We start from the raw sequence: 259,486 nt of genomic DNA, 5'->3' as shown, positions 1-259,486 counted from the left end.
CGGACAACTGGGATTAAAGGTGTGCGCCCCGCGTTATGCTGTACTTTGTGATCCAAGTTTTTTCTTTTTTTCCCCCAGATATTTTTTATTAATTCATTCATTTTATATCTCAATAGTTATCCCATCCCATGTATCCTCCCATTCCTCCCTCCCTCCTGCTTTCCCCCTACTCCCCTCCCCTATGACTGTGACTGAGGGGGACCTCCTCCCCCTGTATATGCTCATAGGGTATCAAGTCTCTTCTTGGTAGCCTGCTGTCCTTCCTCTGAGTGCCACCAGGCCTCCCCATCCAGGGGGTGTGGTAAAAAAATGGGCACCGGGGTTTGTGTGAAAGTCAGCACCCACTCTCCGCTCAACTGTGGAGAATGTCCTGTCCATTGGCTAGATCTGGGTCGGGGTTCGATGTTTACTGCACTATATTCCTTGGCTGGTGTCATAGTTTGAGCAGGACCCCTGGGCCCAGATCTGCCCGTCATAATGATCTACTTGTAGGTTTCTAGGACCCACTGGATCCTTCTATTTCCCCATTCTCACTTGCTTCTCTCACCTAGAATCCCAATATGATGTCCTCCCCTCTGTTCCACTTTCGTGGTAAATGAAGACTTTCATGGGACGTGCCCCTTGGGCTAGTGTCCAGATATAAGTGAGTATATACCATTTGAGTCTCTCTGCTTCTGGGTTAACTCACTCATTATGATCATTTCTAGTTCAATCCATTTGTCTACAAATTTTGGGAATTCCTTGTTTTTAATAGCTGAGTAGTATTCCATAGTGTAAATATACCACAATTTCTTTATCCAAGTTTTCACATCACATTAAAAGTTTTGGGGCCGGGCAGTGGAGGCCCATGCCTTTAATCCCAACACTTGGGAGGCAGAGGCAGGGGGCTCTCTGAGTTCAAGGCCAGCGTAGTCTACAAAGCCAGTCCAGGACAGTCAAGATGACACAGAGAAACTCTGCCTTTTAGTTCGTCAGTTACTTTTTTGTTTTGTTTTGGGTTTGTTTGTTTGTTTGAGACAGGATTTCTCTTGTACCCTTGGCTGTCCTGGACTCACTTTGTGGAACAGACTGGCCTCGAACTCACAGTGATCCTTCTGCTTCTGCCTCCCGAGTGCTGGGATTAAAGCCTTGTGCCATCACACCAGCTTCAACAGTTACTTTTATCTAAAGAGATTAGCACAGAAGGTGATTTTTCCCCCAGTATTTTTCTTGAGGCCCTCATAAATCTGATTTCCTTCGTGAAGTTTCCCAGTAGCAATCGAAGTGAGTAAGTTTGAGGTGACTAGATTTTAAGAGTTTTGCTTGCTTTGGTGGTGGTACTGTTGGAGACAGAGTCTCAATAATTTCTCAGTATCCTCTACACATTTCTAATTTACTGTTGTGTGGCATCAGTTCTCCTTACAATACAAAAGGAAATGCACATACTTACAGAGCCCTCACTAGGTACCAGGTACAGTCCATGAGTTTTTGTTTTGTTTTCTTGTTTTCTGTTTGTTTTTGTTTTTTTCGAGACAGAATTTCTCTGTGTATCCTTGGCTGTATCCTGGAGTCGCTTTGTAGACCAGGCTGGCCTCGAACTCACAGCGATCCGCCTGCCTCTGCCTCCCGAGTGCTGGGGTTAAAGGCGTGCGCCACCGCGCCTGACGCAGCCCATGAGTTTTACACAGACTTGTCCAGTCCTCCCCACAGCCCCACAAAGCAGATGGGGTTTCATTCCTCATGGGGTACAGTCAGGAGAGCTAGTACGCAGTGAAGTGACCCAGCTGCTACGCCACTCTTCTGGAGTTTGTGCGCCACACAGCCTGGACTATTCCGAGCTGAACTCCTTCTACCTCTTGCATTCATGCTGAAGGGTGTGGGAGAGAAAAGATGAAGCTCACATTATCGCGTGTTCCACCGCAGGTAGTTATGGAGGGGCAGCAGGGATCACCAAGCTCGTGGGTTATATCCGTGTCTGAGGTGCTGCTGTTCCTCCACCAGCCCCAGATGCCTCACAGGCAGCAAGCAGCGCTCCCCCTCATGTTCTCTGCTCCCGCTGAAGGGACAACCATTTCAAGTGAGGGAGGGTGTCCCTCTGTCTGCTGTTTTTCTTCCAGATACAACATACTAGCAAGAGAGTGGACACAGAAATACGCTGTGTAAGTGTCTGGAAGGCTCCATGGGAGCCACTGTTGAAGAGAAGCATGCCAGGCAGTGTGGCCTTCGTGTGAAGCTCTCAGCGATGAGCTAAGGCACTCACAGAGCACCCCCTGTTCACACACGTGTTGGCCACTCACTTCTCTGGCTGCAGCATGTTGGTGCCACTTTGAGGCCGTTGTGGCCTGGAGTGCCACACCATCACCACCGTGACCATCTTCAGTCTTCCTGGCTACACTGTAGTCACTCTATGCCCGTCTGTCCACTTGCCTCTGGGGGAATCAGCCATGCATGCCTCCTGTGCTTGTCCTCACCGTGGCGCTATGCAGGGTCTCAGTCTGATCCCTAACTACATGCCCTTTACCTTCAGAGCACAGTGCTTTCCTGAGGGCTCAAGGCAGATTGGATCGGCATCACCTGAAAGTGCTCCTGCTGTCTCCCACCACTGCAGTTCTCTTCCCATGGCAAACAGCAAGCGAGGAGCATCGGGGTACACACAGCATGTAACACCCTAGGGGAGAAGGTGAAGTCCTCAGACAGGGGAAAGCTGGGGCTATGCTTTCCCCACCCTCCTCCCGCAGGGAACCTTACATGAAACTCAAGCATAAGCCGTCGTCCACAGACTAGAACACAAGGAAGGAGAGGGACTTTTTAAAAAAAAAAATTTTTGTTTTTGGGTTTTTCGAGACAGGGTTTCTCTGTGTAACCTTGGCTGTTCTGGATTTATTTTGTAGACCAGGCTGGCCTCGAACTCACAGAGATCCGCCTTCCTCTGCCTCCCAAGTGCTGGGATTAAAGGCATGCGCCACCACGCCCGGCCAGGAGAAGGACTTTAAATGCCAATAAAAAGGAAATTCCCCCCCAAAAGAGAGAGGTCACATTTAAGTCTCCTTTTTTTTCCCCCTCTCCTTTTAAACAACAAACTTAATGGGTTCTTCAGAGACTTGATAGAGCTTTGAGATTAGCCACCTAGGAAAATGCAAGAGTGATTGCATCTGTGTGTGTAGAAGAATGTGGTTCTTGGGCTGGAGAGATGGCTCAGAGGTTAAGGGAACTGACTGCTCCTCCTGCCGTCCTGAGTTCAATTCCCAGCAACCACATGGTGGCTCACAGCCATGTGCTCTGATGCCCTCTTCTGGCTTGCAAGTGTATGTGCAGCCAGAGCATTGCATACATAATAATGTGGTTCTTGAAGACAATCTTTTATGTAGCCTGAGCTGGTTTGGAATCCTGTCTCAATCTTCAGAAATCTGGGCTTACTAGCAGGTGCCACCACATCTGACTAGGAAAGACTTTCTAGAAAGGACTAGAGGGAGGAGAGCCAAGGAGTTTACAGGGAGGCTTCTTTGTGTTGTTTTATTATTTATTTATTTTGGTTTTTCAAGACAGTATTTCTCTGTGTAGCTTTGGCTGTTCTGGACTTGCTTTGTAGACCAGGCTGGCCTTGAACTCACAGCGATCCTCCCGCCTCTACCTCCCAAGTGCTGGGATTAAAGGTGTGCTCCACCACATCCAGATGTGTGTGTGAGATGAGCTCTCACAGTACAACCCAGGCTGGCCTAAGAGTCCATTGGCCTTGGTCCCCTAAGCACTGAGAGAATAGGTGTACCCGTGACACCCTTAGCTTAGTCTCATGACTTGGTTATTATAAAGGTGGTCTATTCCCAGGGTGAATCAGAAAGGAGAAGAAAGAGAAAAGCTGCCCCTGACAGACTGGGTGAGGCCTTTGAGGGCAAGGAGGAAGAAGTCTGCAGACCTAACCCTTGAGAATCAGCTAAAGGAGATTGGTTTGCTCTAAAAACAAGTAGCCAGTCCTGGATGTGCACACCTGTAGTCCCAGCATGCATGGGGGAAGTGGAGGAAGAAGTTCAAGGCCAACCCCAGCTACTCTTTAACCAATGCCAGTGAGAGTACCATTTTGTGCTCATTCATGCCACTTCCATGTTTAAGATTTCTTTACCAGTTTTTGGGGGCTCTTAGTCTTTATTCCTTGCTTCTCAGCCTGTTGAGACTTGCTCTTTAAATTTCTGTGTTTTTTGTTGTTGTTCTTTGTGGGGGTTTTTTTGTTGTTTTTTGTTTGTTGTTGTTGTTTTGAGACAGGGTTTCTCTGTGTAGCTCTGACTGTTCTTTGTACACCAGGCTGGCCTCAAACTCAGATCCACCTGCTTCGACCTCCCAAGTGCTGGGATTACAGGTGTGCGCCAACCCTGCCCATTCTTGTTTCTTAAGAATGTTTCTACTGGGCTGGAGCAATGGCTCAAGAGGTTAAGAGCACTGTCTGTTCTTCCAGAGGTCCTGAGTTCGATTCCCAGAAACCACTTGGTGGCTCACAACCATTTATAGTGAGATCTGGTGCCCTTTTCTGGCCTGCAGGCATACATGCCTGTATAAATAATGAATAAATAAGTAGCTGTTTTAACTGAAGTATTCTGCAAAGCTGTTACCACATGCTCTCTTCCAGGCTGCCACACAATGTGCTGTGTGAAGTCAAGCACTCTGCACGCTGTAGATGATAACCCAGCCAAGAAAGAGGCAGGCAGAGGGAAAAGTCCTGGCCCAACATGGTGTTAGGGTTATAAGGATCCATACTTTAGTCTTTCAAGCATATTAGTTTTTTTGGGTTTTTTTTGGGGGGGGGGTTGTGGGGTTTTTTGTTTTGTTTTTTCGAGACAGGGCTTCTCTGTGTAGCCTTAACTGTCCTGGACTCTCTTTGTAGACCAGGCTGGCGTCGAACTCAAAACAATCCACCTGCCTCTGCCTACCAACTGCTGGGATTAAAGCATGCGCCACCACTGCCCGGCCCAAGCTTAGTAGTTTATAACTCCACACATAAGGTTTTTCAGACCGAAAATGTCCCTACGCCAGTCTCCTCTGTCCTGGGGCATAAGTAGTGGAAAGAGAAAATTTCGCCCTTTGATGTTCCCAGTGTAAATTCTCACTAACTGATTGCAAACCTAAAATGAGCTTTTATACCAGCCAGAGTATTTGGACAGTCTTATCCTTAGGCAACTCCCTTGGCTTCTCTGCCCCTGAGAAGGACACCTGTTTGTTCTCTCCCAGGGCTTTGGTCAGTTTAAGGAATAAGTTCTTGAGTCAAAAGCCTTATTTTGAAAATAAACCATTGTGTGGGTGCTCCTGTGCCACCCACATCTGTAGATTTTTTTTTCCAAGACAGGGTCTCTCTGTGTTCCTTAGCTGTCCTGAACTCACTGTGTAGACCAGGCTGGCCTCTCACTCATAGCGATCCACCTGCCTCTGCCTCCCGAGTGCTGGGATTAAAGGCGTGCGCCACCACGCCCGGCAACATCTGTAGATCTTATACTCCCAAGTCCAGTCCTAGATCAGTAACTTGACAGCAGATCTGAGAAGGCAACTGTGGGATAATGTGATCCACGCCACCTCCCAGTGGACCATAGAAATTAGAGCTGTATGGGCTTAAGACATTATTCTCAGGCTGTGGGGCGGATATCCTACATATCAGATACATTGCCATTCATCACAGCAAAACTGCAGTTATGAAGTAGCAATGAAATACTTTGATGGTTGGTGGTGGGGGGTGTCACCACAACATGAGGAACTGTAGTAAGGGTCTCAGCATTAGGAAGGTGGAAAGCCACTGGTTTAGGTGATCTGTGAAGAATAAAAGACGCTTGGGGCTGAGGGAATGCTTTAATGGGAAAGTGCACTTTAAAAAACATTTTTTAAAAATTTGTTCACTTTACATCCCACTTGTAGCCCCCTCCCTTGGAGAAAGTGCACTTTTTGCACAAGCTTGAAGACCTGAGTTCAAACACCCAGCACCTGCTTAAAAAGCTGGATTTGGCTCCGTATATAATTTCAGTACTGTGGGGTGGCAGAGACAGGAGCATCTCCATGGTTTCCTGGCTGGCAGCCTAGCTTCAGGTTCAGGAAGAGACCTGCCTCTAAGGAAAGAGGTGGAAATTAAAGACCAGGACACTTGACATTGTTTTCTGGCCCCAGTAGCACACAAGTATGCATATACCCCGTGCCATGTCCATATACTGCAAGCACACATGCACACACACGCACACACACACACACACACACACACACACACACAATCAATGTTACTTCTCTTGTTAGATTTGGGTTTGTTAAATGGAGCTGAAGTTTCTTTTTTGAGATGGACTCACTTTGAGATACCAGAAGAACTAAAATTGGATTTCAGGGTAACTGGGGCAAAGGTTAAGAAATAGGCCTACAGGAGATAATCTGGCCAGCTGCAGAGAGCAGCCCCACCGGAGATAGTGTTGCCTACTGACTGACCCAAAGGGTCCCACTGCAGATAGAGTTCATAAGAGACCCAGTTTTATGGCCACATTCCTTCCTGCCCTAGTTACCGACTCATCCTGTCGGGGAGAACAAAAGAAATTAAGCCATGGGTGGTCTTGGCGCCCTTTTCTGCTTAAAGGACATTGAGAGGATGAAAGGACCTCAGATCACAGCCTCATGCGCTCCTGAGACCCAGCATTTGGGGGATTGGGTGCCACCCAGCTCAGAGCTGAATTAAAGATTCCTCTTATATTTTACAGAGGTTTCATGTGTTTTCTGGATCTTTTGGGGGGGGGATCCCTCTGGGCATAGCAACTTGTAGTCAGGAACTCACTTTGTAGCCCAGGCTGGCCTCAAACTCACAGAGATCCACCTGCCTCTGCCTCCCAAGTGCTGGGATTAAAAGTGTGCGCCACCACCGCCTGGCCACATCACTCCCATCTTTTTTTTTTTTTTTAATACTTAAAATTTTTAAAAATTTTATTTATACAGTATTCTGCCTGCATGTGTGCCTGTGCACCAGAAGAGGGCACCAGATCTCATTATAGATGGTTGTGAGCCATCTCTCCAGCACACATACCCAGCACCCTCCTCCCCGGTTTGTTTGTTTGTTTGTTTGTTTTTTGAGTGATTGTTTAAGTGTACCATGACCATGTCTGGTGCCAGGAGAGACCAGAAGAGGGCATCAGCTACCTAGGTCTGGAGTTACAGAGGGTTGTGAGCTGCCATATGGATGTTGGGAATTGAATCTGCATTCCCAGGAAGAGCAGCCAGTGCTCTTAATCACCAAACCATCTTTCCAGCACTCAATCCCCGCCACCTCCTTTTTTTTTTTTTTTTTTTGTCTTTGAGAAAGGGTCACTCTTTCTTGGAACTATGTAGCCCACGCTTGCCTCTGCCTCCCCAGTGCTAGAATTAAAGACATGCGCCACTACACGGGGCCTTCCAGCTCCATTCTGGCAACATTTTAAACTTCTTCAGTGTTCTAGTTTCATTTCTCTTGCTGTGATAAAAATACCCTGACTGAAAACAATTTAGAGAAGGGTTTATTTTAGTTTACAATTACAGATTATGGTCTTTCATACGGAAGTTGAGGCAACTAATTTTTGAACTATCCGTCAACTTCTTTATTTTATTCAGATGATCTAGATAATGCCCAGGCCGGCCTAGAGTCCAAGCTTCTGCCTCTGCCTCCTGAGTGCTAGGGTCACAGGCCTGTACCTCCACGCTAGACACCGAAGATTATTATTAGTTTTTTTTCTTATTTGGTTTTTCCAGACAGGGTTTCTATGTAGTCCTGGCTGTCCTGGAACCTGCTGTGTAGACAGGCTAGGCTGAATTTAGAGATCCACTTGCCTCAGCTTCCCGAGTGCTGGGTTAAAGGACAGCACCATCACGCCTGACTATTAGATTACATTTCTGAGGTGCACGTGCAAACATACACAGGTTCAGGAGTACACGTTTAGAGACTTGGGAATCTACGCCTGCGCTCAAGCAAAATACATTAACTAAAAAGAAGGAAAAATAAAAAAAACCAAGAACGAGCGCGGTGCTCGAGGTCACGCCCTGGGGACTGCGGAAGACCACATAAGGCCGGCCCGCCCCCTATCTTAATTCACCAGCATCCACTCCATCGCAGGGCCACCCGCAAACGAGCACCCAAATTCTCTATTTCCGCTTCCGGATTCCTGGGCGCGGCTTCTTTGCGTCAGAGGCGAGGCTTCCGGCCTCCGGGGCGGGGCTTCCGGCCGTCAGTGGAGGCCGGCAGAAAGCTGAAGCCGCTGCCTCTCTGGGACCGTGGGGCGTGCCATGGCGGTGAACCTGAGCCGGAACGGGCCAGCGCTGCAGGAGGCCTACGTGCGTGTGGTCAACGAGAAATCCCCGACCGACTGGTAGGCAGTGAGGCGGGTCCGGAGAGACGCCGGGGCGGGAAGGTGGGGTCGCGGCGTGGCCGTGGAATTACAGGATCACCTACCTGTCCACTTCTCCGCAGCCTAACGAGATGCTACCCCACCCTCGCCACCGCTGTCCCCCAGCGAGTACCCCCCAGGTCTCTTCCCTGCCACCTAGTGGTCGGCCCTGCCCTGGCCGTCCCTTGAAGGTCTCTATCTGGGTGTGCTTGCTGTCCTCCAGGCTCCCTCCATTTCTGGGACTTTGCTGGACAAAGGGGTCCCGCGCAGCTCTCCAACTCCCTAGAAAGCTCTAAACTCCCACGCCCGGGCCTTCTGAACCCTGAGTTCAGGAAGAAGCCTTGAAAATGGTAGAACAGTGGGGTCGAGGTCATGAGCTCAAGGATGTTCAGCCGTCCGGGTCCCTGGTTCTCTGATCACGTTTCTGCATTATAGGAAGAGGACTGAAAACGGGGTACTGTCACCTGTTTGAGAAAAGGCTTTATCTTCTCCCCACCCTAGGGACACTCTATGCTAGGCTCATTGTGTAGGTTTCATCCTGCATTTTTTTTTTTTTAAACCCGAGCTTTACAGTACTGGATCTGAAGTTTCTGGAGTGACGTGCCGAGCCCTTCCCCTCTTCAGCTTTCTGCTGCATGCATACTTGTTTATAGTAATTCTCTTTCACTTTCCTATGTGCTCAAATTGTTTCCATTAGCCAGTTAGCACTTCTGTTGCAGAGAAATCTATTAAGTGTGGCAGGTGAACAAATTCTGGGCAGTACAAGCCGGACCTTGGAGATGGCGCTCTGGTGGGACCACGGCTACCCTGTGGTCAGCACTGAGGGACACCATTACTGAGTCTGCCTGGGTCGAGCCTTCCCTGGGGACTTGCCCCATTGCATGACTCTGACCAACTGTCTCTTCTCTACAGCATCGGTTCCCCTCCTCAATCTCCTGGCCCCTCAGTCTCCTCAGGAACCCACTGTTTGGGGAGTGGTACCCCACAGCCTAGCTAGCAATGCACTTCTTCCATCCTTCAAGTTCGTCATTGAGCTAGCCAGCTTGCTTGCTTTTGAGACAAAGCCTCAATATGTAGCTCTGGCTGGCCTGGAGCTCACTGGCCTTGATCTCATTTGTCTCCAGCTCCCAGGTGCTCACTGAGCCTCTTACTAGAATCATCTGTTCCACTTTGGTCTGGCACTGTCCTGCCTCATGAGCTCATTGTCCCTTCTGAGGGTGCAGAGCCTGCTCTTTGCTCACACAGTAGTCATCTGCCCAGGCAGCCATGCTGCTGCCCAGCTTCCCAGAGCACTGCCGACCGTGCCACTCCAGTTAAACGAGCCTCTGGCCTCCACCCTCACTGTCACAGCCATTTCAGTGGTTACTCAGCAAGACTGTGTGGCAGGCAGGTCCCCACTCGCTAGCTGAGAAAATATCTGGGCCATCTTACTTCCCTGCCCAGAACTGCAGTGGCTTCCTGTTGCACTTTGAATGAAGACCAGACTCTTGCCTTGCCTGACCTGGGTCCTGTTGGCCCTCCTCCTTACCAGTCTGGCCCCACCTGTTGACAGCTCTTGTACGGAAGTCTTTCTCTTCCTCAAAACTGCAAGCTAGTTCCTCATCAGAGCCCGCGGCCTTGCCTCTTCCTTGCATAGAACAGACTTCTACATCGTCTTGGTGGCTTCTTGTCCTTCATGGCTCTGTGCTGGGGTTGTCCTCTCAGAGAGGCCTCCGGAATTCCTGTACGGGGACCACATTGCAAGCCTGGTGCCTTCAGAGGCTGGAAGAGGGTGTGGGGGGGTCCCCTGAAACTAAAGTTACAGTCTCCTTGTCATCTCTCCCACTTTCACTTCCTCGCTGGGAACCCTTATGGATTGTGTGCCTGTGCTGTGTCCTTATCTCTTCCGTACCACGGTGGGGCAGGCCTGTTTCTGTCCCTAGCGCCTAGCTGTTGTGTTTTGGGTGGATGGATTAAGCCGTGTAGAAAAAGGAAGAGATTGTCAAAAAGAAGTGGTCTTCAGTGTGAGCAAACGGTTCGCACGGCGCTGGTCCCGAGGCACTGTAGGCCAGAGCCATAGCTTAGTTTCTCGTGTATAATCTAGCTTCAGCCTCCTCCAGAGAGCGTGGCAGGACCTGTGCGCATCCGGTTCCTGGCAGTACTTTAGCAGCATGGGTTTGTCTCTGCCGTTGGAAGGTGAGCTCCGTGGGTAGGAGCTTTCAGGGACCGTTGATGGCTGTAGTCTGTCAGCAGACACATATCTGCAGAGTGCCTGGGTGCTGCTTTCTTGCTGTACAAAGCCCGGTGCACCATGCTTTTTTCACATTGATTTGAAAGAAGGGTAGAACTCTGTTGAAGGTAAGAAAAAGCCTCTGAATTGGACATTTTATTTTGGGGTGGGGTGTGTGTGTGTGTGTGCGCGCGCGCGCGCGCACGTGTGTACATGTGTAGATGCATTCACAGGTACATACAGGTGTAAGTGTGTGTGGAGGCAAGAGGTAAATGTCAGTCTTTCTCAGTCATTCTCTGCCTTACCTTATTTTTTTTTTAAAGATTTATTTTCTGTGTATGAGTGTTTGCTTACATTTATGTATATGTACCATGTGCATGCCTGGTGCCTATGAAAGCCAAAAGAGGGTGTGGGGTCCCCTGGAACTGACTATGCAGACAGTTGTGAATCACCATGTAATGGGAAACAAACATGGGTCCTTTGCAAGAGCAGAACGGGCTGTTAGCCACTGAGTCATCTCTCCAGTCCTACTTTTGTTTTTAGGAGATAGGGTCTCATTCAACCTGGATCTCACTAATTTGCTAGGCTGGGTGGCCAGGAAGCTCCAAGACCCATCTGTCTGCCTTGCCAGCACTGGGGTTATGAGCGCTGTGCCTGGGTTGTATGTGGGCATAGTTCCTCATGCTTTGCATAGCAAGCACTTGAGCCACCTCCCCAGTCTTGATATTTTATTGTTTTGTTTGAGCCAGAATCTCACCATGTAGTCCAGGCTGGTCTTAAACTTGTCATGGCCGTGCCGTGCCTCCTAGTGCTGGGATTACCAAGCGTGTGGCACTATGCCTAGCTTAAACTGAAAAACATTCTTTTCTTTTCTTTTTTTGAGTCAGGGTTTCTCTGTGTAGCCCTGGCTGTCCTAGAACTCACTGTGTAGACCAGGCTGGCCTCAAACTCACAGAGATCCACCTGCCTCTGCCTCCCAAGTGCTGGGATTAAAGGCATTCGCCACCACGCCTGGCTCCTGAAAAACATCCCTGAATGTGGTTTCAAATAGAACACAGGAGAAAGTGAAGTGAGGTTGGAGGTCCAGTCTTGACACCAAGCAGGAGGGCTTTTCTTTGCTGCCTGCTCCCTCCAGTCCTCTGCTGTTTGTCCCAGCCCCTGCCCTGACAGCCAGGGCTCACCACGGTCAAGAGGAAGGGACTTGTCTCTCCCTGAGAGGCTGAAGGCAAATGTGCCTCCCAAGGCACTGTCCTCGTTGGCTCTGGGCCTTACTCTGGGAGCCTCTGTCCTGGGAAGCAGCATCTCCTGTGTGTTTCGCTGACTCTGGGACATGCCTGCTCACGGTGCTGACGACCTCTTAGAATCTAGCCTGGAGCTTCTGTGAGACAGTGGACAGCGTTGCTGTCACTTGGGTCAGTCCCTGTACCTCGTGCCTGTTGGCCCTGCTGAGGTTGTCAGTGTTGGTGCAAAGTTCCTGCTAATGTCAGGGCTCCATGTTGTGCCCTTCAGGTATGCTTGCCTGTGCAAGACCCCCCTTCCGGGTTGTTCTCCTTCGGTGGCCTTTCTTCTGGTCAGTTGTCTCCCATAGCCCAGACTAAACAGACTCACTGTGCTTCCTCACTGCTGCTAGAGAGCAAAAGTACTGACATTAGCATGTCCGTTGGCTCTCTCTCTTACAGGGAGTCCCCGTAGCTAGCCTCAGAGTAGCCTGTTGAGCAGAGCAGGACACAGTGGAGCCTGTGCCTGCCGTGTAGGTGCAGAGTAGGCACAGAGCCCTGGGTGCTGGTCGCTGAGTCCACTTACGTTTCCTTTCAGGGCTCTGTTTACCTATGAAGGCAACAGCAATGACATCCGTGTGGCTGGCACAGGGGGTGAGTATGAATCTAAACAGGCTCTCAGAACCCAAACCGTATATAGAGTGTTAGACCCAGAGGGGAGAGGTATGACTAGAGCAGGCCGTCGCAGCTGACGGACTGAGGCACACAGGTGTCTCCTTCCTCAGTTCAGCTACAGTGACCCTTCGCCCAATTGAGTTTTCCTGCAGACCTTTTATCAAATCAGCTCCCTTAAGCGTTCCTCCTGATCTAAACGTGGACCAGTATCAACCAGGATGAGGACCAGTGCCATGTCAGCCATGGCACACTGATGCATTCCACAAGTTTGTTGGTGAAAACATTCTCTGGCCGGGCCAGGGCAGTGGTGCTGTCTAAGAATGGGCTGCCTCTGTCCAGGGCACTGCATGTTGAGAATGCCAGCCTTAAAGCTGGTCCAGGTGAAGACCCACATGTGTGTTCTCTGATTCTGGGCAGCCACATGCAAGGGCCTGACCCTCAATAGGGAGAGGCAGTGTGGCTGCAGGTGGCCATGAGGACCTGGCTTTGGTGGTCAGCGTGTCTGCGCAGACATACCAGCTTTTGGCCACCACTGGGGGAAACTGGCAAGTCAGCTGAGCCAAGATGCTTGTGGTATGGGGCACACGTTTCAGCCGAAACCCTGACTTCTTCCGTGCTCAAGGCTGGCATGACTGTCCGTGGGGGCCTTCCTGACACCCTCTACTCACAGCTCCAAGTGAGAGCCTGGAGCGTGCTCCCTGCTCAGGCAAATGAGAGTGTGGCTTTAGTTACTATTGTTGTTAGAACAATCCCTTTTCACTACGAGCTATTCTTGCTGATGCATCCTCTTTCCAGAATTGTCACCAAATGGTCATTTCATATGACACAGTAGGAGCCTGCAAGTTGCAGATATCAGCATTCTGAGCTTTCTGCTGGCACAGAGCAGGACCCTGTTGCCACCAGAATGCCGACTGCCCTGGGTTCTGGGGAGCCCTGGAGCTAGAATGCCTGGCCCAGCTTCTCCTATGACCTGGGAAGTTTAGAGATCACAGTGACAGGAAGAATGGCCTAGGGCAGCTCGTCCTGACCCCAGCTTTGACAGTTGACCTAATTCTTCAGTTTTGCAGTGTTCCCAAAGGTCTGACTCTGGTGGCCCTGGAGTCTGAGTGGACATGTCATTGGTGACAAGGAAACACTAGTAGCCTATTGTCCCAGGCCTTCCTTGGTACAATTGCCATAGAGATCTTCCATTTAGAAATCTGGTAATATGCAGGCATAGTTGGTGCACACCTTTAATCCCAGCACTCAGGAGACAGGGGGAGGCAAATCTCTGAGTTTGAGGCCAGCCTGGTCTACAGAGTGAGCTTCAGGACAGCCAGGGCTATATAGAAAGACCTGTCTCAAAAACAAAAAAGAAGAAGAAAAGGTAAATATAGTAAAAAATAGCAATAAAAATTTTTTTTTCCAAGCCAGGTGAGGTGGTACACACCTTTAATCCCAGGCAGAGGCAGGTGGATCGCTGTGAGTTCAAAGCCAGCCTGGTCTACAAAGTGAGTCCAAGACAGCCAAGGCTACACAGTGAAACCTTGTCTCGAAAAACCAGAAAAAAAAAGAGAAGAAAAAATTTCTAATTCCTTTCTCAGTTTAGAGAAGTGTTGTTTTGTCTTGTTTTGTTTTTAGTCACCTAACATGCTTGTCAGCAGTGCACTTTCTTGGGTCCCACGAGCTCTACTAACTCACCTGAGTGGGGTTGGGACCCAAGAACCTGGTCATTTGTATTCTGTTTATTTATTTGCTTATTTTTGCCGTGCTGAAAATTGAACCAGGACCTGATGCATGCTAGTCAGGTGCTCTACCATTGAGCTGCGTACTCATGCTCAGGAGTTTGATTTTAAACTTGGGTCCCAGAATTGTTCTGAGGTAGGTGAGGTGAGCACTGATGGAGAGGTAGACCAGACACTGGTGGGCAGGGGTGCAGGCTGCCTCTGACCCTCCCTGTGACTCTGCAGAGGGAGGCCTGGAGGAGCTGGTGGAGGAGCTCAACAGTGGGAAGGTGATGTATGCCTTCTGCAGGGTGAAGGATCCCAACTCCGGCCTGCCCAAGTTTGTCCTCATCAACTGGGTATGTGGATCCATCGCCTCTAATCCCATTGGGGAAATCCCTTGTCTGCTTTCCTGCACGCTGTTCACTACGTCAGCAGAACTGGGAGTTGCAAGCAGTGGAATGAGCAGAGTAGACTGACCATTCATTCGCTGTGGACCGAGGAGTAAACAGCTTTGCTGGGAATTCACCCCCCAAGCCCAGAGTGATCCCTGCAGAATGGTGTAGGAGTGATTACAGGGAAATCCTCACTCTGTCCCCTTCTTAGTGATGGTGCTGATGAAGCAGGGGCCTGGGGAGTGTAGGGATAGGAGCGCCAACAGATTAGATCTCCTAGCTGGGAACCAGAAATGCTTGAGCAATGCTCCCACATGGGAAGCCAGCAGCCTTCTTCTCAAAGAACGTCCTGAGCGCCTTGGAAAGTATGAGGACTGATCTCATCTATGTGAGTCACTGGGAGAACGGCTCTGGCTCTGGCTTGGAGTCAGGAAGAGAGAGCATCTCTTAGGAGAGCTAGGGAACTGTGAGCTCCTGGGACATGTGAGCCAGGCAGGGGCTTTGGAGGAGGCCTGGGTCATCCCGTGTGTGCTTGTATTGCAGACAGGCGAGGGTGTGAATGATGTGAGGAAGGGAGCATGCGCCAACCACGTCAGTACCATGGCCAACTTCCTGAAGGTAAGAGCCGAGCCAGGCCCTGCGAGGGTCTCGCAAGATCCAGTACTATAGATTTCGGAGTCCAGGTGGCCTGGAAAGGCACTGGGATCAGGAGCAGCCCCGTGATTAATGTTCTGTCTGGCCAGCGGTATGAGCAGAGCCACCTCAGGCTGCCTGCATGGGGCAAGACCAGCACCACTCCAGCAGTGATGCAGGGGAGGCCCGAGGCCCGGCTTCTGTTTTGTTACGATTGCTCTGTCTGAATGCTGTAGCAGCATCTGGCACTGTGACTCCAGCCTGTAGTCCCAGCACTCAGGAGACTGAGGCAGGCAGATTCTTTGAGTTTGAGGCCAGCTAGGGCTACACAGTGAGACCTTGTCTCATAAAACTAAAAACGAAACAAGCAAACAAAAACCAGAAGAGTTAGGGAGCCACAGCAGGAGTTGGAGGAAGGAACAGGCTGCTGCCGCCCTGCCCCGTGCTGCTGCATCCCTTTCCTGCCCACTAATGCAAATGTCCTTGTCACTCATCCTGCAGCCGTAGTTTTTTCCAATTTCAGAGACATTTCCACCAAAGTTAATTTATAACTCAGTTGTCAGCTGGCTTTTCGCATTCCCGTGGTTCCTGGCAAGGAGACTTGAGACTGGTTTCCAGTTCTGCCAACATGACTTGAGGCATACCTCAGTTCTTCATCTGCTGGGTGCAAGGAGCTTCTAAGCTTTTAAGATTTTTGCAGTGCTGAGATCAAAGATAGCTTCTCACCTGCTAGGCAAGTACTGAGTTTATGTCCTCAGCGAGCTTCCAAGCACAGTAGGTGTATAACAGCAGTTAGCGAGGTCACAGGTCAGCTACTGAGGAAGGGATCAGTGAGTTTTCACTGACTAGATGGAAGGTGCCCGAGTATCTGAGTGTTGAACTGTAGCAGCAACTGTACAACACCCATGGGAGGGGAGACAGGGGCCCTGGTATGTCCTGACACGAGTCTTGTGTGCAGCAGTGGCCTTCACTGTGTGCGCAGGTTCGGCCTGTCCTCTCCTAAGCATGCTGCTTCTGCTTTAGGGCGCCCACGTGACCATCAATGCACGGGCTGAGGAGGATGTGGAGCCTGAGTGCATCATGGAGAAGGTTGCCAAGGCCTCCGGGGCCAATTACAGCTTCCATAGGGAAAGCAGCTGCTTCCAGGATGCGGGGCCTCAGGCCCCAGTGGTGAGTGCTGCCCACCCATTACCTTTCTCATGCCTAAGAGCAGGGACCAGAAATATAGTTCCCAGTGTCTGGGTGACTAATTCTTCCTGCTTGGCATCTTTAGATGCACAACCCCACTGGCTTGGCTGTTGTAGAGCCAGCTGTGGCAAAGGCCCTTCAGCAACTGTCTCCAGCGGTGATGGTCTAGAAGCCCCAAGGGCCACAGGGTCAGCACAACTTAGATGGTCCCTGGGAGTTGCCGTTGTGGAGAACTTCCAGCGGCTTCATTGCAGAGCCTGAAACCACATTGGTTGTGGCTCTGCTATCCTGCGGATCTTGTGGCTGCAAACCACTTAATTGGTTTAGAACTGCCAGGAGTCTAGATAAAAATCCTCTCCTGTGCCCATCAACAAGGACCAGCTGCACCATACACACAAATGTATATATGAACATACCCGGTGTTCTCAGGGTGCCATGTCTTTGCGGGTGGGTTCCCTGGGCTTTTTTGTTTTTCTTTTGGTTTTGTTTTTGTTTTTTTTAAAAAAAGATTTATTTCTTTATTATTATGTATGTAATGTTCTGCCTGCATGTACACCTACACACCTGGAGAGGACCCCACATCTCATTATAAATGGCTGTGAGCCACCATGTGGTTGCTGGGCATTGAACTCAGGACCTTTGGAAAAGCAGAAAAGCAGTCAGTCCTCTTAATCTCTGAGCCATCTCTCCAGCCCTGCCCACCCCCTTTCTTAAGACAGGGTCTCTCTGTGTAGCCTTGGCTGTCCTGGACTTGCTTTGTAGACCAGGCTGTCCTTGAATTCACAGCGATCCATGTGCCTCTGCCTCCCAAGTGCTGGGATTAAAGGCATACACCACACCGGCTGGCTTTTCTTTTGTTTTAAAGATGTATTTTATTTCTGTTTTCTGTGTATGGGTGTTTTGCCTGTATGTCTGTGCACTACATGTGTGCGGTGCCCGTGGAGAACAGAAAAGGGCACCAGATCCTCCGGAACTGGAGTTACCGAGGCTGTTCCATGTGGGTCTGGGAAATGAGCCTTGTCCTGTGCAAGAGCAGCAAGTGCTCTTAGCAGCTGAGCCGTCTTCCAGCCCTTGTTTTGTTTTTTAAGACAGGGTCTTACTCTGTAGTCCAAGTTGTCCTTGAACTCAAGAACCTTCTGCGTCTGCCTCCTGGGTACCCTTAGACTTTTTTCTGAACATCTTGCTGTGTCTCCTTGTGGGTGGTAGGTCAGGTCCCTTGAGCCTACTCTAGAGCTGGCAAATCCCCTTCACCCTGCCCCATTGCATGCCTGACCTTCCACATGGGCTCAGACCTCTAGCATGTACTGTGTCGTCTCTAGGGCTCTGTGTACCAGAAGACCAACGCCATATCTGAGATCAAGAGAGTTGGCAAAGATAGCTTCTGGGCCAAAGCTGAGGTGAGTGCTGCAGTAGTGGGGGAGCACACTGACAGGCCTCCTTTCAGGGCATTCTCTCTTACAGCTAGTTAAACTGAAGGCCCACATGAGTTAAGTCACAGAGCGTGAAGGGCTGTAGTGGGTTGTAGTGTCCCTCCCTGGCTGGGGTTGAGGCCGAGGGGGCCGGCAGCACGTGGCTGAGTGAGCAGCTCCTGCAGAAGGAAGAGGAGAACCGCCGCCTGGAGGAGAAGCGGCGAGCTGAAGAGGAGCGGCAGCGCCTGGAGGAGGAGCGCCGTGAGCGAGAGCTGCAGGAGGCTGCCCGCCGTGAGCAGCGCTACCAGGAGCAGCACACATCAGCTGGACCCGCAAGGTTAGTCCACCTTGTCCTGGGGCAGGTGGTTGTGGCTGTCCCCAAGTGCTCGCCTGTTCTGAGAGGCAGGAACCCTGAGGGGACAGCATGCCAGCCTCAGCTCTAATAATCTCGGCCCTTCCAGCAGGACGTGTGAGCTGGAGCAAGAAGTGGTCTCAAGGAACAGACAGGAATGGGTAAGTTTGAGGCTTCTCTTTGCAGACCTGGGAACTTGCGGGGTTGGATTTGTCTTAGCACTTGGTGAAATCCTTGATCTTGGATTGAAGGCTTAGGCCAGACCTCTGCAGTCAGCCTGAGGTGCGTCTCTGCACGTCAGAGAACAAGTCGGGGAAGAGCCAGGGCGAAGCTTTTGGGCGAGGGCCAGCTGTCAGCTCCTCTGCTTCCTACTCCCTGTTCTCCCCCACCCTCTACCCGCACTTAACACAGCTTTGAGGGCCTGCTTTCTGAGGTAGGAACAGTCAGCAGAGGAGCCTCTGGGTCAAAGCATGCTTCTGTACTTCTCCCAGGAGTCTGCGGGGCAGCAGGCCCGACACCCACGAGACATTTTCAAGCAGAAGGAAAGGGCTATGTCCACCACCTCTGTCTCCAGCTCTCAGCCAGGTGAGACCTCTGGGCCTGGCCACAAAGCAGGGGGAGTTGAGGGGAAGCCTCGAGGCCAGGTGTTCCCCTCTTGTCCTGCATTAGTGACCATCCTACACCTCTGACCCCTCAGGGACATAGAACTCTACTGCCCCCAGATTTACCAGGCAGCCTCAAACCCTGGGAGCCATCTGTACTTTCCTAGCCAGGGCCCTACTTCAGGTACACCTGGGCGTGTCTGCGCTGCCTGAGGCGGGACGTGTGGTATTTGCTGGGTTTTTCAGGCAAGCTGAAGAGCCCCTTCCTGCAGAAGCAGCTCACTCAACCAGAAGCCTCCTACGGCAGGGAGCCCACTCCTCCTGCCCCACAGCCTGGAGCAGGCAAGATCCTGATGACCCAGCCCTGGAAGGGAGTGGTGCCTGAGAGGGACTGTTGTGGGAGGAAGGTCACAGCCTGCTTGTCCCTTTGCTGCAGGTGTCTGTGAGGAGCCCGCTCCGAGCACTCTGCCTTCAGCCCAGACAGAAGAAGAACCCACATATGAAGAACCCCCAGAGCAGGGTGCCCTCTATGAGGAGCCACCAGTGGTGAGTCCCTGATGGAAGTGGGATGGCGGTGGACGTAGGCCTGGGGTTCCTGTGGCATGTTTTAGGGTCCTGGGGCTGGGGTTTTTTACTACTTGTTTTCATTTCATGTGCATGAGCATTTGGCCTGCATATCATGTGTGTGTGGTGCCTGTGGAGGCCACAAGAGAGTATCAGATGCCCTGGACTTGGAGTTGGAGATGTGAGCTGTCATGTGGGTCCTGAGAACCAAACTCATGTCCTCTGCGAGAGCAGCAAGTGTTCTTAACTACTCAACTGTCACTCTGGTCCCTTTCTTGCTTCCAAAAGCTAGGCTCTCACTGTGTGGCCTTCAGCTGGCGAGCCCCTTGACACAGCCGCCTTTGGTGCAGGGTTGCTGCCACGCACAGCCTGGTTTGTCTGTCTTGTGGCATGGATGGTAGAACCCCAGGCCTCGAGCGTGGCAGGCAAGCAGCCTGCCAGTGAGTACCCTCTTACTTGACCTGGAGCTGTGCTGTGTGTGGGCCGGCGCTCCTGTGTGATCGCTGGTAGATGCCCAGAGCTCCTTGCAGTCCTTGGCTGGAGGGATTTGTGTGCTTCTTTGAGCTTCTCTACCTTGGAGATGGGAGCTGCGCTGCAAGTATATCGGGCAGCAATGGCCCCTGGCCCCAAAGGCCCTCCTGCGTTCTGTGGCCTTGCCTCAGCCTCCAGCTTAAGCTGACCTCAGAGGAAGGCTGAGTCACGGGTAAAGCCCTCTTTCTCACTTCTAACAGGTACAGCACCAAGAGGCCGGCTCTGTACACATCGACAGCTACATGCAGGGCCAGGGCCTCAGTGGACAAGGGCTGTGTGCCCGGGCTTTGTATGACTACCAGGCAGGTAAGATCCTCAACCTGACCGTCACAGGTCATGGATCCTAAGACTAGGGAACGAGAGTGTGTACAGCGCCTTCATGGCGGTCAGCTCAGGGGACACCTGAAAGGAGAGATGCGAGGTGGAAAGCCCCTGCAGTGGCAGTGCCCATGGCCTTAAGCTCCAGCCTTGAGCACGAGCCTCTAGTTAGCTGCCCACTGCGCCCTGGTGGGAATCCCAGTAGCCATCCTTATTGCAAACCTGCGGGTCTGATCAGGCAAGGCCTCAGGGAACAGGCTGGGCTTGTGGAGCTACCTTTCACAGGAATGCTCTGGAAGATGCTGTGCCTTGAGAGGTGGCCACTGCAGTTTACAGTCACAAGGGTGCCTTTAGGCTGCGTTACAGTGGGCTGGCTTTGAGGAGGAAGTAAGGAGTTTCTGACCTTTAGAGCAGAAAAGGCAGGGCTCCCTAGGGACAGGGGAGGGGTGCGGCAAGGCCCTGAGATGCCATGCCTCGGCTTCCCTTCCCACAGCTGACGACACAGAGATCTCCTTTGACCCCGAGAACCTAATCACGGGCATCGAGGTGATTGACGAAGGCTGGTGGCGTGGCTACGGGCCTGATGGTCACTTTGGCATGTTTCCTGCCAACTACGTGGAGCTCATAGAGTGAGGCTGAGACCTGTCTTCCTTCTCCACCCAAGTGGCTTCCTTGCTGCTACAGGAGGGGGCCTAAGAGTTAGTGTTTGGCACCCTTCAGGAAGGGAGCGTCAGTGAGGATAAGGCTCGCTTTGCCTTGAGTGCTCCATGACCCCACATGTAGCAGTGTCCCACTGCTCCCCCAAATGCTTACCACAACCTCCAGGCCCTTCTATCCCACATTTGACCCCAGTGGGAATGGCATACTGAGCCAAGCTTAACCTGGGGCCAGCTCTGGGTAATCTCTGTCCAAGGACAGTAGCACTGAGAAGGTGGTCTCAGAGCAGGGACATCTGGGGCCACATTCTGCACTTGCCTTTATTTCTCCGTGTGGCTTCTGAGGGGTGGTAGCTGCAGCTGTCTTGAAAAGCCCTTGGGAATCATGAACTTAAGAGAATTGCTTTTAACGAAATCTTGACCAAAGTCAGAGTAGACCATAACGGTTTGACAGCAGGGAGGCTTTCTTACTAGAGGCTTCCCTACCTCACTTCATTTCTATCCGCCTGTCTGTGCTGTGGGAAGGAGGGATGGGATGACCAAGGTCCCATCTCTGGGAATATGAAAAATCAAAGACATGACATGCATCATGTGGTTCACTCAGTATCTGCTGGCTCAGCCCATCTGTCTGATAAACCTAAGGACTGTGCTGGGGCACAGTTCATCTGCCCCACTTCTGACCAAATACTCCCATGTGGTGGGAGACATTCCAACCTGGGGTCTGGATCTGCACTGTACCAGAGAGAGAGAGAACACAAACACACACATATGTGCTCTCAGACAGACTCTAGCTGTTTAGCCTCTTACAAGAACCACAAGCATGGTGGTGCCTGCCTTGAATCCCAACACTCAGGAGGCCGAGGCAGGTGGATCTCTCCTGAGTTCAAGGCCACAAGGCAACCCTGGTCTTCATAGTTTCTGGACAGCCAGGGTTACATGGAGACTTGGTCTCAAAAGGAGGGATTGATGTTGTATACATGATAACACACAACTGATGTTGGAGCCTTCGTGCATTTTAGTTCTAGAAGAGGCCACTGCTGTGGTTTTTTTAGGAGCCTCTGCAAAGTGGTCCCCTGTCTGCCACAGATGCTGGGTGAACATGCTTGACTCCCAGATTTACCCAATGGTGGCCTGGAGTAGAAGTGCACAAGGAAGCCACTGACCTCAGGCAATGGGCAAACCTACGTCCTCCTCAGCTTCTGGTGACAGCAGCAGGCCATGGAGGACCTATGAGCTTAAGCCGTTGCAAGCCTAGTCCAATAGGCTTGTCCTGGCCTGGAAGTACACTTTTACAATTTAAGAGATCACAGGGAGCTGGGCGGTGGTAGGGGCATGCCTTTAATCTGAGCACTCTAGAGACAGAGGCAGGTGGATCTCTGTGAGTTCATGGCCAGCCTGGGCTATTACACAAAGAAAAAGATCACAGATAGCAGAAAGCCACCCTGAAGGAAGCTGGTCAGGAGTCCCACTTCCTGTTACTCGTGGAAAAGGCCAGGCCACATTGCTTTTTCCCTAATATAGCCAAGTGGCTCTAAAGCTCCAGAGTCACTACAGAGGGGTGTGTGTGGCCTTGCTCTAGTCTCCAGAAGCCAGGGCATGAGTGCTGGGCTCCTGCCTTCATAGATGCTGACCTGGGGATAGATGCAGCCTAGACCCAGGAGTTCCCATGACTAGTGAGTCAAGCCTGGCAGACCACGCCAGCCGTGCTAAACTTGGCACTGTGCAGAAGTAACTTTATTGCCCATGTCCTCCCTCACTTTGCCTTTCCCTGGGCGGCAACAGCTTCCATGGCCTTCCGAACTGTCTCTTCATCTCCCAGGAACCTCATGGGCTTGGTAGGCTTCAGCGCCTGGTCCAGCTCGTACACGATTGGGATTCCAGTGGGCAGATTCAGGTCCATGATGGCCTGGTCTGACATCCCTGGAGCAAACAACAGTGTTCTTAGCCCTTTCCACTCAATTCCTAAGCATGGCCTCTGTGGGCCATGGTACTGGGGTACTGCCACTTAGCCCATCCCTGAAAGCAAGGCCGTAAAAATGTGCTTAAAGGTCAAGGCAGACCTGCCTACAGAAATAGCCCAGCAGCAGGACAAGAACATGCCCCACGAATAGCTGTGACCCGAGTGCTGCCATGCATGCTCTCAGCCTGGCGTGTGAATTGGCCTGGCTGAAGAGAGTTCAGACAAATGTCATTTGGTTTCTGGAGGTTCTAAATTCTGAACGGGAGGAACAGGAAACCTGACCCACTGCCTGCTCCTGCAGCCCCTGCCTGGAATAGCAGCTCAACCTTTGCTGTTGCCAACACCCCACCCTTACCAAACAGGAAGAGCTGGACGTCAGGAGCGCACAGCCCAGGAAGGAGGGGCCAGGGTATCCCCTCATGTGGCACACCTGCCCATTAGTCTTCTGGAGCTGGAGAAACAGCTGCACCCACTCCTTGGGATCCCAGCAAGCTTAAAGGTCATCCAGAATCTAATACAGACTTCTGCTGTCTGTATTAGACCCATTTGGGACGTAGTTGTGACCTCTCTACTGCCAGGGCTTGTCTGTCAGCCCTTGCTCGGGAGTGGGAGCAGCAAAGGAAGCCTAAGGTCCTAAGGAGCTCCTTTAGCTCTGCACTCAGGCTGCCTTTTCTACCCAGAGAAGCTGTGGGGAGGGAGATACTGGCTCAGCCTTGTGCAGTTGAGCAGGCTACTCACTGTAGCACACACCTGAGGGAAAAGAACCTCAAATCCAAGGCCTTGTTACACATAGTGAGACTGTCCTGAGAGAAGAAATGTAGGCAGCACCAAGAGAGACACCAGGAGTTCCATAACAGCTCAAGTGGCTTGTACTTGGGGCTGAAGACACGGAGCTCTAGCCCGTTTTCCCGGTGGATGCCTGAAGCCTACACCACCTATAACCATGGGGGCGGGGTGGCTCAGCTATGCTGTGCACACTGACTGAACTTGCCACCATTGTCGGAGTAGCCCACTGCTTACTGGGAATGGAATAGCATATGAAGGATTTCTCAGCTCTCTTAGCTCAATCTACTTTTGAAACCCTCACAGCTGTAAAATAGCTGTGAGACAAGCCAGGGCTGTCGCCCTCTCTGGTTTCTGTCTCACATCTTCCTCAGGGTGGGCCTCACCTTCTAGATGTTTCACAATGCCTCGAAGGCTGTTTCCATGAGCTGCAATAAGCACTCTCTTGCCAGCCTTAATCTTCGGTGCGATCTCCTCATTCCAGAAGGGCAGGGCCCGGGCAATGGTGTCCTTGAGGCTCTCACAGGTAGGCAGCTCCCCAGGCTTCAAGTTTGCATAACGCCGTTCCTGGGGAGAGGGGCACAAGGACACTTGTGTTTGTCCCCTGGGGTAGCCCTCCCACCCAGGCTCGCACCAGTACATCTTCCCAGCACCTGGCCCACCTTGCTGATGGCAGTGTAGTAGGGGTGCTTCTCATCCATGGGGGGTGGTGGGATGTCGAAGGACCTCCTCCAGATCTTCACCTGTTCCTCCCCGTGCTTTGCTGCGGTCTCAGCCTTATTAAGGCCCGTGAGGCCACCATAGTGCCGTTCATTGAGGCGCCAGGTACGCACCACAGGCAGCCACATTTGGTCCGTAACATCCAGGATGGTCCAAAGGGTGCGGATGGCCCGCTTCAGCACCGACGTGTAGCAGATGTCAAACTCTATCTTGGCCTCTTTGATGGCAAGGGCCCCCCGCTTGGCCTCCTCAGCCCCCTTCTCGCTCAGTTCTGCATCAAACCAGCCACAGAAGCGGTTCTCTTGGTTCCATGCGCTTTCACCGTGGCGAACCATTACCAGGCAGTGGGTGGCCATGGTGGCAGGGGACACAGCCCTAGATGACAGCTGCTTGCTTAGCTCTTTCAGCTTTATAACAGTTTTCCCAGCCCCCACCCCAGCCCTAACTGCCAGTAAGCATTCCAGAAGGGGCTGGTGGAGGCAGGCAACCAGTAGCATGGCTGGGGGTTGGGTATACAGCCCAAGGAGCTAGACTTAAAAATAGCTCTACAAAACCATGGGCTCTGCCTGGGCTCAGATGACAAGTCCATACTCCGCTGGCACCTAGGCCAAACTGGGTGGGGCTGCTGAACTGAACCGGGCTGAAGAGCAGAAGTCAAACCTGAGGGTGTTCTCCAAGTGGGAATGTTCTTCCCTTTTCTGGCCTGGCTGAAACAACTATTCCAGGCCCACTTCTGATATATGTAGATACAGATATGGCTTAACTACGTGATTCAGGCTGCAATCTCCCTGCTTCAGCCTCTTAACACAGTAAGACAAGCTCAAGCCAATCTCGGCAAGGAATCTAAGCCTCGTGTCAAGGTAAAGTGGGTGTAAAGGATAGCCATGCATAAATACATAAAAAAGAGCTGGGCGGTGGTGGCGCACGCCTTTAATCCCAGCACTTGGGAGGCAGAGGCAAGTGGATCTTTGTAAGTTCGAGGCCAGCCTGGTCTACAAAGTTAGTCCAGGACAGCCAAGGCTACACAGAGAAACCATGTCTCGAAAAACCAAACAAACAAACATAAAAAGTGTGTCTGCAGGGGCTGACTATTTTCCACCCAGCAGCCTGTCTCACCGTACATGTCCTGACTGTTGTCCTTCCTGCTCGGATGGAAAGGCATCCTGGGACTTAGAAGCCCAGGGCTCACACAACTCTGAGGGGAGAAGGCATCCCAATGGAAGCACATCCTGAAACATGGGGGCCCAGAAACCACACAGCTCACATAGGAGGCTTCCTCGGGAGCCTCAGCCCTGCTCCATTTCTTCGCTTCTTCTCTTCATTGCTTCTTGGCTTCTTCCAATGAGAGTCACACCACACAGCAAATGTCATTAAAAGAGATTTACTGGGAGGGTCCAGGCTGTGGAGGGACAAGTCGGGGTTGGCTGCCCCTGCTCCCAGGAGCGGACAGCAGGGAATTAAACAAAGGGCAGGGCTTTTCAGGGCAGAGGTGAAAAGAGTGAAGATTGGTGGGTTTTCAAGGAAGATGAGGGTTTGCTAGGTTTTCCTGCTCAGGGATTGGTGGAGTTTTGTCATCCTCCTTTCCCTGCATCAGGCCCATAGGTTAGGTTGGGAAGACCTTCCCAGCCACAGGTGGCTTTGGCTAAGGCACCATCGCTTCTGGAGGAGGCTGGAAAGGTGCTGCCACCTCGGACAGCCTCTGTGGCGGTACCTTTACAACAGCAGCAGGCAGGTGCTGCTGGTTTTGACAGGTGCGGCCATTTTGACAGATCCTGTGGCTGTAAGATCGGGAGCTACAAGCCGGGCGTGGTGGCCCACACCTTTAATCCTAGCACTCGGGAGGCAGAGGCAGGTGGATCGCTATGAGTTCGAGGCCAGCCTGGTCTACAAAGTGAGTCTAGGACAGCTAAGGCTACACAGAAAAATCCTGTCTTGAAAAACCAAAGAAAGAAAGAAAAAGAGCAGGAACTGCGTTGTCTGCCTTAGTGTGCTATGGCACCACTCCCCCTCCCCCGCTCTGCCACCACCCAAGTGGCTTTGCTGTGCTCCAATTAATAGGAAGTTGTTTAGACTGGATGCCCTCCTCCGGCTCCTGAGCACCCATCTCCCTGGCTGGGCCCTCTCCTGCCTTCCACAGGCAGCCAAGCAAGGAGGGCCCTTGGGTAGACAGAGAAGGAGGAAAAGTCATGGCAGAAAGAGCAGGTACAAGGCCGTGGCTTTGGGGAGACTGAAGCCTTGTGGAGCAGGATGGCACCGCACAGCTGAAGCGAGAGCTGAGACACCCACTTGGATTGGGTTCCAGAAAAGAAAAGGACTCTCCTCTCCTCTGGGCTCCCTTGTTGAATCTGAGCTGCCATCCAAGCCACGCTCATTCATCCCTCCGAGCTGAGACCACGTTGGAAAAGAAAATAGGGGTTTCATGGTTTCGTGATACCTGCAAGCCTCCATCTCCGCGGGACAGGACAGCACTGAATTGCAGCTGTTAGTTATCGGGGATGCACATCCCTTCTCAGGGGCACCCAGGGATAGGCCGAGACAGACAATTAGCAGCGTGGCACCTAGAACATCTGCGTTTGAGCTTAGGGGGCACAATCCTACCTCTCCCACCTACAATGAGGATGGGTTAGTGGTTGGGAACCTTCCATATTGCTACCAACCCACACAGAAGGCCCGATGGACCAAGGCTGACCCAAGAACCCTAACAGGCAGAGTTAGAACTTGTGCCGATTTCAGGGCTTGCAGGTGACCCCATCCCTCTGTGATGCTACACTCAGGTCTCATTTCATATCTCTCCTAAGCCAAGTCTGGTCTCTCTGCACTTGGCCACCCTGGATTACCTGGCTGAGACCCTGAAGGTCAAGATGATACCACAGCTGGACAAGCCTGCTGTGACTAGCACCAGGTGCTAGGAAGAAAGGGGTGTGATAGGATAGGGAGGAGAGGAGCGCTGCTTTGAGGGGTGCAGGGAAGAGACGGTTCCCCAGATGATGCTCAGATGGAAGAGCAAAACACAGAGGACTTCACTGTGAGCCCTACAGGGAGGACATACCAGACTGAGGTGCCAGGAAAAACCAGAGATCCCTAGAGGGGCTGGAGAGGTGGCTCCACAGTTGACACTTCCAGAGGACCCAGATCCAATCTCCGGCACCCACGTCAGGCAGCTCCAGGGGCATCTGACAGGGCTCAGTGGCTATCTGCGCTAATGCACATGTCTCCCACACACAATTAAAAATAGTAAACACTTAAGAACCAGGTGCGGTTGTGCACACTTTTAATCCTGGAGCAGGTGAGACAGGGCTGGATGGAGGAGTGACAGAGCCACCAGACTGGGGAGCCACTCACTTTGCTGTGACCCCCTTAGGGTGTTGAGATGTCAGAGGAGCCCCAAGCCCAGATCGTCTTTGATCAAACAGGATTCTGGTACTCAAGTGTGTGGTTCTCCTGATCCCTAGCAGGGCTGTTGGGCACCAGTCCACCAAGGTGGGAGGAGCAGAAGAGGAAGTGGAAGCCCCAACGGAGATCAAACACTCTAGGAACCGCACTAGGAGCTAGTTCAACTTTACTCAGGGAGAACAAAGGCTGTACAGCCCTTGGGGAGTGGGTGTGTGGCTTCCAGGATAGATGCTCATAAGTGGTTGGAGCCAGGCACTTTTAGGATGCTTGTTTTGCATTTAGCAGCACACTCCTATCATGGGAACGGGAACACAGCACCTAATTATCCTGTAGGGGCAGGGAGGGGAGAGTTGGCAGGGGGCTGTGTCAAGGGTCATAGATCAAGTGTGGTTAGGGGCATCTGTGTGTAAAGACACTCTCCAGATGGAGTCAGGCAGAGAGCAGGAGGCCCTGCTGGGGAGAGGGAGTCCTGCACCTCAAAATGGCTATCTGGGAGCCGGGTGTAGTGGCGCACACCTTTAATCCCAGCACTCGGGAGGCAGAGGCAGGTGGATCGCTGTGAGTTCAAGGCCAGCCTGGTCTACAAAGCGAGTCCAGGACAGCCGAGGCTACACAGAGAAACCTGGTCTCGAAAAAAACCAACCAAACAACCAAACAAAAAAAAAAAAAACAGAATGGCTCTCTGGACTGGGAGGACTGCAACCTCAAAAGCAGGGTCCTTCCAACAAAGTGTACGTAGTACAGTGGTAAGAGCATCAGGGGACAGGAGAACAGGGCTGTGAAGCTACGGAGTCCCCAGCAGTCCTGGAAGGGCAGGCTGACCCTGGACAGACCCAGCAGCAGCACTTGAGGTAGGATTAGGTAGAAAAGACCAATTATTAGATACTGGTTCATTGATGTATTTAGTGAATTACTTAAAGCACTTCCTACTTGCCAAGCATGATTTTACTTACTGCCTGGAAACGAATGACCAGTGGTCAACACCAGGTCAACAGCCTGCCCACTGCCATGTAAGCTTCAGTAAAATCCTGCTTGCCCGCCCCACCTTGTGGATTTATTCTGTAAGATGAGAATACACACTGGCCCTGGCCTGGAACCCTCTCAGGAGCTGTCCTGGCCGCAGTCCCCTGGTGACATCACTCTTCCACACTCACTGGTGTCAGAGCGCTTATTAAAGAGCTTATTCCCGCACACTTCCAGGGCTCTGAAAATGAGGCAGCAAAAGGCAAACAAAAGGAAACGAGGTTCAAAGTCCCATAGAACTGTAAGGATCTCTTCCCTTCTCTCCCCTCCCCTTTCCTTCCCTTTTCCCCTTCTCTTCTTCCCTTCCCTTCCCCATCCCTCCTCTCCCCTTCCTTTCCCTAGACAAGATCTCACTCTGTAGCTCTGGCTGTCCTGAAACTCACTCTGGAGACGAGGCTTGGTCTACAACATGAGTCCAGGACTACACAGAGTCAAGGCTACACAGAGAAAGTTGGTCTCAAAAACCTGAAAAATAAAATAAACCTTCCTGCCTCTCCAGTGCTGGGATAAAAAGTGTTAAAAATATACCAATGTATTTTTTAATTAATTAACTTATTATTTTCTGAGACAGGGTCTGTCTGTCTGTGTAGCCTTGGCTGTCCTGGACCCACTTTGTAGACCAGGCTGGCCTCGAACTCACAGCAATCCACCTGCCTCTGCCTCCTGAGTGCTGGGATTAAAGGTGTGTGCCACCATGCCCGGCTGCTTTGGCATTTTTGGAATTTGTTGGGATAAAAGCATGCAGCACCAATGCCCAGAGATGTATTGTTTTAAAGACAGGGTCTGAAGTAACCCAAGTTGGTCTCAGGCTTACCTTTTGCCAAGAATAACTTTTTTTTTGTTTTGTTTTTCGAGACAGGGTTTCTCTGTGTAGCCTTGGCTGTCCTGGACTCTGTAGACCAGGCTGGCCTCGAACTCACAGAGCTCCACCTGCCTCTGCCTCCCGAGTGCTGGGATTATAGGCGTGTGCCACCACGCCCGGCAAGAATAACTTTTAATTGCATTTTGTTTGTTTTGTTTTGTTTCGTTTTGAGACAGGGTCTCACCATGTAGCTTCAGCTAGCCTGGAACTTGCTATGTAGACCAGGCTGACCTGGTACCCACAGAGATCTATAAAGGGGTGCATTGCCACGCCTGGCCCTGGCCAGTGTATTTTGTAGGCTGGTTAAAAGCACAGGGGCTAGAGCAAGCCATGTGGTTAAGAGCCTGTACTGCTATTGCAAAGAACTTGAGTCCAATTCCTAGCACTCAGGTCAGACAGTTCACAACTATCTGTGACTCAAGTTCCAGGAGATGTGATGTCCTCTTCTGGTCTCAACAGACACTGCATTCATGTGCACAAACCCACACTCATATACATATAGCTAAAAAATTAAAATATATATTCACACTACAGCATCTATCAAAATGTTTTGATACTTAGTAAAAAAAATAGTACTACCTAATATATGTAGAAAATACATTTTACAAATCTAACACTTTTTCATAGTGAAAACACTTACGGGCTAGGAATAAAAGGAAACATTGACCTCTGTTCTCTGGACACCATGGAGGAAGGTTATAACAGGCTAGGAAGCAGGAGGCTCCTCGCCTTACATCCTTTATGAAACATGGTCAAGTTGTCTGTCATTTCTGGTAAAGGCTATCCTCGACAAACAAACGGTGACGGCTAACATCAGACTTAACAATGAAGACCAAGATGAGAAACCGAGGTCCTCACACTCCCTACCTGTAGACAACACAGCACTGAGGTGCAAGCCAGGATGATAAGAAGGCATTTGGTTGGAAGGAGGAAGTACAATTGTTTCTGTGTGCAGATAGCATGGCTGCGTTTACAGAAAATCCCAGGACTCGAGCAGAAGAACAAGAAGTATATTTGCCAAGGTGGCGGGGACGCAAAAGTCAATTGTATTTCCACATACTGACAATGAGTAATCCGAAAATGAGATTAACAAAAATAAATCCCAGCCAATGCTGCATTTAATGAATAAGAAACATAGGCGGGTGTGGTGGCGCACGCCTTTAATCCCAGCACTCAGGAGGCAGAAGCAGGTGGATCACTGTGAGTTTGAGGCCAGCCTGTTCTACAGAGTGAGTCAAGGACAGCCAAGGCTACACAGAGAAACCCTGTCTTGAAAAACAAAACAAAACAAAAAAGAAGATACATGGGCTTTTCTCATCTTTGAGAGGGCTGCTGGGCTGGTTTTAAACATCAGGTCTTTTTTTTTTTTTTTAATTATGTATACAGTACTCTGCCTGCATGCTAAAAGAGGGCACCAGATCTCATCATAGATGGTTGTGAGCCACCATATAGTTGCTGGGAATTGAACTCAGGACCTTTGGAAGAGCAGTCAGTGCTCATAAAACTCTACTCCACAAGAATCCATTTTGCCGGGTATGCTGGCACACGCCTTTAATCCCAGCACTGGGGAGGCAGAGGCAGGCGGATCGCTGTGAGTTCGAGGCCAGCCTGGTCTACAGAGTGAGTCCAGGACAGCCAAGGACTACACAGAGACCCTGTCTTGAAAAACAAACAAAGAAAAAGAATCCATTTTATTGAATGTTAATCTTTAAAATACTTGTTAACACAGTGATTGATCTAGGAGGCCTTCGTCCACCAGGTCCTGAAGAAGTAGGTACAGTGGGCACTAAGTGGACAGTGAGGCAAGGAAGGGCCTTTTGAGCCCTTGGTGCATGGGGATACGGGGACACTGTGTGACGAGCCCACTTTAGTGCTTCTGGCTCCAGAGAAGGTGAAGGAGTTGGTCATACAGAGTCTGCAAAAAGGGACTGGAAGTGACCTCGTTAAGTGTATGTGGGGGTGGGGGTGTGGGTTGTAACTGGGGGAATCCAGCTGAGACTGCAGAAACACCCAGGGCCCGCATGAGGACCACAGGTTGAGAACTGATGCACAGCTGTCAAGAGTGGCAGAGTGACACATCTTTTCAGAGACAGGCACGGGGCACTTGCCCCTCACAGGCTCAGGATGGATAGGAAGAGCACTCAGCTGCTGACCACTGATCTTGCTTGGTATTGCTGCCAGGCTGGGCTGTACAGTCTCTGTCCTGGGAACCAGCCCTTCCTAGAATGCACTGCTGGGGCTGTGAGTACGCAGAGGATTGTGGGTGGGCAAGCCAGGCTCAGCCCAGGCTGGATTGTGGGAGAGGGACGTGAGGCCCTGATGCTAGAGCTGCGCTGCTTATGAAGTACAGTACAGGCTGGTACCCAGCTCTGCAGGTGGGGGTGTCCACCAACAGCCGCGGGACTGGACATTCCTGTCCTGGGCCACCTCCTTCTCCAGATACCTCAGCACAGCACTCAGTCAGGTTTCCTGCTTCTGTGTGGCACCTCCCAGCAGAATGATACTTCCCCTATCAGCTCAAGCCCAGGGCAGGGACATGTGCGTCTTTTGTGGCACGCTGAAGGGGGCACTCTGCAGCAGACACAGGAACCACAGCTGGACTGATGGAACGCTCACACCAGGATCAGAACCAGTTCCATGACGGATGGACTGCTCAGAGGCCCTGACCCCGAGGAGTGTGGAGGGTGAAAGCTGACCTGACTCGGGGTCACGCATTGCCAATGTCCCAGCATGTGAAAGCTCCATTTACACAGGTGAGGCCAGCGGGTGGAAACGCACCTTCTGCCCAGAAACACTCCCGAGTCAAGCATGAGGCAGCCCCTCACGTTTTTTGTGGATGGGCGGGTGTGGCGACCAGCAGGCGGGGTCAGGCATTTCTCTGCTCTGGAGGAAGGTACTTGAGTCCCAGAAGTCTGAAAATGTCTTCCTCAGAAGTGGCATGGAAAAATGTCTTCTGCAAAGAACAAGAACAATAGCAACAGGGTTGGAGAGATGGCTCAGAGGTTAAGAGCACCATGTGTTCTTCCTAAAGGTCCTGAGTTCAAATCCCAGCAACCACATGGTGGCTCATAACCACCTATAGTGAGATTTGGTACTCTCTTCTGGCCTACAGCATACATATGGGCAGAATGCTGTATAAATAATAAATAAATCTTAAAAAAAAAAAAAAAAAGAACAACAGCAACTTGGGCCCAGATCATGCCTTCATGCAGTGTAGCTGGTACCCAGGCCACATTACTGTACATAGAGTGGTTGGGATCATGACATGTTGCTTAGAGCGTGCATCACTTTAGAGACTGTGGACCAGATTCGGGTTATGGGAACTGTTTCTTACCCTAGTTCCTTGCAACTTACCCGCTCAGGATCAAACAGCCCATGGCTATTCAGCCACAGCCCCTTCTCTTGCCGGCTGAAACGCCGTAGCTCCCGCTCAAAAAGCTGGGGAGACAGGGAAAGGACAACTGCCCTTAGCTGGGCCGGCCCACCCCAGGCCCAGGCCCACCAAGGAACTTACAGACTTACCTGGGAGCCAGTCCAGCCGAGAAGAGCAAAGGGGTACTGGCTGTTGGGGGTGACCACAAGATCTACCCTCACAGCTCTCTTGGGGCTTGGGCAGGGATGCCGGGCCCCCTCTAAAGCTGCCTGTAGGGGTTGAGGCAAGGACAAGATGCAGAAGCTCCTCTCAAAAGCATCCATGGTGGAGTTCTGCCGGAGAAGGTGAGCGGAGTCTGCCAAGTGGCTGCGATGGTACTGGTGATACAGGACAAGACCCTGGGGGAGGGGAGGCAGGTGTGGCCCGGCGTGCTATGGCTCTAGGAGGGCAGAAGGCTGGTCAGGGGTCACTCTTGGGCAGAGCACTGGAGGCCCTCACCTGGCTCTGTAGGTAGCCCATCAGCCTGGGCAGCAGCCCCACTTCTTGGCCCTCCTCAGGGTGTGTGATAAGGAAGTCCACGTCATGACCTTGTAACTTCCCCCTGAAAGAGACAGTTTGGTTCTCTGGCCTCCACACAAAGCCATGTTCCCTTCAAGGGGTGTCTATCACTCAAGTCTCTACCTTAGGGAGGAGCCTAGAGTGTAGTCAGAAGGTATGGTGGGCCCTCTTACCTCCGGAAACCGCCGGTCAGTGTGACAGTGGCTCCGGGCACGGTCTGTCTCACGGCTGCCTCTACCAACTGCTGCAGAGCCTCAGCATCGGCTCGCCCAACTGGAGTGCTCAGGTCCTGGTAGTACTGGAGCCCTGTGGGGAGCACGGCCTGTCTTTCCCGAGGAGCCCCACTCCCAACCCCCCACCCCCAGTACACAGTAGCCATCACCACAGCTGAGGAGCTGTAGGAAAGGCAGAAGGATGGAGCCAGAGAGAGATCCTACAAATGCTTCACCTCTTTTAAACTTAAATACTTATTCTGAGATAATGGTAGATTCACATGCAGATGAAAAAAACAAGATCCCTGGTACACTTTACCTCACTCCCCCGCAAACATACTATCTTATAAAACTTCAGCAAGTGAGCTTGAGACCAGCATGGCCTATATATAGAGTTTCAGGCCAGCCAGGGCGACACACAGACCAGCTGGGGCAGAGAGTTTGTTTACCACAGGCCTTATAAAGCCCTAGGTCCAATCCCCAACACTACAGCAAAACAGCATGAGAGAACGAAGTTAACACAGGGCACGGGTGAGACACAGCTAGCCCTTTTAAGGTTTCAGAGTCTCCCTTAAATCAAAGGCAACCAAAAGGTGGTAAAAAGATGTGCTGAAGATAGGTCCTTTAGCCAAAGGGGCTCCACTGTGCCCTCCATGCTCAGTTAAGGAGGTTTAAGCCCAAGGAATGGTAACACCTTGCACACAGCAAGCTGCTGGCCATCAGTCTGCCCAGCCCCGGGGAGAGGCAACTGAGGCAGGCAGCACCCTGGGGAAGCCACTGGCAGGCCAAGGCACCCTTCAGCAGGGACTCCAGCCAGGACCACTAGCACCGCCAGGAGGCTGCTACACAGACGGAACATCTGCTCATCGCCCGCCGGCTTCCATGGGCACTCAGGAGTTTCGCGCTATCATTCCTCTGTGTTTCCCACAGAAAGTAGCCTCGACTCAAGAAGCCATGGTCACATACCGAGCAAATAGAGGAGTGGGCTCAAACCAGGCCCAACAAACCCAAGGTCTGTTATTTTCACTCATGGAGCCACAGGTACCACAAGACCACACACACCAGGCACTACATAGCCCAGACCAAGGCTGTCCCTAACCCGAACTGAAATCAAACAGGAAGAAACATGAGGCCCAGGCGCCGTGGCAATGCTATGACAACAATCAGTGAGAAAGGGCCATGGTGGACCGTGGCTACAGGGAGGAAGCCATAGGGAGCGCGCCTCATCGCGGCCAGGATCCCTCTGCAGCGGCTGGTCCTCGGAGTCAACGCATTCCATGTGAGGACTAAGGGCATCACTGTGTAGCTTCCAGGTCCAGGAGACGCTGGGAAGGTCACCTGCTTTCTGCTGCTGGGTCAGTCTCTGGGGCTGCTCTCTGAGCTCATCCAGGGTTCATAGTCCTTCCTGGTACCACCGGTTGGCAGTCTTCACCCCAACCCCGAAGACTTGGGTGAAGAGCTACGTGGAAAGAGGAAGAATGGCGAGTCAGGAGCAGCCCGCGGAAGATGCCCCTGAGAGGGTTGCCTTCACGCCCAGTGCCACAGGACAAGGACTCAGTCCTGGAGTCTAGCCTGCCCAACCACTCTCACAGGGGACTGAACCCACAAACCCAGAGAGTAGCCCTACTAATGACAGCATATTTCTGCTGCCCAACTGCCAAAAAACTTCAGTAAGCTCTCTTTGCCCCTTTATGAAGGTCTGTCTCCTTAACGCATAGGCTGAGCCTGCGCTTACGACAGAGCGAAGAGTTACCCTAATATGCAGGCTCACCAGGTTTTTCGTTCCCTGGGAAAACCTACCACACCTGCAGCTTATTTGTGCTTTCTTTTCTTTTCTTTCTTTCTTTCTTTTTTTTTTTTTTTTTTTGAGACAGGGTTTCTCTGTGTAGCCTTGGCTGTCCTGGACTCACTTTGTAGACCAGGCTGGCCTCGAACTCAGCAATCCACCAGCTTCTGCCTCCCAAGTGCTGGGATTAAAGGCGTGCGCCACCACGCCCAGCCCTTGTGCTTTCTTTTCGACAGCAAAAATAAGGAGGAGTGACCAAGGGTGGGGTCCACAGAAACACTGGAGGCCTGACCAGTGTCTCCACAGTGGGTGTGGAGAACTTGTTCTCAGGGGTTCAAATGCCAAATCCGTGGATCTCTGCAGTAAGCATGCTGCCTGCTTTGGGCCAACCACTCAAGAGACTCTCCTCAGGAATTTTACAATGAGACCAAGGACAGTCCCCACACAGCCCAAACGCTGCAGTGGCTATGTCTCCTAGCAGTGGAGGACACAGACGCGTGTCCAGAAGACGGAGGCCAGGTGCGGCCTGCACGCCTACAATCCCAGCACTCAGGAGACAGACGAAGAAAGACCTTGAATTCTAAGGCAGCCTTGAATTATAAGCAAGACCCTGACCACAAACCAACCAACCAGAACTGCCTTGTAGGAGAGCCGAGGCAAAAAGAGCTTTCTCAGCTCTCCCGTTCCAGGGCTTTCCTCAGCCCGGTTTCCCCTGACACTCTGAACTCCGTGTAAGATAGAGCACTGTCACTGCAATCAACAGAACCTGGCTTTCAAAATCTGGTACTAGCTGGGCGTGGTGGCGCACACCTTTAATACCAGCACTAGGGAGGCAGAGGCAGGCAGATCTCTGAGTTCCAGGCCAGCCAGGGCTGCACAGAGAAACCTGTCTCGAAAACAAAACAAAACAAAACATCTGATACCAGAGCTGTTGAGATGACTCAGCGGTTAAGCTCAGGTGGTAACTCATGCAGAGGGCCTGTGTTTAAAAACGAGCATCCCTGTCAGGTAGCTCACACCTGCCTATATCTCCCGGGGATCTGTCACCTGTGGCCACCTCACTCAGCACACGCTCATGCATGTATGTAATTTAAATAAATGTATAAAGAAACTGACATGATTTGAATGCAGCATAGCACTCTGGGAAGTGAAGGCAGGAGAAAGCCTCAGCTACAGTGTGTTCCAGCCTGGGCTGTGTGAGGGACGCGGTCCTTCGAACCAAACCCAGCCCTTGCAAGCTATTCTCTAACCTCCACGTGTGCGCCATAGTGTGCTTTCCCTCACGTAAACTATTTTTTAAATTAAATTTAAAAAATGAGTAAAATACTGAGATAACAACAATATTATTTCTTTTTAAAAGTGGGAGGGAGAGCCGGGCGTGGTGGCTCATGCCTTTAATCCCAGCACTCGGGAGGCAGAGGCAGGCGGATCGCTGTGAGTTCAAGGCCAGCCTGATCTACAAAGTGAGTCCAGGACAGCCAAGGCTACACAGAGAAAGCCTGTCTCGAAAAACCAAAAAAAAAAAAAAAAAAAAGTGGGAGGGAGGGCCTCATGCCTATAATCTCAGCACTTGGAAAGCAGAGACAGAGGGCTTGCTTTTAGTTTGAGGCCAGCCTCAGCTTCAGTCTGAGAAAGTCTCAATCCCCTACCCTGAAAAAAACAAACAAACTACACACACACACACACACACACACACACACACAGATTTCTAATTACTAAGATAATTTCCTGCTGGCATGGATGTTTCCTAGACTTTGGGGTGCCCAGGAGGCGGAGTGGAGAAGAGACACTGAGACACCTCCGACATTCTCCAGTGACTCCTCCTCTTCTGGCCAGGAACCCCTCATTGGGGCAGGGGCTGAGGGAGAAACCATTCCTTTACTTATGTCAACATCAAGGTCACCCCAGCTCAGGTACCATGTCTGATCTACCCAGCACGGCCACAGCCAGGTCTCTTGGCTGGAGGACTCTCTTCCAAGCCCTCCCTGCCCCTCTCACAGTATTCTGTTCTGTACAGTGTCCCACAGCACCCTCCCAGGAAGCCACAAATCCCAGGCCACAGACCTGGCAATCTCTAGCTACAAAAGGAGAGGCAGCCGGTGTCAGAGCAGATAGAAGCAAAGCACCTAGGTGGCCTCCGTATCATGTTAGCAGTGAGGAGGCGTAGGTATAAGTGCCTCATGGAGATAGGCAGGCCCACAGCACTGAGAAGGATGCCTCAGACCACAGAGGTGGAGCAATGCAAGGTGGTTGACTGTAGCATGTAGCATGGACAGGTGCAAACATGAGCTCACAGGCATACACACACACACACACACACACTCTCTCTCTCTCTGTCTCTCTATTGCACACATTTTGTTCAGTGTGCTCTTTATTTTTATTGTTGTTTCGGTTTTTGTTTTGATTTTTTTAAATGTATTTATTATATAGTAAGTGCTCTGCCTGCATGTACACCTACAGGCCAAAAGAGGTACCAGATCTCATTACAAATGGTTGTGAGCCACCATGTGGTTCCTGAGAATTGAACTCTGGATCTTTGGAAGAACAGCCAGGACTCTTAGCCTCTGAGCCATCTCTCCAGTCCTGGTTTTTGTTTTTTGAGACACAGTTTCTTTTTGTAGACTTGGCTATCCTGGGACTCACGGAGATCCACCTGCCTCAGCCTCCCGAGTGCTGGGAATAAAGGCATGCGCCACCACACCTGGCTCAGTGTGCTCTTTAATATGTATTCATGAAACCAGATGGTGCTCAGTGATGTAGAAATTTCCCTACACTCAAAACAGGCTCTGTCGGCATGTCTCCACTTGGCAGGCTGGTGCCTATCAGGTGTCAGTAACCCTGAGCTGGCCTTCCTTAGTAACCTTCCATGACCCCAGGGCTGAGTGAAAAGGCCTTTGCTGGCTGCTTGCTCATGATGCGGGCTGGGTTGTGCACCCCAGCCAGGGTCCCATCTGTCCCGTCCCCTGACACGCACCTTCATGGTCTGGTGCCTTTCTGAGCATCGGACTTGCTCCACCTCCTCACATGTTCCATGTTCCAGCAACTCCTGGGACGAGAGACAAAACACCACTCTGAGACCAAGGCAGTTCTGTCTGTACCCTTCAGAAAGGGGCTCTGTGGTGTGGGGAGAAAGAGACACTGTGCTGAGGGAGGTAACCAAAGCTGCACGGCACACAGCTGGGGTGCCAGGGGCTCCAGCCATAAAGCTCTCCAGGGCTGGAATTACAACGGCCCACGGGACCTGTGACATGGTCCACTCCTTTAGAAACATGAGTGACTTGATCTAAAAGCGGCTTTTGCCACTATGGGTTCTTGAAGAAAAAGTATCCAAAAGGCTGGTTCAAGGTCGGGTCCCCCCAAAGAGCATTTTAGGGTGCTTTCTTATATTACCCCAGACATCCAGGAACTACTAACGATGACACCAACGCCAGGACCAACCTCCACTAAACTTACTCATCCACCCTAGGGCAGGGGAAGAACTCAGGTACCAGGAATCTGTACCAAAGATGGCTTATGTGGCCGCACAGCAGCAGCCTGCACGAGCGCCTACTTCCAGGACTGGCAATGAACTAAATCCCCTGCTGTGCCATCAGGTCCAGGACTCCTTGCTCCACTGAGTCAGTGTGACCAGCACCTACCTGGACTACTCTAGAGGAATGTTCTCCAAAGTGAGGCAGCCCCTGCAGCTGGCTCAGCGATGTGACAGGGCAGGAAAGAGACTTGAGCACCGAGGCTGCTCCGGAGAAGGTGAGAAGACGGCCCTCGCTGCCTTCAAAACCTGCTGCCTCTGCCAGCGTCTCCAGGGCCTCCTGTGGGGAGGGCCCTCGGTTAAGGTACAAGATACCCTGCCTCCACCTTTTAGCTACTAATCAGCTGTATCCATGTCCCATTCTCCGGGGGTGGGGGTGGGGGTGGGGGAGGGCATCTGCTCAGATGCAGCTTACTGAGAGGAGAGTGTTGTGGTGTTTGAGAGGTGTGGGGCGCTGACAGGCATAAGCTGGCATCGTCACTGAGCTCGGGGACTCCTTCCTGGGTTCAGCTACCTGCAAAAGGGGAAGGCACAGGTCATCATGAGGCTGCAGGACTGGCATGTACGCTACCCCTGGGGACTGAGGTCTCAAAAGTCAGGCAACTTGCCTCCTGTCTCCTAGCAGCCTGGCCTCAGAGCATCTCAAGATCAGAACCCTACCAACTCAGTTCATCCTCAAGAACCCGCTAAGGAAGAAACTCCTAAAAATACTAAAAGTAAGTAGATCCCAAATGGTTAGACCAGAAGGTATGATGGTACAACACCCTGTACCCCCAAATCCCTGCTGTGGACTTTACTGGTTTCCCAGGGCCCTCTGCAGTCTAGGGAAAGCCCTCACTCCCCACCTCCTCCTGAGGACACAGAGGACCTGCCATCTGAGCTAGTCCTTTACTAGCTCACCTCCAGGCGGTGCCGGACCTCCTCAGGGACAGGCTGCCCAGCTGCCATGCTCTCGGTAAACCAGCTGATGTCCAGTAGAGCTGGCTGGGGGCAGCTTGGGAGACGAGCATCCATGCTCTCCCTCCAGCAGATGGCCTCCTTGGCTGTGGTCTGCTCCATCACCACATGTGTCACTTCTGAGCTGGGGGATAGGGAGAAGGAAACCCAGGGCCTCTTGTTCAGCTCCTAATCCCACAGCGCCCTCTGCACTTTGTCAGTCACCCTCTGCCTAAGAGAAAGGGGTGCCTTAGGGGCCAGGGCCAGGTGGCTCTGACCGCCACATTAATAGTTGTTTGGAGACTTGCTTTGTCGGCCAGGCTGACCTGGAACTCTAGCACCCTTGCACCAGAATTACAGGCAGCCATCACACTCCGCTAAGATTTTAAGACATGAGAGTCTTGCCCTGTTTATTCCAAATGCAGCAGGCAAACGCTTTCTAGGTGTCCTTGGGAAAGCTTGGTATCTATGTTTCTTTTACATTGGAGAAATCCAACCCAAACTATCTTGTCAGGCTGTTGTAAAAAAACGTAAAGCCATGTGCAATCCAAATTGTTATCTCCACTCTTTCAAGTGAGTCCGATGCATTATTTGGAGGGTGGGGAGAGAGGTGTTGGCAAAGAAGCTAGCCAATTACAAGGACACAGGCTCCAAGTTCCTTTATTATCCTCGATCTCAAAGTTACACCACTGCCCTGGTCATGTTCTCTACAGGAGCTGGTAGGTGACTTAAGCTCAAGACATCCTTGACCGCTGCCTCAATGGGAGGGAGGGAGGGCAGCTAGCAAACACTGCTCATCAAATACTCTTCCTTGTATGGCTCTTTAAGAAGAAGCCTCTCACCTGATAGCATCCTTTCAAAAAGAGTTAACTCCGGGTTGGGGAACTGTACCGCAACTGCCAAGTACCAACTGGCTTGGAACTGGCTGTCACAGGCATCTGCACGCCCTCTCCCGATCTGGGCCACAGTTAGGTCCATACACTGGGGTGACGGGCATAATTATACCAGCCCACCTCGAGGCGGGCACCCTACCACCATCGGGAGCCGCACACCTGTAGGCATCTAGGATGCGGAAACCTTTGGACCGCGCCAGGCGCGTGAGGAAGGCCCGGCGGCTGCGGCCCATGCGCGGCTCGGCCAGGTAGATGGCCACACTCGGGAAGAGCGCCGTCGGCGGCGCGGAGGAGGCAATGGTGCTGTGTGGGGACCCGGCTCGCGCTCGCCGTCGCTTCGGAAGCATCTGGGCACAGACACAGGAGGCACGGAAAGCCGCGGAACTAGAAAGCCGAGGTCTGGGAAGAAGGCGGAGGGAGAGCGAGGAAACCTGCGGGGAGAGGAAGTGGTGTCTGGTTCGCAGAGGAGGGTAGGAGGGCTCTATGCAAATAATGCCCTCTGGGATGGTTTAGGCTCCTCCCTGGGGCCCCAGATTTATGCAAATAACTACTCCCCCGGAAATCCCCGTTGGCTTTGCAGACCCTGGAGGAAGAAGCCTGGGACCGTGGGCGTGGCTTCACCTGGGCGGGCATTTTCCTTCCTTCGGGGACGGGGTCTCGGCCTTCTCTCCCCAGTCCCGCCCCCCGAGGGCGGCGTCTCGGTTATCCCTAGACCACAGGCGAACTGCTGGCCCACCCCTCAGCTGCCTGTGCTGGTGACGCGGTGCCTGCGCGGCATCCCCTGGGTATGCAAAGAGCACAGATTTCATGCTGGTGGTGCATGAAAATGTTTTCCAGTCCAACGGCATTAGGACAGCTGGCCGTCCATTTGGAAAAACAGAAATTGGGCACGTCACTGCTTAACATCAAGTAGAACAAACATTCAAATCTGAAAAAGAAACCAAAACTGTACTGGCAGAAATTTTATTTTTAAAAATGTTTACTAGATTTATTTAATTTTATGTGTATATGTGTTTTGCTTGCATGTGTAGCTGCATACTACATGCATGCCTAGTGCCCACCGAGGGAGAAGGTCTCATATCCCTGGAATTAAAGTATGAGCCCCTGCCCCTGTAAATGCTGGGAACTTAATTCAGGTCCTCTGTAAGAGCAACAAGTGCTAAGCTATCTCTCTAGTCCCTTAAAAATAAAAACAAGGCTGGTCGTGGTGGTGCATGCCTTTAATCCCAACACTCAGGAGCAGGGCAGGTGGATCACTGTGAGTTCGAGGTCAGCCTGGTCTACAAAGGGAATCTAGGACAGCCAAGGCTACACCAGAGAAACCCTGCCTCAAAAAACCTAAATAAATAAATAAATAAATAAATAAATAACTACAACTACAACACCAACAACAACAAAAACATGTGCTTGATTGTTTTGCCTGAATGTGTATGTGTGTGTGTGTGTGTGTGTGTGCGCGCGTGCCACGTGTATGCCTGGTGCCGGTAGAAATCAGAAGAGAGTGTTGGATCTCCTTGAACTGGAGTTAGGCATGGTTGGGAACCGAAGGCCCTCTGCAAAGTCAGCAAATGCTTTCAGCTGATGAGCCATCTCTCTCTCTAGCCCCACTGGAATATTTTTGTGATCTACAAATAAAAATAACTTGGTAACACTGGAGGAAAAGAATAGCAAGTGCCAGAGAAACCCTGTCTTGAATAACCAACAACAACCAAAAAAAAAAAAAAAAGAGAGAGAAAAAAGAAAGAAAGAAGGAAAGAATAGCAAGTGAAACCTCATGTAAATTTAAAATTTGTCCTGGCAAGGTGGTATCCTGTGGGGCCAGGGAGCCAGAGGGTGGGAAAGCAGGCCTGAGGTTGAGGTGTGTCCAAACCCAAAAAATCTTGAGACAGGCAGAAGTAGGACTGGTCCCTCCTTGCCTTGGGCCTCCATGTCCCAGTGCACATAGCCTTGAGCCCCTGCACCTCCACCACCCCTGAGGTGGTCACGTAGCCTGCCCAACAAGTTCCACGTTAAACTTCTCTCCTTATACGGTCATGTCCAGCAAGCACCTGGAATCCCTCTTCATGCAAATAAGGTGTTCCCAGTACCTTGGCCCTGGCCAATGATGTACCCTCACCCCCGGAAAGGCTTAAATGGATTTTGTTCCACTCAAAGGATTTGTTTTGCTGAAGCTGTCTCCTGAGAAGGCTGTTTCTCACATACTCACAGACGGAGATTCTGCCTTGCACCCCTCCCTCCAGTCCAGCCCAACAGGCAATGAGCCTGTGTACCCTGAGCGGAAGCAGGACATGGGGTGGCAGTGTACTTCTGTGCTGTCGGCACTCCCCCCCCCCCCCCCCCCCCCCGTTTTGAGAGTAGTTTGGGTTAGCTGTGCTAAATATATTTGTGTGCCTATAGGAGTCCCAGCACAGACCAAAGAGCTGGCGGGTAGTCCTCCTGTGACAGGCAGAGAAGGGAAGCATCTCCTGGAGTGCTGAGACTTCCTGGACTGGAGGTGCCTTTTGCTGGAGGGCTAGCAGTAGGATACAGAGTTACCTCACACGGTCCAGGCCCCAGTGTGACTAAGATGTGCTTGAAAGGAGTTGCCCTTCCTGGAGGGTAGGTAGTCTGTAGCAAAGACCCTGCAGAATGGATACATTCTGGAACATTGTCTTTAGACTTCATCACCCTGCACAGTTGCACTGTGGTAGTCATTGGAGGAAGGTGGTGAGGAGTGAGGCTGAGAAGGAAAGATCTGCCTCAGGGGCAGCAGTGAGGCATGCCATCTCCTCTGTGTGTATGCAATTACTCTGTGTCCTTAAGATGAAAAGGGACGTGTGGGATAAGCCTGGATGAGTCTAGAGACCCTGGATGCTAAGTAGAAAGGACCACGCCACATGGGCTCCCTCGGCCTAGATATATACCCAGGAACACAGGCCCAGAGAAATTCCTTAACTGAGAGCAGGTGGCCTCAGGAGACTCTGGCCTTCTCTTTCAGAACCCTCAGGCTGCTCTGGTGCCTCTTGGGAAATAGTGACGTCAGACTGACTTTGGTGGTCCCGTCTAGTACAGTTAGCTCAGTGGTTCCCGGCTAAGTCTCAAGCTCTTCCCTCTCTGAGACCCTCCCCGCCCCCACACACACACATGAGAAAGCCTGCACAGACTTCCTCATGTCCAGGCTCCTTCAGCTGCCCGAGGCTCGAGGCTTGCTGGCTTCTCCCCACTCTCCAGCCTTGCTACTCCTGTCCACCTCAAACTCCTGTTTGGATTGCTTTTGCCCAGATGTATGAACTTGTATTTTTCCAAGATGTATATCCTGTTTTAGCCTCTAGCTAAAAAACAAAACAAAACAAAACAAAACAAAACAAAACAAAAAAACCCAAACCAAAAACCCTGCTCTGTGTGTGTGTGTGTGTGTGTGTGTGTGTGTGTGTGTGTGTGTGAGATTAGGGGGCACAGGGATGGGGAGCTGCTCAGTTCTGGAAACCTTCCCAAAGCTACACCCACACCCCAGCACCTGTCTTTAGGCTGGCTTTGGTGTCATTTGCTCTCGTGTGAAGGGCTAGGCGTCAGCTCAGCTCCAGCCCTTGGCCCTCCCGTCTTGATCCCTTTTCCCCTACAGGCCTCTTGCCAGGAGCACTGGCCTGAACTTTCAAGCTCTTTGACACACTGTAGTCATTAATGTCTGGTGTGCCTGTCCCATGACTGCTATAACACATTGTCACAAACTGGGCAGCTTTAACCAAAAGAAATATATTCTCTCCTAACTTTCAAGGGAAGAAGTTTAAAAAAAAAAATTCAGTGTCAAGCATGGTGGCGGCCCCCCTTTTAATCCCAGCACTCGGGAGGCAGAGGCAGGCGGATCCTGTGAGTTCAAGGCCAGCCTGGTCTACAAAATGAGTCCAGGACAGCCAAGGCCACACAGAGAAACCGTTCCTTAAATCTGTAGTTGAGGCCCCTGCCTGCCTCCTCCAGTCTCTGCTGTCACCTTCAGTGACTGCCTTGCCTCTGTGCTCTTCTGTGTGTCCTCCTCTTCCCTTAGAATGACACTGGTCAAGAAACATTGTTCTAACTCAGGAGGGGCATCATCTCAAGGTTCTCACCCTAATTATATCAGCAAGGGCTCTTATTCTTCCCCCCAAAAATGTCTGGAAGGACGTGGAAGTGGGGTGCTGCTTTTTAATCTGCTACCCTGAGTCTAGCTTTACACTGCCTCTAACCTGTCAGAACCTCAAGGTTTATGTCATTTCATTTTTTGAGACAGTCTCACTATGTAGCTCAGACTGGCCTCAAACTCCCAATATCCCCCCGACCCCAGCCCCACCCCTCAGCGTCCTCACTGGGATTATGGAGGCCACCGTGCCTGGCTTACATTTGGATCTTTGGCAGTTGACGTACTAGTGTGCTGGGGCTGGGCCTTGCCAGGGCCTGGGTGGTTATGTAACAAGTGTAGAGGCTTTATTTGTGAGAAACATTTGCTGCTTTTAAGGAAGATTTGCGTCTCTCCTTCTGGACCGGCACCGTGCAGGAACCCTGTGAGCAGTTGGTGGCCCAGGACGGGACCCCACTGGGATATGGGGGCGTGGGTGGGGGGAATCAAGAAGCACTGGGACCCCCCTTTCTGTCAAATGGGATTGGGCCAGAGAATTCTTAGAAAAGGAAGTACCCTTAAAGCGAAGGCTCCGTAGGTTTATTCGATTAACCAACCCAGGCATAGCTGGCAAAGAGGGGGTATCTCGAGGGCCCAGAAGGACAGATAGACAAGGGTGCTTGCAGACCCGAGCTCCTCTGCAAGTTAAAAATCCAAAGATGGCTGGGTGTGGCAGACCAAGCCTTTAATCCTGACACTCAAGAGGCAGAGGCAGGAATATCTCTGTGAGTTCAAGGACAACTGGTCTCTATAGAGAGTTCCAGTCCAGCTAAGGCTACACAGTGAGGCTCTGTCTCAACCAAACAGAAGTCCAAAGATGATTTCATTCCCACTACTGCTGAAGCTCACCCTATTTCATTCTTGGGTAATCAGACCCAAAGCTGTTTGGCTATTTTCTCATTTACTGTGATTACTATTGAAATAAGACACAGATACAGATACTGGGAAGGGGGGGAGTGAGGGGCTGGGGAGGAGGGGGGGTCCCTGACACAGAGTTAGAAATCTTGCTTCTTTCCTGGTTTCTGGCCATGGTGTGGAGAGGCTGGAGAGGGAGGCAGCAAGCTACCGCTGAGGAGCACCAAGCCAAGGTCGAGGGAAAACGAGACAACAGCTGGAAAGGTTTGTAGGAAGACCCTGGACTCCTAGACAGGGGTAGGGCTTGCACCAGAAGACCAGTGGAACCCAAACAGACCCGGGTGAGAAGTGACACTGGTGCATAAGTGGAGGATCGGGGCTGGAGAGATGGTTCAGTGGTTAAGAGCACTGTCGGCTCTTTTCAGAGGTCCTGAGTTCAATTCCCAGAAACCATAAATGGAAGCTTAGAGGCAGCTACGTGCCATGCTAATGGCTTATTGAGTTTTACTTCCTTTCTGAATGTGTTGCCTCGGTTGCAGAGGTTTCTTGACCTCTATGGGGCTATGTACCATAAGCCTCTGGCAACTTGGAAGTCTTAGGGGTGGAGGACGATTAGGCACGCTGGTCCTACAGAGCACGGAAGCGGAGCAGCACAGCACACTGCAGGCCTGTGGCTCTTTCACCCCTGATCAGTGGCCATCGCTGCTTTCATAAATACTGAACATCACTTGTCTGGGAAAAGATACAAATTCAAGGTGTAATTTCTACTGGACAGAGTTGTTTTCCCACCACTGTAAACTTGAAACTGTGTAAGCCAAACCGTCAGAAGCTGAGACCCGTCCGCGCTCTGTCGGCGGTGGTTTTAGTTTATCTCTCTCTAGACCAGGCTGGCCTTGAACTCGGAGATCTGCCTGCCTCTGCCTCCGGAGCGCTGGATCGAAGGCATCGCCCTACCATGTCCAGCTTGGTTTTACTTTTATAGTTTTTCTTAGTGTGCATAAGTGTATGTGTGCTCATAATGTGCAGGTGCTGCCTTCCCAGGGTAATAGAGGGGGTTGGATCGGCCGGAACTGTAGGTACAGCCACATATGCCATGTGGGTGCTGGGAACTAACTGAGCCTGCGTTTCCTGCCAGAGCAATACGTGCTCTTAACCACCGAGCCATCGCTCTAGCCCCTGCTGCTGCTGTTTTGACAAAGCCCTGATTGGGCGGCCCAGGGCCGGAGCTCTTGACATTCTTGCCTTTGCTTCCAGGATGCTGTAAGGGGAGGTGCCAGCCACCACCCCTGCTTTCACTACCATCTCTCAACTGTAGCGAGTGTCGCAGGTTTAGAGCTAAAATAACGTTTCCCAGGTTGCTGTAGCCATAGAGGCAGAAGCACACACACAGACACACACACACACATATGCACACACACACATATGCACACACACACACACACACACACACACACACACATGTATAGAAACGATAACTTAAATTTGGGGCAGAGGCTGTGGCTCAGTTAGAGCACTTGTCTGTCATGTCTGAGACTCAGTCACATCAAAAGCCTAATCCTCAGCAAATTAAACACTCACTCACTCACTCACTCACTAGCTCACTCACTCACTAGCTAACTAGCTATTTAACTTTAAAGCTACCCTTGCAACCATTCACTCAACAAACACACAGCCTGCTGTGTAAGCACGTGGAATACACTGTATGTGGCATAGAGAAGCCACTGCCCACCTGGTGTGAGACAGTCAGGGAGAATGTACTCGGTATCTAATTCAGGGTGCCCAGCTTGGGGGAGAGTGCCTTTGCCAACAGCCGTCTCACTGGCCCCAGTTGATTATAAGTAAGCTGGCCCCTACACTTGCTTTGGCCAACAGAATGCAGAAGAAATGACCACGTGACCCTGTGGACTTACACTGACGAGGGCTTACAACTGCCACATCAATAGGCTGGTCCATTAATGGGTGACAGGATGCCACAAAGACAAAACCAAACAACACAAACAAGCTAGCTAGACAAGAACCACAGCTCCCAGCTGAGCAGGATCTCACAGAACTGAGCGTATCAGTAGAGTTTAAAACCAAAGCCAGGGTGCATGTCCAGGGCCAGAAGATGAAGGCTGAGCAATGCTCAAGCAGCCAAGCAGCCCTGGCCCTGGCAGGGAACTAGCAAGATGAAACTGTGCACTCTGCATGTTCAAGACAGCACTCGGGAGGCAGAGGCAGGCGGATCTCTGTGAGTTCGAGGCCAGCCTGGTCTACAGAGTGAGTCCAGGACAGCCAGGGATACACAGAGAAACCCTGTCTCAAAAACACAAACACACACACACACACACACACACACACACACACACAAAAGAAAAAGAAAAAGAAGAAGAAGGAAGGAAGGAAGGAAGGAAGGAAGGAAGGAAGGAAGGAAGGAAGTACCCATGCAGTTGGAACAAAGAAACAAGGAAGAAGGGCAAAAAGTGGTCAGATCACTAGAGGGGACTTTGGCTTTCACTCTGCAGGAGAGGGGAGGTTTCCAACAGAGGCTCACAGCAGGACTTGACCCTTTTCAGGTTTAACATGAAGGAGCTAAGAGTGGGCAGACCACTCCAACAGGCGGCTCTCCTGCCCCAGTGAGAAATGCAGAGTATGCTATGCTCTGTTGGTATGAACCGGCTCTGAGAGGGAAAGCAGCAAGGATTTGCTCCAGCAGCCGAGAGGCTGGAGCTGCCAGCACCTGAGAGCAGAAAGCTCCTCATGGAGATGAGCGATGCTCCTGAGACCCACAGGGAAATCGGGGGAAGAGGGTGAGGGTCACCTTGCTAGGTGAGTCACAACCTTGGAGCAGTAAGGTCTCTAGCCGTAAATAAGGGGACAAGAAGTCAGGCAAAGGAGGGGACATAGGTGCAGGAGATGTGTAAGGACTGAGTGCAGGTTCCCACGGAGACGGGACAGGCTGAGGAGATATCCAGAAGCAAACATCTGGCTAGAGTTGGCGGGCCACGTGCCCCGGAGGCTTCGCCAAGTTCTGCCGGAGGCTGAGGAGACAGGGAGCCTCCTGACCGGAAGCTGTCTCTGCAAGAGTGGCCTTTGTTTTCCATCTGCTTGAAGGTGCCACTTTGTCTGTCACTTAAGTTAGGTGCCAGCATCCCAGCACTCAGGAGGCAGAGGTAGGCGGATCACTGTGAGTTCAAGGCCAGCCTGGTCTACAAAGTGAGTCCAGGACAGCCAAGGCTACACAGAGAAACCCTGTCTCAAAACAAACAAACAAAAAACCTTAGGTGCCTTGGTTACAGTGAGGTGAGATATGGACAGCTGAGCATGCACCTCTGGACTCAAGAACTCAAGGACTCAAGAGGCTCAAGGACCACATTATTTAACACAGCCTTCCCTTCTGATACCTTGGAGGGAAAGGGAAAGGGAAAGGGAAAGGGAAAGGGAAGAAGGCACCCTTACAAGACTGCAACAGAGTGGGGGGCTTAAAATCAGTATGAAACCACTCAGGGAAACGTCAGACTGAGTTTTCAACATTCTAAGCTTTGAAGTTGAATCCATGCACACAGCAAATGTCACTACGTTTGCTTTAGTCGTTTGGTGTAGAAAGAAGTTAGCAAAGTCCAGGCCTCTGGAAAGTTCTAGAGAAGAAATCTAGGTGCAGTAAAACACTCAAGAAAGAAAGGCGAGAGGAGCTGGAGGCGGTAATCCCAGCCCGTGGGTCTTATGCAAACCCTGGTTCAGATAAGCTATAAACACGGGGAGCACTTAGGGAAGTCTGTGTTTGCCTGGATGTGGATTTTAATGAATTGAGATTGTGTTCTCAAGCATGCTAATACGTGCCGGGCACGGTGGCACACCCTTTAATCCCAGCACTCGGGAGGCAGAGGCAGGTGGATTGCTGTGAGTTCTAGGCCAGCCTGGTCTACAAAGTAAGTTCAGGACAGCCAGGGCTACACCGAGAAACCCTGTCTCAGGAAAAAAAACAAAACAAAAGCCCCCCCCAAAAGAATGCTAATGCGCACGCGCGTGTGTGTAACAGAGAGAGAGAGAGAGAGAGAGAGTGAGAGAAAGCACAAGTGTGTGTGAGAGAGAACTTCTTGGTGGAGTCACAGGATGCCCTCAGGAGGAGGAGAGCGCACACAGAAGCAGATGGTTCCCGCCTCTCATTGCAGGAGCAGGCGCCAAGGCTGGCAGTCAGCTCGTGCCGATGACCGACGTTTCCACAATAAAATGTTTCTAAGGGTGTGTACAGCTACATAACGAGATTGGCCTGGCTAGTGCGCACTGCCAGGCTGCTCCACACCGCACATGTCAACCCTTTAACGCACTGTCAGTGAGTGGGAGCGACATCAATGCCTGCATCTTGCCAGGGAGGGGTTGGAGGCACGTAGCTGGGAGACAGCAGTGATGGAATGTGAACCCCACTGCTTGGCCCCCTCCAGGTACCAAGACCTAAACACGTTCACAAACCTCTGGAGGACTGTAGTTGTTCTCCGAGGTGGGGGAGGGGCAGCCTGTGCTTTAATAACATGTATCAATAGTTTTGTTATTTGGCTTGACATGATTTCTAATTTTTCTACAGTGAGCGCATAGTACTTGTGCAACATAAGTCTTTTTTTTTTTTTTTTTTTTTTTTTGGTTTGGTTTTTTTTAGAGACAGGATTTCCCTGTGTGGCCTTGGCTGACCTGAACTTACTTTGTAGACCAGGCTCACAGCGATCCGCCTGCCTCTGCCTCGCGAGTGAGTGCTGGGATTAAAGGCGTGCGCCGCCGCCGCCGCCACCTCTGCCACCACCGCCCAGCTTAACAGAAGTCTTCCGCAAAGCCATAGCCAGCACTGACCAGGGTGTAGAGGGCCTTCTGCAGGGTAGAGATGCTGAACCTGGGGCTCCCACCTGATGAAAAGGGGCAAACCTGAGCTGGGCGCTGGCCAAGGCAGAGACCCACTTCATGGCATCTACATTTTGGTGGTGGGGAGAGGGAATCAGGCAGTAGGGGCTCCCTGCCCTGTCCCTGCTCCCCGCCGGGGAAGCACTGAGCCCCTGACCACAGCCTTTCTCTGATTGAACATAACTGGCAGGGATGGAGGCCCTAAAGGGAGGTGAGGAAGCTCACCCCTCACTGGCACCAGCTCTCCACAACCATGTGGGGTGTGGTCACCGGTGGCATTTCTACACCCCTAGGCATGAGCTCATTTGGGGAAGGGGCATCGGGAGGGGCCAGGCAATGTGGGTACCTGCCACACTAGAATTCTTCCTTTCTAACTGGCTAGGGTGGGCTCATCGCTTCTGCCCACGGACAGAGGACGGCTCCTGTCTCTAGCCAAGATTTTGCAGTCTGTCGGCTGTCTTGGAGCCATGCTGGAGTTAGGCATATTCTCCTCCCCCACCTCCTCTTCTCTCTCTGGGAGCCCACCTTCTGCATTCACACTTTGTTGGCTCTTTCAACTCTTTGCCCATTTCTTGGGGCTGTATGTTTGCATCGTCCCCATCCCTCTGCTCTCTGCAGACCATTCCAGTGATTTATTTATTTATGTATGTATACAGTGTTTTGCCTGCATGTACGCCTGCATTCCAGAAGAGGGCATCAGATCTCATTATAGATGGTTATGAACCACCACACCATTTTTGTTTGGGGGGGAATTGAACTCAGGACCTCTGGAAGAGCAGCTAGTGCTTTTTTTTTTTTTTAGATTTATTTATTATGTATACTATGTTCTGCCTGCATGTACACCTGCAGGCCAGAAGAGGGCATCAGATCTCATTACAGATAGTTGGGAGCCACCTGGTTTCTGGGAATTGAACTCAGGACCGCTGAAAGAACAGCAATCAGTGCTCTTAACCTCTGAGCTATCTCTCCAGCCCCCATTCCAGTGATGTCTACCCCAGCCTAGTAAAGATCCAAGCTCAGGCTGACTTTTCACCAAATCTGATTCCTTCACCCCTTCTTTGGCCCCCTCCCCAGTGGGGTGAACAGATCTGAGGTCTCTGTCCATGGCACCCCTTCTCAGTGGGCCCCACCCAGCCTTTCTTCCTAGGAGTCTGTATTGGTCTCGAGTGTCAGGCTGCAGCCACTGTTTCCTCTGCTGGAGAGAAACTCCAGAGACAGTTCTCCCACCTCATGGGTGATCAAATCTTCCTTCCTCATCCTGTAGAAAGGAAGATCATCGGGTTGGAGAGGTAGCTCAGAGGTTAAGAGCACTGACTGTTCTTCCAGAGGACCTCAGTTCAATTCCCAGCAACCACATGGTGGCTCACACCCATCTGTAATGTGATGTGAATGGAGAGAAAAAGATCACCAAGAACACTATGTATAGGTGACTCATCAATGCAGGCAGGGGTACAGACAAGCATCAGGTCTGGGCAAGGTACTGTCCTTGAGGTTCCAGGCCTAAAGGGATGGGGCAAGATATAGGACAGGGTTGTCTTAGGGGCCACTAGGGTGGGACTTCCTCCCCTGTGTGGAGGCCCTCAAGTCTTTGCAATGGTCTGAAGATGGTACATGGGGATGAGAGGAGAGAGGTGGGACAATCAAGTGCTTCAGCACAGACAACAAACTCCCAGACTAGTAGGAGGCAACGGGCCCAGGGAAACAGCCGACCTTAGAGACCCAGGCTCTTCAGCCATCTGTAATGTGATCTGGCGCCCTCTTCTGGCATGTAAGTGTACATGCAGATAGAATACTCATATACATAAAAATAAAAATTAAAAAAAAGGGGGGGGGTGGGGGAGCAGTTGGACCAAGTGAGAAGTCAGAAGGAAGGCCAGGGCTAGACATGCAGACCAAAAGTTGTCTGGGGTGAGGGTGCGTGGTCATGTCTGCGGGAGTGCTCCCAAGGTAGGAGACAGGAAGAAAACAAAAGGTACCTATGAAGGGCTGGGTGTGTGTTTGTCTAGTGTGTGCCAGGCCCTGGCACAACCCTCAACACTGAAGAAAAAGAAGAAAGAAAAAAGTGAAGGATGGACCAAACGATACGTTGGGGAGCCCTTATCTCAGAGTGAAAAAGAAAAGGGAGCCACTTGGGAACTTGGGGCAACCCTAACTTTTCCCAGGAGAGAGGCAGTGGCTAGGAAGAACTGCCTGGGGCTAGTGTGAACAGCTCCTTGGCCAGCAGGGGAGGGGAGAAATGGCAACCAGGCAGCTATAGGTCCTGCCATTAGATGCAGGCACCCCAGGGTCCTGACAAGTATTTTCTGTGTCTCTGTCTCTGTCTTTCTCTGTGTCTCTGTCTCTGTCTCTGTCTCTGTCTCTGTCTCTGTCTCTGTCTCTGTCTCTGTCTCTCTCTCTCTCTCTCTCTCTCTCTCTCTGCTGACAGGAGCTGGAGAGCCAGGCTGGGTACCTGCAGGGTGTCTCTCTGGCTGGAGCTGGCTGCCCACTTTATGTTTTCCTTGGCTGGGCTTCTGGCTGAGTAGGCAACCCAGCAGGAATATGAATCCCTCCACCCCACCCCACCCCACCCCCCCTACACACATGCATCAGCTGCTGATGCTACCTCCAACTGTCTCCTCTTGCTCCCTGGGGTTGCAGCTCACACCCTCCTCATCCACGCCTCTTTAGACTTCACGGATCCTACTAGTCACAAAAGCAAGAAGCACATCATGTGGAGCAGAGTCCTTTATGAATTCCTCAAGATCTGTCCCTTCTTTAGACACGGCCCAGGACGTCAGAAGACTCCTTTGTAATTGCCCATGGCCTGTGACACAGTTGGGATTAAAGGCCAGGGGGGTTAATGGAATGAATGTGGAGCCTTCTAGGAGCTTCCAGAAAGTGGTAGAGGATTTTGTTGTTTGTTTCCTGGTTGGTTGATTGGTTTGTGGGGGGGGAGGGGTGGGGGGTGGGGGGGGAGCACTAGACAGTTTTGCTGTATAGTACAGACTAGCCTCAAACTCTTGCTTCTTTTGCCTCTGCCCTCTGAGTGCGGGGATCGTAGATGGCAGCCACCACACCCGGCTACAAAGTGTTCTTAAGTAAAGTTTCTGCAGGCTTGGATGTTGTGAAAATGACTGGATGGTAAGCAGCTGATTCGCCTTGTGAGAGAGAATTGTATGTTGAAGATAAAGAAACAACCAGGTGGCAAGAAGGTGGTGGCACAGGCTTTTAATCCCAGCACTCGGGAGGCCGAGGGAGGAGGATCTGTGTGAGTTCGAGGCCAGCCTGGCCTGTAGAATGAGTTCCAGGACAGCCAGGGCTACAGAGATCCAAAGAAAAGAAAAGAACGAAAACAGGTGGGAGGAGCCAGGAGCCCTGACCGCTGTTAACAATTATCAGACTGCTGTAGTTGGAACTCCTTGCCTAGATCTAATTTACAAGAGTAAGAATCACATCCCATCATATTTTAGTTGCTATTGCACTGAGTGTGTTACTGCAGCAGGATGCACAGCGTGTGCGCGCTGTGTCATACCTGTGGAGATCAGAAGACAGCTTTCAGGAGTCAGGTTTCCTTCCACCAGATGGGTTTCAGGGATCAGACTCAGGTCAGCAGCCTGGGCAGCCGGCACCTGAGCCACCTCACTGCCTCTGTATGGAGACGTTCTTAGTTCTGAAGGATTTTATATATATAAAGAAATGGGGGGAAAAAAACCAAAAAAGGAAAAAGACAGCCAAGGCTACACAGAGAAACCCTGTCTTGAAAAACCAAAAAAAAAAAAAAAACACCAAAAAAAGAAAGAAAGAAAGAAATGGAGCTGGACATGGTGGTGCACGCCTTTAAATTCTAGCACTCGGGAGGCAGAGGCAGGTGGATTGCTGTGAGTTCGAGGTCAGCCTGGTCTACAAAGTGAGTCCAGGACAGCCAAGAAAAAAAAAATGGAGAATGGCCGTGAGCTTAGTTGGTAGAGTGCTTGTCCAATGTGTGTGTGTGTGTGTGGGCGCGCACACACACACACACTCATGAAGTCCTGGATCTAGCAAAAGTAGGCATGGTCCCTCCGCTTGAGAAGTAGAGGATGCAGGGTCACAAGTGTAAAGTGACCTTCAGCTACTTAGCAAATTCAAGGCCAGTTGTGGACTACAGGGGACTCTGTCCCAGAAAAGAAGAAAGGGGCAGGAAGGAGGAAGGGAGGGAGGCAGCAAAAGAAAGGGGGAAGGGGAAAAGAGAGAACTGGGTGACTTTTGTTTGTCTGTTGTTGTTGTTGTTGTTTTTTTTTTGGTTTTTCAAGACAGGGTCTCTCTGTAGCCTTGGCTGTCCTGGACTCACTTTGTCGACCAGGCTGGCCTCGAACTCACAGTGATCCGCCCGCCTCTGCCTCCCGAGTGCTGGGATTAAAGGCATGCGCCACCACGCCCGGCTTGTTGTTGTTTTTTTTTAATCTCTGTGTAGCCCTGATTGTCCTGGACCAGAGATCCGTCTCCTTCTGCCTTGAAAGTGCGAGGATTAAAGGTGTACGCCATCATGCCTGGCTTTGGTTTGATTTCTTTGGGCGGAAGGTTCAAGACAGGGTTTCTCCCTGTAGCCTTGGTTGTCCTGGACTCGCTTTATAGACCAGGCTGGCCTTGAACTCACAGAGATCTGCCTGCCTCTGCCTCCCAGGTGCTGGGATTACACCACCACGCCCAGCTGGTTTGAATTTTTAAAGGACTTTTAAAAATTGAGTCCTTTATAGTTTATTTTTATTTTATGTGCATTGATGTTTTGCCTGCCTGCATGTCTGTGTGGGGGTGTCAGAGCCCCTAGAACTGGAGTTACAGACGTGTAAGTTGCCATGTGGGTGCTGGGAATTGAACCCCGGATCCTCTGAAAGAGCAGCCAGTGCTCTTAACCACTGAGCCGTCCCTACAGCCCCCAAGACTTTTTTACTTTCATGTGCGTTGTATGGTTATTCATCTTTCATGTATGTCTGTGCACCGTGTGTGCACCTCTCCTTCTTGGAGGCCAGAAGATGGCATTGGATCCCTGAGACTCGAGTTATGGATGACTGTGAGCTGCCATGTGGGTGCTGGGAATAGAAGCCAGGTCGTCTGGAAGAGCTGTCAATGCTCTTAACCACAGAGCCAGCGCCACAGCCCTCTTGGTTTGAATTTTTATAACCTCTGGTGAGGTCAAACATTTGCGTATGTTTAGTGGCCACCTGTGGTACTTTTGTGAACTGTCTGTTTATATTTCCTAGCTCACTCTAATTTCTTTTTAGTATGGATGTTTTGGCTGCATGTATGTCCGTGTACTGCACGCATGCCTGACGTACATGGAGGCCAAAAGAGGCCTCTGTATTCCCTGGGATTGGAAGCTGGTTGTGAGCCACCATGTGGGTGCTGGGAATTGAACCCAGGTCCTCTGGAAGAGCAGCCAGGGCGCTTAACCTCTGAGCCATCTCTCCAGCCCTTTGAGCTCATTTTTATGCTCTAGGTTTTTGTTTTGTTTGTTTGTTTGGTTTGGTTTAGATTTTTGTTTGTTTGCTTGAGACAGGGTTTCTCTATGTAGCCTTTGGCTGTCTCGGAACTCTCTTTGTAGACCAGGCTGGCCTCCAAGATACAGAGATCTGCCTGCCGTCTAAGTGCTGCAATTAAAGGCAAGTGCCACCACGCCTGCCTGGAGCTCACTTTTATTCTTTGAGTTTTGTTTTGTTTTTCTAGAACCCAGGGCTATATGTATGTTGGGTAAATGCTTTCTCAATAAGCTAGACATTTAAAAGGGAAGTAAAATCAAATTAACTAAAAAAAATGCAGCTTCCTTTATCGAAGCAGTACTGGGCAGGCCCGGGCATACAGACAGACAAAATACCCACATGCATAAGATAAAATGAAGCTTTCATTCTTTCATTCAGTCATTCTTTCTTTTCTGAGACAAAGTTTCTCTGTGTAGACCTGGCTGTCCTTGAACTTGTTCTATAGACAAGACTGGCCTTGAACTCAGAGATCCTCCTTCCTCCCCAGGGCTACTGGTCAACACCACCATGTGCATTTAGAGAGAAGCACTTTTGAATTCAGGTCCAAGAAACCTGGTTTTTGCCATCAGGCCTCTGGGACCTCACACAGTGTCCCTTCTGGACACTGGGTCTTCTTTGAGACCAAAAGATATGTGACACCACACCTAACAAATCTTTTTTTAAAAATACTGTTTTTCAGGCACAAGTGTTCAGATGTATCTCCATGGAACCTTGAATCATAATCTAGAGATTTGTGTCATTTTGCCCATTTCACAGAAGAGAGAAACTGAGTTTCCAAGATGAAGTCATTGCCTCATTTATAATCTCTGCATTCAGGAGGCTGAGGCAGGAGGATCATCAGTTCTTAGTTAGCCTGCACTACAGAGCAGCACCCTGTCCCAGACAGAGTGCAATGTCGCAGGATGTGACTTCACAGCAGGCTGGTCTGAGGCCACAGCTGGTTCCTAAAACTACAGGAGGCTACAAATGTTCACTCTCTGACCTGACCTAAGAAATGCACATTCTTTTCCACTTTGTTGTACACAAGGCCAAAGCTTGTAATACAACATTTTCTGTCCAGGGCAAGAGATACTGACATCCTCACCCTGTCTGAAGTTAATTTTTGATGAAGGTGTGTAGGGGTGGCAAACACCCATTTTGTCTGTGAGCCCCATTTTGAAGGGTCTCCTCCTCCCTGGCTTAACACTGGGCGGATTGTTGCACTCAATTGTCACATGTCTCCTTCCCGGAGCGGCGGCAGGCTACAGGCTTACTCACCAGTGCTGGATGGCTGCCCTGCCTCGATGTGGTGACCCCCCCATTCCAGAGTCTCCCCACAGCTGGGCCCACTGTCTGCCCTGCGGTGAGTGGAAAGAATTCCGCACGCACTCTGCTCGCTCAGCAGCCAGGCCCAGGGAGCCTGGACTACGGAAAATCACATGTGGTTTTCAAGTTGTTGGAAACAGAGAGAATTGTTCTGCCAGTCATGGGGACGGCTAACCTCTGCCTGGAAGACCCAGGTTCACACAGCTCAGGGAACCACCTCACTCTGTGGGCTTGAACCCACTGGTGAGGTCCAGGCTGCAGAGTAGAAGGAATCTAGGGACTTTCACCAGGGGAAGGAAAAGTCTGTCCCTTCCCCTCTGGTCCCTGGGGAGACCCAGTGTCTGGGAGGGAGAGTGTCTGAGGTCCCAGAGGCCCGATGGCAAAAGCCAGATTTCTTGGATGTCCAATTCAAAAACGCTTGTCTCCAAGTGTGGTGTTGACCAGTAGATTTGGGAGCAATTGAAGAAAAAAGTGCTCTCGGGGCCATCAGTACACACAGTGTTACACTTGAGGCCTCATCCGGTCCAGACTTGATCTTCCATGAGAGGTCCACAGGCACAGTCTGGCCAACTGGTATACCGCTATTCCTTTCCCTTCCCCCAAAGCAGCTTGAGGGATCCTTGTGTGAGCCCTTTTGTCTGGCGCCCCAGTTGCTGAGTTCCTGGATCCATCTTTTCTAGCATCAACTTTCCAAAGGAAACTTACACATCTTTGGCGGCTGGAGTTACGGGCCATTCCAAGTCAACACCCCGTTGGGAGCCCCATACATACTACTATGTTTTTATTTCCTGAGATTTACTTATTGCAAGGGTGGTGGTGGTGGTGGTGGTGGTGGGTGTGGTGGTGGTGGAGGTGGTGGTGGTGGGTGTGGGTGTGGGGGTTGTGGGGGTGGTTGTGGTGGTGGTGCTGCTGCCGCTGAATATGCATGAAAAGTAAATGCCAACATGCAGGAGTTGGTTCTTTTTTCCCACTACATGTGTCCTAGAGGTAGACCTCTGCCCCAGGCTCAGTGGCAAGTGCTTTTACTCACTGAGCCATCTTGCTGGCCACTCTAGACACTGTTGAACGAATCATCATACATGGGCAAGGACACACAGAGAGGTGTGTACGAATTGCCTTGGAATCTCAGAGCAACTGGGCTGATAGAGAGGGTTTGGGTGGTCAACTGACTGGTATTGCCCTGTCTTGCCCACCTGCTCCCAGGGCTATAGAGAGAAGGTTTTGTCAGTTCCCTGAGAAACCGTCCCACTGAGCGGGGCAGGGCTATCTTTTTACATACGTGTGAGAGGAGATGTACCTCTGGGCCCAGATTGTGTTAGGTAGATTTCAGCTAAGACCTTTAGACTTGCCCTGTTCCCTCACAGGGCGCCAGAGCATAAGGCTCCCAACTGTAAGGCACGAGAGGAGCACTTTCACAGAGATGCTGTGACTTATTCAGGAAATTCTTGGAAAGCCAGCCACCGTCTTTCCTCAGACATGGAATGTTCTAGTTAGGGTTTTATTGCTGTGAAGAGACACCATGACCACTGCAACTCTTATAAGGAAAACCTTTGATTGGCTTACAGGTTCAGAGGTTTAACCCATTGTTGGCAGGAAACATGGTGACAGGCCGACACGGGGCTGGAGAAGGAGCCGAGAGTTCTTCATCTGGATCAGTAGGCAGCAAGGAGAGAGAGAGAGAGAGACAGACAGACAGACAGACAGACAGACAGAGGCAGAGACAGAGACACTGGGCCTGGCCTGAGCATTCAAAATGTCAAAGTCTACTTCCAGTGACACACTTCCTCAAACAAGGCCACATCCTAACAGTGCCACTCCCTGGTGACCCAAGCATTCAAATACAGGAGTCAGGGGTGTGGGGGTGTGGAGGGGGGGCCAGTTGTTCCTATTCAAACTACCACATGAAGACTGAATGAGGAAGCTTGTGGTCACCACTGCATAAGACAAGACTCAGATATGAATAGAGGGATGGTGGCAGAGTCACCAGCGAGCAGAGGTGGCTCTGACCCTTGTCATCCCCAAGTCTATCCAGTATTTTCTGGAGGCTTGAATGACACCTGCAACAATGAAATATGCTAACTAGAACCTTCTTTGTATGTTAGAGGTTGGTCCAATGGAGCAGACCTCTTCCTTTCTTAGTCAAAGCCATTCCTTAGGGAAACTATGATCTTCTTTGAGGCGTGAGGAAATAGGAAATGCCATCCTCTCTGGCTCCTGCTTCTGACCCACAGTTAGTTAGTCAACCAGTCAGCATTAACTGATGAAACTCAGATTTATTTATTTATTTTGGTTTTCGAGACAGGGTTTCTCCGTGTAGCCCTGGCTGTCCTGGAACTTACTCTGTAGACCAGGCTGGCTTCAAACTCAAAGACCCACCTGTCTCTGCATCCCCAGTGCTAGGGTTAAAGGCATGAAGCCATCACTGCCCAGCTCATTTCTTTATTTTTAATGGTTTGTGTTCGCCTACAAGTCCATCTGCGCACCTTGTGCATGCAGTTCCCAAAGAGGACAGAAGAGGGCATCAGATCCCCTGGACCTGGAATTACAGATGGTTATGAACCACCATTGTGGGTGCTGAGAACTGAACTTGGGTCCTCTGCAAGGGTAGCAAGCGCTTTGAACCACCTAGCCATCTCTCCAGCTCCTCCTTGTTTCCTGAGGCAGGGTCTCACTCTGTCTTCCTGCCTTGATATTTTGAAAGCTGGGGTGACAGGTGTGGCTCACCCAGACCTAGCCTATCTGACTCAACTTAAGTAAGAACTTTGATTTCTCACCCTGTTTGCAGTATGTCTTCTCTCCTCCCCAGGAGGCCGGACCCCAAGCTTAGTTATAAGAAGGGGGCGGGCACCCTTCCTTCTATGGGGAGATCTGACACTGCAAAGGGAAAAGGGACCTTTGAGTCCTGTCTCAGGTGACAACTTGGCTTATGTGACACCACAGAACATCAGTCCTCTTCGCCCCTGACCCAACCTTAGCCTTTTTCTCCTGGTTCCTCTCCTGGGACTTCCCTCTGGCAGACCGCTTATCCCAAGCCCTCAGAGGTGCAAACCACACAGATGCACCGAAGGACCAGAGGCTCGGGCCTATCCCCTCAAACAGTCTCTGTTCTCCCAGGAACTTGCCTTCCAGCCCTGCAGTGTTGAAACATTTGAATGACACCTTCCTTCTCTCGGGCCAGCCCACTTCTGTTTGATCCTTTCGGAAGACCCTAATACACTCATATGGAAAACTGAAGTCGGGAGGGGAGATAAGTTACAAAACTGTCTAGTAGCCGCCCCCCCCCCCCCCAGGGAGAACACTTGGGCACGGAAGCCACCAGTCTCCCATTTCTTCAGCTGCCCTCTGCAAGGTTGGCTTAGGTGTTACACTCCTCAGCAGAGTGGAGGGCTTCCCTCACAGGCTCTGTGACTTCTCATTGTCCCCACTGCCCCAGAGCTGTGGGCCCAGATCAAAAGAACTTCCTGAGGATGGGTTTTCTAGGAGAGGACCACCAGCCACGCATAATGCTCCTTCCTCACAGGGACGTCTGCTCACATTCCCGTTAGGGACTCCCTGAGGCTGAGGAAAGGCTTTCTTCTAGGTCTTGGGGGCTTTTGTTTTCCATCTTTGAAATGGCTTCTATTTTCCCTGGCAGAGAATATCCGGCTCAAATTCAGTCCAAGGGAATGACCCATTCCTAGGGAAGTGACATCCATGGCCCATCATGCACCCTGTGGCCTCCCCCCAGCATGACACATTGGACCAGACTGGTGGAGGCGGGGGGGGGGGGGGGGAGCAGGGGGCGGCACAAAAGCAAATTCCCAGAACTTATCTTGAGCATGATGATTCAGAGGGCAGTGGGCGGAGACTTGCTTCACCCTTGGTGCTACCACCAGGCTGTGATAGGGTTGTCCTGGGATTGGGGGGAGGAGGGCGGGGGAGGGGAGGAGCAAAGCTGATAAGGACCCCCACGGGGCGGGGGGGGGGGGGGAGGGGAGGATGCAAGGGTGGACGACACACCACGACATGATCCGTGTAATATACATACAGTGAGTTGTGGACACTGAGGTCATCTGCTGAAATCAAGTGGCCAGGAGGGCAGAGATGGGACAGACCCCAGGGACCACTTCTCGGCATAGTGTCCCTGCGTCCTTAAGGAGAGCCAGAAAGGGACTGCCTGGAGGGGGCTTGCCTGCTCTCAGAGGGCAGTGGTACTCAGAGCCCAGGCCCTGAAAATTTCCCTGATCATGGGGTGCTGGGGTGCTGCTGGGGGGGTTGGGGGGCTGTGGGTCTGTGGGGGTGGGGTCATGCTAGTGTTTCCTTTCCTGCTTTTTCCTTTTACTCTTCCAACCGAGATGTAACCGTTACCATGGCAATCACCCTAGGGCCTCTATTCTGCTCTTTCAGGGTGCCTCCCCACCTTGGTTGAGAACTGCCTGCCACTGACCTGGGCCTAAGGCTACAATCCTACTTTGACATCCTGAGTCCTTTCAGTGGTAAATGCTCCAGCAGTACTGGGTTTAGCTGTGATGGGTTTTGGAATCAGCCAACATTTATCTTCTAGAAGCCACCGGCAGCCGGGCTGACACTGTGACTGATGCCTCCTGGCATGCTCTCCGTACCCTCTGGGCCTGAATGGTAGCCAAAGCTATTGTAAACGACTTGTTATTTTAACGGATTCTGGTTAGAGAAATGGAAGTAATGGTCATTTTTCCATAACGGGCCGGGAGGGCTCGCCTCTGAAGTGGAGTTCCTATCTCAGGATAGCAGCTGGGTTGCTGAGCTCAGTTTCTCACAGTCTCCCTCGAAAAAGTGAATCCTCACAAGTCTGTCTTTTCTACTGTGGACACCGGTTGGCTCCAAAGACCTGGGACGTTGGTGGTAACTGCATGGAGGTGACACTTGTACCTGCACACAGCGAGTGACACTTCGAAGAACCAACATCCAGAGAGTGGGAGGGAGTGGGTTGCCAGTACCCTCAGGGCATTAAGTTTCTTTTATCTTCCCTCCATCTTCTAGCAAGTTCCGAGCAAGCTCAGAGCAGAGGGCACAACGGGTAGAGCATAGGTCTGCTTAGATCCCCACCCCACCCACCCACCCACCCACACCCATCCACCCACCCACACCCACACACACCACCTTCCCCATAACTTCGCACACTCTCCTCCCAGGCCTTCCTTCCTACTAGGCGTCCTGCACCCAGACCCTCTTTGCTGGGCGCGGACGGACGCTGCTATTAGTTGGGGCTCAGTGCTGCTCCGCCTCCCTCCCCCGCAGCCCCGGGTCCAAGGCCGACTCCTCCTCCTCTCCCTCCGGAAACACGAAGCCCCCGCCCCGGCCAGGCCGTCGCAAGCACTCCGGAGGGCGGTCCGCGCGCGAGAGCTAGCCACGCGGGGTAGGAGCGCCCAGTTGCCGCCGTCAGCGCCCTGGAGTTGGGCCCTCCAGAGGCACTCTTGGAATTCCTTATCCTTCCCGAATCTTCCTCTCTCACCCCTTTCTGGATACCCTCGACACCCACGTTGCTCTTCAGGGTCCCCCGCGCCCTTTCCCGCCCCCCCCCCCAACGCGGGGAGCCGCCCCTGCCACCCAAGTCCCTGCTCAAGCCCACCCAGGCTCCTGCGCGTGGCCAGAGCCATGGCTGCGGTGCGCACCGCACCCCTGTTCTGCGGCCTCCTGGCACTGCTAGCGCTGTGCCCCGGAGGGAGCCCACAGACGGTGCTGACTGACGATGAGATCGAGGAGTTCCTCGAAGGCTTCCTTTCGGAGCTGGAGACCCAGTCCCCGTCCTGGGAAGACGACGTGGAAGCCCAGCCACTTCCCGAGCCCACCCAGGGTGCCCACAAATCCAAGGCAGGGGGCAAGCAGCGGGCAGATGCAGAAGGTGAGAACCTGGTGGTTTGGGCGGCCATGGGCTCAAGTGAACATACAGGGTTCTGAAGGGTCTAGCCATTTCCCATGCTGCCCAGTGCAATACAAGGCAGCACAGTGCTGGGCCGCAGTTCTAGCCAGGAGTTTGGAGACCTGGAGGAATGTCCATCCAGCACAGCGTAGCACAGGGCTTTTGCCGTTCTGAGGATGCAGTCGTCCGAGTTGTTCATCCCCAGGTCTCAAGAGGTTGTAGGTTTGGGTGGGAGGGAGACTGTGTTTCACCTCCTTCTCCTTCTAACTGGCCCTAGCCTGTTAATGGCAAGCTTCAAGCCTGAGCAGTCCGCCTCCTCCCTTCCCATAGAAACACACAAGCAGGGGAGGGGGGGATGGGGAAGACCTCTATTCGCCAGCCTTCCAGGTAGAAGTGGGCAGTGTGAGATGGTCAGAGCTAAACAAGGTGATAGCATCACCGAGGCATGTAGCACAGAGCCGCTTATGTAATCAGCTGTCAGTAAATCTTAGTTGTTTTTCACGGCCCTCTGGAGAATGGCAAAGGATCTTGTGATCTCCCTCCCAGGAGACTGTAAGGCACTGTTAATCATTCCTGAGGTCTGCAACCTCCCCCCCCCCCCACCCGCCCTCCACTGCTGAAGATCTGTCCTGCTTTCTCCTAGCCCTTAACCTCCCTACATGCTTTACCTCCAGCAACCAAGGCTTGCTGGTTTGTTCTGTAATGTTCCCTGCATTTCAGCCAACTGCCGTTGCGGTGCCCATCCACCATTAAGTTCTCCACGGCGTGTGCAGCTCCTGGGTGCTGGGAGGGTGGCCCTTGCTACCAGACTTCTCTGAGATGAACCAACAGCCAGGAGCTCCCTCCCTGCCTGTCCCTCTGCCCTTGATGTGGTCCCCAGGGCCTCCTGTTGGGTCTGGCTTTCAACCTACCCCAGATGTCCTTTTGGGGCTTCCAAGACCTACTGAGCGCTTGCCTGCCTGCCTGCCTCCCTTGGTGCAGTGCCAGGGATCCGAACCCAGGGCGTTGCACATACCAGGTCACCAACTGCTCTAGCACTGAATTACAGCCCACAGCCTGACTTGAGTGTCTCTTTGAGCCTTTTCTTGTCCCTGCAAGGAGGCTCTAGGAAGTCTGAACTATGTCCTTTAACTTGCCTGGCCATGTGCTTTGGTAGCCTTGTTCCTTTGCGTGCCTCCCTGTGCCTTCCACGCTTGGCACAGAAAGAACTGTGCTCCTGAACTGGGCAGACATGTGAAAAGATGGGGGGTGAGGGACCCCCATGGAGGTTTTGGCAGATGGAGATGTCTCCCTAGAAATCAGGCCCGGTACTTAGTCTTCAGAGCAGCTGAGAGTTGAGGCTGACCCCTTTGGATGCGCAGACAGGAAGCCTGGACACGAGTCTCTTTCTACCACTTGAGCAACTGGCAAACCTCAGTTTCCTGATCTATACCAGAGCAGGGACTGACAGATGTCCCCACACCCAGGCTGTGGGCATCCTGAGGGACCACATGGGCACCTGGATTGGGCTCTGCTTGTTTGATCCTGCATCTTCATCCTTAATAGCCCCTGCAGAAAAGAACAAAGATAAAGGGAAGAAAGGAAAGAAAGACAAAGGCCTTAAAGACAAAGGCCCCAAGGCTACAAAACAGCACCTGGAGGGGTCCACCAGGCCCACCAAGAAGCCCAAGGAGAAGCCACCCAAGGCCACCAAGAAGCCAAAAGAGAAGCCACCCAAGGCCACCAAGAAGCCCAAAGAGAAGCCACCCAAGGCCACCAAGAAGCCCAAAGAGAAGCCACCCAAGGCCACCAAGAGGCCCACGGCAGGAAAGAGGCTCTCAACTGTGGCCTCCTTAGAAACACTGCAGGGGACATTCCCCCCACCCTCCAATGCCAGCCCCAAGGAGCTACCAGAGGAGAGAGGTTTGTAGCAGGATGGGTCCCTGGGGGCTCTGACCTCTTTGAGGACATGGATAAATGAGATTCTTAGGACTCTTTTTTTAAATATTTTTATTTAATTTTTAAATTTTTGTGTATTGGTGTGAGGGTGTCAGATCTTGGAGTTACAGACAGTTGTGAGCTGCCATATGGGTGCTGGGAATTGAACCTGGGACCTTTGGAAGACCAGCCGGTGCTCTTAACCACTGAGCCAACTCTCCAGCCTCGATTCTTAGGACTCTTAAGACAAGGAAGCTTTGAGTCCTGGTCACATACACTTGGCTGTTTTATCAGTGAGCTCTCTTAATGCTGCCACTCTGGCAAGGAGCTTATAGGTGAGAACTGTCCCCTGATTCCCCCCTGCTCTTCTCTGATGGTGTCAGCTTTGTGGCAAGCCCTCTCCCAGAAGGCAGCCTCAGAGTATTCCAGCACTATACTGAATCCCGTGGACTTTGGGACACTAGATACTAACTGTTGTCAAAGTTGGGGATCAAGTAGCCATCTTCTTAGTCAGGGGGCAGCAGGGGCTTCGGAGGTGGACGTGTGTGGGTGAGGTGGAAGCTAGCTAGCTTCCTGTGCATCCCGGAAGCGAGCTGTGCGGCCTTAGGAAGGTATCTACAGTGCCCACAAAGGCCCCGATGCATTGTGGTCTTAAGCTTTCAAAGTGATCTGGGTAGGTACCCCCATTCATCTGCTCCTGGGACTTCTCTGTCATAGGAAGAACCTTCCCAGACACGTGGCAAGGCCAAGGAGAAGAGACCCAGGTGGAGGCCAGGGAGCCCCAGCCAGGTGAGCAGCTGTCATCTTCTTGGTCTCAGGGTGACCAGTCACTCAGCGCTATTATACGGGGGTGGGGGGACCCCTCTGGACTGGACCTTGGTAGGTTGTTGGTAGGCTGTTGTTATCGTCCCCTCAGAGCCAGAGGAGGAGACCGAGGCGCCCACACTGGACTACAACGACCAGATAGAGCGGGAGGATTACGAAGACTGTAAGCAGACCCCCCCCCCCCCACTCAGGTGTGGACTAGACTCTGGCCTAGGGTCCATCCAGCTTGTCTGCTCAGAATCTGCCTCCCCCCCTTAGTTGAATACATCCGGCGCCAGAAACAGCCCAGACCGACAACCAGCAGGAAGAGGCTCTGGCCAGAGCGCCCCAAGGAGAAGGCCGAAGAACCAGAAGAAAGGAAGGAAATTGGTAGGCAAGGAGGCAGTAGAAGGGGCCTCAGGGCCAAGGGAGAGGCCCTGGCTCACTTCCGCCTTACCCCCACAGATCCACCTCTGACGCCCCTGGTGCCCCCTGACTATGAGGACGGCTATGTGATCCCCAACTATGACGATTGTGAGTGTATTGTACCCCAAAGTCCAAGGGAGGCAGGCAAATGGACGTCTGGGGCCACGCATGTAGTCAGGGTGCTGGGCCTTCCCCAACCATGTTGCTGGCTCCTGACTTTGTTCTTGTTCCCGGCTAGGGGTGTGTGTGGGTCTCTTTTTCTCAAGCCTGTTACCCTGTGTGGGCTCAGCCCTCCCTACCCTGGGCTCTAGCAGGCTCCCTGCCTGCTCACTGCACCCGCCTTCTCCAAGGAGTTTGGCTGTTGACCTTGGCACACTCCTTTCCCAGATCCCAGTGGATCTCTTAAATCTCCTCCTTTCTGGGCTCTAGGGGTGTGCATTTCCTTACTGTTAATGCTTTAGACCCTTGGCCTCAGCCCAGATCTCAAGGTCGGCCCCGTCATGGCTGCAGATGCTAGCTGCCACCCTGCCATATGTCTGGTCCCGGCACCATTCTCTGCCCATCTTTAATTCTGCCTTTCCATAGGTAGACCTTGTACCAGGCTTGTGACTTCAGTCTTAGCCTGTCCCCAACCTTCTCGCCTCTCTCCCCTATTGCCAATGCCTGCCTTACGGCCTTCTGTGAGGTCAGGAGCCCAGGCCAGTACAGGATTAGGGCCAACTAAGTCAGGCTTTCTCTTCTACAGTGGACTATTACTTTCCCCACCCTCCACCACAGAAGCCCGATGTTGGACAAGAGGTGGACGAAGAAAAAGAGGAGCTGAGTGAGTGAGGCCAGGCATGACATAGCAGGCTACCTCTGGAGGCCACATGTGTCTGCCAGATGTGCCCCTAGCTCAGCCTGAATCCCTTGTCCCTCAGCTCAGCCTGATCCTTATCTGCATGCTCCAGGCTTGGCCGGGGACCCTCCCCACATGTTCTCAAGTCAGCCTGACCCTCGTGTCTCTCCAGCACAGCCCTAGCCCCATCACATACCCGCAGCTCAGCCTGACCCCTCCTGCTTGCTTTCAGGCCAGCCTGACCCTTATGTACGCCTAGCTCAACCAGACACCCCTCCCCATGTATCCCCAGCTCAGCAAGGCCTCTCCTACTCCAGGCCCAGGGCCAAGCTGACTAGCCTCTCTTATTTTACACGGCCCAGAGAAACCCAAAAAGGAGGGCAGTAGCCCCAAGGAAGACACTGAGGACAAGTGGGCTGCGGAGAGAAACAAGGATCACAAAGGTGCATCTGTGCAGTCCCCATGGGGCGGCATTTGGCCTTTTGATGCTGAAGGCCCTTGGCTTCAGCCCCTCCCTTTGCTGTTAGCAGGGCCCTCGAAGGAACTGGAGGAAGAGTGGGCTCCGGTGGAGAAAATCAGTGAGTGGGGCTAGAGATGGAGGGTCAGGACCCACTCAGGACCACGCACACACAGGACCAGATTTCCTGGTGCAGCTTTGACCGCCCATCCTACCATAGATTGTTGCAGCACACAGGGGATGGGGGGGAGGGGGTGGGGAGCCCCATGAGCTGAAGAGAGGTTGCACCTGTGCTCTGATCTGGGGCTGGCCTGCTTGGGGAGGTGGGGGTGGAGCTTCTGGGTATCCAACAGTGGGGAGGGGGGGTGGGATGGGGTGACAATGGAGGGAGGTCTCTAGCTGTCTTTATAGGTTTCATTTTGAAGCCAGTGTGCAAGCGGCCTAATCTGGGTGAAGTCCCTGGGGACCTGGATTTTTATCATAAGTGTTGGGCTGGTGCTAATGAGCTAATGGTTTAGCTCATTCCTCAGATGGCAGCTAATGCCGGGGGCTGGGGGGTGGGGGGGCGGGCGGGAGGGAAGCAGGCTTGGATTAAATTGGCTCCTGGCCTGATCTGACTTGAGACGGGTGCAATCTGCAATCTTTAGAGGCCTCTGACTGGCACTCACATGTCAGGGGCATGGGCTCTAGTTGGCTCTTGGATCCATGGAGGGAGGTTGAGCTTGTGAGCCGCTAGCCCAGGGTGTGCATCTGGCAGAGTGCCCACCTATTGGGATGGAATCACACCGCATTGAGGACAACCAGATCCGCGCCTCCTCCATGCTGCGCCATGGCCTGGGAGCTCAGCGGGGCCGGCTCAACATGCAGGTGGGTGAGTGGACTGTCCATCCAGCAGTGGGCCAGGGCTCCCCTGCCCATGCTCAGCCTCCCCTCTCACAGGCCGGTACCAACGAAGATGACTACTACGATGGGGCGTGGTGTGCTGAGGACGAGTCACAGACCCAGTGGATCGAGGTGGACACCAGAAGGACGACACGGTTCACAGGCGTCATTACCCAGGGCCGAGACTCCAGCATCCAGTACGTGGATGGGCTCCTAGGCAGTGGGCAGGGCCTCCAGCACAGCTCTGAGTCCTGTTTGAGACATCCCAGACAGCCCCTGACCAGAACTGGGAAGGTCAGAAAAATCAATGAGTGTGGGGGCGAGTCCCCAGCATGGCTAGTCAGTCCGTATATTCAGGTGGACAGACAAGCTTTGCAACAGCCATTGGCCATGGCCAAACAGGCACAGAAGCTGTCTCCAGAGGCCCAGCCCATGCTCCACAGCCCTGCTGTGGCCCAGAAGTTGGTCTCAGGGCCTTAGAGCCCTGGGTGAGAGCCAGCTTGGCCTTGACTATGTCTGCTTCACAGTGACGACTTTGTGACCACCTTCTTCGTGGGCTTCAGCAACGACAGCCAGACCTGGGTGATGTACACCAATGGCTATGAGGAGATGGTAGGTGCTGGAAAGCTTCTCTGCTTAGTGCCTGGATGGGGGGGGGGGGGGTTGGGAGGGAGAGGGGTTGGGGGGAGGGGGAGGGGGGATTGGGGGGGGGCGCTCCTGGGTGAGGCAGGGAACTGCACAGAGGCCTGCTTCTCTCTAGACCTTCTATGGGAACGTGGACAAGGACACACCTGTGTTGAGTGAACTCCCTGAACCGGTTGTGGCCCGTTTCATCCGCATCTATCCGCTCACCTGGAACGGTAGCCTCTGCATGCGCCTGGAGGTGCTAGGCTGCCCCATGACCCGTGAGTGAAGAGGGGCTGGCCGTGGCTTCCGGGAGCTACGTGGGATTTGGATGTGGGCAGCTGATTCGGGCTCTGTATACCTGCTCTTCTTGCAGCTGTCCACAGCTACTATGCACAGAACGAGGTGGTGACCACCGATAGCCTGGACTTCCGGCACCACAGCTACAAGGACATGCGCCAGGTTAGGAACCTGAGTCACAGGCTGGGGTACAGGAGAGCCTATACTCCGCCTAGTCCCTGCTATTGCAGAGGCTAGTCTCCCTTCGAGGAATGTTGCGAACTAGTGCCTGTGGCAGGGGGTGGGGGGACGGGGACGGGGGTGTGGGGGCATCTGAGAGGGGCTGGAGTTACCTGCCTCTTCCCATAGACTGCGTCAGGGGAGCAGGAGGATGCTGGTGAGTGACACCCTGTCTCCTCCCTGCCAGCTGATGAAGGTCGTGAATGAGGAGTGCCCTACAATTACCCGCACCTACAGCCTGGGCAAGAGTTCCCGGGGCCTCAAGATCTATGCCATGGAGATCTCAGACAACCCTGGGGAGCACGAGCTGGGTGAGGCCTGAAGACACTGTTTTGCCAATTGCTTTGCTCGGGCTGGGCCCTTACGGTGGATACGCAGCGCCCTGCCGTCCTCTGCCTGACCTGGAGACCCCAGGGGATCCAGGCTTGCCTTGCTGAGCAGTCGTAAGCCTCAGTTGCCCCCGGACCTTGCCATGCTAAGCGCCTGCTGTGGTTCCTGTCATTGTAGGGGAGCCCGAGTTCCGTTACACGGCCGGGATCCACGGCAATGAGGTGCTAGGCCGAGAGCTCCTGTTACTGCTCATGCAGTACCTGTGCCACGAGTACCGTGACGGGAACCCTAGAGTGCGCAACCTGGTGCAGGACACGCGCATCCACCTGGTGCCTTCGCTGAATCCCGACGGCTATGAGGTGGCAGCGCAGATGGTGGGTTGTGGGAGCTGGCGAGGGGTGGGCGGGGGCTAGCGAGGGTGGGCGGAGTCTGGCGAGGAGTGGGCGAGGGCTGGCGAGGGGTGGGCGGAGACTGGAAGCACGGGCTCCCGGACTTCCCACCCAATCAGTCACCTACGGTCTTCTTTGCAGGGCTCAGAGTTTGGGAACTGGGCCCTGGGGCTGTGGTCTGAGGAGGGCTTTGACATCTTTGAGGACTTCCCGGATCTCAACTCTGTGCTCTGGGCAGCCGAGGAGAAGAAATGGGTCCCCTACAGGGTCCCGAACAATAACCTGCCAATCCCTGAACGCTACCTGTCCCCAGAAGCCACGGTAAGGAGCAGGTCCTGGCGTGCTGAGAGTTGGTGGGGATGGGTGGGGTGGAGTGGGGGAGGGGGGTTGCTGACAAGGAGTTGAGGCGTTGGTACAGAAACCCTGGAGGGTAGCAGGGCGTGGTGGCGCACGCCTTTAATCCCAGCACTCGGGAGGCAGAGGCAGGGGGATCGTTGTGAGTTCGAGGCCAGCCTGGTCTACAAAGTGAGTCCAGGACAGTCAAGGCTACACAGAAAAGCCCTATCTTGAAAAACTTAAAAAAAAAAAAAAAAAAGAAAGAAAGAAAGAAAGAAAGAAAGAAAAGAAACCCTGGAGGGCAAGAGAAAGAATCAGAGGGACATGGGGATGTGGGGCTCACAGCATTAGGGTGGGGCGCTGCACAGACGGAAGGGGAAATGGCTTCTCGCACCACCCACCCCTAGGTATCCACAGAAGTCCGGGCCATCATTGCCTGGATGGAGAAGACCCCCTTTGTGCTGGGTGCAAATCTGAATGGCGGCGAGCGGCTTGTGTCTTACCCCTATGACATGGCGCGGACACCCAGCCAGGAGCAGCTGCTGGCCGAAGCAATGGCAGCTGCCCGTGGAGAAGATGACGACGACGAGGCGTCCGAGGCCCAGGAGACTCCTGATCATGCCATTTTCCGCTGGCTGGCCATCTCGTTTGCCTCTGCGCATCTCACCATGACCGAGCCCTACCGAGGAGGGTGCCAGGCCCAGGACTACACCAGTGGCATAGGCATTGTCAACGGAGCCAAGTGGAATCCTCGGTCTGGGAGTGAGTCTGCCTGGGAAGAGTTTGGGAAAGGCACGTGGAAGGGATGGGGAGAAGCCCGGCCTGGTGGCGCACGCCTTTAATCCCAGCACTTGGGAGGCAGAGGCAGGCAGGTGGATCCCTGTGAGTTCGAGGCCAGCCTGGTCTACAAAGTGAGTCCAGGACAGAGAAACCCTGTCTTGAAAAACAAAAACAAAACAAAACAAAAACCCAAGCAAAAACAAAAGGCATGGGGAGGTGACAACAGGTCTGTTCTTGTCTGCCCAGCTATCAATGACTTTAGCTACCTGCACACTAACTGCCTGGAGCTCTCTATCTACCTGGGCTGTGACAAGTTCCCCCACGAGAGTGAGCTGCCCCGGGAGTGGGAGAACAACAAGGAGGCGTTGCTTACCTTCATGGAGCAGGTGGGACAACCTGGGCCACACGGAGGCGGGGGCAGCTGGGAGGGGCGTGTGCATGGGATCTCCATGTGGGCCCCCGCTGCATCTCCTTCGTAGGTGCACCGTGGCATTAAGGGCGTGGTGACAGACGAAGAGGGCATTCCCATCGCCAATGCCACCATCTCCGTGAGTGGCATCAACCACGGTGTGAAGACAGGTACAGCACGCACTTTGTTCTTTCTTTTTTTTTTTTTTTGGTTTGGTTTTTCTTCCTTTTTTTTTTTTTTTTTTTTGTTTTTTTCAAGACAGAGTTTCTCTGTGTAGCCTTGGCTATCCTGGACTTGCCCTGTAGACCAGGCTGGCCTCGAAATCACAGCGATCCAACGGCCTCTGCCTCCCGAGTGCTGGGATTACAGGCGTGCGCCACCGTGCCCAGCTTGTACTTTTTGTTTTTTTTTTTTTAAGGGTTTCACCATGTACCTGTGGCTGGCTCAGAACTTTGCTGTGTAGCCCAGGCTAGCCTTGAGTTCACAGCCCTGCCTTGAGTCCTGAGATTACAGAGCTCGTGTCATGACACCTGGCTCTTGTGTGTGTTTAGCTTTACTTGCCTTCCCAGGTGGGGCTCACCTTGTTGGCACAAAGTAGTAGGAAGACTCAAGCCGCAAGGCCAGCCTGGTTTGTGTAGCAAGTCTCTGGCCTCCTGGGACCTGCCTGACACGTTGGGCCTGCCCAGGACTTGGGAGGACTGGGCCTGGGGGAGCCCGAGCGGGCAGGGCTGGGGGAGCTCTGGGAGAGTCAGGCCTGTCTTCCCTGTACAGCAAGCGGAGGTGACTACTGGCGCATCCTGAACCCGGGGGAGTACCGTGTGACGGCGCACGCAGAGGGCTACACCTCAAGCGCCAAGACCTGCAACGTGGACTACGATATTGGGGCCACCCAGTGCAACTTCATCCTGGCTCGCTCCAACTGGAAGCGCATTCGGGAGATCCTGGCTATGAACGGGAACCGGCCCATCTTCCGCATTGACCCCTCACGGCCCATGACCCCACAGCAGCGGCGCTTGCAGCAGCGCCGCCTTCAGTACCGGCTCCGGATGAGGGAACAGATGCGGCGGCGGCGCCTCAATTCTACCACAGACCCTGCCGCGAGCCCCACGGGGCCTGCCTCTACTCCTCCTACTTCTCCTACACCGGGCATCACCAGGAGGCCCGGGGAAATTTTACCCACAACCACCGCAGGCTGGGAGGAATCAGAGACTGAGACCTATACGGAAATAGTGACAGAGTTTGCAACAGAGTATGGAACTGAACTGGAGGAGGAGGAGATGGAAGAAATAGAAGTGGAGGAGGAAGAGGAGGAGATGGCCACGGGCCCCACGTTTCCATTCACAACTGTGGAGACTTACACAGTGAACTTTGGGGATTTCTGAGACTGACGTCCTAACACCCTGGCCCAGTTGGAACTAAGGCAACATTTCCCGAGCCTGTGCCGGCAGACACACAGCCATCGGATAGATGCCCCTGGTTGGGCCCCCCTCCCCAGTGTGAGACATCAAGGCCACGGGGGCTCTGAAGCCAGCCTTTGGGGAGGGGCAGATAAGGAAACCAAGGTCATACCAATAAAACAAGCTCATGGCACCACCCGCCCCCCTGTTCTGACCAGCTGGAGCAGAGGCTGCCTTGCTGAGGGCTCTCCCTGTTGGTCCCGACCCACGCATGCGCAGGGGCTCAAGGTTCAGACCTGTGAAAATTCATGCTTTATTTACAGGGCTCACGTCGCGAGGGTGAATGGGCTGCCCCAGCTGCCTCTCATCAGGGGCCCAGCCCCAGGTCTCCCAGGTCATCATGCTCTGCCCCAAAACCTGCAAAGCTGATAGGCTGGCAGGCCAGGCTGCGCAGGTTCACCAGACAGGCAGTCTGTGTGGAACTAAAGTCAGGAACGGCCACCAACAGCACCACCTGGTCCTCAGGACCTGCAAACCGATCACACGGGGCCCACCTTAGGTTCTGGGTAGGACCTGCCTTTATAGGGAAGTCCCCAGAAAAAGCACCCACAGTTGGACCAGGTGCTCAGCTATCTGAGACCCTCTCTAGTCAGCTACACCACACGCTGTAACACGATGGGCACTGCACAGACCTTCTCTCCTGTAGGGACCCTTGCACCCAGGTGAGGCAATACTGCTCCCGACAACTCAGGCCTGGGGGCCCCCAAAAGATTAAACTTACCTCGGATGATTTTGGAGCCAAAGTTGGGGGTGTTGCCACAGAAGTAGACGTGAGGGCACTCCGGGAAGATGAACGGGTCGGTCTTGTAGAAGGGGTAACACCCTGGAAAAAGGCCCGTTATTGAACTGTCCCACTAAGGGGGTCCCTCCCTTCTCACTGAATGCCAACAGTATCCCAACTGTGGAAACAGTGGCCCTGTGGCCCAGTAGTACTAAGGCTGTATGCTCCTAGCCTGTACCGTGCATGCTTTGGGCACGGACAGAATTACAATTCCAGAGTGGGTTCCAGAACCGCTTTTCTGAATACAAGGCTGTGCTGGGAACCCGTCCAGGCCCCTTGGTCCCACGAGTGTAACTGAGCAGATACCCAGGGTGTCTGGAGCTGTGGGGCTGATGTGACGGACCCGCAGGGTCCACTCCAGGATCTCTAAGTGGTCCTCCATGCTGCTATACCGAAAGATGTCGCTCACATTCTGTCCCGATGTCCCTAGAAACCTGCAAGGGAGAGGCTCTGCTGACTGTGGACTGATGGGGGGGGGGGAGGGTTACTATCACTGCCACCCCACCCACAAAGACTATCTCAGACCCTACTCGATGGCCCTGGGGGGGGGGCGGTGCCCAAGCCAACCTTGCAGGGTAGACCAGGAGGGCCTTCTGCAGCCCCGCCCCCCTCCCAGACTTATTTATCCCCGGGTCTCGTGCCATGGTGGCTACCTTACTCCATCGATGGTGGCTTGGTATGGGTTGGTGACCAGCTGGAGTGTGGAATAGGCAGTGGCCAGCGGGAACATGCAGGGGTGCAGGGGCTGCTGCGGGAGTGTGTAGTTGGTTGGATCAAATTCGCCTGGCATCACGTCCACGGGTACGGAGGCCTGGAGGGCACAAAGCAGGGAGAGCTCGTAGGCCTCAAGAAGCCCCACTTCCTACTCTGGCCTCCCCTTCCCCGCCAGACAGCAGCTTCAGCGGCGGATCCCCACGGCCCTGCCAGCCCCCCAGCTGCTTACACTCAGCTGCAGAAGGATCTCGTCCAGCATTTTGACTGCCTCCACGCTGGCTGCCTGGGTTTTCTTGGTGAGGTACTTGGCCTGGGAGAAGAGCCCCCCAACCCCTAAGTGAGGCTCTGATTAGGGGGACACCCAGAGCCCAACAGAGTCCCTTGGCTTTGAGAAAGGTAAAGCCCAGCAGCAGCAGGGGGGACAGGGCAGACAGGGAGAGAGGCCTCAGGAGGACAGTCCCGGAGCAGCAGGCCTGGCCAGCCATGGGAGCAGACTCCATACCTTGTTGATGGAGTCTCTGCTCTGCGTACTGTGACTGAGGAGGTTGCCGGCGAGGATGACCCGGGACACGTGGGCAGCACTGCACTGTTCCCCCTCGTCCCCGAGCTGTCCCGTCACCACATCTACCAGCAGCTGCGTGCCTAGGAGGCTCTCGCCACCACCTCCGCCCAGGCCCAGGCCGGATACCAGCAGCACGAATCTAGAGAAGGTGGTGAGGTCTTGCAGGCCGCTAGAGGGAGGAGGCTGCCTCCCAGCATGGGCACCGGGGTGCTCCATTGGGGCTCCTCACCTGTCGGTGTCGTGTGGGGGTATGGGCTTCTGCGGAGCCAGGTCAGCGAGGCAGTGGTCCTCGACCCGAAACTTGCCGTCGTCTTCCACCGAGCCAAACACCGCCAAGACCGTTCCTGGGATGGGAACCTTTGAGGCTCTCCTTCCTCCTAGCCATGTTCCCGCCCCCTCCCACCCCCCACCCCCACCCCCCAGCCACTCCAGTGAGTCTTCTCCTCCTTTGGCTTATTGCTTCTGGGCGGAGTCAGGGAAGCTGATCTCCCAGACGATCATCCACAGACAAGCGGCCTCTGCCCTCCCTACTTCCCAAGACCTAGTATGCCAGCCTTTAACGCACAGCCCTCCCCACCCCCACCCCCCTCTATGGGCTTCCCTATAGATACTCTTGCTAGGCCACCCCCATTTCAGGACCCCCACCGTATCCCCTGGGCTCCCCCACCTGTGACCAACTTTGACACATCGATGGCGCCTTTCAGCTTGATCCGCTGCAGTTCATCTTCTAAGACCAGTTCGTCATCTGGGTGGATGTATTTGCTCCGAGGAGGCTGGGGGATCAGGTTGTGCTGGCGGACAGGTGGGAGGCGGTCTCAGAGCCCAGGTCGCTCTGGCCTGGCTGGATTGGCTTTCTTCCCCCCTCTCCCCTCCAGTCAGAGGCTCAGCCTGGGACAAGGTTGTCACACTGGGGGGTGGGGGCAGCAGGGCTCACCTCCTCGCTGATCTCCCGCAGGATGGAGGGTTGGAGCGGCATGGCTTTGAACAGAGTGCCCACCACACAGCACGGTTCCCCAGGCTGCAGCTCACACAGCTTCTTTACTTCGACTCCACTGCCTGGGCGTGAGGGCACAGAGTCGGACAATGACACCCACAGATGGCCCTGCCCAGCCTCTGCCATAGGACACTTACTGGGCTCGCAGGGGTCCACCAGAGGGGACAGAGGGGCTCTGGGTGGAGTGGGACCTTGATGCCACCAAACATCCAAAAGAGGCAAGGAAGGACAGAGGCAAGACAGGGAGGAGACGCAAGCCCAGGGACTCTTGGGGCCACCAGAAACTGGACACACCCTACCCTAAAGCCTCCAGAAGAGGGGTTCTCAGCCCATGAGTCTTGAACCTCTGGGGCTCAGGTGACCCTTTGTTCCCTGTGGAATCAGCAGCCTTGTTCATTCAGGTCCCCAGGAGGGAAACCAGAACCTATGTGACCGCTCCACAGACCCAGAAGGAAAGATGTGGAAAGCCAAGCTGGGCAGGAACAAGGCAAACAAGCTCTAGAAAGTTCCAAGGATTCATTAGCATGGGCCCACTCCTAAGACAGACTGCTGAGGCGGCAGCGGGGGAGGCTGGGTCAGAACCACACTCATGCCCTGGAACCGCCAAGAACATTCCTCAAGAGCTCTGCCCAGGGGAGCAGCCGCTTCCGCAGAAGGAAAGGGGGGACGCTCCTCTCCCCCGCACCACACAGAAGCACCAGATGCCAAGAGAAACACAAAACTCCAAATCCCCACCTGTGACTCTGCTATGGTTTGGGTGTGGCCCATCCCTCAAAGACCAAGGTTTTTGGTGCCCAGCCTGCCATAATGAAGGAGGCTCTTTAGCTAGGGTGGGCACATGAGTGACCAACTTGTGTTGACGATAGTAAAACCATTTCCACCGTGGATGAAGTACCCGTCACTGCCAGAAATCACCCCTCACATTGGACCAGTCTCTGAGCCAAGCCCAACTTAACCCCTCCCCACAAGTTAATGTCCTGGACTCACTTTGTAGACCAGGCTGGCCTCAAACTCACAGCGATCCACCAGCCTCTGCTTCCCGAGTGCTGGGATTAAAGGCGTGTGCCACCAGGCCCAGCTCCCCACAAGTTACTGTATCCCTCACTTTTAAGGAGAAACAGAGAGCTAAAGAGGCTGTTTCCATGGTAACTGGGAAGTGTTACTAGTTACTGAGAAGTCCTGGTTCTAGGTGCTGGGCTCTTGGGAGCAGCATACCCCAAGCTTACCCCAGTGCTGCTGTGCCCGGCTCACCAGGAAGGGTCTCATCTGGATGAGGCGGGTAGCATAAATGTGAGCGTACTGTCGGTTAAAGCTGCGCTCTCCGAGTCGGAAGGGCTGTGAGGAGTTGGTGTAAGTCGCCACAGGCACCCGGGCAAAGGTGGCATTGCTGGCCGATGGCGGGGAAAGCAGAGTGTGGGCCCTTTGCGCTGCCTGCTCTGAAAACATGGTGGCACTCCTGCCTTCTTCTGTCCGAGCAGCTGTGTCCAGGCCAAGGGGCATCACTGCAGAGAAACGCAGAGGCATTCCTTGCAGTTCCTGCCTGAACCCAAAGCAGCAGCAGCAGCAGCAGCAGCAGCAGCAGCAGCAGCAGCAGCAGCAGCAGCACCCCTGATGTCCCAACCAGGCTGCCCACAGGGCACCCAATGGACACCAAGATAGAAGGGGAGACATACATGGGTCTGGAGATGCCACCCTATAACCCTAACCAGATAATCCTGGAGCTCGTATCACTTTCCCCGTATTTCTACCCAATTGAAACACAAAGCTCTCCCTGCTCTCATCAAGACTGTCCAAAGGCTACTTTTCGGTAAGCAATGCCCCCAAGTTCTTACTAGACCTGTAGTTAAGATGGCCTCTAGGGGCGCACCGCTCCTCCCCTCCCAGCTGTTTCTCCTTCCACAGCAGGGACTCTTGCTGGCCCTCTGCCCGCCCCGCCCCCACCCCCCTACGGCTTACTGGCTCTTCCCCACCGCCTCCCCCCCTTCAAGTCTTTCCTTAAAAGTCACCTTCCCATAGCTAATTAACTACTTTCGCTACTTCAATTGTTCCCATCACCGATCTGATTTTCTCTAGCATCTACTTTGCCTCATCCAACGGCATCATGTAAGCTCCAGGAGGGCAGAGGATTTTGTTTTCTTCAAGGAGGTATTGCACCTCTGTCCCACAAGAAGTCCAGCTACGATGTGCTTTGGGGGGGGGGGTGCACAGCGGATTTCAGTGAATAGAGGTTTCAACATATTCTTTATGTGTAGTTAAAATGACCACAGGCTGCGTGTAAGTAATGTAAGTTTTGAACACAGCTTTCCTTTCATTTTACTTTTTTTTTTTGGCACAGCTACTACAAAGTTCAAATCCCCCTAGCTGGCTCGGCTTGCTTTATTGAGCAGCTCTGACTCAGGAAGCGGACTCGACGAATTTGCCAAATGGGCGCAAATCAACTCAATGTAAGCCAAACACGGTGGGTGGTGGCAGCGGCCCACACGGTGCCCCGAGCCAGACGCCAAGAGCGACCCGCCCCACAGCCGACGCCCCCCAGCTCCGGCACACGCAGCATTGTCCGAAGCACCCCGAAGACCCCGTCCCGTTGCCCCGGGAGTCCCCAGCCTGGCCCAGCACCCACGTTGACCCCGCTGAACAGCACACTCACCGCGCGGCGCCGCATCCCGCCAATCTCCGCGCGCCTGTCCCGCCCATCCGCAGGTCCGGCCAATCGCCTCCCGCCCCGCCCCGCCCATCTCCGCACGCCTTGTCCCGCCAATCCCCGTGCGCCCCGCCTCTGGAAGCCGGGGGAACGCGGAGCCACGCCTCCGGTTCCCCAGACAACCTGACCACCCCCGCCCCCTTGCTAGGTTTCCCGTGCGCATGCGTTCGTTTGTCGCCCGACCTCACGTTGGGTAGGATGAGAAACTGAGGCAAAGAACAATTACCCAGCTAGTGGGCAAAAGCTAGGATTCACACTAAGACATCCGGACTGACAGCAGTATCTGCAGTCTTCACTGGTAACATTGTACCTTTTTAAATTTTTATTTTATTTTTCTGCCTAATTACTCAGTCTAAAATTTATTATTTCAGGTAATTTTCTTGTAGCTTAGTGAGTGTTTTGTTTTGGATTTATTTTATTTTATTTTTGTGTATGGGTGTCTTGCCTGCATACATGTCTGTGCCCTATGTGAGTGCAGCGTCCTCGGAGACCAGAAGAGAGGGCACGTATCCCCGGGAACCAGAGTCCCACAGGTGGTTGTGAGCTGTCCTGTGAGTGCTAGGAAGTCCTCTTGACGAGCAACCAGTGCCTTTAACCACTGAGCCATCGCTCCAGCCCCTGGTTTTGTTTTTATCTTTGCTTTTTGATTTTTGTTTTGTTTTGTTTTTTGCTTTTTGAGACAGGGTTTCTCTATGTGTAGCCTTGCCTGTCCTGGACTCTCTTTGTAGACCAGGCTGGCCTCGAACTCACAGCAATCCACCTGCCTCTGCCTCCCCGAGTGCTGGGATTAAAGATGTGTGTGCCACCATCGCCCGGCACCTAAGCTGTTGTTTATTGTCCTTGCTCAAATTACTTTAAATCTAAGTCTACTAAAGGTTTCATTTTACTTGTATTTTTCAGCTTAAGAATATTTTTGCTCTCTAAAAGGTGTTTTTAAAAAATTTTTTTTATTTTTGGCTCTGTGCTCCCATTTGATTGTACATCATTTATTGACTGTACCTATGTTCCTTTACCTCACCTAATCATATTTAACTCATCACTAATATAGTTGCTTCAAAGAATTTCTCTGACAAGTCAGTTGTCTGGCCTTTCTCTGGTGTGGCTTTCCACCCCCTCTGCCTCATGATCCTTGAACTTTTTTAATATGGAATTTATCGATCCCTGCTTCCTTTGTATGGGTCATACTGTCCTGTTTGTTTGTATAATTTGTAATTTGAAAAAACAACTTTTCATTGGCTCTCTGGGGAATTTCATCTCCACCTCCCCTCTTACCTGCCCTCCGCCCTTCCGACTAACCCCCAACAGAGAAAAAAAATCTTGTGGAAGCTGTAGCGGGTCACAGTGTGTCCCACAGCGTACCCTTTTGTCCACGTCCACACTTTTCCCCTTGCAAATGTTCATTGCAGTTACTGGTTGGTCTGGTCTGAGGCCTCTGGCTCCTGCTGCTCCGTCACTACGGGAACCTCACTGGGACTCCTCCTCGTGGAGATCCTGTTGTTGCCCTGTGTCATGGAGATCCTGTCGCTTTAGATCTGTTGTCTCTCCAGTCCATCAATGGGGTAGATGCTGAGGTAGACCAATTCAAAGCCCTTGGATCTAGGCCTGAGAGGTATTTGAGCTGGTCAACCCAGCAGCTCTCCTGCGGCCCGCCCCCCCCCCCCCCCCCCCGCCCCTGGGGCCAGCGCACCTGCAACTCCCATAACCAGGACCAGCTCTACCCTGCTCTCCTAAGTGTTGCAACTGATGAGAAACAAACCCAATTCTCCTCTTCCTATGACCTTGGGGCCAGCTCTCCTGCCTCCCATGTGTGTGTGTGTGTGTGTGTGTGTGTGTGTGTGTGTGTGTGTGTGTATATATATATATATATATATATATATATATATATATATATATATATATGACAAGGGATGAGGGAGGGAAAGAGGGCTGGCGTATTCTCCCTCATCCACACCACCACCCATCGGACAAGAGGCAGGGTCTCCCACACTCATGCCCCCAGGGCCAGCTCACCCACGACACCCACATCCAGGGTCAACTCTACTGTGCTGCCTTGTTAAGGTACAGGGCTCGCTCTCCCAAGTGTTGCAGCAGGTGAGGGGCAGGGACAGCTCTCCTGCTCTGATGACCTTGGGGCCAGTTCTCTAGTGTGCTGTAGGTGGCAAGGGGTCAGGGTGGGGCATCTCTCCCTTGCCCATTTCATCTCATGGCAGACCGGTGACAGGACCAGCTCTATTGTGCTGCCCGAGTGAGGTGCAAGGCCTGCTCTCCTGACCCCAGGGCCAGGTCTCCCAACTGCCTCGTTGGGGAGGGGAGGAGAAGAGTCTCTCTCCCTCATCCATGCCACAGCATGGGAGATGAGTGGTGTCCCAGCTGTCCCACACTTGTGTTCTCAGGACTGGTTCACCTGCAACTCCTACAATGTGCAGGACCCACTCTCTTGAGTACTGCAGCTGTCTAGGGGAGGGGTCAGCTCTCCTGCTCTCGTGCCCCCAGGTCCAGCTCTCCCAAGATGCCCAGGTGAGGGGTGGGGCCAGTTCTGCATAGCCCTCACACATCAACATGTCCCCCGGTGGTAGCCCAGACCAGGGACAGCCACCTTGCCTGCGGTGTTAACAGACCCCTGCTGCTGCAGGGCCGGGGATGCAGATGTGGTGCCCAGTGGTGGCCCAGGCCAGGTCCACACCACGGCCCCAGGTGGCATCGCCAGCTGCTCACATCAGGCTGCTCCTCACTACGCTTGAGTCTCCAGTTCTGCCTTCCTTATCCTTCTGTTTCCCTTTTTCTTCCATTTCTCCACCACTTGCTTGCTACCCTTAGTGGTGCCTGGGGTCTCTCACGAGTCATCTCACGAGTGCTATGCCTCACCTATGCATTATGGGACCTGGCAGGGGTCCTCTCCGGCATGGTCTGCCCCTTCCAGGCCTGTGTGGCTCCTGACTGGTGGCCGCGTCAGGCTCACTTTTTTGAGGGAATGCTCAGCTACTAATCCCTCAGATGTTCACAGGTCAGAACGCTGAGTGTAGATGTAGCCTCTCTCCTCTTTGCCACCTACTGAGAGGCTTGTGTGACCCGGAAGCCACACCTGCAACAGCCCTAGGGGCAGGTGCTTTGTGATTTTTAATTTGCAGAAGGGAGGGCCTGAAAGCCTCTCTTGATATTTCTGTGCAATAATTTTAAATTAGCCTACAGAATAATGTATTTTATCCTGGCATTTTCAGACATAAAAGTCATTATACTTTGTCGTCCCCCAGACAGATTCTGCTGAATCAGTCAAGAGCTCTATTAAGCTGCATTCTAAGCTTCCTACTTATAAAGAAAAGGCTAGACTGAAGATTTTGTGTGTGCAGGTACAAATGTGTGTGTGTGTGTGTGTGTGTGTGTGTGTGTGCGCGCGCCTGTGCATGCACATGCACTTGCATGGGTGTGTACATGCATAAAGAGGCCAGAGGACAGCCTTCTGTGTTGCTCCTTAGATACTATTTACCTTTTTAGAGTCTCTCACTGGCTTGGAACTTGGCCAGTGGTCTGTGATGACCAAAGCAAGCTCTGAGGGTCTGCTTCTCTTTGCCCCTAGCACTGGGATTACAAGTGTGTTCTGCTACCCCCAAATTTAATCAATGTGGGTTCTGGACATCAAAATCAGGTCATTTTTACTGATTAAGCCATCTCCTGAGGACATTTAAAAAAATGTTTTAGAAAGAAATTATTCTAGATTTATTTATTTTATTTTATATGTCTGAGTGTTTGCCTATATACAGGTATGTGTACCACATGCATGCCTGGTGCCAATGGATGCCCACAGGAAGGTGTTGGATCACCTGAAACTGGAGTTGTGGTAGTTATGAGCCACTATGTGGGTCCTGGGACTCGAACCCAGACCCTGGGTCCTCGGTAAATAGAGCAACAAGTGTTCTTAACCACTAAGCCATCTCCCCAGCCCTAAAATAATAGCTTTAGCACCCAGTTTCTGGTCAGGCATATAAAGAGTTGGGAAGTGACCCCTCCATCTACACAACAAAGAAACATGCCTAGCGAACCGAAAATGAACAGCTTTTGTTAGAACCGAGGTCTTAGGGTAAACCACTGTCCTGACTCCTCGGGACAGACAGGCACGCTCAGAGAACCACAGTTTACCCACAGCTCGAGCCAGAGTCAGGCCATAGAGCCGAGACTGTAATCAGTAAATTGCTACTCTCCACATGGACGGCCTTGGTTGTTGCTTTAAGACAGGGTCTCGGTGCTTGGAGCCCCAGCCCCTTGAGTGCTGGTGTTACAGCGTAAGCCGCTGTACCAGGCCCTAATATGGACAATACTGAGGGGGAAAAGATACCATGCAGGGAGCCAGGAGTGGTTGTGAACGCCTGCAATCTCAGCAGAAGGTGGGCTAGCCTGGGCTTCACCTGGTGCGGTCTTCATTGAAACCTGTAGGGAACCTGTTTTTCTTTTACTCAGCTGTTCACATTGTAATCATATATAATGTACTTTGATGATATTTGCTCATTATTCTCACCCCTCCCCCAACCCAGCCCCTTCCTCCCAACGGTCCTGTCCCCCACTGCCCTGCCCCCTCCCTGACTAGAGGATGTGTTTTGTTTTGCGTTTTTTGTTTTTTGGTTTTTTTGGTTTTTTTTTTTTTTTTTTTTTTTTGCTGCCCACTGCATTTAATTAGGGTCGCTCGCATGAGACTAGATGAGGGATTATTTACTTGAGCAAGGGCAACTTCCTAGCGGCTGCATCAGAACCCTGGTGCTGTGGCGCAGGTCTTCAATCCCAGCACTCAGGAAGCAGAGGCAGCTGTATCTTGGTGAGTTCAAGGCCGGACCGGTCTGCTTAGGGAGTTGTAAGTTCCAAGACAGCCAGAGCTATGTAGAAAGACTCTGTTCAAGAAATCCAAGATGAGCCAGGCGTGGTGGTGCACGCCTTTAATCCCAGCACTCGGGAGGCAGAGGTAGGCGGATCACTGTGTGTTCGAGGCCAGCCTGGTCTACAAAGTGAGTCCAGGATGGCCAAGGCTACACAGAGAGACCTTGTCTCGAAAAACCAAAAAAAAAAAAAAGAAAAAAAAAGAAACCCAAGATGATGGGCTGGAGAGATGGCTCAGAGGTTAAGAGCACTAGCTGCTCTTCCAAAGGTCCTGAGTTCAACTCCCAGCAACCACATGATGGCTTACAACCATCTAAAACGAGATCTGGTGCCCTCTTCTGGCCTGTGGGTGTATATGCAGGCAGAACACTGTGAACATAATAAATACATTAAAAAAGAAAACAAAAACCAAAAACAATATTAAAAAAAAAAAAAAAGAAACCAAGATGATGGTGGTGGTGGTGCTGATGCTGGTGTAAATAAAAGGAGAAGAAATGACTCCTCCACAGCAACCATTAACTGCCCAGAGCTCCTCAGGGAGGGGTGGCCTATAAGGGGGTGGCCTATAAGTTGGTTCTCCTTCCATGGCAGAATGGAATGTATAAATAAGTGTAACAGCTCTGAGGGGGGAGGTTTCTGTAATACAAGTGCTACAGCTCTGTGGGGAAAGGTATTCTGGCAGTCGGGAGCCAAGGAATACCACAAAGTCACACTGCACAACAAACCTCACACAAGAGACTTCCTGGGAAAAGGCGTAAGAGGGTGGCTGCCTCTGCTCAGGTGAGAAGCAGCCGAGAAGAGAGCGAGATCGCAGGGTTTATATAGAGTTTCTTGGGGGTTGGAGCGGTCATGGGTGGGGCTTTCCGGGGTGGGGATTGGTAGGATTTCAAGTCCTGGGTTTAGGGTGAGCTTAGGGATTGGTGGAATTTCAAGCCCAGGATTGCACTCAGGCTTTTTACTCCAGAGGGCTAAGCTTGGCTGCCTGCACCTGGAGGGGATGGGTCCAGCCCTTCCGATAATTTAGAGTACTCTGCGTGGGGCCTAGTGGATAGAGGTCCTCAGGAGTGGGGCCTGGCCGCTCGTGTCTTGAGGGGCTTACAGAATATTGATAGGCCCAGTCTTGTTCAGGCGGAAACTTGGTTTTAAGAAGACCCTACACAGCTGGGTGTGGTGGCGCACGCCTTTAGTCCCAGCACTCGGGAGGCAGAGGCAGGTGGATCCCTGTGAGTTTGAGGTCAGCCTGGTCTACAAAGTGAGTCCAGGACAGCCAAGGCTACACAGAGAAACCCTGTCTCAAAAAAACCAAGCAAAATAGAAGACCCTACACTATTCTTTGCCATCAGAAGCCCCACTGTTACCAAACACCTGGCTAGGATCTTTTACCTACACAGAAATTGTGCACGGACAAGCTTTTCCAGCACTGGCGTTTGGTAGCTTTTGTTTTCTTCAGTGAATGGCAGCAGTGAGCAATAGTAGCAGCGGGCAAGTGGGAGCGCTAACAGCTAGCGCCCTCTAGTGGCTAGTGCAGGCCTCCACTAAGAGGGATGCTAGACTCTGTAAGCATCTTTCACGTTTGTGCATTATCTTTATTTTATGTGTGTGGATGGTCTGGGTACCAGGTATATGCCTGTTGCCCTCAAAGGCCAGAAGAAGGAGTTGGATCCCCTGGAACTGGAGTTACAGATGGTTGCCAGCTGTCACGTGGGTGCTGGAATCAAACACCCCCCGCCCCCCAAGAGCAGCTAGTGCTCTTAACTGCTGAGCCACCTACAGCCCTACAGGAGAGCTCGGTGTGGGCCTAGGAAGCTGGGCTTACCCAGCCATTGGCTGTAGCTGGCGTTGCAACTTGCAGGTAAGGCCAAGCGTGAGGGACCCTTTACAGGAGCTGTGTTCCAGCTCCCGGGCCTGAGACTCTTGACCCTAAGGCTTGGCAGTTCTTGGAAACTCTGCCAGTGACCAGAGCCGGCAGATCCTCTCCCCGGGCTTCTGCCAGTCTTCTCTCCTTCTTTAACCTCAGCTCTCTGCCATCTGACTGCCACCATTTCCCTTGTTCCTGCCCTGGCCACGCCCCTGAGCTCTTCAGCTCTTCGCCAGCTGCTAAGGAGCGGATGCTCTCTCCCTCTTTGCACCTGCTGACCACTCGCCTGCAGCTGCCTGTCTCTGCTGTTTCTTCTTTTTAAAAATTATTTTATTAAGCCGGGCATGGTGGCACACACTTTAATCCCAGCACTCTGGGAGGCAGAGGCAGGCGATCGCTGTGAGTTTGAGGCCAGCCTGGTCTATATAGCAAGTCCAGGACAGCCAAGGCTACACAGAGAAACCCTGTCCTGAAAAACCAAAAATAAATAAATAAAATTAAAAAGTATTTTATTGAGCTGAAGAAAAGGTTCAGCGGTTAAGAACTGCTCTTCCAGAGGACCCGAGTTCAAATCCCAGCACTCACATGGCAGTTGCTGTCTGTAACTCCAGTTCCCGAGGATCCAACACCTTCACATGCAAGAGAAACACCAAGGAACATAAGACAAAAATAAATAAATGACTCGGGAGGCAGAGGCAGGCGGATCGCTGTGAGTTCAAGGCCAGCCTGATCTACAAAGCAAGTCCAGGACAGCCAAGGCTACATAGAGAAACCCTGTCTCGAAAAACCAAAATAAATAAATAAATAAACAAACAAATAAATAAATAATTTGACTTTTTTACTTTTAACTGTGTGTGTGTGGGGGGGGGGGGCTTCTGTTCAATTCCCAGCAACCACATGGTAGCTCACAACCATCTGTAACATGATCTGATGCCCTCTTCTGGACTGCAGGTGTATGTGCAGGCAGAGCACTTTATAAATAATAATAAATAAATCTTAACTGCGCGTGTGCGGGCAAGTGCATACAGTACAGGTGCCTTAGTGTGTATCCCAGGAGAGTGTCTCTAAGCCACTTCACTGAACCTAAGCTGCCCATGAATACAGTCAGAGGAGGGGAACTTGGGCCAATCAGCACCCCAGCACCCCTCACATGGAGAGGAAGGTTTGCATTTGAATGGAACACTTCTCCAAAGCAAATCACAGCCTTGCCTCTTTGGCATCAGTCACTGCAGTCCCAGCTCGGCCACCAAGAGAAGTCTCTCCTTCTGACCATAGGTAGACATTGTTGCAGGGTTGTCTAGAGTTCACTAAGGCGCGTTAGAGTGTGGTGTCTGGTATAAACTGTTTGAAACATTCCTGCAGGGCCACCACCTCCAGGAGCTACAGCGGCCAGCTGCAGCTGTTGGGCAGTTCTTTCCGGGTATCCATGGAACAGTCAGAATGCAGTATTGTTGTTATTGCTATTATTGTTGTTATTATTATTGTTGTTGTTATTAAACAATTATGTGCATGGGTGTTTTGCCTGTGTGCATGCCTGTGTACAGTGTTCATGTGATCCTCTTGGATGCCAGGAGAGGGTAGATCTCCTAGGACTAGAGTTGTAGACTGTTGTGAGCCACCATGTGGCTTAACTGCTGAGCCATCTCTCCAGCCCCCGCGGCAGGCCTTTTGCTCAAGGCAGCCAGGGCAGCACCAGAGATCCCAGGCTGCCCACTAAGGAATCATGTGTCTGCCTTCTCCCTTCATCTTTTCTATTTGCAGGAACATAAACATCAGGGAAGTCTTCAATAATGGTATCATTAGCACAAATGATGATTTTAACAGTGCTTAACGCCCGCCCAGAGTTCCAGGAGATGGAGGTCTCCTTCCTCTGTCTCACTGCTCGGCTGCTACCCTGAAGCAAAAGCTGAGAAAAGTCCCCGAGTGTCTTCAACATGGGAGCCCTTCCAAAATATCTCAGTTTTAAAGTAGGCAAGATCATCTTTTAAAATGTATTATTATGCATACAGTGTTCTGCTTGCATGTACACACTTGTACACTAGAAGAGGGCACCAGATCTCTTTATAGATGGTTGTGAGCCACCATGTGGTTCCTGGGAATCGAACTCAGGAACCTCTAGAAGAGTAGCCAGTGCCTTTAACCTCTGAGCCATCTCTCCAGCCCCGGCAAGATCATTTTGATCTTCTGAGACTTCCACAAGGGAAACCATTTTGCCAAGGAGATAGAGCAGACTCCAGCTTCGTTCCAATCTCACCTTAGGTTAAGGAGTAGAGAGCCTGAGAAGCCACGAGCACACTCACCCACACACTGAATCACAAGCCGCGCCTACGCCTGTATCCGCAGTGCTCTGGGACTATTGGGTCATGCTCAGTGAGGCAGCCATTTGCACTGTTTTGTTTTGTTTTGTTTTTATGTATGGTTAGGTTTTCAGTTTCTCATTCTGTCTCTTCAGCTTTTTCCTAGGTAGCTACGACCTTTTTCTGACACTCAGCCATAAGGATATAGCGGCGGCAGCAGCAGCAGCAGGCAGGAGCATGACTGTTTCTAGTCAAGGAGCGCACTGGACTGTCAGGGTGTTCCTCCAGGCTATCTGGAGGTCATTCCATTTCTCCAGAGGGTTGAGGATACAGAGGAAGTCAAAAGTTCAGGGGGTCCTGGGGGCCTCGGGGGTGGAGGTGCTGCTGCTGGCAAGTGGCCAGGAGGGGAGATAAAGTTCTATTTTGGAGCTGTTGGGGCTTTGCACATCAGCGGTACATTCCAGGAGATGATCTCCAGGCAGTCAGGGGAGGCAGGGCTAAGGTCAGGAGGACGGAAGGACGGAAGCTGCTTCAGGCCCCTCAGGTTGCAGAGGTAATGTCTTGGAGAAAATGGGCCATATGTGCATAGGGAGTGCAAGAGAGACCAGCAAGAGGGGTCTCCCTGGTGCATGTGCACACGCACACAAGCACGCACACAAGCACACACACATATAAAACCTTGCCTCACCCCTGTGCACACACATGAGTCCACACAGTGAAGATGCAGACAGCAGAGAGGCCCCTCCCCCCCCACCTCTGCAAAGCCTCCATTGTGCACCACCTCGGCTTGCAGGGGCAGGCCCTGTGCCAACAGCTTTTGAAGGGAGACACACTCTGGTACCCATAGTCTGGGCATACACAGCTCCCAGTGGCAAACTCCGTGGACCTGGTCCATAAAGCCTCCGCATCTAGGTGGAGATGTTTATTTTCTCTTTATTCACTGCTAACCTTTGTAGAGCACCTGTTCTATGTCGGGGCTACCCTCACATCGCTCCCACAAAGTCATGGTGAGCCAGGTGAGCCCTGGGAAGAACCTCATCTAGACTTGAGGCAAGACATGGCCTTCTGGAAATGCTCGCCCCCAGACAGTGTCCTGATGAGCACACGTAGAGAAGAGGCTTGGTTCTGACAAAGATTCTCACTTTGCCCAAACCACAGTCAGGCCCCCGAGCCTTCTAGGCCCTGGTGGTCACTTTCCATGTGCCCTGTTTTAGCAAAGAACCTGCTCAGTCAGTTTGGTCACAGCCTCCACTCCCCATACCTGACCAGGTTCCTGACCCCTCCCGCTTTATCCCTCTCCAGGTGATGGCTGGCCACTCTGTCTTGCCTTCAACAAAAATTCTAGACAGTTAATTGAGCCAGAATTCCCTGCTCTGGTGTCCTCTCGTTTTCCATCCACAGACGCTGCCTTTGGCTCCTTGATCACACTATATCTGGAGTCGAGCCCAGTCTTTGTCCCCGATACACAACCCACTGCTGTGGTTCCTAAATCTTTTTTTTTTTCTTCTTTTTCTTTTTCAAGACAGGGTTTGTCTGTGTAGCCCTGGCTGTCCTGGACCAGCTTTGTGGACCAGGTTGTCCTCGAACTCACAGCGATCCGCCTGCCTCTGCCTCCCAAGTGCTGGGATTAAAGGCGTGCGCCACCACACCCGGCTCCCTACACCTATTATAATGAGCCGGAATAAAGTCTGTCTTACTGTACTTCAAAAGCTATCACTGAAGGGTTTTTGTTTGTTTGTGATAAGATAAAGCTCTATCTATAGCCTGGGCTGATTTCAACCTACTGCCTATCCTGCTGTTTAGTTTCTCTGCTCAGCGTGACTACACCTTTCTGGAGAAAGAGGAGGAGGAGGAGGAGGTAGGAGTGCCCTGTCATGTGGCCACGGCAGCAGACACAGGAGATCACTATGGGTTACTGAAGCTTTCCGAACCCAGACAAACCGGCCAGAGCTGCTCCGTTATCTCAGGCGTGGCCCCAGCTCTATGATCTTGGTGCTTCCTGCCTTCCACTCAAGGATGGCTTCAGGTGGCTGCCCGGACAGCCCTGAGTTCCTGTGGCATTAGTGACCACCCAGCAAATGGGACAGGAGGCCAGTGACATTCTGTTCCTTACAACATAGGATCAGACCTCAAGTTTGTGTTGGTCTTTCTCAAACGTTGGCTAATGCTACTGTTGGTGTCCGCTGGGGTATTGGCTAAACCCATCTGCAGGACAGGCCCGACCGGATTTTATTGGCTCAAAACAAGATGCTGCAGACTGACCGTGCAGCTCCTGGTCTCTTACTGCTTGAGCTTGTACACGGCCATTTGATTGGAGATAGGGGTCCACCAGAACCTTCTTCCGAGGTGTAAAGCCCCCTGGTGAATGGCTAAGGGTCAGACCCCTGTCTGTATATAATCTCTTACTCTGTTTTTCTGTCGACAGGGTGTCTCTCATGACGCAGTCTTAGATGACTTGGAACTTACAGTGTAGACCAGATGCCTCAGACTCACAGAGATCCACCTGCCTCTGCGTCCTGAGTGCTAGAATTGGAGGTATGAACCCCTAGGCCCAGCCCTGTCCCCCCCCCCCCTTTTTTTTTCTTTCTCTCTCTCAGCACTGTGTCCTTTGGATTCCCAAGCAAGCCAGCAAGGGTAGAACTTCCAGCTTTGGGGTCAGCATGCCACGGGCTGCCTTGCTTTCCAGGTGGAGCAGCAGCAGCTTTGACTCTTGGTCGAGCAGTGCGTCATCACTCACACTCTCTTACCCAGAGAGGAGATTTGGGAACTCGCTCAAGCCCAGGTCCGTCTGTGCTTACTTGATTGACTGTTGCATAACTCGAGACAGTGGATGTGCCCAGAAGCTTTGAACCAATGCCTTCATTTGAAGCCTCTGGGGATGTGAGAGTCGCCTCCCCGTGGGGTCTGTTCTGCCGGTTAACTCTGCAGAGACATAGCTCTACACCTGGCAGCTCCCTGCTCTGCTCCGGGATTCCTCTGCAGGAGTATCAGTACAGTGTGGACTGAAAGTCCCAGGGCGAGAGCCACACCCGTGTCACAGAGTCTATAATCAGGCTGGACTGATTTGAACTGTGATTATTGACAGCCAGAGCCTAGTTGTCTCGAGCTATCTTTAGCCTCTCAATACCCACTCGTGGCCCGTCTCCATGTTTGACCTGACATCCTTGTGACTATTTAGGTAAATCTTTTTTGGAATGTGTTAACAGGACCACTAGCTTCCACCAACCCAAAGCTAAGAATGTATCTGAGGCGAAAGGAGGCTCCCGTGTCTGTCTTTTTAGACAGGAAACAGCTACTGCCTGGTTGTATCTGCCTGAAATTTTGCTGAAAGTGGAGTCTTTATTCTGGAGTTAGGAGCCCAGCCTGACTTAATTACTGTGGAAGTGTCATACAAAAGTGACTGCACAGGTGCTGAGGAGTTTCCACAGAGACGAGAGCTCGTGGCCAGCCATTGGGTGCTGCTAAGGTGTGGTCCAGCTGGATGAGAGATGAGGAAATAACCCCCCAGACAGAGAGGGAGGCATGCCTGCTTCTTCATCCTGGCTATGGTTCCCTCTCTATTGCCACATCTTCATCTGTCAGTCTGGAAGGTTCCAGAAGTTTCACTGCACTTGCGGGCCTACTTCTTCTGACTCTACAGTGTGTCTGGACCCTCTGGTCTCCTGGGCAGTGAAATTGGAGCACGGCGTTTGTGCCAGGTGGGGTCCCCGGCCTGGGGAGGTCTGGATTAGACGGTGTGTGGATAGCCTGCGGGACAGCAGGCACCCGTCAGGCCTTGACAGCATAAGGCTTTGAGAGGCCCATGCCTTCTGGAGAAGTATGTGGGGGTCACATAGTCCTCATATTAGGGCAGCAGCTTAGAGTCTGGTTCTCACAGAATCAGCGCTGTTAATTTAGCTCAAGAAAGAATGTGTGTGGGGAGGAGCTGGGCGGGAGCTGAGATGCAGGGCTCAAGGGGTCTCAGCGTTAAGAGCAAAGGACTCACTCAGGGTCCCAGCCTCCACTGCCTGGGCCTTTAGGGAGCAGCTTGTGCTGTGTATCCTGCCAGCCTGGTCAGCACTGTCCTTAGAGAGTCCCTTTGTTGCCATGCCTTCTGGAAGGATGGCTCGCTGGGCCATGCTAATAAGATAATGAAAAAACCAAAATCTCCTGTTGATGGAGATCTTCTCACAGACATCTCGTCCCTGTGTGCAGCCAGGGCAAACCTATTCCATCCACCCTATGGAGAGGTAAAGGACCCATATGTCACACACACAGTGACTCCTGAGTCCCCCATGCGACTGGGCCATCTGGGTGTGCTAATTGCCTTTATTCAAAGGAAAAACTAACGTTCTATCTTTAGGACTGGGAGTGCATTTACAAGAGCAGCCAGGCGCCTTCGCCCCCCTGGGGAAACTGGGAGATAAGGATGCTGTCTTCCGTGGTGATGACATTTCAAGTGGGGCTCCCGGGTCATTAGGAAACAGCCCTGGGCTGGGACTCTGGAGAGAGGCTCATTTAACTTTCAGATGGATTAATATAAGTAGAGGACGAGAAAGATCCTATAATTACAAGATTCCTAAGCAAATGCTCCTGTGGAAGACAAGGGGAGTGGCTGCACTTCCTCTGTGCCCTGGGGGATTAACTTGTTCTTCTTTTGTTTATTTTAAAAACTTTAGGCCAGGCGGTGGCAGCACTTGGGAGGCAGAGGCAGGTGGATCACTGTGAGTTCGAGGCCAGCCTGGTCTACAAAGCAAGTCTAGGACAGCCAAGGCTACACAGAGAAACCCTGTCTCAAAAAAACAAAACAAAACTTTACTATTTATTCATTTGTGTGTGTGTGTGTGTGTGTGTGTGTGTGTGTGTGTTAGTTAGTTATTTGGATGTGTGACTGTGCACCACATATGTGTCTTGTGCCTGCAAAGCCCAGAAGAGAGCTCCAGATCCCAGAAACTGGGATTACAGGCAGGTGTGAGTCTCCACGTGGGTGCTGGGGAACAAACCAGAATCTTCTACAAGAACAGGCAGTGCTCTTTACCACTGAGCCATCTCCGAGTCCCTATTTGTTTGTCTGTTTATTTCTAGGTGAGATTTTTGTTTGTTTGGTTGTTTGGTTGGTTGGTTTTTTGTTTAATTCCCCTGAGACAGAGTCTTACCATGTAACACTGGAATTTGCTATAGATCAGGCACTGGCCTTGAACTCAGAGAGATTGACCTCACAAGTAATGGTTTTAATGATTAAAAAAATAAGATGTCAGGCAACAGATATTATATAGAGAGGTTTATTATATGACCCTGGGGAGAGAAGGAAAGGAGGGAGAAGTAATAGAAACAAAGACAGAGGAAAAGAGACAAGAAAGGGGGGGGGTAAGAGAGAGGGATGAGGTGGCTCTGTCCTTTTATATACTGGGCAGGGCCACGCCCAGTGGCAGGTAGGCAATGACATCACAGGTAGGCAGACTGGGGCAGAATCCTAACAAATAGGACTTCAGGCATGCACCACCACACCTGGCTGCCTGTTTGTTTATTCATTTTGTTTTGTTTTGGGTTTTTTGAGACAGGGTTTCTCTGTGTGTCCTTGGCTGTCCTGGAACTCAGAGGTCTGCCTGCCTCTGCCTCCCAGTGCTGGGATTAAAGGTGTGTGCCACCCCCCACAGCCTGCTTGTTCATTTTTAGCTAACACACAACAGTTGCATGCAAGTTAAGCACCTTGTCATGTTTCTTTCTATCTACATATATGTAACTAAAACTGAGTAAATAGATCTGCCTCCTCAAACATCCTTCACTTTTCTTTTGTAAAGGCCTCCGATGTCAACCCTTCCAGCCCCTTTGAGAAACAGGGCCCATTGTCCTTATTTGTAGCCACCTTCCTGTGCTGTGGCACATCACAGCTTATTTCTAATTGAACACGGTACCTTCTCTGCACCCTCTTCCCCGTTACCGTTTCCTGTTCAACTTCTATGAGACCAACATTTAGCCTCTTATTTTAATAAGAATCACCCTCTACATGTCTCTGCTTCTACCCCTTAAAGATGACATTAGGGCATTGTGCTACCCAGCTGAGTCCTGCCCTGAGAGCCCAGATAAGACCAACACCTGCCATTAGGGAACCACATTGTAGGGAAAAGATTCTCCCACAAGCCTTTGCATCAGGGTCTGCTGGGCATTGGGTGGGCATGGGTGGGGTCTTCTAAAAGAGGAGGAGCTGAAGATGACTGGAACCCTCCATGGAAATGGGAAAACTCTGATGCTGCTGTAGCAGCAAGGGCAAGAAAGTTGGGATTGTCCCTATGTGGGGCTCTGGGGTAAGATGGGTTAGAAGGTTCCAGAGGACCAAGAAGAGCTGTGGGACATCTGGAATGGTCACCTTGGGTTAGAGTATGGTGTCTTCAAAGCAAAGAGGATCAGAAGTGGAGGGTTTGTATACCTGATAACTTCAGGAATAACGTTCTCTCTCTCCAGTTCTTTCTCACTTCCTCCCAGCTCCCAGCTCCCAGCAGGCTTGGAGAGAGGCAGGGCAGCAGAGAGCTGCTTCTCAGCTCTGGTTTGGCAGAACAGTCAGTAGTTTTCTGTGTCTCCCTTAGGAGCTTGTCAGGGGGAGTCACCTGCTTCTGCAACCTGCAGGGAAGGGGGAGGTGGGGACACTACCAATCTTTAGGGCAGTCCCTTTCCTGCCTTCTAGCAAGTTACATGACCCAGTGACAAAACCCTTGACAGGAGGGGCTCCTGAAGCAGGAAGCCCATTTCTAGCATTGGCATGTGATCTGGCTCCACATCCAGTGTCATGTCCCATCATGCCGTGGTCTTCTTATACTTCCAATGTGATTGTGATCTCCTCCCCCTCTGGTGTCATGTCTGGTCTTCCTATCCTTGGCCATCCCGGATTCACTTTGTAGACCAGGCTGGCCTCGAACTCACAAAGATCGACGCACCTCTGCCTCCCAGAGTGCTGGGGTTAAAGGCGTGCGCCACCACGCCCGGCTCCTGGCTGTGTTATTTTAAAATAGGTTCCTCTGTGCTGTTCCCACAGGGTCTGAATAGCCAGCATATTAAGAGGCAGATAGGCAGTAGACCTGGGTGCACAGGGAGGCTATGTGTTTGGGGAGTCCCTGGGACTGAACCACCAGCTGGGGGGCTGGGCAGAAAGTTTGCTGAGTATCCAGTAGGAGGGTTCTTCCTGCCCTAGACCTCAGGAGCTGGGCTCCTTCCTGGGCTCCGTGGAGGTTGCGTGCATATCCCATTTTCTGTCTTGGAGCCCAGCGGTGGGCAAAATAATGGTTCCTGTTTTACTTGGCAGTGTGGGGGTGAATCACAGGGCCCCGTGTGCCCTACCTGGTCCATCCCCACCCCGTCTGTCACAGTCAAGCCAACACCTCGGTTCTGGTTCGGGCACAGTTTATTGAGGTGACCCCAGCCGGCCTCTACTCCTCCTTCTCATCCCCGTGGGTGATGATGTAGCAGAGAGATTTGTAGTCGATGTTGCCTGCCAGGTCCATGGGGGTCAGGGCAAACAGCTGCTCCACCTGCAGGAGGTGTGGCCACAGAGATAAGACCTAATGGCGCTCTGTCCCAGCAGCCATGCTTTGGGACTCCGCCTTTTCAACCCCAAACTGCAGCCTGACTTTTTTTTTTTTCCCCTGTTGGTGAACAGATTAGGAAGTGGGCCCAAATGGGGGAGGGGGCCAAAGGGCTCAGCTGTGCACAAAGATAAAGCCACCCTCTTCTGAGTGTCAGGTCTCCCTTCTGGATCTCAACAGAGACCCCCATCTCTTCCGGGGACATCCTGTTACCCATTTAGCTTGTCCCACACAGGATCTGGGTTCCGAGCCCTGGTGCGGGTGCAGGGGTCGGGGTGGGGGTCACGAGGCCTTCCCAATCCTAGAGTGACAGTGCTAGGGACAGGTGTTGATGGGGTCAGGAGGGGGGTCTCACCTCGGCAGGAGAGAACTTGTCCGCCTGGGTCATTAGAAGCTGCTTGAATCTGAGGAAAGAGAAGGCCTGAGCTGGGAGGGAGAGTGGGTGGGGCCCGGGGAAGGACCAGTCACCTGCCTGAGAGACACAACACACCTCACCACCTTCTTGTTTCCCTGCGGTGCCCACCCTGTGGGGGGGGAAGGGGGAAAGGAGCTCCCCCACTTACTCATCTTTGTTCACCACGCCCTGGCCGCTGGGGTCAAACATGCGGAAAGCACTCAAGATGGCTTCCTCCGGGTCAGTCCCTGGGGGTGGAGGCAGCCAGGTGAATGTCATATCCTTATCCTTTGGGTACCACCCAGGACCCTTGTGCAGTACAAGGGAGCTAGATCTTCCCTGGGGGTGGTGCTGGTGGAGGGGTACAGTGAGGGGGGGGCGCTGAAGGGCTAAGGCTACCTCAACTGCATAAAGGTAAGGTAAGGCAGGGAGGATGAGAGGGTGCAGAAGAGGTGTTTGTGTGTGTGTGTGTGTGTGTGTGTGTGTGTGTGTGTGTGTGTGTGAAGTTCACCCTACAGAGTGTTTCTTGAGGATCAAATGTGTTGACAGGCCTGGCTGGGAAATTAGTATTGGGATTTGGAAGTGGCTGGTTTTTGAACCCAAGTCAGCCCAAGGTGCCCCACATCCTCTGCATTAGCCATAGCTGGGCAGGGCCCACAAGTTTCAGGTGAGGTCAGGCGAGCCTTACATGGGGGGCAGGGGGCAGGTGAGGCCAGGTGAGCCTTACATGGGGGGCAGGGGGCAGGTGAGGTCAGGTGAGCCTTACATGGGGGGCAGGGGGCAGGTGAGGTCAGGCGAGCCTTACATGGGGGGCAGGGGGCAGGTGAGGTCAGGCGAGCCTTACATGGAGGGGCAGGGGGCAGGTGAGGTCAGGCAAGCCCTACATGGGGGGGCAGGGGGGCCCAGTGAGGTCAGGTGAACCTTACATGGAGGGGCAGGGGGCAGGTGAGGTCAAGCAAGCCCTACATGAGGGGAAGGGGGCAGGTGAGGTCAGGAGAGCCTTATCATCTGCCTAAGGAGACCCAGACCGGATGCAGACTCACCATTGAGTTTCTCCCCGAAGAGCGTGAGGAAGACAGTGAAGTTGATGGGGCCCTTCCCTTCTTGCAGCATGGCGTCCAGCTCCTCCTCTGGGACACTTACCCTTCCTGTGGGTAGGACTTGGGATGACCCAGGCTGCCCTCCCCTGCTTCCTAGGTAGTGAGGGGAGAGGCTGGGGCAGCTCTGGCTGTGGGGCTGGTGGGGGTTGGGGGAGTGTGACTAGGCAGGCACTGCCTCTCGGAGCAGGTTCCAGAGGAGAAGAAGATGGGTATGGGGAGAAGGCGGTGGGGGGGTGGGGCGGGACAGGGTGTTGGTCCATGGATCTGCTCACCGAGCTGGGAGTAGGTCTCCCTCAAGTCTGACTTGCAGATGACGCCATCTCGGTTCTGGTCGATGCAGCTGAAGGCCTGGGAGGAGAGGGCCGTCAGGCGGGAGCTACCACCCCTCCCTCTCAGAGAAGGCAGGAGGTAAGGGGGAGTCTCGGGTGGTGTGAGGAGCAAGGTTGGAAGGAGGACCACTGACCTCCAGAGAAGAGAGGTGTGCATGGGGTGTGGAGTGGGCCCCCCTGAGGTGAGAGGCTGGCGGGGCTAGGATACTCACTTCTTTGAATTCCTGAATCTGGGCTTGTTCGAACATTGAGAAGACGTTGGAAGAGCCACGTTGGGCCTGCTTGGTGGCTGCAGCTTTGCCACGGGTCCCAGCCTTCCTACTGGCCTGTAATAATGACCAATCCATAGGGCCCTCTCTCCAGTTCTCCAAAGACCCCCCCCCACCACCACCACCACATAGAGCCTCAGGGCTCTCCCAGGAGTGCCAGGAGGGGGCCTTTCCCCATCCCTGGAGATCATTTCCCCAGAGCCCAGCACAGGCACAGAAGTCCCTGGCTCTGCCCCTCTGCAGCACCTAGCGCCTGGGTGTGACTGGCCTCTGTGACTCACCATGATCTGCGGTGGTCTGGCTGTGTGATCTTGCCACCAGGCTCTTTATGTCTCAGCCTTATCACCCAGAGGCCCAAATAAGGAGAGGAATGGATGCCTGGACTAAACTTGGAAGCCCCCCTCCCCTGCCCCCCCTCCCCGCTGGTGGAGGAAGACAGAGGGTGGAGGGGCAGGTAGATCCCACTCACACTCCTGGTGACCTTCAAGACCCCAAGTGTAACATCCTAAGATCCACCCATCTTGTGACCAGGTTCCATGTCTTCCCCGGAGCAGAGATGCTCAAAGCTTTCTGTCATGTTGAAGGACCTTGTGACTGCTTATCTGACCATTCCGTCCTATAAGCCCAGCCTGGACCCTGGCTAGTGCCGTCCTTATCCTTTGGACTTGGGAAACAGGGTAGGTTGCAGGATGACCTCTGCCTGAGTCCTGCTGGTTGGGTGAGACCCCTGAGCTCTGGCCTGCTGCCAGGCGGACAACAGAAAGATAGCAGTTCTGGGCAGGCTGGGAGCCCCACAGAACCATTTAGGGTAACTCAGGCGTGAGGTGACAGATCCCCAGCGGCTCTCCTCACATTCTGACCTGTGCTGTTGCCTGTACCTGCCCTGCCGAGGCACTCGTACCCACCCTGTTTGAAATCTCGCTGTTCATTAAGCTCCATTTCAACTCCGCCCCCTCCCACCCCCAAGAAAGTTCTCTCTGACGTTCCCAACCGAGAGCCGTAGCCTACTCCTGGGCACCCAGCCCGCTCAACATCTGTGGTCCAGACGCCCTGCCACGTGGCAGGCCTGTGTGATGCTGTGTCACAGGGAAGTTTGGGTTCCTGTGGAAGTGGTTCACAGAGCCTATCAAACGGTTCTGGGTCGTGGACCAAAGGGCTCCCATTGCAAGCAGTAGCAGTTAACAACTTCTTCTTCTTCTTCTTCTTCTTCTTCTTCTTCTTCTTCTTCTTCTTCTTCTTCCTCCTCTTCCTCCTCCTCCTCCTCCTCCTCCTCTTCCTCCTCCTCTTCTTCCTCTTCCTCCTTTTTCTTGGTTTTTTGACATAGGGTTTCTCTGTCCTGGACTTGCTTTGTAGCCCAGGCTGGCCTTGAACCCACAGAGATCCCCTGCCTCTGCCTCCCCAGTGCTGAGATTACAGGTGTGCACCCCAGCACCCAGGGGCAACAGTCAACTTCTTGAGGACTCTAGTGTGACAGAGGCACCAGGGCTTGAGTAGGCCTCTGGCTGGCTTAGCTGTTTCCTCACCCCACTATGCAAGGCGTGTTGGAAGAATATGGGTACTTTCCCCTGTTAGGCCCAAGTTCCACCCCACCCTCCTTTATTTTGAGATAGGGTCTGCTAGGTAGCCAGGGCTAGCCCGGAACTCACTATGTTACCCAGGCTGGTGCAGGAATTCCAAGCATGTACCACACACGGCTCCATGGCCTCCTTTTGTGTGACTGTTTTATAGCACTCCCCTTACTATCTGAAAGTGAAATTTATTCATTTAATTTAGATGTTTAAAGAGAGACTTGCTGGGCGTGGTGGAACATGCCTTTAATCCCAGCACTTGGGAGGCAGAGGCAGGTGGATCGCTGTGAGTTACTTTGAGGCCAGCCTGGTCTACAACGCGAGTCCAGGACAGCCAAGGCTACACAGAGAAACCCTGTCTTGAAAAACAAACAAATAAACAAAAACACCAAAAAAAATCTGTTCCAATATATAAGCATTCAAATATGAGCATTTTACTCCGATAATGACATAAGCAAATGCTTGTGTTGGTTCTAGAAAGTGAAGATAATCAGAAGCAATTCTATGTGAGAACTACCAGAAAATGGTAAGATTTCAAGGAAGATGTGGCCTTCCCCAAAATCAAATTTTTTTTTTTTTTAACGAAACAGAGAACAGTTGCCTTTGACTTACGGGGCATTTCCATTGAGAAATAAAGGTGGAAGCTGGGCAGTAGCTTGGGAGGCAGAGGCAGGCAGATCACTGAGTTCGAGGCCAGCCTGGTCTAACAAAACAAGTCTAGGGACAGCCAAGGATACACAGAGAAATCCTGTTTCAAAAAACAAAAAAAAAAAAAAAGAGAGAGAGAGAGAGAGAGAGAGAGAGAAATAAAGGTGCATTAAAATCGTAGAAGTCTGTTTCCCGGAGGTATGTATGTCTTTGCTGCAGAGAAAAGGCATTAGACCCTTCTCTTGGCTGATGACTTCACCTCTGAGGCCTCTGGAGGGACCTTAGAAACCGTGTGACACGTCATAGCCCTGGCCCTTCCTGTTGCTTCCTCCCTGGTTCTGAGAAGACAGACTGCAGCGGAGACCATCCTAGAGCTGAGCCAGCCCCTCCCACACCCCAACCAGAGTCTCGCCTGGCCTGGGGTTTCTGCCCTCCAAGCAGGGACAGCCAGGGGCCTGGGCCCGGGCAGAGGGCTATGCAGGGCCTGCAGTGTCCCCATGGCACTTCGTTCCCGTTCCCACGGCCTACCCCTCACACTACCCTGGACATAGCGTCTGGAGGGCACAGCAAATTCTGAGGCGCAGCCAAGTTTAGGGCCTACCTATGTACACCGGTGACGTTTCTTTGTATGATGTCACCACAGTCCTTGTGCATAACGGTCAGACAACAACGGACAGGCCATGTTTAAGTATTTTTAAATATTTAATTAAAAACTCCCTCCATAGTCCCAGGTTTGTGTAGAGAGAGCGGCATGGCGTTTGGGAAGCCGGAGGGGGAGGGGGAGGAGGAGGAGGGGCCTGGGTGGTCTCATGGAGGGGTACTGAGGGCGGCTTGCTTTTTTCTTCTGGGTTAGCGATATAAGAATTGAAAGTGCCATCCTGCTTGAAGGAAGGGGAGCTCCTGATAGTCCCACCCCCACCCCCTCCCCCCTTTCTGGTCCTCTTAGGCCAGAGACTATGGGGCTCTATCCTCCGGCATCTGCTGGAGGAGTCTCTCCCAGAACCGTAGCCACTCAGAGCTGGAGGTATATAAAGGAAACAGTCTCTTTGAGATGTTTCTTGCCTGGAAGGTCCCCTCCGTGCAGCTGGACAGTCAGTCTCCCATTGCTCCCCAGCCTCTTCAGTCACAGGCAAGAAAACAGGTAGGCCTGGGTGACCAGCAGCCCTTGCTTTCCTGGGGGCCCAGGTCTGATTTGGCCAAGCTGCCAGAAGATGTGTTGCCATGGGAGCCAAGCCACCGCAAGGTCCAAGAGGCACTCCCTTGGGAGGCCAGGCCCACAGCTGTGGGAGGCAAGACGTGTGAAAACTCAAGTCCTGAGTGTGCAACACCTTTCTCCGTAGTTGATTCCAGCAAGAAAGGCTTTGATGCCTCTGGTCCTCTTCCTCCTCCCGGCCCCCCTGGCCCAGGTTGAGAACCCTAGGGCTGTCCCACTGGCTGACTCTGCAGAAAGGCCCGCTTGGCTTTGCAGGGGCCTCGGTCCCTATTATGCAGGGGTAGCCGCAGAATAGGTCTCCTGCCCTGTGGGCTGGGGGCATCTGTGAGATGGTAGAGTCCTGTGGAACCCAGGTCCCTGTCCTTGTGGCTTGGATTTCACTGGCCCAGCATGCAGGCCTTCTTGCAGGCCACCGCAGAGACCAGGGCTGCTCCCCTGCCGCTGCCCTCCTCTGATTCGATGAAAGTGATTTCGCAGTTGGGTGTCAGCCTGCGCACACTGGCGTGGAACCGCTCCTTGAAGCTGAACAGGAGGAAAATAAGGCAGGCATTTCTTCTCCCATCCTTTAGACCTCACTCTTGCCACCCTGCCTCGGCAGCCCTACCCCTATCCCGACCCGGTCTGCAGAAAGGCCAAGGGAGAACCAGGCTCACAAATGCCTGGAGTTGAGAGCCACGCCCTTTGGACCTCCCGTTGGAGACGTTTGAGCAGAGCGAAGGTGGAAGCTGACCTAGGGTGCAACTTGTACACGGAGCCATCCACGCCCACCGTGATGCGCATCACATCCTCACTGCGGCTTTCGCGCATGCGATTTATGACCCCCGCTAGTCCTGCTGAGCACATGTGCGCGGCGCGAGTGGACACGCTCTCACAGGCACGGCGCACGATATCGCAGTCGGTGACGGAGGGCCGAAGCCCCAGAGTGCTCAGGATGTTGTGGGTCTGTTTGCGGTCGCCAGAGTCGCTGCGGGCAGGATTGGGAAGGGAAATCACTGAGGGTCCTGGAGGAATGGAATGACCCGCTCGGCCCAGCAGTCCTTTAGTCAGCACTGGATTCTCTCTACCATGAGGGTGACAATGCCACATTTATTCAGGCTGTGGCATGGATGAAGTTGAAACTGTGGCTCTGGGTAGTGGGGAGTGACTGGGGACCGTGGACACTGAGTCAGTGGACAGTCAGAGGCCACAGCAGCAGCGGGGCGGGGGTGGCGCGTTGGGATTGGCTTCCTGCCCCACCCCCACCCCCACCCCGCCGCCCCTGACCTAATACTTTGCTTCCCCTAGAACCCTGCTGCATTCCTGTGTCCCTCTGCCCCCATCCCTTCTCCTCCCGCAGCCCCCCCTCCCCCCGCTCCTGCTCCCTCCTGGTACCTCTCCACCTGCGACACAAAACGGGTCTCGAAGGCGCCACGTGTGCGCAGCTGCTCTGAGGCCTCTCCGTGGAACAGAAGGTTCTCGTCCACCAGCTTGAGCAACACAAGTCGTACCAGCTCGCCCATGTATTTTCCACCAATGAGCTTTTCATACCTGGGCACAGAACAGTCGGTCATGCCAGCCGGCCCTCGGGAAATCCCCACAGGTCCCATTCCGGTTGGGAGGTGACCTCTCTCATTCCCACCCCAAGCCATTATCCAAGGTCCTTGCCCTCATGTCCTGCCAGAGGCTTCAGAAACCTCGGGTCCTCGGAACCTGCCCATTTTTTTTTTTTTTTAAGATTTATTTATTTATTATTATGTATACAGTGCTCTGCTTGCATGTACTCCTGCAAGCCAGAAGAGGGCGCCATATCACATTACAGATGGTTGTGAGCCACCATGTGGGTGCTGGGAATTGAACTAGGAACCTTTGGAAGAGCAGGCGGCGCTCTTAACCACTGAGCCATCTCTCCAGCCCATCTGAGGGAGTGCGGCCCTTGCTTTGCTGCTGGCCCTGGTATATGAAAGGGATAGAGAGTTAAGGAGCCTCTGTGGTCCTTTGAAACCATAATGGTGGCAGGCCTTGTGTGAGGAGCACAGCCGGGGACTTCAGTCCTTCCACAACCGTGTGAAGGAATACTGGGTTGGTGCCCAGCATGGCACATGGCAGCCTGGTGTGTGTATGTATGTATGTGTCACACACATATACATACATACACACACACATATATATGTATATATATTCATGCACATACAAACACACACACATATAAACATACATACACATGTATATGTATGTATGTGTGTGTATGTGTGTGTGTATATACACATTTTTTTTTGCCTAATTCCCCCTTCTTATTTTCATCTTGAAATCCAGAAAATATAAATGACCTAACGGAGGTCTGTGAGGGCTGAGGTGAAACTCATTAAGTGCTTAGCATGCGAATGGTGATAGGCACACTTTGTTTAATTTATTTAGTTACTTTCTTGGGAGACAGGGTCTTCACTATGTAGCCTTGGCTATCCTGGAACTTGCTATGTAGCCCTGGCTGGCCTGGAACGCAAAGAAATCTGTCTGCCTCTGCCTCCCACATGTTGAGATTAAAGGAGTGGCCTTCAACACCCGCCAGTAGTCATGGTTCAAGACAAGCTCTGTGCGGCTCTTTCCCAAAATGTGTTCTGACAACCTACCGCATCCCCCGAATACTAATAGTCATTTTGTGGAACTGGCACACATATGTGCTTTGGGGGCGGGTTCTGCCTTAAACAAGATAAACTTTGCTAAGGGTCTTTCAGAGCTGTCTGGTGGCAGGCCACCTATAAAAGTAGAGAGATAAGACTTTATACTAGCCACCATGACGCCTCCACACCTCACAGGCCAGGTTGTAACTGAGCTGAAGAGAAGAGGCAGCTCACAGAGGGATCACCGGTCTGCTTCTCCCCAGAGCTGTTTATAAGCAAGCTATTATGTGCTGTGACCGGGCAAGAGCAGCTTCTGGGGTGGGCTAGGAGGGTGGGCGGTGGGGGAGGGGCATCCTTACAGCTGCTGACCGGGGTTCACTGAGCTTTCATCCACCAACCGATCGTACTCCAGCAGGAACTCGTCCAGCTCGCCTGAGTCCCCGAAGGCGCCCCACTCCGTGTTGACACACATGCGTCCCTCGTCCCCTTCCACCAGCTCCACATTCTGCATCTCCTCCATGTAGCAGGCATTGCAGCCAGTGCCTACAGGGGTGGGGCACACTGGGCTGTAAGAACCAGGGGTGGATGCTGGAAGGCTAGAGCAGCTGTGTAACGAGGAGTAGCTGGGGGGGCTGGAGAGATGGCTCAGTGGTTAAGAGCACTGGCTGCTTTTCCAGAGGTCTTGAGTTCAATTCCCAGCAACCACATGGTGGCTCACAACCATCTGTAATGGACTCTGAATCCCTCTTCTGGTGTGCATGAAGACTGCACTCATATACATAAAATAAATAAATCTTCCCCCCCACCCCACCCCACCCCCCCCACCCCCCGAGATAGGATTTCTCTGGGTAGCTTTGGCTGTCCTGGACTCGCTTTGTAGACCAGGCCAGCAGTGAACTCAACAGCCATCTGCCTGCTGAGTGCTGGGATTAAAGGCGTGCACCACCACGCCCAGCTCAATAAAATCTTAAAAAAATTAAAGAGTAGCTGGGTCAGTCTCTGACTACCCTCTAACAAGGATGGCATCCCAGCTCTTGACCTGGGAAGTCAGGGTTTCTCTGTGTAGCCCTGGCTGTCTTAGAACTCACTCTGTAGACCAGGCTGGCCTCAAACTCACATCGCTCCACCTGCCTCTGCCTCCTGAGTGCTGGGATTAAAGGTGTGCGCCACCACGCCTGGCTTATCTTTTAAGTTTTTAAACATTTTCTGTATATAAGTGCTTTGTTGTATGTATGTCTGTACACCACATGTGCGCCTGCTTGGTGCCCAGAGAAGCCAAGATCCCCTGGAACTAGAGCTGCATACAGACAGTTGTGAGTCACCATGTGGGTACAGAGAATCGAACCTAGGTCCTCTGGAAGAGCAGCAAGTGTTCTTAACTGCTCAGCCATCCTCCCCAGCGCCCCCTCTCGCGCCCTCACCCCCGTTTTCTAGCGTGCTGTAGGCACACCTTTAAGTCTTTCTCCTGAGCCCTTTTAGGGGATACCCAAGGTGAATATGACACCGTGTGGGCCCATGGAACAGTCCAGAGGCTACGGCAACAGGGCCTGTGGCAGTTTGCCTCCAAAAGATACATGTTATTTTGGATCACGCCACAGGGGTCTTGGGAGCCCCAGAAGGATCCCAAGGTGACAGCTGGGGAACGCAGAGGGAGGCCCAGCCAGGGACATCTGGAGAGAGAAATCTTCATCAGAAAGGCAAGATTGAAAGTGAAAGTAGTAAACAGAAAAGAGATGCAGAGGGGTCAGGCTAGAGCATAAAATACATGCACAGAACCAGGTGTGGTAGCACACACCTTTAATCCCAGCACTCAGGAAGCAGAGACAGAAGCTCTCCGTGAGTTCTAGGACGGCCAGAGCTACATAGTGAGACTCTGTCTCAACACAACAGCAACAAACGTGTTTGTGTGTGTGTGTGTGTGTGTGTGTGTGTGTGTGTACGTACATATACACCTATAATGTTTTACCGATGCATGCATATAAAATGAATGGTGTTTCTAAAGCATGTGTTGTTTAGAGGACGAGTGTAAGTATAGACGAAAACCTATAAATGCAAACACATGGCACTGGAGATCTGGCTCTGAAGAGCTTAGAACACAGGATTTTCTGGGTAATCAGGGCCCAGGGAATCCAAACATACATCCCCACAGACGTGTGCGGATAACTGATTTGATTGAAATACTGCCTTAGAAGACCTCAGGGACGTCTATGGGGTGAGGGGAACTGGTGTGGAGCTCCTCCCCTTGGTTAGGAGAGGCGGGGGTGGGGTGGGGGGGTAACTTTTTTTTTTCTGGAATCTCCTTTCTTCTGGACTGTTTAGGACCTGGCAGTTCAGAGAGTCGGAGCTGGGTCCCTGCCAGGGGCAGGGATGACGCCACCTCTGCTGACTCTCTTCCACTGGGACACATTTGTACATTGTGGCCTATTTACTAGATAAAGTGGTTTAATGACATCCAGATAGGCAGGGCAGGTGTGCAGGCGTCAGGGGCCACCTGATGGCCTGATGCTGCAAACGTTGAAATGCTTCCTATCAACATATGGTTCCCGCATCATCACCCTGCTCCCAAGGCCACCTGGCTCAGGGACCAGGCCCGCCCTGACTGACACCGGTCATTAGTGCTTCGGCATTGATGACCGCTAAACCACTGTGGAGCCTGGAAAGGTGAGGGGGTGAGGGGGTGAGGGGGTGAGGGGTGGGAGTGGGGTGGGGGGAGAAGCCCTTACCCACAATCATGCCGACCTCACACTGGCGGTCTTCATAGTAGCAAGAGATCATCGTGGCCACTGTGTCATTCACCATCGCCACCACGTCCATCTCAAAGTCCTGCCGAGAGTACAGGGACTATGGAAACGGAGCTGAGGAGAGGGGCCCCGTGATGAAGGAGGTGGTGCTCCCGACAGCCCCCTCAGGGCAGGCGAAGGCTTCCTTACCCCTCTCCTCTTGATGGCGTCTCGGAGGAGTCCCACTATGTTGTTCCCTTCCGCTCCCGAGGCCTTGAAGCCCTTGGTCCAGTTGAGGAGGATGCCCTACGCGGGTAGGAAGGCGTCATGGCTGCTGCACTGGCAGGGAGCTGTGGCCTTAAAGGCAACCAGGCCACAGGGCCATGGCACTCCCAAGCCCTTACTTTACATTTGAGGAGGTAGACTCACACAGCTTTGAAACAGTTTTCTATAAACATGCGAGCGCGTGCGCACGCACACACACACACACGCAGAGGAACCTGGGACCTTGAGATTTTGGGATAAATGCTCTATGGTCTCAGTCTAAGAATGTTGAGCAGCAAAGCTCAGGAATGTGATTGCAGAGAAGTGCTAGGACAGGCGGGTCCCTGGGAGAGCAGTGCTGAGTAGCATCAGGGTTCCTCTCTTACGGTGAACCCTGCTGCACGTGGACGTACCACGTGTGGCTTTCTCTGTGGATCTTGGGGCTTAGAGAACAGCAGGAAGTTATGGGTTTGTCTGCTGCTTTTGCCCCTTGAGATATGACCTGGTTTTTTTGTTTTGTTTTGTTTTGTTTGTTGTTTTGTTGTGTTGGTTTTTTGAGTCAGGGTCTCTCTGTGTAGCCTTAGCTGTCCTGGACTCGATTTGTAGACCAGGCTGGCCTTGAACTCACAGTGATCCACCTGCCTCTGCCTCCTAAGTGCTGGGATTAAAGGCGTGCGCCACCACACCCAGCAGATATGACCTGGGTTTTTAAAAAAAATCTCTGACAAAGGTTATAATGATTGGTTTTGATTGTTAACTTGACTTAATGTAGAATCACGTGGGGAGTCTCAGTAAGGGTTGTTCAGATTAAATTAGCCCATGGACAGCTGTCTTGATTGCGTTGAGGTGGGAAGACTTGCCCCCAGTGGGTAGCACCATTCCCTAGGCAGGGGTGTATGGGGAGCAAGCTGAACACAAGCAAACATGCATTCTTTGCTCTTTGTTCTGGCTGTAGATGTGCTAGCCTAACCTTCAAGGCCCTGCCTCTGTGATTTCCCTGGTTTGATGCACAATAACCTGGTACTGAGCTAAGTTAAGCCCTTTCTCCTCTAAGTTGCTTTTCTCACAGTACTTAATCATAGTAAAGGAAACTTAAAGCAGAGACCTCATGATGCAGTGCGTGTGTGCAAGTGCACGTGAGTGTGTGCGTTCGTGTGACATAATTCATGAGCTTGCCGGTGGGTAGAGTCTCAGACCTTTCCCACTTCTGACTCAGCCAAAAGCAGTGAAGTGTTTTTGTGCTCTGTAGTGAGCTAGGGCCCCACTCTTTTTTTCTTTTTTCTTTTAGTTTTTTTCTTTTATTTATTTATTAATTTTTTATTATGTATGTAGTGTTCTGCCTGCATGTAAGCCTGCATGCCAGAAAAGAGCACCAGATCTCATTATAGATGGCTACGAGCCATCATATGGTTGCTGGGAATTGAACTCAGAACCTTTGGAAGTGCAGCCAGTGCTCTTAACCTCTGAGCCATCTCTCCAGCCCTAGGGCCTCACTCTTACAGCCAGTTGCCACTTCCTACTTCGAGCAATTTGCTTAACCTGTTTTTTAGTTTAATTTTTTTTTAAAAATCTATGGTGGGGTGACCATAGCATGTCTCCTGAGAGGCCTTATCACACAGTAGGAATCAGCTGATGCTATGTCTATTTGCCAAATGCTTTGCAGATAGGAAGTGACAGGGGCTGCAAACTGAAATCCCTTCTGGGCTGGGGCTCTTTCACAACAGGAGCTGGGGAGCTGCCACTGAAGGCAGAGTGTGTTTCTGTCCATTCATGTCCCCCTGCGCTCTCCCGCACCTGGCTCACCTTGTCAATGTCTTCGTGCCTGACAGGGAAAGAGAAGGTGAAGCCCAGGGGTAGTTTCTTGTGCTTCATCTGATGCTTGTCCAGGAAGTCAGAGATGCACTCGGAGATATAGTCAAAGAGCTAGGAGTTGCACCAGCATGGCATTGGGTCAGGGCGGGGACAGGAGCAGGATCTCCTTCCCCCTCCCTTCCACAACCCCCCCTCCCCCCACCCCCACCCCCCTGTGACCACGCCAGAGTGTTTCTTGGAGGAGTTACTGCATTTGACCCCAGAGCCTGCAACTGTATGCTGGACCTGTCTGCACTTTGCTTCTCATCAGTACCCAGGCCCTGCACATCCCCCATGGAGACCCCTGCAGACTGCGCTCCCCAGGGCAAGGTGACACAGCACAGGCCGATCTCCAGTTTAGCTGCATCTCCAAGGCCCTTCCTTCTGTTTGCCCAGTAAGGACTGGCTGTCCTCAGGCCTGAATGGCTGTCCTGTGAAACTCTGGGTGGAAGCCCGTTCTTGGCTACGACTATGATTTCTGTCTCCTTTGCTGTCTCCCGGGTGTCCTGGCCACCTGACCTCTGCTGAAGGCTGGCCCCAATCCAATTGTTCACGTGAGTGGGCATTGCTAAAGGTGTGTGGCTACGGACAGCCTCTTGCCTGGCTGCCCCTCTGGTAATGGGTTCCGCCTTGTCCCCGGGTATGGCTGGGGGATTCTGTCTTAGCTCTGGGCTCCTTCTATTTCTAGGTCCCCCGTGTGAGTCTTCCTCATGCTTAGGGGCCCTTGATGCTTGGACAGACAGTGTGGTCCCTGCCGTGCTACTTGGCCTATACCTGTTGGTGGGAAGTGGGGGCCTATTAAGGAAGGTTGGGCTTTGTAAGCTGCAGAAGGCTGGGCACTGGGCTTTGTAAGCTGCAGAAGGCTGGGCACTGGGCTTTGTAAGCTGCAGAAGGCTGGGCACTGGGCTTTGTAAGCTGCAGAAGGCTGGGCACTGGGCTTTGTAAGCTGCAGAAGGCTGGGCAAGCATGCCTTCTAGCTGCTCAGTCCTAAGCTTTGTTTTTCTCTAGGAAATTGGACAGAAGCCGGGCTTTCTCCTGCTACTAACCTTTCCTCAGCCCTGTCTTGTTCTAGACAGAATGGGATTAGGACTTTAAGTCTCCGAGCCACCTTCTTGGGTCTCTGAAGCCACTACTCACTACTCCTGTTCTTAGACCTCCCCCCCCCACTCCCCTACTCCCCCCCCCCTATCCTCCTGCGATCCCGAGTGACCGTGATTCCTAGCCTTCCTTTGTCAGCCCCTCAAGCTGCTCACCATCTCTGCGGTGCCCGTCATGGCGTCTTCGGGGATAGAGTACATCTGGTGTTTCGTCTTCACACTCCACTGTCCTGCCTCCCCTTCTCCTACTTTCACCAGCATCACCCTGAAGTTGGTTCCTCCCAGGTCTAAAGAGAGAAAGTCTCCAACTTCTGCAGGCAACGGGAGACAGGTTCAGTCTTGTGGCCTACCTGACGGGCGGAATAGGTATGGGGAGCCCGCACATTGTGGGCTGAGGGGACCCTAACCTACACACTGAGGAGGGTGGGGCCGTGCTAGAGTAATCTGTGAAAGGGTCAAAGGTGAACGTGGGAGCATTAGTGGGAAACCCCTGCCTTAGGTAGAGGCAGCCAGAACCCAGAGAGCTACACGAGGCCTAGAGTAATAGACCAGACTCTGAATAATGAGGAGTTTCCCCAAATGACCTTAGAGGGGGAAAAAAAAACATTCTCCTGAGGATTGATAGCGAGGCTGGGCCTGAGCACCCCAGGGCTGCAGGCAGCAGACAAACACAGGCCCAGTGATTTGGGGTGTCATCATTTTCCTAGAGGGTCCTGTCTAGGGACAGATGAGCCCTGCGGTACCTGAGCCTTCTGGGGTGGAACGCACGTAGGTGGGCAACATCTTTACACTGGCCTCCTCATGGGTCTCCAGCCTCAGGCCACGGTCCATCTCCTTCTGCATCCGCCTCATCACCTTCTTCAGGTCCTCTTCCTGCAGCTGGAACTCCGCCAGGATCTGCTCTACCTATGTAAGGAGGGGGAAGGGAGGAGCTGTGGCCGTCACCGGAAGCCTCCGCAAACCAAGGGTCTTCTTACGTCCTCTGACCCCAGATGCAGGATGCAGGATGCAGGATGCAGGATGGTCCGCGTCTCAGCCATTTTACCATAGCTTATTTCAAATGTTCCAGGGTCAACCATACAGGAGTTGTTAGCCTGGGTACTCCGGAGTAGTGAACAGTGGGGGCTGGGTTGGGAATTTGATGAGGCAGGACTGGAACTGGCATTACTGTGTAAAAAGCCATTTTTTTTTCTATTGTAGGACTTTATGGACTGGCCAGGCCAGGCCGGTCAGTATGCACAGGGTAGCCAAGACTAGAGTGGCTGGAGTGACCCCTAGTGGGTGGCCAAGGTGTGGGACTCCCTCTCCATTTTTTTTTTCCGAGACAGGATTTCTCTGTGTAGCCTTGACTGTCCTGGACTCACTTTGTAGACCAGGCTGGCCTCAAACTCACAGTGATCCACCTGTCTCTGCCTCCCAAGTGCTGGGATTAAAGGCGTGCGCCACCATGACTAGCTGAGGACTCCTCTTATAAAAGCTGCAGATTCTTTTTTTTTCTCTTTTAAATGAGGATCTATACTCTTTGTGTCTTACACATAAGCTCAGTGGGTTAGAGGAATCTAGACTATAGCAGGGCCATCTTCTTCCTCAGTTACCCAGGTTTTGCTCAGGAGGGCTGGGTGAAAACAGTAAAGCCCGATTAGACTAAGCCACACACACAGTAGTTCTATCTTTTTTGCTTGGAGCTTGGGCATATGACTCCATTCTGATCAGCGTCAGGTGAAGGGAAGCCTGATTTTAGTGGGAGAGGGGAACTCAGCACCTCTTAACACAGCTATATAAGGGTGTGACAATTGGTGATGCAGCAGCCACCTTGTAGCCGTGTGGAGACAAGGCCGGAAGGAAAAGACTGTTAGCCCGTTGTGTACGGCATAGGGGGAGGCTGATGTCAGGTCATCCAACTCCACATATGCAGTCCCATAAGCCGTGGGTAGTCAAGACTCTTGGTTTCCTTTAACCAAAAGTGTTCCCTAGGGACACAGAGCGCTGGCTAACTGTCTGCTTTTTAAAAAATGAAGCCCCCATGCCTAAAATTTAAACCCAGGGAAGTCACAAGGGTTCTGACAAAGGCACCAAGCCAGACACCAGCATCGGCCGAGAATGAGTGAACGCATGGCCAGTCACTTCTCCTATCAATCCTGCGGAACAGACCTCTAGAGGCCTACTCAGCACCCTGTGGAACAGCCCAGGGTGTCCTCAGAGCAACGCCCTGGTGGCCTGCTTTGTCTCTTTCCTCGGCTTGAAGAGTTTACTGAGAACTAGCCGCCACATGCTGCTTGTCTTCTCCCTCGAGGTACAGCTATTTGAAGGGGCCCAGTGATGGCCCGAGTGGGGTGGCATATACCTCTGATCCCAGTACTTGGGAGGCAGAGGCAGGAAACCCTGTCTCAAAAGCCAAACCAAACAACAAAACTATCAAAGGGACCCAGTGATAAGATTTCCTTGGTTTTGTGGCACAAACAGGGCCAACCCTCCTCCCCACCCCCCCAGACAGGGTTTCTCTGTGTAGCCTTGGCTGTCCTGGAGTCACTTTGTAGTCCAGACTAGCCTCGAACTCACAGTGATCCACCTGCCTCTGCCTCCTGAGTGCTGGGATTAAAGGCGTATGCCACCACCCCCGGCTAACAGGGCCGATCTTAACAAAGGTTCAACCCTCAGGCCATGTTGGGCCCCACCCCTGCCTCTCTGTCCTGGTTAGCTCCTCCTGGTGACTAGAGAGAGGCCCTGACTCTGGCTTAGTGTTAGGGTTAGGGTTAGGATTAGGGTTGCCTTCAGCTCAAGATTCTTTATAAAAGGAGCCAACTCTTCAGGCTGGGGTCTCTGAAGAGGACGAGGGTGAGCGAGGTGGCCCAGGGTGACTGGGTAGTGTGTGGCTGAACTGTCTGGCCAAGTGACGTGCGCCTTCCTTATGGAGCTGAGGAGAACTTGCCCAAATCGTAGAGGGTCCCAGTGAGCAAGTGATAAGTGGTAGCAGCTGTTTCTTATTTCCACAGTGGTGGGGGATGGGCAGGGCCAATATGTTTGTGTCATCACCTTTATATAGATGTTGGGAAATGCAAGTGTCCTGGCTGGCACCCAGGCTCTGCAGCTTCTATGCCAGAGAGTGTACCCTGAGGGTCTGGACGCCACTGAAGCTGAACTGATCCAATAGACCATGTGTTGACACTTATCAAAATTTAAATTTGATTGAGCAACTTCAGGACATAGAGTATATAGACCCTTCACAGGAAGCACACAAGAACCTCCTCTACCGTGACAGAAGACCCTCAAGCACACCCCGACACCCTGCATTTCACCAGCAAGGCCATGGTGAATAAACAAACTCCGGACACCTACCACTACTGCGCCACCTTCTGCAGCCTTTGCAGAGAAGGAGGTAGAACTTTCTGGCGCTGAGGACATGAGATGCGAGAGTTTGCAGCCCCCCGTCCCATTCTCATAAACAGGATGGTATCTGGCCTGTGGATCTGCCAACATTTTAAAATCTCTTTAACACTGAGCTTCTTCTACAGGAAGTCTAGATTTCCAACTAACTAGGTCTGCACCATCAGGGAGGCTCTAGGGAAATGGGGAGCCTGCCCCCTAGTGGTAGAGCTGGTCTAAGTCATCTGGCCACATTCTGCGGTTTGGCCAAACTAGGTGTGCTCCGGTACTTTTTCTACTCACTCAGATCACCCTCGCTAGGAGGACCCCTCACATTTCCCCCCCTTTTCGCTGCCTTCCCCAGTCCTGGTGATGCAGGGTGAAGGGTGGGTGCTGGAAGATGCTTGGGCCGCAGTAGCTAAGGGGCTCGGTTCTTGCTATGCAGACTGCCTTCGGAAGGTGAGTCTCATCCTTGGAGACAGAAGCCCTTCCTCAGAGTGCATTGGGTCTGAAGATACTAATACTCCTAGCACCAGGTCAGTGCACCAACAGGGTGGGTGTGGGGAGGGTCTGACTAGGAGTGGCTTTACAACCCTTCAGGCTGTGGGTATGGGAGCGGGGAAATGGGCATCATGATGAAGTCTGCTTAACAGTCCCCATGGGCTGTGCACAGGAGCAAGGTCTGTGGGCCAGGCCCACCACAGGTATCCCTGGGTCTCCCCCACATCCCACATCAAACACAAGACACCACCAGGATGCTGAATACACACCGTACAGATCCTCCCCTCAAACCCACAGAGCCAGGAGCGTGGAGCCGTGCTTGTAAGCAGATGCCTGGACTCCAAGTCCACTTCCACCTATTATTGGGCGGCTTCCTGCGTGATTTGAGGACCTGACTTTGGCGAGTGTCCAGTTAGCCGTTCTACTGTGTCTCTAGAAGCGTCTTATTTTGCAGGGGAGAATGTGTTAGCTCGCCAGCTTCTCTTATAGACCTTGTCTGAAAAGTCACAGGACACATAACCCAGGTTCACAGTCTCAAGCAAACATAGCGCTTTCCCTGTGGGAGGACCCCTCCCGCTCCCGCGCCTCCCCCCCCCCCCCAGCACCTAAAATTCCCTGAAGATGACTGGCAGGTTTCCTCAGCTGATGCCAGCCATGGGCGGTGTGCTGTGTGTTGCGTGGGGTGTTAGAAAAGAGCTGAGAGCACCTTTACTGTCTGCCTGTCCGGGTGCATCGGTCCCAAGCACGGCAGCCGTAGAGGCCAGTGCTCACGGAAAGTCACAGAAAAGAATTACCCAACACTGGAGTTGGGTTGGGTGGTGAAGAGAGGAAGAAGGTATCAGGGTGGGTTGAGAGAGTGCAGCTGTTGCCTAGAAAGTGGGGAAATTGCCGCGCACGCCTGTAATCCCAGCACTCTTGGGAGGCAGAGGCAGGCGGATCTCTGTGAGTTCGAGGCCAGCCTGGTCTACAAAGTGAGTCTAGGACAGCCAAGGCTATACAGAGAAATCCTGTATAAAACAAACAAACAAACAAACAAAACACAACAATGACAACAAAAAAAGGAAGTGGGAAAGTTGTACAGAGGGGAGAAGCCTAGAGGCTCCTGCTACAGGGTGGGGGCTTCCTGGGACAGGGTGAAAGTGGGGAGTTAGGCTGTCTTTACAGTTGGGGTACAGAGACAGTGAGCACAGGACAGAGATGTGGTAAGCTCTAGAAAACATATACATTTGCTGACAACTTAAGGTATAGGGGTTTTAGGAAGAGACACGTTAGGACAATCCCGTGGGCTAGGCTGAGCAGCTGGAGTGTGGATCCATTGGCACTGGGCATCCTGGGAAACTGATTTAAGCATGCCACCCATCTGCCTGCGCATATTTGTCTCAAGTATGTATGGCTGGCTGTGTGAGGGCAGAGTTCAGGGCAACAGTGGAGATACACACTTGAAAGCCCTCAGAGTGGAGGTGTTCTTAAGGCTCCGTTTCTGGATGAGGCCAAGTGGGAGGGCTGGAGCCAGCAAAGCCAGATGCCCCATCGGGCTTTGACATCCCCCCTTAGAATTGCAGTAAAAATTAAGACACCGTCAAGCCGTTGCATTTACCAGATGAGGAGTTCTCCTTCTTAGCACTGGGAGAGGTGGCCCCAGGGGACTGGGGACCTCAGAGAATCTTGAAAAGGGCCAGAGAAGCCCGAGGACATGACTTACACAGCCCCCCAAGAGCCAGAGGTAGTCTCAGCGCCCCTACACCCAGCATCAGACTGGCCCCTCTTTTCCCAGGCCCTGTGGTAGCTATGCACACAGGACTGAGTGGGCCGAGGTCAGCCATGCATGTCTTTGCCAGGAAGAGAGCCCCACACGCTTCCAAGTACAGCCGTGAGGGACCCTTTAGAGACAAGGAGCCCTAGGAAAATCCCCTAGGCTAGACACCACCATCCCAGGAACAAGCCCCCTCGGACTCAAGAGATGGCTAAGAGTGGCGCTGGTGAGGAAAAGATAGAGGAAAGAAGAGCCATATCCAAGTCTCCTACAGGACTGCATCTGTCCTTCAAGGGCCCATCAGTCCCTCTAGCCCCCAACTGAGGGTGCTGGTCTCAGGCTTTCGCTCTCAACTCAAGGCTTTTGGCCTGTGAGTGGCCCTTACCAGAGTCGATGACTGGGCTCCACTCCTTGTAGTATCCACAGCCATCTCTCTGAGGGGACAAGCAGGAGGTAGCTGGGAGAAAGCAGGGATGTTCTTGTCTCCCGAGGCCACCTGTAGCAGGTGAGGGCTGACTGGCCGAGTGTTGCAAAAGACAAGCAGCCAAGGACCTCTGCACTAATGGGCCTGATGGGTGGCTGCTGAAATACTCTGCCGACCGCCACAGGGTCAGGGCCAGGGCTAGGACAAAGGACCACGTGGGGTCAGGTTTGACAAAGGCCACCGGGACAGGGCTATGAGGCAGGGTGCATGCTCTCTGAATACTGGCTAGGGTGGCTATTGAGAGGTTGACACGGTGTCTGGCTGGAGCCAGCCCACCCACAGCCCACCTCTCAGATTGTTGAAGAAGACAGTAATCGGGCGCCTTGACGGGCAGGAGGGAAACAGGTAGGGACGGTGAGTGGGAGGAGCCGTGGTTGGCGGCGAGGCTTCAGAGTTGCTCCAGGAGCACTGGGGATCCTCAGGAGTTTTCAATTATGGAGGGGTTGGCTGTGCATGGCACAGTCTGGGGCTTCAGCATGGAACTTGGCTGGGAAGGGGGAGGGGAAGGAAGGAAGCCAAGCGTCTGTGGAAAGGATAGAGCACGGCCATGGGGTGGGGTGGGGTGAGAAAGGCACCGGAGCACAGGTCCCCTGGCTGCCCTAACATGCCCACCAAGTAAAACAATATGTTTTGCTCAGACTTTTTTTTTTTCTGCCGTGGATCCTCTTTAAATTGCCTTGAAAGCAACAATAAGAAATAGAATGAAGGAAACTTGGATTTTGTCATAGCTATGCTCGGGACATTTTGGGCTCCTCTGCTATATGTTCAGACACCCCATAATCTTTTCCTTGGCCAGAAGTGACCCCAACATACTCTGCACTTGCTGGCATCTCCAAGCCATGCTAAAATTAGCTGCCTTTGGCAAGTAGGTCAGGGTACATAGGGTATCTTGTCAGAATGCCAGGTTCTCCCGCAATTGGCCAGTATGGTCACCCCTCGACACGATCGATCTCTTTCCCAAAATAGAGCAAAGCTGGCCTCACCAGACCTCATGTGACAAGTCACTGACCACCCAACCCCTGGCTCTGAGCTCCTTTTGCTACAGGGTTTGAACTCATGCCTAAATTTGGGGTGGCTGGTCTTGGACCAAGAACCAGCTACCTGGGGGTGGGGTGGGGTGGGGCATCTTGCTCCCATCTCCTGGGGCAAGCCACCACAGCACAGATGAGAAGGAGGCAAATTCTCAACCTCTGGTCTGTGGGAGGGGGGAGGGGGAGGGGGCAGGCAGGGGGGAGGGGGGAGGTGGACCAAGGCAAAGCCAGAGACAAACCAATCTACTTTCCGTCTTGGCTAGACTGCTTGCACTTGCTCCTCAGAACCCATTTCAGGGGGGTGATCTCTAACACCTTTGAGGGAAGAACGGGACCCAGCTGGCTAAGCACCCAGGACCAAGCTCTAGCGACTCCATGCCCCCTCCTGTGACCCCACCTTGTCCTTGAGCACCACACCGAAGCAAGGGCAGAGTAACACCATGGACTTCCTACACTCAAGAGTCAGGGCCGGGATAGCCTGTCCAGAGAAGAGGGACCAGGACAGAAGGGTGCCTGAGGGATGCGATCTCATGATGGGCGCAAGCAGCTGTATGAGCAGCACCTGCTTAGGATTTGGAGAAACCAATAGAGCTTCTCAGCCCTGAGTTAGGACATGTCTCCATCTTCATCTTTTTCTGATAGAGGGAAATGTGCAGACTGGAGGGACCATTTTCTATGTCCTACTTTGTAACCCTATACCTCCTTTTTTTCCTTCTCTTGTATGTATGTGTGCACATGTGTGTGCACGTGTGTGTGTGTGTGTGTGTGTGTGTGGTGTTTGTGTGCAGGTGCATGTGTGTGTGTGGTGTTTGTGCATGTGTGCATGTGTGTGTGTGTGGTGTTTGTGTGCAGGTGCATGTGTGTGTGTGGTGTTTGTGCATGTGTGCATGTGTGTGTGTGTGGTGTTCATGTGCAGGTGCATACACCTATGCACTGCTGCAGAAGAGGCTGGAGGACGTTGCTCGGTAACTTTTCTATCACTCACCGTCTTATTTTTTTGAGACAGGGTCTCACACTGAACATGGACCTCTTGTGTTAGCTAAGGCTGGCTGCCAGTGAGCTCCCGGGATCTGCCTGTCTCTGTCCTTCAAATCCTGGTGTTCCAGTAACATGCAGACACGTGTGGCTTTTGTGTGAGTACTGGGGCTCCAATCTCAGGTTCTCTCACTTGCGTAGCAAATGCTCTTACTTGGGGAGCCATCCTCTTTCCCAGTCTGTGCCTTGTTCAAGAAGCCAATTCCTATACTCAGCTGGGTTTTCTTTTCATTTACCTCAAGGTAAGAATATGACAAGTATAGTAACTGTTATTTCGGATTATTCATTCTAGTAGGGGAAAAAAAATGGGTCACAACATTGTGCAGTACTTACATGCAGTTATGGCAAAGGTAATGCTGAAAGCTGACAAGATGGCTTGGCGAGTAAAGCACCTGCATGGAAGCCTGACGACTTCAGTTTGCTCTCTAGAACATGTAAAGATGAAGGAGTGGGAACCGGGGAGATGGCTTAGCATTTAAGAACACTGGGTGCTCTTCCAAAAGACCCAGGTTCAATTCCTGGCATCCACATGGTAAGTCACAACCCGCTGTAACTCCAAGTTCCCTCTTCTGGCCTCTCTGGGCACCAGGCACAATCATGGTGTGCAGACATACACGCCAGCAAAACATCCACAAACATAAAACAAATTAAAGAAAGATAGAGAGAATCAACTCCTTAGAGCTGTTGTCTGACCTCTACACACAGTGATAATAAGATAAAACGTTTGAAACAACAGGTGGAGTGCTGTGTGAGTTCGAGGCCAGCCTGGTCTACAAAGCAAGTCCAGGTCAGCCAACGCTACACAGAGAAACCCTGTCTTGAAAAAAACAAAACAAAACAAAACAAAGCAAAAATGTTTGAAACAAAACTATTTTTGTAAAAGGTAAGGTTGCTCTCTTTTTAAAATCAATGCACATGGGAGTTCTGCCTTCATGCATGTTGGCGTGCCAATGGAGCCTCACTAGAGGAAGTGAGTCACTGGGAGGCAGGTCTTATGGTTTTAGAGCCAGACCCCACTGCCTGTCTTCTTTCTGCTTCCTGATTGTGGGCTCAGTGTGAAACCAGCTGTGTCATGGTCTACAGCTATTCCTTACCCACCATGATGGACTGTGTCTCTTAAAACTGTAAGCCAAAACAAGGCTCCCCTTAAGTTGCTTCTTAGCAGACATTGTCACAGCAAAGGATGGCAATGACATTCTGTTCAAAGGGATTCCAGCCCCCCTCCTGCAGTTCTTTATTAGACGCTGTCCCCGGTGTCTAACTGGGGACACTTCTATCCCCTGTGCTGTATAAGTCTGTCCTGGGTAATGGATGGGATCATGTAGAAATGATAGCAGCTAGGCCATAAGACACTGTGGCTCCTGCCTTTTTCTCTCTCAGTCTGTTCCCTCTGAGGGAGGCCAAGTGCCATCAGGTGAGAGCGTGCTATGGGAAGCTGAGTGTTCCCATGACATTGGGAGGAGTAAGTGATGACACTGCTGCTCTGCCATATTGTCAACAGGTCTACCACCAGCCACAGTCAAGCTTGCTGCTGCTGCTGACCAGCCACTCCCTTGACGACCAAAACCTTAGGACAGACCATAAGGCAGACTGTCTGTTGGACCCACAGCAAACATGTAGGAGAGTAAAGTCAACTTGTCTTAAGTCTCCAAGTCTTGGAAGTAATTTTTTAAACATGGCAGCACATTGCTAACATGAACCAAATGGTTGTTTCTTTTTGATATTGTTTGTTAATAATGTGTTTTTGCCATGGACATGTGTAGGAGAAATTAATGATTTTCAGGTTGAAGGAAATAACAACAAATGAGCCACCATTTAATGGTGTAAATATGAATAGGTTTTTGTTTTGTTTTGTTTTTTTGTGGTGTTTTGAGACAGGGTTTCTCTGTGTAGCCTTGGCTGTCCTGGAATGCTTTGTAGACCTGGCTGGCTTCAGACTCACAGAGATCCACCTGCCTCTGCCTCCCTCATGCTGGGATTAAAGATGGGAACGACCACACCCAGCCAGCCTGGTTTATAAAGTGAGGCCAGACCAGCTAGGTATACACAGAGAAACCTTGTCTCAAAAACAACAACAACAACAAACAAAAACAAAAAAAGATGGGAGCCACATGGCTGGAGTATATTATTTTTAAATTAAGTTAAAAATAAAACAACAACAAAGAACAGGGGCTGGGAGTGGTGGTGCACACCTTTAATCCCAGCACTTGGGAGGCAGAGGCAGGCATATCATTGTGAGTTCGAGGCCGGCCTGGTCTACAAAGCAAGTCCAGGACAGCTAAGGCTACACAGAGAAACCTTGTCTTGGGGGAGAAAAAAAAAGAGCCTTACTTTTTTTTTTTCTTTTTACAAAAAGTTAAGGCTCAGAGTCACAGTTAAATTGGCCAAAAATTTCAGGTCCCTTATGTCAGAGGGAAAGAAAATGGATAAGTGCATCCCAGGGAGCCCGCAATGTCGGCCCATCCCCAGTTGGCCTGCTTTCTGGTTGTCCTCAGTATTAGCTGGGCTCCAGGTACAGGTGCACTGATGCAATGGGGTATGGAGGCCAGTAAGTGTCGCAAGTGTTTGCTTACCACAGAGTGAACTAGGAGTTGGCTGGGCCTTTGTGTTAAAGGGGGGCCGTCCATGGGCCTGGTGAGTGGGAGGTGGCAGACAGTGGGGAGTGGTTTGTGACCAGGATGCTGAGGATGGAGAACAAGAGGGAGACAGACGAAGAGGCAGCGAGCACACCCTGACAAATGCCACAGCTGAGCTGAGATCACTGACTACCTCTTGTAGGATGCTGTGTCAGAGTTTTGGTCAAGTTACAGCTTGTGTGCGTTGTGGAGAGTTAAGAGATTTACAAGGATGCCCCAGCTGCCAACCACCCCGTGGGATTCATAGCCAGGCCATTCTGGTTCTAAGGTTGCTAAGATTTAACAGTGGCTTACTCCTCTCCTCCTCTTCTTCCTCCTCCTCCTCCTCCTCTTTTGGGACAGGATCTTGCTATCTACCCATGATGGCCTCAAACTCATGATCCTCCTGCCTCCACCTCCCAAGTGCTGGGATCATTTGTTCAAGACTTCATTCTTCCTGACTAGATGTGGAGGGAGCGTTCTAGGACCAGGCACACGTGGGTCAGGAAACAACCTCGGAGCTGCTTGCGTGGGAAACAGATATGGAGGAGGAGGGGGGCTATCGCTTCGGCGGGCAGGTGAGGGAATGTGATGGCCGCTCTGCTTGTCCCTGATTGCAGGAGGAAGCCATGCGGAGTGACATTGAGAAGCCAGCACTCTGCGTGGGGTGGGGGCGGGGCAGAGTGTGGGGCGTGGAGTGGGGATGGATCAGAAGGACTGAGCAGCTGTCTAGCCCGACACCCACGTTCATCTGCCCTGCTGCTGTCCACCGCTGCTGCCTGCCTTCGCGGACACCAGAGCCCAGCCCCTCCAGGACTCATCCTGGCCCCAGGCCAGGACAGTGGAGGCCTCAAGACTTGAGTAGCTGGCCTAGAGAGATGGCTCAGAGGTTAAGAGCACTCTCTGTTCTTCCAAAGGCCATGAGTTCAATTCCCAGCAACCACATGGTGGCTCACAACCATCTATGATGCAATCTGGTGCCCTCTTCTGGCCTGCAGGCAGAACACCGTAAACATAATAAATAAATCTTAAAAAAAAAAAAAGAGCCCTTCTAATAATCCCCCTTTAGTATATAAATTCTATCAGCCCTATTAGTTTAGGGACTCCTAAGAGTGTGTGAGGAAATGGGGATCACAGTGAAAAAAGAACTCAAAAGAAACCATTAGTCAGGCACTCAGACATGCTTAGTGCATGGAGAATTAGGGGAGTCAGGGGAGACATATAGAAATGATCATAAAGGCACAGGAGGTAGCCAGAAGTGGTGGCACACGCCTTTAATCCCAGCATTCAGGAGGCAGGGGCAGGCGGATCTTGGTGAGTTCAAGGCCAGCCTGGTCTACAAATCAGGTCAGTCCAGGACAGGCAAGGCTACACAGAGAGACCCTGTCTTGAAACACACACACACACACACACACACACACACACACACACACAAAGCACAGGAGGTTTTAAAAGGAATCAATAGAGATTTTGGAGCTTAAAAGCCTAATAATGAACATGCAAACATCACTGAAGGGCTCAGTGGCAGATGTTTTAAGTTATTTATTTATTATTTTTGGTTTTTTTGAAACAGGGTTTCTCTGTTTAAGTTATTTATTTTTATCTTATGTGTAGGGATGTTTTAACAGTATGTGTGTCTGTGCACCACATGTTTGCTTGGTGCCCTCAGAGGCCAGAGAGAGGAAGCTGGACCCCATGGCACTGTATTTACAGATAACCTATAAGTCACCGTGTGGGTGCTGGGAATCAAACCTGGGTCCTCTGGAAGAGCAGCCAGTGCTCGTAAGCATTGAGCCATCTCTCCAGCCCCCAACCAAAGACCTTAAAGGCCATAAGATAATCAGCGAAGTTGAAAATAAGGTAGTTGGAAGTATTCAGTCTGCAGAAGAGAAAAAGAAAAGGGAGAGAGAGGGGAAAAAAAAAAAAGAACAAAACTTGAGTGACCCAGAAAACCTGTCAAACATACCATCATAAAGGCAATCGCTTCTAGAAGGGGGAAGAGAGGTGACAAAGGGCAGGAAAATAGTTGGAGAAATAATGGCGAAGCAGTTTTCCAAGTGTAATGAGAAATACAAATGCACATACAAACTCCAAGTGATCCAGGCTGAGAAATATTATAGCCATAGTGTCAAAAGACAAGGAGACTTATTAAACCTGCAAGGGAAGAGTGAAACTCGGCACACAACGCAGGGGGACTGAGAGGCGAGTTCTCATTAGAAGCTGCGCAGGCCAGACAGTGACATCTTAAAGCACTGGGGGGAAAGGCTATGACAAGCCTTCTGTGGCCTTCAAAAGTAGTCTCCGGCAGAAAGGGGACAGTGAGAGATTTCAGATGAACAAAACCAGCCAGAATTCATCCCCCCTGCCCCCCAGTAAGCTTCCCGCATAGCAAATGCTACAGGGGGTGTGCGCGGGAGACAGCTGGGAACTGCTTGTGGTCGAGAGGAGACCAGGATAGGATAGGACAGTGTAAGAAGATACAGTTGTGGCTCCTATGAAGTCCCAGTCCATGGGACCTGTGAACATGTCACAGATGAGGACACACAGCTGACATCATACTCAGCTCTCCTCCACTAAGGCAGGAACAAGGCAAGGAATCCCACGATCTCTGCTTCTGAGCAACGCAGTGCTGAAGTGTCTAGCCCGGACAATTGGGGAAGGAAAACCAAATAAAAGATACCCAAACTGAAAAGGGCTACAGAGTGCATGCGTTTTACTCTCAAAGCCCATATATAAAATCCTAATTACCAGTGGGATGGTCTTAGGGTGAAGACTCTAGAAGGCAGTTAGGTCACAAGAGCAGAACTGTCAGGAACATGGTCACAGAAGAGCCCCCAGAGAGCTTCTTGCCCCTTATACTGCGTGTTGACATAGAAAATGAGACCTGAATGCTGGGCGTGGTGGCGCATGCCTGTAACCCCAGCACTCAGGAGGCAGAGGCAGGAGGATTGCTGTGAGTTCGAGGCCAGCCTCGCCTACAGAGTGAGTCCAGGACAGTCAAGGCTGTTAGACAGAGAAACTCTGGAGAGAGAGAGAGAGAGACAGACAGACAGACAGACACGAGGAATGGGCCCTGACCACACAACAGCTTGATCTTGGACTTCCCAGACTCCAGAACTGTGAGGAAAAAAAGAAATCAGCTTACTTAAGTGGCTTAATTTATAAAATTTTCTTCGGTGTCTAAATTGACTTCAAATTATCTCCAATTCAGATGGCGTCATCGTATCTGTAGAAGGTCACGGTAATCCATAAAAATATTCGAGTTAATGCACCAAATTCACTGAAGTTGCAGGATATAAAAATCGTCACAGAAAAGCCAGGTTTTTTTTTTTGTTTGTTTGTTTTGTTTTGTTATTTCAAGGCAGGGTTCTCTGTGTAGCCTCGCTTTGTAGACCAGGCTGGCCTCAAACTCACAGCAATCCACCTGCCTCTGCCTCCTGAGTGCTGGGATTAAAGGCCTGTGCCACCTTGCCCAGTTAGTCATTTTTATACACCAGCAACAAGTAATTTTAAAAAGTTCCGGGTGTGGTGGCGCACGCCTTTAATCCGAGCAGTCAGGAGGCAGAGGCAGGCGGATCACTGTAAGTTCGAGGGCAGCTTGGTCTACAAAGCAAGTCTAGGACAGTCAAGGCTACCCAGAGAAACCCTGTCTCGGGGGAAAAAAAAAGTGTAAAAGTGACTCCATTTACAACAGCACCAAAGAAGGAGCTACCTGAGAATAAAATCAAGGAGGCAGAAGTCTCGTTGACAACTGCAAAGTGTTACGGAAAGAAACAAGAGGACACCTCCACAAATGGACCGCACTTATGCATGGGAAGGCAGAGGTGCTGGGAAAGTAACAGCAAATAGTCTCAGTTTCAAAGTTACTGCAAAGTAGCCTAGGAACTGAAGGAATATTATGATAGACATTGGCTTAAGGACAGACATAGAGCTCAGTGAAACAAAATGTCATATCTCATGGTCACTTGATTTTTGACAAAGGCGCTAAGACAGTTCAATGGAACATAAGCAATCCCTTCAACAAATGATGCTGGGCAAATCTGATAACCCTGTACATAAGACTGAAGGTGAATTCTTTCCCAATACCATAAGAAAAGTGAACCTGAAGTGATCAATGGGGGAGTGGAATCAGGCGGTGGTGTTAGATGTGTGTGAGGATGTCACAATGAAAACCACTTCTTTATATGCTCATCAAAAATTAACTTACAGGGCTGGCGAGATGGCTCAGAGGTAAAGGGCAGTGACTGCTCTTCCAGAGGTCCTGGGTTCAATTCCCAGCAACCACAAGGTGGCTCACAGCCATCTGTAATGTGATCTGGTGCCCTCTTCTGGCCTGCAGGTGTACGTGCAGACAGAGCACTGTATACACAATTATAAATAAATCTTTAAATAAGATTTTAAAATTAATTTACAAAGAAGTGGATTGAAGTGGTGAAATCAGAGCATTCTTAGAAGATACGGGACAAATCTTTTTGGAGTTAACAAAAAAAAACCCCTCTTTTTAACTTTTTTGTAGTGTTGAGGATCAAGTCTAGGCCTTTATGGCAGTGCTCGGCTGCTGAGCTACACACTGAGCCCTGGAATAACTTGTAAATGTGACACCAAGGGCACTGGGACAATCAGACTTCGTCAACATCTTAGAGTCATATATGGCGGCCTGTTCCAGTAGTTCTAGAGGCTCAGAAGGATGAGGCAGGAAGATTATTTGAATCTAGAAATTCAAGGCCAATCTGGGCAACATAGCAAAACCCCATCTTGGGGCTGGAGAGATGGCTCAGAGGTTAAGAGCACTGTCTGCTCTTCCAGAGGTCTTGAGTTCAATTCCCAGTAACCACATGGTGGCTCACAACCATCTATTTAATATATATAATATAATGTAATATGTTATACTATGTATTATATATATAATATAATGTAATCTGATGTCCTCTTGTGGCATGTAGGTATACCTGCAAACAGAGTGATCATATACATAAAATAAATAAATCTTTTTATTTATGTATTTATTTTTTTAAAGGAAAATGATAACAACAAGAGCAGACCTAGCTGGGCATAGTGGCGCACACCTTTAATCCCAGCACTCGGGAGGCAGAGGCAGGTGGATCGTTGTGAGTTCAAGGACAGCCTGGTCTACAAAGTGACTCCAGGACAGCCAAGGCTACACAGAGAAACCCCGTCTCGAAAAACAAAAACAAAACAAAACAAAATAAAAAAGCAGACCTAGTAGGCTGAAGGACACTATCAAGAGAGCAGTGATGGAAGAACAGACTTACAAATCTAGAAAGGCCTTGAGTCACATCTGTCAATAAGAAAAATTCTTACAACTCAACAAGAAGAAGAGAAAGATTAGAACAGACCTTTTTCTCCAAAAGATTTAAGAGCTGATAAAAATGACGAGAGCAGGTGTTGCTAGTCCCAGGGGAAATGCCACTGTGAGACACCCACCCCCTAAAAGAGTTATCTTAGAAAGAGGCTGAGTAAGGGGGACAGAAGATAGCAAGTGTTGCTGGCCACGATGGTGTGCTGGCTGAGGAGGACGTTTGGATCCCTTGTGTACTGCTGCTGGGGATGTAAACAACTCAGCTGCTGTGCAAAATGGCTTGGTGACTCATTGCAAAGTTAAACATAGAGGTTCCCTATGACCCAGCAATTGCATGACTAAGTAAATCTCTTAAAGAACTGAAACAGGACTAGGGGAGGCAGAGGCAGGCGGATCGCTGTGGGCTTGAGGCCAGCCTGGTCTACATAGTGAGTCCAGGACAGCCAAGGCTACACAGAGAAACCCTGTTTCAAAAAACAAAACAAAACAAAAAGAAAGAAAGAAAGAAAGAAAGAAGTGAAACAGGGACCCAAACAAATACTTGTCAATCATAGGAGTCATAGGAGTGCTACTCACAACAGCCAAAAGGTAAACACACCGCCCAAACTACCTATCAGTTGATGAATGAAAGAAGGAAAAGACACTTGTGCAAACCAGGAAATGCTACTTAGCCATGGAAAAGAATGAAGTTTTGATACACACTATAACACAGATCAACCTCCACAACATTATGCTACATAAAATAAGCCTGATATAAAGGGGGGGGGGTGATGATTCCTCTTTTGTAAATAAAACAGGTAAGTCATTGAAACAGAAAGAGTGGGCATATGAAGTTAGTGAGTTTCTGAATGGAATCATAAAATGGTTTTGGAAATTGTGGGGAGTTATACAATGTTAGTACTTAGGACCACTAAATTATTTTCTTGTTTTGTTGGGTTTGTTGTTTGTTTGTTCTGTTTGGTTTCTCTGTGTAATAGCCCCGGCTGTCCTAGACTCGCTTTGTAGACCAGGCTAGCCTCAAACTCACAGATCTGCTTGCCTCTGCCTCCTGAGTGCTGGGATTAAAGGCATGCACCATCACCACCTGGCCCAAATTTGTATTGATTGATTGATTGATTATGTATACAGTGCTCTGTCTGTGTGCCCCTGCAGGCCAGAAGAGGGCATCAGATCACACTATAGATGGTTGTGAGCCACCATGTGGTTGCTGGGAACTGAACTCAGGACCTCTGGAAGAGCAGTCAGTGCTCTTAACCTCTGAGCCATCTCTCCAGCCCCCAAATTGTATTATTAAAAACTATTAAAAAAAAAAAAAAAAAAGAACCGATCAACATGGGTCCTGGAGAGATAGCCCAGTGGTTGAGACTGCTTGCTGCTCTTCCAGAGACCTGAATTTGGTTCTCAGAACTCACTCTAGGTGACTCACAGTGACCTGTAACTCCAGCTCCAAGGGTTCTGATGCCTTCTTACGTGCTTGCGCACGCGCACACGCACATGCACACGCACGCGCGCACGCACACACACACACACACGCACACAAACACACTCAAAATCTTAAAATCTTTCAAATGGTTACAAACGGCGTACTTTATGGTATGCATATTTCATCACAATAAAAAGAGCGAGAACGACTGGTAAACACTCTGCTCTCGCAGGAAAAGTGGGCTTTTTACTCCCTTAATCGCGGCCACACCCTTTGTGTCCTTACTGATACTACTCCGGCACCATGTGGCACCTCAGCAGGGCCAGAGCCAGGAAGTACTTCTTGACTGTTCCAAACCTGGAGCGAACCCCCAGGAAGCCATGGCAAAGGCTGGTTTTGACGCATCGCATCAGTTAAACAAAGGGACTCACACTGGCTGGATTAATTTGATGTGACCTCTTACCCCAATGTGCTATCCCAGAGGCCTCCAACTCCCACTGTTAGGAGAAGATAGGGAGATATTTAAGCTACAGCAGGAGGATCCACTGGCAGTTCCACATCAGAAAAGAAATGAGATATCTATGAAGATTTGAGGGTGTGGGGGACCTATAGGCTGGATTTGAAAAGAAGTTTTTGACTTATTCAAACCAAAACCAAGATAATTCTTGGGACCCATATACTATCAGCAGGGAGTGGGCTTTGAGAGGAAGTGCGGACACTCAGCGTGCCCACAAATCTCCAACCGTGGGGCTGAGGCTGGGGAGCGCATGAGCGCCCCCCAGAGGTGGAGCAAGTGTTCTCAGGAATACACTCACCGCGTCCACCCAGGTCCTGCGCCCGACACGCTCGTTGCTATGGATTTTTGCTTCTCATTCTTTCCCTTTCCAAATCACTTAAGTTTAGTCCTTAAATGCCCTTGCAAGGTCCAATATGGATAAGGAACACTTTACGTCACAGGGTGGGGGTGGGGCTGAGGATGTGCCCCATGAGGGCGTGGTGTGAGACCCCCCTTTTCTTTCTTTCACTTTCTAGGCACAAGATGAGTGGCTTTACTCCATTACACTCTCCCATGAGAATTGTGTCACAGGTCCCAAGGCGCAGGACTAGCCAACCAGTCAAGGGCAGAGACAGTTAACAAACCGTGAGCCAAAGTCAACCTTTTCTTTTTCTATGCTGTTGATTACATCAGACGTTTATTGCAGTGATGGAAACCTAACACAGATCCCCCTAAGCATGCTCTCTTGCCCCACCGTAGATCGTTAACCAGCTTTTCATTCACGATGACGACCAACCAGCAGCATTGTCAGTATGCATGGGGAGCTCTGTCTCCTGCCTCTCTGAGATCCCATACTTTGCCTTGGGTGCAGGAGCTGCACGGGCTGATGTGTGTTCTGTGTGCGTGAGAAGGAAGTGTGCATGGGCACGTGAATGGAGGCACACAGAGGAGTGGGCTATGGAAGAGGTCATCATCTGTGGGCCCAGATACATGACCTCTTCGTCCACTATGATGATGATGAGCTCCTGGCTACTGTGTCTCTCTCAGCTTTTCCTTACACCAAGCTGCCTCCAAGGGACTGGACGATTTCCAGGCCCACATGCCTAAGAAGAGTGTAGATCTGCCCGCCTTTCCTCAGCTTAGACACAGACGACAGTTTGGCTTTAGGGAGTGGCCACAGCCATGGAATTGGAGAAGCCTGGATTCCCAACTATGTGGAGAAGCTCCCAGCTGTCAGGCCTCCCACACTGAACTACGTGGTGAGAAATACAGTCTTAGGTAGGACTGGTTACGGCAGTAAAGTGTGGCCTAGCGAACGCCCAATGTTAGGACTGATGACCAGGGCATGAGAATCACTCGTTCCTTCAATACTGCTGAGAATCAAGTCTGTGCTCAATTTGAGGTTACAAAAGTGACTTGTTTCTTTTACCTGTCTGTCTGTCTGTCTGTCTGTCTGTCTGTCTACCTATATATTGCCGTACTCAGGACAACCACGTTTAGGGAATATGGAACACTTTGCGTGGCATCCTTTGCTTGACCGTGCTATTCTCCTCCACCTTGTTCTGGCTTTAGTCACATGTGTGGCCCAAGGAAGAACTTCTAGAACCTGGTGTCTAACTTCCAGGGAGTTTAGCGTCTAGCCAGTGAGAGAGATAGTTTAGTGGAAATTCAGACTGGCATGATCCTGCCCGACCCGCAGGGGTTTGACTAAAGCTCAGGAGGAGATTCACCTGTATAAAAATATAAGACACAAAGAGGAGAGCAAAGCTCAGGAGGAGATTCATCTGTATGAAAATATAAGACACAAAGAAGGAGAGCAAGTCTGAATCGTTGATCAAGCTCTCAGATTTTATTTTTTAAGCAGCAGTATTTATAAGGCAGGAAATAGGGCAGCCTATTGCTATGGCAACCAAGCAGTAAGCTATCTCAAGACATGGGGAGTTCCAAGCAGGTCATAACTTTCTGCCACATCGAATATTTTGCTCTATCTTTATCTAGTCTAACTGATAAACCACAACAGGGTGGCTCCATCTTAATCTTGTCTTTAGTCTAACTGCCGAACCACAACAGGGTCAGCTGGTTTCTGGTAAATGACAGACTGCTGGAGAAATGGAAACCTAAAGGTGCAGGCTCTGACAAGATGGCGGAACACTGGCCATATGGCCTACTGTCCCCAACACTGGCAGCTTATCTCTGCGCTCCTGGGCTGCTCGAGGACTGCCAACATCACGAATGACTCATTAGGTTCCTGACCAGGAAGGTTAGGACTGAGTGTCTACTGCCGGGAAAACAAGTGGTCAAGGACATCCTTCACCCTGCGAAGGCCATGGTACCCACCCCAGAAATTCAGCTAAAGCTAGCCAAAATGTACAGAGCCACACCAACTGGCATCTCTGTATTTGGATTCAGAACTCATTTTGGTGGAGGCAAGATAAGGGGCTTTGTGGTTATGTATGCCTGAGCCTAACACAGACTTGCAAGACATGGCCTTTAGGGGAAGAAAAGGAAGTCTGAGCAGTGGTGGTGCATGCCGTTAGTCCCAGCACTCGGGAGGCAGAGGCAGAGGCAGAGGCAGAGGCAGAGGCAGAGGCAGAGGCAGGGCCAGAGGCAGAGGCCAGGAGGCAGAGGCAGGGCCAGGGGCAGAGGCAGAGGCAGAGGCCAGGAGGCAGAGAGGCAGAGGTAGAGGTCAGGAGGCAGAGAGGCAGAGGCCAGGAGGCAGAGGCCGGAGCAGGGACAGGGGCAGAGGCAGGGGCAGAGGCAGGGGAAGAGGCCAGGAGTCCAGGAAGCAGAGGCAGAGTCCAGGAGGCAGAGGCAGAGGCCAGGAGGCAGAGGCAGAGGCCAAGAGGCAGAGTCCAGGAGGCAGAGGCAGGGGCAGGGGCAGGGGCAGAGGCAGAGGCAGAGAGGCAGGTAAATTACTGAGTTTGAAGCCAGCTTGGTCTACAGAGTAAGTTCCAGGACAGCCAGGGATACACAGAGAAATTTTGTCTCAACAAACAAACAAACAAACAAACAAACATAAAAAGATCTGGAAGGAGGGACAAATATACAGTGGGAGCCAGGGGGATGGGTGAGAGATTCTGGGGTATAGACTACGGGAATAGAGGGTATGGACACAGTTCATAGAAACACATGTGGACTTACGCCCTCAGGATCTATACACAGCCACTCACCTTAGCAAGCACACACGGGGCCAGTATATGTAAAGAGCCTTGCCAATTCAATAAGGTGACAACACACCTATGACATCATTAGTCAAAAGATAAGTGGAAGTTAAGGTCACACTGCTATGCCATCGCCAAGCTCCAGACGGCTCCAATTTAAAACATGGATGCAAGGAGGAGCTGCGGAGGATGCGCAGCAACGGGGGGTGGGGGGTGGGGGGGCAGGGGATGGGGGGTAGGGGTGGGGGGGTGGGGGGGTAGGGGTGGGGGGGTGGGGGGGTAGGGGTGGGGGGGTGGGGGGTTAGGGGTGGGGGGGTGGCGCTCTAACTGTGCTGAGAAAGACGCACGCCACCTCCGGTCTGGAAAACACTTCGGCAGTTTCTTCTGATGTTGAATGTCTACTTACACAAAGTCATTCCACACACTTGCTCGCCAAGGGAACACCCACGTGCACACAGAGGCGTGTGCTAGAATGTTCACAGAAACTTTACACACATGACAGCTTAGGCTGGGGACAACCCAGGTGCTGACACTGCCGAGCAGTGGGAAGGGGCAAAGAGCAGCATGCTGCTGACACAGCAAAGCTCCCTGCCAAGGAAAGAACCAGACACAGCAGCCTGGGCTCCGGGGTTCGACTTACAGACATTGTGGAAAAGGAGAAAAGAGTAGATTACTTGGGACGGCGTAGGAGGAGTGATTGACAGCGGGGAGGCAGGGTCAAGAAGGGCTTCTTGAAGTGATGGCAGGAATCTTTTTTTATTTTTATTTTTCCCTTCTTTTTTTTTCCCTAGGCATGAAACAGCTTTGGCCACCAAGCCAGGCATCAAGCTAGGATGAACAAAGGACTGCCATCTGCTCTGCCCCTGACTGATAGAAGAACACCACCACCACCAAGGTATCTCTTTGCCCATCACCAGGGGATGGAAAGAGTCTTGTGTTGTTGCTGTTTTGTTTTTTGAGATAAGGTTTTTTTCTGTGTAACCCAGGCTGTCCTGGAACTCGCTCCCTAGACCAGGCTGGCCTCGTACTCAGAGATTCACCTGCCCCTGCTTCCCAAGCTCTGGGATTTAACTGTGCACAACTACTTCCCAGCTGGATGGAAGGAGTCTTGATGGTGATAGGGCTTGCGTTTGACCAAACTTACCAAACTGCACCTGTGAGGAGGGGTTTTATGTTTTGGTTTCGAGTTTTGAGGGGAGGGCTCGCTATGGAGCTGCGGCTGGCCTTGGACTCCTGAGCCTCTTCTCTCTACTTCCCATGTGCTGGGATTACAAGTGGGCATCACCACATTTGCCTCAAAGAAGTGGATGCCATTGTAGTAATATCATATGTACATTTAGAAGGAAGAACAGAGGATGGTGACAGACACAGACACAGACACAGACATAGCAGTCTCCTGGGAAGCCTTTTGGGCATCTAGGACCAGGGATGCCATCATTCTGCCTCTGATACTGGGACGGGGGCAGGGGTGGAGGCCTCTGTGCTGGTAGAGGACTCTTTGTAGCTTCCTTCCACGAGCAATTCATCCCCCCCCCCCAAAAAAAACCCTGCTGCATCAGTCCTTATCACATAGGCATCTGATGCCAGAACATTCGACAGAACTGCATCGGGGTTAGAAGATAAAGCCAGCTGCTTGCACAAGATTTTCTGTTTTTAGGGGCCTAAGGCTAGCTGAGTTCAAAAAGGCCTCTGGTCAAGATGGCCACGGCTTCCTGGAGCTCAGGCTGCTTCTACTGAATGGAAGAGTGAGTTCCCCCCCAAAAGCAAAGCCCACAGCCCAGGTTCCTCTTCTCCTTTACCTCAAGTCTCAGCCCTGGTGGCCTGTCAGCATTGGTGCCCCGGCATTGCTCTCTTTGCTAAGGGTATAGTCTTCTATTCTCTGACGTGGAGCCAGGGAAGGAGGAGACTGTGCCTCCTGCAGGTCCAGAACCCCAGGCCTGGGTCATCAAGAGTACCTAGCGCTTAGCAATGGCTCTGCCACCCCTGGGCAAGCTTCTCAGCTGTGCTGCTTCTAAGGTGGAGCAGACACATTTCTTTTTCTTTTCTTTTCTTTTCTTTTTTTTTTTTTTTTTAAAGATTTATTTATTTATTTAGTATACAGTGTTCTGCCTGCACATACTCCTGCAGGCCAGAAGAGGGCACCAGATCTCATTATAGATAGTTGTGAACTAACATGTAGTTGCTGGGACTTGAACTCAGGACCTTTGGAAGAGCAGACAGTGCTCTTAACCTCTGAGCCATCTCTCCAGCCCCCTTCTTTGGTTTCTTAAAGAGCTAGTGTCCCTTCTTGCCTGACCACAGGGCAGCAGTTCTCAACCTGTGGGTTGCAACCCCTTTGGGGGGGCGTCGGATGACCCTTTCACAAGGGGCCACCTAAGACAATTGAAAATATCAGGTTTTACATTATGAGTCATAACAGTAGCAAACTTAACAGTTATGAAGTAGCAACAAAATAATTTTAGGGTTGGGGGGGGGTGGTCACCAGAACATGAGCAACTGTACCAAGGGGTTGTAGCATCAGGAAGGTTGAGAATCACTGCCATAGGGCTTTCTGTCTGCTCAGAGTCAGGCAGTAGCATGCCCAGCATGGGGCATCGAGCTGTCTGGCCTGTCTTCCTTGTCTTCATCTGATGGACAGCTTTCTAGACCATGAGGTATCTAGGAGATGTGGTGACAGAAGCCTCTCCCTGTAGGGATCAAATGAAGTCCTGTGTGGGTGTGTGTGTGTTCTTGCCACATCAAGGACCCCAGTGTCCCAGCCCCACTGGAGCGGTGAAGCTTTCCCTGGGTAAGGCTCAGAGCAAAGACAATACGTGGGCATTGATAGTTTGTGCAGGAAACTGTCCGCTGTAGCTCATTTGTCATCTGAAGACTGCTCCCCCATGGAGGCTGCTCCTACTCAGGTTAGCTGAGCCGGCCTTCCTGTTCATCTGTAAGCGTTAACCACACCTCCCTGCTTGACCACACACCGAGCTCCTGCAGTGCTGCGGCTCCTCCATCTAAGAGCACAGTGCTCCCGGTCCCAGCTTTTTTGTAGGTCCACGTGTTTGTCTCTTCTTCAGTCCCTCTCTACTCTATCAGGTCAGTCTCTTTTGCTTCACTTTTGCTTCTGGAAGGTTGCTTGGTCTGTTTGTGCCTGTGGCACTTGGGACACATCTGGCAGCCACGTGGGGGAAGGCCAAGAGACTCAGGAAAGCTAACCTGAGCCTTTCTGAGACTGAAAACCACAGGCCTCTAGGCTGTTGGCCAGGTAACATGACAAGCCTTCAGATGTGCTCAGTTTAATTAGGTATCTGCAACAGCAAAACATCCTTAATGGACGGAGTGGTGTGAACAAGCCATCCCTGAGCTTTAGGGAGAAGAAGTCTAAATAAATTGAAACGAGGTGAAGCGGGCGCCAAAAGTGACCCTGGATGGATCAGGAGGGAGGAGGTCAGGGACTCGAGTGAGGGAGGGAAGGACAGCTCCCTGCAAGGTGCCGGAACCCTGGTGTTTCACTGGAAGAGGGCTAGCAACCAGCTTTGGAGAGGTGGGCCGGCTAAATGGTGGCTTTTCTCTTGCTCTGCCTTGTAAACACTCCATCCCGAGAGCACGTGAGGGAGCTGAGCAGAGGCAGCACTAGCTCTAAGTTAGTTTCCGTTGCTGAGATAAAATACCCTGACAGGGGCAGCTTAATGGAGAATGGGCTTATCTTATCTTGGCTTGCAGTTCTAGGATATACAGTCCTACACGGTGGGAAGACCTGGCAGCAGGCATGGATAAGCAAAACAGGCGACTGGCTGGTCACATTGTATCCACACCCAGGAATCAGACCTGCACACAGGAAATAGGGCAAAGCTATCCACCCTCCAGGCCTCCTACAGGTTCCACAGCCTTCCCAAACAGCGCCACCATCTGGAGACCAAGGGTTCAAACACATGAGGATATTTCACATTAAACCACAACAAGCTCCCTTCTGTACGAACCCCCAAGATCTGCTGATAGAGCCCCTCCTCCTAACTCAACATGTGCTTTCTCTGCCAAGTGGCCCCCAATCCAAAAATGTCTCCCAACATCCAGCCTTCCAGCCACTTTGCCCACTTCCAAGAGGCTGAAGTTCTCCAGGATGGCGTAATGGAGTGGGCTGGGCTTTGCCTAAATGCGTAGAGGGGCTTTATCTACTCTTATCTGCTGCTTTTTTCCAGATATTTTCAGCCAAGGTGCCCCTCTTAGCCTTCCTGGTGAGTGAACTGCTCAGGATTTTTGCAGCCATTAAAACATGGTGTGTGTGCATGTGAATGCGTGCGCGTGCACGCATGCGTGTTCATGCACACCATGGCATGCCTGTCAGAGAACAACTTTGAGGAGTCAGTTCTCCCCTTCCAACATGTGGGCTCTGGGGATCAAACGCGGGTCTCCAGGCTTGTCAGCGAGTACCTTTGTCCACTGAGCCATCTCAGGGGCCCTGTCACCTTACTGTCTGAGGCAAGGTCTCTCACTGAACCCGGAGCTTGCTAATTTGGCAAAACGAGATGGTCGGAAAGGCCCGCGTAGCCTCCCTCCTGTCTCCAGTTTCCCAGCTCTGGGATTTCGGGCGTGCGGTACCATGCTCAGCTTTTGTTTGGGCTCTGGCTTGCAGACTCGGTCTTCACGCTTTCTCGGCCAGAACTTTCCTGAGACATCTCTCTAGCCACCTTTGCAGCCAGTTTGAAAAGGTGTTCTGGGGCTAAGCTAGTGGTAGTGGGATTAGTCCATAGGAGCCTGCACTCTGGGGATAAAGTGAGAGAGAGTGTGACGCCCACCCAAGAACTACCACTAAAATGCTCTTTAGGTAAAGCATGGCCAAAAGCGTTGTACAAATCACCCACCTAGTTACTCCACACTTGATAAGTTCTATGATGGACGTGCTTGTGTGTATGACTCATTGGCTCACTCGTTGCAAAGATTCCTGTGGTTACTGTGGTGCCTGCTGGGCCATGGCCCCTCCCTAAGGCTCCTTTATGGCTGCTAACAGGTCACGAATGGACTCACTCCTGAGGCTTGCTCTGCAAGTGTACTGAGCTCACCCGGAAAGACTTGAGGACTTACTCTTTCCTTCAATTGGGCCAAGAGAATACGGTGCCCGTTTGGCTATTTGGGACACATATGAGACATTTGTTGTTTGTCTGAAATGCAAAGCTGAATGAATATTCTAATTTTTATTCACACAAAACCGGAAGCCGTGGCCTCTTCCCAGGGGCCCCAGTAGCCAGCGCCTACAAGAGTTCAAAGGCTGGGCCTGCCTCACAGGGACTCATAAATCTCGGGCACTGAATCCTCACCTCAGGTTCTGCTTTTATGATCAATCCAGTGAGTCAGCACCAGGGAAGTCCTGGCAGTCTGTCAACACGAGGCCTCTCCCTGGCAATGGAGGAAGCACTGAGAGTCTTTGGCACACAGAGGCAGTCAAATGCCAAGACTGTTTATAAGGAGCAGGCCACATGGTAGACGGGCGACTCCTGTTTCCGTGGGTTGTGTATCAGTGGGTCTCTCTCTTGTACTCAGGAGCTGAAAGACCCCATAAACCCTGAAGGCATTTCCTACTTTCCAGACCTCTCAGGACAAACAACCAAGGGACAATATTCCCTCCTGTTGAGCCTTCCCTGTGCAGGCTGCTCAGGAAGGCTGAGGGTGTGTATCTCATTCGCAGCACACTAAAGGCATCCATATCAGGGGCTCCCTCCTCTCACACACCTGGCCCCATGGCTCCCTGGCCCATGCAGGAGGGTTTAGTATGAAAGGATGTGACCTTGGCCATGTCTGAGCACAGCCCACCGTGCCCCTTTATCCTCCTCGATGCTGCCCCCCCATGTGGTTACTTTATATTTAAATGTAAGAATTTAATTAAAATTCTATGTGTAAAGTAAGCTTTTCTTATCCTTGAGGGGATGTATTTCAAGATCCTGGGTGGATGCATGAAGACTTGGGAGACAGAGAACATATATATATACATACATACATACATACATACATACATACATATATACACACACACACACACATATATATATATATATATATATACATATCTGTTTCTTCTATGATGAAGTATGATTGATAAATTTGGCATGTAAGATGTTAGCAGTAGTAGCTAATAACAAAACAATGATATAATAATACTCCATGACAAATGTTCTTTAGAAATACACTGCTCTACTGTAGTTGCCTTTCTCCTGTGAGGAGGGGGTCATGCAATACCTGGGTCATGAGATGGAGTGAGTGACTGACACTAGGCCTCATGGAGGAGTCATGCTACCGCCCAAATGTTACTTGAACCGAAGTCTGAGACATTTGTCAATAAATCTGATAGCGGACTTCTAAATGACTATTGGGCAGGTAGTAAACACCTGCCCAATTTTTATTTTATATACAGTAAATAGTGGATACGCTTGACAAAAGTATGATTTGACAAAAAAAAAAAAAAACAAAAAAGAGCGTGAGAGCTTTCATACACTACACAGAACAACACACAATTTTAAACTCATTCTTTTGGGCTGGCGAGATAGCACTTAAGAGTGTGTACTGCTCTTGCAAAGGACCAGAGTTCGGTTCCCAGCGCCCACGTCAGATGGCTCACAACCACCTGTAACTCCGGCTCCAGTGGATCCAAGGCTGTCTTCTAGCCTCTGAGGGCATTTGGACTCACATGTGCACATTCCCTGACACAGATCTATGTACGCACCTAATTAAAAGCCAGAAGTAAAAATCATTGTTGGCTTATTTGTGGAGTTTCTTCACAATATTTTGGCCACAGGTAAATATGGCCACAGATAAACCATAAAGTGAAAGTGCCAAAGAGGGTGTGGCCCGGACTGTACTTGTCGCTGGCAAGAGAATGTTCTCAAATCCATTTTGAGATAATAAAGGATAAGGCTAATGGGACTGTGGGGAGAGGCAAGGAAGGGCTCGTGGTTGTGGGAGGGTCTTAAGGTGGGAGACAGGATGGCATCAGAGGTGGAGTCATGGTTTCCTACAGATGTCCCAACTCTCGGGACCTAAATGACTATGTCATTTTAGGTGCTAAGAGAGACTTGGAAGATGTCACTTGGTTAGTGACTTGAGATGAGTTGATGCCAGACTATCTGTTTGGACCAGTGTTATCACAAGGGGGCAGGAGGGGGAGAGATCGTGTGATGGTGGAAGCGTAGGTGAGAGAGACGGAGGTCCCACCCTTGAAAATGGAACAAAGGATGGGGGAAGGCCAGGAGTTTGGCTGGCCTGTAGAAGCTTGAAGGGGGAAGGAAATGCCTTCTTCTATGGTGCCCAAAAGGCACCTTTATTTTAATCCCAGGGGACCCATTTTAGACTCCAGAACATAGCAAGTGTGTACAGTTTTGAGCCCTTATACTTGTGACAGTCTGTCCTGGTGGCAGCAGGAGACTCCCATTACACAGGGTGGGAGCTGCAGGTTGGTAAGCTCAGTGCCTACCTGTCTCCCCAGCTCCCCAGTGAGGCTATCAGCCCTGCACCTGACCGTTCTGATGGGCAGCTCTCCTTTCTCCTCTCAGCAGCTGCTGGAGGCAAACATCACTGTTCTAATTAATTAGTGATCACTCATAGGCCCAAAGAGGCCAAGCGACAGCCTCTGGACTCAGCCTGGCCTGTCCGCCCACTGAGGTCTAGACCTCCCCTCAGGGACAGACTCATTACTGGGGAGTGAGAGAGAGATCCAGATCTGGCTCGTGCCTGGGGAAGACTCCTTCTGGCAGGACCCAGATGTCGCAAGTCAGTAGCTGGAACTACAGGGAACCAGAGGTTTAGATAGGCACAGCCTAAGGGGATAAGAACAGGAATTAGGAAGTTGCTGGGTCTGGGAGAAACGGGGTAGCTTAGCTAACGCCTTCTGATTCCAGTCCTGCTGGCAGCTTCTTGCTACATTAGCTACCGAGAGTCTACCTGTGTGTAGCTTGGTCAAGCCAGGGACCCCTAAGCACACACCGGAAATAGGCAAATGCACCCACGTGTGTGCTTTAGAGACTCTTGGGAGTCCCTAAAGGAGCCCTGGGAAGCCAGGGCATGGACAGCCGTTTACAAGGAGAGTTGACCCTGTAGTTCTCTAAGGAGGAGGGGGTAGAAATTAAACAGGAAGGCATCCAGACGTGTGTAAGAAAAAGCCCATCTCCCTTCTAGCGGGCAAGGTCCAGACTTCAAACGGGCGTCACACCTTTCTTGCAGTGACTCGTTGCCTACCGGAAGCCGGGGAACACATATGCGGACACTGCATAGTTTCTTTCCCAGTCTGGAGAAATCACCAACTGTCCAACCCATTCGTTCACCCTTTAGGGTCTCCAGCCACCTTGTGCCAAAGACACCAGCGTCCTTCCCCCCCACCCCCACTCCCCACCCCCCAAGTGTTATGAAGTGACCCCTTTGTTTGGTATTTCTTAACTAAACCAAAGCATCAGTGGCAGGCACATGTGGGACTTGGTTGGGGGTCCTGTCCTGTCACCACTTGCGTCGTGTGGGGCTCTCTCACTCAGGCTGGCTGCTCTGGCTGTTTTTCTCCTAACATCATTCATTACGTCTGCCAGGAGCAGGCTGGGGGGTGTTTATGCTGACCTTGCCACTTCACACAAAGAGGAGAGAAGCCAGGAGACAAATGTGCCTGAAGTCACTGAATCCTGCTCCCTCCGGACTGGGAGAAGTAAGTGTGCTCTGTGTTCACGGTTCACAGCAAATACGCAGTCCTCACCTCCTCCCCTGCTCCCTGCTCGGGGCCAGCACTGACTACATCTGGAACTCTCTGTTGTTGGGAAGAGGGGGGCTGCCCTATGTTTCTCATCATGGAACAGCAGCCCTCAGGCCCCCTTGTGAAGTGCTTCCTGCAAAGAGAAGGAAGAGGAGGAAACAGAGGAGGGGGAAGAGGAAAAGCAGGAAGAGGAAGAGGCCTTTGACTTATTTTGAGTGTTCAGTACAACCTCAAAATCAGGCAGTAGGTTCGCCACACTAATACTTCAGGCACCCAAACACCCCAATAGGATCTCTGATGCCCCCCCCGCAACTTGAGGGTCTCTCAGCAGATGGCTTCCTAGACCCCCGAGCAGCTCCAATCCAGGATCACAATGCCAGTCTAGGAAGCAGAGATCTTTCTGCCCCACAAGGGCCCCAGACACATCTTTCTTAAAGATCCTATACATAAAAGCAAATTCTGAGGTGCAGGCCCTGTGAGGGTCAGGGACATGCCAACAGATGCTTCTACAGTGCCTGATGAGCTAGATACCTTTACCTTCTTGGTGGCCTCCATCTTGGCTCTGTCATCCAGCCTCCGTGCAGCCAGCCGCCAGCCCGGGTGAGCTGGGACTCCCTCAGTGTTTCCCCACCAGATTTCCAAAGCAAACAGCCCAGGCTTCTCCCACAGAGTCACAGCCAGCACCAGGCCGGGCCTCCGAGAATGCGGTCCACCTCAGGCTGGTTGAAGTCACAGTTTCCTCCTTTTCATTGTTCTCTCAGGACCCTTCCCCAGCAAGGCCTCCTCAGGCCCTTCCTCAGCAAGGCCTCCTCAGGCCCAGCCTTCTCCGGGAGGAGCCACGTGGTCCCAGGGAAAAACCGTCCTCAGTGTTGACTGACTTTCTTCCAGCGATGCTGAGCTGTTAGGAACTGGTGGCCTCTAGACAGTCCCAGCAGGAAAGCTCTGCCCCCTCCGCCTCCCAGAAGCTTGGGGATGGCATTTGAATAACGAGGCAACAGGTAACTCGGTCCCTCACACCCAGTTTTCTTCTCTGGGCTCAGTCACAGTTGACCCTTCTGTTCCAAGCATGCTCTGTTCACCAGGTGTGGAGTAGATTTCTCCTGCCAGGGCCTCTGTGCTCCTGAGAGGGCCCGTGGTTTCTATGGTGACCATTCTGTCATTAGAGCTACCATGCAGAAAACTGGGACTGATGGCCAAAGGCCTCTCTAGTCCCATCACCATGGTGACCACTATGTCACCCTGTCGCCACAGTGACTGCCAGCCTGGTGGATGTTACCACCTGCTTAGATCCCAGGTCAAGTGCCTTGGTGGGCCCCTTGGAGGGGCCTCTGTGTCTGAGAATTAAAAGAAAAGGCATCTTGGCCGCCAGCCTGGCCATGTGCACTGGGCTCTGCTAAGGAGTTTCTTGTTGCTTTTCCTTTTTTCTCTTTCTTCTATTCTAAACTATGAAACAGCGGCCCTCGGGACTGTGTGTGTTTCTATTGCCAGACCTGGAAGCCCAAACCAGGGTATATATAATTCTTCTCTCATCATCAGAGGCCAAGTGCCCTAGGGAAGCTGGCCTCTACAGTAGGAACGCCTAGTTGACGGAACTGGAGGTCAGGGTGCTGGCTGAGAGTTCAGTCAGGGGCAGTGGTCTCTACAAAAGGCAGGGTCTCTCACCTAGAACTCTGAGGTCTCATGTGCAGTTCACGCAGCCCTTCTCAACCAGAGATGGACTTTTTCAAGCAGTCCTTGTGGCCAGTGGCTATTTTATTGACTGGGGGTGCCTACCAAGCCCCGACTACTGTTCGGAAACTCAACAGTGGGGTGAAAAGAACGGTAGGCAGATCTTTCTGTACTGTATCTTGAAGTCAACTTCGGCTGCCAGTTGCAGTTTTTCAGTTTCCCGGAAGACCGCGATAGAAATCTTGCTATTTTGCCTGAGCAAATATGTATGAGTGTTTCTCACTGATGGTTTGTAGAAGCAAAGCCCTGGCTCAGAGGTGTATGCATCTTATATTTTTGGCAGACAGGACCCACATGCCATTTTCAAGGAGATTGGCCAATCTATTAATGCTTCTGCCAACATTATGAGTTTGGCTCCACTGTAGGCAATAACTGAGATAATAAATCCTTATGGTTTGTCTCTGTCTGTCTTCTCATTGCTGTTTGAACTGTGAAGCGCTGTCTTCTCATATGCCTATTGATCATTGTGTTCCCTCCCTCCCTCCCTCCCTCTCTCTCTCTCTCTCTCTCTCTCTCTAACTATGTGTGTGTTTGTACAATGAGGGCTGGTGCCTATGAAGGTCAGACGTATCAGATCCCCAGAGCTGGAGTCCCAGGCAGCTGTGAGCTGCCTGACATGGGTGCTGGGAACTGAACTCGGCCTCTGGAAGAGCAGCGTGTACTCCTTAACCCCTGAGCCATTTCTCTAGCCCCAGTGCTTCTTCTTTGTCTTTTTTAAAAATTATTTATTATGTACAATGTTCTATTGCATGTACACCTGCACACCAGAAGAGGGCATTAGATCTCATTACAGATGGTTGTGAGCCACCATGTGGTTGCTGGGAATTGAACCCAGGACCTCTGGAAGAGCAGACAGCGCTCTTAACCTCTGAGCCATCTCTCCAGCCCTTCTTCTTTGAAAAGTGTTTATCAGCATATATAATCAGTGTACAAAAGAATGGGTTTTAAAATGGCATGTCCATTCAGGTGTCTCATCTGTTTTAAACACGTGTGCATGTGCGCACAGACACACACACACACACACAGAGACACACACACACAGACACACACACACAGACACACACACACAGACACACACACACAGACACAAACACACAGACACACACACACACACAGACACACACACAGACACACACACACACACACACACAGACACACACACACACACACACACACACAGACACACACACACACACACACACACACCCCTCTTCTGGATTTCTTCTTTTAAGGATTATTTGTTCAATCACTAGATTACTATTGGACTGTTCACTCCCTATCAATTATAGGAACCGTTTTAACATCTCATCTAAAATATCTAGCAATCTTTTGTTTGCCAAGTCTTCTGTATTTCACAGTTTGCTGCTAAAAATTACAACTTGACTAACAGCATCTTGCATCATATAGAAGTATCCACTTTCATGGGCTCCAATCTCTTCTTATCTGGAGAATTAATGTTTTTGCTAAAGACAGCCTTTTCCACTCCCAAGTTGTAAAACTAAAAAAAAAAAAAAAGTTCTTTCACATTTTATTCTAATATTTCATTTATTTTTTGAAATAGAAAGATATTGACATCATCTTCCCCTCCCCGCCCTTCTCCTCAACTCCCTCCATGCCACCATCTTCACTTTGCTCTCTCTCTTTAAGCCATCGCCTTTTAAAAAATTGTTATTATTACATATTTATGGGTAAATTAATGTATAAATGTATAACTACAACCTAACTATACAAACACTCTGCTTAGTATTACTTTGTGAATATGGTTTCAAGGCTGACCACTTGGTCCTGGATAACCAATAAGGAGGCTCATAAAAGGAGAATAATATTTTTCCTGCTCCTGGTGCCCCTTAGAAGTCTTTGTTCGCCAGGCGTGGTGGCGCACACTTTTAATCCCAGCACTCGGGAGGCAGAGGCCGGCGGATCGCTGTGAGTTCGAGGCTAGCCTGGTCTACAAAGCAAGTCCAGGACGGCCAAGGCTACACAGAGAGACCCTGTCTCGGAAAAAAGAAAAGAAAAGAAAAGAAAAAAAGCCCTGTTCATGGGCGGGGCCCTGTGAGATTTCCTCCTTCCACGCAAGCATGTCTGTCGGCGCCGTACTTGTTCTGGTCTTGTTTGGGCAGCCATCTTATTGAATTATTATGGGTGAAGCTTCTTTATCATTTCTACGAAACACAATCTCGCAGCAAATTTTTCCCCTCAAACTTTTCAGACCACATCTTTGATAAACCCATCAGTCCTTCTGTGACTGTGTTTGGAGTGCCCAGCATTCGGGTGGCACCCCCACGTGTTCCGGCTAGCCTTCTAACGCTTCCTACTACTCTCTCAAATCCTAGGGCAGCTGTTCGTGCACGGTGTGAGGCAGGAGCCCTGTGGGTGGCCGGTGTTGGTGCGGTTGAGGGTTGAGGTCTAGTCTGGTGCAGCAGTGGAGGCTTCTATGACTAGCTCAGGATGGGACCAGCAGGGCCATGAGCATCACTGGCATCCTTAGCCCCACGGTACAGTTTCCTCGCGAGGGCTCTTCCTCTGCAATTGTTGCTGTGGGTGCTGCCAGGCTTGGCTTGGTGTGCTGACATCTGAGGGCTCACCTCGTTTCTCACCTTTCCTCTGTGTAGTCCTGTTCTCTGGTGGGGCTCACAGGCACTGAGGCTGAGGGAAGTCCATGCAGGCAGCTGAGCAGGAGTAACCCCTGCAATGCTGTCCTACCTGCTCCTCTGTTTACTCTGGAGCTTCCTTTCCACTTTCTGTAGTGCTGACCTGCAGCCATCAGGTACCACAGATGGGATGAGCAGGCTGCCTAAGTGACCATGTACGCCCGGTTCAAATTTCTGGCATTTGGCCAGTTACAGCTAGTCCTCAGATGGGAAAGGCTGTCTCTAGGCAAACAGAGCTTCGGGAAAGCCCTGTGCAGGGAAGGCAGTCTGAAAATCCCCACTTCACTAATTCCAAAAACTCCTACATGTCCTGACATAGCCAGTGGCATAAATAAAATTTGGTGACAGACCAGTCTATCTTCCCTGTTGCCTAGAGAGCCCAGTGGAAACTGGGGCATCCCATGATGGGTTATGGCAATAATGTTCCTATGGTCAGGGTCTGCTGAGGACTTGTATTGGTTGTCAAATCTGTGCATAAAGGGCACAATGCAGCTCAGTGGAGGAGACTTGCTTAGTGTGAAAGAGGCCCTGGGTTCTATCTCTAGCGCTAAAACACATATTCACACACCTAACGCTTTTAACCGGTCTCATGGAAGTCTGACCACACAGGTAATCCCTTTCGATGTCGCCTTGATTCCTTAGGGGCTCTGCTGTGTAACTGGGATAAGCACTTTGTGTGAGACAAAACTTCAGAGGCAGGTAGGTGGTTGCCGAATCCACTAAGAAAATTCATAAGACCTGGGCCTTTAGTTATGGATAACTTTTATTAAAAATATGTTTGCAAAGGGGATTTTTAAAACTTAGGCCCTAGAGAGATGACTTGGTGGTTAAGAGCACTAGCTAGCTGCTCTTGCAGAGGTTCTGGGTTTGGTTCCCAGAATCTACATAGCAGCTAATAACCATCTGTTAACTCGTGTAGTGATCGGATGCCCTCTTCCGACCTCCACGGGCACCATACATGCATGTGGTGCCTGCACATACATGCAGGAATAACACACACATAAAAAATAAATCCTAAAAATTTTATTATAAATATATATTATCTAAGGTATTATTATTGTGTGTTAGTGTGCATGCATGCATGTGCACAAATATACAGGGGGCTGCCATGCCTGTTACTGTGTGCATGTATGCATGTGAAGGTGAAAAGGCAACTTGTCCAAAAAAAAAAAAAAAAAGAAAAAAAAAAGAAAAAAGAAAAAAAGAAAAGAAAAGAAAAAGAAAAAGAAAAGAAAAGAAAAAAAAGACTGCACTGGGCATGGTGGCGCATGCCTTTAGTCCTAGCACTCTGGAAGCAGAGGCTGAGGCAGGCAGATCTCCATGAGTTCGAGGCCAGCCTGGCCTACAAAGTGAGTCCAGGACAGCTAGGATTGTTATACAGAGACACCTTGTCTGGAAAAACCAGAAAGGGGGTGGTGGGGCAGCTTGTGAGACTTGGGTCTCTCCTTCCACCATGTGGGTCATGAGGCTCAAACTCGGGTCATGGACCTGTGTGGTAGACACCTTTACCCACGGAGCTGTCTCTCCTGCTCTGCGAAGGGGCTTGTCTTCAGCATCTCAGGACTCGTGGGGAGACTGGACACCAAGAGATACCCCATCCCACAGCAGCGGTGCTGTGCCTACTGGTTCAGCAGGTCATCCGTATAAGTTTTTTTCCCCTCCCCGCATTTCCAGGATGGTGCAGGAACTCCTAGACACCCTTTACCTGGATCCCTAAAGTCTTCTTTACTGTGTTTGCATGGTTCTTGGCATTGTGACGAATAACCTTGGTTGTGAACTTGACTGTATCTAGAATCAACCAGAATACAAGCTGCTGGGCACTCGGGCAGGGCTTTTCTTGAGCAGATTAAATGAAGTAGGAAGACCCACCCTAAATCTAGGTGGTGATGCACAGAGAAGGGGGTGGGGAGGGAGCAGGCTCCTCCTGTGGTGGTGCACATAGAACGGGGTAGGGAGGGAACCGTTGCCTTTTACTCGCTTGTGCTCACTCTTCATGGCTACTTGGTCACTGTGACATTCCTTCATCAATAGTAAAGCCAGCTTTTTAGAGATTCGAATGCAGGCTGAAGACCACTCTCCCCAGGAATCTTCCAGACTTTCAGCACCAGACTGAGTCCTGTGGACTGAGCTGATAGCAAATTTACTGCTTCTCCAGTGTGAGACAGACACTGCTGGACTACTTATGCAGGCAGTACCCTGAAGCCAATCTAATAAACCTTCTTTTAATATATGTATATTTATTCTATCAGTGCTGCTTTTTTAGTGATCCCTAATAAGGTTATAATGCATGTATAATATGTTCATATACATCCATGTATACATAAATATGAATATATATATACATTTACACATAGCTATGTCTACACGCAGGTATATATGCATATGAACTCTTCTAGACTAAGCTGTACACATAATGTTCACTAATTATATGGCCAGAGCAGTGACTGGAAGCTGGAAATAAAAATACAATGCTTTTATCTAATCTATAGACCTTGCTCTTATCTTACCCTGCCTTTAAATCTTTGCTTCAACAGCCTGGAGGGCACCTTCAATCTATAATGACCTTTTGTTTTCTGGTTTTGGTCATTTGGTTGTTGTTAAACATCTGCAACGAGTAGGGCTCCAAATATGACATTTTATCATTTTTAGTAACATGCCTACAAAAAGGATATTTTTCAAGTTTAACAGATGGCGAGGGGGAGAACCCTCACTTTGGTGGCGTGGAAGTACCGGGGCTAAATTCAAGTTGGGTAACAGCTGGGGAAATGGAGTGGAAGACAAGTCTCTTTTGCAATAAATTAACAAGCTTGGCGTGTGAAGTTTGCATATGACCAGATGAGATTTCCTCGGGCCAAGGGAAGCTGATAAAGCCAGAGAAGAGCAGGAAGAGGTGCCAAGGAGTGGCCGGGAGGCAGTTTGTTGAGCCTTTTAGTGTTCACATTTGAATTTCAAGCTCCATCTCTTACTAATTTTTTTTTGTTTTTTAAAAATCCAAATCTCTTTCCGCAAGGTGGTTTCCCACCCACTCGCTGCCCTCTTGGTCATTTTGTACAACGTTGGCTGATCGTCTTCAGCCGCCGCCTGTCTCGCCACTGTGTCAGAACAGAGCCGGAATGACAGACCCTGGCCACCTGGTTTGTCCAACAGGCGCGCCCTTGTCAGGGCCTGGCCAAAGCTGGTGGGTTTTTTTTGTTTTTTTGTTTTTTAATGTTTATTATTGCTATGGAAAGGATTGAAGACATATCTTTCAGTCCTCTGTGCTTGGGATACACAGGGAAGAGGGTTGCTTAGCCTGGTGCTGTTACAGAAAAGTACAGGTGCGGGTTGCTATTCTAAAAGCGACGGTACGGCATAGCACTGACTAGGACCGCCAGCCACGGTCCACGCGACAGCCCGGAAGAGAACACACGCCAAAGAACTGCCACGCAGGCGGAGGACCGAGCCTTCTGGCGCCTACCCGGGCCGACGCGGGGGCGTGCCTCCTCTTATAGGCACGCACGACGCGCACGCGCACGCGCACGCGCCAGCGTGTACTCCGTCTCCCATCCATCCTCCGCTGAGCGTTGGGAGCAACCCGCGACCGGAACCGGAAGTGGACCCCAAGCTAGGGAGGAAGAAGCCGGCGCGGCCCTGTCAGCAGCCGGCCGCGGCTGTTCTGAGAGGGACTGCGGCCGGGTCTGGGGGTCCAGCCGGCGGCCCGGAAGGTGCGGCACCATGAAGCTGTACAGCCTCAGCGTCCTTTACAAAGGCGAAGCGAAAGCGGTGCTGCTCAAAGCTGCGTACGATGTGTCTTCCTTCAGTTTCTTCCAGAGGTCCAGGTGAGTGGGCCGGGCCCTGGTGGCTAGACCCCGGAGGCCTGGAGTCGTGCTTGGATCCGGGGGCGGGGGCGGGGAGGCAAGTCTCTCAAAGCGGGGAGCCAAGCGACGGCCTCGGGAGGCCACGGGCTGTGCCCCAGGAGTCCTCAGCATCCTTGGTAAAGGGCTCTGCCATCCCACAATACTGCCCTGTTGTGGAAAGGTTAGACGACCAGTTAAAAATCGTACGCATTACCAGGCACATCCCCGAATGTTCTAGGCTAGGATATCGAGACTCAGCCATAAGGATGTTGACTACGACCACCCCGCGCCAGGGAGCTAACCAGCCTTTGGTATCTTAACAGCCACCATTGTATTTTGTCGAAGCCAGTGGTTCTCACCTTCCAAATGCTGCGACCCTTTAATCCTCATGTTGAGGAGACCCCAATCGTAAAGTTATTTTCGTCGCGACTTCATAACCATAATTTTGATACTGTTATGAATCGTAATGTAAATATTTTTGGAGACAGGTTTGCCAAAGGGGGCCTCGACCCATCATTTGAGAGTCGCTGGTCAAAACCCTTTCCAACAATCCTGTAAGAGACGTAAGAAGGTATTCCTTTTATGACTGAAGTCACCGATGCCTCAAGGATTGGGTGTCTGGGGACAGCTCTACATCAGACTCTTTCTGTTTCTTAGTGTTTGGGCCCTGGTGATCAGAAAGTGTCCACACTGGTAGTTTGGAAGGAACCATTGAATTTGTAGTGCTTCTAGCCTTTTAAAAGCTTCAGGAGTGCTTTAATTGTAAGTGCTACCACACCCAGTTTTCTGGGAGTGGGCAGCCTGACTCAGACACAAAAGGAGAAGGACCCAACAGGCTAGGGTCTGTGGTCACCTTGTTTCAAAGTCTAGGGGCATCTGCCCTATTGGGTTCAGTTCTGGTTTGGGCAGTTCTAAAGACTTCTTACAAGTGGAATCATCTGGTAGTTGTCATTTTGTGTCTTGGCTGATTTTACGTAGCAGAATGGCCCCGAGGTTCATCTGTGGTGCTGCAGAAATCAACATTTTCTTCCTTTGAAAGTCTATACATTATTTTTATGTGAGCATTGCTTTGCTTCTGCATCCATCTGTTGATGGGCACCGTAGCTGTGTGAGTAATGTTCGCAAGGGGCTGGAAGGTAGCTTGAGCTGGGGAAAGAGCTCATTCGGGAAAGTGCCTGCTGTGTGAGGGCCTGAGTGTGATCCCAGACAGTCACCAAAAAAAAAAAAAAAAAAAAAAAAAAAAGTACAGACAAGATGATGACAGTCAGAAGATGATGACTGGCACACCAGCCCCGTTCCATGTGCACATGCACACAGATGTGTACCCACATGGATAGACACATACCCAAGGACCCAACATACAGTTTCCTGTGGTGCATTTCTCCAGAAGGTAAAATGATGTCATCTTTTGGCTCCTGCTAGCTCTTCCTACTCCTCTCCTTTGTGCTCCCTGGCCTCTGGTCTGTGCTTGACGTTACTTTTCTCTGATGGAACCTTTGGTGCCAGCTTGGCTCTGGATCTTTTGATTATTTTTTTTCCTCAGAGATTCTTTGGCATCCTTACGTTAGCAAGTATCACATGACTAGCAGTGACACAAAGACACATGTTCCAGTTGAGGGAGACCCCCCCTCGTTTTATCTTTGATGTTGCTGTGATTACTGAAGTCTGATAGTCTCTCACAGTTACTGGACTTCTTCCTAATTACATGACTATAACCATGCTCTCGATGTCATTATTTAGTTTTATTGCAAGAGCTTTCTTGAGGATTTAAAGAAAATGAAAGAATATTTTTTATGATTTCTTTCACCATGTCATTCCCTCATAATAATAGTAGTATCTTGTGTACCAGGCAAGGTTTCAAGTGCTTTGCATATATTAACTCGTTTTAACTATCACACTGAGGTCAACACCGTAATTTGCCTGACACGTAGTAAGACTTGAAATCCCAGTTAGGCCTTCACTTATTGCAGTTAAGAATCCTGTACTGCCAGATATGGCGTAGTGATCCTAGCACTTGGGAGGCAGAGGCAGCTGGGTCTCTCAGCTTGGTCTATGTAAGCGTTCCAGCACAGCCAGGGCTACATAGACCCTGTCTCAAAAACCAAACAACCCGGTACTGATGGCTGTGGATGCCCGTTCTTGTGCATCTCCAGTCGAAGGTTTCTTACCTGTGCTCTGGCTGGGCCATCTCCTGAAATTCTCCCATTCTGCCCAGATCTACACCTCTCTGTGGGCCCATGACAAACCTCTGTAGCACATTTCCATGAGCTATTCCCACGTTTTACCTCAGCTAAGCTCTTCCTTTCCACTCCCTCCACAGACCTGAGCTAGCTCTTTCCCAGCCAGGGTCTGTCCCGTGGCCACAGCACTAACTGGTGTGCTTCTGTCTGACAGTTTTTGCCACCCGTGTTTTTCAAGAGCAGTGTATGTTTATCCCGTTTCTTGGAAATTAATACAGGAGCTGCTTTCTGCTTTGACACTAGGCCCCATGCAGGTTGGCTCTTTTTTTTTTTTTAAATCCCATTTTTATTTTCTGTGTGTAGCTGTGAGCGCATCATGGGATGTTTATGGGTCAGAGAAAAACTGGTGGGAGCCATCACTCTCCTTCCACTGTGTGGGTTCCAGGGATCAAACTCAGGTTTTCAGGCCTGACAGTCAGTGCTTTTATCCAAAGAGCCATCTCACTGGACCCCAAATCATGGTTTGAACGAAATATTAAATTGACTGGAGCCTAAAGAAGATTTCCAGACGTGCGGAAGTGGGTTGTTCTGGCTGGTTAGGTGGTGCACAGATACGGCATGAATGGTGGTGTGTGCATTCTCACTCATGTACATTGTGTTTATTGCAGTTTCTAAAGCTAGGAGGGAAATAATACCACCAAGAGGTAATGAATGTCTCCTTACCTTAGAACCTCGGAGGTCACTTTCCATTGTGTTGGGGACACATGGACGGACTGAAAGAAGGTTATAAATATATGTGCTGTGTTTCCTAGTGTTCAGGAATTCATGACCTTTACCAGTCAACTGATTGTGGAACGCTCGTCAAAAGGCAGCAGAGCTTCTGTCAAAGAACAAGGTAAGAAGGCTCACAGGCTGTGGAGTGCTGGCCTGCCTGTCACACCTTAGCACACGGTGCTGCCTGCTGTGCCACATGATTGCTCCCAGAACCCTGCTCTTTGGCTACCCTGTTCCCTCTCTTGCTGTTGAAGTCCAAGCTTACTGTACAACACTCGTTGTGCAACTGCATTTAATACAGTTTGCTCTCACTGAAGCCTAGGCTCTGACCGACAGGCCACCAGCAGCCTTCCTGTGCTGCTTTTCCGACCAGAGTTGCAGGAGCTTCAAAAGAGGTTTTCTAGCTAGCACTTGTGAGGTGATTCTGTGTCCTGTGGACCTTAAGTGTGTCTGATTTCTGTCTCGAACAAGATCTTTGCTCTGCTTCATAAGTGAGGTTTTGCACTGTTTTAGACACATACATTTAACAGATAACTTTGAGGTTACGTGAATTTCATCAGGCATAAACAAAGACAACCTCACATAAACAGTGGCCCCAGGATAGAGTTCCTGAATCAGTAGTCTCAGGTCAGCCACACTGACTGTGTATTCTCTGTGAAGAGTAGCTGTGCTGTGGCTGACACAGAAGTGAAAAGGACACGTGTCTCTATCAGTGTTCTTTCTCCCTCACACTGTCTGCCCTTCGCAGTTTTATCACTATTCTCACACTGGCAAGCTTCTCAGTTTCTATGGAAACTGACTCCATTTTGGTTCTTATTTGGGGATGTATGCAAAATCAGCCAAGTCTTCATCTCCTCTCCTCTGCCTTCTTGTTGATCTCTGCTCCCTGATCCCAGGGACTTACACTCTTTCCTCTTTTGTCTTTTCTCTGTTTAACATTGGAATCTTCTGGGTCAGACCCTTAAAACAAGGGCTATCTGTAAGCTCCCGTCCTAGTTTCTCTTATTTTGGGGGTGTGGTTAGCCATGTCATATCTGAGTCTTTTCAAAGCGATGAAAATCAACAATCCTGTGGATTCTGATTATTTTGCAGGGGCCTTTCTGCAAACCATACCCTTTAATCATGTGACAGCTTTAGTGCAATAACACTAAGGACCTCAACCAGGAGTGGCTAGTTTTTTTCTAGACAGTTCCTCCTAGCCATTCACCACAGGCTAAAGTATGCTAAACCATGTTCTTATTACAGAGATTGAAGCCCGGGGAGGTAATTTCCTGCTTCCCAGCTACTCTGAAGAGATTATTTTAAGAAAGTAGAAGCAGCTTGTCTTGTCTGGTGTTCTCTCAACTTAGGAGCAACACAGAGCCTCAGAGGGCCATAAATTGCCAAGACAGACCTGGCCTGAGCTAAAAGCAGATCTGGAATTGCTCCTGGGGACATTACCTCTGGTGTGTTTTCCATCCCTGGCAGCTCATTTTGATCTTGTTACAGGGTATCAGGGAATCTGGGGTGTTTGTCAGAGCTCCTTCCAGAACTGTGGTAATGACCTCTGGTAGACCTCACTCAGAGCAGTTGAATTTAAAGTAGTTTCAGAGTGGCTTTGTTTGAAATACAAAACAGGAGCCAGAATTATGATGCATTGGCAGATTTCAGACTGAAGCCCTCACGTCAGTAGCCACACATGAGATCTCTTGTCTCCTTAGAGTATCTTTGCCATGTCTACGTCCGGAGCGACAGTCTTGCAGGTGTGGTCATTGCTGACAGCGAATATCCTTCCAGAGTGGCCTTTACCTTGCTGGAGAAGGTGAGTGTATCATTAGACTGGGATGCCAAGTGTAAAGCATGGTAGAGCCAGTGCCCAGAGGCCACATTTTCAGTTATCACCTCCACCCAAACCAGGAAACATTTGGAGTTTCTGCCTATGTTTATATTTTCTCCTTGGCTGACTCCGCCCTTCAGTCCTTCATGTGACCTGTGTTCCTGCCACTGGGTTGCATTACTTCTCCATGAACTAGAGCCACCCAGCCCTCTCCCCATGCTCCTCCTGAAGGGTCCTTCTTCTCCTCCCATTACTCCTGCAGGCAACCTCTTCCTTGGGGTCGGTCAGTGGCTTCATGGAGTTAGCTTGTTTGTTTTTTTGTTTGTTTTTTTTGTTTTGTTTTGTTTTTTCGAGACAGGGTCTCTCTGTGTAGCCTTGGCTGTTCTGGACTCATTTTGTAGACCAGGCTGGCCTCAAACTCACAGAGATCTGCCTGTCTCTGCCTCCCGAGTGCTGGAGTTAAAGGCGTGCACCACCACGCCATGCTGAGTTTGTTTGTTTTTGAGACAGGGTGTTACTGTGTGTCCTTGTCTGGCCTGGAACTCATACTGTAGACCAGGTTGGCCTCAAACTCAGAATTTCACCTGTCTCTGTCTCCTGAGTACTGAAGTAAAGGTGTGTTGCACCACGTACAATTCTACCCACTCCATGGAGTTCAGTGCCCGGGGAGTCCTAATTACACCCTCTGACCGAAGCTGCTGCTGTGTCCTGCCCTCACGTCACTGCAGCACTTGTGGCATGTCTATAGGACCGACTTGCTTTTTATTTCTTTGTTTTTCAAGACAGGGTTTTTCTGTGTACTCCTGGATGTCCTGGGATTTATTCTGTACGTCAGGCTGGCCTAAAACTCAGAGATCCACCCAACTCCACTTCCTGAGTGCTGGGATTCCCCCGGCAAGCTCACTTTCTTGAAGAATTACTTTGGAAAACAAGAGGGCTAATGTCAAATGAGGACACTTTATCATTCCCCAGATGAGGTTTACCCTGTGCTGGGCACACAGCACTTTTGCTTCTGGACTACTTAGCATATGTTTTCATCGTAAACATTTGAAAAGAGGAACTTGAACCTAGACTATTCCCTTGCCATGCGATGTCCTTGTACCCTGGGGAGCCCTGGAGGCTTATGTGGGACGAGTGCTGCTGGGGAAGCTCTGGTGAGCGGGGTGGGAGATAGGCTGGCTCTCCTTTGTTTTGCAGGTACTAGATGAATTCTCCAAGCAAGTCGATAGGATAGACTGGCCAGTAGGATCCCCTGCTACAATCCAGTACACAGCCCTGGATGGGCATCTTAGTCGGTACCAGGTGAGTTTAAGGTAACGTCATCTTAGCCAGGTGCGTTGGTGCATGCCTGTGATCCCAGGCAGAGGCAGATGATCTCTGTGGGTTCAAGGCCAGCCTGGTCTACAAAGCAAGTCCTGGACATCCAAGGCTGCTACACAGAGAAACCCTGTCTCGGGGAAACAAAACATACACACACACACACACAGACACACACACACACACACACAGACACACACACACACACACACACACATACACACACACACACACACACACACACACACACACACGAAACGTCCTCTAGAGACGGGCCCAGAAGCTATGTGATCTGGAAAAGGTCAAGGCTGATGCACAGGTGAACTGTCAATTTGAAAAATTCAGAGAAATACCTCCAGACGTATATAACTCAAGCTCTAGGTAGGCTTTTTTTTTTTTTTTAATTTTTTAAAGTTTTTCAACATAGGGTTTCTCTGTGTACCCTTGGGTGTCCTAGACTCACTTTGTAGACCAGGCTGGCCTCGAACTCACAGCGATCCACCTGCCTCTGCCTCCTGAGTGCTGGGATTAAAGGCCTGCGCCACTACGCCCAGCTCTCGGCAGGCTTTTGAGTTCTGTGTTCTGGGCCTTTTTATTGTGAGAATTGGTTCTGCTTCCTTAGTTCAGGGTTGTTTATAGGTAGCTACTTAGTCTTGACTTCGATTTTTTTATTCTTTCCTAGAACCCCAGAGAAGCTGACCCAATGAGCAAAGTACAAGCCGAATTGGACGAGACCAAAATCATTCTGGTAAGCAGGAAGATGGAGAGCAATGTGCGAGCCTAAGGACAGGGGCACGCTCCTGACCAAACACACAGAGTGCTTTTTTATTTTAATGATCATCACAGCATGCTCCAGGAGCTGGTGATTGCCACTCAGCCCCATCACTGTCCTGGGAATACCCATTCTTAGTTCTCAGCACCCTCTACTTGGAGGGGACCAGGCTGCATCCTAGTGCATCCTTCAAGATGAGCATTCTGCCAGTGAGCTATATTCCTGGCCTTAGGAATATATTTTTATGTTATAGGAATTGCTCAGCTGTGTGCAGGACTGAGGGACAGTTCGGCTAGTTCCTCAGCTGGTTCCACTTACACACGTGTACCAGGGCCTGGCAGTGGCTGCCTGGGCGAGAGAGGGAGCCGCTCTTAGTCCTGACGCAGGCACTGGCTGCTCCTCTGAGGGCTTCCATCTCTGTGCTCCCATTTCCCCAAGGCAGAGACTGTGGTGATGACAGGCTAACACTCACCTCAGGGCGGGGGCTTCCTGTCTTGGTGCTTTCTGTAAGCATGTAATCTATTGCATTTATGACTTGTGTGTGTAATTCTGAAGTTTGAAGGAGCTATATTTTTAAGTGACAAAGGGAAAGTAACTGAGATTTAAGAGTTCCTTACTTAATCGAGAATATCCAAATAGCTCTCCATCGTGTCTTTAGTATAAAAAAGTCACTAATACAGTATTTCTTTTTATAATTTTTTACTTTATATGTAAGGGCATTTTGCCTGCATGTTGCATCTGTGCACTATATTTGTGCAGTTCCCTCAGACACCAGAAGAAGGCATTGAATCCCCTGGGACTGGAGTTAGAGAGGATTGTGAACTGCTCTGTGGGTGCTGGGAATTGAACCCAGGTCTTTTGGAAGCGTGCCAATGCTATTAACCACTGAGCTGTCTTTCCAGTCCTATTAATAAGTGTTTTGCATACTGAGCCTGAGTCTCTGACATCAAGTGTTTGTACCTGAAGCACATATTAGGACTTGGTTCATGTCAAGTGCTTGGTAGCTCTTTGGCTCCTGAGTCAGATGACACAGCTTTCTGACTATATGAGTTTCCTGTGGCTGCTAAGAAATAGGCATAAACTGTATGACATCAACAGAACACCAACATCATCACTTTTTAAACTGATGAGCCTTGCAAAGACCTTGTTTCCAAGTAAGGTTGTATTCGGAGGTTCTGGGTGGATGTGAGTTTGGATAGCCACTGTCCGTGCTAGTGCACTCATGCAGCACTCGTATGTGTCTCTCCCTTCGCATAGAAAGCTCTGCACGTGTGCTCACAGCACACAAGTATAATATAGCGAGCTTTGTGTAAGCTTTCCTGGAGCAGTGCTTACCTCAATCTGTGCCGGGAAAAACACTGAGAACCACCAGGTCCTGTGCTGCCTACTTGACTGGAGCACCTTCTGGGACTGGGCGCCAGTGCTTGTTTGCCTGGGTAGGGGCCCAGAGGAAGGACTTCTAGCCATTACACGTCCCTAAGGCCCGCTGCAGCAGCCACTTACTGTGTAGAACCGAGAGCTTTCTTCTCTCTTTTGTCCAGCATAACACCATGGAGTCTTTATTAGAACGAGGCGAGAAGCTTGATGACTTGGTATCCAAATCAGAAGTCCTGGGAACACAGTCGAAAGCCTTCTATAAAACTGTGAGTAGCCTGCGCTCCTGGAATCCCCCACAGGGCTGCTGCACCTTGTTTCTCTGGCTCTCTTTTTTAGGCCTGGCCCTTTGTTTTGCCAATATTCGGTTTGGGTGCCACTCCTTGGGATATGGGAGCCTAAAGCAAGTGCTTCAGCCCCAGTGAACAGCAACGCATCCTGCTGCTTCACTAAGGCTATGCCTGGCTGGTTTCGGGCCCAGCACCTGCTTCCTGTATCGATTCCAGCTTTGGCCAGCAGGGTTTTCCTGATTCCTCTGGTGGCAGAGAGGTTGGGCATAAGTCCGTAGGATGGCAGCAGCTCACCTCTCTACGGTGGTTCTTACTTCTCTAATGCATCTCCCTTCATTGGCAGGATCCCTCCTGCTGACCGCCTGTTTCTCTCCAGACATTAACTAAATTTCCAACTGTGAACATTGTGTTGTTTTGTTTAATGCTTATGGGTATTTTGCCTGCATGTATGTATGTGTGTGTACCACATAAATGCCTGTTGTACTCAGAGGCCAGAAGAGGATACAGAATTTCCCGAAACTGGAATTACAGGTGGTTGTGGGCTGCCATGTGGGTGCTGGGAATTGAACTCAGGTCCTCTAGAAGAACAGCCAGTGTTCTTAACCACTAAGCCATCTCCTCAGCCCCAGCATTGTGTTCTTGGCTCACTGTGGGACAGTAGCAGAGATGAGTCGGCCCGTGCGTGTTTACATTAAGTTGCATATTGGAGGAAGATGAGCAGGTTGGGTTAGAAGGGTGGCCTTGGACCAGAAAGCAAGAACAGGTGCCCAGCAAGCATGAGCAGGACCCAGGGTTCCTCTCTGGAGGACTGCCGGGGCAGTCTGATAGCGCTGCTGAAGCACTCAGCCAGTCCAGTGTCCGTGACTGCTGCCTTTGCTTATTTGTGGTCTGATAGCAGGAACTTTGATCAATTTATTGAAAACATCAGTGGGGTGTGAAAAAACATAAGGAGTCCAGACTAGCAGTGGGAGCAGTGTCACTGTGGGCAGGGCCTCTGCAGCCGGGAGGCCCATCCCACTCTGTCTGACAGTTTCAGTGGAGCTCCATTCCCCACACCCTCCAGCCCTCCTTGGTGCTCTTCAGCCTCTTTTTTTTTCCTCCCCTTTCAAGGCCCGGAAACAAAACTCATGCTGTGCAATCATGTGACGTAGCCCACAGAGGCAGGCGCTGGATCGTCACGTCACATCAGAACTACAGCCCCTGGAGACGAAGCGGTGTCCTAGAAGAGATCTAGAGCCAGGCAGACTGGCAGTTTTTATTTTGATGTTCCCAAGTGGAATGGAGGGATGATTTAAGGGTGGGAACATTGAAGTTCATGTATGTGGTTGTGACTTTGGCAAAGAATTTGAGGTCCTCAAAGATGTCATGTTGGGAAAATGAAACCATAAACTCTAAGTGGCTCTTATAGGTGCTGAAGGGCGTATTCTCAGCTAACCCTGGAAGGCTCTATGGGAGGGAATCTTTCTCCTGATCCTTGGTATGACTTAAGATTTTATTTGTGCATTAACAATATTAACTCTGCAGTGAATGGGGTGGGGGAGGGGTCTCGGGTGATGGGGCGGGGCTAGGCAGAGTTTGAACACTCCAGGGTTCTATCCTCTGCACTGTAGGGGTTGAGAGACAGTCACCATGGCCAGGAGAAGGCAGTGGTCACTGGGGCTCACCTGTTTAGCTTGCCTGTCTGCTAGGATTGGCATCTGCCAGGGGCAGGGCCCGTTGTAAGTACCTTCATCCAGTACTCTTAAGATGACTGCGGGAGGAACTCAGAATGGAGTGAGATGGGCAAAGTGTATGTTGTGGTTTTATCAGCCAGAAAACTGCATTTGGGCTCTTCTGGTCTTGGGAGGGTCAGCTGGGAGTTGCCATCTTGAGAGGAAGAAGCAGACACAGGTGTCTTCAGCTGTCCAGTGTGGAGGCACACTCACCTTGACTTGAATCTGGACTTTGAACATCAAGATCAAAGTAGTGGGCACCGTCATCTCTCAAAGCTGGGTTTATTTGTCTCTGTGCCTATAAGACTTTTTTTTGGCACCTGCCTGGGGCCTGCATGCTGGAACAAGTCAGTCCTGTAGGTACCAGGTCAGGTGCCAGCAGCCCAAAGATCGCCAGTGCCCACCTGTGTCTGTCCAACTCTCCTACAAGCCCTTCCTAGTCAGAGGCAGCTGCAGGGTGGAGGATGTAGCGGGGTCGGTCTGAGCTGGTGCCCACTGCCAGCACAGCGTACATGGTGGACCCAGGATGTGCTGGGTCCCACGTCGCCTCTTCATGTTCTGCTGTGCACAAAGTGTATCTGAGAGATCCCGTTTCCCCAAAAGCCCCTGCTGGGATGTTGGCCTCTGAGTGTGGAGCCAGAGTTGTCTCACTCTGATGATCCCTGTCCTGAGTTTGCTGAGCTGCCCTCAGAGTGCCCCTGTAAGGAGGGCGATGTCTACTGTCGCTTCCAAAGTCCCCGTTGGTTGGTGTACCTGCCTATTTCTCTAGATAATGCTAGCCAAAGGGCTCAGGCTACCCCCTGGAGTGGCCTGCCCCTGTAATGTTCCTGCTGCCACCGACCTCTCCAAACCACGGCCCCTGGACAGTGCAGATCCAGTCTGTTGCACTTGAGGTGGAATGCAAGGCCTGGGATGCTGCCTCCTTTTCCTGTTGCTCTGGAGGGTGCTGGGGAGGAGTGGAGGTGGGAGGAGGTAGAAGTTTATGGGAAAAGGGAGCCTTCGCCCACATACACTGTCTGCACGGTCTCACATGCCCTGCAGTGGATGAGTGTGTGTTCCCATCCCCCGTCATAGTCAAATGTTAAATCACTTGGCAAGAGTGTATTTTAATAATGCCTAACTGCTCTATGTTCTATTTCAAGGTTTCTGTCTAAATAAAGTTGTCTTTTGAAATTCTAGTACTGTCCTGTGTTTACTTTTAGCTTCAGGGAAACCTCTGCCCCCCCAACCCAACCACTGTGGGTGAGGAGACACCAGGTAGTTTGTCCCTGCAGGTACTAGGATCCTGTCCTGGATAAACTTCAGCCCTTTCTGGTAGGTTAAGCAGGTGGAGGAGCTCCTAGCCCAGCTCTGCACAGCTGACAGCTGGGACCTGGGGGAGCTGCCTCTAGCAATAGAGCCGGGGCAGGCGGCTTTGTCTTCCCGAGGTTCCCCTCCATGCAGGCTGGCTCCAAACCACCAGGTCCAGGAAGCTGAGGGTGTGAGGTGGGGGGGGCGGCTTACTCTCGAGGCACTGCTAACTTGTGAGGGTCGGCATGGGCATAGTCAAGTCTGGAGTATGGTTGATTTGAAGTGGTCCTTGGTGTGTAGCAGTTAGTGGTCTGAGGCCTCTGCAGCCTCTTTCTCAGCATGTCAACTAGGTCTTGCAGCCTGGCCTTGCTGTCCGAGATCCTCTCTGCCTGGTCCGGGCTAGCAGCTCTGGATCAAGTGTGCCCCCTTTTCCTGGTGCATGGACCTGGTAGGTAGTGTTCAGAGTAACCTGAACTGCCTTGGGGTGACAGATGCCTAAGGAGCTTTGTTAAAAGTACTGTCCAAAAACGATGAGTGGACTGTACCTCAGCAGTGTCTCTCCAGCCTGTCGTGCTCAGCTCCGTACCAGGTGGTTAGCTCTGCCTAAGCCTCTGAAAACCCTGTCTGTGTCGGTGCTGTCCAAAACCCACAGGAAGGCTTCAGGAATAATGCATGCTAGAGGCTCAGGCTCCGTAGCACGCTGCCTGTCTCAGGGAGGCCTGGCCTGGAAACACTCCTCCGATTACAGCTGATAGGCGACTGGAACCCTAGACAGAGGGCCCACTGCCGCTGCACCTGTGGCTGTGGCCTACATTCTTGTATTAGCTCCGGAGACTTGCCTACGGCCTGCTTGCCCATGTACCCGAGAGCACCTCTCCCGGTGGGCGCCACAGAGACTGTGAGGTAGCCATCAGTGGCCTCCTTTTCAAAGTGAAGGTGATTGGGAGTATTGGTCAGTTCTGGACCCCTTGGGTCTCCCTACTCCCAGTGGATAGGACTGAGGATATAGGGGCACATCTTTGGAGACTTGAGCAGACCTTGAAGACAGGACAGGCCTATCACAGATTGCTAGGAAAGATTTGCCCTGGGCTCGGGCTGGAGATGCAGGGGAAAGCCCGGGGAGGGGCCTCTGCTTTGCAGCCAGAGCAGAGAGTTAGCACATGGCTATGGCCTTGGCTGTCAGAACAGACTCAGCACATGGCTATGGCTGTGGCTGTCTTGCATCCTGGCTCTTGGAGTCCCCTTTGTTCTTGGTTAAGATCGCAGGCTTGAGCTCCAGATCGAGCCTCTCTGTGAAAGCCTCTTGATCCCACCCTTGGTGGCTACCTAATGTGAATGCTGACCTGTGCTATATGCCTGCATACCCCATGGGGGCTGGCTTGGGGGTTACTTAACACATGACCATGTCCAGAGCAGTCAACATAGCCAATAGGAAGGCCATGAAAGGGCTCTTCCTGCTGCAGCAGACACCTTGCTGGAGGCCACCCTTGGTTTACTGGCATGACAGGCAAGGACAGAGCTGTGGAGCTAGAGGCACTAAGGGGTGAAGAGAAGGCTGTGCTCCACTGATCCCCTCGAAGGGGCTTAGGGCCCCATATCCCTCCACTCTCACCATCAGGGGCGGCCCCTAAGCCACGTCTGGGGTAGGGAGCAGATGGCTCCGTATTGTATTGTGTGGGATGGGATTCGCAGGGCCTCGGCACAGAGCACTCAGCTGTATTGGAAGCAATTTGTCCTTTTTTTTTTTTTTAATTTGTGGTTTTTTTTTTTTATTTGCAGTTTCCCGAGACAGAACAAAATAAGAATAATTTTTGTACACCTACAAGGCTCAGAAAGAAAAGACAACAGAACTCAGCAAAAAGAGAGAAGAGGGAGGGGGTCGCCAGTACTGCAGGCAGTGACACGCTGCAGCACTGGCCAGCGGCCGACGCCACCACCTGCGAACACCTAGCCAGCAGAGCAGGAGTGAGCGACCTGCTCTTCAGAGGGTCATGCAAAAGAATTGTCCCCCAGAAAAAAAAAGATCCCCAAATTATCCCAGACAGGCAGCTTTGTGGAGATAACAAGGTGGGTAGGAGGAGGAAAGGAGACCCCAGGATGCCAGGGTGGCTGGCCACAGGGCCTCACACTGTCCGTGGCAAGCCCTGCCACTGTTCCATGGCCTTGGGCCACTCGAGTGGAGCCTGGCACGTGTTTACCCTGTGTCCATGGGTAGGGGACAGCTGTCCTGGGCACAGTGTGGATGAAAGGTGGTATCCACTGAGTGTCTGTAGGTGGACAGTCCCCCTCTGAGTTTAGGATCCTGTGTCCCGCTCCCCACTTCGCGCCCCTCCCTTGGCTTTCGTTTGTAAGAGAAGATAAAGAAAATCCTGGTTGAAAATGATGTGAATTTAAAGTGGGCAGCACTGGGGTGGAAGCCACGGACCTCTGCAATCAAAACTCCTGACCAACTCCCATCCAGCCCGGCCTCATACCTGCCTCCCTAGCCTGACTCCCCAACCTTTCCTGCCTCGCTGCCTCTTTCTAATCACCAAAGGCCAGGGCCACCCACGACGAGCCCAGGCAGCCGGCACCTAGGAGCACCACTGGGCCCTGGAGGTGGCACACCATCCTAATGGACCCTCTCTCTACCCACTGGTATCCAGGCCCCACACCCATATATCTCTGCCCCTAGCCTGCCTTCTCTCTACACGGTGTCCTGGCCTACCTGGAAGGGCCTCACAAAACACAGCCCTAACCAATTTTGACTTTCCACCGTGCCCCTAGCTGGCTCAACGCTCCAGCGTCTGCTCTCTAGGCCCAGGTTAGGAAAACACTCCTACTTCATCAAACACCTGTATGGACCCGCATTGTCCAGGAGCCTGAAACCCATCTTCTGGCCCCCCCCCCCTTTACCACTTTCTGCAACATCCGACCAAGTCTTGAGCACCCAGACTCCAAGCTCAGTGGGCAAACACCCTAGACGCAGCCTGGCCTGCTCCTGGCATCCGTCCAGTTATTTCATGTCCTCGGTCCTCTGTAGGGTCTACTGCCAACTTCACAGAGAGGAACTGCTCAGGCCAAGGGTGGGCCACTGTTGCTCAGCTGCTGGTGGCAGGGTAGGGACAAGTGCCCCAAACAGGAAGGAGGCATCCTCCGGCCTAGTCCTCTCTTCATAGCTAGCTGGGTAGGCACTGCAGCCAGAACTCCTGCTTAACCAACCCTTGCCAGGCAAGAGGCCATTACCTCATTCCCCAAAGAACCAGAGTGGAAAGCCCGGGTTCTTCTCTTCTCTGACGACCTTGAGGAGATGATTCTCCTACACAGTCCGCGGGGCAAAGGTCGGTCCTTGGCTAGAGGAGTGCCCACCCAGCCCTTCACAGGATGAGGGGGTTGGGGGAAGCAGGGACAGCAGCGACTCTCAGGCACAACTAGCAGGGAAGGAGGCAGCCCCCAGCCCTTCCCAAGACACCTGACGCCACAACAGCCAGGTTAGCATGTGGGGCCCATGCATGGGAGGGAGGATGCAGACGCCCAAGGTGTGGGGTGTGTGCGATACCTACAGACTAACACGGTCAGCACGGGCACATTCACGCCCTGAGGGTCCCCAAAGCCAGGAGCGGAACAGACACATGTGGAGCTTGGGTCGGGGGAGTGGCCCCACAAATGCCAGATTTTTTTTTTTTTACAGCTTTTTCCTTTCTTTAGTTTTTTTTTGTTTTTGTTTTTCTGTTTCATCCGATGCCAATTTTTTTTCTTTTTTTTTCTTTTTTTCTTTCTTTCTTTTTTTCTTTTTTTTTTCTTTTTTTTGCATGTGGTTGTTGTCATCATCTTATTTTAAAAAACAAATCACATCTGGTCTTGTTTTTCTGCAGACACAGGCACCAGGGGAGGGGACGAGGCAGACACAAACATGCGACAGGCAGGCCGTGCGCCCGAGGGAGGGCGGCTGGGCTCCAAACACCAACTCTGTCCGGTGAAACCAGGCGCAGCTCTGAAACGGGGGTGGGGGGTGGGGGGGGTGTCACCTTCCTCAGCACGGCATATACCCACCCTAAGGACCCAAGCCTTTGCTCTTTGGAAAGGATCCTGGCAGCAAGCTAATGTCCTTTCAGGGGCCTGCCACAAGAGGTATTGCTATCCCCACCCATCACCTGGGTGCTGAGTTATGAGAAGAGTTCAGGACCCACCCTGGTCCCTGACTCCATCCCAGACCCACCATGCTCTGGCTTGTGCAGTTCTGGCCTCATCGGCTCACCCGTCATGGTACCCCCCCCCCCCACACACACACCATCTGTTCACACCCCGGGCACTCACTCACCTCACTGCAGTGGGGCCACTGGAGCGCCCGAGCAGTGGAAATGTACATTCTGCCACTTGCCGTCCCGGCGGTGCCACACGCGGGTCTCTTCGGACTGGCTGGTACGGGGTCTGCCCTGGCCATCAATGTACTGTGTGAGGCGGATGTAGGCGATGCATGCGGCATCCTCACCGATGACGTGCACGTGTGGGTTCAGGATGGTGGTGTGGATCGGCTTGCTGTTCTTGGCCAGCACTGAGGACAAGCGGGTATTCTGAACTGACAGCACCGGGCACAGACACCTCCCACCCCTGCCACCTCCAACCCCCTTCCCCTGACTGAAAAAAAGGATGAAGGAGTTAAAGGGACCCTCCCGGCGGTGTCTCCCCCTCATGCCCACCCCGACTTCTTCACTCACGGTTCTCGAAGTAGAATCTGTGGAAATCCATCCCTTCGACCAGGTTGCCCAGAGCTTCAGGCTCAAATGAGGTCAGGCCTGGGTCACAGATTTTCCTGGGGGGCAAACCCAAGTGAGGAGGGGCCCCATCCTCCATCCTCGCCCTCCACAACCCCCCACCCCAACCCCCCCGGAGACTCACGCATAGGCCTCAAAGTCGCCATTGTTGACGGCCTCAATGAGCTGCTCCGTGGTCTTGATAATTTCCTGCTTCCGGGCTGCAGGGAGAAAGCAGGGGTGAGCACTAGGCGCTAGCCTGTCACACTCTTGGACACCCCCATTTCCAGCAGAGCCCCAGGCAAGGGGCCTTGGAAGATGGGGAGCTGCAGATAGCATCCACATAGCTGCTCCCACCCTGGCTCAGGTCTGTCCTCTCCAGAAAGGTGGTATCCAGGCTCGGGCACCTGTACGTAAAGTGTCTCAACCACACTGGTCCCTCCGGTGCCACCAATGGCTCCTTCACTTCCACATGCAATAGCTGTTTATCAAATAAAAATATTCACAAGAAGCAGCTACCCTATTCCGATTAGAAAATGTCTAAAAAAAAAAAATGCAGAAAGGGGAAAAAAGCTTGCCCACAAATCCACTCTATTGTCACCCTCCAGCATCTGCTAGCCCTAATGCTGGGCTCCCGTTCAGCCTTCCCCTGCCCTGTTCTGCTTCGTCTTCTAACAGAGCCTTGACCACTCACTGACTCCATCTTCTGACAGTCTTAGGGGGAGAAGAGCCATCATCAAAGGCTGAAGGACAAGATGGCCAGGTTGTCTCTCCACTTTGTCCCCGTTTCCAAGCCTCCCCCTGCCTGTAAGCCCTGGGCCACGTGCTGCCTTAGCAAAACCCTCCCGAGTGTCCTGTACCTCGCAGACCCATTGCTTCTTCTGAACACTACTAGCTCCTGGCTTTGGGAGAAACTTTTTATTTTATTCACGAAGAATTTAAAACACGAGAGCACAGAGAGCAACCCTGTGGCAGGGCTTTCCGTACCAGTGGGTGTCTGGGTGCCCACCCCCATCAGGCACCCTGAAGGAGGGCTGACTCCACGGCAAAGAGGTTGGCTGCTTCTTGGGGCACGCATGTATGCCATGCATGTGCCATCACAAAGGCATCTGCGTCTCCTTGTGGACATACGAGCTGCGATTGCTCTGATGTCTTTGGTATTGGCAGCAGAAGTGGCTGGGTGTCACCTGTGGGGACTTGTATGTGTTTGTGTGTATGCAGTTCATGAGTGTGAATGTTTGTGTGCACATGAGAAGGCACACACAAGTGTTAATATGAGTGTGTCATGTGTGCATGCATGCACATATAAGCATTTGTGTGTGGAATGCATGTTAAAGTGTCCTTGTGTTGTGTATATGCATGCTATGTGAGCATGTGTACATTTATGTGTGCACACCCTGTCTTGGAAAGGCCCCTCTCCTACTCCAGTTCCTTCTGCTATCTTGTTTCAGTTTCTTCCCTTTTATTTATTTATTTATCTATTTATTTATTTTTTGTTTTTCGAGACAGGGTTTCTCTGTGTAGCCCTGGCTCTTCTGGACTCGCTTTGTAGACCAGGCTGGCCTCGAACTCACAGTGATCCACTTGCCTCTGCCTCTTGAGTACTGGGATTAAAAGCGTGTGCCACCACCGCCCGGCTCTTCCCTATTCTTGAGCCTAAATCATATCACCATTTAAACCCAGGGTGAGGTCATCACCGCTGCCCAGCCTGGGATGCTAACTCTAGGTGGTGGGCTATGAGCCCCAGGAGCCCCACTGTTTCCTGTCCCCATGTACCCACCCTTCGAGCATACCAGGGTTCTGTTCCAAACACACAACAGATCTTCCTGTCTTTACCTTTTGGATCCCGGAGCAGCATCTGACACTTCAGTCCCCCAGTGGTACCTACTCTTGCCAGTGTCCATCACTCCCGGTCATTCCTGGCATCTCTCGCCGCCCCCCCACCCCCGCCCCTCTTTGTTCTTTCTGGAGATGTCTCAGGCTTGGTTTCTACACTTGCAGGCAGCTCCCTCCCCAGAACCACACTTCCCAAGCACCTCCGGGGCTCCTTTTTTTTTTTTTTTTTTTTTTTTTTTTGGTTTTTCGAGACAGAGTCTCTCTGTGTAGCCTTGGCTATCCTGGACTCACTTTGTAGACCAGGCTGGCCTCGAACTCACAGCGATCCGCCTGCCTCTGCCTCCCAAGGGCTGGGATTAAAGGCGCGGGCCACCACGCCCGGCCTCTGGGGGGGGGGTGGTGCTCCTTAATAATCCTTTTTTAATAGATTCAGCCGCCCCATTGCGCCATAGCTAAAGTGGCAGGAGCAAAGTAGCTGCGCTGTTTGGTTTCAAGCATGCTACGACGCCACCTTCCCCTGCGGTGAGTGGACTGGGTTTCTGTTTAAAGAAGTTAGGTTGTTTTCAAGCAAACAGTGACTAAAAGTGGGAGTCCACGTTAAATAAACTAAGAGAATAGTCATGCCCACAGCACCAGGCAGAGGCGGGCACTGTTACTGGAGTTTAGGAACAGCGTTCCTGTGAGAGCCGCTGGCCCACTTGGCAGCCAGGGAAGCCAAGGCTGTCTATGAACAGGACCAGGACCCCTCCTGACCCACAGAGTGGCTGCTGCCAGGACACGGGTGGAAATCAAACAGGAAGGAGGATCGAGATTCCCTGAACTCAGGGATAGCTCAGGCGGAGAAGCGCGAGACCAAGGAGCCGCTGCCCCATACCCTGCACGCCCAAGGAAGAGGCCAAAGAGGTGGGCAGGACTTGGCTGCGGCCCAGAGTGGGAGAGTCACCTCATCCACAGCTCTCCAGGGGGCTTGGGAAGCCAAGCAGCCTAAGGAGACTGAAAGTATCTGGGTGGGACCTGGGAAGGTTTGGGTCCCTCCCACCCTCACAGCTGTCACACAAGGCAGCTGACGAAGGGATCAGCCAGGATCAGCCTGAATCCGGTGTAATCCCTGATTAGGAAGTAAGGCCGGGGGGGGGGGGGGGGGGCGGGGGGGGTACAGAGACCACTGGGGCAGGGGCGGGGCTTTAGTCTAAAGAAACCTATACCCTAGTTGTGGGTTGCAACCTTCCGAAGAAAGAGGGGACCCAATACCATCTGACAGCACCCACATTTCCCTACATTTTACCAAATGTCCTTACGTCCCTTCTCATAGCCCCCCTCATGCAGGACCCATTTCCCTAGCCAATCTCAGCACAGACCCTACAAAGGCAGATCAATGTCGTACCCTTCTAATGTTCTGTGCTCTCTTGGTGCTCCCCCACAGACCTGGCCCACAGACAGGAGCAACCACCTGGTCATTGCATGAACCCCTAGGGGCAGATTATGCCCCAGGCTGACCCCCTACAAAAACAGTGCGACCTTTGAGATCAGATGAGAGAGCACCCAGACAGGGCAGGTCTTACACGCATTAATGGTGAGCACCCCCTGAACACTCTGTGAATACTGGCTGCCGTACACCACTGACCCTGTCCCCTCACCCCAGCACCAGCAATAACCTGGCTCTGATCCCCCTCTACGGACCATGCAATGCTCTGGGGGTTCATGCCCTCCAGAGGCTGCCCGTTACACAGCATGGATCTATTACCCTACCTCCTAAACCTGTAAACTGCGGGTGCCCACCCTTGTGGGCCACTGTGACCCCCCCCCCTTGCTCTGGCCACCTGTAGCACTCCCCCACTCCGGCCTAACAGGTGGAGGTGATAGAAGTAGGACACCCCAAGCTCACCTCTCATAGCTACTCACCCAGCCACTGCCCTGCCATGCCGAGGCCCTGGCCCGGCACCCTCTTCTCTGAAGGCATGTCAGCGCCACCCCCAGCCCTGTGTCTCCCTGGAGGCGGGGGCAGCGGTGACTGCAGCCCTGGATGCCATCCATCTCTGTAAGTGATACTGGCGGACAGTCGGCAGACAGGCGGACAGGCAGAAGAGCCACCTGCCTGTGCGTCTCTCTCTAATTCGTCCTTAGCTCTGGCTGCCCCCTCCCCCACCAGCAACATCCAGCCTAGCAGCCAGCATGCCCGAATTCCTAGGAGTTTCTTTTCCTGTCATCCTACACAGGAATGTCTACTCTCTCTGAGGCAGCACTTCCTCAAGGGTTCCCCGTGCCCTGGTGGCCACTTGCTCACTCTCTCCTATCAGAATCTGGGGGCTAGCCGCATGGTATAGCAAGGACTTCAGGTCAGTGAAGTTTTGGGGGGTGCTTTCCCACATACCTGAGCTCACACACAGATACACACACGTCGTGACCGTAGTCTGCATTTACCGAGGCCCACTGCTTTCTACACGCATTTTGACATGTTTTCCTGTGACCTGGCTGATTCTGTGTCCCTTACAGCACCACGAGCTGGTTATTCCCAGTGATTCTGGGGAGGCTGGCCATGTACCACAGGTTGGGGGCTCGCCCCTCCACGGAGCTGTCAGGGCCACTTAAAATGCTACTTACATGGGGTGGGCAAGGGGCCAGGGAGAGTCGGAGATGGGCAGGGTGGGGGGCCCACTGGTGGGAGGCCCTCAGCTTCTGGGGTCCCTGAGCCCCGCCTCACTGAGTTGAGGATGTCAGAGATCCTGGGGGCTGGGGTAGAACAGACACACATGAATACAGGTGGGAGGAACATGCAGGGAAGAAACCTACAGACCGAGAGCCAAGCCAGATAGTAAGGGAGGCCAGAGGGAGATGCACCAGGAGGGGGGTCACGGGGACACAGGAGCAGCGGGGAGGCCAGAAGGGGCTATAGGGAACGCAGATGCTTTTGTCCTTTCTGGTGGGCTGAGCTAGAAGCTGCCGAAGGCAGAGGCTGCCCTCCAAGGAGAGGCAACCTGGCCCCAAAGAAGCCAGAGCCCATCACTGCAAGTGGTTGACCTTTGAGTAACTTAGTAAGTGACTGACCGGTGGGTAGAGGAGCAGACAGAGGGGAGGAGGGCTGTTCAGGAGGAAGCACCAGTTTAGCCCATGTGGGCAGCCCAGGCCAGTGGAAGGTCAGGCTTTGCTTCTCTTAAAGGTTTTCTATCTACACGGCCCTAGCTGGGGGTCCCATTCTTGCGCCTTCTTTGACCTCCCCTGCCTCACTCAAATGTTGAGGTGAATGGTGTTCAGGGGTACGGTATATCAAGAGCCAAGGGCCACTCCGGAGACAGGCTCTACGGGCACTGTGACCATGGCAGGGCAGGGTTTGAGTGACATTGGTAAAGGCTAGAAAATTTTTGGCTGAGATGGGTTGAAGGGCTCCAGCTAATTCTTACCCAGGGGCGAGAGCCTGAGATGAGGTGAGGTGAGTGGCGTGCAGGAAGGGAATAGGGTTAGGAGATGAGTCAGAGGCACTGGGCCCAGAAGGAGAAGCCGGTTAACTGCCCAGCTGGGTTAGCGCGTGTGTGCCTTGAAAAAGGCCAGCCAGACTGGACACCAGTCAGGCGTCCTGGTCCGGAGGACCTTGGCCGTGCATGGTGGGTACAGGAAGCTGAACGCCGGCCATTCTCAGCGAGCCTTAGGTAGCAGAGGCAGCAAGCCTAGGAGCTACTACTTACACGGGGCGGGCAGGGGGCCTAGGAGAACCGGAGACAAGCAGGGTGGGGGCCCCACTGATAGGGGTCCCTCGGCTTCTGGGGTTCCACAGCCCCTTCTCACCGAGTTCAGGATGTCAGAGATCCTGGGGGCTGGGTGGAACAGATACACATAAACACAAGGCAGACAGACATATGAGGAGACAACGGAATCGACAGGACAGAGGGGAGGAGGGTCCCTGTTCTTACCACGAGGGATTCTGGGACCCAGCTTCCTACTTGGTGCCAGTCTCAGAAGCAAGATGCCTCCAGAGGTGGGGTAGAGGGAGGTTTGGGTGGGGCCTGGAGGTCACAGCCAAATCCTCCAGAGACTGACTAGTGGCCATGAACAGGGAAGTAGGCCAGGACAGCAACGTCAGGGACCAATAGAGGCCTCAGACTGGGCAGCAGGGAGCCCCAGTCTGGGGGTTGCATGGAGATAGAACTGGGGCCAGGAATGCAGGCCTGTCCAGTCCTTGGTACCTGGATGTCCCCCTGAGAGAGTTGCCAGGCCCTCCAAAGTCATCCCCACATCAATGGGGCCCAGGCTACTTACACGGGGCAGGAAGGGGGCTAATGGGACCTGGAGATGGGCAGGACAGGGGGCCCTCAGCTTCTGGGGCTCCTGAGCCCCTCCTCACCAAGCTCAGGACATCAGGGACCCTGGGGGCTGAGGCAGAACAGAGGCAAGCAGTAGATGGCAGACACTCAAGACAGGAAGGGCCAAGAGGCACAGGGCAGTGGAACAGGTTACAAGTGTAGAATCCCAGGCCATTGCCGGGGACCTAGGGGACAGAGGTGAGGTGGTCACTCTTGGGGGCCACCCCAGGAGGAATTAGGAGGGCTCATTTTGTGGACCTGTGACAGGCACTGCAAAGATTAGACTAGGATTTTGGAGTGGTCATCGCTGAGCATTGTAGCTTCAGAACTGCCCCGGCTCTGTCTGGGCTCTGTCTGGGCTCTGGTGTGTGGCTGAAGTCAGAACACCACTGTTCTTCATCCCCAAGGCGTCTCCTAATTTGGCCCCTGCCTTTACTCTCAGCCTCATCTGTTGCTGGCTTGCTGCTCCCATCCTGAGGAGCATCCACTGTCCTGCAAGCCTGAGGCCCAGCCACCTCCCTTGTAGCTCAGCATCCTACTGGCCAGCTCAAAGCCAGAGCCTTTGTCAGAAAGGTACGGGTACCATGCATGCTGCTGCCTCCGGGGCCTGCTGCAGCTTGTAGGGGAGTGGACTCTCCTAAGTTCAAGGACCAATGACCTGTGCAAATTTCCACTCTGAAGTGTGGAGGACTCCCGGGGACAGCATGGCAGCTGGGGTGTGGAACAAATAGGAAAACTATCTGCTTCGAGAGCTTGCAGGGTAGAGGGGCATCCTAAGGGCATCTTAGGGACTCCACAGACAGCTCGGAGCTGTCAGACCTCATCCCAGGAAGTGGAGAAAGTGCAAGAGGCCTGGAGGCCTACTCACTGATGGCAGATGCCCTAGCGGCCCCTGTGAAAACACAGGGCTCAGGGTGTGGCACCAAAGTCCACCTCAAGAGGGAGCTCCTGAGCCATCAAAGGAAACATCCACCTTGGCCACTCAATCATGAGAAAGCAGGACAGAACCAAAGCTTAGGAACTTTACGAGAAGAACAACCTCCTGATCTGATCTCACCAGATACTTCACACCCTGTGAGAACCGAGTTCCTGGCTCCCAGAATGGAGAACACACGCACTATGCCTGAGATAACCCAGCGGTGGTGTCCCAAATATGCTTTGCCTGGCGCGAGACAGGCCCTGACACTAGGCCCCTGAACCTCGGTAGCATCGTCTGCACAGCAGGACCAGAGATATCGAAGAAGACCCACCCACTGCCAACGCCAACCCAACGCGGCCAGGCAAGGCCTCTGTGAAGGTACCTTTGGCATCTTCATCCTCTATGGTTGTGTTGGTGCTGTCGGAAGATTCCTGGGGAAACAGAGGAGACAGGGGTCAGGATGTGGTCAAGGACAGGCAGGACACCTCCAGTGGTGAAGCCAGCAGGGTTCTAGGTGGGACCTAATCCTGGCTACTCCTGAGGATTTCAGAAGACAGGCCCATCCTGAAGGAACTCCTCAGGGGGGGCAGTGACTAGGAAGAAAGTTCTAGCTGTGTATGTCCTCAAGGCTCTAACAGCCAGGACCTCAACTTCACTTAGCTGACTCAATGAAGAGAACAGGCCTTCAGAAACCCCAAGATGGAAAAACAAGGGACTTTTAGTGACGCAAGGCCCGGAAACCTGGGCAGTAGGAAGATATGGTTAGCAGCTCGGAGATGAGAGATTCTTTCCCTCAGAGGAGATGAGATTCCCCCATGCCACTGCCTCTCCTAGGCCTGGAACTTCAGCAAGGGCCAGCTCCTACAACCTCCAAGTGGCAGCTGACTTCTGAACAGCCCCGTGCCAACATGTTCCCCGGAAGCCAAAGAAACCTCTCGTGGGTCTTTGGTATGGACTCTGACTGAACTTAGGTCTGGGCCAAAACTGGAGGCCTTCAGATATAAGGGCAAGCCTTGCCCTCATCCGGAAGGTTGACTAGGAGTCCCTCAGAGGGGAATATGACCTCATTTGACATGAGGACCCAGAGGGTACTAGTCACTTGGGTGGGAGGAAACCAGACACTTGGTATTTGGAACTGTGGGCATATACAGTTGTCCTTGGTCCCTGGCATAGAGATGGGCCAGGCACAGGTTCAAACCAAAGGAAGTGGGGTACCCACCGTGCCACCTTGTTGGATCATGAGGGAAGCCAGGCCTGGGTGTGAGTCTGACCTGCCACTCCAGCACAGTTGCCGTATTGTAAATGGTCCCGATACCTACCCGTCTCTCCACCCTCACAGAAAGCCAGCCCCTCCCGGCCCCAGGTGATGATGCCGATGTGATGGGAGCAGATGGCAGAGCAGAGAGGAGCAGGAAGCGCTGGGGCCACACCAGGGGGGTGGAGGGTGGGGGTGAAGAACAGTCAGGAGCAGAGAAGAGCCTCCTGGGAAACAGACCCGGCCCAAGGCCTGCAGCAGGTGGCACTCTTGAAGCCTGCTGGGAGCCAGCCACACGGTGACACATACCGTGTGAGCTCTCTTCAATGGAGTCATCTGTGTCCCGCCATGGCCCCAGGCAGGTAGGCTCGTGGGCTCTGCCCTACCTTTGGGGTCAGGTCACTACACATCTGCTCTCTATCATAGGCACAAATGCTTCTCCCAGGTCACCGTCCACACCCTCCTCCTGGGCCCGTACCTCTTGCCCAAGGAAAGGGTGGGGAGTGAGGTGGTGGCAGTACCTTAATCCCGTCCACTGGGTTATGGATAACGGTGGTTTGAGGCTCCTATAGAGGGCGGCAGACAGAGGAAGGAAAGAGAGAGAGGGAGAGTGAGAAAGAAGGAAGCGGAGGAGGATGGGGAGCCAGGGAGCCAGAGGAGTGGGCAGCCACCAGGGTCGGCCCAGAGAGAGTGCAGGACAGAGGGGCAGGCATGGAGGCAGTCAGCAAGATGGCCCAGTGGGGATGGAGGTAGCAGGTGGTCAGCAATGGCGCTGGGTGGGCTCAACATGATGGAACCAGCAGGTCTGCCCCGGGATGGAGCTCACGGGGCCTGAGAAAAACTGGGGTGCCTATGGGCTCCGCTTCTGGGAGTTCTCCCCGCCTCCTGCCCCAGCATGGGGGTGGGCACGGGATTTGGAGATGTTGTGGGGGTTGGGGCGGCATATGGGATGGGCGGGGTCCAAGGTGGGGCTGGCTGTGAGGCTGGTGTGAGCCACCCCAGGCGCCAGGTGAGCTGATAATGGCCGGCATTCTCCTGCCGTAGCCCCACTGCTCTGAGCAACTCTCGGACTCTAGCCGGGAAGGGTCTCTTCTGTGCTCCTCCATTTGGCAAAGCCAGATTTCCCATGGGGGAATACCTGCCTAAGGGCCTGTGGGGGATACCAAGCATACTACCAGAAAACTCCAGGCCTTGTGGACGGCAAGCTCCCAAGACCCACAGTCCAGGAGGCTGGTGCCTGAGACCACACCTCCACATGTCTGAAAGTACCATCTGTGACGGTCAAAAGTCACCCAGGGCAAGGGGCCCAGTCCCTTCTCAAGGAACAAGGAAGGATATATCAGGGCTATCATGGACACTTTCAGCCCGCCTCAGCAGCAGGGGTTCCTCAAGATACCCCTCTCTTGTAATCCACGGACCAACACGGTATATGGCTCTGTTCCTTCAAACCACATGTCTCCGCATTACACCACTATGGCCCTGCTGTGCCCCCACTAGACTCAGGATGCAATCCTTTATGGTGTAATCCCCGAAGAGCCCAGCCTGGGCTCCTCTAAGCTGGGTTGGTGTACAAGGTAAAGTCCTTGAAGAGGACAGGATCCACGCAGGCCGCTGGCCTTCCTCAGTGGCACCCTGACTGTCTCTCACTAGAGCTTCTAGAGGCGAGGTGGTCCAGAAGTCATCACAACCGGCAACCCATAGCGCTCTCTCTCTCTCTCTCTTCTCTCTCTCTCTCTCTCTCTCTCTCTCTCTCTCTCTCTCTCTCTCTCTCTCTCCAGCACCAGGGCACCTCAGGGTGCCAGGGAAGGGCCCACCGAGCAGTCTTACACCTGCCTGGCCTGGGACCCCTGACAGTGGTCTCTCCTCTTAGGAATCCCCTCCACCACCCCACCACCCCGCCCATCCCAATGCCATGCCATTCCGTTCTGTCTCCACGTAGGACTGGTTTGGTCAGAGACGGGCAGAGTCTCACCAGACCCTGCCTTGCAGGGCCTCTCTGATAGTAAGATGAGGCAGGGGCGGGGGCTCAGTACCAGGGCAGCAGGAGGGAGGGATCCTTTGGGGCTGGTGATGGCCGAGCTGTTTTTGGTGCTGTTTGTCTGGGGCTGTGAAAAGAGGCATAACGAGTGATTAGGGAAGAAAAGGGTACCTTCCCCGCTCCAGTATCTTCTGGGCCGGAGCCAAGTCTCTCACGCTAGAACCTTGGGGTCAGCAGCAGAGCTGCAGGTTCTAGCATCCTCCCCTGCACCCCACAAAGGGCTTAGCTGACGCCTCACCTTGACTCCATCGGCTTTCTTGTTGAGTAAACTCTTGGCTGCTGCGTTGGGAAGGAAGGAAGGCTCGTGAGTTCCTAGGACCTAGGTTCACTGTAGCCCCTGCCCCTCCCTCCCCTCCCCCCAACCCCCTTTCTTTAGGAGTAAAGCCCAGGACCTGAGGTCCAGTAGCCTGAGGCCAGAGGCAGATGTGGCCTCGGCATCTGGCCTGGCCTGGCCCTTGCAGCAGCGGAGCCTCCAGGGTTGATGAGCCAAGCTGCCCAAGGAGCCTCATCCAGGACCACCCTGCCCTCAGCATCTCCAATGATTCTCAAGCTCCTTGCAAGGCACCCAGGAGCCTCCTTGTCCTGTGCCTATGACTCCTGAAACGCAGGCAGGATGGTCTCCCCCACCCCCAACCCCCCCACCCCCCACTTCCCAGGACGGCGCTGGGTCAGGATTGGTAGGCATCAAGATGCAAACGGAAAGATGACATGCTCAACCTGGCCCTGCCCTCTGCAGTCCTGTGTCCCCACTAGGATGGTGAGCCAAAGCTGGCTGTCACACCCAAGGGCTTGTCCCAGCCGCCCCACCCCCTTGCCCAGCTTCTGATGGGCCACAAACTTCTGTACCAGGGCTACACCACTTGGCCTCCCTGTCCTCCCCCTGTTTGGCCCCAGCAGCCCCTTGCCATGGGACCACTTCTTGGTGGCCGTGACTGGGGCCTACACCGGCCTCTTTGCCCACAAGCCCTGCAGACACGTGGACCCAGAAATGGAACCCTTGGTTCCAACACTCCCCTCAGCGATCAGGACGATCCTGCCTTTGTCCTGTCCTTCAGAGTTTAGAATTTTAATTACGGAATTAAAACAACAACAACAACAACAACAACAAAAAATAGAGAGTGAGAGAGAAAGTCAGCTTACCTTATAGAAAAGGAAAGATGAGGAGAGGAGGGAGTGAGGAAGGAGGAGAGGAAGAGAGAGAAAACAAGATTTGTGTCGGTTTAGGAAGGCACCACACAGGGCAGCAAAGCCAGCCTGTCGTGGCCCAGCGCTCCCCCAAGAAAAGCCAAGTGGCCGTGTGGCCAACACAGCAGGTTAGAGGCAGCCACAGCTGGCACAGCACAAGGAGAATAGTGGGGTACACAGCCCCCTGTCCCCAGGGCCCTTATCCACACACCCCATACAGCTAGACACTGGCTTGCCATACCTGACCTCAGGCTCTCCTGCCTAGTAGAGGGGACCTGTGTTGCCTATAGCAGGCATGGTGAGGACTTAGGAGCAGCATATTGAGTCTTAAGCTGTAACATGGTCATACGTAGTCTTCTGTCACAACAGCCACTGTTATGATCAGAAATGCAAACTTGTAGGCCACGGCCTTCTTAAGTAAGAACTCTGAAGGGCTCTGTGTCTGCCTGCAGCTCTGAGGCGGTTCTCTTCAGAGACCAGACCTGCACCCCACTGCTGCCTGCTGACCACCTCTCTCCCCAGACAGATGATGCAGTTTGAGCCCCCCCCCATCCCTCCCGCCTCGCAGGCTCTGTTTGCTGGGACATGGGGACATGGCTACCTGAAGCCACACACTATCTTATAACCTGAAGGGCTTTTGAGTACCGCTGTGGTGGCCACTGGTTTCCTCACTCAGTGTTTTGGTACTTTTCTCAAAAATTATGTTACAAGCAGGTCTCTCTGAAGTGAACCTGCTCTTCACATGCCATTTTCAGGCCTTGGGCTCCCTAGACGTTTGATCCCAGATTAGCCTCAGGGCTAGAAATGCGAACCTCACATTTCTGTATAGAGAAGACTGTGAAACCCCTCTGATGCTGTGGCTAGACTCCCTAGAGTGAGAGACACGCCAGTGTTGCCCCAGCATAGCCCTCTGCCTTGTCTGTGGGTGCTGTCCTTTCTCTCCTCCATCTTCCCATAGGGGTTGGCCCTTGAGACACCTGCACTGCACTAGCAGCATGGGATCCCTTGCCGTGAGGCCCTGCTCCTGCACTGCTAAGGCTGCCGCCTGGTACCTGCTCTCTACTGGAGACTCGGGCCCACCATGCCTGGGAGACGGGTTCCTCCCTGGAGCCCAAGGAAATAAGACAGTGTCTTCACGGTACTTGCTATGGCTTTCTGAGCACCAGGAGAGGAGAAGCAGTCTAAGAGGTGGCAATTTCAACTGGCCGTTTGCAGAAGGCAGGCTTGACCCTACTTCCGAGCGGACCATACAGCCAACCCAGCATGTGCCCTGATGGAGTCTGAGTTGAAACCAGTGAAGGTCTGAGATTTGGGTGTGGGGTTTTTTTTGGTACCCATCAGACATCCTTGGAGGGTTCTCGCAGGGAAAGACACACTGGAAGGCTTAGGCCTGCAGACACCCCAGGACTGTCCTCTTGATCTTAAAAGGGTTCCACGGAAGTCCCCAAGTCTATCAAAACCACAGTTCCAAGCTGCTCTCCTGGGGATATTATTTGTGAGAAGAGGACAAGGGTTATCTGGGAATGAACATGCTACATTACACTTGGACCCAGATGAGCCATTTCTGTGGCTCAGGCCTAGAAAACCCAGGCAGACATCAGTGTCATTTCAGCATCCTTCCTGCTCCTCTCGCCAGGAGCCCGTGTGTGCGCTAGACACGGCACGGGGGTGCCTGGCCCAGCTTCCTTGATTGCATGAGTTCTCACCATACGCTTCCTGGAGGCTATTCACATCTGCCCTGGACTAACTACGGTTCACAGCACCCAGGAACCTGCACACTCCACTCACACCACAGTCCAGGAGCAGAGGGGCCACTTCTTGCTTGTCTCGAGGCAAAAGGATTTAGTAGGTGCGGCCGGAGCCAAAAAGCAGACCAGACAACCATTGGATCTCACAGACTTAGAGCCGCAGCTCTTCAGACCTGTGCCTCCAACTCAGGAGGCCTCAGGTCAAGTAGTTACTTTCCAACCCAGAGCCAGCCTGACAGTGACAAGACACTTTGTTGTGAGTATCTGCTCATTGGGGGGAGGGACGGTGGAAGCCAAACTGCAAACAACGCTCTACAGCAAGGGTCTTCCTGTTGTCCAAGGTGCTCTGCCACGCTGGAACGGCTGACAGAATCATGGAGAAGGGAGACCTCCCCCCCTCCCCTTAATGTGTGGTTGCGCTGGGCCAACCAGATGGAGTAGCTGGGACGACCCTCAGCTCTGCCTCACCCACTGTCTGGTCACTATGGACAGCCATGCTGAGCTTCGTTGACATGCACTGACCTCCCTCCAGGATGGAGTGACCCTCAGCACCTGAAACAGAGCCGTAGCATGCAGGCAGCCTCATGCAAGGTTGCCCTTGCTCACTTGCAGGCAGGCGAGCAGAGCAGTGAAAATCTTAGGCAGAGCGTGGCTCAGAGGTGACCTGTCTCACACCACTGTCCCCTGGCAACAAGGCCTCCCTGGCAGCCACTAGCTTTATCTTTTTATATACATATATATACATACACACACATATATATGTGTGTATGTATATATATATAAACTTAGCCTCTCATGGGCTTCAAAAGGGCTTTAAAATACACACTGGGCCCCTGTGGGCAGAACAGACCCGCCTATGATGACCTGAGCATCCCCCAGGAGAAGGATCCTCTAGCTGGCCAGAGTGTTGCTGTGATCCCAGTGGTGTTGTGAGGTGGAGTCAGGCAGGCACGTGGAGGGGCTGAACCTAAGGCCATGAACCTGCGCTCTATCCTCAGCTGACATCAAGGCTAGGGGAGACACTGAAGCTTCGCTCGAGCCTTTGTGCTCCGCAGCTGCCCTAACCTCTGCTAGCCAGCTCTCTGTTTGAATGGTGACTACGCAGTCCATGATCAAGGTTACTTCATCCCCAGAGGGTCCCATACCATCCCAAGGAACAGGTTGCCAGAGGCTACCTCTTCCCTCAGGGAGTTTGGGACCGAGTAACAAGGGTCTTTGGAAAGAACTTTTCAGTCCCAGACACTGACACCACCCCCACTTTCACTTTGTAGCACAAACCACCAGGGAAGAACTGGTCTTGGGTCCTACAACTCCTTGGGATGATACCCCTATCTCCCAACCCTGACCCAAGGGCTCCTCTTCCAGCACTGAGACCCTCCAGCAGCAGGCTCAATGGCTTCCTGTGGGATTAGAGTCACTGTGGATTGGGTCTTCAGACTTCCACGGTCCAGGAGCAATGGTCTCAGGGCAAAAGTGTCTGGGGTGTGATGTGGCCTCGTCTCTTACAGGTGATGAAACAGGAGTGAAAGGGCAGCCTTATTGTCCGGGGTGGAGCCTCTGCTGGGATGTGACTGTGGCAGGAGCAGAGCTCCCAGGGGACTGTCAGCCTCTGGGGAGGCTCTGGGGGGGACCCTGGCTAGTGGCTGCGTGCAGCAGGGGGGCCTGCATGCCAACAGGAGGGATGGGCAGGAGCGGGTGGACACTGGGCAAGACACATCTACCTTGTTCCACCAGCCCCATGGTGGCGCCGGAGGCCGCGGTGGACATTGTGGCCGGAGCGGTGGTCTGTCTGCCCACTGTTAGCACCAGGTTAGAGACGAGGGGGGGGAGGGGGGAAGGGGGAAGGGGGCGGACACAGACGTGGGGGAGGGGGCGAGGTGAGGAAAGAGAAGAGACAAAGGAAGCAGAAGAAGATTAGAGTTAAAGTTTAGGTGGGGGATGGCGCCAGAATCCCTTTCTCAGGAGGGTGAAACAAGATTGGGCCAATAGGCACTGAAAACCATTTGCCTCCTTTCTCCTTAGAACACCCCAGTGGGGCTTCTTGTGCCCTGTGGGGCATGCGGGGCACACAGCAGACAGGACAGTCCCATTAGTGTTGGTGTGACCGTGTGCCCATTCCCGGCAGTACAGCATCACAGCAAAGTAACAGGAGGCAGGGTGCCAGATGCACACGGACAAGGAGAGACGGCCACGAACGCTCGCACACTTGGTGTTACGACCACCACGACGACGACGACGACGACGACGACGACGACGACGACGAAGCCACAGACACAGCTGTCTGGGCACTGGGGCCAACACTGTCTCCCAAGGTGGGCCCCCGTGGGTCTCTAACAGACCCTTGAGACTTCTTTTTCCCACCATGCACCCTGAACAACCAGGGTAGGCGCCTCGGCCGGAACTCACAAGTTACCCTGTGCACAGACCTCGATCTCACCCATCCCTCAACCCTTTCAGCTATCTCCAACACAGAACACAATGCTTATAGAGTACTGAGGACAAGGAGGCCACAGGGCCGCCCAACAGATGCTTGGACGGATACAGGCGGCAGGCCAGGTATTGGCAACACAGACACTGGGGTGTCGGGTGAGGGACACAGACCCAACAACAGGGAGGAGGCGGGGCGGGGACATAGCAGACCTCAGTAGCTACCCAATGAGGGAAGCCAAAAGGCCTTCTGGCCAGTGGTTCTTAGAGGTGAGGACGGACGCTGAGCCCCCCACCAGCCTGGAGGGGAAGGGGCTGAGGGCTGGTGAAGGAGGAGGGGGCTTTCTGCAGAGCGAAGGTGGCACTGAGACACCGTGTCTTCCATGGAGAAGAATGTCTCACCTGAGAAATTCCGTGTGGCCAGCATAGTGGTGAGGATAGCTCCCTAAGGAGAAACAGAGCCAGGGCCCACCCTGTTAGTGTCTGTCTCCTGCTGGCTTCCAGCTAGAAGACCCCAGTCCCAGTGTACAAGCCCAGCCTGGTGGAGAAGTGAGGGATGCAGACCCTACCAGCCGCATCAGAGCAAGTCACAATTAAAGCTCACACTACCCACAGATCACAGCGTCAAGACTCCTGAGACGTGGGCGTGGCCGGGAAGGCCTGCCAGGTGACAGCTCCTTGGTCAAGACCCACACGTTGAGAACCACTCACCCAATAGGCCCAGGGCAGTCAGGGCTGTCCTCGGGGCTTTGGGGGAAAGTTAAGCAATGGTTCACGGGCCTAACCCTGGCCTTGACTGGACAGCAACGGTCAGGATCAGCCCCGTCCACCTGACTCCCTCACCTGCTGGGCCCCCCCCCCCCCCGGGACTTTCCTTCCACTCTGCCCTTGACTGAACCTCCTCTGGTGGCTGTTAGATCTTCTGCCCTCAGGATGCTGAAGCCACCAGATTTACACCCAGGGCCAACCCCTGACCCTCTGGCCTATCTCAGGATCTAGGAGTCTCTGGTTTGGAGTTGTAAACAGGGGCTTCTCCTGCCTCCTCTTCCGCAGGTCCCATCGACACTCCTGCAGGAGGCAGGACCGGGGACTGCGCGCTGCCTACCTTGAGCTTCCTCCTTGCATTGAACTTCTTCAGACATTCCACAGTCTCCTGTCTGTGCATCATAGAGGCCACGGTGGAGCGTTGCTGTGGGGAGAAGGGAACCGCACAGGGCAGTGAGGAGCTTTCGCAATACCCGCCTTGTCCCCAGAGGGGAAATTGAGGAAGCTTAGGTAAGAGGTCCAGGGTAGTGGCTTTCTAGGCCCCACATACCGAATGCTGCCCGCCACCATAACCACGAGGGAGCACTTGTTCCCACCTGCTGTCCCCCAGTTATTTCCAAGTTCAAGTCTTGTCCTTCACGGACCAAGGGAGTGGTCAGACACAAGGAACGGAGCCTGGGGCCATCTTGGGGGCCCCTGGCTATACCCACCAGGAACCGGCCCCTAAAAGTTGTCAAGGATGACTTACGCAGACCCACGGGTGCTTCAGGGCCTCGTGGGCCGTGATACGCTTGGCAGGGTTGATGGTCAACATCTGGTTGATGAGGTTTTTGGCTTCAGGAGTAACGGTGTCCCACTCGGGGGACGGGAACTACAGAAGGAAGTGGCGCCCACAGGGCCAGGCAGAAATGAAGCTCCTCCCCAGGCAGAGGCCAGGCAGAGGAGGGGAGACCCGGGGTGTGTCTCTGTCCCCACCCTCCACACCGTCGTCATTGTCACCCACTCACATCATAGGCCCCAGCCTTGATCTGCTGGTACAGCTTGTGTTGGTCCTCATCCCAGAAAGGTGGGTAGCCCACCAGCAGGATATACAGGATCACCCCTGTGGATGGGGAGGTGAGCAGCATAGCCCTGGAGGGCACCAGGGTCAGTCCTCAGGGTCCCTTTGCCCCTCCCTGCTGCGAGGAGAATGGCACAAACAGCCTCTAATCCCGGCTCCATCTCCCCGCTACTTCACTAGGGAGCCTGGCCAGCCTCCTCTGTCACACCCCCGCCAGAAAGAGAAGACCCCACCTAAGGAGCCACCTTGCCCTTGGTCTGACAAGCCCTGGTCCCTGTATCCTGGTGTCCACTTGCTCTGGGCACAGACCTATTATAGTGAGCACAGGCAGACAAACATAATGGCCTGGGGGCACAGTGGTAAATCTAGTCAGGGTATGAGGCTCCTGCTAAGGCAGCCCCCGCCCCCAAAAAGGCAGGTCCGACACACATACATGGCTCTCGGGGCTGGGTAAGTCAGCCACCTGCACGCTCCAGAACACACACACTACCACACACCCAACACGCAATGCAATCACTTCTCACACACAGGTCTTACCACATGCCCAGATGTCCACAGGTTTGCCGTATGCCTCCTTCCGGAGGACCTCGGGGGACAGGTAGCCTGGCGTTCCCGCAAATCCTGCGAAAGGGGTAAGGACCGTGAAGAGCCGTGAGGAGCTGCCAGTGGCCCTCTGGCCGCCCCGGGACACTCACCAAACCACGCCTGCTGGTCTCCCTGCACCTCGATGGCCAGGCCGAAGTCTGCCAGTTTTACTGCAGCCCCTTTGCATTTGCTGGCCAGAAGCAGATTCTCAGGCTACAGGGAGACAGACAGCCATCAGGACACAGCGCTCACACCGCGAGCAGTTGTGAGGGGGGCAGGAGACAAAACAGAGATGGCAGCAGTTCACTGGACATGGAGGCCTAGCCTGCCTCCCAACATGGGGGGTCCCTGGGCACAACTGAGTCCTAGATCTATATTCTGGGGTGCCATTCAAAGGGAAGTTGGCTCTCAGCTTAAACTTGGATATCCAGCTTCCTAAAAATGGGAACAAAACCTGCAGCTCACCCTCACAGACAACCCACACAATTCCCACCACTGGGCTACAGGGCTGGCCCCACTGATGGAGGGCCAGTCTTGCCTCTCTCCTTTCTGACGTGGTGGAGAGTTCAGAAGCTTGGGCAGTGGGCTTCAGAGGACACGGAGGAATGCCCAGGGGCTACAATGCCTGGGTCAGCCTGGGGCATCTGCCTCCTAGGCATAGCCTGCCCACCAAGGCCACCCGGTTTCAGGCAGCACTAACTACTACACGAGACAAAAGGAGGCATGGGTCACTTGGCCATCTGCATCCACAGGTGGGAAAAGCTCCCTCAGGGAGACTCATTCTTGCCTCAGCTGGAGGGACATTTGCTTTGTCCTAAAAAAGCAACCAGCCAGGCTATTGCTCTGGGTCGTCAAGGGCCTGAGAGGCCGCTCTGCTATTGCTTCCCATGGCCTTTCTACCTAACCTCCAACCACAACAGAGTCCCTAACCTGTCCTGCAGAGATACTCAGAGCTTAGCAGGAAGTTCCTGGCTCCTCAGACCCTCTTGGCAAGTTCCAAGGCACCCTTCACCATTCTAAGGAGACAGCTCACTCCAGGGTTCATACTGTAGCCGGAGCACGTACAGCCACATGGCCTGCTTTTGTTATCCATCTCAGAGACCTTACACGGCACAGTGGTGGTTCCTGGAACCAAAGTGTGCCCACCCTCACAGAAAGATGTGGGCTTTCTGAGTTGGGAGCTCTGTACCCAGGGGCAGACTGGAGCTTCCCAAGGACTCTAGCTGTGCGTGCAAAGTAAGCAAGCCCAAGGCTACAGATCTCCTAGGACTCTGTCCCCGTTTGTGATAGGCAGGGGTCACGCTTAGCCTTGCCCATTTTGCCATTGTGAGCATGGGCAGGAGTCCCAAGCTCTCTGCTCCCACATTGGAAATCAATAAAGAGGGGAGTAGTACTTTTGGCTTCGCTCAGGTCCCCTACCCCTTCCCAAAGGAATTGACAATGAAAGAGATGTGTCAAGTTAATGAGGCCCTAGAAGATGCAAGGCCAGAAAGTCTGGGACCTTGGAGGGAGGTGGCAGTTGGTCAGAGAGGCCGAGCGGCATTCTGACTCCTTCACAACCACCATGCAAGACGCACCAGCTCTCCATGCTCTCTCCTGCCTTGCCTGGACTGTGCCGCAGCAACCTATCGCTGTGCCAGCTGGGCGTGGTGGCGCATGCCTTCAATCCCAGCACTCGGGAGGCAGAGGCAGGTGGATCATTGTGAGTTTGAGGCCAGCCTGGTCTACAAAGCAAGTCCAGGACAGCCAAGGCTACACAGAGAAAGCCTGTCTCGAAAAACAAACAAACAAAAAAACAACAACAAGGACAACAACAACAACAACAAAGCTATTGCTGTGCCACCTGTGGGTCTGCCTCATCAAGACGGCAGGATTTCCTCCAGGAAAAGAGGGACATTCTATTCTCTCAAAAGGAGAATCTTGTTTGCTCACAACTGGAGACACATACTTCCTCTTCTCTGCTTCCGCCTCAAGGCTAACGCTCTGGGAGTGGAATGGCCATGCCTCATAAAATGGGTGACACATACCCCCCTTGTCTCAGGGATCTTGTGCCTGGCTGGCTCAGATAAGACAAAGAAAGACACCTAAGGAAGCAAGGACCCATGGAGAACTGCAGGGAACATCCCAGGTCCACTCTGGTGACACCCTCCCCAGAAAAGCTGTAAAGACTGGCCCCTAGCCTATGGCCTAAGGAAGGGGTGACCACCTTGGTCAGCACTGACGCTCAGGGGGAGGGTCGGCCTTAAAGACATACAGTGCAGGACTAGCGTCTACACGGTCCTCAGACTGGTGGATTCAGCATCACGCTGAACCAGGCCTTGGAAAAGGAGAGATTACAGGAAAGAGGGAAGGAGGGAGGGAAAAGGCAGGGTCTCATGTAGACTTGGCTTCTCTCAAAATTGCTATGTAGTCTAGGCTAACCTGCAAGTCAGAAGCCTCTGGCCTCAATACGGTAGGGACTGAGATTAAAGGGATAAACTACCATACTGGGCTACAAAATGTCTTTTCTTTTTTCTTTCCTTCTTTCTTTTTTGTTTGTTTTTGTTTTTGTTGTTGTTGTTTTTTTGAGACAGGGTTTCTCTGTGTAGCCTTGCCTGTCCTGGACTCACTTTGTTGTAGACCCAGGCTGGCCTCGAACTCACAGAGATTCACTTGCCTCTGCCTCCCGAGTGCTGGGATTAAAGGCGTGCGCCACCATGCCCAGCTTCAGAATTTCTTTTAAACAGAGCCCAGAGTCTACAGTCTAGCTGTTGGCATCAGAGAACTGGAAAGAGAGATCTGAGAGGAGCTGGCCAAGGTAGATCACTCCTCCTCTCATCGCCTGCCCCAGTCGCCTTTGTCCCCTGACCCTCGAGAGCTGTGTCTTGGCAGAAGCCTAGAAAGTGAGAGTCTCAGTTAACACATGTTAACAGATCTAGGAGGCTGGCTGCTCCAGCTACAGAGGTACCAGGTTGTAAGTGTGCAGCTACATCTCGCAGGTGTGCACACACAGGTGTGCACACACCCAGTTATTAATGCACACACACTCACGCCCCCTATGTACACACATATGCATACGGTCCCTCACAGAGACAGACACGCATGCGCTCACATTCCTTCAAGCAAGCATAGAGTACGCACACTCATCTTCCACACCCCGCCACCCTCTTACTCTGCACCCCTCCTTTACACAGTTTGTAGGTGTGGGTGTCAGACCCTATCACAGAGCAGGGTAGAAACTCACCTTGAGGTCTCTGTGGACGACCCCCATTTGGTGACAGTGGAGAACAGCCTCCAGGATTTGCTGGATACAGTGACTGTAGCAAACGGCAGGCAAGTTAGTTGGGTGGTTCCTGGGCTGGCCAGGGAGGGAAGCAGCAACAGGAGGCACGGGGAAGGCAGCAGTGCTGTGGAGTACTGGGGTTCAGCCCCCAGGCTTGGGGAACACGGAGGATGCAGGGAAGCATTGGGGGAGGGGGAGAAAGAGATGCTGGCCACAAAGGGAGTCAGTCCTTCCCCAACCCCAGGTCAGCTGTTCCAGTCCCTGCACTGCCTCCGCTGCTGGGCCCAGGTCTGCTTAGAAACGGAAACCCCAGCCATGACTCAGAAGGGAAACGCTCTGGTTTCCAGCTTGCCTTGTCAGGGCTGGCTTAAGTTAAGCAGACCCTAAGCGGCAGGCAGAGGTGCCGGCAGTAAGTGCGATCTTACGGAGATGTAAGCAACACTGTGGGCAAGAGTGGGGAAGCTGAGACACAGAAGGGCGGGGCAGGTAGGAGCACGGGTGCCGTGCTGTGTATACGAGCCTGTCTGCTTTGGAGCAGAGGCAGCGCATGGCCACCCGCATCTTCGTCCTAATAGCTATGGCACCTGGATGTCCATCAGCCCAGGTTTACTAACCACACGAGAACATCTAGCTCAGCTTCCCGGAGCCACTGGGCAGGCTGCCTCTCCAGCTAGGGGACAGCTTGAGCACAGGAGTCCCCTCTGTTCCAGCTTTCTCCTGGTCTGACATCTATCAGTGTCAGTCTCAGACCTTTGCTGTCCTTCGGCACATCAGACTCAGGGCCACCAGCCCCATGTACACAGAGGTGCTGTAGCCTGCCCTCAACTGTCCTGCTGCCCCAGTAGGCCCTGGAGCCAGGCACAAGTCTCATGGGACACCCTGGGGACAATGAGGTGACCAAAGGTTGGCTTCCCTGGGGTATAAGATCCACTCTTCTCAAACGGCAATCCTCGCCCCCCAAGCTTGGCCACACGTGGACATGGCCAGCACTGCACGTTTTCTCCCCATATGAAGCTCACCCTTCACATCCCAACGTTTACAAACCCGAGGTTTGCGAGTTCAGAAAGAAACTCGCCTCTTGCCTGCTCTGGAGCCTTGAGACCCCTTCCTTCTCAGCCTCCTCCCAGGGTTCACCTTTGACCCCTCTCCTGTTCCTGCTGGTTTTTGTTTGTTTGTTTGTTTGTTTTGGTAGGGACTCTGTCACCATAAGAACCTGCCATTTCTCATGACATCCTATTCTGCCTGGTACCATCCATTATCCTTGCTTTCCTTCTGGTCCCCATGACAGCCAAGCACTTGCCACTTGGGGTCCATGTGCTCAGGTCCATGCAGGTTAGTGATCAACTGTGTTCGTGGCACAGAATCCCTCTCAAGTGAGCTCAGTCTCCCCACAGGCCAAACACGGCCAGAACCAATGAGGGTGCAGCTATAAGGTCAAAATACTTCCTCCAGCCCTGCCAAGTGCGGAGGGTCGCTCCCGACTCTCCCAATGGCCAACGCACCTCTCAGACTATACAAAATGGGTAGCCGGGTCCTGTGGCCCTATTCAGAGAAGACAAAGTGGCACAGGCTACAGGTCTCCAGCACGCCTGTGGTCTGCCCTGCCCTGCGTGGATCGCTTCTGTCTGGGGTGTTCTTCCAAAGGATCGATTAACGCGCAGCTGCGGTCACTGGGACTTACTTTTCCCCTACAGTACCAGAACGGGCCAGCCCGCTCCACACACTGCAGGGAATGCCGAGGGCTAGGGTTGGCACAGTCCCCAGTGAGCACCCTCCATCTTGGTCTTCAGAGCTCACTTAAGTCCAGTCAAAGCTCTGGGCCAAGCCCTGTGGCCTTACCCTCCGTGAAGGCATGCCCAGCAGGCGTGTGGCCAGTGCGTGTTGTTCTGCCCGCCTGTCCCCTGAGGTGCCCTTCCTGGTGGTGCTGGTTTCCCAGAAAGTACAAGAGACCTCTTAAGGTGCCCAAAGGCCCTAGCCCGTGCTGCTGGGCTGGTGGTCTTCCTTTTCTGGCATAGTTCATTGCTTACACAGGTGGAAGCGTCTCACAGCTGTCACGGTCACCCTGAGAAGGTCACTAGTGCTCGGGAGTAAGTTGGTCAGCAAGCCAAGGCTCTCCAGGAGAATGCGGTGCCAGGCTGTATGAAGGACAGTGACAAGACTAGCCTGAAGACAGGCTAGGGCACTTACCTAGCTAGAGATGGCCACCAGGGAACTCTCTTTAGGGACCTTTTTCTCACGCTGCTCTGGCTCAATCACTACCTTCGTCGTCAGGCAAAGGCAATACTTTTCATAATGTTTGGCTTAGAAGTCACTCTGTGGCCAGGATCACCGTTCAAGCAGTGTTGTGGACATTGGCCAGGTTCTGGGACTTAGTCAACGCCACAGTAGCTGGGACTATGGGTGTGTGCCACTGGGCCTGGCTTCTGAGACTTGGAAGAATCAGTGTCAGTATTTGGAACTTTGTCTACCTTGTTTTGTTTAAAAAAAAAACAAACAAACAACTTGGTCATTTCCAAGTTCCCCCACACAAGCTACAAAATAAAAGCCCGGTAGCACTGTAAAAGGAACCTCCAACTTCCTTGGCTAGAAACAGGTTCGGAAAAGCAACCCTGGTCTGTTTCCCTCACTCCGGGCTTTAGGAATCTGCCTCCTCCACTACCGTCTGGCCAGATGGTGTCGTCCAATCTCCCCGGTGCACGTTTTTCCTGAGCACAAACTATACTCTGGTTGGTGTTGGGATCCACCCTGAGGTGAGCCAGTGGCTGTGGGCTAACAACCCCAGGGGCGACCTGGTGAGCCCTCCCTTCCCCTCACCCCCACCCCAAGGAGGCACCAAAGCCTAAGGCAGAAGCATAAAAGCCAGGCAGCTGCCTACCATGGATCCGAGCCCCGGCTGTGTGTTCTTCCTCCTCTGGGCTGAGAACAGGCCCAGTGACAAGGAAGCCTGGGCCATAGAGTAGCTGTCCTGTGGGCACTGGGGCTGTCATACAAATGGGGTGCAGCCTCTTCATGGGGTTAGCTCATGTGCTCTCCCCGCTTCTCAGGACTCAGGGTGCCCAACCGTTGTCACAGTCTAACTACTGAATGCTATGCAGACAATGGGGGTGAATAAGGGCTGTGTGGTGAGACAGAGGCCCCGCGTCTTCTGGGCCAGGGCTGGGCCCAGGAAACCCTAAATACTTGAGACTCTTCAGATAAGTTTTCCCTGGGAAGCAGTGGGGAGTCCTGTCTTGTGAAAAGGCATGGGGGTGCCTGGCAAGGACCCAGAGCATGTCCCTCGTCCCTCTCCCCCACCTACAGGTCCATGATCTGACCAGACTAAGAACGTGAGAACTCTCAGCCTTCTCCACGTCTCGATCCCTTCTAGACCCTACAGGTCTTGGACAGGGTTGTCCACCCTGTTTTCGCCACCGCCTGTAGCAAAAAGGCTGGGGTGGGGGGCGTGGTGGTTCCAGAAATGGGGGTGGGGATAGTGTTTCTGGGCCAGGCACCCTATTCCTTCATTGCCTAGAGCAAGAAGGCAGGGAGGGTTCAGAAATGGGGAGTGGGGAGGTTCTGATACAGGCCAGGCACCTTACAGCCACCAGAGGGTGCTGTGGAGCTGTCAGACTGAGGCTGGAGGCACCGTGTGGCCTTGGAAGGAGAGCAGACTGTGTGCTCTGACCTCAATGGTAGAAGCTGCACACACACCCCCCCATAGAGAACAAAGCTTACAGGGACCCCAACGCCATATGGAACTGTAAGAATGGAGGGGGCCAAGGGCTGGAAGACTTTGATAAGGAGGGAGGCAGTACCGGATGCCCCAGCCAGCTACTTGGAAGGGTCATGGCAGCCTCGTTTAGTGACATTTCCGACCCAGCAGTTTAGGTCAGGGAAAGAGGCTTCCTTTCATGTTATGTTTCTCTTATAAGTAGAATATAAAGGAACATTTTATTTTCCTCCAGTCCAAAGGGCAGGCCTCTTCTGGGATATTTTGCAAAACACACTGTTTTTTCTTGAGGGAGCCTTTGAGAGGACTCAGTGCCCTTGGTTTCCTGAGACTGAGAATTGGGGCCACAGGCCTGTCCCGCCCTGTCCTTCTCTGTGCCTTGGCCTCTGCTCCCTGGCTCTGCGGGGGAAGACCTAAGAGGCCAAGATGAGCCAGGATGCTCATGGCTTCCCACAGGGACGCCAGGCCTGCAGTGAAAGGCAAGGCTGCCTGCTAGTGCAGATCAAGGCACATAAAGCTCCTGTAGAAATAATATCCGTTTCCTCGATTAGAGATGTAATACATATTCATTAAAGACAAGCTTTAAAATAGACAAGATGAAAAAATTTAACCCCTGCCCCCCCATAACTCCACTGCTTGGAAAGGACCACTGTGGCACCCTTTCTTTTTTTTAATGCACATCTATCTCTGTGGCCAAGAGAGGAAGGTGGACAGGGCCCAAAAGGCAGGGAGTGGCCACCAAAAGATATCCCCGAGATAAGACACAGTCAGGGCAGCACCTGATGTGGGACCTAGGAGTCCTTCCAGAGACAGACCCATCCTTGCCCCAGCTGACACGCTTCAGTCTGCTTCCCAGGAACCATGCCATAAACAGTCATCAATGGGCCACCATTGCCTGGCAAAGGCTGGCCTGGAGAGAAAGACTATGCAACCATGCAGACTCCAAGCCTGATAGAATTGATGTACCTCCATGCACCCACATACTAGATGCCCACGGACCCAGGATTCAGTCCTCTCACTGGCATCCTGGCTGGAGGACATATGTCCCCTTGGCCCTGAACTATGGTTTCATATCTCCCTGGACTCTCCCTATTGCCCTGGAGTGATGTGGGTACAAGGTCAGGGGCTCCGAGAGGAGAGCCAGTGGCAGCTTTTGTAGCAGCTGTGCCTGTACAGTGCTATGCTCAGGCTGGGTGGGGCTCGAGGTGGCTCCAAGAGGACAGCATGGGTGGGGATTGAGGGGCCATGGAAATGACAGTGGCACATAGGACAATTGTGGGGCCGAATTAGGAAGGAGCCAGAGGTCAGGAAAGGGGATCACAGTGTGAGGCTCTGCACCCACCTGGCATCCGCCTCGCTGTAGTACTCTCTTGCCACGATGTCTTCAAAGAGTTCCCCACCAGTGACCCTATGAGGAAAGCACACGGTCATGGATCCTGGAGATCCTCGCCATCCTGACACCTCCATCACTGTCACCACCATCACTACCCATCATCGTCACTACCATCATGGCCACTGTCATCACTGCCACCGCTGTCATCACTGCCACCACGGTCATCATCATCACTACCATCATGGCCACTGTCATCACTGCCACCGCGGTCATCACTGCCACCACGGTCATCACCACCACTACTGCCACCGTCATCGCCATCACTGTCACCACTAATACCAACATTATCACTACTGCCACATCATGGCCATTACTGCCACCACCACCTCCATAACATCTCTCATTATATCACCATCACTACAATCATGACCACCATCATCACCACCACCTCATCATCATCATCACCACTACCACCAATATTACCATCACCATCATCACTGTCATCACTGCTACCATCTCAACACTATCATCATCATCATCATCATCATCATCACCACCACCACCACCTCATCATCATCACCACTACCACCAATATTACCATCAATCACCATCATCACCATCATCACTGCTACCGTCTCAACACTATCACCATCATCATCATCATCATCATCATCATCATCATCATCACCACCACCACACCATTCTCACCCTTACCTCCATCCTTGTACACTTGCCAGAGCGACAACTTATCCAGGGCATACTTGCTCACACCCAATGACATTTAATACTTTATATCGGTTCTCTGAAACAACCGGAGTTTCTCAGATATAAGCGGTCTTTCCAGAGAAGGCAGCACAGGTGTTTGAGCCAGGATTTTCCAGTGACAGACCCAGCTTTGTGACTCATAATTCTTCCTAGTCTGTGAATATCTGGATTCCCCCTCATCAATTCCGCCCCCCCTGCCCCCCCCCCCGCTGTCCTGGGCCAGATTTGAGGCCTCACACAGTGGTGAGAGGGTCCAGAGGACTTAATGCCTGGCCCTGGCATCATGATCTTGAGATACATGAACTCTTGTCTCCATGAGACCACAGACAACACACTACTGTGCTTTGCCTCTCTCTCCATCCAGCAAATGCCCATCCCAAGGTGGACAAAGCAACAACATGAGCATGTACTTTGCACACATCTGGACCAGGAGAGTCAGACCCAGCAGTAGCCCAGGTAAGGGGCTGTTATCCCTGGGACTGGGTGATTAATTGAATCTTAGCACGCACGTGTGCGCGCGCGCACACACACACACACACACACACACACACACACACACACACTTCTTGAATTGGGCTTTGCAAACACACAAGTCTGGGCAAAGAAAATGGCGTAAGGCTCTTGGTGCAGAGCTGTAGCTCAAAGGATGCCCTTGGAGGTGCCAGATCTGTGCCAGGGCCAACCCCCCCCCCCCCCGAGGTACTGCATGTGTTCAGGCAGTTGCACTTTGGTGTGTGGACACCAGCACCATCTCCTGGTCCAGAGTCTCAGGGCAGGGAATTGGGCCTCTACTGAGGTCGCTGCCATGGGATATGTTGGGCTGCTGCCAAGAGCTCTGCTATGTAGCTTTCATGCCCAGGCCTGGGATGTACGGGTCATCTTCCAGAACCTGCAGAGCTCCAAATTGACAAGGCCTCGCGTCTGCTGGGGTGCTACCAGACCACCTCAGAACCTGCAACCCTGGAGGCTCCAGAGGCATGAAAGGAGGATATTTAGGCCTTTTCTCCAGACCCACCTCCTCAGTCTCTCTCTACAGCTGCCTGCCTGGCAAGTGTTGGCGAGTCTGAGAGATAAATGTGTCACACACACACACACACACACACACACACACACACACACACGCATCCCTTCTCCCTTTCTCTTTCCTCCTCAGCTCCTGAAACAAGTGCCACCATCTGTTGGCCATCAGGGCCCCTGGGCCCACAGGCCTCCGTTTCTGGAGGAGAGATGGTGGTTTAAGTGGTTCTGGGGCACACAGGAGAAACTTGAAACTTGAGCCTGCTCTGCCTCAACCCATGGGACTGGTGTCTCAGCGTAGATTCGATGGGAGTGCAGCCTGTTACACGGCTGATAATTCTAGGCAGAGTCTTGTGGACCACACAGAGGTAGCTGAGAAGTAACCAAACTCCAAAAGACCCTACAGGGCAGAGGCCCGGCTGGCAGCCTGGACATCTGTTGTTTGAGGGAGGAAGAGCTGAGAGGTGGCCCTAGAAAGGCTCCTCCTGTTCCCATGCAGCCTGTTGCTCAAGGGCAGCCAGAGGGCATGAGGTAACCATGGTAACAGCACCAGAGCCAAGCATCCCTGGCTGTGCAGTCTGGAGGCCACCAGGGCAGGCCAAAGCCCCTGGGCCCCCACTGAGTCTAGGGTCCCGAAGCAGCCTGGATTCACGGACAGCTAAATATAGTGCCGCTTAGCAGGGGCTGTCAAGAGTAAGGAAGATGAGATCATAGCTTCTAAATCCGGCAGGAAGTGAGAGGTGGAGTTGGCCCCAAACGCCTTCTCACTCAGCTTCTGCACACCCTCCGTGCAAACACACTGCATGCAAACACACTCACATGCACACACACACACACACACACACACACACACACACACACATACTATCACACTCATAAAACAGACATGCATGCACACTTGTGGGCTTTATACAAACCATCTCCGCACTTAACGCTCTCACAAGCTCAGGGACGGTCACACAGATGCCTGGCCATACATCCTTCCACCCACACTTACAAACACACATGCTCATGCCAGCTAGCCGTGCCCCAACCCTGCACGCAGGCCTCAGGAGGAAGGAAGGCGACCGGGCACTGACTGGTCTCTGTGGTGTTCCCCCCACTGCCCTACCAATCAGCTTTCTGCACGGAGGACTACCTCAACGGGTCGGACTCAACCCTGTAGGTAAGAATCTGTACATAGCCAAGTCAGCGGTGGCTAGGCTGGATATGGCTGGGGGTACAAGGTAACCCGCTGCAGAGTTGCACTCAAGGAGTGTCGTGATGTGGGGACAGAAGTGCTCCTGAACCTGAGGAGGCCACGCCCCCCCAGACACCCCTTCTGCCCCGCCCCCCCCCCCCCCCGCCCGCCCCCGTGCTGGTGCTGCGGGCAGAAGGTAAGGGTCCTTGGACCTGGCACTTACAGATCGAAGACCAGGTAGTGGAAGCCCTCTTCAGAGATGCTGTCATGGAGACGGACTGCAGGGACAGAGAAGTCATAAGGAGCAGGGAGGTAGCCCAGAATATTCCCTACCGCTTACCTCCACCCGGTCTGGGACCACAGAACCAGTGGTGCAAACCTAGGGGAGGGAGCTCCTCTCTGTGGCCCACAGAGCTGGGAGCTGGCTTTAGGTGCTGCCAGCTGAGCCTTCTGAGGGAGCACCAGGGAGTCTAGGCCACACCTTGCCGCCTCTTCCCCTGGCCCCTTTCCGCTCTCCTATTCCCCCCCCCCCCCACACACACACCAAGAGGAAACACAGCAAAGGCTCAAGAGCCCCTGACAGGAGCCATCATCATGGGAGAGGAGTCTGCAGGGAACAAACCTATTATTCATTTGGGACTGCCCTCAGCAGGACAGAGCCTCGGTTTGGGAGCATTGCCAGGGGTGGTAGCCTTCAAAGGCTGGGACTTGACTTCTGACTCCTCGTGACCCGACGGGGTGGGGACTAACAGTCTCCCTTCTCTGGCCCTTATCCCCCACACCACTTGGGAACTTGTACTCAGGTTCTCACCTAGTCCCTGCCTGGACAGGCAGGGGCTGATGGGCTGTGAGGAACCATGAACTAAGGCTGGGAGAGCGAGGAAGCCATGGTGAGGTCGGGCTGGTGGAGGAGGTGGGGGTGTGTGGGGGGTGGGCTGCCCTTGCACCAAGCAGTAAGGATTTTCTAGGAACCAATCACTTTGGGCCCAGCTCCCTCGCATGCAGATTCTGCCATTTGCTAGAACAACGCTGCTTGGGGCGGCTGCCCTGAGCACCTTGCACGTGTCCGCCCAGTTATCTCACCGACCACCCCCTCCAGGCCGAGGGCACACAGCCCACAAAAGGTGAAGCGGGCCTGTGGGATCAGGGGTCTGGCTCCAGGGAGCCCACACTACCAGCCCGGCCCTTGTACTCTCGGTATTGCTAATTTTGGGGGGGGGGGTATTGCTAAATTCTTGCTGTCTTCCATCACCCAAGACTGGGCCACGAGGCTGGAGGGTGAAAACAGCCACCTTCTTGCTTGGTCCCACAGGGCTCCAGGACCTTAGGCAAAACCAGTCCACATGATGCCTCCTCCTGGCACCCTCCCCACTGTCCTAGTTTCCAGCTGGCTGCCAGCACCCTCCCTCTTGGCACTGGTTCCTCCCAGGTGCCATCCTGATAGCACCCTTATGCCTGGGAACCCCGATCTGCCCTTCGCCTCAACTTGGTTCCAGGTGCCTTAGCCCCATGGCTAAGCATTTCACACTGGGGGGGGCAGCTGTGTGAATTGGGAGCGACCTCCAGTCACCTGAGCCTCAGCCTGCAGCTCTATGAAGTGGGAGGAAGCATCGCCCGCTCTCGAGGTGCTGTGAATTGTGTTCCTATGTGCATGCTCCCTGAGCCACAGCCCTGTCCGTCAATGTCACCACTGTCATATGAGAAACACCAGGAGACTGAGATTTAAGAGTCTGAAGCCCACGGCAGTGGCCTGGCTGCAGCTACTGTGGACACAGGTCCTTACATTTCTTCCTCCATGGCCTGGTTCTAAGTGCAGTAGCCTAGCTTCCCTGACCCTACCCAAAGCATCCTCTGGGACTCACATCCTTGTCAGCTCTTTTAGGCTATCCGAGCCCCTTAGTGAGGACTTAGCGAGGACATTACCTGTTCTACTTGGCCCCCTAGACTCTCTGTTTCTACCTGGACCCCTACTCTGTCCAGGCTGATCCATGTCCTCCCAAAGTCAAGATGAATCCCTGGTGCCTGCTGCATCCTCCTTCTAGAACCTTCCAACAAACCCCTGAGGCCGAGTCAAGACACATTCTTCTGGCTCCTTCCTAGTGGGGGCCCATCAGGGTGGCCTGTAGAAGGTGCTCCAGCTGCCTCCACTCTGAGACACACCACTCTGAAGAGAGAAGGGTCTTTCTCTCTCTCTCTCTCTCAGTCAGTCACAGGACCTTCTCCCATCAATCCTTGAAGGCTCAGCTGGTCCTTGAGCTGCCTCATCGCCCCCTAACATGCCCAGGAAAGACTGTTGGGGGCTGCCTGTTCTCAGCCACTGGCCTAGAGGCCGAAGAGACTTGGCCCATCTTGACCAAATAGATGGGTCTCATCTCCTTTCTAGGACACAGGTTTTTCTCGCAGAAGGAACCACTGAGTTCTGTGTATAAGGGATTAAGGTAGCAGGTATGTGGACACCATTGTTTAAAACAGGTGCTTATTTTAATGGCTTCGAAGAAACCCTAACCAGCGAATCAGATTCATGAGTTCCCAGAAAAGGCTAAGGAAAATGTGACAGAATCGTGACAAAGTCTATTTGAGACAGGAAGTAAATGACACTCCGTTGGTATACAGAGGTGGTACTGGGAGAGTTCACCACAGCTTCTTACCAGGACAGCCAGGAGGGTCTAGGTCAGGTGGTCAGGGGCACAGCTCCCCCAGTTAACCTGTCTGAGTCTCCCAGGGGAGAGGAATGCAGGGGCGTGGACGGTGCCCATCTTCCTCTTGTGCTGTGTGGGGCTTCCTGTTGCTAGGGACCCTTTTCTCTTCTGCTGAGTGGGGCAAAGGCCCAGACTCCCAAGGCCAGCTGAGGTTGTGGCTTCTGAGGGCAAAGAAGCTTGGGGGGTACCCACACATTAGAGGATTTGGGGGTCCTTCTGCTCACGATCTCCTGGCTCACCGTGGCACTGGCTCCCACCTGCAGGTCAAGCATGTGATGCCAATAGTGGGCTAGAGCTCAGAAATCTTGCCTGCAGCTCTTATAAGTGACCTAAGGCAGCCTGGGAGTGGCCTCTCTTGGCACAAGGCAGGAATTTATAAACATGTGCTGAATAGTGAATTCTGGAACTTCCCTGGGGGATGGCGCTGAGCTCAGAGACACATCCAGGTAAGGCGTAGACCATCTGTGCTCAAGGAGAAGTGTCACAGAGATGCCAACTTCACTGTCACAACCTCATCTGGAAGCCCCTTCACCTGGGCACCCCGCCGTGTGTGGCACAGGGCCCAAGACCACGTGGGCTCCTCTGTTCACTCCACCTTCTTATGGACAAGGAAGCCCTTCCTCACATCTGTTAAGGCCTGGGGGATGTCTCCTGTCACTCCTGCTTTGTGGCTCTCTTCTGGGGGGGGGGGGGAGCTTTCTGCCTGACAGCAGGACACCTAGAGCCCAGAAACTAGGGTGACAGCCTAAAAGAGTTGGGCCTCTTCCCAGGAGGGGATCCAGGCAAATCTTCTTGCTTCTTCACAGCACTGCAAAGGTCAGGCCACACCCAGGGCTGCTGCACCTGCCCAGCCCCGCTTTTCATTCTGATGGAGACTGGGCCACCCTTAGAGCAAGCGCTGGGCCAAGCCCTCTCTGGATGCTACAGACCTGGCAGCTGAGGGTCGAGGGACTCACTTTATGGATGATCTTGGGGTGAGGCTGTGAGCCTCACTCACAATGAGACAGCTTAGCAGGTAGGAATCAGGCCCCCAGACCTAAGGTGCTCATCATAGTGGCTGCAAAACCCATCCCAAACCCTATGGTGCATTTCCTCTGTAAAATCTGATTGCCCTGACTGTGCGCTTCAAATAGAGTAGGCAAGAGAGATACCATGCAAACTACATCATAAGAAGACACGTGGTTCCTCAAAGGGTTAAATACGGTTCACACGTGGCCAACACTGCTCCCAGGTGTACACTCAGCGGACTGAAGGCAGGGACTCACACCTGTGTGCCCCATCAGAGCAGCAGCAGCGCCATTCACAATGGCCAAGAGGTGGATGCAGCCCAAAGTGTCCATCAAAAGATGGATGGACAAACAAAATGTGGAACAGCCATGCTATGAGTATCATTCAGCCTTCAAAAGGAAAAAATTCTAGCCAGGCATGGTGGCGCACGCCTTTAATCCCTGCACTTGAGAGGCACAAGCAGGCAGATCTCTGAGTTCAAGGCCAGCCTGGTCTGGTTTGTGTGTAGCCAGAGCTACACAGAAAAACCCTCTAGAAAAGGAGGAGGAGGTGGAAGAGGAGGAAGAAGAAGAGGAAGAGGAGGAGGAGGAGGAGGAGGAGGAGGAGGTGAGGTGAACTGGTTTCCCCCAACATTTGCTTCTACCACAGGCCCAAAGCAACCAAGCCAAGCAATCATGGACTGTCACTTATTTTGCATGTGCATGTGTGCATTCATGTGTGTGTGTTCTGTGTACATGCATGCATGCATGTTCACACGTGTTGGGGCACATGTATGTGTGTGTGTGGGTGCACATGGAGGCCAGAGGTTGATACCAGGTGTCTTCCTCAATTACTCTCAGCCTTAATAATGAGTTGTCATTTGAACCTGGAAGTCACCAACTCAGCCAGCCAGCTTACTCTGGGCATGCCCCGGCCCCTCCTGAGCACTGGGATTGCAGGCTGGCACCATGTCTGCTTGGTATTTACATGGGTGCTGTGGATCAGGCACCTGTGATGGATGAGCACTTTGCCCTCTGAGGTGCCTCCCCAGTCCCTGGGCTGACATCTCCGTAACAGTGAGATAAAACAGTTTTCGTCTTCCAGGTTGATTATCTTCAAGTGTTTTTTCCCAGAGATGGAGACTGACCAACGCTCTCTGCCTCTGTCCTCACTGGCTTTGGAGAAGCCTGTTGCCAAGTCTCAGCGATACTTACCTGGCTCTGGGGAGATACTTATGAAGACGAACTGAGATCGTAGAAGCAGCCATCTTGGAAATTAAATCCAAGGTTCCCATCAATCTCTGGGCAGACACAGCCTTGGCTATATTCACCATGCACATGTACCCTAGGCATGGCCAGTATGTTGGGGAGGAGCCCAGATAGTTCTAGAAGGCTCTCTTTCTGCTGCTGTTTTGAAATCCTTTTGGTTTTTTAAGACAGGGTTTCTCTGTGTACCCTTGGCTGCCCTGGAACTCAACCTGTAGACCAGGCTGGCCTTGAACTTATAGTGATCCGCCTGCCTCTGCCTCTTGAGTGCTGGGATTAAAGGATTGCATCACCACTACCCAACTATTGAAATCCTTTCTTAAAAAGTGTTTATTTTATCTTATGAGTGCTTTGCCTCATACATACATGTACCTATGTATGCCAAGTGTGTACCTGGTGTTCACAGAGGCCAGAAAAGGGTGTTGGCTCCCCTGGAATTGGAATTAATAGGTGGTTGCGCACTGCCACACGGGTGCTGGGAATCTGACTCAGGGCCTCTGCAGAGCGACAGGTGCTTGTAAGCACTGAGCCATCCCTCCAGCCCTGCTGTGAAATTCCTAATAACTTTTGAAACAAGGACTTTGCAGTGGGTCCCACAAGCCCCACAGAGGCCTGCCAGCCAGCCCTACTGTTCTAGAGAGCACCGACGACCCAGGCTGGTTGGTGAAGACCTGGGAGTTATTTGTCCTGTGGCATAGATGGTACCACACTTGTGAAACCTCCCTGTGTCCCCTTCCACCAATAAGGAGTCGGCTCGGAGCATGTGGGCGGGCCTTAGCTCAGGCCTCTGAAGAGAAAGAGCTGTGTAGTTGGTGCTGCTTTCCATAACAGGGAACTTCACAGAATCAGCTCAGCTCATCCTATATGGTCCCTGGGAGAGAGCGGGAGCATCTCCAGTATCAGAAAGGGGACAAGAGGTCTCTCCCCTCCTCAGCCTGCCACACACTGCTTCCTGACTGACCTCCCCCCTACCAGAGCCACCTCCCAGACCTGTCCCCCTGCACTTGCTCATGGTCCCAGAGTAGACCATGGGGCTGAGGGAAGGGGAGTGAGGCAAGGCTGGGGGTAGCCCTTAGGAGCCCCCTCACCTCCTCAGAGAGCTCCTGGATCTCCAGAGAGGGTTCCACAGGAGCCCCACAGAGTTGGGCCTGTGCTCTGGAATGTTCTGTTTTGGGGTCCTAACCCTGATCAAAATGAAGCTACTGCAAGGATTTCTAGTGGCCCCTTCTCCGCAGTCTACACAGAAAGCTGGAGCCAGGCCACTGCTTGGAACCCATCCGGAACTACACTAGGCTTCTGGGAGATGTCTTATTGCAGGACTGAACAAAATAGCGACCTAAAACACACCTGGGCACCCACTCAACCCCAAAAAGGCAGTTTGTGCAAACATGGGCAGATTTACCACAGTGGGGCGGGTAAGCAAGGGCTTCAGGTACTGCTGGAGCTGGGTTGGGGTGCCCTCTTCCATGGCCCCCAAGAAGAGGAGCAGTGCCTAGTGGTGAGGTAACAGGCTCTTGGCGCTGAGCTGCAGGCACCCAGTGGCCCAGCAGTCCATGGACACTGCTGAGATCCAGGTTCCAGGACCTACCCAGACCTTCCGAGTCAGCTCTCCAGGCCAAGCCCAGACACTTGCCTGTCAAGAGGATAAAGCTCTATGCTGGGTGTGGTGGTGCACACTTTTAATCCCTGCACCTGGGAGGCAGAGGCTGGTAGATCTCTATGAGTTTAGTGACAGCAAGTTCAGGACCAGCCAAGGTTACATAGTGAGGCATTGTCTCCAGAAGCAAAAAACCAGGGTAAGGCTCTGAGACTAAGAGACTAAGAGCCATCAACTGGTGCCTGAGAACCAGCCTTAGGAGTGAAAGCTTTTATCTTTCCCCCTGTTCAACTCTCAGCCTGGCCGTGGGCCTTCAGCACCTGGGAGTGGGACAGCAACAGGAAGCCTACATCCCCAAAGCAGGCTAACCTTCATTCTCTATCTCAACCCCTGGCCTGGGAAGGGATTGTAGAAACCAGGCTCCCAAGCTGGCAATCCCTGGGGGCCCCTTTAAAACAGATTCCTAGCAAAACTGAAACGTTGGCAGGAAGAACCCAGGACTTCCAGTGCCTCTGTGGTCAGTCGGGCCTGCATCTGCCGATGGGTGTCACCACTTGCTCCCCAGCATGGGTAAGATCTGAGCTCTCAAGTTCTTCCTCAGTCCTGGAGGGAGGAACAAGCAGGCAGTCTGGTGGGTCCCTGCGTCACAAGGGCCCTGCTATGGCCAGGGAAGGACTAAATGACCCAGGAAGAGCTGAGCCAACTTCCCAGGTCAGCACAACCTAGTCCCAGCAGCTCCTTGAACATTTGTCTGTTCATCTTTCAGAAGGAGCCCGACAGGCAGAGCAGCTGTGCCTTCTGGGGACCAAGGCTTGGCAGAGAAGCCAGAATCCTGTGACTATCCTGCCTTGGCTTCTGTCTATGCTGAGCGTGGGCAGATGGGGCCGATAGGTTCTTGTTGAGTGCCCACTCCCTCCTGGGCTAGCAGTCCTGGCACTGAATACTCAGCCCATGTGTGAAGCTTAGAGGTCCGAGGTGCTGGGTTCTGAATATCTCTGTAGCATTCTCAAAACTACCCAGTCTACCCTCCTCCGGGCACTCACCGATGTTGGAATGCTTCAGCAGACGGCAGATCCGAGCCTCTCTCTCCAATTTCTGGTGATCTGGCAACAGAAAAGGGCAAAGTATCACCTCGTGCCTAAGCAGCTGGGGACTCATGACTGCCACATCAGGAGAGGTCCCCAAGTGTGGGTAGCAGTCACCAAACAAGAGGCTACCCAAGGGATGATCTGGTAAAAGAGAAGTCCACCCACTTCCTGGCCTCTGGGGCACCCACCTGGCTGGCTGCAAGGGAGAAAGAGGCTGTGGATACCTAGGGCCATAAACAACTGGTGCCTGGGACAGAGACAAACACAGGAGGCAGTGAGCAGCTGAACTCTGGGCTGAGGGTGTTTCCAACAATGCAAAGGGCAGGAAGTCTGTTAGACTTAACCCTTCACTTACGGCTCTAATTCCACTTCTAGCAATGGGGTCTGTACAACAGTGTGCCTGCCAGGTGGTGCCAAGCATGTGGCCTCAGAGGCCAAAGCCCACTGCTTCTCCTTGCCTTACAAGGCTCTGAGGTGACCAGCCACATATGACATATGGACCCTGAGTTCTCAGAGGGCCTGCCTGCCGGTAGCTCCCCCACCTCCTCCTGGCAGGGCCAACAGGCGTGATTGCTTCTCCGGCAGTCCTTCCCTAAGGCCCCCAAAGGTGGAGCAACTCACTAGGCAGAGTTTTTATATTCCAAAGAAAGGTGCCAAGAAGCTTTAAAAAAGCTGATAGAGACCGGACGTGGTGTCCGCACGCCTTTAATCCCAGCACTCGGGAGGCAGAGGCAGGTGGATTGCTGTGAGTTTGAGGCCAGCCTGGTCTAACCAGGATAGTCAAGGTTACACAGAGAAACTCTGTCTCGAAAAACAAAACAAAAAAGCTGATAGAGCTAGCAATAGAGCCGCCCCCTACCAAAGACGCATGCGCCGAAGAGAGAGAGCTACACACCTTGCTACAGCCACAGCCAGAGCAGAATGCAGGGCAGCAAGGAAAGAGCTCGCAGTCCTCACCCCAGCTTATGCACAACTTATCTTCCCAGCTGCTGGTGTGAGTGTGGGTGTACATGCGCAACTGTGTATGCACGTGTGTGAGTCTGTATGTGTGACTGTGTGCATATGTGCATGTGTGTGTTTACATGTGTGAGTGTGTGTATGTGTGCATGTGTATGACTATGTGTGAGTCTGTGTATGTACACATGTGCATGCGTGCATGAGTGCGTGCATGTGTGTGTGCATGTGCATGCATGCGTGCATGTGTGTGTGACTATGTGTGTGAGTCTGTATGTGCACATGTGCATGCGTGCGTGCACGTGTGTGAGGAGTGTGTGTGTGTGTGTGTGTGTGTGAGAGAGAGAGAGAGAGAGAGAGAGAGAGAGAGAGAGAGAGAGAGAGAGAGAGAGAGGAGAGAGAGAGAGAGAGAGAGAGAGAGAGAGAGAGAGAGAGAGAGAGAGAGGAGAGAGAGAGAGAGAGAGAGAGAGGAGAGAGAGAGAGAGGAAAAACAGGCTTTTCAGCACTAGCACTAAGGACAGTGGCTGCCTCCTTGCCAAGACTGGGAGGGGGTTGGACAGGGAGGGGGTGGAGTCGGCATTTAAACCCCTGCCTCTTGCAGTGCTGAGCCCTTCCCAGAATGGAGAACCCATAATGAATATGCCAATCCAACCCTCAGAGGGGTGCCTTCCTCACTAGGGGAACTCCCTAGGGCCAACAGAAGAGGAAGAATGCAGGCTCCAGCTTAAAAGTGCTGTTTAGGAGGTGTGCAGACTAGTCTTTGGCTCTCTGGTCCCCAGTGCTGGAGAAAACTGTCCACCTGCAGAAGGCAGACCTGGCTGAGCCTTCTCTGTGGCCAATGCCTGCCCGAGGTGGGCAGTGTGGTCTAGGGTATGGACCACTGTGGAAACACACTTGTACCTTTATTTGGGGCAGCTATGCCCACAAGAGGCTCGTCCTTGGAACAAACCCAGGAGGCTTTTTTACCCCCTCAGACTCAGACCTCAGCCCACGGTGTCACCAGAAGCCCTTGCCTCCTCACTCCTTTCGGATAACCAGCCCCAGTAAGCACTGGGATTCTCTTACAAAATATATTCAAGTCCCCTTATGGAGTGTAGCTGGGGGTGAGGGGGTCACCCCGTGTCTCTCTCTCTCTGACAGGAAGCTCAGAGATGGAGCTCCTGAGCCCCATCACTTTTTAGGAGCTCAAAGGTGATGAGAATTTGCACCCCAAACAAGAAAAGGGCACATAGGGGGCTGTATATAAGCTGGCTCATTTACTTTGGCAGTGCCACACACGTACACTTGTACACACACACACACACACACACACACACACACACACACACACACACACACACACACCTGCTGTGCCAGAGAGCTGCTTAAGGAAACTCAGGCAAAGATGTGCTATTTTTTCCCCCTGCCAGAGGAACATCCCTCAGATAGAATAGAGCATTCATCTTCATTCCCATAAAAGTACTTATCAGAAAATAACAAAACAAAAAATACCCAACACTATTTTACTCAAAATTTTTACTAAAGCGGAGCCTGCAATTATCCACCCGCCTGCCTGCCTTCTAATGATAGTGGAGTGTCCCGAGACGCCACCCTCGGGGATGCCGAGGCCTGAAAGCTTTTCTAGGTGATTCTGCCATGATCTCAGGGTGCAGGCCTGGCTCGCTAGGTAGTCTATGCAGCCAGCCACAGACCTCAGGTGTCCCCAAGCTCAGCGGCATGTTGTGGGGCCCAACGCTGGGCACCAGCGAGGTCCAGGCCCTCAAGAGACCCGAGAAAAGAAACGGCTCCAACAGTGCCTGCACACCCATGCTCGGTGAGTCACAGCAGGGCGAGGCAGCCTATCTCCCCCCACACAGGATGCTTCCCTGCACCAGCAGAGCAGGTGACCCAGTTCAGCCTCAAAGCCAAGGCTTTTTCTTCCATACTCAGGGGCTGTGACAAAAGCCTTATCCTGCATCCTCCGCAGCCTGCACCTTCCACACTGAAGAATCTCTCTCCTCTTGCAAATGCTCCTACAGAGTTACAAGCAAAACAGGCAAGGGCCCAGTGACAAGGCTTGCCTCCTCCCACACCCCATGGCCCCATGAAAGCCACTGTAAGACCCGGACAATCTGAATCACCCGCTTGCAGGAACTGAGCCCATGCAAACCTCTTACATCCCTGGGGAGGATGGTTTATGACTTAAAGCTCAAGCTGCCTTTCTGGCCCAGGAGCTGCTCCTTCTACGGCTTTTGGGCACTGATGTGACTCTCTCAGGGTTCAGGGAGCAGCATGGAACGATTCCATGTCACTATTCAAGTGACAGGGCTAGTGTCCATCACTTTACAGGTGACAGAGGCAGGGCCTGCCCCCCAGGTGCTGGCAGCTAGGCCATAGCTTGTGACATGTCCTTCCGAAGCACCTGCCACACGACAGGCACCATCTGTGAGTGTTACAGGTGGTGACCTGTTTAATTCCAAAAGTGCCCCCAAGAGGCAGCGGTTAGCAAGCTGGCAGCTGAGGATAGGAGGGACAGCCCACCTTTAATCTCCTCCTGGGTGTGGCTCCAGATATTCAGCACCTGGAGGCTGGGGGGGGGGGGAGGGGAGAGGGGCCATCAGGCCTCACAGGACAAGCTGAAGTGACATTTGTAGCCAATCTCTGCAAGTGACTCTCATTCCCTGCCCCTTTTTCTAGAGACATAAGAAGGCATAGATTCTTTTCCCATTCCATGCACCTTCCCCTCCCCCCAGTTCTCCACCCTCGTGCCCCCCCAACCTGCTCCCTGGCAGAGGTGACTCACAGCAGGGAGGGGGTTGGGGTGGCAAGTGAGAGGAGCCTACAAGCAGGGGACAGGAGGGACGTGGGTGGCATCCAGCCCTGCCAGCTGCAGGCTGTCATGGGAGGACACTGGGTGGGACGGAGGAGGGGCAGGGAGAGGGAGACGTGAAGCCCACTTGCACAGGAGGGGCGCCCTTCCCTCACTCCCATCTGTGGTCCTGGGCCTCTGCAATTCTGGGAACCAGACCCCACAGGCAGCTGTACAGGCATGACTCTCATATGTCATATGGCCTGGGATAAGTGACACTCCTTTGCTGGTCCTCACTTGGATGACAGGAACAATGACAGTGTCTGGTCCCAAAGGATTGCCGCTGGACTGAGCACATAACTGTGTTGAGGGTACACACCCATGCCTGATGTAGGGCAGATAGATTCAGGGGGTCTCCCCACTTATCAGTGGGCATCCCAGCACTCACCCCAGGGAGGCTGCCGGTGATCACGGGGGCACTCCATTCTGTAAGGAGATTCAGGATCTCTGAGGGGACCTCCAGAGATACGCAGCCCAAGTTAGTGGGGGCAGCAGTGGGTCCCTGGTCGCACTGCCCTTGCTCAGATGCACAGGAGGCTAGGAAAGGGCTTGGCCACAGCTTCCTAGGCTCTGCTTTCTCAGGCTAAATCAGCTGCCTTGAGTATAAACCTAAAGCCAGAAACGCTGACTCAGGTGGATGTCAGCCTGCCTGTGCTGCCCCGGGGGTTGGCTGTAGGGACACTGGATGAGGAGGAGCTGGAAGTTCCTGATGGCCAGGGCATGTCACAGGATTCTGGCCTTCCCCAGTGAGCAGCCATGGGACATGGATGGCCAATAAGGTTTTGGTTGAATGTCCAGGAAATTGTAGCTACTCGCAAGGTCCACTGGAGGGCTCAGTCTCTCCCCATTTCAAGGGGGCAGCAAAGAAGCCACATCCATCGTTGCTGGTCCTGCTCAAAAGCATCAAAGACCTGTGGCGGAGAAGGCCTTTCTCCACCCTGATTCTCACTGTCATCACTCAGGGAGCACCATGCCTAGCCGGTGCTCCAGACTGCAGAGGGACCAAGGCCCTGTCCCTTTGCCTTCGGCTATGTGCAAAGACCTGTCTCAAGGTCACTGGCTCCCCTGTGGGTCCTGCTCTTCTCATCTCTCTCAGACACATACCTCAGCCTAGGAGTCAGTCTCCTGACATCTCAGAGGCCCCAGAAGAGCCATGTCACATAACAACTGGTGCATTGGCCCAGCATAGCCCGCTAACAACACACCTCAATCCCAAGTCCCATCCACCTGGTCCCATCCACCTGGTCCCATCCACCTGGTCTCATCCACCTGGAACTTTAGCATCAGGATTTCGCACTCCCAAGGGACAGCGTGCTCAGGGACCCAGTTGCCAATTCTTTGTGGCATCGAACCACAAGACTGGGGATTATGGGACATCCTTGACCTTTATACATGGAGTGGCTTTGATGCCCTGGTCACCATAATTTGACTAGCACCCTATAGACCCTGTGTGAGTTTCCAAAAGGCAGAGTTCAAATCTCAGGCCTGGTGCAGGTTAGGCCAGGGCCAGTCAGGGAGGCCTTGAAGCTCCAACCTTGGATTTGTTCAGGGAATGGGAGGCTGAACTGGGTGGCGTTTCTGAAGAAAGAACGTCACTCAAGGGGAAAAGCCCCAGACTGGTTCACACTGGAGATAAACCAGCCCAGAGTATGCAGGCTGCAGAGGGGTCTGCCTACTGAGTCTTGGGGACACAGCTGGTACAGAGGCTGAAAGTGGATCACGGGCAGAGACTATTTCTTTTGAAAGACAAGTGGCTCTTGTGAGTGAGCAAAGAACCCTGCTCAACCCCTGGGGGGAATGGCTTCTGTCTCTGCAACACTGGCCTTGAGCAGGCCTGGGAGAGCTCCCTCACTCCTTCCAGAAGGAGTTCTCCAAGGTTGCTCTCCAAGAGCCTCAGGGGAGTCGGTAGGCACTTGACAGGCGGAGGTGATCATGAGACAGCAGTGGAGACAGATGGTTCTGCTTAACCACCAGGACCAGAGACAGCAAGGATTTCCAGTCAGGCCCACACTCGAGGCTGAGGGATGGCAGGCCAGAGATGTGGAAAGAGGTGGCTCTCGCTGTGGCTTTTTGTACAGTTTTGTTCTTAAGAAAGCGTCAAGGCAACTAGCAATTAACTCGACAGCATCAGCCAGCAGTCACTGCAAGAAGAGGCGTCTGTGTGCGTGTCCCACAGCTGCCTGCCACCCCACTGGCATCGAGAAAGGAAGCGGACTCTAAGGGGACCCTGACCACCTGCAGGCAGCACACAGTTCTCCCAGGAACTGCCACCCACAGCACAGCCGTGGGCCTCTGAACTATTCCCCAACTAGTGAGGATGGCTGTCATTCTGGGGCCTGGGCATGTGGGCTGCAGAGCTGGCAAGGACGCTATCTTCCCTCCACAGGGTCATTTGTCATTTCAGCTGATGCTCCACTCCTAGGTCCCTCCTCAGAAACAAGAGCCTTCTCTCTGCACATGGGCGCAGCTTGGCTTTGAGGCAGAGATGTGGTTTGGCGTTCCTGCTCTCTTACTGCCAAACTGACATCTTGCAGCAAGGTTGTGAGATGAGGCCTAATATTGGGGTCAGTGCTGTGTACTGCAGCAACAGAGAAACTAGGAAGTCCTCACATGCTCATGTGTACCCCCAGATCAGTCTCTGGGGATAGTACTGTAACCCACCACCACCATCTCCTCTTCTACCACACCACCACCACCACCATCACTACCACCAACAGCAGCAGCAGCACCATCACCACCACAACCACCAACAGCAGCAGCAGCACCATCACCATCACCACCACCAACAGCAGCAGCAGCACCATCACCACCACCACCACCACCACCATCACCACCACCAGCAGCACCACCATCACCATCACCACCACCACCACCATCACCACAGGGCACAGCATCTCCTACTCATCCTTGCAAGTCACAGAATTATGCAAACATGCTTCTGTGGGGACCTGGGTCGCCTCTCCTTTTGCATAACACACAGCCTGTCTCCCCCCATGCTGCTGATTCCCTGTGTTCACCAAGAGCAGCCTCGGGGTCTGCACGCACGCTCTTCTCTGGTCTCTGAGTTCACGTGACTGCAGCTGGAGACTCATCTCATGTGACCAGTGTCAGCTATTGTGCTGGTCACGCCCATGGCCCTGGGACAGGACTCCTACATCACTGCCTATGAACAGGAATGGATCTAAGTGAGAGGCCTGGACTCTGACGCTTCAGTTTTGTCAGCTGTCGAGTTGAGCAACCGCTGTCCTACAGCAGCTGTCCCCTCTCCCAGCTCTGGGGCCATCCGTCTACACCTAAGGTGATGTCTCCCCACACACAGGTCCCAGGGCAGCCTACCTCTCCAGATACCCATCAAAGAGTCCTCCAGGGACGGTGGGTGAGCTGTGGCTCTCTCTGTGCTGGAGACAGAGCACGTATGGGATCAAGAGTAAGAGTGTTTGGGGTCAGTGGCCTCCAGAGTACAACACTCACTCGCTGTTTTTACATCACAGGCCGCCTCAAGGCTAAGGGCTACATTCCCGCCATGGTGTCCTTGTGCCTACCCCTCTGCCTCTCCCTCCCGACTATGCCCACCTCCTTCCTGTCCTGTCCAGAGACTGCAGCTACTGCCCAGACCTTCGCACGGATTCCACACTGAACACCTAGGACCCAGTCTAGCCTGAAGCCTGCTCCCAGGAGGCTAGGAAGCACTGGATACAAGGGGAAAAAAATTAGCAAGCGAGCTTGTGTGGCTCCAGCCCAGCCCCCCTATACAATGCACAATATTCACTGCTGTTCTGGGCTCTACCCCCAGCCAGCCACCTAAACCATCCAGAGAGATCCTGTCACATTTTATGCAGTCAGAGAAGCCCGATACACAAGCATCTCCAGTCAGCTGAGGCCAGCTTGCAGCACAGGACAAGGAGGGGAGTTGGCCTTGAAAGCAGCTTTGTCATCTTTGGTGTCAGCATCCCACTGTGGGGACCATCTTCTCCTAGTGAGAGAAGCCTGGGCCTGTTGGGTCTCCAGCCTCAGGTCTGCAAACAGCATGGACCATTTCACACCAGGCCTTAGGCTGCAGCTCCTCTGGGTGACACTGAGCCGGGGAAGCATCCTGACCTGGTTAGCCTGGCCTCTGGGACAGAGGCTCCCGCAGAGTGAGAGGGGATGTCTGCCGGAGTCTGCCGCACCTTTTAGGGCTCTCTGAAGCTGTTTTCCATGTGGCCTCCAGCTCTTCAGAATGTCCACCACCCAACCAGCACCACTCAGTGGTCCCCAGCCCTTTTCCAGGCCCTGCTCCTCTGTGAGTGGCTTGGGACTCGATCTCACTTTCCTTCCATGTTACTTACTACCCCACCAGCTTGGTACCCAGATTCAATCTGCACAAAGCTCGCCTCAAGCCCTTGCAAGCCCATTTCTTTTTAAATTTAAATCTTATGTATATGAGTAGTGTCCCTATATGAATGTCTATATACACGCATGCCCGGTACCCACAGAGGCCAGAAGAGGGTATCAGATGCCCCAGAACTGGAGTTACAGATGGAGTGATGAACCTTCCTGAAGATGCTTGGACTCCATTCCAGGTCCCTCTAGAAGAGCAGCCGGCGATCTGAACCACTCAACCATCTCTCCAGCCCTGTCAGTCAGCTCCCTGAGTACCTACCATTGATTATCAATGCAGCCGTGGGGCATCCCTTTCCCTACTGGGATGGGCCCAAAGTCCAAGCCAGGAGAGATGAAATGAGCTGCTGAGAAACAGGCCTCGAACAGGGGTCCACACGGTTGGCCACGGGCACCTGGGACCCTGTGTTCATCTTCTGTGGTGGGTGGTAGGTGGCAGGCAGGACTCCTCCAGACTTAAGGGATGGATGTTAGAGCTAGAAAAAGCAGGCCACCCTGAGCCAACCTCACCCATTTTACAGAAGAGGAGGCTGAGGCAGGAGGGCCCAGAACCCAGCCCTCACAACTCCCTTGCTACAGGGCATCCCCAGGAGCCTCTCCGAATGCCCACCAGCTGATGAGGCTCAAAACCCCAACCATAGCCCTGCAAGAAAGTTCCCTGCACAGGAACCGAGGACCAAAGGACCCTAGGAGAGCCGGGCTCATGGACAGCCCTTCCCTGATGACTAGGGGCCCATGAGGATGATGGCATCTTCCTCAACTACCACCACCCAGGGGTGGGCTTGTGTACAGTACAGTTAAGGAGGCTCCAAAGATTAACCCTTGCCAGCCACTTCCAACTACACTGACCCCAGTCTTTGGGACCCAGCCCTGGGGCACCTCATCCTTTCTCTAGCTCACAGGTGAGGCCCCCAAGAAGCAGGGGTCTCCAGTCAAGGACTGTCTCTCCACTCCTGGTTTTTCTCTGGGTCTAGATGTCAGAAACTTAGACTAAACCAGCTGAGTTCATGAACTGTCTTCCACAGCCTTGCTTGCTCTACCAGATAAAACACGGGATGCTAGGGTAAGTTTAAGTTTCTGGCAGACTTTAAAGATCATTTTTAGTGTAAGAATGCAACATGGGACATAGTTATACTTAATCTTTTATCTGTTTATAATAAAATAAATAAAGCCGCTCATCAGTTAAAAGATAAAAACTGGTCATCAGATGCTAAATCTCGAAAACTCAGTCTGGATTCCTGATTCAGATGAGGAGATGAGGAGCCCTCCCATCTTCACCTGTCCCCCATGCCCCATAAGCCCAAGTGCAGTCAATAGAACAGAGCAGTTTCAGGCAGACGCAGGCACCAGGGGATGGGTACTTCACAAGGAAAGGCATTCCACACCCCAAGCCCCTCAGAAACACCTCTGGGCTCCCACTGAAAGAGGTAAGAGTGTGTGTGTTCGACTGGGGAGATGGGAAGGAGGAAGATGTCCGGGAGGAGAGGGCACTGCCTGTAGTGCCAGCTCAAGCTGCCGTGCACTGCAGTGCCTCATCTGCTGCAGTTAACCCAGTTCTGTGGATTCTGTGTGCGTAACCCTTGGGTAGGAGGGTTTGGGGGTTATGGGTAGTGAGGCCAAGAAAGGCACACTGCCAGCTACTGTAAGAACCTTGTGTGTGGACCCTCTCTCCAGCATTTCTTCTCCTGGATGCAGCCTCAGCACCCCAGGACCCTGAGACATCAGGATGTCACTCTATGAGCTTTAGGCAGGGTGTGTCCCCTAATGCAGCCTTCAGGTGGCCAGGTGCCAGGCGGGCAGCTGGGTCTAGCTGGGCATAGGCCTGAGGGCAAAAGGGGCTTGCTGGACTTCGATTCTCATCTATGAGGGCAGCCCACCTGTGAAGGCAGCTCACCTGTGAGGGCAGCACACCTGTGAGGGCAGCACACCTATGAGGGCAGCCCACCTGTGAGGGCAGCACACCTGTGGGAGCAGCACACCTGTGAGGGCAGCACACCTGTGAGGGCAGCACACCTGTGAGGGCAGAGCACCTGTGAGAGCAGCACACCTGTGATGGCTGGCCTGTCAGTGATATGAGACCCCACCTGGGACATCTGACTCCCACCTGTGAGCCCTCTGCCTGCCCCAGCTGTGTTCTTTTACTCACTAGCTATGGGACTCTGAGATCCCTCGGCTTCTTTTCAGACTGATGCCTTCTATGCACCTGATAAGTCCGTGTGGTTTTGGGAGTGGGCAGACAATCTCTTGGCAGCAATGTGGACCCTGAGGAGAGCACACTCAAGTTCCCACAGCAGAGCTGAGGAGCAGGCTCGCCATTCACACAGTCCCTTCCACGTATAGTCACTAACCAGGGTGCCCTTTGCACAGGCTTCCGAGGCTGCAGCTTACCTCCATACAGGGCCTACAGAGACAGCAAAACCACCACTAAAGGGGCAGCTGCTTAGTGTGATCGTGGATGGAGGGAGCAATGACAAATCTGTTTCTAAGACCCCTGTGCCTAACGATCTTGCTACCTCAGTCAATTAATTTTCCTTTAACTGCCTTTGTTAAGACTAGTCCAATAATCTCTAATTATTCAGTACATTTACAGACTGAATGTCTCACAATTCTCTATTTAGTTAAGTATTAAAATTTAAAATCTGAGTGTTGTGGCCTTTGATGTGGTGTGTGTGACTCTGAGCACTGTCATTTACTTGAGGCCTTGTCTCTTCTGGGCTCTATACCAACTTCCTCTTCCTCCTTATGCACCTGGAAAGACCAGAGCTGTCCTCCCCACTCTGGGTGCACTGGATGTGGGGGCCACAGTGCCCCCATAGTCTTGGGGATGTAGGAAAAAAATCTGAGGAAAAGCGGCAACCCCGTCTCTGCAGTGAACTTGAATAACAGATGTAAATGAAGGTGGCCCGCAGCTGTCTGGACATCCCTCAGTGTTTTGGGGGCCCCCATCCCTTCTCTCTACTTTAAGAAGTCTGAACCCAGCTTATAGGAAGGAGGAAGTTGGGACAATCGCACAGAGACTGCCCAGAGAGCTGGACACAATAGGTGGGTGGCATGGTGCTGTAAATTCTTAGCTCCAGGCTGGGAGCTGGCGGGCTGCAAGGTGAGCCACTGGCCCAAGGCCTGCCCAGAGGCCAGCTGCACGGAGAAAAGGGCTGAGTGAGCAGGGGACAGCAGTGTCCATGTGAAGCCACTGCCATCTGGCCAGGTAAAGGAGCAATGGGGAAGGGGCTGCAGGCATGACTACACCCAGCCAACCAGCACATCCCGAGCATCTCTGTTTTCACCTGGGAAAACTGAGGTGTGTAGGGAGAACCCATGAGGTCATAAGACAGAGCTGGTGCCAGGCATTCCCTCAAAAAGGAGTTAGTTACACACCTTGCAGCGGACAGCTCACCTGACACCCTCTCTCTCACCTCTTCCAAAGGGTGCAAGAGGCTTAGGGAGCCTTGGGCACCTAAGGGCAGGCAGCTGGGGCAGCAGGGATCACGGGACAGAGAAATGCAGACAGTGGTGGGTGGTGAAGGCAGAATTCTGTCTGCCAATCAGAACCAGGAGGGACTCTCCACAGTGCCACCTCCTGGGCATCACTGGCCTCTCAGCACTGTCATCACCATCCCTCATGAGGCAGGCTGTGGACACAGAGGGAAACAGAGGCAAAGCCCACAGCAGTCAAGGCAAGGCCAGCTCTGGCTTCTCATCAGACTCAGGTTTGATCCAAGGTCAGCAGGGTCAGATTCCTTGCTGGACCTTCCATTGGCCGAGATCCTGGGGCCAGGGAATTTCAGCAGGGTGTACGTGCTACGGGCACAACTGAGACACTACAGCAGGATGGTAAGCAGTCTGCAGTTTGGGGGCACAGACAGGCAAGACCCAGCCAAGAGATGGGTGTTTGAAAATATTTGAAATTCCTATCTTAAAAAGTTCATCATAGGGTGATGGTGGGGAGCTCAAGAAAAGCCAGGGCTGGGCAGTGGGGAGACCCTCAGTGGAACAAAGTAGCCAGGGTCAGCTTGGCCTCCTGAAAGCCAACCACAGCAGAATGTCCCTAGACAAAGAATAACGGGAAGAAGGTGATGGGGTGGTGGGAGGGGTTGGGGGGGGAGGAAGTGTTGCTGATGTTCATAATTTCAGACCCACTCTTCACTGCTGCTCCACCACCCACCATGCAGCCCAGCCGGCATGGGATGTGCGCTGTGGGCAGGGAGCCGGGTCCATGATAAGGCTTTCTCCCGCCCAGGCCTCAATTCACCAGTCAACACATTACAGCAGCCTGGTGGTTAAAGGGGTCCTGGGCACCCCTGGTCAGGAAGAAGCAAGGGCCGAGTCAGGAGAAAAAAAAAACACAGACCAAACCTTAGGGGTTCAGATTTCCTCTCCCTTCAATTCGCACCCCCCCCAACCTGTGAAGCACTTTGAGGATATAAGTGGGGGGTTTGATTATATAAATGGGGGTGCGTGATTAATTCCACAGAGGCTGCCAGATGCTATGGAAAAATACCCAGACGGTTTTCTGCTTGAGCCTTACAAACTTCTACTCAACCTCATAACACTCAGGCAACTTTTGCAGTGACTTTTTCTGACCTCCCGGAAACTCCTTCCCAGCCCCCCCCCCCCCGCATGTGGGGTGGATCTGTAGGAAAAGCGAGGGTCTGTCTAAACATATCTGGGTCTTATATTGGCCTGCAGGTAAGATTAAAAGTGAAAGGGGGCCAGAAAAAAAAAATGGCAGGGACAAGGTGACCTCAAAGAGGGGCGGGCCACACAGGGCTAAGTTACGGGCAGTGGGGAAGTGGCACAAATTCTCCAACTGTGAAGAAATGAGCCCAGTGAGCTGCTCCTATGAGGTCGGTCATACGGCCTGCAGAGGTCCACCAGCCCAGCTGGGGCTTGGGCCTTACATCTGCACCTCTGTGGGATGGGGCCAAGGTCAGCAGGGCTTCTGAGGGCCCATGAGGACCAAGGAGGGCTGAGGAGTGGCCGCTACCTCTCGGGGATGGGGGGAAAGGCAATTGGGATTCTAGTCGCCTGAGTGAATGCGTGTGGATGGAATGGGGTGTCCGACAATTGAGTTGACTGAGAAAGCAGCATGCGCTGGTGAACGTAACGCATGCAGCTTCTACTGAGCAGCTGGCTTGGCCAGGTTTCCAGCGGGTCTGCTAGCATGGCCAGGAGCTAGCACAGAGCTGGAAAAAGAACAGTCTTTGTTCAAAAGAACAGCACACAACACCGAGAAGCACCCCTAAGTACCAAGAGGCCCCTGTGACGGCGAAAGAGACAGGTGGGATAAAACACCAGTGTGGCAAATGCTGGAGAGGTCCAGGAATGGTGACAGCACCCAGGAAGTGGTGCTGACACAAAAGGTGCTTGGACACCTCCTGGGTACATGAGGCCTGTGTTCCATCTGCCCTATGATGCCAAGAACATCTCACACCTGTGTGCAAACCAATACTGACTGTGGCGGGGAACCCAGGAACTAACCTGAGGTTTGACACAGTGCCCATAGCAAGCCATCTGTGGGAGTTAACTCCAACATTGTCACCATCAGCGTGACCCACGCAGACAAACACAGACACATTCATACCACACAGGGACACCGAGACATACATGTGTGTGTGCGCACACACACACACACACACACACACACACACACACACACACACACACACCCCTAATGTGCTTCGAATCATGAGCCTCCTCTCCTTTGTGCCCTCAAGTGTGTGGGCTTCAGGGATATAGCCTGGATACCCACAGGAACTGACCTCGCACTGGCCGTGGGCTCACTCTGACCATGGAGGGCTCCACACTAGTCCTGGGTCTTGTCAGAGAAGAAGCAAGCTCATAGGCCCGGATCCTGAATCACAGCTCAGGACAAGGGCAGGATGGAGGGACGGCCCAGTGACAGCAGGAGACCAGCGTCTAGCCAATGAAGAATCTCACCCAATGCCCCGCCTTGTTCCCTGCTCATGCAAGGCTTCTGCATATTATTGCCCTCCCTGGCTCTTTGGGGCTGGGGGGTCCAACATGGAGACTAACAAACCCCAGATATTACTCGGTGATAGGGGTGAAGATAACATCTGGGCATGGAAGTGTCCTGGGGCTCTAAAGATCACCATCTCAGGCTGAGAGAATGCTTCCAGGAAGAAACATCTGAGAGCCTGATGATCTGGTATACAGCAGGTGCTCAGGCATGCTTATGCATATGTTGATAAAGTGTAGGGGTGGGGGTCAGCCAGGTGGCCTGTGGGTTGTCAGACTGTAGACCCTGCAGTCAGGGAAGCAGTTCACACCCTCAGCATGCCTGCTGGATGAGGCCTCACCCCTGTCCTAACTCAGCCCCCAAAATATCTCTCAGTCAGGATGAGGGAGAGCAGGGCTCCTTGGCCCCAATTAACTCAGATTTTAGTCTGGAAGTTCACTCATGCTGCCATGTCTGAGGACGGGAGGAGGAGGAGGAGGAGGAAGGATGTGGGAACAGAGGGGTGACGTGGCAGTGCCATCTCACACTGGCAGCCACCCACTCGCTACCCCCAAGGCCTCATCAATCCTCCAGCCCACCCTACTCGGGGACTCCATCCAGGTCCCTACACAGTTCTATAACTCCCGCCCCCTCCACTTACTTTTACCCCATCCCCAGGAAGTCACCAAGAAGGTGGCTTCTGATAACTGGCCTGACTGAAATGATGTGCCCTGCCCCCATGCAGGCTCTGGTTCTGTCTGTCTGGGTGCCCTGCCCAGCCAGCACCATGTAAGAACCTTCTTTGCACACCTGCAAGCCTGTAGAAGGCTCCCTGGGGCAGGCAATGCTGTAACAGAAGACTCAGTTAAGGGTCTATCTGAGATACCCCTGGTGAGCTGAGGTGACCCCACTAGCAGCAGCCTTGCCATCACCCACCCACAGCTTGGAGTCACTGCTCTTCCTTGCCCATAGTTTTTAAGGAAACATCACCTTGTCCCCCTCAGTGCCTCACCATCATGAGAACCCCTCTCTTCAGATCTGGGATGGGGACCCAGCAGGCTTGGGAAAGAGGTCACATGGGGGCAACCCCCAAATCGGAGAGTGAACGTTGTGGTGGGTCTGAGGGTAAATGACTCCCAGGTCCAGACAGACCAAGGCATCTTGAAGGCCTTGGCTTTCCTGGTGTCCTCACCACAGTCCCAATAGGCTGAGACAGCCCCCACCCCAAACCCCTGCTGGGTCCTACCTCTGGCAGACAGCTTCTTGGTATTAATGATCTTGGCTGCATACTCGTGGCCGGTACAGAGCTTGACGCAGCGTCGGACCACAGAGAAAGCCCCCCTGGAAAGGACACAGGGCAGAAGACAGACACGGGGGAAAGAAAAAGAAAGAAAGAAAGAGAGAAAGAGAACCAATTAAACTCCAAAGACTTGTAGAACCTTGCCACTGCCAAGCCTTGGGCACATGGTCAGTGGCCAAAGGAAGTCTATGCCCTTCCCACACAGTTCCTGGCCACCCTACTTGGCACCAGCAGGACAGGGCCAGACAAATACTCCTGTGGTGACTTTGTGGAGAGGCGTACTAGCCATGCCTTTATAACACCAGGTCCTGATCCATCGGTCAGTTGGAATGAAAGGCACCTTCAAGTTCATAGCACCCCGCATGTCCTTCCAAGGGGCAAGGCCAGGCTGGAGGGCAGGCGTACTGGAAATCGGTGATGCCAGACACAGGGACTCATGGGAGGTCTTATGGAGAGAAACATTACATTGCCTAACTGCCAAGACAGAGGCAAGGACTCCCTGGGAGTACAGCACGGTGCCTGTATCACAGAAGGGGCCACAGAGGTCCAGGGTGGGTCACAGTAAGAGAGTACACACCCATGGGGGTGACATAAGGGGACAGCAGCAGCAGGAGAGGCTCTGAATGCTGCCCATAAAGCTGGCCCACGGAAGCCAGCACCAAGGGGGAGAAAAGGCTGAACCAGGCTAAACACTTCCTGGTCTGGCCCCTCACATCTATCTCTGTACCCCTAAAGTACTTTGCTCAGATCACCACAGCTCAGATAGTGAGCATCATTGTTTCTTTTTGGTACAGTATTTTGAAATGAACCTTTGAGATATATATATCACTTTCCTAGGAAAAAGTAAATAACCGCCTTCCATCTGATTGGCTGAATGGCTCATGCCATTATGGCCAGCAGTTACACTCCACAGCCACTGAGCTCAGTCCTACCCAGGCCGGCCACCGTGGGCCAGCTGCTGTGACCCTAAGGACAGGGTCAGGGCTGCTCAGGGGCGGGGGTGGCAAGCGTGGCATGCGTTTAATCTGTAGCTTCTTGTTCCATTTTTCCACTGATGTGTGAGTTACAGACTCAAAATATCCCTTTGTAAGGGAAATGTAAAGAAAGAGTTATTGGTGTGGTTTCCACACCCCCCCATCCCCCCTCCACCTCTCCCGCCCCCCCCCCCCCCGTTTTCTTCTTTCGTTTTGTTTTTGGCCATGTTAGACAGAGCCCAGAGCCCTGTGCACTGTAGCGAAGTACTCAGCCTCTGAACCATTCCCTGCCCTGCTACTGTCTTTCACCACCACTGTGTCTGGCAGGCTTCCTCATGTCTGTCACTTCCTGGTTACACAGACTGATGTACCCCTATGAGCCTCAGTTTCCCCATGTAAATAGTCTGGCTCTGTTCCAGCCAGCCTTGTTTTGCTGTGCGCCCTCGCCTTGCCTTTGCTCGGTGCCTGAGATGCCATCAGTGTCATTCAAGCCTAGAGTGCACAGTGCCTGCAGCCCGACTGTGCACCCTGCATCCCAGCTGTGCATCCTCTGTGAGGTCTAGGCCAGCTCCTGAAGGGAGTGGAAAGTCTAAGCTTTGCATTGCCAGGGGCAAGGCCTCACAGGAGGCCAAGCTGCTGTGCAGCTCTGAGATGTCAGATACTTTCTCAGTTGGCGAGTCCATATACAAAGCAGGACAGAGGACCCCCACATACACTCTTATCAGCAGAGTAGGCTCCCAGCTACCGACGAGACCCAGGGAAGGACACGAGTGTCTGTGAGCCACAGCTCTCCCCAGCGGGAAGCCATCCACACACAATATTATCAAGAGTCTGTGGCGAGTGGACAGTCTACAGACTGCTCAGCGGCTTCCTCCCGAGTCCGGATGCGCCCTCCTCTTTTTCTCTACAGAAGGCTCTATGCTGTCAGCTCAGGTTTGGGCTCGGCACCTAGCAGGGGTGGAATAAGCCAGGCCTGGGTGGCTGCCAGAGGGACAAATCAGGGACGATGCTGTAAGGCAGAGAGGCACAGGCACAGCCAGGCAGCCAGCAAGTTCTCAGGAGGACCAGGCAATGGTCCTACTGCTTGGCCCCTGCTTGGCGTCAACCACAGCAAGACTCCCATCCTAGCAAAGCAGGGAGAAGGTGGCCGCTGCGTGCTGAGGGTAGGAAGGCTGACCCTGGATGACCACTGTGCCCGTGCTCAGTGCCTCCGGGCCACCTCTTCCATCTCTTTGAAGCCAGCCCTGAAGAGGGCTCATCACCATCCCCCTAGACCACTGCAGGTACGGGGAAGCAGCTGCAAAGTCACCCTCTCCTTCCCCAGTGTCTCTGCCACTTGCCAGGTGCCACTGTCGCAGGAATGCCCCCTGTAAGCAGCTACAGACATGTTTAGCATGTATCGTACAGCCAGGGCCTGGGGGTTCCCTAACGCCTTGGACATCTTCAAGAGCAAGGAGCCAATGTCATGGCTGTTCTCCTCAGGACTCACAGCACCTGTTTCCCCACAGTACCTGTCTCTCAAATGTATAATTACCGTGAAACAATATGGACAGAGATTCTTGGTCTAGACCGGGACCCTGTGCCTGCCTCGGGCTAACTCAGATGTATCATTCAAGACCCAAGTCAAACAACTCAGTCTCCTCTAAGTGTTGTCCCTTCACAGGACCTCATAATAATTTCTCCAGTTGTTAGCGTCCCTGACCCCACCCGACCCCCATAGTCTGTAATGCCAGACCTAGGACTTCCTTCAAACCAGGCAAGCACGCTGCCATCTAGACTCCCTTCTTACCTTTTTAAAGATACCAAGTTGCCCAAGCAGGCCTTGAATATTTTTTAAATCAAGAACTACCATTATTTGATGTTTTTATGTCTCCATTTTTAAAAACTGGAAAGAAAAAAATTTCAATTCATAATGTTTTAATTTTGAGTACTTTATAGATGTACACAATGCATTTTTATCGTAGCCATCCGACTCCTCTCTTCCAGCTCCTCCTGGATTATCCCAACACATGCCCTTCCCAACTTAGTTTTTCCCAGACTCCTTAGACTTTAGATCTTTCTGTTCCTCGTCTTGAGTAGCTCGGATTCGTTTCTCCACTTTATTGTGACCATTTATCTGCCCACTTCTGCCCTTCTCCACTGTGACTGCAAGCAGGCTTCAGTTTACCCACCCTGATTTCTGGAGCTAGGCCCAGCCCTCAGTCTGACATGGAAGTCAGGACTGACTGGAAGTGTCACGGGTTAGCTATGGATGCTAGAGCTGCCAGCCCTTGGTGCTGGTCCAGCCCAGCAGAGTGGGCGTGGCTTCAGGAGATTGGCAGGAAGTAGGAGGAACCTGAAATGGCTCATCACAAAAGAGGGGTTCGCTCAGGTGCCTATGGAATGGCCCAGAAAAAGGGGGCCACCTAACAACATTAAGGTTTCATGGTCAGACTCAGAATGAGCAGAGGTGAGGATGGGGGGGGGGGCAGACAGACACATGGGTAGGCTTGAAGCCTCGTCTTGAAGATGCCCAAGGTGTCACAGTCCCGCCTTGCTTGTATGCTAAACTTGTGTGGCCACTTGCCGGGGCATTCCTGTGACAGTGTCACCTAGAAAGTGGTAGAGTCACTGAGGAAGGAGAGAGGGTGGTTATATAGATGTCTCTCCATACCTGTAGTAGTCTGGGAGGCGGGTGGCTATGATGGTGAGGAGCCTTGTTCAAGGATGAGTGAGGTAATCCCAAGGCACTGAGCCCGGGGCACAGAGGCACAGGCAGGCCGGATGGGCAGTGGCAGTGCTCACCTTGAAAAACACTACTAGCTCTCAAACCAGGCTATCCACTCATAGCAACAGGGGCCGAAATGGATCCACGGGCAGAAAAAGGTCCAGTGGGAGCTGGATACACCGGGGCTTCCGGCCCACACTCCTGCTAGACACTGGCACGGACTTCGTCTCAACACCAAGGTCACATGTGAGACACCTGGTGTGGGCCGCCTGCTTCAGAACTGAGTAGACAGTGATTTGAATAATAACTTGTTCAGATCACAAGGCCCCAGGGCACCAGGCCCGGCACGTTACAGGGCTTTTAAAATCAAATAAAGCTAATTAAAACAAGAAAATATTCTCTGAGCCCTGACTCACTTGAAGGCTCCAAACACTGCCTCATTTACAACAGGATCAACAGTACCTAAAAACAGGTCCTGAGAGAAAAGGGGAAGAGTTAATTCCATGCAGGATTGCAGCCCTGAAGCCGGGCAGCCCCAGTCTCTCCACACGTGCCTCATCACTGGGGTACAGTCTCCTCTGCGAGTCCTGGGGAAAGGCTCCAGGGGAAAAGAACCAGTCCTGTCAGATGACCACAGACGATGACAGGAAGTGTCAGAAGGTGCTCAGTCTTCAGGAAACACATCTGCCTCTAACTTCTCCACAGCTTGGCAATCCCTAGCCTATGACAGTCTGGCCACCTCCTATCCCCAGCTTTGCTGCCCTTCACAGGCAGCATCTGGCTTCAGGGTTTCCAAAGGCCCTGGCTCTGCAATGCCGCCAAGCCAGCCAGCACCAGGAGCCTGCAAGCCCATTGCTAATTATCTGTGGCTCCCATGAACTACGTTAGAACTCCCTTCCCATGCTCCTCTAGGGCCCTCTCTGCCCTATTCCAGACCTTGCTAGTTGCACCTTAGCCCTCTCCTGCTGTCCAGGATGCCCTCTGCTGCCTCATCACAGCTACTGTAGGGCTGAAACCGATGTCCGTGGAGGAGGTGGTAGACCAGTAGTCTCACGTCAGTAGTTACTGACTCTGGTCAAGATTCCCGTTGGGGAGGGTCAAGTCACTTTCATTCTGGCAAAGACTGAGTTACTACGGTCCCCAGTTCTTGGAGTATGGTTAAGACCCTGGTAATGCTATCCTCTGTCAGACTCTGCTCAGGCGCCCTCTGGGGACTTCAGATGACAAAGGGAATAATGGCTGTTCATTTTCTTGTAGACCGTGTCTGGGTGAGAGGAGGTGATCCATGCAGAAGTCAGCATTGCCCAGCAAGCATTAAGCACATGATTCTGCATCCAGGATGGTATAGATGGGGAACCAGACCCCTGTAACCCCCACAACAGGCCTCAGAGTCAACTGCAGACTGCCCTCGGGATGGCTGAGCCAAAGGGGTGTTGCTGGCCTCCCCTCAAGGTTTGGATCTTCTCCCCTTTAGTGGACATTCCCCCGACTCCTTCCTCTGCACCCACACCATACCTTATGGCTTCTTCCTGCCAGCCTGGGCTTTCCTGCCTCTGTCTTGGGCCTCTGCTAGCCTGGGAGGAAGCTAATTATTTGCATAAGTACACCTGCCACCAGGACTTTGGCCCTCTCCCACAAACGCCTTTGGTTGCCTGACAACGAAGTACAGTGCATTTCACTTGCTCCCAGAAGCCAGTTACAATGGCAGCCCAGAGCTGAGTCGGGGACTGACTTTGCCATCCACAGGGGCTCCTGTGTTTCAGGGAGAAAGATGACCAGGAGCCCTGAGGAAAAAAACGAAACCCCGAGCCTGGTGGCCATTTATGAGTGGATGTTTCCCAGTCAGCTCCCTTGACTAAGGGCCCATGTAGGTCAGGCATATGCCCCAGGAACAAGCACCGTACCCCCAGACGTCCCCCCCAGAAGATTCTCCTAACAGATCCAGTCCATCAGACCCCTCAGCAGACCCACCCAAGCAGAGCACCACAGGGGGTCCTCCTCAGCAGGGCCTCCCCACCAGATCCACCCCAGCAGAACTTTCTGAATAAGTTGAGCTGGCAACGGGTGTCTTTCCTGCTTTAAATTACTACATGGCTGTTTTGAAACCTCCTCGGACCATTTGTCGTCTAATCTTCTGACCTGGTCAGGTCCAGTCATGCTCTACTGATAGAGAAGGAGTTAAAGACAGACCAGTGGGTAGGTATAAGTCATCAGGGGCACACTGAGGACCTTCATAGTTTATTCTTAAATTGCTATTTATGTGCTGACCTGAACAAAATACTTTTCTCCCTCTGATTATAAGTTCTTAAAAGTGAAGAGGAAGATTTAAAAAATCATCTATCTACCTATCTGTCCATCCATCCATCCATCCACCCATCCATCCATCCATTTATCCTAATCTAAGTTGAGGTTCTCTAGGCTGACTCTGAACCCCTAAGTGGCCAAGACTACAGACTCACATCAACACGCCTAGCCCTTTCCTGTTTTAACACTGACCTAAGCAAGTTGCTGGAAACACTAACCTCTGCTTGGAACAAAGTGTTGATGTTACTGCAAGAAGTTTCTCTAATTTGCTGTTCAACTTCTACCCAACAATTCAAGAACAGGGCCCGCCTAGCCACCTGTCACCACCAGGAGTTGTTTTTGCATTCTCACCACTAGGATTATAATGTTTGCAACAGAGTAACCACGGTCATTAGGAACACACTGGAGTCACAGAGGCCTTCCTAACCTGCACGGCTCCTGTGCAGGTGCAGTTCTGCATCCTGTGCAGACTCCTTGCTGCACAAGAGTGGCTTGTCTGCTTGTCCGCGGCTCCCTGTCTCCAGCACTACTCCACGTGCCTCACCTCAGACACCTCTTCAACAGCGCAGTCTGAGCAGTGAGCATTGCTTTGGTGTGAGGACACCTCGCGAATGACCTGCAGCAGTGGACCTCGAATACTCCGCTGGCCCTGCAGTGAGAGCCCGTGAGGAGAGCACACCTGAGGTGGATCATTCTAGACAGAAGCAAAGCCCCTCACAGAGAAGCGCTTGCTGTCCAGTACCACAGGCCGGAGGGCAAGCTAAGCTTCTGGGCTGTCTGTCCAGCCCTGCCCAGCGTCCAGACATCCTGGGATTCTGAGCACTGGGCTGAGGTGGCTCTTCTGGGGACAAACATCTGGACAGCGCCGAATTCTGTCCGCATGCACACAAGTTCCAAGTGGTCTCCAAGCACCAAACACGGCTTTCTCAGCAAGTCCTTCCTTGAATTTTTGCCTCTTTCGTGCAATATTGCTGCACACCCAGTGCCCGCACTTTGACAAGAGCCCCTCCTTGAGCTGTGGGGAGTGTCTCTCATTTGACAGCCAAGCACTTCTCTTCTGGCAACTGAGGGGTTGCTTCCAATTTGCCATCTCTTAAACGGCCTGCTGTGAGCAACTCGGTTATTTCCATTGTGTTTATTTCCCAAAGCAAATCATTGGGCGTTTTTTTACATTAATTTATGACTCTAGAAACAGTCTGACATGTTCTGGCTGCCACAGTCTTTCAGGGGCCCCGAAGCTCTCCCCTGTTCTGCACTGAGGCATCTGATTCTTGGCCTGCAGATGGATCACCCCTATCGATGCCTGAGTGGTCACATGGTGTCCTCTGTATCTCCGTGGTACCAATTTCTCCCTTTCCATGACAACGCCAGTCACATCTCTGGTATGACCACATTCTAACATAATGACATATGCAACTATTTTATTTATTTATTTATTTATTTATTTATTTATTTATTTATTCATTTATTTTTACTTTTGGATTTTTGAGACAGGGTCTCTTTGTGTAGCCCCAGCTGTCCTGGAATTTGTGTTGTAGACCAGACTGGTCTCAAACTCAGAGATCTGCCTCGCAATTAGCAGGGTTAAAGGCATGCGCTACCACGCTCAACTCTTTTTTTTTTTTTTTAAAGATTTTATTTAATTATTTTATGGATATGCTCTATCTGCATGTACACCTGCAGGCCAGAAGAGGGCATCAGATTCCAGTATAGATGGTTGTGAGCCACCGTGTGGTTGCTGGGAATTGAACTCAGGACCTTTGGAAGAGCAGACAGTGCTCTTCACTGGTGAGCCATCTCTCCAGTCTCCTAGCTCTATTTTTTATTTTTTTCACTTTACTTACTTTGTGTTTGTTTATGTCTCTCTCTCTCTCTCTCTCTCTCTCTCTCTCTCTCTCTCTCTCTCTCTCTCTCTCTGTGTGTGTGTGTGTGTGTGTGTGTGTGTGTGTTCTGTGTAAAGTGGAACATTCGTTTTTTTCAATGCAGAACTTCCCAGGGCTGTTAGTACAGCCGCAAGTGCTGTAAGTCTTGCAGGAGGGCAGCTTTCCCTTAACCTACTGACTTCAGAAATCTTCATTCAGAAAAAGGCCCCAAGACAACTGGACATTTTGAGAATGAACCCTGACTCCTGCCGGAGCTCAGTGTGACCCACAGAAGCCCCTAACAAACAGATGCTTTCTCACGCTTGAATGTGTTGTCCATCAGGACACACACAAATACACACCCATATTCCCTGGCCTGACCCCAGGACCACAGCTGCTGTCCCTGAAGGCACCGTGAGCACATCTCAGACGGAGAAATCCCTAGCAGGGCACCCATCTTCTCTCTGCATTCTCAACAGGAGAGTGTTAAGCTAAGGGGACACCCTGTGACCAGGCCTGTTGCCTGGCAAAGCACGCGTGTGTGCATTGGTTGTGCACAGGGATCCTGTCACTGTCACTCCATGAGTTCAGGTGCAAGGATGTCTTTATTCTGGTGATGACCCTGGATCAGAATTCAGCCTCACGGGCTGCTGTTCTTCTCAGTCTGGCCCCTCTGGAGCCAGGTGAGGTCTAACAGGCTCTTGGCGGAGGGGGGGGTTCCTCACCCCGCAGGAGAGCTCTTCTTGGCCAGCACCCCTCACACTCAGGCCCCTGTCTGAGGTACGTGACAGGGGCCTGAGTCCCTACCTCTCTTCCTGGACCCTCCCCGTTTCCGCCAAAGTCCCTAGTGTCATAGGCCCACAAAGGACGCTCCTGTCTACTTCCCACACAGGGACAGGTCAGGGGGTGGGAACTGGGCCACAGGCATCCAGGGATGCTGCCAGCGTGGTGGACAGCTGAGAGGGGCATGCTTGGGCAGAAGCATGGGATATAAGGTGGCTCATCAGTCACCAGGCGCTGGCTGCTGACTCTCCCCGTCCCAAACAACAGGCCAAGGACTGGCAGAAGAAGGAACAACTGCAAGGCAGGAATAGAGCTCTGGGGCCCAGCTGCCTGCATGCACAGTGGCTGACCTACAATGTCTGCAGATCCTAGGAGGACACTGTGGACTGTGGTGGGTCACGTGATCTCTGGTTTAGAAGGACCCACAGGTCAACAGGCTGGTCCTTCACTTTTCAACACGACTGAATCCTAATTCCTGGCCTTTTACTCCTCCCTCCACTCAGGCCCAGGATGACCTGGAAATCTGCCCATGACTTGGCAACTGGCGTTTCCACAGTAAGGTGGGGGTGGTCTCAGGCAACTCAGAGCTGCCCAATTATCCTTTTCTTCTTTAAGTGCTAGAATAATTTTCCAAATCTTGGCCCATTCCCTGTTTCCCCAATCCTCTCCAATAAGGTACCAGGAAGCACATACCAGTGGGAAAAGGTCACACGAGGCTGGCTTGCTCATCTCTCTGGCACCCCAGCCATGACTCAGCTGAGAATCATAAGGCATATTAATAAATTCCTAAGGTAACATGGGGTGCTGACTTCTCTAGGTTCCCACATGGCCACCCATCCCAGCACAGAGTATGTCAGGTGGCAGCACAGCTGGACGCAGGTGGAGGACAGAGCCTGAAGACGGCGCTCAGCAGATGTGGATGTGTATTGACACTAGTACATACACTTGGAACAGGGGCTGTCAAGGGAAAAGGATCAAGGCTCATCACCCCAAACTCAGAGATATCAAGGAGACTGTAGAAAGAATACAGCTTTGACTCAACGGACCAGGATAATATACAGTAAGCTCCATGTAGTTTCTTGGTGGTTTTTGTTGTTGCTGTTTGTTTAAAGAACGGATTTGGGAAGCAAAGCCGAGGCATTTCCTGGTCCAGCACGAAAACCTTAGGAGCTGTCACCTCCTTCTCTCCCACACAAGGCTGACCACGTTAAGTAGAAGTCGTTAACTCTTCCTAGATCCATCAGAGAGCCAAGGTCACTGGCAAACTGCTGCCGAACTACGACTTAGCATGGCTCAGACTCCGGAAGTCAGGGCTGGTGTAGGAATGGCCTTACCTAGTGTTGGGGGCTCCGTGTGGGCAGGCCAGCCTCAACCACACACCCCCGCCCTTCTGTGAGTCTAACCTCCAGCTCCCACAGGGAAATCAGAGGACATTCCCTGAGGCTGTAGGCAGTGGGAGACGACAAGTAGGAGTTTTTAAACAACTCTTGAGCATTCTGTTCCTCTTAACGAAGCCTGCCACCCAGGACACTGGCCAACTAGGACCAGACCTCACCTCAGCCTCTTCTAGCCATCCTGTACCTCTGGGAGGGGGAAGGAAGAAGCAGAAGCAGGTGTGAAGGTCACAGCCTGAACACTGCGGCCCGAGCACAGAGTGAGTGACAGAGCTCTCTCCGCGATGGGCTATTCCCCTGCCTCCACACCTGTTTACCAAAGTTGTAACCGCTACATTATGTCCATCACCCAACTAACCACAAACTTCAAATCAAACAAAAGGACAAAGAGACGCAGAGTCGGTGGACTCCAGTGTGGCAGGGAGACGCCAGAACTAGCCAGATTGGGAGCTGGAAACAACGATGAAACATGTTACAGGCGCTAATGGGAAGACTGGAGTACACGCAGAAGCAGATGGGCGATGGGACCAGAGAGATGGAAATTCTGGGAAAGAATAAATTTTAAAAAGTGGCAAATCAAAGACACGGACAGAGACAAAGGAAGCCTTACGGGAGCCCAGAAGCAGCCGGAGGGGGGACTGAAAAAAGGACGGGGGGGGGGGCATGAAGGGGGGGAGGGGCATGAAGGGGGGGAGGGGCATGAAGGGGGAGGAGGCTGGAGAAGCAACGACAACAAGCGATAGAACTGAAACACGCAGAGAAAAAGTGCCCAGGGCCTGTGATGCGGGGAAGAAAGGGGAAAAAAAGAGAAGACATATTGAAACGATGACAAAGCAGGCTCCAAACACATGAACCTAAGGAGCTCAGAAAATAGGAAGCAGAGTGAGGCTCTTAGCTCTCACATTAGCTGCTCCTCTCTCTCTCGCTTTCTCTGTCTGTCTGCCTCTCTCTCTCCTTTTTTGTCTTTCCTTCTCAGCCTGTTATATATTGATTCCATTTTCTCCCATCTCCGTCCTTTCTCGCATCCTCGTCCATCTCCTCTCCCTCTGCATCTCATTTCTACATTGGCTATAGTCACCAAATGTGTTGCTGCTATTGTTTTAATAAACTACTACCCACCAGATCAAGTCATAGTATTTTTATTTTCTTATTTATGACGTATTTCATATCACCTTCACTTATTCTTTTTCTTTTGCCTGTAGATCCAAGTTTTTGACTTGTGCCATTTTCTTTTTTGAAAAGTTTTAATTTTTTTCTTTTCTTTTTTTTCTTTTTTCTTTTCTTTTTTTCTTTTTTTCCTTTTCAAGACAGGGTTTCTTTGTGTAGCCTTGGCTGTCCTGGATTCACTTTGTAGACCAGGCTGGCCTCAAACTTACAGAGATATGCTTGCCTCTGCCTCCCTGAGTGCTAGGATTAAAGGGGCACACCACCACCACCTGGCAGCTTTTGGGGGGGGGGTTGGAGGGTTGAGACAGGGTTTCTCTGAGTAGCTTTGGTGGGCTGTCCTTGACTCACTTTGTAGACCAGGCTAGCCTTGAACTTAATGTTTCTTTTTTCCTTCTTTCATTCTTTTCTTTTCTTTCTTTCTTTCTTTCTTTTTTTTTTTTTTGCCTTTTGTTTTTTTGTTTTGTTTTGTTTTGTTTGAGAAGGGGTTCTCTGTGTAGCCTTTGACTCACTTTGTAGACCAGGCTGGCCTCGGACTCACAGTGATCTGCCTGCCTCTGCTCCCGAGTGCTGGGATTAAAGGAGTGATTAATGTTTCTTAATAGACAGGTTTACTAGTGGAATAACTTCCCTGACGTGTGTCATTCTGCTTGTCACTGCTGCTGGGCAGGAAATGGAATAGCGTGGTTTCTGAGGTGGAAAGGGTGAGCTCGAACCAGGCCTGACTTGGGTAGCAGCTGCTTTGTGGACAGCTGGTAACGGAGGCTCACTTGCATCTCCAAAACGGAGAAAAGCAGAGGTGGGAGCCTGGGAACAGGCAGCCACTTGCTTCGGCAGAATCTTGGCGGGGTGGCTGCCAATCAGGAGGTCTAATCACAATTCCCCAGGGAGGAGGGAGAGCCCTTCCTTCCCCAGAATAAATGACGGCTCTCAGGCAATTATGGCAGAGGAGTGGAGTGAGGGAGCAGTGAGGGGAATTTCCAGGGCAAATGTGTTTGATTCGCTGGGGCTAGGGGTACCGGAAATAATTGATCTACATAACACAGCAACCCTGTCATAGGAGGAGAAAGCAGTACTTAGTTATCCTTCCGGCAATTGGGGGGGGGGGGGAACATCTCCAGGTACAGTTAAAAGTCACTGGTTGAAAACCAAGACACTGAGACATCTCATTAGCAAGGGGTGGGTATCTCCAGGAATCCCCAGGTGCTTGCTAGACAGATTTCTTATCAGGAAAGGGTCCGGCCTATAGTCTTCCTTGAGGCCTATGTGACCAACCTTAGGGGGTTTGGGATTCCCCAGATCCGGTGAAGAGGGAACCTAGCTGAGAACAGGAGTCCATTGTTTTACACCGAGCTCAGAGGCTATCCAGGAACACCAGACTTTGACCCTAAAGCAGGGTTCCACACCCATGTTTGTTTGAGGAGCACTTTATTTCTTCTCCTTAACAATAACAGCAGCAATGTATTTGGTGATTATAGCTAATGGACAAGTGAGAGGCCAAAAGACTTTGTGACCTGAGAATTGAGGCAGGGTTGAGTGTAGACTCAGAGCAACGGTAAATGCATGCTGCAAAGTCTAGGACAACTACAGGGTCATGAAGAAGAATTATCACGAAGACGCTAGAACAGGAGAAGGATGGGAGGATAAGAGAAGGAGAAAGAAGGGAGAGAGGGAAACGGAATCTGCGTATAAAATGTTCATTTAGGCCACAACAGACAGAAAAGGGAAGACAAAAGAAACAGAAAAAAAAGAAAGAAAATATTAGTTAATGTGACAGCTATTATCCTAAGGATATCAATATCAATTAAGTCTAAATAAGCCACTTAAAAGACACTATATAGCTGGGCACTTGAGAGGCAGAGGCAGGCAGTCCAGGATAGCCAGGGCTAAACAGAGAAACCCTATATGGAAAAACAAAAGCAACAAAACAAACAAACAAAAGACACTCTAAACTGCAGTATAAAACAAGACCCAACTATATACTGTCTACAAGAAACCAACTTTCAAAGTAAAGACACAAAGAGATTAGGAGTAAAGACCAAGATATTATCCAAAGCTATTACAGACGCAATATTATCCTATCAAACTTCCACTCGCTCCCCTGCCCGCAGACATAGTAAAACCTGTCCCTAAATTCATATGTAATCCCAAGGGACACCAAATAGTCAAAACAATCTTTTGGGTGAAAAGCTGAACAAAGTTAAAAGACTCACATTTTCTGATTCCAGAACTCCTTACAAAGCAAAGGTAACAGAAATGAATGTGGTGCTGGCATAAAAACAGATACCCAGAACAGTGAGATGAAAAATGGTCCAGTAACTTGCAAGAAGCATGTTAAAAACCATTCAATATAGAGCAGAAAACCTTGTGAACAAATGGTGCTAGGAAAACTCAGTAACTATATGCGAAAGAATGAAATTGGAGGCCGGGCGTGGTGGCGCATGCCTTTAATCCCAGCACTCGGGAGGCAGAGGCAGGCGGATCGCTGTGAGTTCGAGGCCAGCCTGGTCTACAAAGTGAGTCCAGGACAGTCAAGGCTACACAGAGAGACCCTGTCTCGAAAAACCAAAAAAAAAAAAAAAAAAAAAAAGAATGAAGTTGGTCCCTTATTATCTACCTTAAATAAAAATTAGCTTAAAAATGGACCAATACCTAAAACTAAGAGATCTAATTTATAAAACACTTAGAATGAAACACAGGTGGAAATCTTCATGACATTAGACTTGGCAATGATCTTTTGGATATAACACCAAAGGGCAAGCAACAAGAACAATAAACTGAACGTCAGAAAAAAAAATAAAACTTTTTTTTTTTAATGTAGCAAGCATGAGGCAGAGTTCCTGAAATCACACACACGGAGACATGAACACGGATATGGACATAAACACTACCAAGAGAATGAAAAGATAATCTAAAATATTGAGGAACATATTTGCAATTCACATATCCTGTAAGAGCTAAATAAGAATATTCCTTGCTGGGTGGTGGTGGCGCACATCTTTAATCCCAGCACTTGGGAGGCAAAGTCAGGCGGAGCGCTGTGAATTCAAGGCCAGCCTGGTCTACAAGGAGTCCAGGACTGTCAGGCCACACAGAGAAACCCTGACTCGAAAAAAAACCAAAATAAATAAAAATAAATTAAAAAGGATATTCCTAGAGTCAACAACAACAAAATCCAAAAGCGCAATTCTAAAAATAAGCAAATAACTTGGTTAGGCATTTCTCCAAAGAAGACACATGGTCAGTGAGGACCCTCAGGGACGTTTAGCATCCCATAACCACAGGGAAGTCACACCAAAGCCATGGTGACGGGTCCCTTCCCATTCATTAGGATGACCTCTTTCACTACAAAATGAACAAACGAAAAGCTTTAAAAACTGAACACAAGTTCTGGAGGACAGGCAGAGGCCTCGGAGCCTTCGCATCAATGTTGAGGACGGGAAATGGCAGGACAGCCTGCAGCTCTTCAAAACAGTTAAGCGCAGGGTCAGCACATGATCCATCAGGTCTAGGAGAAGTCAAAGAATTGAGAGCAGGGATCGAAACAGAAACATGTGCACTATACCCAGAGCCGTGTTGTTCACAATTGCCCGAAGCAGAAGCAATCACACGCACATTGAAGGAAGAATGGCTGAGCAAAGACCAGCACGTCCCCACACAGGGGCCGTTGCTCAGCCTCAGAAGGGAAGAAAACGCTGACAACACGCTGCAGCATCCACACACCTCCAAGATATTCACTAAGTAAAACAAGGTGGTCACAGATGAGGAGCGCTGCAGGATTCCCCTCAGACAGGTGCCTGGAATAGGCAAACCCAGAGAGAGAAAGGTGGATGACAGTGGTGAGGAGAGCCTGGAGGAAGGAGGGAAGGGGACTTGCTGTCAAATGGCTACGGTGCTCCACCTGGAGCACATGAAAAAGTTACACGAGTAACTCTGGCTCAACTCTGTCTTAAAATGGCTACAATTTTGGAATAGATAGGGTAGAAAATAAAATATAGGAGGCATTTTGACTAGTCATATAGCAATATAAGTAAGTGCATTGATAATATACGTAAATTAGATAAAACAGTAGCACTTAGGGCCAATAACTTAGAACTGATACTTTTTATTATTTATCTGTCTGTCCATTTCTTGACACTGCCATTGGCTTGTCATACATACAATCTTGTGACAAATTTTCATCTGTAAGTAAAAATAGTATTTTATTACCATGCTGCCTATGATTGCATTTTTAATAGTTAAAACGGTACCTTGTATGTCATGTACATTTGGTCACGATTTTTAAAAGTTAGATAAAGATACATTCACTGAGACAAAGCTTGAGTAGCCTCATTAATTTCAGGCAAGGGTCATTTCAGGATGAGGGAAACTGAGGCACGAATGGGCCACTACACAGCAGTGGAGCTGTTTTTCAAGGAGATAGAGCAATCTGAGACATGGGCAGGAGACTGCAGCTGCTGGGGCTGTGAGAATTAGACAAACCCACCACCACCATGGGGACTTCAAAACCCTGGATCAGGAGCCCACATCGCCAGGAGCCGGGGAGATGGCTGCTGCTGCACTGGCAGGCAGACCTGAGCCCGAGCCCCAGAACCCACATACAAAGCAAAACAGTGCTAGGGGTGCTGCACACACTCATAACCCCAGCATTTGGAAGGTGAAGATGGTGGACTCCTGGGGTTTGCTGGCCAGCCAGCTTAGCCTACTAGGCAAATTTCAGACCAGTGTGACACTGGGGGGGGGGGGAGTGGGTAAACACCTGAGGAATAAAACCTGAGGTTGTCCTCTAGCCTACAACACACACAAAACACACACACACACACACACATACACACACACACATACACACACACACACACACCACACACACACACACATACCACACACACCACACACACCACACACACACACACACACACCACACACACACACACACACACCACACACACACACCACACACACACACACACACACACCACACACACACCACACACACACACACCACACACACACACACACCACACACACACCACACACACACACACACCACACACACACACACCACACACACACACACACCACACACACACACCACACACACACACACACACCACACACACACACACCACACACACACCACACACACACACACCACACACACACACACACCACACACACACACACCACACACACACACACACACACACACCACACACACACACACCACACACACCACACACACACACACACACACCACACACACACCACACACACACACACCACACACACACACACACCACACACACACCACACACACACACCACACACACACACACCACACACACACACACACACCACACACACACACACACACACACACACACACACACCACACACACCACACACACACCACACACACACACACCACACACACACACACACACACACCACACACACACACACATACCACACACCACACACACACCACCACACACACCACACACATACACACACACCACACACACACACACCACACACACACACACCACACACACACACACACACCACACACACATACACACCACACACACACCACACACACACACACACCACACACACACACACACCACACACACACACACACCACACACACACCACACACACACACATACACACCACACACACACCACACACACACACCACACACACACACACACCACACACACCACACACACCACACACACACACACACACACACCACACACACCACACACACCACACACACACACACACACACACACACACACACACACACACACACGAAGATCTAGCTGGCAGAAAATCAAGAACCATTACTCATCTGAACATGATGGAGGTCAGAGACAGACCATCTGACCCAGCAAAGCAGAATCTACCCACCATTCCTAAACTCACAGGAAATGCTCGCTGAGACAGACCCCATGCTGCGCCGTAAGAGTACGGCTCTTGGGCCGTGGTGGAACCAAACTAGAGTGAAAAACAGAAAGATAGCTGGGAAAATCCTAATACACAGTTATTAATTGCCACGTTTCTAAAGGAAAGGGCTGAAGGAAAAATTTAGAAGATATTGTAATTTAATGCTGGGTGTGTTGACGCATGCCCTTAATCCCAGCACTCAGGAGGCAGAGGCAAGCAGATGGCTGTGAGTTTGAGGCCAGCCTGGACTACAAAGTGAGTCCAGGACAGCCAAGGCTACACAGAGAAACCCTGTCTCAGAAAAAAAAAAGATATTGTAATTTAAAAAAGTAAAAGTAGAACTTATCAAAAATTGTCAAATGCAGTGAGAGTGGACGTCAGTGGATATTTTATATGATAAAGTATGTATATTTAGAGAAGAGGAAAAAGCAGCCAGGCATGGTGGTGCATGCCTGTAATCCCAGCACTCTGGAAAGCAGAGGCAGGTGGATCTTTGTGAGTTTGAGGCCAGTCTGGTCTATAAAGTGAGTCCAGGACAGACAGGGTTATTATACAGAGAAACCCTTTCTCAAACAAAACAAAACAAAACAACAAACAGAAAAGAGGAAAAATTTAAAAGCAGTAACTGGAACCTCTCCTTAAGAAATGAGAAAGAGGCTCCGGAGAGCTGGCTCAGTGGCTAAGAGCACTTGTTGCTCTTGCAGAGGACCCAGGTTCAGTTCCCAGCACCCACTTTGTGATACTTTGTGATGCTCAACCATCCAACATTTCAGTCCCAGAGGATCCGAAGGCCCCTTCTGACTGCTGTGGGCACTGGGCATCAGGCACATGTGTGATGTACACATGCAGGAAAAAACATTTGTACACATAAAAATAAGTAAGAATGAGAAAAAGAATGAAACTGAAAACAAGCAGAAGAAAAATAAAACCAGAGCAGAAATCAGTGAAATGGTAGACAGGAAATCAATACAGAAAATCAACAAAGCCAAACGCTTTGAAAAGATCAATGCCAGTGAAAAACTGCTGGCCACGAAAAGTGTGAGATCCAGATGAGGCAGAGAAAGAGAATGCAGAAATGACAGAGGCAGATGAAGCGAGGACGCGGCACCCACAGGAAGGAAGGAAAGCAACGGAACCCACAGGAAGGAAGGAAAGCAACGGAACCCACAGGAAGGAAAGCAATGGAACTCACAGGAAGGAAAGCAACGGAACTCACAAGAAGGAAAGCAACGGAACCCAAGGAAGGAAAGCAATGGAACCCACAGGAAGGAAAGCAACGGAACCCACAGGAAGGGAAGCAACGGAACCCACAGGAAGGAAAGCAATGGAACTCACAAGAAGGAAAGCAACGGAACCCACAGGAAGGGAAGCAACGGAACCCACAAGAAGGAAAGCAACGGAACCCACAGGAAGGAAAGCAACGGAACCCACAGGAAGGAAAGCAACGGAACCCACAGGAAGGAAAGCAACGGAACCCACAGGAAGGAAAGCAACGGAACCCACAGGAAGGAAAGCAATGGAACCCACAGGAAGGAAAGCAACGGAACCCACAGGAAGGAAAGCAACGGAACCCACAGGAAGGGAAGCAGGACCGTCGTGACTGAGCCCACCGATGCCGAGAAGATGGGTGGGGGGGTATGGGCAGCCCTGTGGCCATAGTTTGACAAACTAAGATGAGATGGGCCAAGTCCTAGAAAGACATCAAAAGTCACACAGTGGCCACACACAGCTGTAGTTGCAGCACTTGGGAGCTAAGTTAACAAGGATCTCATGCTCAATGCCAGTGTGGGCTCCATAGGAAGACTGTCAAAAACAATCAAGAGAGAGAGAGAGAGAGAGAGAGAGAGAGAGAGAGAGGGAGGGAGGGGTGATCTGACCAGGTGTAGATCTCTCAAAACAAAAACAAAACAAAACAAAACAAAAAAACCCCGAATGATAACTGGAAGCTTGCCAAACAGAAAGAGCCACGCCCCATGGTCTCATTTGTGAATTCTCTCAGACATTTAAGGAAGGCTAGCAAGCTGCACGCCGTAGTGCACATCTCTGTTCTACGTGGATCTCGGTAGGTGATCTCGGTAGGCAGGTGGATCTCAGTAAATTCATGGCCAACCTGGCCTACATAGAGAGTTTCAGGTCAGCCAAAGCAGCAAAAAAACAAAACAAAACAAAACAAAACAAACAAAACAAGCAAAGGGAAAGGGTATCAATTCTCTTCTAGGAAAAAAAAAAGGCAAAAAGGAACACTTAGGCCATTTTAGCCGACCGATCTCTGTGGTTGGGGCTCTTTTCATAAACTAAATGCAAAAATCCTTGACAGAGATCTCCAAGTCGAACCCAGCGGGACTCACCCTTGGTATACAAGACTGGCTGGGACTCAAAACCAATACAATCATGCCATCAACAAATTAAAGACAAAAAAAAAAATCGTACACCACTACAGTTAGCAGAAAGAGCTTTTAACAAAATTCAACACTCACTCATTACAGCACATACACACACACACACACACACACACACACACACACACACCCCACACGCACACGCACACACATACACACACACCCTTTGCAAACTAGAAATATACCAGAACTTCCACAACTTGATAAAAAAGAGTTGACAACGACCTACAATTTCTGTCATACTTAAGGCTAGATGCTACCCTACACAATCAGAGGAAAACAAGGACACCTCCTTTCCCACCGTGCCACACCATAAAGTCCCGGCTAATGCAGGAAGACAAAGAAAAGAAAATACAGATCACGCAGATGGGGAATGGAAAATATAGCCATCTTTGCTTAGAGGTGACGCATCTGGGTAGAAACCCCCTCCAACCAACAAAAGCCTAGTTGCCAGTGGTACCGAAGGACAGGGGCTATTAAGTTGATATTTAAGACTCAACTGCTGTCTTATAAGCAATTAGAATTTGAAGCCTAAAATATAATAGCATTTACGTCAGCACCACAAAAAGTAAAGAAAGTGGGCGTATCTCTACCAAAATATGCACAAGAACTAATAGGGAAAAAAACCAAATTGGGATTAAAAAAAAAGAGAGAGAGAGAGTGGGGAGATGAACTAACTGAGGAACTTTAAACTGTCATGGATAGACTGACACTGTGATCCCAGCTCTTCCTAGCTTCATCTATAGATGAGGGACACGAGCAGCAAGTTATGAATCCAAACAAGCTTACTCTAAAAAAGCTGATGTAGAAAAGAAAAGGAAAAAAAAAATACAGAATGGCCAACACAGCACTGAAAGAAAGAACACAGTTCCAGGTCTCTGGAGACCACGTGGACAAAAGAAAGTCTTGCCAACAACGGTGCTAGAGCAAGTGGACATCCAGGTGGAAAATGGTATCTAGACATAGATCTTACATTTTTCTTTATTTTTAGCCAGGCAGTGGTGGCGTACGCCTTTAATCCCAGCACTCGGGAGGCAGAGGCAGGTGGACCTCTGTGAGTTTGAGGCCAGCCTGGTCTACAAAAGCTAGTCCAGGACAGCCAAGGCTACACAGAGAAATCCTGTCTCGAAAAAACGAAAACAAAAATATCTTCTTTGTTTTTAGACAGTAGTTCCGGCTGCCTTGGAACTTGCTATGTAAACCAGGCAGGCATTGAGAACTCATAGAGCTCCACAAGTCTCTGTCTCCCAAGTGCTGGGATTAAAAACCTGTGCTCTCCCCCACACATTTGGCAAGATCTTATGTCTTTAAACAAACAAACAAACAAACAGAAACATAATATGGACTACAAACCTGAAGGTAACACGCAAAACCCCAAAGAGTAACATAAAAGAAAATCGAGGTGACACTGTGCTGACAATGACTCGACTAACACCAAAAGCGATGGGAAGATGGACTTAAAATTCAAAACTTCTGTCATGAGAAGGACCCGAAAACAATGCCTGCAAAACGCCTATCTGGTAAAGGACTGGCTTCCACAACGTGCAAAGAAACTTTAAAAGCAAACAACACAAAAAGGAAAATCAAGCAAATGAACCAAACAGCTACCTGACTGAGGGTTTTGCAGATGGGAAATTGATGTTTTAAAGGACACTCAACATCCGTCATCATGGAACTGTAAACTAAAACAGCAAAGAGCACAATATACCGCCTGAGTACCGCCTGAGACTACGGATATCTGGAACCCTGGCATCTGGTGCCGTGAAATGCTCGCTGGTGGTGGGCGGAGCCATAGGAACGCTCACTGGTGGTGGGCGGAGCGATGGGAAATGCTCACTGGTGGTGGGCGGAGCCATAGGACGGCTCACAGGTGGTGGGCGGAGCGATGGGATCGCTCACTGGTGGTGGGCAGGCTGGCCCTGACACTGAGAAGGACAGTTTGTTGGTTTCCTACAAAATTAAACCTTCCTGGCCACCTGAGCCAGCAATTACACTTCCTAGGATGTACTCTAATTGTTCATAAACATATAGATCCTGAACACAGATGCTGGAAGCAGCTCTAGTCAAAATGCCAAAGCTTAGAAGCCACCAAGATTGAGCACTTCTATAAGGGACATAATACATAAATGGCGGTTTGTACAGACAATGGAATGTTAGCTAAACACAAATAAGCATCAAGTCATGGAAAGACACTGAGGAGCCTGATGTGGGCACCAAGTGAAAGAACTCTGTCTGAAAGGCTAGACCCTGTGTAGTTCCCATGCCCGACTTCGGGAAAAGGACACCGGGATGTTAAAGTTAAATGTTGCCAAGGTTTAGGAGAGGGGGAAAGGGATGACTAGGGAGAGCCCAGAGGACACTTGGGGCAGTGACATTATATGCTACGACAATGGTGGATAAGTGTCGTTACACAGTTGCCCAAACCTAAATAACGCACAAGGTGACTTCTGATGTTAACTGTGAACTTTAGTTTAAAATGATGTAGGAGAGGGTGCAGAGGTGGCTCAGCGGCTAAGGGCATATACAGCTCTTACAGCGCTGGACTAGCATTTGGTTCCCAGAGAGCATCCACGGTCAGGGGCTCCCTACATCCTGTAACCCCAATTCCAGGGACCAGTCCTCTTCTGGTCTCCTCAGACACTGCACACACGTGGTGCTTACACACACCACACACACACACACACAGAACCCACATATACATAAAATAAAAACAGATGAGCCTGTTTTTAAAATTAGAAGGGTACAGGGTGGGCAGATGTGATGAGAATGTGGGGTCCCCTCGTAGGCTCTGTGTTTGACCACTCGGTCCCCCGGTGATGGCTGTCAAAGCTTCACGAGTCACCTGTGAGACTTCAGGGTGTGGAATTTGAGGGGGTCTGCTCTGTTTCCTGACTGTGGATGTGACGTGACCAACTGCCTCCGTTGCTGCTGCCATGCCACCCTGGCGTGGTAGGCTTTCCCCTTAAACCGGGAACCAAAATAAACCATTTTGTAAGTTTCTTGTCGGTGTGTGGTCAGGGCAGTGAGGGGAGTTACTGATACAGAGGTTGGGGAGGGACAGATGGTGCTTTCTGTCCCTGTAAGCATGAAACCACTCTAAAAATGAAGCTCGTTTAATAAAACAGAACAGAACAGCAGCACCGACAACGAAACCTTTCCATTTTCTTTTCTGGGCCGGAAGTAGAACTTGGGAGAAGATAGGAAAAGTCTGGGTTAGCCTGGGCTACATAGTAAGAACCTACCTCAAAAAGGAAATTATAAAGAGACAAAAGTATATTTCTTTGATATCAAGACAGAAGATTAAAAAAAAAAAACCCCCACTGCAGAGAACTGCCAGCCATAGAATGGCACTGATGCACTGGCCGTGCCAGCAAACGGCAGCGCTTGAGTGACAAGGACCCATGCGGCATCACATGATACTTCAGGGTCCTGGGGGACAGAGTGTGACAAAACATGCCATACACTGTCAGAATTCGGGTGAAGTCTTGACTGTGACACCCCTACCACACACACCCTCCTCTGCAGAAGGAGAGTGCAGACGGCGGTGGGGGGGGGGGTTGGGAGGAGGGGGAGGGTAAAGGGAGAAAGGAGAGAATGGCAGTGGGGTGGGGGCTCGGGGGGTGGGGGGGGGGAAGGAGGATGAGAGCCAAGGGCAGCAGTGGCACTCAGTATTGGAGTCTCAGTATTGTTAGCACTCTCTGGCTCTAGGGACAGGCCCTCGGCCTCAGTCAGCCACATCTCTGACATTCCTTAACTGCCCACATCAAGAGGCCTTTAGGCACATCCAAGGGCTGACCCCCCCCCCCCGCCCCCAGGCTTTAGTGCACAGAGGCCTATAGCCTGGGCTGTGACCCTCATCCCCGGGATTGCTGAGCCTGTGCTGGGCAAGGTAGCTTATCAGCAAGCACATAGGACCTGGAAGACTGACAGAAGCGGACTCTCATTTCATTTCTTGGTGTTACAAACACAGACCTCAGCTTAGTTTTTGTACACTGCCTGCTGTTTTCTTATTGACTTGCAGGTGTTCTTTATATGAGGGAGCCCGCCTCTCTCTTCAACTCCAATGCCGTGTGAACCTACCATGCTCTCGGTGACATAGAAAGTGCTTGAGAGAGACAGTGTGGAGCACATTTTTTCTTTCCCCAAAGCCTTAAGGTGGGCACTTCGAAGACAGAGATGTATCTTCACTATGCAGCAGTGGCCCTGTCAGGGGATGCTGGCACTTGATTGTCACAGACCAGGTATCACCCTCGGCTCTGACCTTAGACATGGCAAGGAGCATCAGGAGCCAGCAGGCCCAAGGGAACAGCCTTGAGAGGAGGGCTAGGACATCCACCACTCCATGTGCTGTGGCCCAAGTCCCTGGTGCCTCAGAGCTCATGTCCTCAGCACCTGGCCCTGCCCCTGCCCTGCTAGGGCTGCTGACATCACGTCTCCTTCTCAGGCTCATCCTCCAATGCCCACCATCAGGAATCCTCTGTCCTACCTCTTTGTTGAGATGTGTAGGGGGAGGACAAGGTCACCCCATGTTGCTTAGAGAGGACAAAGATGAGAAGGAGACTACAAAGAAAGGGTCGTGAGGGGCCCAGATATGGCCTGCATCACATGGTTCAGTTCCAATCCTGTGCAGAAAACCCAGGTGACCTCAGACACCCCGAGTGTCCATATGATATCTACAGAAGGCACTTCGCCTAGCAACAGGCCTGAACACTCTCTCAGCACTCCTTTCTGTGAGGCCAGGGGCTGAATGGCCATCTGCCCCCGGGCATCTGTCCTTGCTGCCTGCCAGGCTGGGCAAGGCCGGAAAGGTGCATCAGGCCCAGAGGACACTGAGCTTTCGATGGTCCTCTGCAAAGGGTGGCTTGTATCCTTGGCTCAGAGCCCGTCTGCTTTGTATGCCAGGCACCCACTACAACCACAAGGTCCTCAAAGGGCCACCTTAACACCAGGCGTTGTCCCAAAGAGCAGGCAGGCACAAGACCAGCTCAGAAAAAGGGGTCTTACTACAACCAGCTGGGGGTCTTCCTTTGAGAAGGCTGCCCAGATGGAGGAGGGCTCTCAGGTCAAGATCACTCTGCTGGCCCGGCAGGGGCAGCTTTAAGATCATTGAGCTAAGACAGTCCAGAACCTAAGCTCTAAGGATCTAGGAGCTGCGCTGCGCATCCCCAGGGCCTGTCTTGGCTGTTTGAGCCCTGGCTCCATTGTAGAAGTTAGAGTGCAGACAGGGGTCAGGACAAGGATGGTGACACATCATACTGTACGGGACGACTGCCTGGCCCTGCTTGACAACTCCAGTCTCCTGTCTGTGGCCTCACAGCATGCCAGCAGGAAGGGGTCACCTTGGGCTGATAGCCGGTGACATTGAGGCATCTGGTGAGCATTTGAATGTGTGCCAATGAGGAAAAAACTGTCCCAAATTGCGAGCTGATGGAGAAGCAGCCCAGGCCTCCCACCTAAGGCCACTGTCAGCAGCCACACCACCTTCAAAGGCATCACTCCAGTGCCTGTCACATCCTCCTGGCAGAGGCAGCTAGTCACTGTGCCCGGGAAGGGACAGTGGGGAAGTCACCATGCAGAGACAAGAATTGCATCAAACCCCAGAGGGTCTGAAATTACCTTCGAATAGGGCGGCAGCCAAGGCCGCGTTGGCTCGTGGGGGACAGACAAGGAGGAGACATGGCATGCCTAGTCTGGGGAGGGACTAGCCACTACCCTTAGAACACACAGCTTCGCATCACAGGGGCTGCAACAACCCCACCGTGTGCGTCAACTCCAGCATTCTCCTCTGCAAGGAGGACGTCATTTAAAGTTTCTCAGGACTGGGGGCCGGGCAGTGGTGGCGCACGCCTTTAATCCCAGCACTTGGGAGGCAGAGGCAGGTGGATCTCCATGAGTTCGAGGCCAGCCTGGTCTATAGAGGGAGTTCCAGGACAGCCAGAGCTATTATACAGAGAAACAAACAAACAAAAAAGTTTCTCAGGACTGGGGATCTGTTACAGTTCAGGCCAATCTTATTTTACCCATCTTGTTTTCTTCTTAAGGAATCTACACTACACACAGATCTGTGCCCACATCGATTGCAAGGTACCACCAGCCTGCCCTGCAGGAAAGCTCAGCAAAAAGTCTCCTCTGCAAGAACTGGGTTTCCACAGGAATAACAGAGGGGACAGAGGGACGCTGTGCTCTTGGTTTGCGGGTGGGAGACTGACTGAAACCCACAGATGACGCAGGGCAGCCCGAGGCCTTGCAGTTCATAACACCCGGGCAGCAGAAGGGAGCAAACATCGTGACTATACAAATGTCCTCCACACACTGACACTCAAAGCTGTATCGCTCACCCGGTGGGTGAAACCCAGGTGTCCACTGATGGGTGAACGGATGCATGAAACGTGTCCAGTCAGGCAGCAGGGCAGACCCAGGAGGGAGGGTCCTACATGTGCTCCCACATGCGTGACGCCGGCAGACACAGTGCTGAATGGGATGACAAGGTGTGTACTCCCGTCTCTGTGAAATACTAAGGAGATTAACATCGGAGGCAGAGGGTAGATTGGAGGTTGCTGGGACTGGTGGAGGGCAGGGAGTTAGTGGCGGTGTGTGTGTGTGTGTGTGTGTGTGTGAAAAAGCACTGTAAGCAATGATTGTTATACTGTAGGGAGAGTTGTTGATGCCGCTGAACTGTAATTGTGAGCAATCTAGATGCTAAGTTGTATGTATATTTTAACACACACACACACATTCCAATGGTGTATGTGGCTATGTCTCTGGAAATCTTTAAGAAATAATGAAATCGAGCTGGAGGGACAGCTCAGAGGCTAAGATCACTGACTGCTCTTCCAGAGGACTCGGCTTTGATTCCCAGCTCCACGCTGCAGCTCACAGCCCTCTGTAACTCCACTCCTGGGGGATCCAGTGACTTCTCTGGCTCTTTCGGGGACTGCACACAAGTAGTGCACAGACACATATGCAGGAAAAACACATACACATAGAATAAAAATTAAAATGTAAAAAAAAATCAATAAAATTAAAAATTTTAAAAAAAACATGAAATAAGGTAACACTTGAAACACAATTTTAAAAGGTTCTGTTTTGGTTGTGTGATGGAAACTCACACATCAAAAATGCACTCTACCACTGAGCTACATCCCCAGCTCTTAAAGTATGGGTCTAAAAAGAGCCCATGCAATACTGTGTGACCAACCTAACCTTAGCCTCTGGTGACAAATACTAAGCACCTGAGGGGGAAATATATAATGGATCCAGGCGGTAAATAGTGAACTAAAAGCTATGGGGCAGGGGTTGGGATATTTTTTGTCCTTGAAACGGGCAGAGCAGCAGTTCCCACCCTCTCCAGCCCTAGCACCTTGGAGGGCACCCTGCCACAGAGAGAGAAAGAGGTCCACCCAATAAGCCAAGCTGTCCATCATGTCTGCCACTGGCGAAGACAAATGCCGATTGGGGTAAAAATAAAACGAACCTGAGCCCGCAGATGTATTTGTGTGTCGGGGGGGAGGCATAAAATCATGGATCTGGACAAGACTTTTGGATGAAGGTTATTTTCCCTCAGTCCCTGGGGGCTATAATGACAACGTGATGAGGAGGGAAGGGAAGGAAACAGAAGGCCCAAAAGCTGAGCCACATTAGTTTCTGAGGTCACATGGGAGCAGGTTTATATCCAGCCCTTGGTAGCCTTATGACACCACATTCTCACTGACGGCAGGGCATGCGGCCCATGGCAACCCACCTCACATCCTGTCAGCCGGCCAGGACCCTTAAAGGCAGCCAGTGCTCATTGGCTCTGGTCTACATTTCATTGGTCCTTAGTTGCCTTTCAGGGCAGCCACATATGTGTCCTGGGGGGCCACCACAGAGGGGGAGGCCCACCACAGATGGGGAGGCCCACCACAGAGGAACTGCTTTCTGTGGACCAAGCTCCAAGAAAGAAAAGTGGATACAGATGGGGTTACAAGGACACCGAGTACCAGTTCATGCTGGGGCCGTAGATGAGACCATACTACCAAAGAAGGAAAATGAGATGAAGCCGCAGAAGCAAACGATGGAAAGCCAGGGGACTCAGTAGATCCCTAGAAGTAGAACCTTCTAGAAGGGCACCTCCAGTAGGGGATGGAACAGGGCAGGCTCAGCTCACTCCTCTCCTGTCTCTGGAAGGCACAGGTGTAGCCTGGGCCTTTCGTATTCAGCTAGAGCGTCTGCAGCTCCTGGCTTTGCCCTGAGCGGCCTCCACATCCCACATGCTTCTCACCCAGTGGGAACCCGACTCTGCCATGCCTCAGGCCGGAGCCCCAGTCTGAGCTCACACTAGGCAGGGGCCCAAGGAACGGCTAAGTTTAGAGACACAGTCACCAGGCACCTGCCAGATGCTCTGGGGGAAAACAGTGCTTCTCACTGAGTGGTCAGTGAAGGCTTCACACAGAAGCTGGCTCAACGGAGCTGCTGCAACAGAACCGGCCCTTCTGCACCTACCCTTCTGGAAAGTCTGCACAACAAGGGAGGCCCCGGGGCATCTTGGGATATAAGTCACGTGACAGCCCACCCAGCGGCTTGTAATATATTCACATAGGCGGGCATCCATTCATGACCTAAGTTCTATATCTCTCATCGCTCCAAGCTCTACACTGTGGCAGGCACCCCCCCATCCTCTCTCCCCACTGCAACCAGTAGCATGTGACCCAGAGCCAGTGAGCACTGGTTTCCTCTCAGGACCCTGACAGGGTAGCCAGATGGGAGGCGGGTCTTGTGTCCACTGTGTGTAAAGGGTGCGTGTGCACAGAGGAAAACTGTGCATTCCCTAAGGTGCCATCTATTTTTTTTTTCCCTTCTGAGTCAGAGTCTTTCTTTGGCATGGAGCTCACCATGTAGGTAAGGCTGGCCAGTGAGCCCTAGAGAGCCACCCATCTCTGCCAAGCTGTGTGGTTTTTAAAAAACCATGGGCTCTGGGGATAGAACTGTTCCTCATCCTTGCAAAGCAAGCCTGTTGCATCAACTGAGCTGTCTCCCTGGCCCACTCCGGCCATTTTTTAAAAGTTGGGTTGTTTATTTTGCTGCTAGGTAGGGGAGTTCTTAAGAACCCTGAACACACACGCACACACTTCCAGGCACATGATTTTCAAATCAGTCTTCCCACCCAATCAGCTGTCTTCTCCCTCGTTCAGACCCTTTGAGGCACAGAAGTTTTTAATGTTGGTGAAGTCTAATACATCTGTTTTTCTTTCGTTGCTTATACATTGGTGCCTAACTGAAGGCCACGCAGACTTACTGTGTCACCTCCAAGCACGCCGTGGCTTTATCTCCTACACTTAAACCTATGATCCGTCTTGAGATGCATTTGCATAAGGCCAGTTTCAACTTCATGCTTTTGCATGTGGACACTGTCTGATTTTGTTCACTTGTTTTGAAACGCCGTCTTGGTAAATGAATCCTGGGCCCAGGAGCCTCCTGCCTCAGCCTTGTCAGTGGCAGGACGTAAAGACATGTCCTACCACAATGACCCACTTGTCCCATCGTGGAAGGAGCCGGTGTTCTCTCCCTCACTGAATTGTCTGGGTAACCCTGTCCAGCATCCGCTGGCGGGCTGGAAGGTAGCTCAGAGGCTGAGCACTTGACTCACATTCATAAGGTCCTGTTGTTCAAGTGGCAGCATCACCAAAACAAACAAACAAACAAACAAAAAGGCAGAGCACGAAGATTCAGATTTGCCCCAGGCATTCAATTCTGATCCACCAGTCTGATATTATATTTCCGCCAGCACAGTAAGGTCTGATTGCTCTTATCTGCGTACTTTTGAAACCGAGATAATGAATCCTGCACGATTATTATTATTATTATTATTATTATTATTATTATTATTATTATTATTATTATTATTTTCTTTTATAAGATTAATAATATTAATCTTATATTAATCTAATATTAAAGATAATAGCTTTCGCTATTCTGGACCCCTGAAATTTCCGTGTGAATTTTAGGACAAATTTGTCAAGTTTGGTAGAAGAAGGACCCTAGAATCTCTTAGGTATTACATTGAAAGTACAGTCAAGGTGGGCGTGGTGGCGCACCCCCTTTATTCCCAACACCCGGGGAGGCAGAGGCAGGTGGATTTCTTTGCGTTCAAGCCCAGTCTACACAGTGAGTTCCAGGACAACCAGGGTTACATAGTGAGACCCTGTCTCGAAACAAAGCAAAACAAAAGCACATGAGACACTGTAGTTCAATTTGGACCATCTTTCTGTGGCTGGAATCTGAAACGTCCCCCATCCCCTGCCTCCTCCGCAAAGGCCCCTGGAAAGGCTTGGGGGTGGCTGACAGGCTTAGGAAGTGATGGGTTCTGAGGATCTAACTCCTCAATGCATTCAACCTCGATGGACTCAAAATCTGAACACATCCCTGGAAGGGGACGAAAGCTATTGCAGGGCCCTAGCTGGAGGAAGTAGTCACAGCACGGTGGGGGGCATTTCCATCTCTTCCACCCACACCCTGCCTCCTGTCTGCACTGAAGTAAAGCCCTTTACTGCCGCCCATGCTCCCCACCATGACACTCTGCCTCACCATGCCTGAGCCCAGAAGCAACTAGGCCAGCGGCCAAGGACTGCAATCCTCTGAGGCGCTGAGCCCGGTCGTCTCCCATAAACCAGCCTCCTCTTGTTTCAGGAATGGAAAGGTGGCGACATAGCTCTTAATAGTCGTAAGCCTGCTAACCCATGACCAGGAGGTGCCCTTTCATTTATTTTGGTCTTCACATTCTTCCAACGGTGGTTTGTGGTTTTCAATGTACAAATTTCTTCCCTTCTTTTGTAATTTTTTTTGTGTGTGTGGTAGTGGGACTTGAACCCAGGGCCTTAGGCACAACTGACCTTATCCCCAACTCCTCTTTTGTAAAACGTATCACTTTAGATATTATTGTACATGATGGAACTGTTTTCCTAACTCTTATTTTGGGACTGGACATTGCTAGTGTGGTAAAATGCAATGGATTTTTTGTGTCAGTATCCTGAAATTACCTGGGTCTTTTTCTCTAACAGTTTTTAATGCATTTCTTGGAATTTTGTACAAGATCACATATATCAACTGCAAATAGTTTTAACTACTCTTTTCCAGTTTGATTGATTTTCTTTTCTTACCCAAATATCCCTGGCAAGAACCTCATCACTGTGATCACGGTGCTCTCAGCCGGGCATGGTGGCGCACGCCTTTAATCTCAGCACTCGGGAGGCAGGGGCAGGTGGAACCCTATGAGTTGGAGGCCAGCCAGGTCTACAAAGTGAGACTAGGACAGCCAAGTCTACACAGAGAAACCCTATTTCAAAAAAAAAAATGGCGATGTCACAGTGGCTTTTCATAAATGCCTTCTGTGGAGTTAAAGATGTTCCCTTCTACCCCAGTTTGCAAAGTGCCTGTCATGCAAGCATAAGGACCCGAGTTCAGATCCCAGGCACCCACTTAAAAGCTGGGCAGGGTTGTGTGTGAATAACCCTAGCTCTGAGATGGAGGAGGGAGAGCAGTGGAGACAGGTGGAATACGAGAACTCATTGGCCAGCCAGTCTAGCAAATGGGTGAACACAAGAAGAAGGCAATGCTAGTGACCTCTGACCCCAACATGTATGTGAATCTATATAACACACACACACACTTTTAAGTAGCTAATACAAATGCTTTTCTGCTCCTGTGGGATGGTCAGAGTGTTTCTTTGCTTATTCTATCAACACTATCTAGTAGAGAGACTTCTTTCTGAATGTTAAAGCAGTGTTTGCTATTTCTGGGATGGATAAATCCTACTTGTATAGTCTGTTCATGCATTGGTGTGTTGGTGTTATTAGTTTTGTTTAGGATGTTGCATTTGTATTTTATAAAGGATACTCATCTGTAGTTGCCTTTTAATATTAGGGACCTGGTATCATTGTTGATGTTGTGAAATGAACTGAGAAGCCAACCACAGCTCTGTTACACTCTATTCTGATTTTCTATTTTGCCTTGAGCCAGTGGTTTGTGTCTTTATAAGAGTCTGTCGACTTCACCTAGGTTACCTAACCTTTGGCATACATCTGCTCATAATATTTCTGTGTAATCCCTTCTGTTGGAATGGTAGTAATGTCGCCTCTGTCCTTCCAGATCCAATTAGAGACTATTATTACTTTTTTCTTTGTCCTACTAACCTTTTTATAGGTGCACCCTTTCCTCCTACTTAATGCTCCTGTGCTCCCAGAAGTGCCCATCACTGTGGCCCTAGCAGGTGCCCATCACTGTGGCCCAAGCAGGTGCCCATCACTGTGGCCCTAGCAGGTACCCATCACTCACTGTGGCCCTAGCAGGTGCCCATCACTGTGGCCCTAGCAGGTGCCCATCACTGTGGCCCTAGCAGGTGCCCATCACTGTGGCACTAACAGGTGCCCATCACTGTGGCCCAAGCAGGTGCCCATCACTGTGGCCCTAGCAGGTGCCCATCACTGTGGCCCTAGCAGGTGCCCATCACTGTGGCCCTAGCAGGTGCCCATCACTGTGGCCCTAGCAGGTACCCATCACTGTGGCACTAACAGGTGCCCATCACTGTGGCCCAAGCAGGTGCCCATCACTGTGGCCCTAGCAGGTGCCCATCACTGTGGCCCTAGCAGGTGCCCATCACTGTGGCACTAGCAGGTGCCCATCACTGTGGCCCAAGCAGGTGTCCATCACTGTGGTGCTAGAAGGTGCCCATCACTTGTGGCACTAGCAAGTGTCCACCACTGTAGCCCTAGCAGGTGCCCATCACTGTGGCCCAAGCAGGTGCCCATCACTGTGGCCCTAGCAGGTACCCATCACTGTGGCCCTAGCAGGTGCCCATCACTGTGGTGCTAGAAGGTGCCCATCACTGTGGCCCAAGCAGGTGCCCATCACTGTGGCCCTAGCAGGTGCCCATCACTGTGGCCCTAGCAGGTGCCCATCACTGTGGCACTAGCAGGTGCCCATCACTGTGGCCCAAGCAGGTGTCCATCACTGTGGTGCTAGAAGGTGCCCATCACTTGTGGCACTAGCAAGTGTCCACCACTGTAGCCCTAGCAGGTGCCCATCACTGTGGCCCAAGCAGGTGCCCATCACTTGTTACCCTAGCAGGTGCCTATCACTGTGGCCCTAGCAGGTGCTCATCACTCTGGCACTAACAGGTGCCCATCACTGTGGAACTAGCAGGTGCCCATCACTGTGGCCCAAGCAGGTGCCCATCACTTGTTACCCTAGCAGGTGCCCATTACTGTGGCCCTAGCAGGTGCTCATCACTCTGGCACTAACAGGTGCCCATCACTGTGGAACTAGCAGGTGCCCATCACTTGTTACCCTAGCAGGTGCCCATCACTGTGGTGCTAGAAGGTGCCCATCACTTGTGGCACTAGCAAGTTTCCACCACTGTAGCCCTAGCAGGTGCCCATCACTGTGGCCCAATCAGGTGTCCATCACTGTGGCCCAAGCAGATACCCATCACTGTGGAACTAGCAGGTGCCCATCACTTGTCACCCTAGCAGGTGCCTATCACTGTGGTGCTAGAAGGTGCTCATCACTTGTGGCACTAGCAGGTGCCCATCACTTGTCGCCCTAGCAGGTGCCCATCACTTGTTACCCTAGCAGGTGTCCATCACTGTGGCCCAAGCAGGTGCCCATCACTTGTCGCCCTAGCAGGTGGTTTGTTTAGCTCTTCTGTCCTTTACCTGTGTGTGTCTCCCTGCTAGCACGAGGCAGGCATCCTTGACTACTTTGCTCGCTATTATTTCCCAAGTAGCCAGAAGAATCCTGGCAGATGGTGAATGTGCAATCGGATTTGTACAATGAATGAACAAGCCTATGGGGGCAGAAATCAGGAGCAGACTGTAACCACTACCCTCTAAACAAACAAACAACCCTCCGGCCTGACAACCACTGCCACCAAGTTAACACCAGAGCCTGGGGCTGGGGCTGGCCCCAGCCGACACATGTCGTGAGTACACAATACATAGCCACCAGTCACAGTACAAAAACGAATGCAAAATATGTAATACATTTTAATTGGATACATGTTGTAATATATTTGAGAATATATGTTAGATACATTATTAAAATTCATTTACTATTTCTCTCTTTATTTTTATAAGTACTAGAAAAATTTAAATCACACTTATGGCTTCCGTTTGTGACCACATTTCCTTTCTCCTAGACCAGCATTTCTCAGCCTGTGGGTTGCGACCCCTTTGGGTGTCAAATGACCCTTTCACGGGGATTGCCTAAGACCCTTGGAAATATCAGGTTTTACATTATGATTCATAATAGTAGAAAATTGCAGTTACGAAATATCAACAACAATTACTTTATGGTTGGGGGGGGTCACCACGACATGAGGAACTGTATTAAAGGGTCGCAGCGTTAGGAAGGTTGAGAACCACTGCTCGAGACAGTGCTGTTCTAGGCAACATATACAGAGCAGGGAGTCATGTCATTGTGAATTAATAAAAAACAAAATAAAATTCCAAATGCAGTTAGTGAGGTTGTCAAAGAACCAAGGGGACGCAGGTAAGGTCATCAGAGCCACCTGGGAGATTTTCAAACCTCTGGCCTTTCTCCCTCGTGTCTCAAGAGGTGGGCTGGTGTGAGCCTTAAACACCGCCAACCGTGGAGAGACACGGCCCTGGTCATCTTCTTCAGCAGAACTTGCTTGCACTATACGCCCCACCCTAACTCCCCTAACCAATGACCTGGATCAAACTCTGCAGACTCTGAGCATAAAAGTACCATAATGTGCAAGAAATAATAGGATGTATTCCATTTCAAAATAGCGGAAGGATGTAAATCCCCCAGAGGCTGGCCCATGAAGGCTGGAAGGCCATGGATGCGCCTCTCCAAGTGGCACCATTAGCAGACAACGTAGGTGAGCCAAATGGGTACCCCAGAGGACCCTCGCCTGCCTGGAATAGGAGATTGTGTTGTGGCGCTGGGAAATAGTGACCGCAGTAAGACTTGAGTGGCCCAGGCCATTGCTGAGCCACTACTGAACACCTACTGTAGGCAAGGTGTGGTTCTAAGCCATTGGGTATACGGGCTCCCGGCTGCAAAAGGCACTGTCAGTGCACGTCAGCACACCACAACACCTGGCATCTCCTCAAGACAAGAAACCGCCTTTCCCTTCCGGTCCTGCTGCTCACAAAACAGGAGGACGACGTCTGAGGGACTCAAACTACACCAAGTGCCACTGTGGGCCCTGATCTCCCCTATAACACAATCTTAAATCATTGCCTGGCTCTTGCCAATCCGTTCTAGAATTCAACAAAAACGTGTATCTGGTTTGACAGTGAGTCGTAATTTTATTTTAGGATCATTATGCCAATGGTGAAGCATCCTGGCCAGGAGCAGCTGAGCCCTGATCAAGTTTGTGACTAACCCAGGCGACAAAAGCCATCCCTAGTGGAGACAGCTGGCAACACCACTTCTGACAGGAGAAGACGTTTTTTTGTTGTCAATAAATCCAGATTTTCATATGAATAAAAAATACACTTGTATGTACTGTGCCCATATGATCATGCGCGAAAAAACCAAGTCGATACATAATGCATTTTGTCTCTCCACTTACAAAGTGACTTCAGCCTTAAATGGTGGTGCTGGGTGTGGTGGCTCAAGCCTGTACGTTCAGTGTTCAGGAGGAGGTGGAGACAGGGGGATCAAGGGTTCGAGACCAGCTGCAGCTCAAGGCCAGTGTGGGCTACCTGAGTCCTCGTTTCAAGAAGAGAGGAACAAATCAGATGCTTTTCAAGGAACAAATCAGGTTTCTTTTGTTTCATTTTTGCAAAAAGTGGGGTTAGTTTTAGATATATATTAAGAATTTCCAGAAAGGCCACACATCTCGCTTAGACCAGGAGGAACAAGTCGAAGGAGGTTCTCCTGGGGACAGGAGCTGCCCTTGAATCTCAACTCAGTCCTTCCTACTAAATTAACTTGCTGGATTCCAGGGTGGCTCATGTCTTAATCACCCTGCCTCCCACTTGTGGGAAGTCTCAGAAAGAAAGAAAAAAAAAATACAGGAATACATCCTTTGGTTCTTTCAAGGGAGACCTGAGACTCCATCTCACTTAGTACCAGTGACCTTGACTTTGACAAACATCCACAAGGGCATTTTGCCCACCAGAGCCCAAAGCTGCATTGAGCACACAGCCCTTCCTTCGTCACTGTCCCATCCTCCTAACGACCAGCCAGGTTCTGACTTCAAATGCAGAGTCCTTTCATTCTGCATCGCATATGAGAGAACCGGTGCCAAACGTTGGGTTTTAAACGGTAGCTAACGGATGTGCGCCCATCTCTCTTCTAAAGAGGCGCAGCTCGTGCGCATCAGAAAGACTTTGTAACGCGAGGGGGATCTGGAGATGGCTCAGTCAGTGAAGCACTTGCCACGCAAGACCTGAGTTCGGTGCCCCAGCCCCCACGTAAAAAACTCAGGTTTGCTCATATGCACCTTAATCCCAATGCTGCAGGTGGGCGGGGGGGGGGGGGGGCGGCGGGGGAGAGAAAGAGAGAGAGAGAGACAAGAGGGTCCCTGAGGCTTCATAGTTTATCCCTGGCAAGAGACCCAGTCTCAAAAAATAGGGTGTCCGGAGGAGAGTGCCTGAGGCAGACACCTGACTTCTGGTCTCTGTGTGTTTCTTCACACAGTTGAACATGGGGCCAGGAGGCTGGCTTCCTGACACTGAGGAGTTATTGTTGTACAGAAGTGTCAGGGTAAAGAAATGGTAGAGGCACGTGATGGCAAGCCTGCCTGTTTTCAAACACGTGATATAGCTACATGTATGTATATGATATGACATGTACTACAGCTGTTCATACACACATACCTTACACTGACAGTCATGGTTCTTGGGGGGGGGGCGTTGTGTGTGTGAAAGAAAAGGGTCACATTTTACTGCATGTGACTCTGTGTTACTTTATTTTTTTTAAAAATAACTAGACGATATTAGCCTAGTTTGTTTAATGAATAAAATAAAATGTTAAGTCTTGCTGGTCTCAAATGGGGTCAGAGTGTGTTTGTCAAGGAGAAGTGATTAAAAAAGAAGTGACATTTCGTGAAGGAAATGTGGACATGGCCCTGAGTGTGCAAATGCACAAAGATGATGTGACAAGCCGCTGGTCGGAGGACAGGCATGGTCCTCAGCAGCCTGAGGTCTGAGGAGACCACGAGGTAGCCAGGAGCGAGCGATAACACTTCCACAAAAGAGAACAGAGGTGCTTCATCGGCTTCAACAAGCAGGACCGGATTCCAGAACAGACTCCCGGATGGAAACTATGGCCTTTACTAAGAGGTGGAGCTTTCCTGTGGCCCTCGAGTAGCTCCCCTCTAAACCAGAAACGACCACAGTGCCTGCTCCACAGAGACAGCGTGTTAACATAATAGACACCACTGAAGTGCTGTCTACCACTAGCAACTGTCACCAGATCAGAGTCCAGCAGCAGGCATGCAGATGTATTCTTAGCTCCCAGCAAAGTAGGTTATGGTATAAAAATACCATTAAATAGTAACTAAACTAGCGTCACCTTAATGCGCATCTTGCCAGCAAAGCCAGCATGTGAGATTTCTTTTTAAATTACCCTATATTAGAGAATCAAGACCAGGGCTCATTCTGGAAAGCGAGCCACCAGGCAAAGGCCAGAGGTCCACTTACCCCTTCCCCTCGAATGATGTGAGGCCCACTCTGGCCAAGCCCTGAGACGCAGGCCCCAGGCAGGGGTCCCAGGCCCTGCTTTCATGAAAGCAAGTAGTCCAGGCCCAGGAGGCACAAGACAATACAGAACAGTGTAGGCACTGCAGGTAGGGACAAGCAGATGGAGGAAAGCCCTAGCAAAGGCCCTGAGGCAGAAAGAGCCTGCGGTCCTCCAGAGCAGGAGGGAGGAAGCAAATACATCAGCAAGAACAAGGTTCCTCCTCTACCCAAGCCCAGGAAAAGCTAGAGTCCAAAACTGGCCTGCTCTGAATGTCCTAAGTGTATTAACTACCCAGCAGGTCGCCCACCAGTTCAGAGCGGGCCAATCAGAAGAATCGCCAACAGCTGACAACAATGGCGTTGACCCCAGAGAGCGGCCAGCATGCATGCACCCCCAGTCTGCTCTGAATGCTGACTGGGGATAGGACTTGACTCCATCGAGTCAAGGGCACATTAAGGTCAGTTCTGGGCCTTTGGGGGGCACCAAGAATGGTGGAGTGTCTCTGAGCTGAAGGCCAAGGGTGGTCTCCCTAACCCAAGCTTGGCAAGGTAGTAAGTGACCATAGATGCTGGCTATAAAAATACCATTAAATAGGAGCTAAGCTATAGGCAAGGCTCCCGTGTCCTCTCCCCAAAGTACAAGTGTCCATAAACCGTCAAATTATATCCAAAACTTATAGAAGTACTTTTTCCCTAGGGAGACCACCTATATTTTAATAAGACAAGACTCTCTAAAACCGGAAACTTCACGTGCGTTAATCCAGAATTTGGGATCACTTTCTACCCATTATCGTGTTGTATCCGCCAAAAGGCAGGGTCGGTGCGTCAGGCTCATAGTCAGTGGAAGTGGGCACAGCAGGGCACTGGAGAGCCTCACCAGGAACCTTCCCACTGGGGACAAACACCAAAGTAACTCTCACCCTTGCACCGGCAAACATGCGCAACGGCGTTGGTCATGTGACGAGAGACAAGGGACAGGAGGCAGCCTAGATTTCCGTGAGGAGCGGAGCGGATGACACGTGGTGCTCATACCAGGGTCGCCACGTGGCAGCCATGGCCACTGCCCGTCAGTGCCACATATGTCAGCAAGACTGAGAACACAAGCTCTGGCTGAGAACACAAGCTCTGGGTTGTTTTTTTTTACAAAGTTGTAAGAAAACTCAGAAGGATCAGAGTGTTGACAGGGACCCTTGTAGCCATGCAAACGCAGGGAAGAATGGGAGTGCTTGCACCCAGGCAGAAGAAAATGGGTCATTTAATATTTATTTTTAATACGTTACTTGTTGTGATTTTAAGACAGGATTTAAAGACGAAATGAATAATTTTTAGTTCTGGGTGGAAGAGACCCTAATGGTTATCAACCCTGGGGTTTCAGAGTTTTTAAAAGCACATCCAATAAGAAAAAAATGTAACCCACACCAAAAGGCCGGTCCATGTGGACTGAAGGCTTCCCCACTTTGCACTGTGCTTGCTTCTGGGACCCTGGGTTCATGGTGTATCTGGGACCCAGCATAGGAACCCCCAGGCAAGAACTAGCTGCAAAGAAAGACACACACTGAGGTGCCTTGTGGGCCAGGCCCCAGAGAGCCATTCCCCTCTGCCAGCCCACCTGCTGCCCAGGCCTGAGGAAGGAGAGCCAGGAAGGGAGGGGAAAGCCCAGAGCTGCCACCAGACAACCAAGAGCAGCTGTGGGCCCCGGGAGCAGCCCTTGGGCCAAGCAGGGGACTCAGCATCTCCTGACAGGATGCCAGGGACTACAGCTTTAAATAAACTTGGATGTGTCTACCTGGGGCTCTGAAACAGCACCAACTGTGCCGCAGGCAGGCTCGGTCAACAACTAGCCAACATGGCTACTGAGGGCGGATGGGCTGCTGGGAGGGGTTCAGGGGTGGGGGGAGGGGGTGAGTTCCCACAGCTTATCCTGAGGGAACCATCGCCTTCATCCCTCTCCTTGTCCATCCCTGGAGCCTGACACCAAGCAGTCTCCAGAAAGGTATGCTGAGCTGAGCTGACAACTCCTGACTAGAGTGGCCCCTCCACAAGGGACTTGGGGTCTCACTCTGGCACCCTTGTACCCTCTCCATGGTTGGGTGAGTGCTCACTCTTTTGTACCTAGGGAGGAGCTGCTAGTGTCAGTCGGTCCTCACCTGTGTCTACTGCAAATGTCGCCCTTCAGCCCCCACTCCCCACCTTAATTCTGCTGCTCCGCACAGGAGGGCTCACACCGAGGTCGGGAAGCTGACCTAGGTGATCTGTGGACTGCCTAGAAGATACCAAGAGGCCCAGGATAGCGATATAGGGTCCTGGGCACACAGGAGGAGGTGAAGAGAAGGTTCCCGAGGAAGGAGAGACTTCCCACTGCTCTGTTTTGACTGCTGCCACCTGCCCCCAGCAACACAGGACACAGGCTATGGAGGAGATGCATAACTGGCTCAGAAAAGCTCTCTTCAAAAGGATTCAGAAGGTCTGAGAGCTGAAGGGCTGCCCCACCCCCACCCCCACCCCCACCCCCACCCCCATCACCTCAAGGCCGCCTCAGCCCCACCTGAGGACTTTCAGCCCATCACCTCTTCCTCACTGGCCTACTGGAAGCTTCTTCAAATGACTGCAAGTATAATGAGACAAAGCTCTGAAGAAAGGGTACCAGGTTCTCTAGTCTGGGATGGCTGTCCAGTTCCACCCAGCCTTGTTTCTTGCCATCCAGCATAGGCTTCCTCCTGTCACTCCACTTGGCTCCTCAACATCCCCCCCCCCCCCGCCCCTCAAGGCCTGACCCAAATCCTCTTGGCACGTGCAGGAAGAAGTGGGGAATGCACACACCCCCACACTCCTCCAGCTGGGCACTCCACAGTTATCAATGATCAGCGTCCCTCGCCCACCACAAGCTTTCAGACGCTTTTTTAGTAAAGTGGGGGGGGGGGAGGAAGGGATTTGCGGCTGGATGTGTAAGAGGAAATCTCGCCAGCGCCCCCACAGCACAAGAAGGATGGGGGAGGGGAGGATTTAGGAAGGAGGTCCCATCTCTGGAGTCATGCAGCCAGCACCTAAGGATGCTCCTGCAGTCACCTTAAATCACAGAGGGAAGCCCCAGGCCCCTGAGGCGCCTTGCTGTTTCTGCGACCCTAGGGACAAAACCAGGTCTGAGCGCTCTAAAACACAGCTTCATGCCCATATTGCTTGTGCTGCGGACCAGCGTCTTGGCGCCAGGGCACCTGTTCCCCACGAGGCCCTACCCGAAATACGCCTTCATAGTCCCTCCCTCAGCCCTCCCACCACAGGAGGGGGAAAAAAAAAAAGGTCCAGAAGCCAGTCTGTCTGCCTCGATGACCCTGAAATCAGAGGCCCAACTGGTTCCCTGCCTCACTCTCTCATCCCCCCACCCCCACCCCATGGCCTGATCTTGGCTCCCTGACCTCGTCCACCCCCTCCAAATTCTTGTTTCCAGAAGAATCTAGGGGAAAATCCTCCAGAACTCAGATTCCCCAAGGGACCCAAGGCAGAAGCTGCTCCCACGCTGCTCCCCCAGAGCAGATGGGGCCACGCGAGGAGCAGGCGCGGAGCGGGTCCGCCACCGCTGTCGCCCGCCTCTCGGGTGGGGGCGAGGACAGCGTGCCCACATCGGGGACGATCCCCTGGGGCCATGGCCGACCCCTTGGGCACTCTAGGCCTGGCAGCCGCCCCCGCGTGCCGCTCTTCTCTGACCTCCCCGCCGCCAAATGCGTCACGTCTGCCCGGCGCTCGGGGGACACCTGCTGCCGCCCCCGCCGCGCCGAGTCCAGATTCCCGAGTCTCGGTCCCCGCCAAGCTATGGCACCCATCAGGGCCGTACACGCTGCGGTGGGGCAGCGGGGCCCAGAATCCGAGGCTCAGGGGTCAGGGCTGCACGGGGCAGTGCGCTTGGGCCCGCAGCTCGAAGGAGCCGGGGGCGCGCGGGGCCGCAGTGCGCGCGGAGCGGGCGGCGATGGGGTCCCCGCTCCCCGGGGTCTGCGGACAGCCCACGCGCGCCGAGGTTCTTACTTGCCAATATCCTCGTATAGCTGGTATTCGTCGGTGAAACGGGTGCAGGTCACCGTGGTGGCCATGGCGGTGGCGATCGGGCTCGGCGTGCGCTCGGCTGCGCTCGGGCGGCGGCGACTCCGGCTCCCGCTCGCGGGCACGGCGGCGACACGGGCGCGGGCGCGGGAGACACCTCGGCTCGCGGCGCCGGGCGGGGGCCGGGCTGGGCTGCGCCGGGCGGCGAGCGCACGCGAGATCTGCTCGCTCTGTCCCCGCCAGGAGCGCGCCGCACACCTACGCGCACAGAGGCGCGGGCGCCGCTGTCGCCGCCGCGCCCGCCCCGCCCGCCGCCCCTTGCACGCGCCTCACTCGCACCCTACACCCGCACACACACCGCACCCGCGCCTTGTACCTGCACTAGCGCCGGCTCCTGCACGCGCAGTGCGCCCGCACCCTAACCCGCACCGCGGCTCCACTCGCACACACGTCGCGTCCGTGCAGGCACCCGCACTGCGCCCGCACCATGCAATCCCACCCGTGCCCGCGCCCTGTCCCAGTACTTGGGCTGCACCATGCGGTGCCCACGCACTGCGTCTGACCCTCTAAGCCCGTGCCCTGCACAGACAAGCCACTGGGCCGGCTCTTCCGCTGCCGCAGTTGAACAGTAAGCCCAGACTCTTCTCCCTCTTAAATACCCACCTCCCCTCGACAGCAGGAAGAAACTGCATTCCACTTGGGAGGGGTCGTATGTCTCCCTCCACTGGGCTCCTCCATGCCCCGTGCCCCCATAAAGGTGCTATCAGTCCCTTCCCGCCTAGCCTGGGAGAGCTCCTCCGCGAGTCTCCTAGGCTGAATGGGATGAAAGGAAGATGGTGGGGCGGTGGTCCCAGGCATCTTTCCTGTTTCTCCTGGGATTGATAACTAGGGTGTCTTTTGTCCTAGTGTGAACATTTGGAGTCCAGATGGAGCTTTGAGGCAGCAAAACTGGGGCTTCTCTGCTTTGTCGGGGACTCCTGTTGCGAGAGCTCACTGCCATTCTGCCCACATAGCCTGGTCCAGCCCTGGCCAGGAAGAGGAGCTTCCATTCTTTCTCCCTCGCACCTTCCAGTCTCGTGAAAGTGGCCCTGAAAGAAGGGGAGCTCAAGAAGATTCCCACAAAGCTCCCCTCAGCCGGCATCCCCAACTAGTCCCCTTGTGTTTGGGGCCAGGTGCCCCCATGGGAAGTTGGGAGGGGACTTAGCAGCCAGCTTGGATGGCGCTGGTAGGCAGTTGGCTGGGTTCTTTCCACTTACGGATCCCCCAAAGCAGATTTTGTGGAGTCCAGGCCTGGATATTCTAGCAAGTGAGGGTTCTTTGATGGGCAGCTACTAGGGGTCTTCCCAAAGGGTAGATTTGGCCGAGTGCTGCCAGATGCGAATCGGCCTCCTGGCAAAGTCCCTGCGATGGGCACACAGAGCTAGAGGACAAGGGACCCGGCGCAGGCGCGAGCCCCGGGCATGTACGGTGTCACAAAATGTCTAGCTGAAAAGATCCAAGTCATGGCCTTGCC

General features: G+C 52.1%; 9 protein-coding genes and 2 long non-coding RNA genes across 31 annotated transcripts; 5 read left to right on the top strand and 6 right to left on the bottom strand.

Moving 5' to 3' along the window:
- The first annotated feature begins 8,161 nt into the window (after positions 1 to 8,161).
- Positions 8,162 to 21,369, top strand: DBNL (drebrin like). Of its 3 annotated transcripts, none has more exons than XM_084798740.1 (13): positions 8,163 to 8,321; positions 12,364 to 12,419; positions 14,390 to 14,502; positions 15,082 to 15,156; positions 16,195 to 16,341; positions 17,679 to 17,756; positions 17,954 to 18,105; positions 18,233 to 18,281; positions 18,612 to 18,705; positions 18,969 to 19,064; positions 19,159 to 19,268; positions 20,018 to 20,123; positions 20,629 to 21,369. In XM_084798740.1, the coding sequence occupies exons 1-13, from the start codon at positions 8,239 to 8,241 to the stop codon at positions 20,766 to 20,768; spliced, it is 1,299 nt and encodes a 432-aa protein (XP_084654866.1). In that variant the 5' UTR covers positions 8,163 to 8,238; the 3' UTR covers positions 20,769 to 21,369. The 3 variants fall into 3 exon arrangements, with proteins under 3 accessions (XP_084654867.1, XP_084654866.1, XP_084654865.1); XM_084798739.1 differs by having other exon boundaries at positions 18,230 to 18,281; XM_084798741.1 differs by lacking the exon at positions 18,969 to 19,064 and having other exon boundaries at positions 8,162 to 8,321; positions 18,230 to 18,281.
- Positions 21,370 to 22,111: 742 nt separating this feature from the next.
- PGAM2 (phosphoglycerate mutase 2) lies at positions 22,112 to 25,322 on the bottom strand. The gene is made up of 3 exons (XM_084798767.1): positions 24,197 to 25,322; positions 23,921 to 24,101; positions 22,112 to 22,711 (listed from the first exon to the last, which is right to left on the bottom strand). The coding sequence occupies exons 1-3, from the start codon at positions 24,749 to 24,751 to the stop codon at positions 22,545 to 22,547; spliced, it is 903 nt and encodes a 300-aa protein (XP_084654893.1). The 5' UTR covers positions 24,752 to 25,322; the 3' UTR covers positions 22,112 to 22,544.
- A 7,076-nt stretch (positions 25,323 to 32,398) lies between these two features.
- On the bottom strand, positions 32,399 to 41,449 carry POLM (DNA polymerase mu; the record flags this gene model as incomplete). The annotated part of the gene is given in 12 exon segments (XM_084798717.1): positions 32,399 to 32,485; positions 32,887 to 32,970; positions 33,055 to 33,303; positions 33,404 to 33,506; positions 33,637 to 33,769; positions 35,014 to 35,068; positions 35,072 to 35,134; positions 38,436 to 38,507; positions 39,100 to 39,270; positions 39,406 to 39,504; positions 39,891 to 40,071; positions 40,979 to 41,449. Coding segments are annotated over 12 exon segments (1,485 nt in total). The 5' UTR covers positions 41,167 to 41,449.
- A 21,321-nt stretch (positions 41,450 to 62,770) lies between these two features.
- On the top strand, positions 62,771 to 73,648 carry AEBP1 (AE binding protein 1). 5 transcript variants are annotated; one of them, XM_084798686.1, is made up of 21 exons: positions 62,775 to 63,329; positions 64,893 to 65,249; positions 65,982 to 66,053; positions 66,181 to 66,252; positions 66,348 to 66,458; positions 66,534 to 66,602; positions 67,240 to 67,317; positions 67,695 to 67,775; positions 67,860 to 67,910; positions 68,547 to 68,656; positions 68,729 to 68,868; positions 69,199 to 69,283; positions 69,432 to 69,576; positions 69,672 to 69,757; positions 70,002 to 70,125; positions 70,322 to 70,518; positions 70,675 to 70,854; positions 71,277 to 71,631; positions 71,896 to 72,035; positions 72,129 to 72,228; positions 72,830 to 73,648. In XM_084798686.1, exons 1-21 carry the CDS (start codon positions 63,083 to 63,085, stop codon positions 73,438 to 73,440), a joined length of 3,411 nt encoding a protein of 1,136 aa, XP_084654812.1. In that variant the 5' UTR covers positions 62,775 to 63,082; the 3' UTR covers positions 73,441 to 73,648. The 5 variants fall into 5 exon arrangements, with proteins under 5 accessions (XP_084654814.1, XP_084654812.1, XP_084654811.1 ...); XM_084798687.1 differs by having other exon boundaries at positions 62,776 to 63,329; positions 67,863 to 67,910; XM_084798688.1 differs by lacking the exon at positions 72,830 to 73,648 and adding an exon at positions 72,628 to 72,751 and having other exon boundaries at positions 62,771 to 63,329; positions 66,348 to 66,602.
- Positions 73,649 to 73,752: 104 nt separating this feature from the next.
- POLD2 (DNA polymerase delta 2, accessory subunit) lies at positions 73,753 to 79,268 on the bottom strand. Its single transcript, XM_084798729.1, has 11 exons — positions 79,214 to 79,268; positions 77,793 to 78,068; positions 76,507 to 76,628; positions 76,240 to 76,363; positions 75,802 to 75,916; positions 75,513 to 75,711; positions 75,240 to 75,320; positions 74,950 to 75,107; positions 74,603 to 74,730; positions 74,237 to 74,338; positions 73,753 to 73,983 (listed from the first exon to the last, which is right to left on the bottom strand). Exons 2-11 carry the CDS (start codon positions 78,064 to 78,066, stop codon positions 73,823 to 73,825), a joined length of 1,464 nt encoding a protein of 487 aa, XP_084654855.1. The 5' UTR covers positions 78,067 to 78,068; positions 79,214 to 79,268; the 3' UTR covers positions 73,753 to 73,822.
- A 16,374-nt stretch (positions 79,269 to 95,642) lies between these two features.
- MYL7 (myosin light chain 7) lies at positions 95,643 to 98,862 on the bottom strand (the record flags this gene model as incomplete). 2 transcript variants are annotated; one of them, XM_084800307.1, is made up of 7 exons in its annotated part: positions 95,643 to 95,787; positions 96,197 to 96,245; positions 96,405 to 96,483; positions 97,279 to 97,383; positions 97,608 to 97,683; positions 97,877 to 97,990; positions 98,839 to 98,862. In XM_084800307.1, the coding sequence occupies 7 exons, from the start codon at positions 98,860 to 98,862 to the stop codon at positions 95,686 to 95,688; spliced, it is 549 nt and encodes a 182-aa protein (XP_084656433.1). In that variant the 3' UTR covers positions 95,643 to 95,685. The 2 variants fall into 2 exon arrangements, with proteins under 2 accessions (XP_084656433.1, XP_084656434.1); XM_084800308.1 differs by lacking the exon at positions 98,839 to 98,862 and adding an exon at positions 98,215 to 98,266.
- Positions 98,863 to 100,832: 1,970 nt separating this feature from the next.
- GCK (glucokinase) lies at positions 100,833 to 141,238 on the bottom strand. Of its 5 annotated transcripts, none has more exons than XM_084798735.1 (10): positions 140,318 to 141,238; positions 110,635 to 110,797; positions 110,048 to 110,202; positions 108,747 to 108,866; positions 106,890 to 106,985; positions 106,683 to 106,782; positions 104,319 to 104,502; positions 102,734 to 102,889; positions 102,093 to 102,326; positions 100,833 to 101,884 (listed from the first exon to the last, which is right to left on the bottom strand). In XM_084798735.1, the coding sequence occupies exons 1-10, from the start codon at positions 140,333 to 140,335 to the stop codon at positions 101,740 to 101,742; spliced, it is 1,371 nt and encodes a 456-aa protein (XP_084654861.1). In that variant the 5' UTR covers positions 140,336 to 141,238; the 3' UTR covers positions 100,833 to 101,739. The 5 variants fall into 5 exon arrangements, with proteins under 5 accessions (XP_084654861.1, XP_084654860.1, XP_084654862.1 ...); XM_084798734.1 differs by lacking the exon at positions 140,318 to 141,238 and adding an exon at positions 115,894 to 116,075; XM_084798736.1 differs by lacking the exons at positions 108,747 to 108,866; positions 110,048 to 110,202; positions 110,635 to 110,797; positions 140,318 to 141,238 and adding an exon at positions 107,084 to 107,111.
- LOC311607158 lies at positions 116,098 to 119,693 on the top strand. Of its 2 annotated transcripts, XR_014782544.1 has the most exons (4): positions 116,098 to 116,337; positions 118,030 to 118,300; positions 118,398 to 118,590; positions 119,560 to 119,693. It is a non-coding gene; the product is annotated as an uncharacterized lncRNA (long non-coding RNA). The 2 variants fall into 2 exon arrangements; XR_014782545.1 differs by having other exon boundaries at positions 118,030 to 118,590.
- Positions 141,239 to 147,726: 6,488 nt separating the features above from the next.
- YKT6 (YKT6 v-SNARE homolog) lies at positions 147,727 to 159,408 on the top strand. Its single transcript, XM_084798542.1, has 7 exons — positions 147,727 to 147,977; positions 150,988 to 151,070; positions 152,650 to 152,750; positions 153,963 to 154,067; positions 154,765 to 154,830; positions 156,396 to 156,497; positions 157,629 to 159,408. The coding sequence occupies exons 1-7, from the start codon at positions 147,874 to 147,876 to the stop codon at positions 157,662 to 157,664; spliced, it is 597 nt and encodes a 198-aa protein (XP_084654668.1). The 5' UTR covers positions 147,727 to 147,873; the 3' UTR covers positions 157,665 to 159,408.
- Positions 159,409 to 162,431: 3,023 nt separating this feature from the next.
- Positions 162,432 to 258,185, bottom strand: CAMK2B (calcium/calmodulin dependent protein kinase II beta). Of its 8 annotated transcripts, XM_084798534.1 has the most exons (24): positions 257,959 to 258,177; positions 216,653 to 216,747; positions 201,224 to 201,283; positions 193,856 to 193,910; positions 190,680 to 190,745; positions 185,590 to 185,662; positions 182,477 to 182,579; positions 182,319 to 182,402; positions 181,729 to 181,823; positions 181,470 to 181,592; positions 181,062 to 181,145; positions 180,359 to 180,401; positions 179,251 to 179,325; positions 174,835 to 174,872; positions 174,592 to 174,663; positions 173,080 to 173,124; positions 171,686 to 171,734; positions 170,341 to 170,454; positions 169,770 to 169,898; positions 168,691 to 168,819; positions 164,399 to 164,474; positions 164,218 to 164,312; positions 163,821 to 164,054; positions 162,432 to 163,493 (listed from the first exon to the last, which is right to left on the bottom strand). In XM_084798534.1, exons 1-23 carry the CDS (start codon positions 258,021 to 258,023, stop codon positions 163,822 to 163,824), a joined length of 2,001 nt encoding a protein of 666 aa, XP_084654660.1. In that variant the 5' UTR covers positions 258,024 to 258,177; the 3' UTR covers positions 162,432 to 163,493; position 163,821. The 8 variants fall into 8 exon arrangements, with proteins under 8 accessions (XP_084654660.1, XP_084654662.1, XP_084654661.1 ...); XM_084798536.1 differs by lacking the exon at positions 179,251 to 179,325 and having other exon boundaries at positions 174,835 to 174,875; positions 257,959 to 258,183; XM_084798535.1 differs by lacking the exon at positions 173,080 to 173,124 and having other exon boundaries at positions 257,959 to 258,179.
- On the top strand, positions 193,431 to 198,881 carry LOC311607044. 2 transcript variants are annotated; one of them, XR_014782517.1, is made up of 3 exons: positions 193,431 to 193,617; positions 197,138 to 197,346; positions 198,423 to 198,881. It is a non-coding gene; the product is annotated as an uncharacterized lncRNA (long non-coding RNA). The 2 variants fall into 2 exon arrangements; XR_014782516.1 differs by lacking the exon at positions 197,138 to 197,346.
- Positions 258,186 to 259,486: the final 1,301 nt, after the last annotated feature.

The sequence above is a fragment of the Acomys minous genome, assembly GCF_964271855.1.
Source record: "Acomys minous genome assembly, chromosome: 10".
In the NCBI taxonomy this organism is placed as follows: domain Eukaryota; kingdom Metazoa; phylum Chordata; class Mammalia; order Rodentia; family Muridae; genus Acomys; species Acomys minous.
Note: the sequence above shows the minus strand (reverse complement) of the source record. Positions and strands in the feature narration are given on the sequence as shown.

Coding starts and splice junctions, on each gene's coding strand:
- GCK (XM_084798734.1), bottom strand. CDS start 115,938: ATGGCTGTGGATACTACAAGGAGTGGAGCCCAGTCATCGACTCTG. Junction 104,503..106,682: donor TGAGGTCGGCATGATTGTGG/GTAAGGGCTTCT, acceptor CCACCCCTGTAG/GCACTGGCTGCAATGCCTGC. Junction 101,885..102,092: donor GTGTACAAGTTGCACCCTAG/GTCAGCTTCCAC, acceptor CCTCCTGTTCAG/CTTCAAGGAGCGGTTCCACG.
- AEBP1 (XM_084798684.1), top strand. CDS start 63,083: ATGGCTGCGGTGCGCACCGCACCCCTGTTCTGCGGCCTCCTGGCACTG. Junction 67,318..67,694: donor CGAAGAAAAAGAGGAGCTGA/GTGAGTGAGGCC, acceptor TACACGGCCCAG/AGAAACCCAAAAAGGAGGGC. Junction 69,758..70,001: donor GCTACAAGGACATGCGCCAG/GTTAGGAACCTG, acceptor CCTCCCTGCCAG/CTGATGAAGGTCGTGAATGA.
- CAMK2B (XM_084798534.1), bottom strand. CDS start 258,023: ATGGCCACCACGGTGACCTGCACCCGTTTCACCGACGAATACCAGCTA. Junction 181,146..181,469: donor TGAAGCACCCGTGGGTCTGC/GTAAGTCATCCT, acceptor TTCTCCCCACAG/CAACGCTCCACCGTGGCCTC. Junction 164,055..164,217: donor CAGATTCTACTTCGAGAACC/GTGAGTGAAGAA, acceptor GCTTGTCCTCAG/TGCTGGCCAAGAACAGCAAG.
- PGAM2 (XM_084798767.1), bottom strand. CDS start 24,751: ATGCTACTGGTTGCCTGCCTCCACCAGCCCCTTCTGGAATGCTTACTG. Junction 24,102..24,196: donor ACTACACTGCCATCAGCAAG/GTGGGCCAGGTG, acceptor CCCTCTCCCCAG/GAACGGCGTTATGCAAACTT. Junction 22,712..23,920: donor CATTGTGAAACATCTAGAAG/GTGAGGCCCACC, acceptor TGTTTGCTCCAG/GGATGTCAGACCAGGCCATC.
- YKT6 (XM_084798542.1), top strand. CDS start 147,874: ATGAAGCTGTACAGCCTCAGCGTCCTTTACAAAGGCGAAGCGAAAGCG. Junction 154,068..154,764: donor GGCATCTTAGTCGGTACCAG/GTGAGTTTAAGG, acceptor ATTCTTTCCTAG/AACCCCAGAGAAGCTGACCC. Junction 154,831..156,395: donor ACGAGACCAAAATCATTCTG/GTAAGCAGGAAG, acceptor TCTTTTGTCCAG/CATAACACCATGGAGTCTTT.
- DBNL (XM_084798739.1), top strand. CDS start 8,239: ATGGCGGTGAACCTGAGCCGGAACGGGCCAGCGCTGCAGGAGGCCTAC. Junction 19,269..20,017: donor TCTATGAGGAGCCACCAGTG/GTGAGTCCCTGA, acceptor CACTTCTAACAG/GTACAGCACCAAGAGGCCGG. Junction 20,124..20,628: donor TTTGTATGACTACCAGGCAG/GTAAGATCCTCA, acceptor CCCTTCCCACAG/CTGACGACACAGAGATCTCC.
- POLD2 (XM_084798729.1), bottom strand. CDS start 78,066: ATGCCCCTTGGCCTGGACACAGCTGCTCGGACAGAAGAAGGCAGGAGT. Junction 75,712..75,801: donor CCCCCACACGACACCGACAG/GTGAGGAGCCCC, acceptor CACCTTCTCTAG/ATTCGTGCTGCTGGTATCCG. Junction 73,984..74,236: donor TGGCTCCAAAATCATCCGAG/GTAAGTTTAATC, acceptor ATCGGTTTGCAG/GTCCTGAGGACCAGGTGGTG.